Source organism: Atheta coriaria, unplaced genomic scaffold (genome assembly GCF_025399875.1).
Source record: "Atheta coriaria isolate IRGN ID8LTWV9N9 unplaced genomic scaffold, Caltech_Dcor_3.1 hic_scaffold_4_pilon, whole genome shotgun sequence".
NCBI classification, from domain to species: Eukaryota; Metazoa; Arthropoda; class Insecta; order Coleoptera; family Staphylinidae; genus Dalotia; species Dalotia coriaria.
The window spans coordinates 5483453-5729101 of record NW_027045446.1 but is presented as its reverse complement, the minus strand read 5'-3'; the positions used below and the strand labels follow the sequence as shown (position 1 = coordinate 5729101).

The window sequence follows — 245649 nt, the reverse complement described above, 5'->3', positions numbered from 1 at the left end:
TAGTAAAACGGGGCTTACAGTAATTGAAATTGAGCAAAATTTATACTAAAATAATCTAGGAATGTAAATGTTCGAAAAAAATGATCAAATTTTGAAATATTACGAGTAGGTTAAATTGTGTTGCTAGGATGTGAAGTGCAATTAAAATTTGGAATTAAGAATTCTACAGTAATAATATTAATTACCCTTTCGGTTTTTGTTCAACTATGTTGCATCTTCTAACTTTTCAGCATCTTTCCAGCATTAATAAAATTTCTTATCTTTAGTTTCCTTTCTCTACTTGCACCAAACATTCCTTTGACTTTTTCGGGTCCTTCTTAGCCTTCTACTCTCTGAAGAAGACCTGAATATACTCCGGATATTTTACAAATATATCAATAACTTTACAATATTTCATTTAATATACATTTTCAGAAACAAACAATTTCATATCCTAGATATCTACGAATTATAAACATTTGTAACATTTAATTAAACGTTGAAACATTATTAGTCATAAAAAATACATTTTTAAGTTACTTTTTCATAACTAATTAGTTGTTGTTATTCAAAAGACTGTCAGCTGATTCAACTTGTTTTGAATGCTTGCTTGACTGTAGCAACTGTTGACTCGACATTCTACTCAACTGTCTCTGGCCGTTTCTTTGTGCGGTTTCTACCGTTTCTATCGCAGGTATCGCAACTGACAATTCGCAAGATTATTACGCTTGCACTAAACGTTTCGATGATTCATGAATCCCACGTACGAATCGTATAAAACATATGATTATTAATAATCATCGTGGCGCGCGCCGCACACCGCGCTTGTAATATTGAAACAAACAAATAAAACCTTGAGCCAAGTTCTGCGCCATCAATAACCACAGCATCAACAGAACTACTCAAGAAGAATAATTTTATAATTTTAAATTAACATGTTAATAATTATATTAACATTAGATCTACAAGGCAATAAGTCAAGATTTTGCGTTGAATTTTTATGAAAAAAAAAATGGTGGAGGCGCGAGTGGTGCGAATTGATTTATTACTGTATAGTAAAGTAAATATGTCAAAATTTTGATGAGAATCTATGCAGATATTTAGTGAAAATGCTTGAGAATTTAGAATACTAATGTCTTGGCGTTACAAACTTCTTTTAGTTGCAATTCTTCTTCGTTTAACAGTAAAATTGTGAATACTTTCAAACAGGACTAGTTGTAAATTGAATCTAATTAATAATGAAAGTTTACAACTACCATGCATACCCGATACCTACTCTGATAAGCTTAATTTATCTCTTCGCTTGTTCATTACTTCAGTCCCCATTCGTTCGGCCATCGGTCGGCGCTGCTTTGTTTTGTATTGTGATTTTTCCAAAACGTTAATTTCCGGTTGAACGACATCTCATTGTCCTCTCATTCGGTCTTTCGGCTGCTGGCTTTCGGTAACTAGGCTACCGGCGTCCGCCGATTTAAATGCTTTACTGCACCGACATGCACAATGTGTGCGCACTCGCGTTGCTGGTAATGTAGGTATTTAAATGCTTATAGGTTGCGGCGCATTGTTTTAATAAATCGCAATGCGGCGACAAAAGAGCGCCCGAGTGGGTTGTTCGGTTGCGCTTTGCTCGATGCGTTACGAGCCGCATTGTTACATAGTACCAGCGAGGCGAAGAGGAGAAGAAGTGAGAATAGGGAGCGAAGAAAACAATAACAGCCACGGCGCACATGAAACAAGGGCAATGAATTTGCAAATTCATGATTTGCTATTGCAAATGATACTAATTTGCATTTGACAAGTGTACACAAGCCGATATAATCTAAATAACCCTAACCTATCATAATGGGCAAGAATATTGAGCGAAGCAAATCAACGGTGAAAAGTTAGGTTATGCGGTATGAAATGAAATCAAATTGACAGAAATTGAAACTTGGTTTATTGGCAACCCAATTGATTTTGAGTTATAAACTAAAGTTATTGGTTACAATGTTCCGGAAATCAAAATTATAGTCAAAGTCAACGGACAACAAAACAAAATAGAAAAACTGAAGGAAAAGTTGTTGATTCGGGTTTTGCAAAATAGTTTCTGTTGAAAATGACTGGAAAAAATCAAAATAATCATCAAATGATGATAGTATTACTAAAATGGTGACAAGTTTTTATCAGAATACACTTTTTATTCTTGAATATTACTAAAAAAAGAAAAAATAATGGATAATCGCTGAAACAATTACAAATATTTAACAAAATAGTTATTACTGCGGAATATGACAAGAAAAGACAAAACTATTGATCAAATAATGCGAAAATTGCTAAAATAGTGACAAATATTTATCCATATATATATCCATGTATATTATCTACAACTAGGACGTTCATACCTGCTAGGAGGGTTGCGCTTCAAGTTTCCTACACATAACCTAACTTAGGGATTACCAAATGATTTAAAATAATTTGGAACTATGGTGAGCAGAACTAAAACCAGCTTTCCGGGTTGTTAAAGTTTATTTATTTATGATAAGAATATTTGTTTCTGGCGTTTTGAAAATTTTTTATAATTTTTCCATTGCTAATATTTGACGCTCAATATTAGCTACGCTCAATGTTGTACGTCAACAAACGTACCACGTCTTACGCGGTTTTTTCTACTCTTTTTCCGTTTCTCTCAAAGCTTGTTTTTTTCCTGGACCAGTGCTGCTTCCATTGGTCACAGAAAGTCGTAGAAATTTTTGCGCGCGGCCGATCGGTATGCCATTTACATTAATGACTTGTTGGCATTTTTTCCATCGCGAATTCCCTTCTGGTCGCTTCTAGCTGTGTTTACCCTCTGCTACCGCATGTCACTCCACACATCGCAATACAGTCGACGAAACTAATAAATCACTAGCAGAAGGAATACACGTAAACGACAAGCATCTAACGATCTTATCTCGATTCTCCATTCGGATTTTATCAATAGTATATTGATTTTCTATCAAATAAAATTATCCGTCTGTGAGATAAGATTATAAAATCGAATGATCGATGATGTGCAGTAGATGTGGATGTTGTTGTTGATCTCGCCCTGTATAATTTCTCTCGTACATTTTAATTCTTGCCGATGCGCGCACGTCGTCGCGGTTGGCCCGATGCGTGGAAAAAAATGCAACGAACGGGCGTTCGTCGGCAATTAGTATTCTCGTCGCAAAATGTAAACTTTATTATCCTTCAATGCTCAGCCATCGACGCTTCCAAGTTGTCGCATAGCTTTTCATCGCTTTTCTTGTTGTCTTTACGTGCTCCGGTGGCTTTGCGTTTCAGGACTCGGAGGATTCGCAAAAATGCGGCGCTTTTTTTCAATTTTCAATGTAACACACAACAAAAAATAACGACACGAGAAAATCAACTGTTACAATGGCCATTCGCTTTGTGTAATCGATTACTTCTGATTCAAGACTTGCTTCGGTCGGTTGAAGTAAGTAGGTAATTGTTTTTGTATGCAAATTCGGTGGTTTACTGTTTGTTCTTGATTAAATTGAAACTTTAAAGAGGTTTCAAGGATGGGCGTGGGTTTTCAATTACTAGATGATCATAGATCAAGTTCACGCTTGTCAAGGTTTTTTCTTTTGATGTGGTAAACATCAGTTCTGTCTTCTACCCTTTCTAAAGTTTAAAGTATTTGTTCATTTTGATCCCCTTCTTATTTCCGGGTTGAATCGTCACTGTCACCTCCGCGTCGCGCAACATTTGCGTTTCGCAGACGAGGGGAGGGATCAACGCGTGTCCTTTTAAGGACAACTATACCATATATGGTAGCGTTCGTTTCTAAATATGGTTCTGGGTTGGACTAGCGGCTCGCGCCGACATCCCACTTTTCGATAGTGCGCCAGCAGCGGCGCACTATTTTTAGCAGGAATGGCAGCAACTTTTCGGTGTTTCAGCGGCGGCTGCCAAACGTAGTAGTAATTAGTCTGGACCTATTTAGGTCGAAGTCGGCTCTTACGTGGGATATCATCACGGATGCAACAACCAGGCCCAGCTCGCGAGAATACTTTTCAAGTTGGCGCGTGCGATCGTGCTCGCGGATCGTGTACACTCGGAGAAGACAAGGATAAACAGTTGAATGGATAAATGTAGAAGCTTGGAGTTAGAGAGAGCTGGAATAGGTTCTGGTGAGGAACCGCGACGAGTTGTGGGGAGTCGCGAGCTGCGCGTTGGTGCATTGCGCCTGGCAGGTACGAGACGCAATCGTTTGGAGGCGCGGTCGTGTCGTCTGCTCGTCGCCGTCGACCGTGCGCGCCGCTCGAGGTATCAGATTCTATTGTGCGCTCAGCTGTGATTGTGTGTATGTTCCTTGCTGCCAAGGAGCGACGACACGAGTGGCACGAGAGTGATTCCGTAACAGACGTCAACATCATCAACAGTTCAATATTCTAACCAAGAAAAAAGAAGGCGAAACATTTTGTGTGCTATCACGAGTTTATAGTTGGTGATCTTCTCCAAGTCGTTCAAACTGTGGTGCAGCATGGAACCGCCTGGCGGGAGGGACTCCCGATTCAACCTGAGCTACAGCATGAACCTGCTGTCGGGCGAAACCGCGCCTGAGATCTACGGTAATCCAAACGCCCTGGGCCGGCCGTCCACCAGCTTGCAGCAGTTGTCACCGCGGCATACGATGGTGCCGAGTGCGTGCGGTGGCGGCGGGCGAGTGGCAATCAAGTCGGATGTTTGTTATGACGATCGAGGCATGACCTCGCAGGCGATGGGCCTGGATGCTTGCGGCGTGCAGGACATGAACGATGACACCTATGGTGCGCTGCAGGTTAAGAAATCGCCGCCCAGCAACGGCAAGAAAACCAAGGGCCGTGTCAAGATTAAAATGGAGTACATCGAGAACAAGCTGCGGCGGTACACCACTTTTTCCAAGCGAAAGACCGGCATTATGAAGAAGGTAAATAAAGCTATCAGTTGTTGTAGTGTAGTGTGTCTGTCGCCTAACCTCAAACCATAGACATAGGCGCATTGCGCACACAGCGCGCTGCTGTTTACGTTCCTCCTGCTGCCTGCTGCGAAGCCATGCGTGCGACTGCGAGTAGCGCATACACGTGAAGCCGCGCGGTGCGCACAAGTCGTACTGCGCACCAGCGCGAGCTGCGCTCTCCGACCAGTCGGGCATAAAAAATAAGCCGTGATATGCATCTGCGAGCAATTATCGAATTTACCCTCGGATGCGTGTGCGAATCGGTGTCGCGCACCGCCAGGGCGTCACTCTCGGGGTGAACTAGCTGCGGACGGCGGCGGCGGGCGTTCTCCGCCACCCCTTGCCGCCGTAATGCGCGCCGTTCCTAACACGTGACTCCGATAATTGCGGCCCGCCGCGGCGCGCTCACGGGGCATCGGAGGCATCCATTGTGGCGCTGCGGGCCCGTTATGTTGTGTCTCGCGCGATCGTGTTCATCTCGTATACCATTCAAATTACGAACATATGTTCGTTTTGACAGCCGATAGGGATCCCGACCGTTGGCCTGGTGCCGACACACTGCCGACGCCGCCAACCGGTCATATCTCAGGCGTAATTACATTTCGCGAGCGTTGCGGACCCAATACTTCACTTTTTAGTGATGTACGCTTGCGGGTATATTTTCAATCAGGGTCAAAATTTTCGGAGATCATCCACATCTATATTTTTGGGAGTATTTGTCATGTTATAGTTTCTTTTAATAGTTTCAAAAAATTAATCATCCCTAGATCATTTCTTGGGTAGAAATTTTCATATTGTATCTTTTTCTGGTCAATTTTGAAAGAATATTAGTATGCTGTCCATCTGTTTGATAGTTTTGTCGTGTCGCCTTCCCATGATCTTTCTAGGATCACATTGCATCATATTAAAGAGCGGGTTTTGTCGAGATGGCACGGATGATTGCGCTTTTTATTGACGCGCGCATAATGGGGAAACGCCTGAGAACACACGGAAGTGTGAACCCGCGCGTCTTCTCTCATCCCATCGCGTGTCGCCATAGCAAACCATTTGCCAGTATGGAACTTATGGTTTAACGGTCCTGCTTGCGGTCTTATGGAAATTGTTCCTCTGACCCTCTGGTTGTTTGCAGTTGACAAATGCATTGAGTGAATTTCGTACATATCGTTATGTTTCGCCGCTCGCTATGAAGTATGAAGTCGTCGACGTCATTCGATTAAACGCTGCATGGGCGTCTGATTTATTGAAATCGCATTACAAGCGACGCAAACAAGCAGCGAGCAAATTCGCGCTTGCATCGTATGGTTTTTCAACCACACCGGCATAATGCGCTTAATGAGAAGACAGCAAGCAAAGTAAAGGCTCGGTTGCTCAATGAAAATGTTAATGAAATACTCGACGGACACCTCTACGCGCGTCGGTTTGGGTTGGCGATATTTCTTCATTAATTAAAGATTGTTTAATCGAATCTCGACACAGTAAATATTTGTAATAATTATTTATAATTGCGCATACATTTCAATAATTTAAAAACAAAGAAATGCCATTAGACCGAGTGCAACACGTAAAAAATGCAAAAAATCAATGACCCATTTGAAGCAATTCTGCATTAATCAATATATGAAGACATGTCTTGTGAAATTTTCTCGTATACATATATAGAATATTAAAATTGATTAGGCTTTTGACGTACATCAATAAAAACGTGTGAGTTGGTTGTTGTTGGTGGTTAAATCTAGAATAAACTCATCGAAGGCCGATGCCGATGCGATTTTGAAATCCCTGATAAAATCACACATGTTTCCTACCTACTTAAAATGACATCATCATCAGCGTGAAGTCGGCGGTGCGCTGGGCCCAAGAAGTAATTAACGCACTCGTCGGACTCCTCTGGAGGTTTACATTAAATTTCAAGGATTGCTGCGCGTTCGAAATTTTAAATATTTACTGTTCGTGCGATGATTTCGTGCGATTACGACGAATTAACGCAATGACTCTTCGAAGATCCCAGCTTCCAATTGATTGCTCCGCTCGGATTGTTCGATTGCGTCGCTTCAATTTGTTGATAATTTTCAGTTGATAGTTAAATACGCTGAGCGGCCAATAATTCCCAGCGCGAGCAACGTGCTTGGAGAACACGAATCTGATGAGTTTTAAAAACACTGACGTGGGATCAGCCAAGTGTGCGTACACATCATAGAAGATGACTAAGACAAATCAAGCCGATCGCTAATGAGACTAGAAATTAAAAGGCCGAAAATTTCTTGGTAATTCGAGGCGACGGACGGACTGCTTTTGTGGAGCGTGCACGATACAATGACGCTCGGACGTGGTTGAAATAATCATGAAATTATTGTTATTATCCTGACTTGCATGCGTTCGTGCCGCTATGTCAAAAGCAAGGATGAGAAAAAAAGCGACTAATTTAATGTATGCAGAATGATGCTTATTCTCGTGCTCATTACCAACTTATACTGCTTCTGGCGTGAAAAAGTGGTAGTTATAGATGATCAACAGTCGTTTGATTGAAGGACGAGGACGAGGGACGAAGGGTTTTTGCGGGTCCTTGAAGTGTGAGGTAGCGATAGCCTTTAAGAGCTTCATTGTCGTTCGGTCGGCGATGCTCTGATGGAGAATGACGATCGGAAAAAACGTAGACGCGCCTCATCTGCACTTGAAAGATTAATTAAAGACCGCGCACTTTATCAACTAGTATCTTGCTTTCCAATAAAACTATTAGACTAATAGCTACCGAGAATATAAGTATCTATCTTAGGAATTGTTTGAATGTTTATGTGTACTTTTATTTGGGACTTTTGACAATTTTATTGCAGCAGATGGTTTTGGACATTTGACGAGATATCTTGTACACATATTACAGCAATATCTTCGCGCGGTTGGCGGCATGCACGCTAATGTAACGCACTTTGCGCCAACAACGCCTCTCATTAAACGTATGCACGAGCGCATCGGACATGGTAGATTAATATTAATACGCGGCCGACGCGTGGAATCCGCCGCGCGGCGCTATCCGGCGGGTTCCGCCGAGATTCCGCGCAATTTTTCAGCCGCACGCATGACTTACGCCGTGGCCCAGCGCGCGAGCCACGGATTTCCAAAGCTGCACGCCGCGCAAAAAGCCGCGAAAAGATTTATTAACTCAAGCGCGCCCGCGCGCGCGACTGACTTAAGTGCATTTCTAACGAATTTTCGCCCTCGCGATGCGCGGATCGTACACTGCTTTTACATAATTTTGTTTGGGTATGTGTGGCATTTGGCTACATTTGTATGCCATGTGCTGCGCGCGTCGAGCGATTCATTTTGCGAGGCTTTTGTTTTAACTCTTGTTGATTTTTATACGCTTTGCTGGCTTTTCACCGGGTTGCAGTCCGGTTGAGTCATGTAGAATGTTGGTAGTTGGATGCTTCTTGTAACTGTGTTTTCTTTTTCTGTTGATCTGTGGTGCGGCCCGCGTTACTTTTTATTCGGAGCAGTGGAAGAGCTGCACGCCGACGCCGCGCTTCGGAGGTCCGCGAGAAACCCGCTCGGCATTAATATATTACAAAATGCGGAACGCACGTTTTTACCGGCCCGCGACTTGACCACATGGTCGTCAAAAGGGCGAAAATCTATTATTTTGTGTCTATAAATTTAATCCGAGTGCATAAAATAGATAAAATTAACCCTGGAATGATCTCCTTGTAGTCTGCATACATATTGTGTCCTATACATTCAGGATTAATTAAAGTATAAATACCTTCTATCGATTAATTTTGCTTTTCATTATCCACGCGCGCGCACTCGAAAGATGCAGATGAGATGGGCACCTACCTTCCGCGTTTCGATGCAAATTGGAAAGCGCGTATCGCTAATAAACGGCCATTACGCTAAGTAATAATTAACGTAACAAATATCGCGGCCGCGGTTTACTCGTAAATAGCGAGCCCCGTATGCCGCTGGTAGCCGGCGATGCGCACCGAACGAGAACAAACCTCCTAACCTTCCGCCCATGCCGATTATAATTAGCATTCGGCGGTGCCGTACAGCAGGTACACGTAGGCATTTCAAGGTGGAAGACGATCGGTTGATGTACCCGCTATTTCGCATAGTGCTGATGGTGAAAATTTATCATCGATATTGGTTTTGATAATGTGGGCAAAGTCAATTTATGCGCGCTTTATTGGCCAAAGCCGAATAATAATAAATAATCGAAGGCACTGCCTTTACGAGGAATTCCTCGTGTTCAATGAGGGAACACTTCAACTTTTGCTAGCTTTTCTTGTTTTCGTTTGAACCGCGCCGAAATATAAGACGATATTATGGTTGATTGCATGCGGAATTTATAAAAGTTGTAAATTCCTCGTGATTGAGCTAATATCACAGACCTACTAATGTCACAACTGATGATGAACGCATAGAGCTGAAAAGTTTTATTGTGTTAATGTGATCTTCATGTTGCGTCGATGGCGGCGGAACGCTTAAAATTAATGGACGCAAGACCCATATTAATAAAACTTTCTTGCAATAAATCACCTCTTCGCGGGAATGTGCGGCATAAACACATCAAACGAGGTGCAATCTAATAATTATTAACAAATTATTTCCACATATTTACTATCAATATAAATATAATAATGGCACGTTTATAAAATCATGTTAATTGAGTTGTTTTACATTTACTAAATGCAGTTACGTTTATTGTCTTCTCTGTCGTCACGAGTTTGGTAGTGGCGCGTGGCATATCAGCATTTACACCAAATACAAAATATACGTGGAAAAAACAATTCATTCACACTGCATTGAGCACCGACGCCGTTCGGCCGTTTATAGATGCGTCGTTTTTGGTCAGCGCGTAAAACGTAAACCGCAAGCGATTTACATCGTGTACGACGCGCGTTACTCCGTGCTTGGGTGCACCTTAAAAAGAGACGAAAACGCTTTTACGGAGAGGGATGCCCATTTGTGCGAAGCGTCTTCCTCAAACGTAACTTCATTGATACACATACGGAAATTATTGTAGATCCATTTCAATTGCACTTTTAATCGATTTGAAACGCTGCCGAGGAACTTATATCCATTCCAATGTCACTTAATTAGAATTTATTGTTCTTTATTTTCTTACGTGTTCTTCTTATGAGACAATAAAATATTCTTTTAAATTTAAATGTCCTTTTATTGGAGTAAAATTTTATTACACATATAAAAGAGAGATAGCCATTTATTGGGACAAGTGTAGGTTTGTTTACAACTTCTTTGAAGTCTTAAAACTAAAAACCGATTGATGTTAATAGATTGATAACTGTTCAACTGTTTTTAAATGACTTGTTGGAGTGCGTGGTACGAGAGAACCGAAAGTTAATTATCGTTTTTGCCATGCCCGGCTGAATTGGCGAATTAAACATGTTGTTAATTTATAATTTTCACCAGATGACGACTTTATAGATGTAAAGTTTGCAATGTTGCTTAACTTGCTGCGCATGCGCGGCTCTTGCGCGCGCGTTTCTCTTGTGGCGTTCTCACATTCTGTGAGCGATCCTCGCAAATTTCGGCTGATGGCTTGATGCCGCGATGTGTTCTTAATGTTATTTGAAACAGTTTCAACCCACACTATCCTGTTGACTCATCGCCTGGTGTTTACCTCACACGTACACATGTGCACACAGTCAACAATCGCATGAATACAAGAACGTAGCCAAAAAATGTAACACGACATCTTCTTTTTGTTATTTTAAAGTAAACGTTTTGTACTTTATTTTGTGAAAATCAGGGAGTGTGAAGTGTGTGTTCATGGATTTAATTTTTCGCAAACAATGACTAATTGTAATGTATTGTGTCATTTTGATTCGTCACGTAAACTTTCTTTTTTTTATTTTGCATTTTTGGGTAGATCGCCATCTGGTGATTAGTAGTTTAAAAAAAAGTTTATGTATTGTATCTGAGGTGGCATAAAATAAAGAACCAGAAGTTGAACTCATTAGCCATACGCGTCGGTAGTTTTTCACTGCGAGCGTAATTAATACGCGGCAATTAACATTTCAGCTTTTTAATTAATAAGATTCTTGCACAATGCTGCTACTGAATGAAGTGTTCAATGCACGGCTCGAATCGAGTTAAAGTTTAATTAAATTTGTTTCTATTGAGCAATGGGCTCCAATGTGGTGTATTTCATTTAATTAATTACCAATTAGCATGATGTGTGTGCGCCGACTGGGTGATAATTTGTTATTTGTTTTTTTTTTGTTGCTTGCAGGCGTACGAGTTGTCGACGCTAACCGGCACGCAGGTGATGCTGTTGGTGGCATCGGAGACGGGCCATGTGTACACCTTTGCCACACGAAAGCTGCAGCCGATGATCACTTCGGAGGCGGGCAAGGCGCTCATCCAGACGTGCCTCAACAGTCCCGATCCACCAGGGGGCGCTTCCGGCGGCGATCAACGCATGTCCGCCACCGGCTTCGAGGAGACGGAGCTCACCTACAACATCAGCGACGATGATTCGAAAGTAAGGCAAATGGTATACGGTTCGCCACATGCGCATGCGCACGCGCACTCGCTAGGCGCTCAGCATTATTCGCACCTAGAGCAGAGCCACCTGGCGGGGCTGGGCGGGTCTCCGCAGCATGCCGGCTACTCGCAGGCGTGCCCTAGCCCGTTACCGCCTCATCAAGGGTACGGCCATCCGCAGCATCCGCATGCGCATTCGCATATGTCGCATCAGCGATAAGCGTCTTACGCATGCGCTCTAGGGCTGCAGTCGCGTCAATTAATATCGCGCGCGACTTATTTTTAGAATAAAATGCCAATCATATTATCGTGTGAGAGTGTGTGCGCGCGCGCGGAAAAAGTCTGAACGAAGCGCTTGAATAATTCATCGCGCCGACTACGTGGACCTCACGCATCGGGAGCACCGGCACACGCGAGATTTATTTTGTTTCCCACCGCGCGCCGCCGAACAGATGTTTCATCTTCCCGAGCATCTTTCGGGTGTTTTATGCCTCTTGATCTAACTCTAGGGCGATTCACACCAACCCCGACACTTTGCGTCCTGTAACAATTACGCAACTGGCGGAAATTCGGGTTAATTTTGACACTTGCAAGCAGCAGTTTCATCGCGATGTTCTTTGGCTCTTTTGAGGCGAAAGCGTCATGTACGCGCAGCATCACTAAATTACGAAACCGCATCGGGAGTCATCTCGTGCGCATTGTGCTGCGCTGCACGCGCGTCTCGAGAATCCTTCCGCTCGTCAAAAGATATCGAAAGTCAAGACGACCGAGACCCCAAAGACACGAGACCCGATGCGGTAGTTGGCTGGCTGTTGCAGGTTGCGTGTGCATTGATTGAATTCGGAATTTATCCGATGCGTGCGTGCATTTGCGTTGGGTTTGCATTGCGCATTGTGCGTCCAATTGTGCTGAAATATTTCATGCTCAATGTACAGCGCACGAGCAGCGCGATAGTTTCATGTTTTCTTCAGACTTGGGATTTAAAGCGGTTAAATCCAAAGACAACCAAGCACTTTAAGAGACTTTACAAGAGTAAATGTTGCGAGTTTTTGACGACCTACGCTGCAATAAAATTATTTCATAAAAGACACAGAGTACAAACAAAAAGCAATAAAATTTAAAAAAAGAAACAAAAGAAATTAAATATATTTTCAACTTTCGTACAAGTTTAAAACCGTATTTAATTTAAGATTTTATTCTTTTACGCGTCTAGTCGAATTGCGAGCAGTTTAAATTTGCTAAATTATGTCTTTTTGTGAAACACTTTCTATATGAGTCACTTTAAAACCTCTATTCGTCGATTATATCAGTGTTTTGGCTAGTTGAATCTACCGTGACGCGAGTAAAGATAGATCTGACCGAGGCGCCACTCATTTTTTGTTTTGCGTGGGTCCGGCAATCTGCTTGCGTCCACCTGTCGCTATCGCCGACGTTGACAAAGGCAACTCCACCGATAAATTCATTTTGATCGCGGCTAAATTATATGATATGCACCATCTAAATTCTTAATGTATCATTGTTAAAACTGTAAATGCTTGGCCGCGTGTTGGCAGTGTTTATACTTTACATCATCGCCGTATAACTTTTATTTGTCGCTTGATTTATATCGATTGTTATGGCCATCGGATAGGCACCTAATGACACGTCTTTTGACGATTGTCGTGAGCGGTCAGTACTTCCGGACGTCGGTGGATCGTGCACCGTTGGTTTTGGAAGGAAACGGAAAGGCAACGCGTGATTGTTGAATAAAAAATACTATTAAAATGCAGCTGTAGCAACATTGGTCGTGGAAAAATTTAATCTCAAAGAAAAATGTTTATAACAATTTGATTTTTTTAAACCGGTTTGTTGAAAACTGATAAGCAAAGTGAAAGTCTGAAATTTCGGCTGCAGTTACGCACCTTCAAGCCCAACACCAACACGAAGATATAAAACCTTGCAAACCCATTGCAACGCAATGATCATGAATATCATGCTCACATAACATGCGTAGTGTGTGTCACTGCTGATGCTGTAACTGGGCAGCAAGAAAAGAGCCAAAAGTATATTGTATGAAATCGTTAGATCGGCGGGTAATCGTAATGTGCGGCCCACCACACGACGGATTTATACGCGTATTACGAAATCTTTCTCTCGTTTATTGGCCAGGTATAGTCATGTGGGAGGCCGTGCGTTGGTGTCCGCGCCGCGTTTTTTAGGTCAATGTCCCGGGCGCCGCGCGCCGCCACACGAAACTATATCATTTCCAAAAATAACCACAAAAGTGCAACCTGCACCCGCAAGTCCAGGTGCTAATCACACTTCATTTCGTCCATTTGATGATGCGCACTCTAATCCTGGGCGCAAGACTTTTTGTGTACATAATACATAGTATAATGCAATAATTAAGCGCAAAGTGCTAAATATTAATATTTATTGTAAATAATTGCGAATCCACATAATTGCTGCCTTGATCACCACACGAGTACGAATGGGGGGAATTGTGAGTACAAATCAAGAATCTGTTTTGTTTGTTTCGCTGTATTTATAGTCGTGAGTGTATGTACGGATAAGTATTTAATTTTTGATTTCGATTTCGGTGCAATTTCCGCCGTTTCAAGAAATTATCAGCAGCTGAACGAAACGAAACGAAAAATGAATCTGAACGAATTCGTTGTGCCATTTATTGTCCCAGCGTTCGTCGAAACGGTTATCGGCGGCTATTTGATATTATTAAAATTATTAAATTTCAAAAGATATATGTGTATATACGATTTAAAGTTTTATATATTAATCTATTTTGATAACTTATACATAGTATGACTTATTGTGTACAAAGTGCATTCCATTTTGAATTGAATTTATTTCACGCGCATTCAATGCGGAAATATTAAATAGTTCTAATAATTGTGCCATTATTACGCACGACACTGATGGAGAATTTTAACATTAATTAGCAGAGGGTTAGTTGATCGAACAATTGAGAATAGATACAAGTACAATACATAGATGAGAAATGTTTCAAACTAGCATTAAATTGTGCTCTCTAGTCTGATCAGCTAATCAAAAACACATGGAACTCTTTACTTGATTTAATATAATTTAATTAATTTAATCGTCTAATATGTTTGTCCTTTGCGTTTATGAAACGCGTCATGCATTAAGGGCGAATTCTATTTTGTTATTATTGTCTTTTATGTTTGTTTTTTTATTATTATTTTGTGTGTGTATTTTATTGTGTTTCATTTACGAACGAATTTGAATATTATTAATATTAAACTTAAAATATTATTATACGAATCATGACGACTGTCTGTGACGAAATATGCGAAGGGTACGAATTTGGAAGTGTAACTATAAGCCATCAATCGAGTGGAGAATGAGATGAGGCGTTAAATTAATTTTCCGTAAATGTGATAAATGTTTTATATTTTATTGAATTTTGATTTCTAAACGAATAATTAAATTATAGTACTATCTACTAAGAGTTGTACGTTCTTAATACGCATAGGAATTACAAGAATCTTGAATTATAGACAGTTATGAAGTATTTTTGTTCGTTTCGAATCAAACCAAAGTCAATTATAACAATTTCATCATAGATTTGATTAATGCGTGAGTAAAATTGTCCGAGAGTTAATTTTCCCAGGATGTTTTTGTGATGACGACCTTATCAGTCGACTAATTATTGTGAACAACATCCACAAATAGCCAAAACCATATGCAGCTTTTCATTCAGTAATTGTGTGTGATTTTCACGAACCCAGCTCGACAGGGAAAGGAAATCCAAGATTAAATTAATGAATTAATTTATTTTTTAGCCTTTTTTAAATTGCGTTTTTCTCGAAGTTGATTTGTCGAATATCCTTTTAAGAGCTGTGTTACATTATGGTTCTCTTATTTTGTACAAGTGGGTGTTAATTAGTTTTCACATTGTTGTGAAATATATCTGACTTTCTCAATCAAAAAGACTCGAAAAGGAAGTGAAAAGTTTGTTTTAAAAATCTTGATTTAGGAGTGCATGAAAATTGCAGGAAGGTTTTTTACAAAATAAAACACACGATACATACAGTACGACATTGCAAATGAATTTTTATTACAATACAATATATAAATTTAATGAAAAGTTTCCGAGCGGAAAATTATCCAATCATTAAAAAACGTAAAACTTACAAATATTTAAAGCTTATCAGCCATGTCATCTCCGTGTCTGCGACATTTGATGATGACATTCGCGTATTTTTCTGCTACCCTTCGTTTCGTACTCGAACCTAATTAATATCTGTTACATTAACATTAGTTTTGTATTTAGTCTGTAGCCACCGCTTTATAAATGTCGGGGAATGTCTGTGAAATTGTAGACGGCGGCTAATTAAAATTTAAAATTATGACGATAGCGATCCGATTGCTGTCAATCATCATCCGACGGGCATTATTCCGATCGCGATAAGCGAACTAGATGTTTGAGGTTTATAAGAGTTTCAGACTAAAAGCGGCTACTTGAAAACGACTTGTTAACTTTTTCACTCACATGACGAGTAGAACTGATGAGTGGAAGAGTAAGAGTACTCAATACATGTTCCATGTTATAATTGTTGGTTTTACCGTCTTGATTTCAAAGACTTCTCAAGATGTTCGCAGAGTAATGTAAATGTAAATATTTCTGACATTTAATGACATATCTTATGATAAAGATAAGATTTGATGATGAATGCACATCGCCCGAACTTATCAAGTAAATTAAATCTATCATAAAATAACTACGAACTAATATGGCACATGGAGTATAACCACGAACAAAAACTGTAACATTTTGTTACACTCCCGGAGCTGTTTCTTCTTGGGTTCTTGGATGTAGACTTCTTACCTTGCGATGGGTTGAAGCATCACGCCTACGCTTCTTTCTTCGGCTGCAACAGAAACAACTTATACATATGCATACAGATATGTACGTGAGCTTTGACGTAATCTACAGAAGCCGCCAGAGTTTCGAATGAACATATGAATGAACTGGCTTTGGCTTCAGACAAGGACACGAAGCACTCGAGGAGAAGGATAAGACCAAGGATGAGAGTTGAACGTTGGTGACTTAAGTCACTTAAGTCAATATAACAATGCATATTCATGTAAAGTTGAAATACTACATGCGTACTACACACCACTGGGTTCAGTCTACAACCTACAACTACAACAAAAAGAATTTGCTGGAAGAGGACTAAGAGAAGACTGCAAGAGACACGACATGCACAAGGCTTGACTTATGTCCACGCTGGTTGGTTGGATGCCAGCGAGTTGTTATTATTATTGAGTGCCTTGTCGGCCGATAATTGCCGCTCGCCGCGCGAGCTACCGGTCTTTGTGGGTGTGCGCCACCGAATGACAATGTACACGACGTGCACGACTCGAATGTACATAACATGCGTGGAACTGCTCATACCGCAAATTTCGAATTACGAATTTACTTCATTTATATGCGGCGCGAATAAGTGTAACAAATACGAGTGAGAGTCCTTGATATTTGCGAGGTTTATGAGTTTTATTATGTGCAGGTGGCTTTTTGCAAAATGTGCAAAATTGCCATGCGACGGATCACTATTGTCAAGCAAAGCGGATAATAATTCAATCGACGTGTGGTTAATCTAAATGAAGAGACGTCGGATAAATTTTATTTCAAATTTTAGTTTAAAATGAAAAATGTCGTCATGATTCGTTTCATAAATATTTTTATCTTTTAAGTATGTTTTGTTGATTTAATATTTATTTTATGCGCTTGAACTAACTGTGATAACATAAAAATTGACTGACAATATTTAAGTAAAGTTTAAAAATTTAATTTTATTGAAATGTTATTTGTTAAAAAAATTATGAAACATTTCGTATATCAAACGAATAATAATTTATTAATAAATAATTTAATATTGTTAGGTAATGAATAATGAGTAAAAGTTTAAACCGACGTACCTTGTTGCTGTTTGATGTCGACCGCCCGCCCGACGCGATTTTTCAACCCGCAACAAAACTCTCTCGCCGTCAAAGTTGACCAAAACCAAGAGTCGCGAGTTGCGCTCGGCTCGCGTCCGATCCTCAAACACATCTACGCTTACCCACACATACACCAGCCGTCGGTGGGTATATGTAGTGGGGACCATGCGGTGCGCACCTGTTGACTTTTCATCCCCTTGCGAAGGAGTGCGCGCCCCACGCAGCGCAACACCCTGCGGGATGGGTGTTTTGACGCGAGGCGAACACATTCAGGGTGGTTTGCACGCGGGGGCGGCGCTCTACCGCTGCGGGTGGATGGTTTTCGACGCCAGGTGGTCACGGGTCGTCGCGCCGGCTCCGCGAGTCCGATCGTGTCTCGGGCATACGCACCAATAACAACCTCTCGTGTCTGTAATAGAACCGGCGCGCTGCGACGGAACGCAACATGTGTACGATTTTTCTGTTTTATTTATTATCTATTATCAATGTATCACGATTGTATCTGGGTCTAAACACGCAAAATGATGGAAAATTTTGATGCGCGAAGAAAATTTTCGGAAAAGTTGGAAAGGAGCGGAGATATAAATTAAAAAGTTTTAGGACAGTTTAAAGAGACATACTGGGATATAAAAATGGCACAACTGCTTCATAAAATGTACTTTTAAAGCAATTCTGTTTAGTTTTAAGGGTGGATTTTTTGGATATATTTATTTATATTGATTTGTACTCACCACTTGTTGATTTTGACAAAAATCTGATTTTCTGCATTGTCGACATCTCAGACAGTCCAAAATCTACCAAGGAAGTTATACGTTTTTTAAAGTCTAGTTTAATTTTATTTACAATAAATATTTGTGTCAGCTACTAGCACTTAGGGAAAAATTGAAGTATTAACGTACTTACGTTTTGTGGTGAAATTTTGCACTCACTTATTTACGTTGGCAATTTTTGATTGTTCTTTCTGTTTTCGTTCGTAATTCTGGACGTGCGTTGATAAGATTGTGTGATCGTCCTACCTGCGCGCCGAATGAGCACGCGCGACGCGCAGGTAGGACTCGCGTCTGGTGCGATGGTCGATGGTGTACTGGCGATGGTACTCGGCTTATCCGCATGAGTCAGTGGCGGTCGGCGTGTCGATCGAGCGCTGCCGAGGAAATCGCTCTTGTCCCTAGATGGTTGCCGCCGACCATATTTGGGACGGCCCGTACGTGTATTGTTGCTAACCGGCGACAACTTGCGTTCAAATTTGAATTTTCACCGCATATTATGCTGTGGAAAATTCCTCCTACTCGCACTTGATGAGTAACAGAAGGGTGGAAAGGGTGGAAAAATCAGAAGCACAATAAGATGTGATATTTACGAAATTTATAGAAAATATTAAATTTGAATACATTTTGGGACTGAATAGAAATCAAATTTAATTTAAATTGCGTGTTGGAATAGTTAGTGTTGTAGGCTATTGACTCTTTCGAATAATTTATTTTTTTATTTTAAACTTTGAAGTTCAAGTTTTGCTTGAACCTTATTTAGTTTTTTTGCGAAAATAAGTAAAAATTATTCTTTCACCATTGATTAACTGTATTCTCTTATAGTGCCTTATGTTTGCATTGATGAGCACTAATTAAATCGCTCTAAAAATAACTCAATCGCTTTTTTTGCGACGTTTGACGGTGGCAGCAGCAGTGGTATCAGCCGTCGGAGGCTGAAAGTTGCGTAGACTTGTTTGTAAACTTCGACGAACTGTCCGTAATAATTTCCATCGCGACTGATGTCACCGGCCATTGCTTTCTGTTTAATTGCCAGAAAAAACCGCGTCGGCGAACAGACAGGGTTCGCTCGGTCCTGTCGCCGTCGCCGTCATTAATAGAAATAATCAATCGTCCCTCGCAGCCGAAGTGATCGTAACAGAAGCCAGAGTGAGGCTCTGATCGCTTTGATCATTGATGATCATTGCGTTGCCATCGCAAACGAGCTGCCGAACGCGTAACGAGAGTAAAGTTTAACTTTAAACTGAAAGTGACTTAAGTTAAGTCAAGCGGCGGTGCGGACTGAAGCGCGTAGTGTGAGTGTGTGTTGGCGATTCGGTGGCGAAGAAACCATCGCCCCGGTTGCCGTCGACGAAGGATCGCGCAAAAAACACATCGAGCTTTGGTCCAGCTTGGACTTAAGTCAAGCTTCATTCTTGTCTGCTGCGGCTTGCTACTGCTACCTTTCTGCACGTGTCGGTGTCGGTTTTGTTCTGCTTCTGGTTCTACTCTGCCTTGGCGCGCATATTTATTTTCCAATTGTTACCCGACTCGGGAAGCCACCGTCACCATCGTCTCGGCCTCGTCCATCGATGCCTTCTTTTCTCGCTCGAAATAGACGATTCGATTCCCCGTGACTTTGGCTGTAATTCTCTTTGTATTGCACGCAGCCCAATGCGTTGGCCGGCTGTCAGCGTGTGTCGGTGTATATTTTAGGCGCCGGATCACGTTTGATCAATTCGGGTATTGACCTATGGTGGTCGCGGTGGCCGTGTGCCTGGACCATCTGATTGATTCATGCTGCCAATTTTGGGACCGGTGTCGATAACTTGCTGAAATTTGCATTCAATCAGGCAATATCAATAAGAAAATTATGTTTTTACATCAAATTTGCCCCAAAATAACATATAATTAAGATGTACTAATATATTTTCTAACCATAATGCGTATTTGGGTTCCAATCAAGTTGGTTTAGGAAATGGTAAAAATAAGCAAGGCTTATTTGTTGTTATTTTGCGTTGCTTATTTTAATGTGACTTAAGTCACTCACATCCTGATTGTGGAATTCCTTCAACAATTTGTATATAAACCAAGATACGTTGTAAGCAAATGTGGCCGGCGACGATTCGCAATAATAAGTCAATATTTTTGCGCGCCGACTTCGGGTCGATAACAATATAATGGCTATTGTTCGGTGTAATTGTACGACAAACGGCCATTACTTAGCCTCCTGCGGGCAGCATGCGCTTTCTGCGCCTCGGAATCTCGGATGCGTTTTGTTTGTTGGCAAAGCCGCGTGCGCCTGCTCACATGCACCTATTATGCCGGCAGATACAAAATGCGGCGCGTCAGGACGCAATCCGGTAATCCGGGAGCGCGCGCGCACTGCGTCTTGCCGGGCATTGTGCTTACGCCAAAGATTACCATCATGCATGATCATGATCTCGCGATCGTGATCTCCACGTGTACCACGCGCCACGCACGATAACAGATTGTTATCACCTGCTTATTGAACATAATTGAGCATTTCGGACATATAACATGCACGCTTTATGCATTCAAGAGACGAAATACGGAAAGCACCTGACTAAACTGAAGAGATTTGTGAATTAGTTGTATTTTTCGCGCCTGACATAACTGCCACTTTATTTGGCACGGTTTAAGTCTTGAAAATAATTTAAAATATATTGAATATGGTCATTATTTAGCCGAGTCGTAATAATAATGATCTTTGTCATCCAGGATTTTTGTTTGGTGGCTTTATTATTTGATTGATGTACTCGTCCTTACCAGCAAGATGTTAACTGTTGGAATATCTAAGACATAAGTTATAGCGCAAGTTACGGATTTCGGTTTTATTCGAAGTGCACCGCGCGCGCACATGGAATAAGTAAAAGTATTTTTAATTAGTTTTACGGGCGTGAGCGCTTGGTATATCTTGTACTGGTCTCTGCCATCCGCAGGGTTTTTGGACTTTTACGAGCGTTTGTAAACGACATGATTTTCTAGGCGTATTTCTGTCATACATTTATCTGCGTACGAGTTTTTGTTGGGCGAACTGCTCGGGATTTTTTCGCGTTAATATTATATTATGTCACGCCTGGAGTCATCCTCGCTTTCGATATTTATATGTCTGTGTAATCATATTTCACGCTGGATTAATTCACCAACTCTCAACTAGCAACGTGCGGACTTGGTGAAGGTGCTGGTGCTTGCTTGGACTGTGTGCCTTGAATTGCAGAAACGTTTGAGCTCGGTCGTAAACAAATCTTACCGCTTCGTCTGCGGAATTGCTCAAACTATTAGTGGTACGGAGAGGAGAGGTAGGCCGCTGTGCAGTCATGTTGATGTATGATATTGCGTGTATGTGTGTTTGTGTGTGGCGCAAGGGAAAGAAGTCACCACGGTGCGCTCGAAATAAAGGAAACTATTTTGCAAATCAGCACAACACGAGCCCGAACCATTACGAATCAATTTGCGCCCATACACTAATTAATGTTAAGTACAGCGCTCTTGGATGCAAATGCCGAGTGCGGAGTGCAGCCCGCCGTGGAATATTGCACGGAATACCTCGCCGCAACAGTTCAAACTGTTTCTGCAGGTTGGGTTGGGTATGCTTGGATACACACGTGTTTTATGTTGTGCTTACCTCCAACGCCCCAACGCCTAAGGAAATATTTCATACATGTGTAAAATAGGATTAGACAAAGCGCAATTAACGTGTAATATGATTCCCAAATTGGTGTTTACTTAATCAACGAACAACTTACTAGACGTTAATATTTGGCAGAAAAAACTGTTTCATCGTATGCTTTATAACTATTTCCGCGAATATAAGTTATCATAACTTAATTAAAGTATATATCTAAAAATCTAAACACTTTCTAATTTACTATCAACGTCAGGTTTTTGACGACAATAATCATAAATTTTAGATATATTTGCATATTCAGCGTTTCTCTCATGTTTTACCCGATTCGTCTTTAAAAAGCACGAAGGAAATGTGTTTAGTATCTTAGTTTTTTCTTATCTTCTTTGCGTCTCTTATGTGCAAAGCGTTAATGAGTACAAAACCGTAATTAATATGACTTGGATGAGCCGATGCTGATGATGAACGTCTGCTGTTGGTGAATGAGAAACAAAAAAAGGAGCGTATCGCCACCGTTGCGGCGTCGTCGTGGGCTCGCCGTGCGGTATGTGATAAAATGCTAAAATTGAGAAATCGTCCGTCCGCGACGGCCGCGAGATTCCGACGCGCGTCCTGTGCAGAAACCGCCGAGAGAATGCGGCCCGTATGCACATTAACAGCGCGGCCAATGGCGACTGCAGCGAAATACAGGGGAATGTATTTCGTGTAAAACACGCGCTCAAGATAATGTTATCAATGTGAGTATTATCCTGTAATGCGCGCGGCAATAAACATGGCGTAGGTAAGGAAAAAAAACGTGCCGAAAAAGGCGAAAGAGTTGGCGGTTGATGAACGTTTAAAAACAGTAGGAAAAAAGAACAACGTTTTGCTATATGTTAGAACGCTGGTTGATAGCTGCTAGTTGATGGTTTTATAGTCTTTTGTGTGGCTGTGTGTGTTGTCGTAGTGAAATTTTCATTATTTAGTGTTTTTACGCGTGGAACTATGCTTTTATCGTTTTTGTCTACTCTGGGACGCGTGGTGTTTTTCTTGTCCTCGGACGTTAGCCGGTAGCGAGCCATGCGTATGTTTCCACGCGTTTCCATGCGCTATGCGCACTTTTCTCCCCATTTGGCGTTAGACCAGCTGCCGTTTCGCGCGCGCTATAACGCTATAATAGGAGAGCTAAAAGCCAGGCTGTCTGGCGGTTTTCCATCGGAATTGGAATTGCGACGCAAACCTGTCCGCGCGTCGAATTTGGTATCGGATTCGTCGATGTGCGCGCGTAAATCCGACGAGTCTGTCTATCGCCGATCGAGCATCGACTACTAATTACATGAATTAATTGTTATTTACTAAGTTTATTGTCAGACGCTGCGAGTTCAGCGTGTACATCTTGCTTCGAAGGAGTGCTGCAGTTTGCAACTTTGGATAATTTCACTCACGACAGATTTACGCTAAGAAAACGCAGACTGTACCATGAAATTGTTTTTGAAACACATAAATACCTTTTAATCAAATTATCAGACGGAACACGCCTTAAAATAATCAATTATCTTGCTCTTAACTAAATATTGAATTTCTTCTGCGTAAGTCGTTGTAATTAATCATAACGCACATCACGTTACAAGAAGTGTTATCGATTTCAAAGAAGTCTTGTCTTCATCTTCATATCTTCATAGTTCCTTGAAAAACATTGACATTGCACATTAGGCGGCTTTTTATTTCATATTCCATCACTGAATTCTTCGGATACTTTTTTTTCATATTCGGTGCGCATGTGGCAAACCAATAATAGTCACTATTAAAATACTCATCTCTCATCTTAAGTATTAAGTGTGGCGTTACTGATGCCTTGTTTGTTTTGTTCCAGGATGAAAACATGTCGACGGTAGATTCATCCGGCGATAGCAGTGATGGCGAGTGCGGCGATCAGGAGCAAGAACTTCGCATCTCGACCACCACGTCGCCCATCATCGCACAATCGTCGAAACCAACCGCCTCGCAAACAGTTACATCATCCGGACAAAATCGTACCTTGTCATCGAGCACTTCCAGCAGCAGGACTACCTCATCTACTTCAGTGACACCGTCTTCAGAGGGTAGATCCACATCGACAAATACACCAGTACAAGGATCATCGACAGTTTCCAGTTTAGGTTCAGCTGGGGGAGGAGGTGGTGGTGGTTCATCAAACGGTAATAAAACTAATGGTACTTCTACTAGTAGTAGCTCAACAGTGACTACTACACCTATTATTTCGCCCTTGTTGTATCAAACCCCGCAGGGTGTCATGTACGCAACCCCTTCGAGCAACGGAATGATATTTAGTTTAGCGAATAGTGGTGATCCCACACTTGGGCAGTTCATCACGATACCGTTATCTCTGATGGCTGCAGCTAACGGTCAGGGCGAGCTGGATTTGTCAAAGCGGAAGTGACGCGCACCTAGGACGTGTTTCCGATTTCCGCGCGTGCAAGCGTGCTTACCTTTCCGGCATCGATGAAAAAACCGTACGGTGATTAATATGCTATCAGAGACCAACACAAAAATAAATTTAAATATTTCTTTCACCTACAACAAAGAATTTTATCAATTTTAATCAACAATTTTGAAAGATAAGTTTAAGCGTTAGACTTATGACCAAAACGGTGAGAAAATGGCGCTTATTTATAAAAAAGTGTGTTTGTGTGTATTTCGGGAGCGGCGGCTTGGCCCCCGGCCAAGAGTTACATACGCGATAGTAAACCGAAGGCGCCGCCCGGTTTGTGATCAAGAGTGCATGAGGATTGGGTTTTGAATGATACAGAATGTTACAGGAAATGAGTCGCAAGTGTTTCATGTTTCAGTTTTTGGTTGAAATTCCAATTTGAACAGAAATAGATTTAAGCAATATAAAATCAAGATCAGAAATAAAAATAGATGCATGTGTGACTGTGAATGTGATTAAAGTTTGTCGTTTGTGATTCATTGCAAAATTTCTGCCAAATTAGAATACGGCTTTTTCATTCGGGAAGTTGAATAATAATTATTCTATCCGGAACGCTCACAGCATCACCTTTTGCATAAAATCGCGTTAATTTGTTAATTAAATTACTAGCGAAAGCAATTAAACGACGTGGGGCTAATTAGCCATCCATCATGTACATAATTTTTAACGTATTCAGCGCCAAGGATTGAATGAAAATGTAAAATCGGACAGGCGGAACATTTGAAAATATTTTAAGCCGCAGGGAATTATTTTCTCAATGAATTTTATTATACTTATGTCGTATACAGCGTCGGGATGAAATATACACAATTATAGTCTAAAACAAGAACAATTTAAAAATAGAAATTAACTATGGCAAAAGAAACACGTGTTGAAGATCACTATGAACGTATATTAAAATCCTGGAAATTGCGAGTCTGATATTTTGTTTCTGAACCAAATGGAAGTGAATTCGTGTGTACGGTGAGTAAGTTTCTTGTAGATGGAATTTAAAATAGTTTTTGGTGTAAATAACCTATTTTTGAACGTATAGCAATATATTACGCAAAACTTGCTATACATTTAACATCCCGCGCGTACACTGTTGCCTAAACTAAAAATATGCGCCGGTATTTACACGATTTGCGCTATTTATAATTACGCACGCTTAAACTGGGCCTACTACTTGTATTATTGACAAATCCAGTCTTCTATACTCTACAACTGACCGAAAATATTCACGAGTACTTAACTTTTAAAAAAATTACAGAATACAGAGCATGAAAATACCAAATAATACAGTGTAATATGGTTTAAATAACGAAAAGACGACTGAACGTATCTATATTTGTAGAATTATATTGTTTTAAATAATTTTCATCAATTTGCTAGTCACTTAACGTATCGTATGCGTACATAGTTTAAGTTGATGAATGGTTCATTTTTATTTGTTTTTTTTTTCTGACACTGTGACTTATTGAGTATGTTTTATGAACCATTCGGATCAAATTTGAAGGGAGGAAACGAGTGCTGTGTGTTTTAATACGATTTTGTTCGTTGCTGTTAATTGGTTAATAAATTGTATTAATATATAGTTGAGAGAGATGGAGAAATGCCTAGAGCAAGTGCCTTTTTGAGAAAAAGGAAGACTAGAATGTAATTAAAATTTGGGATAATCAAATTTAAGTTTGCACAAATTTTCAGAAAAGAATTGTATTTACGAGTGAAAAATTTATCTCGTAGAGTGGTGGATAAATAATTTTTGTTCGGAAAGTATGGAATGAGGGTATTGCAAAACATATCCACGAATTATTATATTTTCTATTCATTTAAGAAAGCACGATTATTTTAGGAACAAATCCACTGCCAAATATTGAATTCAACATTCTGCACGAACAAATTTTTAGTATGGGAAATGCAAAATGCTCAATACAAAGTACATAATTGGAATTCAAACCTAAGCTGTAAATATTTCATATTAATTTACATTTACAACTTAAACAAAACAAGTGCTACATATAAGGATGTAAGAATGCATAATAAAACCTTACATATAATATTGACATGAAATGTAATAATTTTTGTAAAATTGCTTTATTTATAAATAAAACTATTTAATGGAAATATTTTAACTGAATTTTTAAATATCATTCGCATTGTTATATAAGCGTATATAATTTTATTAACCAATTTAATTTGTCTGATATGCCTTTTCCGTTTTAAGCAGCACAGTGTTAATTTTCCATTCTTGGAGCCTAGTTTGTGCGCCCGACCACATCTATTCCTGTATCCACGATTCCATTTGCTTATACTTACTTATATGAATGTAGATATAAATTTAGATCACTAAATTTTAGAACATTCACTTCGAGAATGGACATTGCAAGACCCGACGGCCAGCACTCTTGATACATCCAGCAAGCAGTAGTTAATGTGCGCAGCTTCCAACATTTGGTGTTGTGTTCTGTGTATTTGTGTGTGAGTACGTAGTTGTGAGCTGAGGTTTTCCTACTGCGTGGCATCCGCAAAGGCATTCATAGGCACCAGCACAAATCTATGCCTATTTTCACACCCCGCGCCATGCCGCCGTCTCACGTACAGCTCTGGTTTGCCTATTTTTGTACGGTACAAAAATAAAACGCATTTAGCAGCGCTTTTATTTGTTCTCGAGTTTTCACCATAGGAGAATTTACTATGGCTAAAAACTAAACGTAGTGTCTAATAATTATTATTCTAAATATTAATAGATTCGTAAAACGTCTGCCAATTTACGCGTTGTTAAAACAGGTAAGAATTATTAAACGCTTTTAGTTTCATCCTCAGAAATTAACTTCTCAGTGCGTCCCATGTGAAAACAATTTAGAAATATCACTCGGCTGTTAATTAACACTCTTGCCACAGCGACTGCAGCCCATGCGAGTGGAAGTGCTACCATGCGGTTATGCGTTGTCTCGCTTATTAATCGTCGCGCGTCCTGGTGATTAGCACAACGCGAACGGCCCGTCGCACGGTTTTAGCGAGTCGCGCCGCGTGCAATGCGCAACGCGTACGCATCGCTCCGAATGCGCAATGAGCCCATGAAACGCCGACTTCCCATCACTTAACCAACACTAGCTAAGAATATCTATAACACCAGAAGCATTTCTGTCTTTCAGTAGTTGCTAGTTACATGTATTTGTGCGTTCGACAACAAATCATCAAGTATTTACCGCCGGGATTGTCAGATTGCCTCTGATTCATTAGGCATTGTCATTAAAATTTATTAAGCGCAAAATATTTAGATATTCGATGCTCGCTCGGCATCGATGACACATTAGTTCATTTATAAGAATTTACCAATTACTTGGTACTTGTTATGTTTTAACCCTGTAAATATACATTTGAGGGATATTCGCACAGAAAATTAAATCGAATGAATAGTTCTTAAGTTATAATGAGTTTTTAAACATTGTGCTCCGCCTTCTTACTTAAGAGCGCGTGCGCAGCTCCGCCCATATTCTACTTAATATAAGATCCTATTATTAAATTCTATTCTATTGACAAAATTCTTCGAATGGCTTTCATTAAATAAATATTTTTAAAATTTAAACCTTTGTGTTAGTATTCCAGGGTTAAACGTAAGAAGTATTCGTTCACGCTCGCCGTTGGCTGCTTTCAGCAATTAACGAAGGTACAAACCATCGAATGGTGGCATCGAACCATCAATAATTAAATGTGAAGTCATCTTCAGCTCGATTATACGCACATCGAGCAAATAACCAGCCGTAGTTAATTACCAATTAAAGTTTTAACGTTGTGTTATTACCACGCAAGCTTACTTAACTTGACACGCTTAACTGTGGCTTACTTTGCATTTCTTTGTCGTTGTCGTTAATTTTTTCGCTAATTTTATGTTGCTGCGAACATAGGAAGAGGAACACGTGAACGAAGATCTACGTTTTGCCTGATCGTATTACTCAACGAGTCGATTTTATTATGCGTGAATGTGTTTTTTGAACGCTGAATCCACTGGAAAGTTAGGGAAATAAATTATCGATACACACGCCAATTTGAAATTGATATCGCCTAGGGGTCACAACAAAGATGTATGCGTTCCCCATTTGAAGGTGTAAGAAGAAACTGTGAAAAGAACAACGTTTTAGATTTTAATAAAATATAGTTAAGTCATTTGAAACGGAAAACATGCGGTGTTAAGGTGGTCTGGTGTAATTTACGATGACCATACTATAGCGTAAAAGTGTTTGAAAAACGTGTAAAAATCAGTTCTGTAACTCATTTTTGTGTTATTTTTTACGATCATGTTCACATTCATGTTCATGATACGTAGAAGCACATAAATTAATTTAATAAATAACCAGTCGACATCTTGACCAGAGCTGGAGCCTGAGTCGGCATGGCGCTCGCGTCGATTGTAATAATAGACGATCAATCAATCCAATCAATCAAACCGCGGCATGAAGAAAATTATAACACTAACCACGCTCCGTGCGGCTTCAAACGTCTCCTTGTGCTTGTGGTAATAATACTAGGTGTTGTTAGCCCAAAGGGTATTTAGTCCACCACCTCGCCATCGTTTTCTTTTTTGCTGGTAGCTTTTTTCGCTGTTGTTCTCTTTAGTTACGCGGGTTTTTGTTCGCTGCTGCTGCCGAAAAACAAAAAGCTTCTTTGCATTAAATTCGCATTAAACATTCATAACGCATATGCATCCGAAGTGCTCCGGACGAAGTGGCAAACGCGCCGCCCGATTTGGGCATCCGACGGGCCATCCGCAATTATTTCCATAAATTAATTACGTACTCACCACCCGACACCGATCAGTCGCGACGCGTCGCATACAATCTGCGCGAGTGCGTTTCTGACGAAGTTGAAAAAGCTGCCGGAAAGTTTCTTGCGAAGTTCACGCCATCGTTTCACGCTGCATTACAAAGTGGTGTTCGGTGGTCGAATTTTAAACATTACAACTACAAATAATGAATTTCTAGACATTAGTGGTAAATTGGACTGAACGTAAACATACCTAGTTATTTAATAATATATTATAATTGGTAATTCCATTCAAATTATAATATGACAATAGATCTTGTTGAGTTATGAATGAATTTGGTAAGATTCAAATGGTCTATCTAGCCGAAAGGCGAATTGTTTTGGCTGGTTGTATGTTAGGCGATGTTGCGTTGCGCTGCAATTGCAAAGCAATGCGTTGCATTAATCGCACGTGTCACAATAAACATCGGGCGCAATTCAAATGATAATAGAAATGCCGCCACGGAACGTGCGCCGTTGCGCCGCAAATTGTCTTCTTTGCTTGAGCGTGTGCGTCGAAGACTGTCATGAATTAATACCACCACGTGGGTAATACAGGAAGAATCCTCGTCATTATTGTCCATATGGCCGACTTCCAATTGTAGAAATATTAAAAAATTTTAATATTAATTCTTAATCATGTGTGAAGTTTATTGCAGGTATGAAAGGATGTGGTTGTCAAGCAAACAGGTAAGTTTGATATTGATTAATTTGATGAATTCAAAAGTTTATATGTGGTATTGTTAAATGTACAACAATGTTGAGTTCGAATTAAATGCATAAAGTTTAATGTTAACTATTTGTTTTATTGTGCATGCGTAGGTTAGTCTGCACGTTAAATTTAAACATTGTACCTATTATTTGCAGGGCATGCGATTTGAGCCATGCTTCTCTTGTAGCAAAGAGATAACATTTATTGGTAACTCCGCGCGTAAATTTTATTTATTTTTGTTTATTCGTAAAACTTCACAACGCACAATTGTGGGAAAGTTTATTCTTTATACCGCAGCTGGTCCGCTATTTCATTGATACTTTGTTGGCTTTGATGATTTTGATGTCTTGCGATGTGTGATCGTTTTATGTGCCTTGGTGAATACTTTATTTTATTTGCGTTTTATGAATGAGTGCCACTTTTATTTTTCTAACTAAAAAAATAGACGATTTACTTTTGCGACGTCCGTGAATGAATTGAGATTAATGGCGCTACTTTGACTTAATATCCGTTAAATCAACACTCAATTATTAATATCGGTGGGTGAAGGTGTTGATAATGCGCTATAGAATCGCATCTATCATTGCAGGTAAAGCCAGCTAGCGAATAAATTGTCGTTTTCTACATTCGCTTTCAATCGAATACATAAAATTAATTCAGTTTCCACCGAAGCGTTCGCCGTCGGAGGCTTGATGGATGGATTGCGGCTCGATTTGACTTTGTGACACGTCCCGTGCGCAATAAATCCCTCAGCCAACAATGCGTCAATGGCGCGCATCGAAATGACGAAACGAAATCTCTCATAACGAGAAGGTGAAACGAATTGTTTTAGGTCATTAATTAATTGCCGCCGTGTGTACGCTGCAGATACAGTCACTGAAACCGATTCAGAACGATCGCGGTATCATAACATCAAAGGTCATTGCAATCCGTCTTTCTAGCGACCGATAAATCCATCTAAGTGCAGCTCACCTACTGAGGTGAGGCTCTGCAGGTGCTAGCTAATCGTTTATGCGCGCCGCATTGACTTCGAAATAATTTAGACCAAATCGAGCCCAATGCTGCGGCGATAAAAGTACGAATAATGCACATTGTAGCGCATTGTGTGCGTCCTTGTCGTCGTTTACGCATCTCGCGCGCCCGCGAACCTGAATTACGAGCGAAGCGTAACGAGTACCAAGTAATTTGCTTGTCGCATGAGAAAAACGCGCGTATTTGGTGTAGCCGCGACCCGCGCGTGCATTCCGAACGCACTCGCTGATATTCCAATTGCTATAAAAGTATGTAGGTACGCATTATTTTAATTGTCGTCCGTGCGCGTTTTGATGTCTTCACCTCGATCTATTTTTATTGAATTTATATTATGCAGGAAAACAACGACAGCAAACTATTTGCAAGTAATTTAAGGCATCTCTCTGGATATCTATTGTGAGAAGTCATTCAAGCACATTTCAAATTTTTCTCAACTATTTTAGAAATCTGCTTAGACATTTACTGAAAGCAATGCGTATAATATTTTCATCATTAAACATCTTAATAACAACACTTTTAAATATAAAGTATTTGGACAAACGATATTAGGTTTTAAATAGATGCTACTATATTAACGCTAAATGCATTAATGATAACTAATTTTAACTTGGAAATACTATACTCATAGTATAGTATAGCTGGTATATATACCAGCCTATAGCAAGGTAATTTTAACAGGTGAAAATTTATTTGAGGTGTAGAGATTCTTTATAGGCAGCCAAACTTACTTCAACTTATATAGTTAGGTATTGCTAATGAGCAGGTTTTCACTATTCACGGACATGTGCTGCATTATCGGTGTATATAAAGCAATATTAAGAAATATTTTTTTCCTTAAAAATTATTTCAGGTTGAAATCGTCGAAATGAGCTTCCACCATAAAAAATTTAAAAATATTAAATGGTTAGTATTTCGATAACTAAAACGGCTAGCAAAGAAAGGACTTCATATTCATGATCTCTGAAGAATTTCCTACAACATATTCTTAAAAATGATCAAATTTGCATAAAAATTAAAGAAATGATATTCGCGTAAAAAAACATGTCTTCATTATTTTAAATTCAAAATTAAAAGTTGAAATTTCAAATGTTTTATTACCACTTCTAAATAAACGATTAAATTTAAGTAAATAATTTTAGTAACATTTGCTCCTAAAATGCCTTGTTTAGGCCCTATTGGGTTGAAAATATTATATTTAACTGAAATTATTTTAAAGAGCTATTGTCGTGTATTGCTGGTTAAATTGTTCGTCAAATTAAAATTATGTATTAAAATAATAATATGAAAAATATTGTCTCATGAATAATTAAATAATTAAAACATTAATATTAATAATATTTATTAAAACTAATAACACCCTTGTGCAAAGAGGTTCTTAATTACCCTATTTATACAACTTTCCATTTAATATAATCAAGGGGTTTCTCTGTAGCTGGCTTTAAGTGAAATGCGTACTCGCGGCGTGACTTTAGAATCAATTATCTTAGCGACTAATTGTTATAAACCGAAAGCAAAATCGCTCTGATTCTCAGTATTAAATCCTAGATTGTTTAACATTTCAAAATTTTAAACATAAGACGTGTATAAAACAATTTCCCACGCGATTTTAAAGTTAGAACAAAACTTGTCTCATTTTTTTATAGCGTGATATTGATCTATAACATGGCAGGTTTAGTTGTTTTTTATTTTTCAAGTTGGACCAAATTCACTCAAAAATAGCCAAGGAGTACGTACGACTTGACTATTGTTTGATTCAAAATTAATTTTTAAGCTGGAAGAAAATAGAAAACGCCACCAATATTGAATTGCAAGAATTGCAAAGGGATGAATGATGTCTAGTCAGTTTTCCGATAATAATTTCACCATAATTTCTCAACGGCATGACAAAAATTGTAACTAACCAAATTAAATCACCACCTGGATTTTTCCGAGATTATCCATCCTGGTGTAGAATGTTGTTACTTGTGTTGTTAGTTTTATTATTAGTTTTCGAGTTATTAACCATTTTCCATTTATTACATAAGTGCAGATAGCTGAAAATATTAAACCTAGTGGGTTCCTATACAAGTACAGTATACTTTATTATTTATGTTTCCATCTTTTCTTAGGTAAACAATCAAAATTGCAAACGTGAATGTTTTATTGAAAAACTGAAAAAACCTAATCGCAACAAGTTCCCAAAAAATGGCAAGGTAGTATTAAATTATTAATTTTATTTCTTTTTTTTTAGATGTATCTAGTATTTGTTAATTAAATCATTGAAAGACAATAACAATAGTAACAAAAACACAATTTATTAATTTACATGTTTGCAATAATTCTCCATAATTACAATAATGAAACGCTATATAACAGATTACCGGGCTCAGAATATCACAGATATATTTACCAGAGCCATCGTTGTAACATATACCCTATACAACTATACATAAATATTGTACGAAGTTTTTTACCGCAGTATTCTTCTTTCTGGCCATTTTGCAGGTAGACTCCGATATTTCGAAGTAATCAATTTTGTCGTTTGTTAATCAATTATTAGCAACTACAAATATTTCAATGATGAGCAAATTTCAACTACTTTAGTCTTTTCAAATAAAAGACCAAATAATTTAAGATCTAGAACGACTAATAAAGTGCTATCATCTACTAGAAACATGGAAAATGGCCAGAAAGTAGTCAAATTAAATAATTCTGTATCAAATAGATGGGTTATAGTAAATGATTCTGCTAATGAAAATGTTAGTAAAAGTCTATACGCATGCTGTCGGAGCATGTATGATTAATGCGATAATTGACGTATACCATGCCTGAGCAATGCCAGTAGTACAACGCTGCCACGATGATAACATGCCACCATTGGTGTGAATGGCCGAGAAAATCGAATTTTCCAGCGGCGAAACGCTCAGGAATTTTAGTTAAATATATAAAGAATGCAGTACCGCTTATTACGTACATCCCAAGTACTCTGGGTAGCAACAACTAAAAATATATCAATTATATTAATTAAGGTAATTTAATCTACTAAATATTAAAACAACTTACAGAAACGACTGGATGTCTCAATCCACCCATTTCGATGGTCCAATGAATGGTCGGAACAACTCCGTAAGCCGCCCACGCGACAAACACTAACATTTTGACGTGAGAATCAACTTTAAATCGCGGTAATTGCATTGCCATTGCAATTACAAATATTAATGACACTGTTGAGATGTAAAAGTGTCTTAAACCCTAAAAATCAATCAAATTAATTATTAATTTGTCAAAATAAATATTTATTTAATTACTCACCGGATGACACCAGAAAGCGAAATAAATACCGGAAATATATATTGCAAATAAACTTAAAGCAATCCCAAATAAATCAAAGCTGAGGAAGCAGTGAAAATCTGATTCCGATCGACAGGAGAATGTGTGATAGCACGCCGACAGCAACATACAGACCTGTAATCATTAATTATTCATCAATAAGGAGCAATATTAAATTAGCTATCGTTTACGTTTGAATAACTGAATAATTTTAATAATTTTCACGCGTGAACTCACCATGAAGCAAATTAGCACTTGAGCAATGATTACTTTATCGGTGTTTGTCGCGTCTACGTCTAATGCAAAAATATCGTAAACTGTGAGTACGCTAAAAAGGAAGAAGCCAAAGATGTGCGACCATATGTTTATCGTTTCGTTTGTCCACCAAAAAACACTGTAATAAAATATTTTATTTAACTTTAATTATTTATAATATATTAATTATTATTGTACCTTTCTAAGCATAATTTTGTTGTTAATAATCCACGGTAACCAGATAATATAAATCGATTATGAGCTAAATATGATGGTGCTTCATTGAAGTTGAGGAGGCGACGAAGTTTGTCTTCTTCCAGCTGCTCATCGCTCTGGTTTTGATTAACATCGGTGATTTGCTCTCCTGATGATTTGTCTAGCTCCTTGTTTAATTCTTCGAAAAGTTCTTTGATGTTTGACAACTAAAACATTAAAAAACGATTAATTTAGTGTAAATAATTTGAAGTCAATGAGTATGACTCAAAACGTAATGCTACGAGGTTTGGTTGCCTTGCGAGTACCTAACACACAGCGTGGAAATGCGCGGGAAACTTCGGTGGAAAACTAGAATCGCGCACGCCTCCCTGCTGATTTCCTGCTCGCCTGGTAGGAAACCGTCCGGCGCGACGCGTTTTGAGTCGTACGTGACTGACAGCCCGTTTTTCTTTGTCAGGTAATCGATAAACAGACTCTTAGCATGTTTTCTCAAAGAAGTAACTTAAAAGATAAATACTTTTTCCGCATAATTTATCTAAATGCAAATAGATTTAACATAGTATATAATTAGGTATATAATTATTTAACATTTATATTTTAAGTGACACTGAGTGAAAGTTTTATGTCTATTCGAAGTTTTTTTTTCAAGGCGCCAAGATACTTATTATTTATTTAAACTCAACAAACACTTCTTCAATCTGGACGTACATAATCATTATTTATTTAAAAGTATTTAGTGCGTGTCAACCACGTAACAATAACACTTTTATTCACCGTCTGACCAAATTTTATTAGACGTACAAGTTACAAGTTGTTTAATTGTGTAACATGTGTTTGTTGCTTAAAATCTTCACGGAATATATTTAACTTTTCACGTCTTCGTTATTGAATTTAGGTTTTGTTCAGTTACGTATTTGTTTGTGTTCAAAGTAATACTATATTGGTCAGTTACATAAATATGTTTGGCTTTGAGAAAGCGAGACCTTGACAATGAAATATATATCAAACGCGGCGTGGTGTGAATAAGAATGATGTTAACACGTAATTGGTAATTGTGGCAATAAGCATAGGAACGCTTGGGAAATATATAGTTGCCAAACTCATTACGATACGAGTATATATGAAGCGTAGACATTGCAATGCAATCAGCGCAATATTTACTGCTTCACGCCCGAAAACATCGAAACTATACCATGGTTAACGATGACGAAAATTCTTGCATAAAATGTGCAAACATAGCATTCAAAGGCCGTGATTTCATTGAACATAATCACATCTGCGAATAAAATGGAAAGTAAAGATAGTTTATGCCATTTTTGTTTGGTTGACGCTAAAATTCTTTGAATCAATTTAAGCACACATATTACAACTGATAATTCTTCTAAATTTGATAAGTTTATGGATAAATTCTTTATAATTTACTGCATGCTAAAATATAATTATGTGTTTGATGTTTTCGTAAATTTTGTAAAGGTTAGATCTTCAATTTTCTCCGGATAAAGTAATTTTATAAACGAAACAAACAAACATTAAACACCAAACATTTTCACTTAGATTTCCCCAACGAAAAGAAAATTTAGGCGTGTTAATAATGAAAGCGTAAACTTTGCATCTTATAATGTGAAAATCGTTAATTAAAAGTTGATAGATTCCACAAATTTTAACCAATACCCATTAACATTTGTTTGTAATGAAAGAAATTTTTAAATTAACTTCTAACTTCTAATACGTTTTCTACTTTTTTTGCAAATACTGCATTGCGTGTCAAAATATAATTATATTGACACCAAAAGCGTTCAGAGCTACTTGAACAATAGTAGGAGTCTTTCTTAGAGATTGAGTGTCAATAGAATGTCTATCGCTGACTTCGACACAGATAAAAATATAAAATAAAAGGATAATTTAGCAATTTTCTAAATAATTATAACTAAAAAATTACAACCTGCAAATCAATTTCTCTTTCTTCGAATTTCTATTATATAGATAGTAAATTATTTGCAACGCGTTCTCAATTTTTCATATACATTCTATACTCATCCCATTCATTAAGCTCAAAGAAAAGTTTAGACTGCGACCTACTTTTATGCTAATATTACATCTTGGAAGTTGGCAGCAAATTACTAAGCATTACTCAGGAACGGAGAAGAAAGTTGCTTTCCATGCTGTTTGCACCGCAAACAGAAAAGCGGCGGAAGTTTCCAACTTCTCACGAATTCGGTGTTGTGTGATTATTTAGTGCCGATAGTGCGTCGCCGGGAACTTAGACAATAAATACAATTAAGTTATACCATAGTGCAATCACAAGACTAACATCGTAATATGTATATCAACACACTTAATGTTTAGAAAGTACAGTAGTTACGTAGATACAGTAGATAGTAAACACATTCGCAGATGAGCAAGGGTCCATCACGTCACACACTGACCCTTGTGCTAACAATTATATATATATCGCTGTATAGTAATTAAGCTATCTTAAGATTACAAATTACGAAGGGTCACTGCCCTTGGGCAAGTATGTACGCAAAGTTTTGCACTTAGACATTTTTGGATGAATAAAGTAGTAGTTATCGAGCAAGCATCGAGTGAAGATCGCCTCACTTCTCCGAGCACCTCTAAGACTCTCCGCTGCCTTACAACCAGCGTAAAATCCACACATCAGTCCTTCTGCTCTCAACTTTGAACCCGGCGCCATCTTCAGAGCGCACGCTGGCTTCACATTGGTCCTTCGAACCGGATCCGACGAAATCAGGAAACTAAGGTTTGATTTTGGTTGTTTCATTTATATAAGCTCCACCAGAAAGCAATATAGGCACCCGGATTTACGACCCGTGGTACCTCGCGAATCCGTCCAGTTAAGACTTGTGGATCGAGTAGCAAGTTCTTGATTGGGAAAAGAATCGCAATTGCATCTGGGCAGCATTACAAAGACAGAAGACTGCAACTTCCAAGCGCACTTCCAAAGAAGCACTGACTATCATGGAAGCCGCAAATTCTTTTGCCAAAAGGCAAGAACAGATTAAATTAATTACATCTGAGGCTACAGCCGCAAAAACGCGAGCAGAAATAATGGCTGTACAAGCCAAATTAAAAGAATTATGGCCAGAAACGAGGAATAACGATGATTCACTAGTTTCATTCAACATTCCGGACCATAACTACTTCAAATCAAACAATGTTGGCCAAATGACCAATAAACATATGGAGGCGAAAACCGCATTGGACAAGTCCACGGTAGACCCCATTCACTCAGCAACAATCGCACAGCATCCACTCGTAAGACAAAGGAACATTCACCTCAAATATACCGAGGAAGAGATTGCTATGTGCGAAGCTGACAAGGCGAAAAAGTCCGAATCATTTAACGTCCAATTCTGGATAGACGGAATATCCCGGGAATGGTCATTAGCACGGGAGCTCCAATACCGAATCTACGGCGAAGTAGATCCAAATCAAGCTGACAATGATCACTTCGAGACAAGTCGAAGAAGAATCACCTTCTTTCTAGCATGGTTGCATACACCAGCAGTAAACAGTGCACCAACAGCATCATCAGCCAGAGCAGAAGTGTTCGGAATTGCCGACGAGGAGCCCAAGATATCCAAATCCACGGTCACCGACACTCTCCCATCGGAGCCAAGTTCAGAACTCTCACTGATTACCGAAAATGCAGTACAGCAAATCGGGATTCGAAATCAATCAGCGAGAGCAGAGGTGTTCGGAATACCCGACGAGGAGCCCAAGATTTCCAAATCTATGGTCACCGACACCCTACTATTGGAGTCACTAGACTTCAACACGTTTAAACTGTGGGAAAATCGCCCACTAGCCGATCCATACTTCTACCGGCCGGGCAATATCGACATTCTATTGGATGGCTTAGAAAAACCTAGTGGATATATGGCACAAAATTCAGAGCTGGGATGGCACAAATCCCCACAAATCTCAGCACAAGTATGCACTGTCAGCGGCCCCCAACCAGACCTAACACGGTTCTGGGAATTGGAAGAAGTTGAATGCAGTATTCAACTCACGGCAGAAGCAGAGAACTGTGAAGTATGGTACAAAGAAAGTACAACTAGAAGCAAGGACGGAAGATATACCGTGTGCTTGCCGTTCAAAGAATTTCCACCAAAACTTGGAGAGTCACGATCACGTGCACTGGCAAGATTCCTCCAATTGGAAAAGAAGATGTGGTGCAATGCAAAATTAAGAGAAGATTACCACACGTTCATGCGAGAGTATCTAGAGCTGCACCATATGAGAAAGGTACATAAGAGAGAATCTCAATTAAACGGTTATTATATACCTCATCACGCAGTGATAAAAGAAGAAAGTAGCACCACCAAATTACGAGTGGTCTTCGATGCATCATGCCAAACATCGTCGAAGCTTAGCTTGAATGAATGCATGTATGTTGGTCCGCAGCTCCAGAATGACATTGCGGATCTATTGCTTCGATGGAGAAAACATACAATTGTCTGTACAGTCATAGATATCATCAAAAAGGACTTCTACGTCGACGACGTGCTCTCAGGAGCAGAAGACTTAAAGACGGCCAAGAAACTCCAATTGGATTTTCTCGAAGTGATGAAAAAGGATGGATTCACTCTTCGAAAATGGTCTAGTAAACTTCCGGGATTAATTGAAAATCTACCCAAAGAACTGATTGACCAATCCACGTACGACGTGGGTTCAAGTGAAACGAAGAAAACGTTAGGGACCACCTGGGACCCACAAGAAGATACAATTATGGTCCGTATAAATAGGAATGTTTCCACCAAGATAACAAAACGGAGCATCCTATCAGACATTTCTAAAATCTTCGATCCTCTCGGATGGCTGTCACCGGTTATCATTATAATCAAACTACAAATTCTAAAACTTTGGAGTGACAAGATTGACTGGGATGAAAACCTAAATGAAGAAAATACAGAGAAATGGCAACTCTTCTGTCGTCAACTCCCGGACATCGAAAGTATTCAACTACAACGTTGGGTGTCTACAACTGCGAACATTGGCATAAATGTAATGAATGAAGAAAGAAAATGCATACAATGTATCTAGTTGCGATGCAGTTTATTGACTGGTCAACGTCCAACGTCAACTTTTTGTTGGCATATCCACATTCGCATCGACTAAGACGTAAATGATTTAAAAAAGAAACAAAACGAAACCTGTTACACTGCATAAATGTAAGTATTAGCATTCGATGGTTAGCATGATCGTGGAAGTTGGCAGCAAATTACTAAGCATTACTCAGGAACGGAGAAGAAAGTTGCTTTCCATGCGTTAATCACAACAGACACACACGTACGAGTATACTTATCAACCGCAAACCGATTTTGCACGATCGTATTTTCAATCATTGAAATTACTATTTGTAATCACTTTACTTGAATTTTACGTTGGTTTCATTTCAATTGCAAACCGAATGAAACTTAATGACATGAAACGATTTCAACTTGATTCATGTGCATTGTAAAATAATTAAAAAAAGTGGATTTCATTAACTGTGTGCACCTTGATTTTATTTTTTCAATGTCTTTATAATTTATTTGCGGATGTGTAAAATTAAAAAAAAAACAAGAGTAATAATTATATATTTACAGGCAATTCAAGAAAATGAATGAAACTGACGTTTATGAAAGTGATAAAGCTATAAAATCATTGGGATGCATTGGATTACATTAATTAAAGTCATAAAATTGCAAATTATGCGTTAAAATAAGCACCATGATTATATGAAAGGAAATAAAATAATTCACATAATTGAAAACTAAACAAAAATGATCAAAGTTAATGATATCCGATACTAAACAAATAATTTTCTAATTTCTTGAATATCCGGTGTGATAAATTAAGCAATATTTGCGTGAAAACCACATTTATTTACGTATTTTATGCTATGTTTTTAAATATTTATTCTTAGGCATGTGGCGCTCGCAACTAATTAATTTTTTTAACAAGTGTTTATTCTAAAAACATCTAAAAATAATAAAAACACCACAAACTAATTTCAGTTTCATTTTCAATCTCAGTGGAAACCCAACTTTCTTTGCTTTGTAATAATTAACCAAACGTTAATACTGTTGTTAAAATAATTACAGAAAAACTTTAATGACTTGACACTTTTTCCTATTAACGGCCTTTTGCGCTCATGTGCGTTGAATTCAAGTCTTATTTGAGTTTCTTTAACCAATTTGAGCTGTGATGACAAGATACACGATGAAATTAAAGTTTCTTTGTATGCATTTTTCTTGTGTAAGTTAGCAAGCTTGATTTGCGCAAGTTTATCATTACGCCGAAGAGAAAGTCAATGCTACAGCTCACCTTAGCGCTGCTTTTAGACAGGTAACAAGTGTCGTTCCGGCTGTAGTTCCGTGCGCCATCCTCCACCTCCACTTCTTCGACTTCAGTCTTCGGCACATCTGGATGCAGTGCCACTGTCATCGTCACCGCTGGAGTATAAAAATTTTGAAATCCAATTAATCAATTGATTCTAGATTAATTACTTTGATCTCAATGAATGAATAATTCTGCCGTGGTAAGTGTTGATGATCCGCACACTCTGCAAGTAAATGATGAGTTTAGTTTAATTAGTTTGAGATAAATCGGTTTAGTTCTGATTAATTGAAGCTTAATTGCCTCGACAGTGAATACAAGATTCAATCAGAGAGATTTGCATCCGAACAAGTGATTTATTCATTTATTCATTGTTTAAAAATTGTGCACTTTCTCCGTTCAAGATGCAAGCTATGCAAAAAGATAATTGAATTGAGAAATAACATTGGGAAATTGTACTAGAAAATTCGGTATTTTAAACACTCAAATGTGACTTTTGAAGTTGTGTAGAAATTGTCTTTTACTACTTCACAACTGCATGATATTTCAGTTCAAATTATTGCACATCGGATTATATAACTTTTCTTTTGCTCATTGGCACTGTTGCGAATGCATTGCTTTAGTTATTGCGTTCGTAAATGTAATTTACCATCGTATATTCTATACATTCACAAAATTTAGTAAACCGGGTGATGAAATATTTTGCTTTAAATGCATTCTCACTAGTGAGGTGACAATTTGCACAAAGAAATGCTCAAATAAATATTTTACGCCGGATATACTACTATTTCAGAGATAATAATTATTAGACATTATTTTATATGCCAATAGATCAGTAAGTTTTGTATTTGAAACTATAAACTTTTCTATCTAAAGTAATTTTGTTTAAAATAACAACTTTTGCGTGGAGCAAACTCTTTGATATTAATTCTAATTATTGTTTTTGTAAGTAATATAAAAATATGAACAAAACTCTCTGTAATCAGTCACGCTAACCTATAAACTCTGTTTTCATGCTTTAAATTTATTATTATTGGCATTATCCAATCATACAACTTGTTGTTTGCACGTGAATTGGATAAATTAAGAAACTAATCAAACAATAAAAACGTCTGTCGTCATTAAACTAATCATGTAATGTGCTTCTATGCATGTTTCATGTTGTGGTAATGATTTAAATGTATTATGCACCCATTAGATTGATCCAATCGTATCCAATGTAACCATCAATTTATTTAAAATATGCTAATCTCATATTAGATATGGTAGTGTCACAGTAGCATTCAACGGAATCATTATAGCAAAGACATGGACGAAGAATATTATGATGTGCCGTAGCTGAACGCAGTTTATATCATATTTTATTGTTGATATTATTTTATAGCTTGAATAATTATAACGCAATTATTGTTAACAATTTATTCATGAAGTAAGCATCAAATTCATCCGGTGAGGGTATTACTCGTATTAATTTTGTAATATGAAAAGTATATAGATAATACTTTTAAATTAGACTTTAAAAAATTCATTGTTCTTTGTTTTCATTGATTCAATACTACGTACAATGTAAGGAAATGTCCTAAAATTTAAATTTTGTGCTAATTTATCACTACATTATAAAATTAAAATACCCAAGTTAATCGTAATGAAATAGTTACACGAATAAACTTGATTTCTGTTTTGTAATATTTGTTTCAATTTCAAATAAACCTAGCTTAAAATAATTATATAATAATTAAGGCACCTATGAGTAGAAATGTAATTCCACAAGTTCTTTATGAAACATCACAACAAATAAAATAATAAACATTAACTTAATTAGGTCTAGCCAGGAATAGTGTAAACAGTTTAATTAAACCCGTGGAAAAGATATTTAAAAATATATAAAGATAAATTCATAAACAATTGCGGATTTTACGATGTTTATAAATATTTTAAAGAATTTAAAAAATCAACAATAATTTTTCAATTTTGCATGGTTTTTCAAACAATATCTTATCACTAGAATATTTTGTGGCTTCGATAAATAAAAGATATACTTATTTGAATTATTCATCACCATACCAATGTCAAATGTTTTTAACTGAACTTAATCAAAGATTTCTAACTATATATTAATATATTTACATTTTTAGTTACTTATTCATTCATAACATATTGTTTATATCAAGCAATAGAAAATTTTCATATTTGTTAACTGCCTAGAAAAATCAGAATAATGCGTTCGTCATTATTTCTCAATTTAGCAAGCATTTACAGTATTTTTGTTGTAATTTTCTTTGCAACGTTGCGAACATGTGTGCGAAGCAAATGCAGTACGGCTGCATGCACGAGTCATCGTCGTCGTTTGCAAGTCGCAATCGCGATGCAATTACGTAAATGCGAATGCACGTAAAAGAGCGAACGCGGAGAGACTCGACACAAGAACAAACTTTGGTAACTTTCTACTGCGCTGCTGCAACAGCGATCAACATCCGATCAGTACAATCACTATATATAATATCAATGCAGAAAAAGTCTCAAAAATTTACCATAAATTTTATGAAAGAAAACTTTATGTCTTCTTATATCTTTGTGTTTATAAAAATGAAGACACTAATACACTACATCATTATGCTATTGTAGAACTTACTTTTCTAGTTTCCTTGACACTATAATAGTCCAATGACACTAGTATTTCGCGTAAATATTGAATGATTCGCGGTTTTACTCTTCTTTGAAATCTTATCGTTTTAAACTTTGTGGTGTTTGCATAGATTTAATAAGAATTAGCACAAACAAAAAGCGCGCATGAACGCGTTTGGACGTCGACCGCTCGGTGCGGGTCAACACCTGAACACTGGTGTGCGAGCGTCGAAAAGTCAAGCTACACGCCGACGATGACGACGTCGGAAACTCGGAAGGTGGAAGGAAGGTGTACGTAGATACACACTGTTCAACTAGTCGTATAGGCATTCATTTGTTTTTAACGTGCGCATACTTTAATATCTTACTAAAAATAAATGCATTTCTCTGGAAATATTTCTGAATACATTTTGAAAACTTTTTTAGCTTAATTTTCCATTTAACTTAAAGAACAATTAATACAAAATTGATAAAAATTATCATTTGCCTATCATTCATATGTATTTCAAAAATTTAACCTTCTAGGCAATATTTTTGCACTTCATAGACAATGGCAAATTTGAATTTATAATTTCCCAAAATTTGTAAGCCGTCACATGATTACCAATCAATCAGCTGTTTCATTATTATTGATGACAGTATTCATCGTCCTCAATACTGATACCAACCTATTCGCCGACGATGTTCGGCCGATTACAATTTAATGAGTAAATCAACCACGAATGGGAACGCCAAACGTCCAACGGTAGACACAGCTTTAATTTTAATTTTATGTTAGTCTCCGAATCAATTTTAGGCTTTGATGTATTTTTGATGAAACAATAGTCGTGATTGTGACTTTTTTGTCTAAGAAACTATTATTTTTTGTGTTTTGTTTATTTATGAATTTCTTATGTGAACAAATTTGATATGGACATTGAGATATCTGTTCCAATTGCTACTTTTTTGGTGTGAAAGTTGTTTACTTGCAATTTTCTACCGATTTGTAGCAAATGCTTATGCTACAAAATAAGCATAAGAATGTTAGTTTTTGTTTGAATGTCTGGTTTTAGCTATACCGCTACAAAAACTTTGACCTTGTCAAGCCGTAAGCAAAAAGTGTAGTGTTAAATTGTAATTATTGATGTGTTGTAAAATGTTTCGAATAAATTTACATCTTGTTATAATCTACTCGTAGGTTAGATATTCTACCGGCCGGAACTGTCTAAGCATACAAAAATCAATATGCAATTTAATTTAAATAAAAAAATACTCGAGATGGGAAGTGATCAAGACGGAAACTGCAAAAAAATGTCAATAAACTCATGTGGGACACTGTTGAACTTAAGCGATGTCGTATTAATGGCAATCAAGGACAAACATTCACATAAAGTAGCATTTTAAATCAATTATTTATATTTGTTTAATTTGACTACTTACTTTATAAATACCTATGTGTGCAATCTAATAATTTAATTACAAAATGGCTCAATTAGATCCATCAATATTATATTATTTTCATTTATCATTAATTCTTCATTAATAATCAAGATATTTGGCGTATTTCGTTTACGTATTTGCTTAAATATTGAGCTCACAATTTCTATAATGAGAAAAACGATTGACAAACAAATGCCAAAGAGAAATCCTTTTATGAGTGGTAAACACGCTTTGAATTCGGCACTTTCGAATGGTCCCTGAGAATGACATTGAGGTTTTTTCGTGATGTACATCAAAAGAACTCGTTCTTTTAGGCCATTTTCTTGAAACAATAGAAAGCTAAACAAATAACAAGTAAATTAAAGAGGGAGTTTGATTAAAAATATTTTTTTAATAATTACGATATTTTCATTAGTTCCAAATATGGTGATTCTTTAAATGCGGGATTGTATAAATCCTCAGATTCAGGAATAAATTTCATTTCATCCAAAGAGCATTTTTCAGCATCAGTAAAACTTCATCTTAAAAAATAAAAGTAGTGTAAACACCCAATACAAATGATGCTAGATATTCGTACCAATAATTGTATATAATTGATATTTATCAGTGATAAACGCCATTTGTGTATCTCTGATGGCCACGACTGCATCATAAAAACTAACAAATGTTTTATTTCTCATTCCTCGCTCGTAGTAAATTGCTTGTTGAAGTTTAGGATATCTTGGAGCAAATGACTAAATAAAAAATTAAGTGAATTAATAATTAACAGTAGTAAATGTTAGAATCTTATTTTTGCTACCTCGTAATATGGTTGCATATAGAAAACTTTTGAAAATTCAAACGAACTCTTATACATATCTTCTAAAGTTTTAATTTTATGCGATGGCGATTGCAATAGACTAACAATATTTGCGCTATAGCAGACAAATAATATGAAATAAGATAAATAAGTCACAAACTTAATTATTGTGCCGATAATGTCCTGCGGGATCACGCTGGATGCCTGTTGGCATATTGCAGCTATTACAACATCAAAGGAATCCAAAATTTCGTGGTTTTGATTGGTCTTAATTGAATTTATCTTTGATTTAATTTTAAACCATTTCCATGAAATGTAAAAAGATAACATTAATAGTATCATCAATGCAATAAGGGCAAACCAAACTTCTGGTGTAAATGGCAAAAGAAAAAGATTGGTAATGTCCGAAAGTTTCGGTTGCTTGAAAACGAATTTTATTACATTGAGATTTAAGCGCGCAATAAATCTGCTGATGTGGATACGTTCTTTGTTCATAAAAACTGCAGTCCCTTTGAAGATAAAGTAAATCAGATTATGTAGACTTAAAGAAATCATTTTGTACCTCCCATGTCAGCATCTCCAGAAACAATACGCCCCACCATACCACCATAAGTTCCATCTGGATTACGGTAGCCCCATTCTTTTTCGTAAAAAATGCGTGCTGAAGCATTTATAAAGTCCTTCATATGATCAAATAGTATGTAAGAGACTTTAGTGTACATATCAATGTGTTTTTCTCTTAAAATTTATAATTATTAATATGCGTCAAATATTAAAACGATTTATAATATATTATACCTACCTTCGATCTCCTAAGTACCCGTAAGTTTTATTACTCGTTACTACAACAGCCATTGATAATAAACTTCCTTTTGTATTTATCCTTTTAATAGAATCTCTTTGCAATAATGAAATTGTATCTTTTTTATTGATATCTTCCATGATTAAAGTTGAGTTTTCTGATATAACTTTGTATATTTTTATAATCTTACTTTCCATCATATACTCCGGATGTAATAAGTTTGAGGAAATTGCAATAACGTTGCTATCTGTCCAAAAATTTACTGTTTGTAAAACATTATATAAATCCTGGTTAAAATTCAAAAGAATCCAATTAAAAGGAGGTAAAAACATTTTCTTTCTGCTTGCGGATTGAAGAATGCGTGGAGTTATTTTACATTCCACATCAAGTATATAAAACTTGTTATGTTCAATATCGTAGTCCGAACCAAATAAATTTGTAAAATTTGTTTCATTTTCATTAATACGATGTATATTAACAAAAAAGTATGTTGAAAGTTTGGTGTATATTGATGCAGCTTCCTGAGTTGATCCACAAGTATAATATTCCATATGAACATGAAGATTATTGTTTAATAAAGTTTTGGAAATTAAATCAAAACTTCCAAAAGCTCTTAATAAAGGGAATAATAGCTGAATTAAACTGAGTACTTGAATGATACGCATTGTTGACGGGAATTGAAGTCAAAGTGAATTACTGAATCAGTGAAACCCATTTTATAACCGATGCCCACATAAATAATAACGTGTAATTTAGGGGTTATTACTAAAATCAAAGCATTCAAAACCTGTTTACTGTGTCATTAAAAGCAATTTTATCTAGAGTATATATAAAAGATAGTCGTGTTAGTTACCATGCTTATAACTAAAGAACGGCTAATCCAATTTAGCTAAAAATTGGTGGAGAGGTAGCTTAGGGCCAGGGGGCCAGGAGAAGGTCACTAAAAAGAGACAAACATATTTGCGTATATGGATTATCTTGAGGGAGAATAAGAGAACGCAAAGACATAGTTTTCTATTATCTCCGTCTCCTCTTTGGGCGATGCGTAGCTTCCCCCTAAGCATAGACGTGTGTATGTGTGTACGTGTGGGTTGAAGTTGACCGGTTGATGTTTTTGTTTGGAGAAGGTTACAAGGATACATTTTGAAGTGAAAACTTCTTTGGAGAACACTAAACGACACTAAAAGGAAACAAACATATTCGCTTATATGGTTTAGCCTACGGGAGAAAAAGAGCACACAAATATAATGTTTTCTATTATCTCCCTCTCCTCTTTGTGCGATTCGTAGCTTCCCCCTAAGCATAGACGTGCGTGGGTTTGTACGTGTTGGTTGAAGTTGCCCGGTTAGTAAGTGGAGGATACTTTTTTTAATACTTTTTGAAGTGAAAACTTCTTTGGAAGATAGGTACTAAACAAGTTTTCTCCGTCTCATCTTTGTGCGATGCTTCGTATCTTATCCGACAAAACCGTAATGCAACTAGGATTCGAAGGATTGCGAATATGACTCGACTTCGTGCTTCTCAATCACAAGAGCAAAGCGAGGCGGAACAAAGTTTGCCGGGTCAGCTAGTAGTTCATATTAACTGCATTTACATCAATATGAAGTTTTTAAAAATGTAGTAAACCGAAAACTCAAAAGTTTTGAACAAAACTGCGCCATCTCGGAACATATAGTATCACTAATATATATCTTACGCTACGAGCGCCATTTTACGCTGTCAAAAGATGTCATTACAGCGGTCTGCAATGCGTGTCTAGTCACGGAAGTGATCAGTCATCGTTTTCTAGGATATCTCCAAATTTGCAACAAAATCGCCGCGCGCGTTCCATCCAGGCCGCCATCCCGACGATCCCAACTTGCCAACGTCTGCTAACCAACGAGTGCAACCTAACTCCGGTGATTCAGCCAGTTCAGCGCCCTGTGAAGCGGTCGTCAAACAAACCAGGCCCCTCAACGTCCCGTTGCGGTCCCGTCGGCTCCGTCGGCTTGCGCAGCCAGAACGTACGTCGGCGCTGTGTGCGTGCGCCGCTGCTCGGCTCTGCTCGTCGTGGTGCGCTGATTTGAGTTACGTCGTGCTGCGAGTTTTGACGGTGGCCATCTTTGCAATCGGCTATCGAAGGTCCTTGGTTTGCGAGCCCGTTGCCTGGTGGAACGAACCAGTATTTATTTAATACCACACCACATCAAATGGCTTTAAAACGAATCAATAAGGTATGTGTACAAGGATCTCATCTGCTGGCGTTGAAGGCGCAAAGCAGCGCGTGTGCCCGCGCCTCGCCGTCGCCGCCTGGGCGCGCGTGTGTCATCGCGGACGCCTGGCCCCCCTGTGCAAATCGACACATTTATGCCGATCATCTCGAAACTTCCATCTGCCCGGGCTACATGAGGCACCAGGGGTCGACGTGAACGGGAATTCTGTGATTTCCCTTTGCCACACAAAGCACACGTGTCTGCCTGCGGCTACATCGTGATTTCACTTCTCATGATATCATTACACTTGAAACAAAACAATTCGTACATTCGTGCACATCGTGGTCGCCAAAGCTAATATGAGACTATTCAATAATATATAGAACCAACTTAATTCATTGTGCATAACCTCTATATTATATTCATTGAACAATGCAAGTCATTGCACTATTCCAGCTAACAAGAATTTGTTTCATTTTTTAGGAATTACAAGACCTTGGTAGAGACCCTCCAGCACAATGTTCAGCAGGACCAGTTGGAGATGATTGTAAGTATCTGTTTACTATTTTAACTCATTTCAAAACATCCAGTTTCCTGTTTCTAATTTGTTTATTCTATTTATGTTGCAGTATTTCATTGGCAAGCAACAATTATGGGACCAGTAAGTGATTTACAACTACACTAGATTGTTTTATACCTACTCAGCTATGTAAAATCCAAGATTTTTGCAATATGGTAACCATTGACCTAAAATTACAACTAAAAGTAATGTATAGATGACTAATCAGCCTGTTCCAATGCTTGGTAATCATTTAATTGTTTAGACCTCAGTTTAATGCCAAGCATTGTAGCAATTCTGATATGCATTGCTTGTAGTTAACAAAAACTTTCACTCTGTTTGAATTTAACTGTATAATTTTATAATTAACTTATTATATGCAAGTTTCGTTTTTCTATGAGGAATAAGTTATATGGATAAGTATTGCAATAATTAACTGGATTTTACTGCTTTTATAGACAATATGTGCAATAATAATGTGTTTTTGCAGCCCGACAGTCCGTACCAAGGTGGCGTTTTCTTCTTAACGATTCATTTTCCTACAGACTATCCATTCAAGCCGCCTAAAGTCGCGTTCACCACTAGGATCTATCATCCAAACATTAACAGTAATGGAAGCATTTGTCTTGATATATTACGTTCACAGTGGTCGCCAGCGCTAACAATCTCAAAAGGTACGTGTCGCTCATTGAAATACAACTATTTGTTCGTCATGAGTAGTTTGAGTAGTCATATGTTTAATACGTGAAACAATAACAATTTGGATAAGTTGTCACATTCTCTCACACTTCGCACGGAAAATCTCAACTCTATGCGTGTAATATAATATTTACAATCATAGTCCAATAAGAAATTGTTGAGTGGAGTTTAGTGCAGTTATGTTAGTGGAGAACAATAGCAAATAACAGTGAATTCTTGCGTCTTCAGTTGGAGCAGCAGCCGCTACTAAGTTGCGGGAGGACAATGAATCGTCTCATTGAGACGTTCACACCGTGACGAGAGCAAATGCTTGGTTGTGTGTGTACATCACAGATAAACTTGCGCCAAAACGTTTGAAATATTTATCAATGTTGATAATAAATTTTGCAATTGCGCAATTTCACGTTGGCGTATATTATTTTTCTATATTTAGCTATTATGAAATATAGTTTTGGTTGTTTTATCAGTAGAAATTATAATTTATCAGAAATATAATCTTGTAAATTGATTGTCCTCTTGAAGGACGTGGAAATAATCATTTCTTTGGGGAAAATGTTTATTCATTCGATCGATATATGGATTAGTGCTCGCGTGTTGAGTTGGTTTTTCTTTGTCGGCCAAATGATTAAATAATTAATCCTAGGTCATGTGATAACTTAAAAATATTGTACTATTTTTGCTACCATTCAAAACTGATGTGTTGTTTTCTTGATTTCAGTACTGTTATCAATCTGCTCACTTTTATGTGACCCAAATCCAGATGACCCGCTGGTACCTGAGATTGCTAGGATATACAAAACGGATCGGGAGAAGTACAATGAGCTGGCGCGCGAGTGGACTCGCAAGTATGCTATGTGATGTCCCGGCCCCCGACCCGCACTTCTCACGTTAGATGAAAAAAAAAACAACAACAACAAACAACCTATAATAATAATATTTAATTGAATGAGAGAAAAATTACACAAAAAGCAAAAACAAAATATACATACATAAACAGAAAATACAAAACGTAAACCTGCAGTTGGTGGCAAAGCGATAATCGATTCGAAACACTATTTGGCCATTCGGTGGGACAAGAAGAACAACACATCCCACAGCAACAGCATGCCATTCAGCAGCCACACTGCGATTTACCGATACCAATTGGAAGCAAAACTGTTCACAGAAATACAAAACATCCACCCACACATACACACAAACACACACACACGTTTCAGTCTTGATTTTTAAACCTGGGGGCCGATGGTGTCGTTCGGGGTGATGTCCGCGAGTACGTACAGTAGCCCGGGCGCCGGTCGGGAGCGCCTGCTGGACCACCGCGACGGCCGACATTTAACATAATTATTTTTCATTTCTTACAATTAGTGTCAACCGATTGTACATTTTGCTTATATATACAAGAAACTTATATGATAACATTAAGTAAAGCGAGTGCCCTGTGCGCGCGGCCGACGTTCGGGATACATACATATTATTATTAAATTACGATTTACGATACGATAATATATATATAAAGAAATGTACTTTAGGATAAAAACAAGCAAAGGTAACAGCGGTATGCGAGTATGCAAACAACAGTGGATAAGAAAGACACACAGGTTTTGTCGCTCTTCTTCTCTTTTTTTGTTTCGATCACACAACACTTTGATTGACTATTATTTATTAATTGTTTAGACACTAGATGACTATCGCTACATTTAATTTGTTTTTTCTTTTTTGATATCTGATTGATTTGAATTGAAAAATGAACAAAAAATGTGAAAAAATGTGCTTGTTACGGTTTCATCTCTGGTCACTGTCGGCTCATCTATCCCACAATCACGAATCACTAGCGAAGTAAGCCGAGCAAACACTTCTTTCTTTGGCGATGATTAAAGAATAAGTAACGCTCTCGGGGTGCATATATAATAAATATTTCGTATTTACAAAACAACTTAAAATAAACTACAGAAACTGTATAATTGAATAACTTGAGTGTTTCAACACGAGATGTAAAATTCATAAAATGTAACACATTACTTTGCACACGTAATTCGAAGCGTGAAGCAGCCAGTCATCCATCTACGTTTCCATGTCTGATATTAAGTTCTTATATGAAAAACTCGCGCGTGCGTGCGTCCCAGGTGTGTGAAACACACTCATATTAATAATTGTTAGATAAATTACTAATGTGTAGGTCTTGTGGTTCAACTAGGTGTATTATAATAAAATTATTACGAAAACGATTTGCTAGCGGGCGACCTGGCGAGGAGACGAATGACGAACGCATCCACCCGAATTTCTACTTCTCTCAACTCAAACTACTGATTATGTGTGTATTTTATCTTAAACAATTTACGAACGTATATAATTACTTATTATTCATCTTAGTATATTTATATTATTCGCAAATTGCAAGCGGTTGAACTTTAAAAAACACATTCGGCGAAGTATGCGTCCGTTTGTGGATAATTTGCAAATGACAAACAATAAACACAGATCTCAAATAGCGGTGTGTGTATGTGTGAGTGTGTGTGCGCAACGGGATTAATTAGTTCGATTAGTTTTTATTGGTGGGTCAGTTGAGCAACGAATTCACTCAAAACGGGGTTTGATGAACACGCCAAAACTAGTTTTCAAATCAAATCAAAACAAGTACGCGCTTTGATTTTAGGTACGACTAGGAAAATTTAAAACTCGTAAAAATACTCTTTGTGGTATAGTGCGCTTTGAGTCAATTCTACTTGCTATCAGATTTTCACACATAGCCTTAAAGGTTTGGACCGATTTTTGCAAATTTTGTCCGCAGGGTTTTCTCCTGCTTATCAAATATGTTGTGTTGTTACTTCACTCGGTTATTTTTTTTGACATTTTAATAATTAATACTACAAAATATGTAAAAAGTTTACAATAAAATTGAAAATGGTAAAATACTTTGTTCTGGATAATGCGGGGATGTGCAGTGGTTTGAATTTTGACAACTTTGAAAATTTAATTATTGGGTAAGTAAGGAAAGTAAATTCAGCATTTAGTTTAACTAATTGTATTCATTGTTCTCTAGTTCTATGCAATTTAGTTTTATTTTTCATTATTTTGTAAAGTTTTAATTCCAGCTACAAAATCAAGAGCGAAGAAACGTTTGGTTTGCATTTCCAAAACAAATCCGTGCTGTTATGGCAAGTAAAATATTGAACCTTGTTTGTTTTGTTTGAATATGTTAAAGGTGCTAATCAATCACCATATCATGATTGCCCTTTTACACTCGCCTGCCTACCCACTCAAATTACTCACGTCCATTTTCTTTTCGCATATTGATTGTCGTTATTAATCTAGTATGCGTGTCGCATGTTGTTTTGTTTGTTTGTTTATTGCCATTGTGCGTTAGTTTCCTAACGACGTTAAGAGTAGAGTCAACGCGCGTTTGACCATTCATTACTGAGCAATTCCTTCGAATCCGTCGCAGTTGTAATCGCAATGCTAATGTAGTGAAAGGCCAGCCTTCTGTTACGCATTGACATTGGATTCTTGAATATGTATCTAAATTGTGTTCTAGAGTAATAATATTAAATAATATTAGCAGATTAAACGCAATCAGATTCAACAGGAACAAAACATTGGTCAATATTATTTGTTTCTTATAAATAGGACATTAACAGTACAAAAATACTACGGAAATATTAATTACAGTAAAAAAAGGTTTAGAAATATTATATGAATTTAGTTTTGGAGACTTTTTTTATTGATGCTATGATCATTCTCATACTTTAAGTTCATGTTATTAAGTTGACATGTATTTATTGTACCTGAAATTTCTATTTTATAGCAATATCGGCAATTTGTGCATTGAACTCGAACATGTCGCAACAATATGATGGTATAGTTCCTCCACATGAACACGGTATCAATTCGCAATATTCATGTAAGAAAGAAAGTCGTCACCAACCTATTCATGCAGGTTGAAACTTACTTGATCACGGATCATTTCTACCTATTACGGATTAAAAATCGTAATAGAAACGCGCTGCGCACGCATGATGAAAATATTTTCACATATTTGATAAAATAAAATCATCTATTGCGCAATTACGTGTCTGTTACATGAATTAAAATAAAAAATAATGCTCCACAAGTCAGAGAAATAGAAAGTTTATCAACAAATCAAACAGACTTGGCTAATTGCTCCTAATTAAAATGTTTAAAAACAATATTTTAAACAGGATGTAATTGAATTCGTAAAATAAAAATAGACCTGCTTTAATTGAGTTCATTGCTAACTACAATACTAAACAATAATCGCAAAACAAAAGAAATAAAAAGTTTTGTTTGCAGTTTAGTGTAGTTTAGTAAAACAATAGAATATTTTTGTGGCATTTTGATTACACTGAAGTAAGTAATAATAAATTTATTAAGTGGATATTGATTTGCACAGCAAAAGCGTGTTACTCATTTGGAGTGGAAGCAATGAACCATTTTATTGTTTAAATCTTTGTTCTAAGATTGGTTTGAGGGCAGAACTAATAAGCAGGAGTACTTCCACGTTTTTGTAAATGTAAATGCGGACGAAAAAAATGTAACCTTGCACGGCCACGATTATTGCTCCTTCTGTATGAAAACAATGTTTTAAAAATAGTTTTAGGTGTTTAATCATTATTATTTGATCTTAGGCTTGGAATTCAAGCATGACTTCTTATTTTTTCGCCTACAAAATTAATCATGTTTGATTTATAAAACGTTTTATTGTGGTAAAAAAAATGTGCTGGAAGGTGTTTAATTGAAAAATGAAAAAAAGTTAAAACTAAATATGTATGGTACTGACATATCCTGGTTAAAACTTCAAGCATACTCTTAAAGAATGTTTGTATTATCAGCAAAATGTAATGTGAATTTTTGGGTAAGTTATAGGTTTGTTTTTTTTATGAATTCACATTCAAATTTAATAGTTCATAAATTATATTAATTCATTTCGAAAATATTGATTTGAATTCAGTATTAAGTATAAGAAAGGAATAAAAGGATTCATAGTAGACTTTCAAAATTTATTTTACATCTCAATTATCAAAATAAAAATGTAATTCTGATTCATCAAATTAATTTATTTCAAATAGATATAATTTGTGGTAACAAAAGAAACATGACTTTCGTATCTTATCGTATTTTCTAACATTTTTCGCAAAATTACTCCACAGCTTGAAATACCATATATGTGGGTGCTGACAATTTACATTTATTCTCTACACTTTTTAATTAAATTATGCATGTTTTGCTCTTATTTCTGTATCCAACCCATTGCTTTGAGCAACCAACATACGAGTAACAGAACAATTTAATGAATTCCAAACCTGCACATGACACATGAATTTCACAACTTGATTCATTTCACCTATCTCTATTTCTAACATTGCTACAATTGACAATTGTACTTCTGTACTACTTCTGAAGTTGATAGTGCTTATCGGGGAATACATTTCATTGCAAAATGAAATTGAAACCGTGTGGTGGCACGTGTGTAAATTCTTCGTCACAAGTCCAAATCGACTATAAAGCCAGACGACGGTAGTGGGAAGAGAGTTCTTTCGTTCCTACACCTCGTGCGGTAAAGACACAGAGCAAGCTGAGAGTGTTAAATTCATGTGAGCTTAACAATTCATCGCATAACAAAAAAGTTACTCACTGGGAACACTACACCTATTAGTTTAATACTAATGTTGGATATAGTGCGTTAAACAATTGATTTTTGGATATTTTTTTATTCACAAAATTGTGAAGAGTGAAAATGTATTTAATTGTAAGTATTTGATAAATTTGCAACTTAACCAAATTTAATTAATAATTTTTATTATTATTTTAAACTTTCAGCAAGTTTTGATTTTAACTCTCATCTCAATTGCATCAACTGAACCTCCAGTTTTCGGTCAACAATTTAACCCTATTGGCAGTTTCCAAACATCTCAAAAATTTGGTCCTCAAAATGGTTTTGATTACAACGACTGGATAATCCGTCCCCCCAATAATTTATATGGTCCACCCGGTTCCGGTCACAATCACAATAACAACGGCAACAATAATCCCAATGGTTATCCTCAATATCCATTCTTCCCCACACAGCGTCCTCACACCCCTCATGATTCCTATGGCGTGCCCGTTATTCACAACCCTAACAATGGCGGATACAACTACAAACCAGCTTCCAGTTTCTTCCGAGTAGGTGGTTTTAAAGGAGAACGTAGTGATTTGCCCACCTTTGAGAAACCTTTGTTCAGCCCATCAAGTGGTCTGGAATTTGCTGCTACCAACGGACAGATTGACAACTTCAACAAGGCACTGCAAGAAGAAGCGCAGCAGCAACTGCAACAGCTGCAAGGTCAGGGACAGGAACAGACTCAAACAGCGTTCGCTAATGGATTCACCGGTTATTCAAATTTGGAAGGATCCCAGCAACCAGCAAAGAGTTATGTTAGTGTAAAGTTTGGACAACCTAGTCGTCACTATAACTATCAGTTCTAAGATAAATAAGTAAATAAAAATCGTGAATTGTGCATTTGAATAATTGGATAAAAGTAAGTAAATATTTAAATTATTTAAAATAGTCGCAGATAAAATATAATAAGATTATAAAATCGAGATGCTTCTTAAAAATCAGTGCAACCGAAACTCATAAACACTGCTTTCACTTTTAAAGTTTCCGACAAAACGTGAATACATACTTAAATGTAGCAACCGAAGCGGTCAGCTCCACATCAAAAATTCATGGCACTCGCAAACACTTTAATACTGCTGCAAAAAGCAAATACTTTGAATAGCAATGCAATAAACTTCACTTAGTTCTCTCCGCTTCACTTTACTTCGTGCTGTTTTACGGCTACTGGAGTTTAGTCAAAAACACTTTGTAATTTTACATTTTCTAAAGTTGAAAACCGCATACTATAATTTTCATTTCAAAATTTAAATTACTTTTGAGTAAAATTACATTTCAATGCACAGTTTAGTAATTATTTCTTTATATAGTACTAAATACATTAATTCTGATACTGTGGCATTATCCTTTTAAACACTTTATATGCTTAACTTTGTAATTAAAAGCCAAATATGTAAGAATTTATTTTTATAAACTAAAAAGTCAATTTATATTACGTTTATGTCTACTGAAAGCTGTTACACTTTTGCCAGCAACCTTAAACGTCAAGTTGCTCAAGTTGCGATATCTTGCACAGTCGGTTCGAACAATATAATACACAATACTCGTAATTATTAATTGGTTTGTGCAATTTGCGTACACTTGTCGCAAGAGTTTTAACAGTTTTAACCTTTGCACCTCAACCAGCTCGAGTTTTACACCTAACAAAACTATAAACGTAACAAAATCAAATCATGCTTTCACATGAGTAAACTTAACTTAACTTTTATTATCTTACTTCTTACTTCACTTGAGTGTTGAGTGTTGACGTGTATAGTTTAAGGTTTAAGGTCTCTCTGCTTCGTTGATTTATTTAATAGATATTTTGCATTTGCAGTTAAAATTTGAAACGTTGCATAAAAATGGAATTTAAATGTTAATTTCCATTCAATATTACGCTAAGATACTTTATGATTTGATGTATTGAGATGGATTGCCCTCTTATTATCGATTGCGCAGCGTCTCGTAAAACTCGAAGTATGAGTTACTTTGGTCGTAAAAGTTGAAAATTAAAACTTTACTCACTTTTCAATGATACGTAACGAAAGCAAAAAATGTCGTAACATCCGAATCATATACCAAATTTGTACTTTGACTCTTTTATTGTTCATAATTATAGACTTTTTGGGTTTTAAGTTTTGAAACTTTTTTATTTGAAGAATTTAGACCTTCAATGTCAAGTTGAGACAATTTGGATTAATATTGTGAAATATTTAATGAAATTATTAAGTATATTCAATTAAATTTCAAACTTTTGTAATGAGAATGAATTAAAGACATACGAGTAGATAGACAGACAGCAGACAAACAGAGATTAGTTCCAAGTTTGAAGTTCGAATTGTTTTTCCTTGATCTACTTTATGAATATGTATTTCTTAAATACGTACTTTGTGTAATAGTCATAACCAGTAAGTAGCTATAAGTTTGATAATTTATTATTTCTATGTACAGCATCAAATATTTATAAAAAAATATTTTTATATCAGCTACTATCTAATAATTTTAAGTATAATTTGCTTTTGCACGTGTAAAAATGTTTATTTTTGTATAAATTGTATGCGATTACTATTTTCAAAATATTTTATGTATATTATTAAAATTTTAAATGACTCTTGACCATTTTAATTGTCTGTATGAACATTTATAAGTAAAATATAAGTAAATTTGCTTGAATATTTTGAAATATTATTGTTTCCACTTAAACAAACAAATTCATAATATTTTATTGTTTTGTTTGTGATCGTGATGCTTTGTGCTTCATTAATTATTGAAATATATGTAAGACAATTACATAAAAATGTTAATCATGAGAACGTTCTCTTTCCTCTTACACATTTCGGTTTATCGCAAGCGATTGTTTCTTCCAGGTGCAATAAATATTCTGTAACAATAAGACGAACAATAAGCCGAATCACGCATGCGGTGGTAATTTACCTTCGTGTTTGAAGGTAGAATCTAACTTGAATCATTCGCGCGCAATATGCATTAAAATAAGGATCTAATAAAATATGCACATAAAAGTTTTGTTTATTGCATAAAATGATCATAAATCTTTACTCTTATCGCAAAACATTACTTTTATGTAAATGTGTTTGATTAGGTATGAATTAAAAATGTAATAAGAATTTTAATTGAGGATTGAAGGTTTTGTATGAAGTAGGATATTATTGTTATTATCAAATTTATCCCAGAGGAAAACAATCACAATTTTACTTAATATATTTTGCTTCTTTAAAGTGAAGTAATTTTCTCAATGCCAATTCAACGTTAGATAATATTAACAGACATAAGCAAAAACCAGCGTAATTGGAAAGGTACCTACAATTCAACTTTTTATTTAACATGGTTTAAATTTAACACGTTAGCACTTACCAACTGGAGTAATAAGAATTATTTTATGTGTGCAACCAGTTTGATCAGTTTCAACGACAATGTGTGTAATTTAATGCCATATCAATAACTGCCAAGTGTTTCTGTTAATTTTAAATCTTTAGGCTTGGCTAACACACTTTTAAAACAAGTTATAAATAATTATTGAATTAATTATTGCGTATATTTTAATATTTGCTAGAAAACGGTAAAATGTGTGATTAATAATGAGTAATTGTGACCTGGTAACAACTCTCAGAAAATAGTTACAATACATTTACTAGTTTTTCTACCATTTTAATGGCCAATGTCGCAATAATGCTAATTCCTCAAACCGAGATGAAAGTAAATTAGAACACGTAACACGTGAATGTGAAATACATGAAGATACAAAATAAACAATTGATGAATTAAAAAAATTAAAATTTTAATTTATCATGCCTTAGGGGAAATTTGTTAGTTTATTCAAGCAGAAGATGTATCGATAAATAATATTATGTGAAAATGGACCACAGACTGACAGACTTAAATCGGTGCTCAGATAAAATAAATATTATTAATAGATTCAACAACTTTCGTTTTCGATCACACGTTTGCTTACTCTTTACGCTTATAAGAATACAAACAGTTTTCGAACGACTTCGTTTGGTTCTGGTTCGTTGAATGTCCGAATTTCGTTTTTGGACTTCTTCATTACCGATGCTTACCTCGATTACGTGTTTATAAGGAGGTTGTATGTGAGTCGGAACTTCGACTACGCTATGATTTAATTTCACTTTTTATTTAATTTGTGTGTCACGTTTTACATTTTAGGACTAATGACTGTGTCGTAGTTTAAAATCAATAAAAAAAACATACATTTATCACGGTTTTTCTTGCTTATTTTATTAAAAGTCTGCGGTTTTATAGGCCTGTTTTAAAAATTGAGAGCATGTAGAAATACTGAATGAATGGATTATTTATTAGGTTTACTATTATGAGAATCGTAGTATTGTGGCGTAATTTCGCATTACTTACGCACTTTCTGTACAAAATTATCTTAACAGCAATTTTCTATTAAAAGTGATTTATTCTCATTGAATGCCAATCAGATTTTAATATTATATCTACAATTTTAATAGCAAAATGGAAATGTGTAGATAATAAGCTCCGATGATACCTGACGCATGAGAATTACTGTTTGATCAGATGCGAGGAAAACAAAGCATGAAACTGTGTACAATAACAATTCAACTGTTTGTCGCTACTGTTGTAAACAGATACGAACAAATATAAAAACGAGTGGCACATTTTATATAAGATCAATTGGAATATATAAAGATATTATATGTTTTAATACCCTATAATAGTATTTAAACATTTTTAAAGCAAATTTTGGTGAGTTTGCTAATAAGGTTTGATTTTGACAAACGATTGTATAGATTTTATGCAATTTTGCAATTATCATAAGTTAATTTCATTGTAGATTTTATTAAAGATGACGGCATTCGGACAATACCATCAAAGAATGTTCTTGATTGTCAACTTTCTGTTATTAATCCTATACTGTAGTGAGTTTATTTTTAAATATCATTTCAGCGCACAGGTTGAAATTTAAATATGTATTAATATTCTAATAGGTGTCTTATGTTACAGTGATTATTTACAGTATTGACGAGGTTTCATTTGGATCTGCCTACGACAGAAAAAAAGAACGAATATTTTCCTTATATTAAATGAAATAATCTTTCAGATTATCGCGTACGTAATATTGTATTTATTGTTTTTCTTTTATCTGTTTTAAATTAATTAAATTAATAATACAATTTGTAATGCAAACATACAATGGAAAGATTACCTATCCAAGAAGTGATAACGTGTGCATTACAATCACAGTTATAATGTAACTTTCCTGTTGGATACTTCTATATAAAAACAATTTCTAAAAGATAATTTTCATTTCATTTTTATTGTTCGTTATTGTTGATCAATGTTTGTCTGGAAGTATTTCATCGTGTTTGGTTTCCTTTTAGCAATTATACCTTTTGGTAAGATATAATTTTAACTAAATCTTCATTCCACAGTTCTTATTAAGTTTTTTTAGCTTTAAGGAGACGTGCAAAGCGAAATGAAAAAGAAAACACATGCCTTGATGTCCTAACGGAGGCGGACATGTTGAATAACATATGCGTGAAGGATATTTGTTATAATAAAATGCATTTACTATAAATTTATGTTTTTCTGACATTTATACGTAAGTACCTAAGAACAAGAAATAGTCTGAAAGCTTTTTAGTAACATTATGATAACTGGTTTGTAAAATTATGAGATCCGTCCGCCATTTTGTTGAAATATGCGCATTTGTTATAATAAATAACATGTAAGCAAGATAATTATTATTTACTTAATTATAGGTGTGCACAACATGATTGCAAACATATATTTCAAAGTTTTCACTTGAATATTGTGCTTTGTCACATTTGAGTCATGCAGTTATTCATCATCACCGTCCTGTGTTCTTCCCAAACTTTTAAAATAAACCACAAACCTCTCCGCCATCTATAACAACATAGCAAAACTTTGTTGTAGAATATCGTCAGTCAGCTGTTTGTTGGTCGCCCAACTGTTTTCCTAACATTGTTTCGTTTATTTCCAAGGTCTTATAATCTAGACTTGTCTGATACCGTTATTTGTGTGGCCGGCTGTTGGAGTTTCGACGCGTCAGGTTTCGGGCCTCAGTCACGTTCAGGGTCTGGTCGTGTGTCTCGCGTGTGCAATGGCATCAGGTTCAGGCTCTTTTAGTGACGAGAACGAGATGCAAAATGGCTCAACAAGTTCACCATCCCTTTCGTCAATGCTGGACTTCCCCTGGCCCACAATGCTGGTATCACGGGAGCGTCACAAGCGTCGAAAAAAGTTCCCCAAAGGTAGGAAATTTATATTAATCTCTCTCAACTTACATACGACCTGTTTTGTTTACGCGCTTATCATAAGCAATAAAATGTGAAATTTGATACCTATGGACATATGCAGTGGCATTTTTGTACGCGTTGCAACGTTTTATAGTACAGTTTTGTGGGTGGTATTTGTCTAGGCGAAGTGGTTGTATGTTTTGCGAATGTTTGCACGTGTTGCCATTGACGATTGCGAAATTGTTTACGCAAATTGCGAGGTGTATCCATTCCGGCCGTTTGAAAGCACATGAATTCAAGATGGTTGTTTTCAACAACCCTGCCACAGGTGGCGGCATTGGCGCATTGATTTTCCTGCTGTATCCTGTGAATTGCACCCTCTGCACATGGATCAATACCATTTCGTTGTCGGCAAAACAAAATATGGTCGACGATCCACACATCGTGGGTTGAGTTTTAAAGCACGGCTGACGAGTTTTGCGTATTTAAAAGAATCAAGATGAGGGTAACGGAGGTGATTGATGGCGTGCCGCCAACGGACGACATGGCCGGGGCGCAGGATACTATTTACCTGTGCAATTTTCGCGTTTCTGTCGACGGGGAATGGCTCTGCCTGAAGGAACTGCAAGATGTCGAATATCCACCACAGATGATCACCTCACCGGAAATCCCACATCACAACTTTGGTAATTTTGGTAACTCTTCCAGAATTGTCCAGGATAATCACAAGAAAATGAAAAAAATTGTTAGGGTTAAAAAATAAAAATTTTGGAACTTACAGGACGTGATCCAGTTGTGATTGAGCGCAGCAATCTTGTGAATATCAGTAAACTGGTGGTCAAGGAGCTGATCGAGCAAAGCCTACGTTTCGGCAGGATGTTAGACTCTGACCACATGCCACTCCAACACTTTTTTATCGTGTTAGAGCATGTGTTACGGCATGGGTTGAGACCTAAAAAGGTAACAACAGAAACCTTTGAATATCTGCAATGAACATTACATACGGTGCCTATTTTAGGGTTTGCTTGGTCCCAAAAAGGAACTCTGGGATATATTACAGTCTGTAGAAAAATATGCACCTGAAGCACATGATATCACTGCTAGTGTTAGGGATTTACCAACAGTACAGTAAATATCAAGATATTGTTTTGTAGGAATTTTTTGCTAAATTTACATTTTCAGTACACATATGGGGCGCGCACGAGCTTGGCTTCGTTTAGCTTTGATGCAGAAAAAGTTGGCTGATTACCTCAAAATTCTTATTGATCATAAAGATGTCGCCTTGGTGGAATATTTCGAGCCGGACGCGCTGATGCTGAGCGACGAGGCCATTATTATAATCGGTCTGCTTGTCGGATTGAACGTAATCGATTGCAATCTCTGCGTAAAGGAAGAAGATCTCGATTGTCCTCAGGGTGTAATTGACTTCTCATTGTATCTGCGTTCCTCTCATCAGAGTCTCACAGAACCAGGCAGTGACGAGGGCGATAACAATATGGTCACTGTATTGGATCAGAAGAATTATATTGAAGAATTGAATCGACATCTTAAGTAATTCTACTGCTAACTTTACCTTTTTATTTGTTTATTTTACTCGACATTTCAGTGCGACTGTTACAAATCTCCAAAACAAAGTGGAATCTCTGACGACAACAAACGCGCTAATGAAGGAAGATCTTGCCATTGCAAAGAATAACCTTTCTTCGCTGTTTGAAGAAAACAAACGTTTGCGGGCTGGCGAACAAGTTCCGGAAAAATGCATGAAAATCAGCGTGCTTTCTGAATCAACTGATTCTTCGACGTCGTTCGTGGATGTTACAAACGGAGACGTTGTTGAGTTGAAGCAGCGTTTAGAGGAAGAACGAAAATTACGACAGGAGGCTGATAAAGAACTTCAATTACAAGTAATTTCAAAGAAGAAAATAACATAGAAAGACGAGGTGTTAACGTTCATAATTTCAGATGGATCTGAAAGCGGAGATGGAGGTGGCCATGAAATTGCTCGAGAAAGACATCCATGAAAAGCAAGACACTATCATTTCCCTACGCCGGCAGCTCGATGACATTAAGCTGATTAATTTGGAAATGTACAAGAAATTACAGGTATTGACGATATTGAAAACTGACTTGACATCATCATGAATCATACGCATTTAAACTTATCATACTAGTGGACATTATTTAAATCATACGTTGTTAGACTTTTTTGGTTTCTCATTCATTCTCTGTCCATGATAATTCATACTTGCAAATATTTAGGAATGTGAGATGGAGCTAACTCAGAAAGGCGAGGTGGTGAGCCGACTGCAGGCGAAAGCCGGCCAGATCGGCAAGATCCTCTCGAACTTGGAAAAGTTTAATCACTTGGCACAGGAAAAGAAACGCACGCCGACGAGCGACAAACCGAAGCCATTCCTGCCGCTCAAGGCGGCAGATAAGTCGCCGGTGACGCCGACACCGGCGCCGCGCAACAACCCCAACCTGCAGCTGCCGCTGAAGGCGCAGGACCTCTCGACCCAGGAATAATTCCAAAGTTGATCACATGCGCCAGTTCACTGCAAAGTTTTGCTACTTTTTTGTCTGTCTGTACTCGTATTCTATGAGTTTGTAATATTTTGTATGTTTGAACGCACAGCGCGCGCTTTGTGTTCGGTTTCTTTGTGGAAACAACTATGAGACTGGTTATGTTGAATTGCAGGATTGCGAGAGCTCGCTGAAACACAAAACCGAATTGGTACAAAAACTCGAATTCAAGACCCAATCCATGACAGACACAATTGTTTCTCTTGAGAATAAGTACGTATTATTCAAGCATATACTTTTGTTTGTAATCGCTTTTACTCGGTGCCATAACCAAGCAAACGAAACTAAAAAAAGGTTTAGCTCATAAAATAAAATGTTTACGACTTCTCTATTAACTAACATAACTAACACATTAACCAACAACACGAGAGTAAAAATTAATTAATGTGGTAGGATGTGATGCTAATACTTGTTATAACATGTTATCAATCAAAAGAGAGAGAGAGAAAAACAATTAACATGAGGGGATGTAATATTTTTGAGCAAAAGGGCAGAAAATAAATAAACAATTTGATTTGTTTGAAAATAATGCATTCCAGAAGAAGGAAATTCATTGAATATTGAAAATTGTTCAGTGTATTATGAGGTGGTGTTTTTTCAAAATGAATAGATCTGTGATAGACATTGGTCGAATAATCAAAGGACCTAGTTAGTAACATAATCTGCTAAGCAATTTTCAGTGTGTTGATGAAGTGGCTACTAACTCTGTAAAATATTACCAACATGTATTGAATTCGTATGTTAAAGCTTAAGGATAAGCAACTTAAAGAAGCTGTAATTGCAGCTGATTGCTTCTATCTATATCTAATAATGAAACAATTTAAAAATAAAATGAACATATATTTACAATCAGTCACTCTCCCCCAATTTATTTTGTACTCCAGAGAGCATTTACGGTTATTATCTGTGGATTTTTATGTTTGGTTTCAAGCATGAAGAACGTTACGTTATGATTTGTTTTCGTTTTATTTTAGATATTTTGAGAGCGAAAGTTGTAAGCAGGAAATCGAAGCACAACGAAGACAGCTCAATCTGCATCTGTCGAAGAACGAGGAGCAGGCGACGTCGGTGGAGGTGGATTTAAAGACTGAACGCGAGTGGCGGCAATCTCTTCAGGAAACCATGCAGCAGGATCGCGATAAGATTTCACAGCTGAATCACGAATTGACACAATACAAACTAATCGGACAGGTAATTTATCTACTTTATTTTTTAAATGTTGTTAAACATTGGAAGATATTAAAATTGTTATGAATTTAAAGAAATATGCGACGTTGCAAGAAGAATACTACTCATTAAAAGAGCACAGTTTAGAACAAGACCAAACTCTAGAGGAGTTAGGCAAGCAATTAAGTGTCTCCAGGTTGGAACTTTCTGAATTGAAGGATTCGAATAAGAATAAAGCTAAACTGCAGGAAGGCATGTGGGCCAAGGACGCCACCGCAACGAACTGCAAGTCGTGTAATAAAGAGTTCAACATCACTCGACGACGGGTAATATTGCGATAATGATTATCTATTAACAAGTGTTATTAAATATTGTTTCGGTTTGGTTTAATTTAGCACCATTGTCGGCACTGCGGTGAAATCTTCTGCAACCCCTGTTCGGATAATTCTATGTCATTGCCATCGTCTGCAAAACCGGTGCGTGTGTGCGATGAGTGCCATGTTGCCCTGATGGCCACCTATTCTGTAATGTGATTAGATTTTATTTTCATACGCATTTTTAAATTTGTACATATATATTTTAATATGGAATTGGATGTCACTTATGTAATCTTGATGAATAAATATTGTAAAGCGTTACTTCGGATATTAAGTTGAATGAAATACGTTGAGAAATCTTAAAGATTAAGAATATCAAGTCTTATCTTTTCTAGCGCTTTTAATTAACGAAATAATTACCATTTAATTTTTAAACATCTCCATGGTGGAGGCGCTGTTTGAATTAAAAATAGAAAGACCTGAAATCAAAAGTATAGAAAATATTAGTCGTTTTGATAGACATTTAGGGCATTTCCTGAGGATTTAAAGAGTTGAATGTGTATTCAATTCAATTTGTTTATTCTGATTCTATTGTAGTACACAACATATACAAATGTTCAACCAATCAATTGTTTTAAGGTGAATTTATAATTATGTATGTATATACATTACAGAAAGGAACTGTGCACTTGAGTTTAAATTTGAAATGTTGAATACAAGCAAGATTGGTCGTACAAACATAACATCAACTACAGCCCTATCTACAATAAACTTATATCCATCTTAAGACAATGAGCGTTTCTTTGATTTTAATTCTGATGCGCCATATTTTCATCTACTAATAAAAACTATAATACAAAGTTAAAGCAATGTTTGAAACAAAAGTAATAATAAAAGAGTTCATTGCACTTGCGGATGCATCTACATTATCTGTTCCAGGAAAAGTTGGTATATTTCGTAGTCATCGCTTATCAATTCGACGTATTATGTCAGAACCAAGGCGACAACCGAACGCAAATAGACTCCAGAAACAAAACAAAAATCCGACTAGGTCACCCATAAATCACGAGCGCTGGTGAAGAATAAAGTAAGTGTTATTCGAATAAAAGTTTCGTTGAAGTAATATAAAATGGCTACGAAATTCTCCAGCGCTCAAAGAGACAAACATAAAAAAAACGTAAACATATTAAACAAATATCAATAATTTCTACTCTAAATATAAGAGCACTTCTTCGCGGACGTGTTCATCCAAATCCAATTATACCTGCGTTGATATTCGTTCTCGTAACCCCCAATGATATAAAATACTACTGTCATTAAAAATTGTCGCCGTTCGTTTTTTTTTACATTTTATCACACAAAGGATGAATTTTGTTTGCCTAAACTGCGGCCAACCGCTGATTCGAATGGACTACGCTAATCAAATGAGAAGAAAGCTGAACAACATATTCGAGCAGTTGCTAACAATAGAAAGCAGTGAAAAATGAGTAAAGTACAAGATCAAAAGAACATTCGAATGCGAGAAGGGAAGCGATGGCGGCATGCGTCTTCACAACGTGTGATAGTTATGCTCGGTCCGGGCCTTGTAAAATTTGAAGGCGACGAAGCCGATGGCAGATAAACCGCAAGCGAGTATAATGCCACCGATGAAGCTGGGTCCATCAAACTTGCGATCGTTGTGGTGCGGCGCCGCAGTTGGTGCGGCGGTGGGTTTGCTGGGTTCAGTAGAAGTCGGCGGTTTAAGGGTGGAAGTCGTTGATGACGTAGGCTGGGTTGGAGCATCAGTGGGCTTGGGTGGAGCTGTAGTTGGTTCTGATGTTGTAGGTTTTGTAGGCAAAGAAGTTGTTATTGGCTTAGTTGTGGTAGGTGCTGTTGTACTTGAGGATGTCGTGATAACTAAAAGTCATTAAAATGTACAATCAGTATCAAAGTTCTTTCATTCTTCAAAATCTTACCAGAATGATTTTCTGGGTGGACTGGTTCAGAAATGTTTGGTGTGGTACTAGCATCAGATACATTAGCAACCACAACAGTTACATTTGTGGGCACCTTGTTTGACGGATTTATTGTTTTTTCTTCAACAGTTGTCAATGATACTAAACACAAATATAAAAATTTATACATTCTATAAAACAGGTTTTAATACAATTTACCATGTGGTGCAATTGTCGTTGTAGTGTTTCCGACCTTTGGTACGCCCGTCTCCTGAGCAGCTGATAAGCAACAACACAAAAGAATTGTTAGTAACAATTATGAAATATATTACAATGTAGTTTACTCACGAAATGCACAGGCGTAGCTCAGCAAGAGGGAAGCTATCACAGCGGAGGTAACGACGGAATGAGTTCTCATTGTTCGGTGCATATCGAACTTGAAGCGCAAGATTGGTAATTGTTTAATTATTCGATGAGGACGATTCGGTGGACTCCACACGGACAAATTGCGACTGCAAATGTCCGTGTTCGACGTTCGGAATCAGACGGATCACACAAGAACGGTGAACCACGTACGAATGTGGCGCATGCGTTTTGTATTTGATTCGGTTCAAAGCAACTTTAATTATTATTAAATTAATAACAATACTGTAATTCAAATACAGATTGTATACCAAGACTGTTTGTTTTGATATTTCAGTGTGTTAATCAGTATTTTGTTTTATATTTTGTTTGTTTTATTATTGCGCAATCACGGACTTGATTTCGTGAACAGTAAGTACAGGCTTTACAATCCAGGTGGCTCGTATTGTTATGAAGAGTTAAATCATATTATTCAATATTTATTAATAAACTTTATTGTATTCACAACCTACATTACAGATATCAATTTATTTATTGCGTTTTTCATTCAAATTTGTGATTTACCCGCTTTAGAAGTTGTGTGACTTTAACATCAGTTTGACAACTTTGACATCTGCATTTCCATTCTATATCCGCGTCAGAATTAGACGCTAACTAAACAAGCATTTAACAACTTATTTTTCGATAAACAAATATTTTTTATTTTGAACCTGCGTTTAATAACAATTCAACACAATGACCGAACACGAGCGCTCTGTGTACGCCAAGTTAGAAGCTATTAAAGACATAAGGTGAGGCCAAAAACATGAAAATGCAAAAGAAAACCAAAAATCAATAAATGAATAATTGAACTACTAGATTTAGGTATATAGCATAATAATTTGTTTGTCGTTACTAGGTCTAAAACAATTCAGCTTGAGAAAATAAAAGCAAAACTTATACTTGAGCTTGAAGGGCAAGACCAGGAAGAGAAATGTCTTTCTGAATACAAGTCGGAGATGGAGATGCTCTTGCAGGAAAAGATGTCACATGTAGAAGAATTAAGACAGATTCATGCTGATATTAATGCAGTAAGATATATTGCATCAATGTTTGTATGAATTTGGTTCACAATGCCCATTTTTCAGATGGAAGGTGTCATTAAACATGCTGAAGAAAGCAGAGTGAGGGCCATTTCAAATGCTTCAAGGTTACATGAGGAATATTTGCCTCTAAAGCAAGAGGTAAACAGATTAAGAAGAGAATGTTTAGGTCTGGAGCGTTTACCAGAGCTGCATGAAGAGGAAGGTGTTCACATTTCAGCAGAGTATGTTAGAATAAGCATTAAAATTGGTGTTTCTAAAGATGAATAATTTCAGGCGATTAACACACTTGTTTGCTAATAATAAACCGCCGCCGCAGTACAACAAAAACAGCGCAGAGTGGACGCGTCCACTCCAAACGCCCGAGAATCAAATCGGGCCGTTGGCACCGCCAATGCCGCCTACGTTTTTGCCTCCGCCGAGTCCGCTACGTCTTGTTGCAAACAAGCCAGAGCAGGGCAGGCCCTCTCCACTTGCACAACAACAGCATCCTGGGCCACCGGCGCCCACCTTCAGGTCCGACATTGTCAACATGAGGTGTCCCTTCTTCCTACATTTTAGTATTACAATATTGGCATATTCACATTATACTAATATTTATATTTATCTTGCCAGGCAACAACCGCCACCGATGAAGTCTTGCCTCAGTTGTCATCAGCAGATCCATCGCAATGCGCCCATCTGCCCACTTTGCAAAGCCAAGTCGCGCTCACGTAATCCCAAAAAACCCAAGAAAAAGGACCACTAAACTTCGAAACAATTTTAACATACAAAAAGCCAATACTATTTGATGTGCCAATTAGTATAAGCAACGTATACCTTTAACTTATTCGTCGGAATAATCAATGAATTAAGAATTAATGTTTAGGTTAATTTCTACTAAGAATATTACATAAATTAATTATGCATGTATGTAAGTGTGATAAGAAATAAGAATTAAATCTAGGGAGAATAAAATCAATTGGTTTGGTTTTTCCAGCATTGTTCCAGTTGAATACATGCGCAACGATAATGTGTAAATGATACAAAGAACGCATTCAAGTTGATCGGTTGAAAAATTAAGTTAAGTACCATGTGAGAAACATACACCTTACATCTTTGTAGCAAAGACACGAATACCAATTATTTTCAATTATTGTAAATCCTGTTTCAACATAGGTACCGCAAAATCGAATTAAATTTACTAATAGCGCGTAATTCCCTAACTGTGAAATATTCAAAGTTGCGTTTTCTCGTCCATCTTCAGTACAGATGTGTGCAGACCGCTGATCACTTAGAGTGACCTTATCACGCGATGAACGCGCCGAATCCGAACGTCCGCTTCATGGACTCCCAGTAGTATCGCTCCCAATTCTCTTTCGTCACGTCTGTTTCGCTTTTTGGTATACCGGCCTGGACTACTTTCACTTCGGTGTGATCGTCCTGCAACCAAACGAAATAAATAATATAATTTTAGATAATAATAATTGAATTTTATACCTTTTCGTTGATATCGATAGTAACAAGCGAATAATGCCCAGCCGGCCATTGTTTGTATCTCCATTGCTGGACTATTTTGCTATTCGGCACGAGTTCCTCGAAAATACCAGTGATATTCCCACCGAACATCTCGAATTTACCGCCTTTGAACAACTCCAACTTGACTGGACCTCGAGTGAACGCCGTGACCATCTCTATGCGAGTCATCGCATCGTAAAACTCACGCGCTTTGCATTGGAACTTTTGGTTGATTTTAATCGTGCTCGTATCGATCTTAAGACCAACATTCGCGTTCGGTGATACGATTGGTTCCATGTTGATCTTTTTGTTAAAGCCACTCGTGAGCGTTTTTACCGAGTCGGGTTTCACTTCGTCTTTCTTGGGTAAAATCATACCCTTGGAAAACTCTACGCGCAGACCATCAATGTATTGTTGAATTTTGTGTCGGATGATTTCTCGACCTTGTCTATACATGATATCCTTGAGAATCATTCCTTCTTCATCTGGATCTCCAATTGAAACTTGAATCTAAACCAATAGGCATAAAATACACATCAATATTTATATAGCAGAATAGAGAATAGTATTTTCACTTACATCCAAATCCTTAACATCATTCTCCTCTGATAAATTAGGAATTGTAACCTTTCCAGTGTGTTCAGCCCCAGAACCATCCTTTAAAGTGCCTTCCCAGTTCAAAACCAGGTTCCACTCATAGAAGAAGATAAGTTTTCCTTTCCTGTTACTGGCTGATGCTTCACCATCCAGTTTCTCAACTTTCTTAATGACAAGGTTGGCAGTCTCATTAGCAACAGGCACATTATTGAAAAGCTCTTTCATTCGTTCCTGAGACCATGGTGATGCATTTCTCTCAGTCCAATGCCAGTTATTAACGTTTGTCGCATCGGGACGTTCCTCTACAATCCACCGCGGATCACCTTCACCCCACTTGGCCATTGTTAAATGCGAATCCTATTGGAATTGCGATTTGAAACAAGATTAATTAAATATCTTGGTTTAGTCAAAATTAATATTTTCGCACTTACTTTGAATTAAAATGATGATATAATAATCACGATGAGTAACGGCAGAGGCGCGCTGCAATTATGAACACTGTAAACACCGGCGACAAGCGTAGCTTGAGAATGTGCGGTGTGTTTGAGAGAAACGTGCCGAATTTTCTAGAAGACCGCAAAGGATCTGGAAGGTACGAGTACGGCGAGGACGGGCTACACGAGTTGACTGATGTGAATGTAGCAGAAAAAAGGCGTGCTAAACTGGTTGCCTACCGTCAATCTGCGTGTGATAATTTTATTCGACAACTTGAAATTGAGAGTGCTCAATATTTTATTCTTAGTTTTGTTCTCCAGTATTCAAAGATTTTGGGTACTTTTTACAGTAATACATTTATTTGTAACGGATTAGAAACATAGATTTAACAACATTTATAGACTTGATAAAGTAAAAACATTTGCGGTTTTGTGTTTCACAGTTAATTTTTTATTAAATTAACGAAGTAAAGTGGCAAACTTTGGCACAAAAATTGTATATCATTGTCTTAACGGTAGCTATGCATCATTCTAGTGGTTACGAGTATTACGACCTTCATTAAGTAGATTGTGGTAAGTAAAATACTGACAAAGTGTAAAATATAAGACAATTTTAAGCTATATTTCTCCTATTACTTGCCATAACTTTGACTAAGTCTTTTAAGTTTTAATCAATATCTGGTTCAATTTTTCTATAAAAAGTCTTTGGCAATAGCGCAAGTAAATCATATTTATTTTCAGTTCAAAGAAAACACCATTTTATTTATAGAGCCCTATTTTTTATTACTGGCCATAAATAAGGAGCAGGATTGTCATGTAAATTTATAGCATGATCAACAGGACCAAAACAATACATAGTGCCAATATGATGCCAATACTGAGTACAGTTTTGGCGAGTTATGGAAGAACAAGATGCTTACAAGACAAGAATAAATGAGGGATGGTAATACGGCACCCTATTAGCTTCCACTTAGCTAAATTAAAAACTATAATTTGAAAGTTACAAAATAACTCATTATGAGTTTTCAGGTAATTACCTAAATGTTTTGAAAATAGGAAATAATTAAACGCGCAGAGTAATGTAATATGTTTTCCAGTAATTTACAATTTACGGAAATACATTAAATACAAATACGAGTATATTGATTGAATGTATGTTGAATTAGTGAATACAGAAATTTTTATTTGCTTTCATAATTTATTGAAATTCTATAGACATTTATTTATTGATGTATTCTAGGAAATAGTTTTATTTATTCAATTTCCAGCAGTTTTTGCTCTCTCAACATTTTTTTATTCTGTGAAATTTTAAGGTACTTAGCGCTAATAGGAACGTGAATGCACCGGTATTTATGCAAACGAACACATTTTTGATTGCATTGTATTCAATTTCTATCACATTCACTCAGCAATGTGCGCAAAATGCATCGCATTCGCTAAGCGCTTACACGTGTCGATGAATGTTATCGAAGGCGACATTGTGCGTTCAGTGATGTTTGACTGGCGTCGCCGTCGTTGGCATTTATTCTATGGGCCTCTCAGCGGCGGCCACATCGAACCGCGGGACGCAAATATCACGGAGACAACGGGTCTCACAATACATTATTATCATTTTCATAAATACATGCTATGCCAGTCTAAATATGTTCGTTTATAAGCGCTCTACATGTCACATGTGGCGACTACATATAACATTACAATATAAAGCTAAATATACCGAGTGTTATCGAAGCTATTGGTGGCTAATACTATGAATACGAGTAATTTGATAAGTAATTATTTATTGAATAATATTTTGATGGAATTTTTTTTAAACATCAAATTAAAATTTGTTGAAAACTGGTCCAATTATTGTTGTAAACTTGTCTAACGCAGAAAGTATGGAAAACTGATTTAAAATTACCATCTGCTCATTACTCCGGTTAAACATGTATGTGCATTATATTAATATCTCATTAAAAGTTTAAACTATGCACAATTTAGTAGTTATATTAAAATATACTCAGTATTTTGCTACGATGTTACGATGAAGTTTTAATTTGTTTTTACTGACATTCTCCTTAAAATAAAGAAATTACGGACTCAGTTTGCTTAACTTTATACCCTTTATTTGCCACTTCATTTTTGCGTTTTCATGGGAATCCTTTGTAGTGAAGCAGAAATCTAGTAAAACGCGACGTCAATAAAGCCTCGCGAGTGGCCGTTGGCCACTTGAAGCTAGATTTTGTTTGCGTCTTAATTGCCCCGGAGCGAACGCGCGGACGCACAAAGTGAGCCGCTTATGAATTTTCAAGTTGAATAGAGCGGTGGCGGCGCGCCGAGTGCGAAACAGGAAGATACACAAGGCAGGACAGCGCGGCGGGGAGCTGCCAGCGCGCACAAAGAGCATCTGTGACACTGTTTATCTTGGCGGCGGGAGGCGGTATGCGGCTGTGAACATGGCGCAAACCGTAGAAGAACACAAGACACATAATACGCGGACATAGACGTATGAGAGATAGCGAGAGAGTGGAAGATTGTGCGTTTGAGGGTTGAAGGGGAGCAGATGTAATGAATGCCGATGTAACTACTAATCTTGTACTACTGTTGTCATTAGGGAAGATAATTGACGTATTCAATTGTAAACGGGATAAAAAATTATTACCATACTGGTAATTTAAGCAGTGTCTAAATAACCTACGTATGTTAAGTTAACCTACTTTTAAATTTAGCGTAAAATTGAGATTAGATTTGTATATAACCAAAAACATCTGCTTTGTGTATCTGTGTATTGATTGTTCTGTGCTTATAATGACTGTGATTGAGTAAGATTTACATTAAGTAGATCCGATGACATTAGATGGACGTTTGGCACATCTGGGCCGTTATCAAGCTGAGCATACGACGCAAAATGGTCATCGGAATCAGCACACTTTCGTAAATCGACGGCGCGCTGTTTGGAAGACAATGTTCTCAGCTAGAGCGACGGCAGCTGTGCCGGGGCGGCCGGCAGGAGGCAGCAGGTAGGCGGCGCGGCGCGTTCACCCTCCGCTGCTGCCGCCGGCGGCGTGCAACGCGGCGCTCGCACAGCATCCCGCGCGCGCCCGTGCGCTGCAAAATCAATGAACGCCATGCGCGTGTCCTGGGCCTCAATCCTTCTCTTGCTCGGGGTGGCGGTGGCAGCGGCGGTGGCGGCGGCAAACGCGCGGCAGTGGTGGGAGAACGACGGCTTCGTAGGCGCCAACCCGGACAGTCCACGCCTATGGTGCCAGCTGCACCTAGCTAAGCTCCAGGAGTTAGAGTGTTATGTGTTCACTGAGGATGAAGCATGGCTGGCCACCAGGATGTAGCCGCTAAGGTGAGTCGACTAATTATTCCCTATAATATTTTTATATCATAGCATGTAATTATATTTTAAATTAACACAGGACACATTTTTTTCGACAAAAGTAAAAAGAGTGAAAAATTTGACTAAAAATAAACTGAAATTCCATTGAAAAATTAAACATACCTGCAATAATTTAGTAATAAAGCACGAATACCTATTCTAACAATTACATGCAAAACGTGGTCGTGGACCGTGGTCGTTTTGCAAGTGTCCGGTAACGGAATGCAATTGAGATCGCCCGGCGCCTCCACTATATCAATTACTAAGGTGCTTAAAACACTTCACATTCAACCAACAAAAATAAGATATTTATATACAATATAATACATTATTTAGATATAATGAAATTTTAATATTTGTTTGTATTAACGCATGTTTATAATATTAAAACTAGTTTGAAGCCGGCATGAAAAACAGGTTTAATTCTGATTTAACTGGGAAATGTTGATACTTGTGTTGTCGACCGTTGGCGGCCGTTGTGTTTAAGCTTATGTGTAATGCAAGGAACCCTTTTGTGGATTATTACAATTCCACCTGTGCGTGTTGCGCCAAACATGCCAATTTCACCGAATTGAAGAAAATGCACATTCACAGATTAACTTCACATTAATAATAATAAATTGCATTTGTTTTATCTTTATATTTGTTTATTTTATGTTAAGCATTTTTGCTGGAAAGTTATTGTGAGGATATTTAGATTTATTGTTTTAGTTAGTTTAACTTTTTAAATAATTTATGTTCATACAAAATTGTTTATAGTCAAGTTACAAAAATATTTCTATTCTTACTAGCATTCAACATATTTTAACATTTTACATGACATTTAAAATAGCAAAACTGAAAACGAAACGTTTGATATCTTTTAATTAATCATAATGTCCTGTATTAAGTAAAATTTCTGCTGGTATATTAAAAGTTGAGTTTGATTTATATACTAGTGTAAATATCGGTAGTTTGTAGTTTGAAGCATAGTTAAACCTCGCCATTGTTGAGGTAAAGAGCGTAAATAAGCGTAAATGTCAGGTTTACACCTGTTATTCATTGGCATGCTGCAAAATTTGCCACCGGCTTTTGCAAGCTCACTGAACGGCGGAGTCGCGAAATTTCGCGCTAGTTGCAATACGTTTTCATATCGGCGCGCATTGTTAACGCTCGATTGGGCAATATTTTACTTTCGCGCTTCCAGTTCAGCGCAAATGTTTATCTTTCCATTAAAATCACAATAGGAGTGAGTGTGCGGAATCCCCTCCAGTCGTGGAAATTCAAAATACTGAAATGAATCGTCGCATGGAAACTATCACAACAAATGTGTTTACATTCATTATCGACAGTCATACAATAATATCAGCATTATCATTTAGCGATGCTATTATTGGTAATGATAATGTTTTGTTACTGCAGTTTACAAAATTGCAACAAAAACTCTTTATATGTAATTTTATCCGTTATTAAATATTGTTGGAACATTTTCTATCATTCAAAATATTTAATTTTTCATTTTCGTGCTTACCTCTTTTAATTTAAATTTTTCTTCATAAATTTCAGCAATTATGAAGTAACAAGTTCATCACACGTGAAACTTTTAACTTTAGAACTTAAATAGAAGCAAAAGGCTTCATTTAATATTCTAATATTCTAAAATTTTATCCTTTGCCAGGCACTGTTTCACATATCCCGCTTGTTGGAATCTACACTTTCTGCTTCGTGTGCGTATAAAGATATTAATAAATAATTCATAAGGCGTAATAGATTTAACATAGTTTCGAGCGTTTTGAGAGTCTGTATCTGCCTACACCCGCGTTTCGAGTCGATATACTGAGGTCTAACATCTGTCCGCGTCCGCAGTAAAAAGGATGTAAACTTTACATCCCTTACTCTGTCGTGCAGGACTGTTATATTTTACATTTTATCATGGGCACTTGTACAACATGTTGCTGCTTGACTGGCAATGACGGTAAAATAACATTTAGCAAATAACGAATGAGAAACGCGTTATACTCAAACGTCAAACAAGCATTGCAGTTGGAAGATAAGAAGATGCGAGGAAAAGTATGGGCGAAAGTAATGTTGAAACACTTAAAACCACCATTCGCTTAATTTTATTGCGTTTTGTAATGAACGAAAGTTGCGAACGCTTCACAGGCTTAAACTTGAAATGGATGCTGTTACTCAGCCGGAAGTTAATCATCCAGTTACAAGTTGCTGGAAAAGTGTCATTGTCGACTTTGTGTGTTCTTACACGCAGCGCAAACAAGTATTAGGAGTACGTGAATTAAAATTGGAGGTTATGTTTGTAGGGTTGGAGTAAAACGAGGTAATGCAGAGAGGAAAACATTTTACAACGTATCACACAGCAGGAAGTCGGGAAATGCATTTTGCACAACGTTTTATTACTTCGAAGGATTATTTTTTTATTACGTTTTTTGTAATATTAAAATAAAAATTATTTTTAAGAATTTATAGAATGCAGATATTCGAATAATATTGCAAATTAATGAAAATTATTGAGGTTGGCATATTATAACGGGCATGAAACGTATGCAATCCAAAGGAATTCACCAACAAAGCATATTGACGAATTTATTCAATTATCGAATTTCTGGTATGCCCCCAAACTATAATACTGCAAAACTATGCAACATTATACCCACTTTAACCCTTTAACTTGGTTGATTCAATCTGGATATATATTTGATGTTTTCTCTGTCTAATAAACACTTTATCTGACCAGGGTTAAGCTGGGCACATATTCAGTTGCATTGCGTTCGTAATCAACATTGTACTTGTGTCTCTGGTCACGATTTAATGCCACAGTACAGCTAATGCAATGCAATCAGTGTGAAAATTGTGTTAATGGATGGAGCGTCAAACTGATAGCATCTGAGCACAATACTATATATTGCTTCATAGTATAGTCAATTAGTAAATATTTTTGTACTGATTTTAGAAGAAAGGGTTTGATTATAGGTTTAAATAATTGAATTAAACTCGGAAAACTAGTAATTAGCTAGAAGTAGGAAGCAGAGGTACAGTTTAAATACAGTATGCTTCAAGTGTTATTGAATAAAATGCATTGCAAAGTGAAAACAAAGTCGTAATTATATTTTGTTTGCCCAATTAGTGACCCATCGACCAATCATATTTAATGCGTTTATCCATCGATTTTCGCCGCCGCACTAGAAAACAACCGCAATGGAATGCGTGGAAAATGTGTCGATAATTGCTTGGTTTGAAGCTGCACATTTTGTTGCTCGCGGCGTGCAATTTGAAACGGTGCCATTGTTAATCAGTAACACAGTTATAAAACGCGCGTGTGATTGTTGATTCCAGTAATATGGATAAATAGTTGATAGACTCTCGCATAATTGTCATTAGTTTTGCAAAGTGAACATTTATTACTGATGACCAAATTATTTTCGTGTTGGACGTTATTGGAACTTAAATTTCAAAATCAATTTGCCTGTTTACAGCTGAAATAATTATTGAATTATTATTTCAATCAACAAATTATAATTCTAGATAATTAAATCTAAGCTTATTGAATGAAATATTGAAATATGTTCGTAATGTGATATTATTTTGGAACATTTAAAAGTACAAAGTGCATTGCATAGAAATTTCAATTCGCCTAGCGACATTGTTTTGATCTTTTGCCTTTGATGTTGGATTCGTGAAAGACATTTTGCCAAATTTATCAAAGCATCGTTGACATGTTTGGCATTTATATGTATGAGTTGTCAATAACTTGCAATAAATGCAAAATTGAGGACAAAGAAATGTTTTTAGGTCAAATTATAATAGCCAATACACAGGGTCATTCAGAAATGGGACATAATAAAACATATAAAGTACATTTTCCATGTGAGTAAACGCAGAAACATATTACCGACCATTATATTAGACAGGCATGTTGTTTGTAAAATGTCATTTAGAATTGTGATTAGTTAGTCGTTCAGTCATATCTTGGCACATTTTGTGGATATATGACATTCTTAACTGCATTTCTGCATTGTTTTGTTTATAAAATTGAAAATATAGCAAAATCTAACAAAATTTTAAACAATAACTTTATGTTCTAACAATATACATTCCCGGGTATACTCAACCTGTAGATCTCAGTTTTAAAAAATTCATTGGGCCCTAGTAAAATGCAACTAAAGATATAGAGTTGATTTTAATAGTATTTTAAAGGTGTAATTTATTAAACAGTTGCTTTTGAATGCCACACCCTGTTGTAATGACCTTTGTTTCTTTTCCTCCCAAACATGTTTGTTATTTCCAACTTTTTTCTCCAAATAATATTTGCGTGTGCGCGTGGAAAAACTTCATATTCGCTCTATGCGAAAGTTTCATATGTTATGCGACAAACTCTCGTCGCTCCCGTCGCAAATATGTACGGACGGATATTTGCTCAGAGCTGGAAGCTTTCGGCGCGCACGCACGGAACATTCGCGCAAGTCGCGACATTCACGACACGAAAAGATGGCGATTTCATGAAAACGGCGGCAGCAAAAATACGAAGTCGACTAAAAGCGGCGGAGTTGAACGAACACCAACGCACAGGAATACGGAGCCATTTCAAGGGGGAAAAATCTAGGGATGTAGGACGCCACGCACGGCGGTGGCAAGACAGCTCCCCCTTCATGTGGGTCAAGCGTTTTACTCAACCACTCGAGGCTCGTATCGTGTGTTAACCGTCGGCGTTCGCGTCCAAACACGTTCAGACAACGCACTCAAACGTTCAAAAAGGCGTACAGCGTGGACATGTCAGCCATGGCCAAAATCACCCTCTGACTTTCCTGAAAGTGCAAATGTTGATGTGGATATACCGCGGAGCAGTGGTGTAGGGCCGAAGATTGATCACACAATAGTTCAATGTCAATGCGTAATTCGAGCTGTGTGCATCAACTGTTTTGTTGGTTATTCGGGCCGATGATTTTTCTTTTGGGAAGTTGAAGTAGAGCATATTTGGGGAGTCAATACGTAGAACCCTGGATTATATATGACCCCATTCATCAATTGCGTATTATTCTGACCCTTGGAACATTTCAAAACTAAAATTTATCCAGATGGCTATAATTTCCCTTTTTATTTCGCTTATTTTAGTCAAATGAGTATATTTATGTATTTGCGCTGTTTAGTTTTTCATTGTAAGCCCAATTGTGATCCGTATAATTTTCAAAAAAAACTTTGAGCAGTTAACTACAGTTGACATCATGAAATGCCTCAGTTTCCATGCTTTTATAGTCGGTCCTTTGCACCGAGTGCAAACAAACCGTTTTTACGACATCGTGTTTTTCATATCTCGCACACACGGCCTTTTAAAAACCGCCGCTTTTTGTTCACTGTTTCGACGTTGTTGCTTGGCGGCCGAGAACACAATGCGCGCCGATTTGTAGTTGTGCACAGTGCAGGGCAAGTAATAATTTCCTTATTCGAGTCGCATGCATTTTGTCGCTGGCGGGCCGCACGGCGTTGAAGCAATAAGGAAATTAGTGTTTGGAACGTTGCCATCAAGCGGCGGCAGCGGCGGCGCGTCTAGCGTGTAACTCCCGAAAAGATATTAACCGGAGCTGACAAGGCGTGCCGCCCGCCGTGGGACAAACAACTCGGATGCTCGGCGGCGGAAACAGAGTGCATTCTTTGCGTGCGCATGCACGATGCTTTCGGAAAGTTTTTGCAACTACGACGGTAGAGAACGATGACGCGGACGTTATTTTGCGTTATGCTTGTATAAAATCCGCAGCAGGCATGGATAAGACCCTCGTGAGTTGTTTAGGAGCCGTTTTGTTTTTGTGCGGAGTGCCGAAAGCTGACAAGTGAGGTTACGTAATTGACAGATCATTTGATTTGGATTTATTTGTATAATATTAAAAATAAACCAAAGTTAATATTGTATTTTGACATCTATTTTGTTAAAAAAAAGTTTTACCCTTAAACATAATCTAAACTAATAATGCACTGCCAAAAACTTATTCTCGGAAGAAATTACTCTTCAAAAAGTTCATCAATAGGAATAAAATGTAAATATCCATTAACAAAATAATTAACAATCGAATACGCTGCGGTTTGTTCGATGGCCACTTGAACTTCGCTAAAAACATCCTTCCAGTTCTCGTTCAGAAACCGGTTCATTTCTGGTCCAAGCCGTTCATCTCCATTGAACAGATTATTGAACTGCCAGTGGACTTTTTTAATGTTATTGATCTTTAGCGTAGTATTATCATCAGCAGCAACTTGATAGTACTTTTTTCCTTTGCGCTCTTCAACAACTAGTTTTGCAATATAATCCACATCGAAATCAACTGAGGCCGAAAAAAATATATTAAATACATAAAATAAAATTTAAGTATTTTTATATTACCTAGTGTGATATTACAATTGCCTTGACCTTGAATGGGTAGAATTAGAATTTTTCCGTTGATGTCGTACTTGCCGATAATTTCAACATGTGGTAGAAATGATTTTATGTGCAATGTGTCAGCGTCGATGTTGCCGCCAGTAGGCTTAAGATGCTCGAAACCAAAAAAGTCAACTTCAGACAATCCTACTTTTAATTGTGGCGTGGCTTGGAGATCAATTCTACTAACGTGAATCGGTGTCAAGCCTTGTAGTTTAAATTTTGGTTCACCAGCTAATATAAACAAACATTATTATCAGAATAATAAACATAATAATAAGTAAATTTTACAATTTTTAAGAAGTGCATCAACAACAGCTTGTTCATTTACAGCAACGCAATCACCATTATCAGTACCCTTTTTGCATTTCTTTAAATATTCCGCTAAAAACGAATATAAATTAAAAAATTAAATGAGGTAAAAATATTTTATTGAAATAAATTAAAACTCACGTAGTTTTGCCGAATAAACTCCAATTGCAAGAAGTACACTTATAAATGAAATAAACTTCATGTCGCTGTGATTTCTTTACAATGCGTAGACAAACTGACGAATTAAATAAACTAATTTATGTATTTATACACCGCATTATGTCCTTGAAAGCCGTTTTTTATAATTCGGAACAAATTTAAGATCACGAACATAAATTCGCATGACGGAACAATAACATAATGTCAATCAAGGCATAATTTATTATAACATAATTGAATTCCTCAGATTTAAATTTCGTAATTTTGTGTTCGGAAGATTAAAAACACGAATATGTGTGCAGTCAGTGTGCGTTTTAAAAAAGTTTTAATAGATTTTATCTTTAATTATAATTTGTAAAATATATAAAAATACAGGATTTATATATAATAATGATATCTCCGAAACTATATTTAATAATTGGATTCCTTGTTTCAAAAAGATAAAATTTGCAATTCAAGAATATTCCATAAATAAAATTTAAAACTAAAACTAGACCGAATGCAAGAGATGTTTATTAAAGTAAAAGCTGGAACATGTTTACGTATGTGCACAGGTATCCTCCCATTGCAATGATGATAACCTTGCCGAAAGTCATCCCATCCTACACGAAATCGGCGAAAACAAACGACATTACATATTCGAAACATGCCTCTCTTCTTGTAGACCTTATATACTGTTCTTGCTGTGCGAAAAATATTCTCCAAGCATTTCAGCAAAAAAGTTTGAATTTCACGGAAACATTTGCAGTTTTCCCAATTGGCAAGTTATGTAAATACATTTTCTAAGAATTATACTTTTTAGAAGAATTTCTGCAAATATTATCGGAATTAAAAAATATTACTATTGAAATTTTGCAGTTTTCTGGGATTTGTTTTAATGATGTAACTAAACCCGGAATCATTAAAGCAGTAGTTGTTAACATTTAACGAGCTGTTTCAAACAATTATATTTCATGCGTGGATACCTGAATCTTCATGATGCAGCTCATCAAATTATCTGGTTTTAAACAAAGCAGAATATAATAGTGTAATGTGGTAGTAATATTTTTTGACAATTTGTACATAGTTTTTTATTGATTTCCTCACACTACTGTTCCTTTGGAGTTTCTATTGGCTTTTGCTGCTCATCAACGTGAGATTCTCTTCATAATCATCGAACGAGAAGTCCGGTCGGGGCCGGCAGCGCCATTTCGGAACTTTTCTCTCTTCCCGCGCGGTGCATGAAACTTTGAGTAGTTCCAAGTTGGCCCTTAAGTTCGGATTTTTCACGCGGCGCAAACCCAAGGCAGCATTCTCGGGCGTTACATGGCTAAATAATGCACACGGACGCTCCAACTTGCTGATACAACTTTTGGTACAAAGGTTTCCGAATTTCGCCTCAGCAACTTTTACCAACATAGCATAAAGTAGCTTTTGGAGAGTCTGAGAGAGATGACAGTAACTTGTACACTACATAATATCATCATCATCGGTATCATGAGACGTTTTTTTCTGCTTGATTCAGCGCAATTTTTTTATTATGTTTAATGGATGATGAACACACGGCAAAATTCCCATGTCCTGTTCGTCCTCATCCTCGTCCTGTGCAGCTTGTTCAGAGCTTTTTGTATGAGCGTGTATTACTCCATAAAACCACTTAAAATGCAAATTAATTTTACTTCTTGAAAAGCTCGCTTGCGTACGCCGGGAGCTTTTATCTGCTGGCGGTGTAGGAAAATTCTCTATCGCTTGTTTAACGGTGTTGCGTTTATTTAACAATAACTATTATTTTTGCAGCCCCTAAAGCATCAACTGCAACTATATTCCGAGATAATCCGATAATGAATGTAAATTGAAATGTAAATGAAAGTTTATTGTTTTAATAATATAAAATAAAATTTTTCATAAAATTTATAAAACATGCTTGTTTATTGAAAGTTTCGTGGAAATTTTCTCCAGTAAGCCGAGTATTTGCATCGTACGCTTCGGGAAAGTTTCATTAATCAAAGACGTGCAGTGTACTCTTTGCTTTGTTAGAGTTTGTCTTGCAATTTAAGAGTACCGAAAGATTTCATCCATACCATATCGAACGTTCGTTTTCGGTGCTCATCTGAACCACTCTTATCAAGACAAAGAATGCGCATGATACCAGCAAAAGAAAACTTTTGCATTTTCAGACTTTTCCTTCTGATCAAAACACAAATCGCAATACTTTTACGCATCGACCTGGCCCCTGCTTTGCGATTCAAAATGTATAATACGAATAAATTACGTGGTCGTTTGCCGTATTACACAAACACAGTGAAACCCTGGAGCATCATCGATGCGGATGCCGAGAGGAAAAGTTTTTCATGTTGTAAGGGATGTGCAAGTTTTACAAAGGTGCTTTAAGGGGAAAGTCAGGATTAGTTGCACATTAAAGCAGCGGAAACGACGTACAAAGCAGCGCCATTTATTGTGTTAGCTTGTAGTCACACTACACATAACCTCACTTTAATCAAAGGATTCAAATAAAGACAAAACATTACTGAATTCAAAAAAACACGCATGTGTACAGTAATTTCTCTTGTAAATAAATTGAAAACGTAAATATGAAGACAAGTAGTCCTAATATAAAGAAATGCGTAAGACAATATCCAAATGCAAACAGGTGAAACTGAAACCAGAAGTTTCTGTAGAGAATAAAAGAATTGCACGGCACGGGAAAGTGGAAATAATTGCCCGGCCATTGTACGAATGTTCCAAGGGTCTGAATAAATGACAATAAAGTTTAGACGACTTTCGTCTGCTGCAGACTATACTCCTACTTCAGTTATTCGTTTCTCAAGTAATGCTTGAGTTACTACCGATTGCTGAAGCCAAGTCAAGTCAAAAATTTTACTTTCTTTGTTTAATCTTGCATATTATATAATTGTGGTCCTGTTCAATTTTAACTTATAAGCTAAACGCCGGCCTCGTTTTACATGATTATGATTATAAGTATTTTAGTATTAAAGTATGATTGATGAGTATGGGATTTCGTAGGTTGGAAACTTTTGTTTCTGTTGGGATTTGTTGGATTTCCAGCTTAGCGCATAATATTGTTTGTGTTAAAACTCGTCTAAAATTAATTTCAGTGTTAATATCACGTGGACGCCGGCGGCAGTGGGAGCCACCGTGCTTTCATTTTATGTTAGACTTGCGTCGGCGGCGTCGGCGAGATTGGCCGCTATCTTGTTCATTACGTGTCACTCATTATTATGCGATTTTCATTATCTGCGTATACCAGTATCGACGGCTGTCACTTCCAACGCGGACACAAAATGACTTTTACGATATCGAATAAATACGCATAAAAATCAAATTAATAACCTTCAAAGTTAATATGGTGACAATTATAGAGCAAACAAGCTCCAAGATATCGTAATTTCAAGCAGCCCTAAACGTTTAAATTTACTTGCTGCTTGAAGGGTAAATTTGAGTCCAGGACTTGGTCGAGTAGTAAATTTAGGACGAGCACTCAACACGCCGAAGAGATTCATGACGTTTGTGCGGCGAGCAGCAGCTGGAAATGTACCGAGGAGAGAGGACACTTCAAAGCGCACTCGAAACTATAGCCGAGTTTATAACAATGCTCTGGTAAACAATGCGTTCGGATAACGCCGTTCAGAAGGGATGATTAAAGCGAAAAGACTCGCAGTTAATGTGTGCGCGTCTTGGCGCGAGCGGCACGAGTGTTTGTTCGTGCCGAGGAGGGCAAAAAACGGGCAAATGAATGGAATAGACTAACAACCGGTACGACGGCTGTAACCTGGATGGAGAGATAGGTAAAGGATGTTTGTTTGCTTCGGTGCATTGCACAAACATAACTCATTTGTCAGTGTTTAGGGTTGCACTAGTTTTTCGCATTTTAAGGTTACTTACGTCAACATGGAATGAGAAAAACCTAAAAAATAGGTTATGTTTGACAGTTTTAGTTACGGTATCCTGCATTTTAATTAGCAGCTTGTTCGTAAACAAGCAAAAAACAGTTTTTAGAGCAATGAGGAAAAAATGTTTAAATGTTTTTGATAGAAGATTATTTTATGTTTGTTTTCTACCCTCTTTATTAGCTTTGAAGAGGATCTTGTTCCAACTATCGACTGGCAGTTTATTTTTACACACCAATTTAATTCAGTTTCGCACTTTATTTCGCGCACGCGTTCCGATATTGCCGCCAACACGTCGGCGCTTGTTTGCTGGTCGTTGGTCGAATGCTTCAAACGGAAATTGAAATTTTTGCTTTACGATACGCGCATTTTGTTGCCTGCTTTTTCGTTCGCGGTTTGGCGATGAGCAGCCGGCGCGCGACCGACGAATGAATGAATGTAAATCGCGTTGGTTTATTCAACGTTTATTCAACGCTCATCGATCGGCGTTCTGTTGCGTTGCGAGTCCAATATTCGCACCGAGTTGAATGTCGCTGAAAATCAACCGAAAACCATTTAAATGTTCGTAAACTCGCAATTTCTGCGCGGGTTTACGTGATAATTAAACAAAATTATAATTCGGTTAAAGTTAATTTTGTAATTGTGAGAGTCCGCAAATTCTAGAAAAACGACGCGCAGACAAAACATTATTTAACATTTGGAGGAACGAAGAAAATCGTGAAATCTTTCGTGAAATCCTCGTCGGACGAATTCGTTGAAGTTATAACAAGATTTCACAATTTCTTATTCTCGAAGGGATCGCTGCGAATCAGCAGCGCAAAGTTGTCGGTGGCGGTGGTGGCGGGCGTTCTTTTTAAGCGCACCGCGCATTGGAAAAAGTGTGAATGAACCTGAAAAAAAGCGATAAAATCCGGGCAATTTTCCTCGGCTTTCTCTCATTTTGCGGTGACTTTTTTACATCCTAAAATGAAAGTAAAAGTAAACGCACGCCAAATGGTATGGAAATCTGTGTGTTCACCTGATTTACGTAGACAAACATACCTATTAGCACCTCAACTACATAAAACACTAAAAAATTTTAATAAAAACTAAAATTAAAAGTTTTTATTATAAAACCTAAAAAAAAACCTTTTGCGTTTAGTTAATCCGGAGGTGAGTTTACGTTGTGTGTGTAGGTGTTGGGGGTGGCTGGTCTTGCCAACGCTCATCCGCTCGCGGCAATGCTCGCTTGCAGGAAACTCGTGCTAGATGGCGGTCGTTAAGGACAAATATGATTACGCCGGTTAAACTATCCCGTTTCATTTATCCTAATTAGCGTTGAGTAATTAAGCATTTATTGTTGATGCCGAGAGGATATCGTCGCCGCCGCCGTCGACAACGACATTGCTTTGAATCACTCTTGATTTTACTCCCAAAATCTTAAAATTATTTTCTTTATCATACAACATGTTCAAAGTATTTTATTTCTATCATATAACTTATTCCTTTAAACGTCACAAAAGTTACTAAGTGCTTATATTGCTCAATCCTTCATTCCTCTAGTGAATTAGTATTCTTTCCAAACGGTGTCTGGCTGTAGGAGTTCGAGTGGGTGTGCATTGTAAATACGTGTAGTATTATATAGGTATGCGGCTCGGGAACACTTCATGCTTCTCCTTTTCCCTCCTGAGTTTCGCCGGGAGAGCCAGGAGTGTGTATCGTGCTCTCATTATTTGATTTCAATTCCATTTCGCACGGCTCGATAAAATACATCCGTGTGCGTTCCAGCACACTCACAAACATATAAAATGCTTTTGTGTGTGTGTGTGTGTGTAGATGTGTGTATACAAGTCCCTATAAAGATTCGAGTACATTAAACACTGTTCTAGTACACAGTGGCGCTTGTAGATTGTGTTCATGCGCGTATGCTTGTTTGTTTGGTTTGTATGAGTTGGCGAATGCCGGAAGGCGATTGGAAAAAAAGGGCACGGCTAAGTGAATTACACGACCAACTAAAGTGCAATATTATCAATCTTTTACAGAGCGAGAGTAGCTGAAGTTATCCTCGCTTTTTTGCTTATTTGTATGTTTGTGTGGTTTTGCGTCAGCGTTTTACAATGGTAATAAGAAGAGATCACAGGACAACACTATCTGTGATTGTTATTTACAAAATAGTTGTTTGTGCTGAGGTATGCATTTTTTGGTGTTTGACCGTGTAAAATAGTCAAATCATCAAATTTTAATAAAAATATTTTTAGTTATTGTTCTGTTTACAATGAATAAACAATAAATAAAAATAAATAAACCTTTAATATTCAACCAAGCTAAAAATTAATTTGCCCGGGATAAAAATTGATTGATTAAATTTAATTAAACATTATCAATTTCAAATTTATTGATTGATACGTATTTAATTAGAAAAAGTTAAATGTATAATAAGCCTTGGTATTAAAAATTCCTAACTTTATTAATTACATCAAAATTTGAAGAATTTCAGTTTCAGGATAGGTTTTAACGGTTAAAAAAGTTAAAAATTTTATTCGTTAGTGATGTATAAATAAAAATCTAATAAAGTGTCGGTGTTTAAAGTTAAACTCCTCATTATTTATGATCAATATCATCCGCTATAGGTACAACATTTTTCAGTTCATAAAAGCAGACGCAGTGTGGAAACAGACGTCGCGTGAAAGCTTTAAAAACGCATTACTGAAAGTGTCCCAAATGACGTGGACGTGATTCAGGCCACCCTCGCCATTGAAAATGTTGTTATGACGACCGTTCACACAGTAGTCCACTAATACACTTTAACTTAAAACCTTCGAGTTTCTCATGTCGAATATAAACCTGTTACAAAGATGAAGAACTAGTAGGTACATTAAGTTATAGGTATCAATAATAAAACGTTGTTGTTGATCCAATTTATAACTTTCAGTCGATATTTAAGCGGCCTTTAAAAATCTAATAGCATCATAAACATTTCTTAAGTGCTTAAAATTTTAGCAATAAAAGACAACAAAGGTTGCCATATGTTCTTAAACTTCTTTGTTTTTGAATGAACACATTGTATTCAATTGGGACAAGATTTGTATTGCAAACATAAATTATATCATACCCATAGCCACAAACTAGACATATATAGATACTTTGAATTCCCTAGTAGAAAAAAGTGTGTTAAAAAAGATAAAATTGATGACGTCTTAATCTCGGGGTAAGCTTAATGTCCCCAAAGGATGAAAACACTGAACGGCCGCACATTAACGCCGCCCATGCCCAGACCATCAGCCAAACTCATTCTATGTTTCTGTAAAGAAGAAGCGGACACAGAAGTAAAGAAGATTTTACGATGGAAAAAGAAAGAATGAGCGAAAGTGAATAGATGGGGAATGTGGAAGCTTCCGTTTACGTTGGCTTTTATTCGAAATTAATCGTAAAAGATATGATTTTATGATTTAATTGCTTTTCCTCTTTGGCGTGTTCCCTTGGAATCCCAAAGAAAGTTCGACGCACATTGCGGATTTTATTATGTTAAAGTTACCAAAGCAACGCTATCAAGGCGCTGGAAGGGAAGAGTTGAAAGCAGATTTAAATCTGAAAATCAAAATTGTTGAGATGTTTACATATTTGTTGCTTTGCAAAAATGTTGATTTCTAAAGCGGATAAAAGGATCTAAGAAGCAAAAACCATTCAGTTCAAAAAGCTTTGCTTTTAGATTGTAGGCTATTTATGTTTAGGTTTATTGTATTGCAGATGCAATATAATATAAGTAAACAAATTTATGCTTTTTCTAGTCACGCTTTCCAATATTGTCAATATCAAAAGGGTAAAAGACGGATAAAAAGGAAACCATGAGTAAGATTGATCCGTCAATACCACACACTTGCCCTCTATCAACATTGAATCAATGGTCAAACTATAAAATCTAGCATTACAAACATGCATTGATGAAAAGGCCTAAAATCTTTCTGATCGACTCTATTTGTAGTCGCTTGCCTTTGTAAATTTCTACAACTTGAAGCAAATCAAACTGTTTGTCGAAAGCGAAAAATATTTCTCATCAAATACGTAGCACAAAAGATTGCTATATAAAAACCGCTTTTATGCTGTATTCTTGATGAAATGTATACATTTGTGTAAAGTACGTGAACGATGGAATTGTATTCGATTTCATGGCACACCTTGTGTAGCATCAATTCGAATGCAGTTTATTTCTCCATATTTCCAGCGCACGACGCTCATCGCGCTTGTTTAGGATGCAATTTCGTATTTTAATGGTTTCCATTGTGATTTTTACGAGCGTGCAACAAACGTTTATTTGCATATAAATTTAAAAAGTTGAGCTAGTAGTTCTGAAACTGGAACAAGCTTTTCAAAGCGTTAGCTACGCTTATTAAATCACCCAGTGAGCAATTTTATTATTACATGAAATATTAAAAAATCACGTTTTAAAAATACGATAACTTTAAAATGTAAGATGTATCGCCAGTCAATTTTATCCACTTTAGGAGTAAAGGAAGCACTCAAGTAGCCGCGATAAACGCTCGATCGCCGCTTTTCGGACACTCCAACACGTAGCGGGTGCCTCGGCGATAATACGTGATTGAATCAAAGAGGACAATAAGGATGAGTGGATGACGCTTGCAAAGCTTACCGAGACGATGCCGTAATTTAGTATCAGCAAGACTGCGCCTAACCGCTTCGCTTCAAGGACTATTATTCATCATCGCATAGCGAAAAGATATATTTCTGATCCGGGCGTGCTTCCCCAGGAAGCAACAACGATGCCACTTTTAACGCCCGAAACGATTCAATCTCGTTTCCAATTTTGTATATCTCGCACTTTGAAAGGACGAAGAATAAGAGATAAAGCGTTCGTGTTTATTTGGTCGAAACGTTTCTTATTTTTCGTTAACTCAAGCTGAGAATATAAAAATACTTCTGTAAGTTTAAGAAAAAAGAGCAAAATAATTTAAACAGTTTTTAATTCTGCAGCAATATTTTTGTTTTGTGTTTAAAGTTGTGCCTGAAATTTGCCAACTAAATTCAGTTAGAAACACTAAATAGTACTGAAATATCAACAATGAGGTCATCGTGTCTAGATGCAGTTGTTTGGATTGGATAAGTTTCCGAAGCCGTGAGAGTCTGTAGGTACCCGTAACCATGTTCTTTATAATTGAATTACGTTGCATTGTAGGCCAGTTGCAATGCGGCGCACGATGATGCAGTTATTAACGTTGTATGCGCGATGGCGAATCTCCGAAACTAAACGGCGTACCAAATGCCCCAACAAGCACCAAACTAAACAGCGGTATAGTGCTACTTACAGCTCAAAGCTATAAACTTATGAAATGTTATGAATAATTGCTTTGTTGGTAATGTATAGTCCTAGAACGTATATAGTTTCAAACATTTTAGCTCGTGAAATATTTTTACTTTAATAATGCAAATATAAAAATATTGCTTTTAGTCTGCTTCCGGTTGTGTGGAGGAAAGCTCCTTGAAAGCTGAGGAGATGAAAATATGAGAAAGTGAGATCCTGTGTTACTTGCATATTGTAAATTCTATTGGGAATTCATTTTTACGTTTTGTGAATATAACAAATAATTTAAATGGTTTTCTCCACGTTGTATTGAAATGAAAATGTTTTTCTTTTCTTTCTTTACTTAACTTAATGGATGTTTTTGGTTAATTTCAGAGGGGGTGGTTCGAGATGCGGCGACCAGCCAGCGTAATCTCGTGACAACATGAATAACTCGTTGGCGTTGAACCGAACCGAGGATCACACCTACACCGTCACTCAGATCGTGCTGATCGGCACGGTCGCCGGACTACTGTCGCTGATCACCGTGGTCGGCAACATAATGGTGATGGTCTCGTTCAAGATCGACAAGCAGTTGCAGACCATCAGCAACTACTTCCTCTTTTCGCTCGCCGTCGCTGATTTTGCCATCGGTCTCATCTCGATGCCCCTTTTCACAGTCTACACACTGCTGGGCTATTGGCCGCTAGGGCCTCACGTGTGTGACACGTGGCTAGCGCTCGACTACCTCGCCAGCAATGCCTCGGTGCTTAACCTGCTCATCATCAGTTTTGATCGCTACTTCAGCGTCACCCGCCCGCTCACCTATCGTGCAAAGCGCACGACCAACAAAGCGGCGGTCATGATAGGGTATGGAAAATTTAATATAACTCAAGTCCAAGTCAAACTCCACGTCCAATTTCAATTCCATTCCTGAGAATACCACTAAAAGCCCTCTTGACTGGTTGAAATTATCGCCTGCTCTTATTTGCATGCTTCAGGTCGGCTTGGGGGATAAGTTTGCTGCTTTGGCCGCCGTGGATCTACAGCTGGCCCTATATTGAGGGTGAGCGCACGGTGCCGAACAACGAGTGCTACATTCAGTTCATCGAGACAAATCATTACATCACGTTCGGCACGGCGATTGCCGCCTTCTACGTGCCCGTCACAGTCATGTGCTTCCTCTACTGGCGGATATGGAGGGAGACGGAAAAGCGACAGAAAGATCTGCCTAACTTGCAAGCGGGCAAGAAGGACAGCAGTAAACGCAGCAATTCCAGGTACAATGGGCAACTTTTAATAAACTTTTTCATTAGTTTTCCCGACGCGCATCGCAACCACCACAAACTTATAACTCACGCCCTCAATCGGATTATTTTGTATTACTCACATAGTTAAGGGTTGGCGGCGGGAGAAAAATTATTGGATCGTTTGCACACCGCACACGCTCGATTCCGAGTAAATAGTGTTTCATCGTCGCGAACGTCTAGCTCGTAAAAGTGCGCTAAGAAGTTTAATTAATAAAGATGAGTAATTGAAGGGTGGGGCCCAACTAGGAGCCTCGACTCTATTTTCATTTTACTCGTGTCTTTAGCTTTTGAGGCACGAAGGCTACACCGCCAGAACCATAATTAGTTCTGGAGTTTTGATTAACCTATAGATACATCCCAGCAGTCACTCTACTCCCAGGTGCCTTCAGGGAGATAAATGTTACAGGTTGAGTATGTCGGGTAGTAAGGACGTGTAGAAGAGGCAAAAAGCAGGATGCTCGCCGGTAAACGAATCGATTTGGAGCTATTTGCTTCTATTACAGCCCCCATCCATATTCGACGCAGGAGCGGAAGGCGGTAGATCGGAAGCATTCAAATTTTTAACGCTAACGCAATTTATGAATATTTGATGATGTCTGCGTGTATTTACATATATCTACAAGCGCATTTAGGAATCATAATATAGATGTAGATGTAAATGCATCTGGTAGATGACGATGAGAAATGATGAATATGCAAACCGGGTCAAGGCACACAGTTTGATGTTGTGGTGTGTGATGCGCGGCGATAAATTGCAAATTGATCGAAAATTCTGCATATCAGAAGATCGTCCATCTTTGATGATCATATTTGGACAGTGTCTATCGTGTTTTCGGTAAATTACTTGTTGTAGCAAGAAACAATCGGGTTTAACGATTTTAACATATTGCAATTTGCATCTGCATCCTGGACACGGACCAGATTGGGCAGTTTATAGCATGTGTGGTCGTTTTGTACTCGTGGTCGTTTGATGTACCCTGACGATTTACGATTAATGCGTTTCCCTGGCATTCTCAGTGTGTATGTCTGCAGTGACGAGGCGAATAATGCTTGCTCGGTGGTGGAACCAGAGGATTGGCGACGCCCCCGGTCCGAGTCTTCAACGGGAGCTGACAACGACTCGGTCTACATGCATAGCTCCGTCTGCGTGGACACTCAACGACGGCGCACGGTAAGAAATACCTATTTATCAAAATAAAATTTAAATCGGATGAGTAGTTCATGAGATATGATAGATTTATCATTTTTTTGCTCCGCCCATCCATTGTAAAGTTATTTACGCATGCGCAGCTACATAAGTGGGCGGTGCAAATAAAATTTAAATCGAAATATCTTAAACTGTTTGTCTGATTTTAATAATTTTTAAATAAACGTTTTTATCTAAAAAAACACTTCTATTTTTATGTATAATTCATGTGCTAGTGTTATGTACGTCAACCACTATGCGTAGTTACAATAAGTAGGAGGAAAGAACCGATAAGATCTCGATACGATGTCGCACGCTTGCTCGTCGGGTAGGAAAAATCTAATCGGAAATTGAATAAAAACCACAACGTTCAGCTAGCAGCGTCAAAACATCAGAAGATTCTCGCCCAGTTCTTTCCACCTCAGTCGCTTCACATTACCAGCGCGTTTGACTTGACTTCTTATACTCCGACACCTTTTATTTTTATCAATCGCATGACGCGTTTCTACGCGTAACTTTTTGCAGGCACGCACGATAATGGAGGGTGTGTTTGACAACAAATAATCTATACTTTCACACAAACACGCTCCTTGCGAACGAAAATAACTCGAGATTTATTTTCACTTTCTGCGGGCAGGAATTGGGGTAAACGAGCTGGGAGTGTTTGGATTTTTAGTAGATTAAAAACGTGTTTAATAACACAAGTTTGGGTAGCTGTATTAATAAATGAATATAACCTGCCAAACTAACATAAACTTCTACGTCTCTTTTTATATTTGCTTTGCTTGCAAGATTTATCACACGCATAAACACAGCGATTTAGACTTGGAATGAAATTAGGTGCGGTTGCCTTATGACACGCCTAAATTGCTAAAGACATAAAAACGTCATAAACCACCAGGCATTTCCGGCATGATTATGAATACGAAATATCCAATAACTGATATGTTATTGCGCTTTACTTATTAGATTAAGGAATTTTATCGCTTTGATGTGCCAGAGTAGACGAGTCTGTTTTATTAAATCTCTTCAGATGGCAAAAGGTTAGGATGACATACTTGCTTTGATGTCAAAGCAGTGGTTTTACATTTTATTTATTTTGGTATTTGTTTAGGTCGTTTGTATGTAATACACCCTGATTTTTTAACTTTTTGCAACGCAACTCTTTTGAAAGCCTAAGTTTCCAGGCTGAAATTTATAGCCGGCGGGCGATTTGATCAACTCAACAAGTGCTCAATGTTTAAACACACAAGGAAACACAAATTAAATGATACTTGTTGCTCAAATAAACCAGCCACACACATTTTTAAATTTTAACACTTCAAAATGATTGAGTTTAATTACGCAAATGTAGTTAACTCGTAAATTCCACATAATGTACGGTTATAATATTTAAATCGATTGTGAATGTAAAGTGAGCCCAAGTGGCCATTATGAATAACTTTGCGTAATTTCCGTTCGCGGACTATTGATCATTTGTAGGCCATTCATTTGCGAAATTGAAATCGAGGAACCATCGATTGCCATCATCATCCCCCAATACTCTTCACCCGCCCTAACCACATTTTCATACACCTGCATAGAAGCGATCAATTCACTCACTCAAACTCTGTTTTCAATGAACAAGTATTAACCCACAGGAATGATAACACAGAATCGTAATTGTAATCGTTGGACACTTATAATTGCGTTAATTAACTTGTCGCGTAAGCGAATTTTACATATCGCCGATATCCGGCTCGGAATTCATAAATTGCATTACATCAGCGATGATGCAGGCGATGACAGCGTCCTGCGTTAGTCATTCAAACGGAAAAGTAGAAAAGTGGAAAGGAAATTTTATTAGAGCGCCGGGAAGCCGCACGAACGCGTTGCCATCATATTAATCAACCCCGGCGTGCAGCTATCACAGGACGGAATAAACGATAATTAAATATCCCAGCAAGAAATAACTGAGGTTTGCCGAGATGAACTCCAGCAATCAATTGCCAGATGCATTTTTTTTGCTTTATTCTTTCAAAGCGAGTAAAATTTCCAGGTTGCAAGTTCACGTTAAAAAAGGCACTAAATGTAATGAATTTGTCGTACGATCTGTACGCTTCTATTCCATTTTCTGTCAGGCTGTACCGAGAACTGAGGAAAGACTGTCAGGATGTGAGCATGCGAACGGAAGCTATTGTCAAGCGTCTATCTGCGGAAACTGTCAACGAGAATAGCATCGCGTATAATGAAAATTCCTACATATGCGCACAATCGCACACCTAGCAAGGCATGTCCGACAAGAAGCGCCGCGGAGACATCTTGACATGTCCGATGATATGTACTATCAACTTTTCATTATTCACATTCACATGCTGTGCATGCGGATGAAAACTTCAGCGGCGTGTGCTATTTATATAGGGTTTTGTTGGAGCAGAGAACAACAAGTTGCCACCCGACGAGTATGACATTAAATAATCGTTTTCACCACGGCTGGCCAACATCAACACTGACGACGGTGATATTACTGCGTGACGTACTCGATTGCTTAGCAGGTTGTATGGTGGAACTGTAGGAAGTCCAGTTAATACGGGTAATGTGTTTGCCAACTACAAGACGAGGTGTTTACACTGCGAGGCCGAGTGTTTGGTTCCCAGGCACGCGTGAAGTAAGCAGTCTCTCTTGTCGGTGGAGTGTTTGTGAATTAGTCTTGCAACGCAATTAGAAGGTGAACTTCGCAGTCCGGAAATACATCTGTCTGAAAGGTGAACAAGAAGAAGAAGTACTGCTGCAATTCGGTAGAATTTACTCTAGAGACCCATGAAATGCAATATTTGTTCTAGTAACGTTCTAACGAAATTAAATCATCGTTTAATATAAATTTTAATCTTCTCGTAAATCTGCAGCAGTTCAGCTTGGCGACTTCAATATCTTAGCACAATATGGCAGATTCAATTCCGTCGTTAAACTCTCATCCCACACACGCGCATTTTTATCCCCCGCAAAGATGGATAAATATAAAAGCAATCGTTCCAGCCCCATGGAAGAAGCGCGCCGCAATTTTTAAATATATTAAATTGCTGTGAAGAGCGATAAGTTTTATGCGACAATAAAATCGAATTATATGAAAATCGCGTAGTTGCCTCCAAAGCGATTGTGGTTTTAGTAGCGGGCGTGTGCGTTCCTAGTTTCTGGAAAGCTCTAGCGAGGAATATATATAGGAGAGACTAGTCTCTGTATAGTGGGTACTTGTAGGAGCGTATGTGGAAGAATTATCGGCGCGCGTGGATTCATCCATGATGTCTCGGGCGCACACCCCGCACGAAATTACACCCTCGGCGCGGAACACAAAGCATACCCGCCTACCGGCGCCCGTATCCCTGCAATTTGATTCTACTCTGTGAACCCGCACGCACGCGGCACGTATTTATAGCGTAATGCGCTTAATACCGAAATTGAATTTAAGTAATGCGAGAACGTGAACGTTTGTGTTGGCGCGCATATTATGAGTTGTTGTCAGTGCACAAAAGGCTGCCGCGGAAGCGCGTTAATTGATACGCGGATATCGCGAGACGCTAATTACGATGCTGAGTACAAAGCGGTTGAGATCTTCACGTCATCGCTCAGCGGTTTGTAAGACAATAAACAGGCAGACAACAAATACACAGCGGGTTAATTATTATACACTCGTACATGACCACAAATTATACATAATTTATCCAAATAAAAGCAAATAAATCTCAAATTTTGGTTTTTGGTTAGTTTTTCAAAAATATTGTTATTACTTTTACAGTTAGCAGCACAATATCAACGACGCGTAGGTTGGTTCGCATGGTTCTATAGAATTCGCGCTTGGTGTGTGGCGTGGTGGCATTCGGGCAGAGAGGATAGCGATACCGAAGAAGAAAGCCCCAGCGAACAGGGCCAAGGGTGCATCACTCCCGTGTCCCTCGACACACCATTACAGAGCTCTGTTTCACGTTGCACTTCGCTGAACGTAATAAGGTACATGTTTGTTTTATTGCTCTTGGAATTATAGTAAAATCTTTATTGATTGATTACCCTGTATAATATGACCTTGTGACCCGTACATTAATAAATTAATAACGAAAGTATTAGACTTAAATCGTAAAATTGGCTAGTTATAAATCAATAATTAACTTGTAATCGTATTCTGATTTGATACCATCCAGGGACCCATATGCGACGGCACAGTCCCGGGAGCTGGCTGTCGTGCAGGCGAACATGACGCCAACTCGCATGGCCGCCCGTGACTCCCGTAGCCTCCCCGCCGCCAACCGCCTTGCGGGCAAGTCGATGTCCTCTGACAGCGTCTACACTATCCTGATCCGGCTACCCGGCGACCAGCCGAGCGCAGGTGGCACCAGCTGTGACGAAGGCCCTTCGATCAAAATGATCCCTGAAGACGGCGCGCCGCCGCCGCGACCCACCACAGAGTACACCAGCCAAGCTAACCATCATCTCAACCGGCGGCCGTCGGCTATGCCTGACATCCGGATCCCTCTCAACGCCAAGATCATCCCCAAGCAGCTGGCCGGCAAGACGCTGCTTGCGAATGCGACTAAGAACCAGGGCAAGAAAAAGAAGAAAACACAGGAGAAGAAAGCTGACCGCAAGGCGGCCAAGACACTCTCCGCCATCCTGCTCACGTTCATCGTCACATGGACGCCGTACAACATTCTGGTGCTACTCAAACCAGTCACCTCTACGCAGCGTATCCCGCCCATCGTTTGGGACTTTGTGTACGCGCTGTGCTACATCAATTCGACCATTAATCCGATGTGCTATGCGCTCTGCAATGCGAGTTTCCGCCGAACGTACATGCGCATCCTGCGATGCAAGTGGCACAATCGGAATCGCGCTGCAATGAACCGCGGTTTCTACAACTGACGTTATCACGCGATACCTAACAAACAACCTCAAATACACCTCCTATATCTAAACATGACATCTTTTGCGTTCAGTGGCTAAACCGTTCTTATTTAAACCATCGCATCACAACCCACGAAACCATCAAAATAAAACCAAGTATAAAATATTAAATATTCACCTATATCGATGTTTCTAACGTATTTCCCACCAAATCCGGCATGCTGAAGAATTAGAAGAAGCCAAGATCAGGATGCACCGGAACATATACTGGAGACGTAACCAAATATGTAAGAACAAAAGTTTTTATATTTGTACACCGCTCAAATCGTGTTTTAAAACGTGCGCGAGAGGACTGACTAATCGTAGTAAATCATATTTAAAAAGAAATCACAAAATACCAAAAAGAGCAAACAACACGAGGGAGAAACGTATTTATACATAATATAAAGATTTTTGAAATTTAGAGGCTGTGTGTTAGTTTTAGTCCAACAAGTTTTAATGTCGTGGCAAGACCAATCTATGGACTCTTGATACATTACTATACATTCTACATACATACATACAGATACATAATGCGTAAACAAGAACAACATACAATTTATAGATATATAAAACAGGATGATTAAATACTCAAGCCCGTCTTCCACAAAATAACAGATGAATCGATCAAATCAGACGAAACTGAATTGAAACTTGAATTCAACTCAAAGTAACAAAGTTTCGAGCCTAAATATGTGTCAACGTACTCGTACAAACTTCGATGCTATAGATTCACCATTTTAATGTTACCGTTCAGTCCGGTTGCAAATACAAACTACGTACTGAACCACCAATCGCTTCGTAGCGCCTCAATGTCTAGCGAAAATTGTGTTAGGAAGCAATAATTAATTAAAAATAACAAACGTTGACGTTTCTTTTTCTGTGCGTTGTCTCCACGTGAAGAATGAACAGAAATATGTAATATGCACACAGGACCGGGCCACAAAACAAGTAATTTTTCAAAATTGCATTGTTTTAGAAATTTAAATACAAAATAATTTTCTTTAGTTTGATGATTTTATTTGTTTTACGCAACCTTTTTTGCACTGCTGCATTTACGGTTGCGGATAAACTCAACACAGTGTTGCCAAACCGTTTACTTTGCGTGTAATAAATAACTTGTTCTCTGCCCAATCCTGTATATATATATATATGAACAGAGGAGCATAATGAAGGATACACACAAATAAATGTTTTAATATCAACGCCTCTTTATATAAAGCATAGAAGAAGAGCAGAAAATCGAACGCATGGTGCCAAATATTAACGTAATAAAAATGTCATATTTTGTTGGGTATTTATGATTTTCTCCCGAGCAAGAGCAACAAGTCGCATGAACCGGCGACCAAAACCACACACGATCATGAGTAAACAAATATACATATTGCGTACTAATAGTGGATATTGATGAATAAATATATGAATATATGAAATTATATTATATACGAAAACAAAAACTATATGAATATAAAAAATGTGCAAATACTATATTTATTGGAAACAAATGAATAACTAAACTACCACGTGTACAATTTGACAATCTTTAATCATCTGGATGTTTGCTCTGTAAAATAATAACATTTTATATATACACATTCATTGAAATATTCACTCAATTCAAGAACAAACGTTTTTCAGTTTTTGTTGACTTAGTTGGTAACCAACGCACTTTCACCCCTTCGTTTTATGAATTGTTGAAGGTATTTGAGCTTTAAGCAGCAATTTTATCTCCATGTTCATGCTGTGAACGCTGAGCACGTAATTGAAAGCAGAAGGACTCGGCTCAAAGCTCGCGAGGTGTGACTGAATTACTTCCACTCGTTCTGCCTATCCTCATTTTCATCCGAATCCTTGCAGACACCTGCACCCGGCGCATCCAGGTTTATTTCACTTCTACTCTGAAATTTACCCTAAAACTATTAAGTTGATGATCCATGTGACACACAAACAGTCTGTAAATTCACTTTCATCCAAGTGCGTTATTTTTGATTCAATTAACACATATTAATTATGATAACTCATTGGTCATTCATTACAAAGTGTATTTTAAGTGCTCGAGGAGGAAATGTTTATATGACAAAAATTCAAAAGCAAGTTTTATGACATTTTAACAATTTACATAACAACAATGACATTATTACATTAATTAGTTACTTAGCGATACTCGTCGACGGCGGAGCTACCATTGAACACTGTGTGTTTTTGGCATATTTTTAAGCATAAATACGTCACATAAATCTTATGTTTCTATGTGATTTTTGAGTAATTTGTACTTGTAATTCATTCTAATTACATATAGGATGTGTATTTGGTGTACAAGAAACTATAGGTGCTAAATTTTGTAACCTTTAAATGACATAAGACAAGGAGAAAAACTAATTGTAATGATTAAACGTGAAACATAGATTATAATTACCAACAAATACCAGAAATGAATGAAGTTGTCAAAAAATATTGTAAATGATGCGAATAACCGTCTAAACCAATAAATTTTAACTTTGTCTTGATTGATATTGATGTATAAAATTATTGTAAATTACTTTCTTATATTTGGTCAGAAATATTTGAACGTTTGAATAAAATTTACCAGAAAACAGTTTAATATTATTTTAATTAATTGCCTTAAACTTAACTGGCAATAAATTATAAAAAATGTATGAATTTTAGTAAAACTGTTATTGTTAAGCAATACTGACATTTGACTCATTGTTATTTTCAAATATATATATTGATTTATTTATTTATTTATATAAAAATTGAATTGGTTTTCTGGTAAATTTAATAATCATATAATTACATTGTAAATTGTAAATGAAAAATTGTTCATAAATATATAATTTAAAGGAAAATCATTTTGAAGTAAAATTGCAAACGTAAAACTGAAATATGAACACTAAAAACTGATATGATAAGAATATACATTATGATAACGATGGTAATGATGGTTAATGAGGTATTAAGATGAAACAAACCCATGGGGACTTTCAATGTAACTATTTACGCACATTAGGTACAATTTAAGGATAAATATGATATTAATGTGTAATATAAGTACTTATACAAAAAATACATACACGTTGGGAGGGCATCCGAGAATGATTGACCTTTGACATTCAACCTGACGACGATGACATTAACCGACGAAGATATTTTCAATCATTTGCAGTGAAGAATTTGATATGAACGATTAAAGGTTAGAGGGAAATTGGTTGTGAATGTAGAAAACTTGGGAAGTTCTGACAAACATTAAAAGCTTTAATTATGTATTAATAATTATATTTTGTTGGCAAATTCGGACGATTAAACATGACTCTGACCTTCGACAGACAACAAACATACGACAGTTTTAATAACTTAGTTTTATTTAATTTCGTCGACAATTTAAAAGTTATCGTTTGTAATATTAAATTAACCGTAACATGAATTTATAATTAACACCTAATGAAAACAAAAACACTAATTAACAAAGTTATTATAAATACTATAATAATACAAGCTAATAAAGACAACAATATATTTAAATAAATGATAGTGGTTTGTAAATGATGTTAATAAATAAAATGTTGTTTTATATATTTAATATTTACTAATAATATACATAATTTAAAAATTAACCAGCGGTGAAAATTATAACTGATAAGTTTTCCAGATGCCATAGAATTTTTATGAAACCGAATCAAATGCTTTTGTTGATCATGTTTTTGATGGACTGATGACAAAACGATGCAAATATTCAACTACCCATTATTGCTAAATAAATTATTTTGCCAAAAATACATCATAACCAACTATAAGCAATTCAAAACGCATACGGGTATTCTTTTTATAATTACATTTATGTTCATTGACATCAATATGTGTAATTACCAAATTATAAATAAAACACAATATATTATTATCATGATTATAATTGATCTGTATTATTATTTAAGCTAATCGTTTATTTATACCTTCACTACGTCTATTTCTAGTCAAACAAACAATTTTATTATTTTACATCACACCAAACTTTCTGTCCGTTACAAATGATTATAATTATTTTTTTTTTTATAAAATATCAGTGCGTGTTTCAATTCCTTGTTTATTTTTATATAGGTTGAACTTTTAAATAAGTAAGTTTGATTCCTACTCACCGCTTGACCTGTGTTATAGATTTATAGATTTTTTGCTAACTCGTGGTTTTCTTCAACCACTTTCTTGAAATGTACTAGGTACTTTTCAAAATCTTTTTATGTGACAATGCGTGTTTGCTTTTACTCATCGATTCAGCCATCAATTACCACACATACACAAAGCCACAAAAAATATATGGTATGAAAAACCAGATTAAAGGCTAGACCAAAAACTAGACTAGTAAACAAGCGGCATTTATCGATTTAATTATTTACAGTTGCTTGTTTTTACGCCCAAACAATTAAATTATGGTAATTTATCGATTTTTTTCACATCATATTGTATTAAAAAACTCAACAATAACAAATAATAAGTTTTGGTACTTTCCGCCGTTGTTTTTAATTTATTTTATGCATGTTCCTCGGGCGGGATATCCGGTGGAGATTCTGTGGGATTTTCCTCACCTTCATCCTCTTCCTCGTCGTCCCCATCTTCATCGCCTTCGCCATCGATATTATTTTGCTTTTTAATACCTTTGCGTACTTTCGCTGATGTCACACGTTGTTGCAGTATCTAAAATTATATTTTAAATCATAATTCGAAGTTTTTCCTGAGTGTGATTTAAGTATTGCAGAAATTGTATCAAATTGTATTCGATAATGAAAAAGAAATTTAATTACGCAGCTATGTTTAGGTTGTCGCCATAAATCACAATTAAGCGGTCGTTAATTGCGCGGCGGCGGCTTTGTGCGCGCGGTGCAACAAATGATCTTACAAACTTCGCGGGCGGTGCGATAAAAACGTGCGCGCCATTGTTTATGATTTATGTGTTATGCCTGCTGTTGTCATTTAGTACTTCAATGTGCCCCTTCGTATATTCTCCCCTTTATACTTAAATCTTTTTTATATTAAGTATTATTTCCTTGTTGTCTTTTATGCAGCTTTTTGTTATCACTTTTAAACTTTTTTAGTGATAACATCATGACAACAAACAATCCTTTGTAAATTTAGTAATGAAGTCAATGTCTCGTATAAAATGTGTGAATATATTAAGGATAGGAATTTTGCAATTCGTACCTGTTGCCTTCGTTTTTCAGCTTCATCCAATTTCTCCTGCAAGCGCTGGAGTGATAAATTTGGGCTGGTCTGCTCCTGCTCTTCCAATTTCTGGAAGCGCTTGGGCGGATGTTTCTGTATGATGCTTTCCGCATCTTCTTCGAACGCTATATCAAATGATAAACCATTTGCTAAAAATTTATTTAAATTTACAAGTTTAGGAAATTTTGATATGAAAATGTGTGACAAAATCAACATTGGCTTTGCATGATGTGTTGGCGGTGTCATGACATCGAAAAGGGCAACGAACAGTAAAATAAACGAACAATGAAGAAAAGGTTACATGACGCGCAATGGTCGGGTGCGGTGTACGGGTGAGGTAGTGATAATGGCCGCCCACATGCCGTCACACGTTGAACCCATCAAACCGCAACGTGCGTGCCATTAATAACACTTTCATTAATTCGATAATTATTCCGAGCGCGCCAATCAAAGACAGGTTTACATATCATTACCAGCACGATTAATATTCATAGAATTTCATATGACTTAATTAGGTATTATACTATTAATATTAAATAAATATTGCGTGTTCTGCAACTTACAATGTTCTTGTAAATTATTTAACGTCCCACTGTCGAGAACTTCCTCCGGAGGTTCGTCACTTTGAAGGGGTGGTACTTCCGAGGCGCGTCTTGTGATGGATACTTTGCGCGTCTCGGTGCCATTCTCGTTTCCTGTGTCGCCGTTTAATTGCTCTACGGTTAGATTCTTCGCTGCGCTACAGCCCATTTTAATTTATAATCCACTAGTGAATTAGTTTATCTAAAACAACATTAATTTCTTTCATTGCTGAGTATTATACATAAAAAAATCACATTTTTGTCGGTTGAAGAAGCATATTGAATAATAGGGCTTTGAAAAAGGGACATAGGACAAAAGTTTACAAAAATATATCATTTGTATTGATCTATTACATCATAATTTCAGCGAGACATTCCAAATTTCTAATTTTAATTTGCAAAAACTATTTGAAAAAAAAATTTGTCATAAAAAATTTAATTTCAGTTTTTTTCATCAAGATATCCAAATTAGTATTTCTTATTTCTGATTTCATATTCTGGTAATTTGTTTCTATTTGTATATATTTTTGTATTCTGTATTTGAATGTGTTTGTAGCATGTAATCCAATGTACTTGTAGATCGGTGCAAATGATTTTTTCTCGTGTCCACAAGTTGGGTTTATACTAGAATATTCGATAAACTCACCAACTGGCTTCGAATGCGTGAAGGGACATTAAAATCGGGCGGTGTGCGTGTGCACTTGTGACGTGCTTTTATTTGAAAACAAAAAATCGATGATTTTTATTGTCACATTAGTACGTGCATGAACACGTACCGCATGTAACGAGCAACGTACTGTCACCGAAAGAAAGGGTAAAAAGCATAAAAATAATGCACGCGTACACACTTCACATTGCTACTAACTTATAGAATAGTTTATGTAGCTGTTAACTATACAACATAAATATAAGTTATGAAAATTTACATGATTAATTCAAACAGTAAAAAATAATAATTTATTTGTGATAAAAACTATCTTTGGTCAAATAAAATAAATGTGTTTTTTAAGTTTTGATTTGGCCTGTAGATTGTATTGTTGTGTACCGCCACATGAAACTCTTGCATACGTGAATGGAAAGAGTTGGGGCGGATCGCATGGCCATCGCACGTTTGATGACCGATGCGGGGCAGACAATTTCCGAATCAATAATTTATGTATGGTAAAGTTCTATGACCACAACTGCGGCGAGCACCATGAAAATTATTGTTTATATCGATTTGAGTACTCGAACTTGCTTCGACAAATCCTATGCAATTTCAACTATTTAAAAAATCTTTTAAAAGAAACATTTAAGGAAAATGAAAATTTGTATTGTAATAAAATTTAAAACACAATAAAACCTGAGATTAAACCTAATTTAATTTGTGTTTTGCAATAAATGTTATTTACAGAACATAAATCACAAAACCCGGTTCACGGTTTTATTACTTTTTTATGCAAGGTGCTAATTTAATGCAAATGAATGTTAACTGCTATAATAACCGAGAATAATGTTGGATAAAGAAATACATTCAGACAAACAATTTGACAACCCCTAGAAGATATACTTGTGAGATTTATTTTTAAGCCTCTGAAGAGTGCAGCGAAAAATAATAACGAATATATTTTAATCGTAAGTTAATATTCAACATAATTATTCCATTGATAAAATGTTGTCAAATAACTATTGCAATTCTTCCCTAATCACATAAGTTTAAAAATCCATTAAAAACTACTATTTATAAGACATGTTTATCAAATATTTAAGATGGAAGGCATGTTTATACCGCCTGCTTTTAAATCATTTAAGAAACTCAATCATCCCCAATCATTACATAAACTTTTAACCGATACCAAAGTCATTGAATATTACCTTTGTCAAAACACGTTGCAACACAACTTTCCATAAAAATACACAGCACTTTTACAGTTTAAAAGGTGTCTTCCTATTCAAACTTTTAATCACAAAACGACATAAAACTTTTTTTTAAATTAACACTGTAGTTCTGTTAGAAATACTTATTAAATGAAATTTTTTATCACGAATCGCTGCTCATCGCCGATGATGGATGTCACATCGCGTCCAACGCATGTTTCTTCAATTTTAACGGCGCACCGATGCCGCCAAAGCGCATAAAAGTCACTTATCGTCTACACGTTAGTTGCGGCGAGGGTAATATGACCGCCAGTTTTTGTTTAAACGGACGCAAGCGCCGACGGTTTGTGTTTATCGAAACCACCATGCCGCCACCATGGGTATGGGTATGAACGCGTACACTACAAACAAATATAGTACAAGAGCGAAACCTTGTTAAAGCAGAATTTTATTCTGATTTCTAAAAAATTGATGACTGATAGTGTTATGAATTTTGGGAAATATGAGACATAATTTCGTAGTAACAATTAAAACAGTCAAGAATAAAACATGTATAAATTGTTTTCTTATTGCATTCCAATTTTTTCAATTTATTCAACAATGACAGAATATATGATTAAAAGCATTGTAAAGTTTAATTTATGGTTTTTATAATATAAGCAAATCTTCAACTTATATATAAAAATCTGTCAATAAATGTCTATTTTGACATTGACAAGTTAAAATAAAATTTCTCGGCATCGGTAATTTTTTTCTTGTTCTAGATTTGGTCTGTTTAAGATAAATGTAAAAAATGGATGAATCAAATCTTAGTGATTCTATTACATTGGTAGTAGCAGATGATAACAACGTATTATGTTTTGTAAATTTGAAAGAACTGAACGTAGTCACACTTCCCACGATCAAAGTTAGGAAACACCGTGACTGGAAAGATGTTGTGGAGAAAGAATTACTTGAAGTAAAATTAAAAAGGAATCTGCAACTTAAATTAACATTTATATAAATTTTCAGTTGATGGGAACGCAAACATACTTAACATTAGTCACGCATAAAGTTACGAGAGTTTGGATTCCAATTGGAAACAGTGATACATATATTACTAACATCGTAATGTGGATTAAAGTTTCTGCAGGTTTCATGAATTTTTTTTTGGTTCCAACCCAAGGAACGGTAATTTTAATGTTTTTAAATATAATTGAAAATTGCATATTTTAAATTTATAGTATGCTAAATTGAAATGGTTAAACATTCGTGATCTAAGTCGGTTTTATAATCTGTACATGGTGGGATCGCCGATTTTCTTTGAGATTTTCCCAAAACTTAAAGCAGAATTATTCGGACGATACACTTTAACCTATCCTAGTGCAATCCAAGAATTAGGTAGCTATGCTGAGCTTAATAACTACGCTTTTAAGAAAAACACGGGTGTCGCATGTATTGATGAAATGATTGAGGAATCTTCGATTGCAACATCAAGAAGAGTAGTTTACATTCATTTTCTGCAACTGGTATTTCCGGATATTGTGATGTCAGGCGGGAACTTTATGAACGTGGTTACTCAAATGGGTTTTAACCGTTTAGAAGGAGCACATTTATTCAGGTACAAAAATTATACTTTTTTTTAAATTTTGAGCAAGTATAAATTTATTGATTTAAAGAGCGGCTGATGTAACTAGTCGAGGATTTCTCACTTTCAACGAATACTTTGGCATTTGTTGTGCTTTGGAACCCGATGCGAAACATTCCGGCAACTGTGGAAAAGCAAGAGCAACGTATATCTTTCGCTACATGAATGTGACCGGAACCGGCAAGCTTACGATAACTGAGTTAAGAGAACTTGCAATTCTAGTACGCAAAAGTCGGTTGTTACCTGTAGACGCTGCGAATCTAGAAAAAGAGTTACGAGAAATTGCAACGTAAGAAAACTTTCTTTACATAATAAACACAAAGAACAACCTCATTTCAAATTTTTATAGAATACTGAATGTTGGTCCGGACAAGGCAATTGATGGAGCAGAATTTGTCAAATATGCAGAAGACCTTCGTATTCGTGGTATAAGCAATATCTTAAGAAGTTCTAAAAGCATTCTTATTGTGATTGCCAATGCAAATGCTTCAAGATTAAGGTCTGTACCATGCAACAAAAATATAACAAAGTTATACGTTTGTATTTCAATTTTTAGTAAACCAGAAACCAAAGTTATTTCAAATTTGACTTCTAAAACTATTTCTATTGAACGTTCTGTGAAAAACACTACGAAATGGGAGGTGGCTACGCATTCTCTAAGAATCAGTAACAGTGGTACTGAAATAACAGTCAAGTCCATTTTTAATACAGGTGCCTTTATATTAATTTAATAAAACAGCCACAAGATAAATGATTTATCTTTACAGATAATTTTAAGAAAGAAGACTTGGATCGTGCAAATATCACATTGGAAAATAGACGCCCTTCACTTGACAGCTTTTCCAAGAAAAACATTTGCAACGAGGTTGTGGATATGACTAAAGAATTAGCTAATATCAATTCTATAAAAAGCGGCAATCAGGGACTTAAGTTACGGGAATATGTTTGGAGTCCAATGAGTTCCGTAGTTTTTGCACAAAAATTAATGCAGGTCTGTCAATTGGCCATAGAAGTTTTGATCAAGGAGCCTCGATTGTTAAAGATATCTACTCCATCAATTGTTTTAGGTTTGATTACTAAAAAATATTTATAATTTTTTTAATTGGAAGATTTATAGGTGATTTTCATGGTAATTTTGGAGATTTGTTATGTTTTGAAGAAATGTTATGGCCCCTCTCACCCCGATACAATCCTTCATCTATTCTGTTTCTTGGCGACTATGTTGATCGAGGATTTTATGGTATTGAAATTGTTGCATATTTATTTGCAAATAAAATTTTGCATCCAACTAAGTTTTTTCTGTTGAGAGGAAATCATGAAGTGCGCGAAGTGCAGCAGATGTTTACCTTTTTAAGGTATACGCATATATCCTATGCACTCAAATTTAATACTAATCATTTTAGTGAATGCATTATTAAGTTTGGTGAACAACAAGGTCGAATAGTGTGGGAAACCGTAAACACTGTTTTTGATCATATGCCAATAGCTGCTGTAATCGATGGAAAATTGTTTTGTTGTCATGGAGGGATTCCTCCGCCATGGCTGTGTCCCTCTGTAGAAGCAATAAATAGAATTCCAAAACCATTAGCTCATCCTGATCTAAAAAGTCCTCTGGCGTGGGAAATTCTGTGGAACGATCCTATCAAGTACTATTTACTATTTTGTTTTTCAATTTAATAATTTTATTACATTGGTTTATAGATCATCAGATATTACCAGAGAAATCCAAATTGAGCTTGCGGCCAATTTTGGATTTGCACAAAATCCGAAACGTGGTACTGCTCACGTTTTTAATTGTGCAGCAACGTCTAGTTTTTTGAAAAATAATAATTTCTCGCATATTATTAGAGCACATGAATTGGCTATGACAGGATTTAGTGTAGGTTGAAGTATATCAATAACTGTTATTTTATTTTAAAATACTGTTGTTTGCAGATTTTTCATAGAGGCAAACTTATTAGTTTATTCTCAACGTCGAAATACAACGAGAATAACAACGAATCTGCTTGTTTGTTTATTGATAATTACGTCATCCAAATAATCAGATTATCACCAGGTCATTAGATGAATAGTAATTCATTATAAATACCATGTTTATTTTGCAAATTATAAATAACATGCATATTTTGCAGATTTTTCATAAAGACACAGTTCTTATAATAACAACAACTCCTTCTGAATGATAGTCACGTGAATCAATTGATCCCAGGTCATTCAGTGATATGTAAAATTTAAACAATATTGTATTTGAGATATTTAAAGTAAAGGAAAATTTGTATAACTAATTGATTATGACTTGCTTTCGGTGTTTCCTTGCAGTTAATTTAATATAGTTAAAGTAATTTGTAATTTTTAATAAATCATCTATATTAGGCCTCTTATTGTGGCAGCTGTAAATTTTGCATAAGTTGTATTGTCATCGTTATCATTCTGACCGATCGCATATCATATTCATTCAATTCAAAATGTCAAATTAACACTTTCGCTCATCACCGTTTCAAATTCATTTCACGGCCATTTTCATAAATTTTGTGTTATACATAGTATGAATTTCATTCAACATGGTTCAGGTATTACTACAAAGATATACTTTCGCGATAAATGACCAACAGTTTAATGATGTAATAATATTCCAGAAGGAAATTGTTCAAATTCATGTAGGACAAGCGGGTGTCCAAATTGGCTCCGCATGTTGGGAGCTATTTAATCTCGAACACGCCGTTCAACCCAACGGAATGCTAGCTCATGAATACATCAAACCAATGTCGATAAATGCCGAAAGTGTGAATAACATAGAAACGTTTTACTATATGACGGATTCAAGTCGAGAGGCTAGATGCCAGCCAAGATGCGTAATGGTGGATCTTGAACCGTCTGTAATTGGTACAAATCAATTAATGAATTGGTCAATTTTCTGTTCTAAACCGAATTATTTCAGACGAAATTAGAACAGGTACATACAGACAACTTTTTCGCCCTGAGTCACTTCTGACTGGAAAAGAAGACGCTGCGAGCAATTTTGCGCGAGGGATGTACACAGTTGGAAAAGAAATGTTAGATGCAGCATTAGATTCTATACGAAGAACGACTGACGAATGTGAAAATCTTCAGGGATTTATTATTTATAGGAGTTATGGCGGTGGGACAGGATCAGGTTTTACCACAATTTTATCTGAACGGTTGCATAATGAGTTCGACAAGTGCACAATAATGGAATACGGAATTTATCCATCGCCATGTGTAACAAAAGACTTATTCTCATTTTTTAACAATAATTACATAAGTCATCTTGTAGTTGTCACCTGTTATAGTCGAGCCCTACAACACTGTCTTTAGTGCTCATGGAGCACTCGAATATCAAGACATCAGTTTTTTGCTAGACAATCAAGCTGCTTATAATATTCTGGAACGCAAGTTAGAAGTAAAAGAACCGACTTATTCAAATGTTAACACGCTTCTCGCACAGGTATTGGCATTATATATATATATTCTCCGGTAGGAAACAGATAAAATATATTAAATTTCCAGGTTGTATCCAATAAAACAGCATCCTTGAGGTACGAAGGTGGATTGAATGTCAGTCTTCGAGAAATGAATACCAACTTGGTGCCTTATCCGCGCCTTCATTTTCCTCTGATCACATACGCACCATTCATACCAGTTTCACAATCATTCTATGAAGAAGGATCCATACTTTCTCTGACAAACTCATGCTTTGAACCGGCGAATCAATTAATAGTGTGCAATCCGTGGCAAGGAAAGTTTCTCAGTTGCTGCATGCTTTACAGGGGAAATGTTCAGCCCACCGATGTCAACACAGCAATATACAATGTAAAGAACCAGAAGAAAAACTGGTTCGTTGGGTGGTGCCCAACGGGATTTAAAGTATGCTACGTAAATTATATACTAAAGTTTAGATTTCTAAAATTATTCTTTGTAGGTGAGTATAAATTACTTGCCACCAACTTGCTTGCCCGGTGGAGATTTAGCTAACGTGCAACGCTCGGTGGTGATGCTTTCAAATACAACAGCAATCAAAACAAGTTGGCAAGACGTTGCAGAAAAATTCCGCATAATGTACCAAACGCGTGCATTTGTGCATCATTATGTTGCAGAAGGAATGGAAGAGGCAGAGTTTGTTGATGCTTTGGAGGATATTGAAGCACTTGTAGAAGATTACAAAGAAGTTGAATCATAATTCAAAATTAAATCTAATTTATTTAAAAATCTGTGTTTAACCTGCTATTGGATTAGCATGAATTGTAATACTGTTTATCTTTATGTCATTCAGAGGTTTAAAATTCTTTGGATTTACTGGTACCTTCTCCAATTCATCTAGCACATCTAGACCATCTATTACTTTTCCAAACAATGTGTATTTCAAATCTAGATGAGAATGTGGGCCATATGTGAAGAAAAATTGACTGCCATTTGTATTTGGTCCATTGTTAGCCATTGATAGTAACCCTCTGCTTTTATGCTAGATAGTGAAAACAAGAATTATTACTTTTACAGAATTTCTAGTATTCAATAGTTACCTTAAGTTCATCTTTGAACTCATCTTCAAACTTCTTGCCCCAGATTGATGTACCGCCTTTACCAGTGCCTAATGGATCACCAGTTTGAACAATAAAACCCTTTATGTTTCTGTGAAACAAGCAACCAGTGTAGTAATCACTTGCACAGAGAGCAAGGAAGTTTTCACAAGTTTTTGGACATTCCTCACAGTACAACTCCACTTTTATGTTACCCAGGTCGGTGTGAATCGTAACAGACTACAATTTAAAATATTTGCATTATTATCACAAGAAGAAATAAATTAGGAGATGCTTACCATATTAAAAAAAATGATAGGTACTTCAAGTTAAACAGTTGTTTTCGTTGTAGATGATGTAAACAAAATAGTGCGGTTAGGTGGTGTAGAAACAAAAGTGATCGGTAGATGGCAGCCCTGACAACTTTTCAACTTTTCTTTGTTTGAATTTATTGAATTGCATTAATGTTGTGCGCATATTTACGTATAATCGCGTACGGCATTTTACCTGGACGTCACAAGTCCTTTCGGAGCACGCATTCATAGATTAAGTTTGCTCTCGGCGTGGTGCAGCTTCACTCGAGTCTAGTCGCTGGTTTGTCCGCACGCGTTTCTCGATAGCCGCGCCATGTTTCCTATGTGTTTGTTTCGATGAAATTAACATTTATTTTTCAAGTTTCGTATTAAAAATATTTTCATATCTTCGCACTTATCGATACCTCAGTGGTAAACTCACGACTCGCCATATTACTGTATTGGTCACGCGGGATATTAAAGGTTCGCCACCGTCTGCGGATAAGTTCATATTTGAATTATCAAATAAAATCTTTATAATTCCTTCGTTATCCTGAAGGACCATTGTAGTGCTTAATTTTTTTTGCACAGAGATAATTAACAATATTCCATGCCTTATTTCGACTTTTCGAATTTTCGTCGGTACTTGCACATGCTCGTACACTGGAATTGCTGCCGTTGGATTCTTATGGCGCTTAGCAGCATGTAAACAACTTTTTTACGGCGTTCAACCAACCAGTGGCTTGCAAAATTTTTGTATTATAGATATGACTGAAGAATTGCATGATAAGAGATGAATTAGATCATGAGAAAATAGAGTTAAAATATTGAGTTTTTTTGGGACCACTTTGCCCCACTTTTCTCAATTTTTATTATTTTTAATGAACAGAGTAAATGAAGGCCAAATTGTCAAGTATAACTAAAACTAAAAAATAAATAAAACAAGAGAAAAAAACCTAGTATTAAGGCTTTTTTTCTTAAGGGGCCTATTTTGCGCCACGTTCCCCTATATAGAGGCCGCATACTTAGAAAATGGAAAAGTCGTGAATGGTAATGTTGGAGATGTTTAGGAAAGTGGTACATAGCTTGTATTGTAGTATAATCGTGCAAGCGTTCTCGTATTTCAATTATTTGCATTGATTGTGCTCAACAGGAGATAGAGAATGTTTTCCTTTATAAGAGTCACCTTATATAAACACCTGGTGTATTATTATTAACTTTTATTTTATTTTTAGCATCTTTGGTTTCCAATGAAAATATCAATGAAATATATCCTTAGATTATCATATAAATTTCTTCCAGCAATCAATCAACTGATAATAAATACACAACACACAACCACGACGTAATTTTCCTCACGCTGATCTTAATGCAAATATATCTTACAAAAATAAAAGTTAATGTACGCATAAACTAAATAACAATATCTGCCGCAGTCCGTTCAAATGTTCAAATTGACACATAAACTGCAAGAGAAACTTTATGAAGTTTTCATTATACACAAATTGCCTCGTTCACTTATTCTGCTATTACAAACGTCACAATCAAAGTCGTCATAAATTCATAAGTTTCTTCCTCTGTGGTTATCATTTAGTTACCTACTAATCTTCAGGCAAATACTTTAGAATTTACTTGTTTATAATTCATGTTCATTTTATTAATCATAGTTAAACTTTCTTAATTCAAATGAGTTATTCAATCATTATGTATCTTTATGTTTCATCAATTAGGTTATTATCATATAATTACATATGCATGTATAATTTTTATGCCCTTAATTAATTGAATACTGTATTATTTGCTAAGTTTGCTTTTCATGTTTACTCCTCATCGACGTAACACTTTATAACATTGATAATATTTAATCTAAAATTTACAGGATTCATTCAAATCGTATGAAGATGATAACTAATACATTGTGTCACATTTGGAGGACTAGTTGATGTACATACTTAATTTGGAGTAAAATGGAACATTTTTAATAAAAGCAATGAGAATTAAACATAAATCAGAAGTGAAAGTATTTAGAGCATAATATAATTGTCATTTCATTGCAACCGTTATATTTGTTTATAAACTAATATCTATCACAAGAGTTGCACTAATCTATAGATTAATGTAATATCATATATATGTCTAGACACTCATGTATAGAATATATCTTCTTTGATTTTATCTTTGATTTACATTTTTAAACAACACAAACGTCAGTTAAAATCGAGACATTGATCAATTATTCATTTAATCTTTGGTTGTCTTTAACATACTCAAACTTTGTATAACAGTTTCCATTAGTTTACGATGTGAGAATTTTCAATATTTGCGTTAGGTGCTGACGTGTTAACATTTCATCAATGTCTGGTGTGATTATTGATTAACTAGAATTTATGGAATTGTGAATAATAATTGTATTACATATTGTATTGTTCTCAATCATTTCTCGTTCGAATATTTGATAGATCGCTCCAATATATAGGTATACTGTAAATTTAATGTGATTCAATGCAAACCGTTTAAATGTTAGTTTTTGTTTTGCTTCAATTCAGCGATTTTATTTAGTTACATGCTAATAGAATATGTCTTGTACTAAGTTTACATCAATTCACCGCATTGCTCGCTTTTGAAGTGCAGTCTTTATATACATTTTGGGCGTTCATCAGACGCCTGGCATTGGCGGGGTCGCGCAGCATCACAATCGACACAGGCCCGCGCAGAATCCTCAACAGGTCTATTATTGAGCTGGTCGTCATGTGTTCCACACCTTCGTCGTTTACCTGTATACACCAATAGAACAAACGTTTTAATAATCAATTTACATGTTGTATGGAGAGCTATCGGAAACAAATTAATTTTCAAGTTGAATTAACAGTCAATTTAAAAATAGTTGTAGAGTCTGAATCATTAAAATAGCAATAATCTACAAACCCTAATTATCACGTCGCCTTCCTTGACTCTCCCATCTTTAGAGGCGACACTATTCGGATAAACAGCACTAACATACGTCTGACCCACGGGTCCTTGCAAACTGAAACCCATACGGCTGTTCCACCCTCTATTTAATTCAATGGCAACGATCTGAAATCAGGACCAGGTTATAAGTGTTTTCTAAGAAAATTCCACAAACTTTTGTTTTAACTGAATGAACCTACCTCTGGTTGGTCGGGCACAGGTGGCTTGGGTTCTTTAATAATACTCTTCTTCCGTCTGGGTTTCTTCTCAGGCTCCCTGAGCAAAGTATTGCTACTTTGGGCGGGAGTGGTACTGTTGCTCTTTCTGTGCTCCAATGTAGATACCCCGTTTTCTCTTCCTCCACTACCACAAGGTGGATGGGCGCTTTGATACGTCGGGTTCTTGTAACTAAACCCAGGGTTCTCTGACAGGGGAATGTGTGGCATACTAGCAGGTTCCTTGGGATAGTTATCTTCACACTCTACTTCCGTGCTGTTTACATCCTCGTTCATGTTGTAGGTAAGATTAGGAGCGTCGAGGATTTCGGCGTCCAAGTTGTTTAGCTCGTAAGCGTTATGTGCCAGAGAGAAGTTGAACTTGGGTTTCCGGCACGCCACTGGCGTTTGTTTGGGGTTATATAGTTCCAAGGACAGAGGACGTGGTGGCTTGTCACCGTCCTCTTCGTCTTGGATAAACAACGAATTGAATGATTCTTCGTCAAATGGTAAGTAACCGCCTCGTTGCAGTAGTCCCTCGTGGAATTGCTCCTCAGGAACATAGTAGTGCATGGTGACATTGGGGTTGTTAGCTGCAGAGTCACCAGACGCATCCGAAGGGCAAGTCATTATCCGACTGCGTATGCGGCGTGGAGAGGCCAAAGGGGATTGAGACTTGTAAGAGTCTGAGTTTGGCAACAGCTTGCGTACCGCTATGTCATTGAGCATGTCCATGGCCTCTTGACTGAAATAATTTACCATTAAATTACTACCGTTACCAAAAAATTATATTTTATTAATTATGTTTTATAACCTACCGTAATTGAGCTTTTTTAGTAAATGAAGTTCTTGGGGTTGTTTCCGTTGGAGAGAGAGTGGCGATTGGTGTTTGTGCAGCATCTCTGTAAAGACGCAGCTTGACCAATTGCCCACATTTTCGTAGGAAATTGACGGCCTCGTCGTGGGTCATCGACGAGATCTCGACATTGTTCACGGCAATAATCTTATCGCCAGGTCGTATACGCCCGTCATTGAGCGCGGGATCGCGTACCAGCGCCCTGATGTAGTGACCCAGGGCACTGTCGTCCTCCTTACGGAGCGTGAAACCTAATGACCCTCCAATCTTACGCATGGTGATTTCAAACTCCTAATGCATACAAAAAACCATAATTACTGTTGTTAGTTATGAATCTAAACTTATTACCCCATTGAGTTCATCATCGCTAATGTTTAATTGATCAGGCGTAAGTGGCAGGGGTGCAAGTTCGCGTCTTGGTGGAGGTGGGGGTACTTCCGAGATTGGGCTGACGCAATTCAGCACGTCCGGGGGTGGTCGGCACACGCGTAGCTCGACCTGACTGGCCGAAGTTCGTAACACTTCCAGAGCTTCCTGCGCTCATTTCAAAAACAAACAAAAAATGACAAAATGAGCCTAGAACTTTTCGTTTAGGCCGCGCCTTAAAATATGATTAATAGAACCTCATCCCGCATTTTCGGCTGGAAGCTGTGACTTTGGGCTGGGAGAAGAAAAACGACTTCTTAAATGCGAAACAACTTTGCCCAAACTTTTGATTCACGAGTTACCCGAGAAGGGTCTTCCCGGAAATTAATGTGCGCCGATTAAAAGCGATTTGCTTTATTTTCTTCTCCCAACTTCTCCAACGTCTTAGCATCCCTCAGCATTTCTGGCAGACCCACAGCTTGGTGGTTTATTTTCGCTTACGTAATTCGTGAGACCAGTGAGCGCTACTCCGTTGGCCTCCAAGATGAGATCACCGACGTTGAGCACGCCGGAGACGGCTGCCGGCTGGTGGGGAAAGAGGCGTTTGACACGGATGAGACCCGGCCAAGAGCCCCCGCTGTCGATGCCGCCGGTGACGCTCAGGCCTAGCCCCCTTGATCCCTTCGCCAAGGAGACGGCAAACGTCGTTTCTGTTACAGACAGAAAGTGATCAAACTTCTCCTTCAGATGACCACAAAAATGCCCCACAAAAAGAGGCCGCAAGCAAAAAACAATAATGAAAAGGGCAAATGGTCGAAAATCAATCATCCACAAGTGATGCGGTAAGCCTACAAGATCATTAAGACCTTTTTTAGTCTAACAAAATTCGCTTAAAGTAAATTGCAATGGTTTAACCACGTCTACCACGGACCCAAAAAAGTAATGTTTCGGTCGAACAATACCCGCATTAATAAATAACTCTATTTTCTATTTCAAGTCTTCCTTCGCATTTTCTATAAGCGAACCCCGGGCAGCAATTTTTCTTTTCCTCCTCATGGAGCATGTATAACTGGTGTTCCGCGTCCCGGGCGTGTATCTCCCGCGAGGGTAGTTAGCAAGCGCCTTTCGTCCGCGCATTAGCATCATCCGCTTTCCTTCTTTTCTTTTGTTTCTACCCCTTGCTTTATGCTGCGGCGACCGACAAAGAGAGAAAACTTGAAGGTTTTGCCAGCTAAAGTTCGCTCTTTCTGCAGTCCACGTACAGATTCGGGAACTACAAGGTTCTGTGAGATGAGCAGCAGTAATGTACATACACGGATTGAGAAGTGTAGCAAAGTGGTAGCGAGAAGTTCGTCGGACGAGCTTAACAACGACGTCGACGGCTGGCGTCGTAAATTTGCAGTTTTAAAAGCTTTTTTCTACCAGCGCCATGGAAGCAGCAGCTTGCACGGATTTCTTAGAAACTCACTCGACCAGAAGCAATTTAGTAAGTTTTGCGCATAGTTAATTTTCAGATAATTATTTCTTCATTATGCTTTTACAATAAAGAGAACATAATCTCATAAACCAACGAATTAAAAGTTTCCACTACAAATATACTTTCAGCAAACCACTTTTCTCTAACTCTTCAGAATCGAATAATTTCTACCAATTTGAAGTATTCAATTAATTCCCAGGTGCATTAACGAGTATTAAACACAAAACTAGTTATAAATTAGCATAGGAATATTGGAAGTTATTGCATTGGTAACTGCAAAATGAAGAACTTTGTACGATTCGCACGTTGGATAGGTGTTGAAGTTGTTGTATGTAGTTGGTGGTTTGCTGGTGTTGGAAGTTAGGAGTTATGAGCGCAGAAAGTTTGTAGTTCCGTAAATTTAACAAAGCGAGACAAGCGGCGTGCGCACGGAATTGGATCCGGCCAAACGGTTGGCTCATAATATTTTGCAGCTACCTACTGACAGAATTTGCTGCTGGACGGCAGTTTCTGGAATACGAGAATGCATCGGGTCACAGTGGTACTTGCAATACGATATCGTGCGGGCGACGACAATTTGCTGCGCATTCCGAAAATTGCCGCGGTCGGATAGAAATGTTACAGATGTGCGATTACACCACCAACGAGGTAATGCTGCGACAGCGCAAGAGAAACTCCGCATTAAACTTTTACCTTGTGTAAGCGCTTAATTGAAATAGCAGCCATACGAATAATATTAACGTAAAGTTGAATTAAAAAAGTTGCAAAATTACCTTAGCATATAATTTGTAGATAATTCTAATATTTCTACTTAGTGGATTGATTTACTAATAATTTGCAATTCGGGTGATCAGTTTCAATGCCCTTAGCATTTCTATGATAGTTTGTGATAGTCGCTCGGCTCGCTAGGCTTTCGTAAATGCCTCGCGGTTGAAGATGATCGATGAGTGCGAAACGGTTCGATGCCCTTTTGTGCTCCCGCATAGCATCTTAAAGCGCGAGTAAACACATTTATCAAGCAGCATCAGAGCATCAGCGGGCAGATAGACCGCGATATAGCATCGCGACGCTTTGCTCCACCGAATCAGATCCGAGCAAAAACAAGAAGAACACGAAAAACTTTAAGAAGGAGAAAAAATGAATACAAAAGAATGGTTTCCATTTCGGCTCCGCCGACGCGAATCCGGCGTTTCGGCAAATTTATTCCGGTTGTCGATAAAGGAACGCAAAAGGACCTTGCTGATGTGTCCAAAATCCAGCAATGCAATTTCGTTTTATGGTGGTAGGACGGGTCGCTATATTCAAAATAGGAGAAAATACCCCCAAAATAACAAAAACAAAAAAACTCGAAACTCCACAAAAAAATTGTATAATTCAGTAAGCCGCATCATAATTTATGTCCTTCAGCATTCCTGCGTTGTAAGCTACACTAATTTAAATATTTAATTCTGCAATTGCATGCAAAATAGAAAAACCTCGTAAAACTTCAACCACAAAAAAGTTTAAAAGTCCAACAAGTCAAAATGTCAACGGCTGCTACTCGTAAACTATCCACGTTGCTGTGTCCTAGAATTTGTTGATTTATTCAACGGCACGCGCATTCAATATTTAAAGATGGACACAGCGCCTTTGCTTTAGTACGAATAGACTAAACGCAAATAAATTTTTTCACACTTAACAAAAACTCGACTTCTGGTAAATGCACACAATAGCAATTTACAGTTTTCAGAAAACGAGTTTCAACGGGTTATTATAGCATATAAAATCTTAAAATTGCTATTTCATTTTTTGTGGAAATACTGAAGATGGTACACGTTTGCGTTGTCCAAAATTGTGATATTTTAGAAAATTGCAAAAGTGGTTCGTATATTAACCGAAGCTTTCTTTCGTTTACATATCCCATTTTTTTGTTTAACCCCGGTTTAAGCAGTTGTTTTCTTTACCCGAAACTTGGATTTTATATATTCATGCGCTACGCACACGAGAAAAGTTTTCTTGTTTGCGAGCGAGATAATGGAATCGAATGAGAAAAAGTTCAAAAGTAGAATAAGTGGAAAGCACCCATTGTTTAGATGCAATGCAAGTTATCACCACTTTCCAATGAAAGCAAGAACCACATTTGCACAATCAATTACAACTTTGTTCATCAACTTGCTACGGCCAGGAAAATAAATTTTATGTACCTAGCAACTTTTGAAACATTGCGAAGTCCGCTAAAGTCAGTCCATGATTTTCAGTGATCGCGGCATCGGAGAGAAACAAGAGAAAATGATTCAGATGAGTGTTCGTTCACGAAAGGTGGTGATAGTGCAATACCTGGTGTGATGAAGGGATAGCAGGAATGTATGTCCAGATGATGGTTGCACTGGTTGTCGTGCTCGGGCAGCGGCGGCGGGAACTCGTCCTCGGGCGAACGCTCCGAGCCGTAGCCCTGATCGCAGAGTACTGTCTGATTATCCGAGAACTTCCAATGTAGCGGCGCACCGTCCCCAAGGGGCGGGATGCGGTCGACCTGCAACAGAAAATCACAGGTAAAGACCCCTTGCAACGATGATTCCAATTTCCATCCGCGTCTTTCAGAGCAGCACAAAGCTTCAGAGCATTATCATGAGAATACCACCAACATTACACGCATCGTGTGATATGCGTAATGCTGGTTGACAAAGAATAGCTTTGACCAATGCCTGTACCGTCGTATGAAACGGATCCTGATTGTTGTTGAACGCAGCTTTCTGCTTGCTTTTGCGATTGAACCACATCGTTCAACAACGTCTGGCGCGTTCTCGTGCTCGTGCTCGTACTCGATCTCGCAATCGTTGCAATGGGCATTAACCTGTTCCAAAGGGTCCTCTCTAATTCTCTGCCGAGTGTGCAACGTGTCTTTTGTCTAGCACAACGACAAAAACGGAACAACGAGTAAATCATTCCAAAGAATACATTCAAAAGTTATAACCAAAACATATTACAACTAAATAAACGATTAAAATTTGTGTAACCGAAAGTATAATCGATTTAATTTTACTACCAATTTATTAAAAAATTTTGAAAGGACGAAATCATATAGAGGACCATCCAGAAATATACAAAAAAGCATTTTGAAAATAGGCACTCACATCATTTATTGGCTGCTTTTCATAGTCGTGGTTGTTGTTGGAAGCCTCCAAGTAGCTGGGCAAGCTGCCACACACCGGCTGCGGTTGAGTGCCGTTTCCGGCCGAACCACCCTTTTTAGTCTTGCAGATGCTGCCGCTGGACTCTGAACGGCGTCCGGATAAACCTTTCGACGAGTGGCGGCTCACATTTGCTCCCATCTTCCTCACATCTTCGCACGGCAATTCGCGACCACACGGTCGCTCTGGCACTTTCTTGGTTAGATCTTTGAATGCTTTAGCTGCAAACAAACAATAATAATTAATATCTGGTAACAAGATTTGCAACTCAACAATCTTCCGAAGACTTTCCATAATTTTCTTTAGTGCAACCACTAATTTTGAAACTTAAATTCGATTAGGAACGAATTGAAACCCATATGTTGAGAACCGTTGCGATCGTTACAATACGAGAATGTGACAACTCGAAGGCTGAAGGCTGCCGCAATTAGTCCGTCAGACAATCGTCTAATCGAATTAATTAGCGTGACGGGCTGAAGCTGCAATTGCCACATCTACGCGAACTCATCGGTTTAATTTACATGTTCACGTAGGAGCCGGAATTCAATTTGACAAAACTTACTCAAACTTCAATAATTAATTCCAGGAGAATGGTGAAATAATTTTGATATTTTGACCAGTTCTATAGATCTTATAATATTATAATAGTTAACTTATAGAATATGCGTATTGCACTGTAATTTACATTACAATTATTATGCTAATATTAAAAAGTGAATGGTATAATTAGATCCCAATATTAAAAGTCGAAAGTTGTTATTGTTATCATATCTGGTGAGATTAAAATTCGTGCCCACAGATGAAAATTACAATACAGTGGAAGCGTTCAAACGTGCGGTTTTAATGATTGTTCGATAATTTATTCATGTCGACGCGCCCTACCCCGCATCCTGCCGCCTCCGGCGCGTAACCGTCGCGCTTCATAAATTCCATTTCAAATATTATCGTCCAGTGTAAATAATTTATCATTCATCAGCGCAATTATATTACGCGCTGCGTTCAGTTGGTCAACCGACGGAACGATAAAGAATACAACGAAAACGTACTACATGACAACATGACTAGATGACAATGCAGGACGCATTGAAATTGAAAACCTGAACAACTGATTACATTATATTGAGCACAGCACAAAGAGCACACTCGTGAACCAAGAACCTGTATGTATATTGGTGAACTGCCGATGTCAGTGCTCAGTTGGTAATCGGAGATACTAATTCAATGCGCATAATTAATGGAGAGTGCTGCGACTATTGATAACTGGGAGGCAGCCAGTTTCGAACTACACCAAAATCGAATTTTTGATTGGATTATTAAAATTCTGCGGTTCGGAAAATGGAATTTTAGTTAATTTAGAACCAATGTATATTTTATATCTATAAATGGAAATAATAACTTACTATTATTATTGTTGTTCTTATTAAATGATTGTGAATGATAAAAACTGCTGTTTTGTCGTTGGATGCAAATTAACGCACACATTGTATCTCTCATTTTTTAGATAGCTGAAGCACAGAAAATTAAATTAAATCCACATAGCACTTGATTATTTTCGTTTAAGCGCACAAAACTTATTTGTTCGAAGTCGTTTGCTCGCGAAGAAAGTCAAGAAGCCACTGAGTATTGAGCTGCGCACTTTGCTCTCTGCCAGATAGAAAATCGAAAAATCCCAGGCACAAACAATCGACGAACACTTCAGGCTTAAACATTTCACATTTCACACACACGCGAGTCGTCGCCAGTCTGTCCTCTCGCGCTCATTGCAATGCGTACAATTTGCTCGCTCATCATTCTCGATCACACGCACTTGAATCAAACACAACACCACACGATGCGAACCCGATTCACACGGCTCTTTAGTGTTGAGGTTGAAAACTTCAACTTGAGCTCGAAGCACTTGAATTCACTCGAATTTCACAAACGCTACGAAGTATTAACAATCACCAACAATCACTAACAATTACAAGCAATCAGAAACAATTTCTAACGCACCAACTTTAATGCTTGTACGTCGAGATTAAAAAAATTATTCCGAGTTGGAAACTGCACATAATTTTTTCCATTCGAGATTTAATTATTTCAAGCTTTCGAAACCAACTGAACTACGCACGATTTGCGTTTCTTTTAATGAAAAAATCTAGAGGTTTATTTCTAGAGCGAACGCGTCAATGACTCATTGGAATTAACGATGATAAGAATAAACAAGTAGCGGTTGTGGTGATTGTTGCAATCCGTGTCGATCAATCAACACCGCCACGTCAATGAAACACGATGACAACAAATTGAAGCGGAACATGTCTCGTAATGTGTACATACTACATACATGTGTAACTATAGAAAGTAAACGTGTGTATGTGCCTTATAAATAAGTAAAGCACTGAAGCATGCTGGCGTTGTATTAATAGTCAAGGAGAGCTAAAAATAAATATATCGGTCGAATGTGTGAGGCATCCAAATATTTATAGATTAAGTGAAATAAATAAGTGTGATTAAGCCGAGATTATTTTTTGTGATAAAAATACACCAAGTATTTAATATAATTCTTGGTATAGTATTATCGGGAAACTGATTTCTATTTGTTTTTCGAATCAAGTTATCCAAAAAAATGTGTGTTATAAAAACTTATCGCTTGAGCTGCAGCATCACCGAATTCCCCGAGTGTCGCAAAGTAATTGAATAATTAATTAACTAAGTGGATGTGCGAGCTCTGCAACCTGGATTCAAGAGTCTTGAGTTATTCATCCTCGTCACATAGATACAGTGTGCACAAAGACGATTTAATACTTTCAACCAACAGCCGTATTAGTTATCTCTAAACTTGATATTTGATGTCTTACTATAGTTTCCATGCATATGTACTCATTCCATTTATGTTATAGCCGACAAATTATCTTTACTTGTGAGATGATAATTTGTCGCCACCGCAATTTGCACTTCCAAGTTGTTAGGTCCTAATGGATTCAGTTTATCGTAGCGCAAATAATCACATCGAACGCCTTGATACTAGTTTTCTTCAAACGATGTCATCAGCATAACAACTCAAGTACCACGAATCTATTATTATCTACAATAATACTTGCAGGACTTTATTTGTGTAGATTACATCAATCGATTGCCGACAAGAAGTGCCCTGTTGTGAATATTGAATATTTTAGGTGCACGAGTACTTCAATGGAATCTCGTGACAGTTTATGAATACGATGACAAATGCTACAATTGCGAGAAATGTCAATATGGAACATGAAAGTTCAATACACAATCGGGTTCTGCTTACGAATGCTGCTTGCGCTTACTGCAAACGAATAATAAATTCACTCTTTAATAAATCAATACTGGTGTTCATGCTTAATACGATTGAAGTTAATAATGTACACGAAACAAAATTTAGTTTTACATTTTTATGCTTTATTAATTTTTAAAAAATCACTTTGCTTTCTATTAAAATCGCATTCAGTTCATTACATTTTTGATTAACGAATCATGAATTATATTTGCAAAAGAGTGAGTAGATACCTACAAACAATTTAAATGAAATTTTAATCAAATATTGCCAACACAACATTCAATTTGATTAGTCTTTTCCGTATTTGTAAAACTGTTACAAAAAACAGATACAAAATGTTAGTGCAATTACATCCCGGCCCAGCTTTTGAATCGCAGTGCATCAATACACTAATTAAAAACAAAGCCATGAGCCCATGACACGAATTGCAATACACGTTGTACATTTTGTCGTCCTGCATTTTATCAAAATGTTTCGAATTTAATAAAGTCATGCTTGGAATGCATCCACCCACAACTATATTAATACAAAAAAACAATATCTGACAGTTTTGTAATATGTAAGTAATTAGTAAATGTAACATTTACTTTACATTTTACAACATTTTATTAATTATTCGCTCTTTGTTTGGAATGTTTTTGTCAGTTTTTTATTATTATTTTATTTTTCCCAGTTTGCATGACGTGCGTTTTCCACACAATTTTTTAATTAAAGGCCCGTCGTGGCCGAACAATAGCTCCAACTGGAGTGCATCGTCGCGTCGTCGTCTGGCGCTGACGAGGAAAAGTTTCCTAATTAAATCAAGATTCATTCATTAAGCATTTTCAGACGCCCGAACGGCTTTATATCAAACGCGCACGACTACCCAACTTGGAATACGTCCAGACTTTTATTTCATTCAAATCGACTAGTAAACTTTAAAAATCCATATCCAATGTAAAGTTAAACCATTATTTAATTTTTAATATTATATATTTTTACAAACTATTTTCCAAACTGAATAAAATATAGGTAGGTTAAATTAAAGTTCTGGATTGATATAAATTCGTTTCTTGATTTCATGATTTTATCACTAAATTGCACACGAAAAGACGGAAAATCGGAGGCGATCGCTCGATTAGAAACCGAATCTAATTGGATTACGTGCACAACTTGCTAAATAATTCGATATGGAAGACGTAGAAAACCGAAGATAAAACAAACAACCCACAACAAAATATTCTCCAAATCGTAGAAGTCGTGGCTAATGGATAAAGCAATCAATACATGGCAGATAATTAACTTGATTTGATTGAAAAACAGTCCATAAAACAATGCTTAACGTCAAAACCGATTAAATTCAAGCACGAAACTACAAGTTTACTGTACTATTTACTCTAGTTTTAAATTTAGGACACCAAAATGTATAAAATTGTGTAAATCTCATCACGAAACACCGATTGCCAAACAATTATCGACAGTTTTATTTAGTTTAGAACACAACAGACCCACTTGGAGCAAAACACATTGTATCATAACGTATCCGATAATTTTTTAATATCGTGCGAACGTAACATTGACCTCATTCTTAGTGGTTGCTGTTGTTTGTTATTTGTTGAATCATGGGTCGTTTACATGCTTATCGGCCGCACGAGCAATAGAAAACAAAAAATGTTGTGCTTGAGAGGAGGAATATGCGGGTTAATTACACGCTGCAATTTCTGTGCGGATATTCTAACGCGTGCGTTTTTTATTTCCTGCTTTCTTCAGCGTGGAGAAAATTACCATAATTCACGAGCACAAACGAATTTTTGTACATGTAACCTGGTCAATGGTAGGCACGCATGCTGGCACCAACAAATACGAAATATGAGAATAAAAATGTAATATATTAGAAAATAATATCGTTATGGAACAATAGGGGCATTAGAGAATAATATGGAAATCTAATAAAGAAATATGTAATATGGAAATTAAATAAAATAAAAACCTGTTTTAGTTTAAAAGTTTCTCGCAATTTTATTAAATTCACTACAATGGAAAAATTAAACTGGCAAAATGCATTCGATCAAAAATTAGTTCGCAAAATTTAATACTTCAGATATTACCAGATACCTATAATGCATAAATAAATATTACGTATCTGCATAGTTAATCCATCGGAAACTCATTACAATGCAGTAACGTATGTTTGATTATTCGACTATGAACGCTCATCAATTTCTGGCGTGTGTACCGTATGTGTACCGTTTATACCGTTTAACGAAGTGATTCACCGCCATCCCGAGATTCATTGCACTCTTGGTGTTTCTCTATTTCTATTGCATTGCAATCGCAAATGTTTAGAATGTTTCAATGCGATGCACGCACCTCGCCGACGCATTGTTAATTGCCCGGTGCTGGTCTGCATCATGATGCATGTGGCTACGTGTGATGGCGTTCTAAACGAATTCGGAATCACAAGAACACCTCGCCGAATTAATTGCGAATTCCACGCATCGCCCGCATACCTCCTCGAGTATTATTCTGAGCGATGCTGCGCAAATTGTGAAGATGAAAGCATCCAGCAAATAAATATGGTGTTGTGAAAATGAACATGGAGTATTATTATATTATGCTGGAAAATTCGATTTAAAATTCTTTAGAATTAAGGTATTTGAAAAATAAAAATGAAACATAAAACATGAAACATGAAAATGCCATGTGAATTCATATTTTCCTAATTTTTTTTTCATATCAATGTAAATCAGACTTTTATTATAGTCACGTTTCGTTCAATGCGCAATTCTAATTGAACACGGTAGCGTAGATCTTATATAACGAATGAATATGTCTTCTTTATTACTTTCCTCCTAACTGGAGTGTAAGAACAATCAAATAAACTAAAAGTCACTAAAACAGTACATTTTATACTATTCACGCTCTGCCAGTAAATTGCTTGCTTGTAAATATGTTTTTATTGCCTCGTTTGTTATGTTTGTCTTGACGGAGTCCTCCGCCAAGTCGCATCTCTGTACGATGAGTAATCGTAACAGCAAATGCAACGGCAATTCTGATCCGCCATTTCGTGGCGCTTCGGAGCGCTTGAGGCGTTATTTCGCGCATAGTGACGCTTTATTTTGTTTTTATTTTTTGCGTGCATAGTATTTTTAATCAAAGGCCGGCGAGGCGCAGTTTTTCCGCGTTGACATGTTTGCTGTTGGCGTAACGAGCAGCGCATAACGAGTTTGCATAGCGAATGTGTCGTCTCGCCAGAAATAACGAGTAAAGTTTACCGAATTTTCTATTCCGCATAAACACAACCATGTTGCAATTAAATTCAATGGAAAACAAGGCTGTATAACCATTTAATCAATGTTTCCAAGAATCATTTTTAATTGAATATATGAGCCGCTTATTTTGAAAGTGACCTAACTCCGTTTTTCAATTTTTTGCCGGTTACCATGGTTACATGTACAACTTCATGTTATTTATCAGTGACGCACTTCAGATTGCTTATATTCAGAGAAAATACGGTACATTTTTTACACATAGGTTTTCCGAATTAATTGAATAACTGACCCGTGTGGTTTGAAAGTGGCCTAACTCCATTTATAGTTACATCAAGGTATTTACTATTGATAATGTCGGAAAGCAGCGATGAAGGTAATTTCAATTAATTAGTATTTACAAGTCCACCTCATTTTTGGGACAATTGCGTTAGTTAATTAACCTGTACGTTTAATTAATATAAAACTTAAAATTTAATATTAAATTATAGAAATTATTGCAAGCATGAGGAAGAACCGAAGAAGACCACTTAGTTCAGATAGTGAAAAAGAAATAGTAATTAATAATTTAAAAAAAGCGAATAAGAAAAAGAGTTATAAAATAATTTTCCTCGTCAGAGGATGAAGATTCAAATAACAATGGAGAAAAGATAGATGCACCATATATCCAAAAAGTGCGAAAGATAAAACGGAATTCAGGAAAAAGATATTGCAGTTAAACCAGAAGTATTGTTCATGAAAAAAATTTCGAACCAAAGATTGTGGTTGTCGGAATGCGTGCACAAAAAATTATAATGAAGAAGAAAGAAAGAATATTTTTGAGAAGTTTTGGGGTTTGGCAGATTTTAACAAACAAAATGTATTACTTTACGAAGCTGCCTGTGAAACGAAGACGTTTTTTTTCTTCAATTTGAAACATCTTAAATTATGTTGAATGGACTTGGGCATCTTCAAATTTTATAATGAATCTGGCTGTTAATTTTGAAAGTGGCCCAACTCCATTCTTGATAAGGAAACGCACGTTATTTACTAACTAATTGCCACTACTTTAACAGGAACAGTAAATTTAACATCCTAAGATACGCTTAAGCAGTATGACTCCTTTGTATCTTATACGTATATTTTTAAATTCATTGAAACGCAAAACTTTCAATATCTCGATTTGAAGATAAATGGAGTTAGGCCACTTTCAAAATAAGCGGCTCATATATTTGGTTAGTTTATTTACAACTTTGCTTTAATTAGAAATATACCTTTACCTTTAACTGTAAGCACTTTTTATTCAAGTACTTACAAATAGTACTCATTTCACATAGTTGAATTTATGTTCAATGTTTCTATTCCATTATGAAATATTAATTAAAAAGTTTTGCTCCGTGAAGCACTCCGCTCGACAATTTACGCTGTTAAACTTGCTTTGCTTCACATTATTCCTTTCATACTTTCGTTCTTATTGTTAGTTGCCTGCTTTGAGCACCACGCAAATACGTACCGAAACGCATTCAGACGCGTTCGCGACCATTCATAACCCATTCAAAAGCGACTTAAATATTCTTGCGCAATGATTGTTTAAACTTGGATTATATTGTTCCATATCGTGCGCTATTGCGCGCGTAATGACTCCTAGCGCGTTAGAACATTCATCATCCAGCTGGATTTCAAGATTTTAACTGGAATAGCACCTCCTATAATACATCAACTTTTGTGTTGAATTTGCAGTTATGGAAGCAATATTTGTGCATAAAATTAAGCAAAATCCGGTGTTTACGGTTAGAATTGCTGAGTATTTATTAAGTTTGCTCATACATTTCAAGAGGAAAGTTAAACAACCAAAACTGGCATTGTTTGTTCTTCTATTCTATTGTTTTGTTCCGGATTACTTATAACATAATAACCAAAAACACCTAAAACCGTTAAAGTATGAAAATGCTTAGTATTTTACTCACTAAGACTTATTTATGGTTATAACGTATGACATAAAGTGTAATTTTATATAATTAAAAAAAAACTAAAATATTCTACGAGATAATCCCTTTCCAAATGCGTAAAATCAATTTTAAAAATACCAATCAACCTGGTTTAAAAATACAATAGCAAATTATTGGAATTATGTAATAATTTATTATGATCTGTTTTAATTAACACCAAAAGCGTGCTCTGCAGTCACAGCGTATCATAATTGTGACATCGAATTTCCAATTAATTATAAATCAATCGTGCGCGCTTGAGCTCTGCCTCTAAAGCGGTAGCGCTGCAACGCAACGCAATTAACTTTTACATGCAATAAGTTCGATAATGCACACTTTTAATGAAGCGCTTCACCAAGGACCACATTAATTAAAATTGATTAATATTTAATTAATAACCTTCCGGTTTATAATATTCAGCAACCCTTCAAGTTCACGCTCCTCACACAACGCTTTGTTGATATATTTACCTGAAACAAACAAGAATATATTAGTGAGCTAATATAAACAACTATGCTAAAGTAAAGACCGAATTAATAACAGCTTGAAAATTGAATTCAATTTCCGTTTTACGTTAGGCACTAGTAGAAATATGACTCTGTAGTAGTACTTCTGCTAACGTGTTAGTATGTTGCAAGTTAAAATAAATAGTTTTGGGCCTCAAGTTTCCTCCCTTCACTTTGCGATGCGTCTATTAACCGCTATTACATCTGCAATTACCGCTATCGTTGGCGAGTGCGTATAATTTTCGTTAAGGTGAACTCTGAAATATCTCAGTATGCAAATGTAGATGTGGATGTAACTCAGTTGCTTTGAGTAGTGAGTGTGTGTAGATTACTGGGTACTGGCAACAGCCAACGAAGCATGCGGCAAAATTATCGCCAACGCCAAACTCGATTTGGATCCTTTCCTTTTCCTTTAATTTCCGCCATTTTCACTATTTCCAGCCATCAACGAATTTAGTCCCCGACTGTAGACTGCTATGTAGTTAGAAAGCTAAACATGTTGGGATACGTGAACGGAGAGATAGCTATTTATATTGAAGTTGAACATGTAAATGTTCTTGCAGTTAACCCTAAAACCTAGTATTACAAGGATCTCTACGTTACAGCAGAAACGTACAATTCTCCTGATCTAGTTAAATTTCTATCTCATATCCTTTGTTCTGTATTTTGCTGAAGAGGGGCAGGTTGCATCATAGAGCACATATGAGCCATTTACAAGATTGCATAATGTAGTTAAGAAATTGAGTCAGTATTTTAAATACAACCTGCAAGGACACGCTGAAAAGCGAAGTAAATGCCATGTGGCATACGAGTAAAAGCCTAGGGATAAAGAAAAGCAAATTGGAAGGTTGAATATATACATTCTAGGTAAATGCAGTAATACAACCGATCGGATGTTCTGGGTAAGTTGCTTAAATGCTTAAATGGACAGATGATTATCTATAGATTTGAAAGGCCTTTTCGGGGTTTATACCTTTTCCTTGTAGAAAACATTTAGACTTATAAGAAAAATGAAAAAAAATTGTTCCTCAAGGAGTTCTTTAATATCCCAATAAAATATTGGCTACTTGCCATAAAACCTTTAAAGTTCTTGTTCTTTCTTACAACTAGTTCCTCGCGTTATTACAATATTACAAAAATAGATTCATATTTTGAATTTCATAGTTAGGTAGGTAGTACTTGATCCATGTTCTTCACTTATGGGTCAGAATTAATGTCAAACACTTGAAGAATATGTAATATCGTGGGATGCTCTATAATAAATGTTGTACGGTTACGACACGCGCCTCTTGCATTCCTCACATTTTGCATTCTTCGTGACAACTTTCAACATTTGCATTCTCATTCAGTCATCTTTAACTTTGCATTTGCTCTTTTTGATGAGTATTGCTTCATAATAAGTTATTTTCTTAATCCGTTTGAAATTATCAATAATGACTAAATACTACCAGTTACTAGGCTTAAATTGAGCAATCTCTGGATACATCGGATCCAAGCTATTTCAATCAATATTTAACACATCGAATCCAAAGCAATTGATAATCACAACTAACATATAACCCTTTGCAATATGGAACCATGGAATCTAGTAATTCCACACTCCGGAAGATCAAGAGTAAATATAGTAAATCCTATCGATACCGGTCAATAATCAACCAGTTGTTGGTTAGATTGATTCTACGGACAATCACTGTCAAATGCTTAATTATACAAAGACCTAATTCCATGATTATATGCTTTCAACTGAGGTAGAGAAATCTGAAGGTGCACACAAAGACGACTCAATTACCGTGTCCAAAACGCTTAGCTTATGTACACCCTGCGTTGGCTTAGTGGCAACCAGTAGACTACGATTTAGGTATATAGTCTATTATATTCCAGGAACAGCATGCTGGTGGTTGCTTGGAAGTTGATGAACGTGGGGTGATTGCGGTTTGCCATTCACAGGTATGAGGGAGTTTGACGAGCGTAAATTATGTGTCTAGACATGCGTTTATTTTCAGTGTGTATACGTACTAGACTATACATACTTTGTATTTAACCCTATTAGCACCCCAACATTATAAAAATACATTTAGTTAATGATGAAACATGACTCTACTTTGCTCTCACTATCAATGTAAATATATTAGTTATTTGACCAGTAACTGGTTTATTTCATACCGTAGTAAATCAAAATTATTATTAAAGGTTATTAATCTCATGGGTTCTATAAATATAAATACTCTGAAGTCACACACCCACACATATGATACGTATTGGCGCGGTATAACAAAGTTACACTGTTATAGTTAGCTATATCAATTTGGAGCAAAAGCAGACCCAAGAGCAGAAACATATAGGCACAATTAACGCTCACGAGTCCCTAATGGTATAATGGTGGCATGCGTGTGAGTACCAATGCTGTTTCATCAGTTCCGTGTTTACTCTCCGCGCTTCCGGCAGCCTCGGCGGCCATTCTGATGCGTTCGACTATATCCGGACCTCGGTGGCTACACTGGAGCCGTATGGGAACCAACCAATAATATTTGTATTTGCACTTGGCGCAACCACCTACAATTCGGCTGATATTACTGGTGATTCAAGTATTTGTTGGTGTGGATTATTATATTGGTGTAAATTACGTCAAGTGGTGTTTCCGGTGCAAAGTGCGGTTTCACATGTTTTCGGCATTTCCTGGCCATGACATGTGTGAAGCATGCAAATTCTTGAATTGTTTGCAGAATTATATGTGCATAGTCATCACAAATATAGAGCGACGAAGAGAATGTTGATAGAGTGGATGTTCTACATCTAAACATTCTTCTCTTTCTAAATTGCACTATGTAAATTAGTGTTTTGTTAAAAGTTAAAGAGTTAATTACCCGTCATTAGTCTGCCATTCATCCAGCGCTAATTTACTTGCTATACTTGTGGTTGGTTGGGTTTTGTACGAAATTTAGGAGACTTCAAGCTTGAATAGTAAATGCTAAATTGGACGCAGTATCGTAACACACACATCGTTTATTATCCCTCCAACCACAACCATTCTAGGGCAAGTTAAGACAAATGTGCTTGTTACGTCCGCGCACAATTTACGCCCTCTAACCCTTAAGCATTAAATAATTTAAAATATGTGACCTCACGCATAAGAAAACTTTTTCCAACAAAAACAATTCATTCATATTTATTGAACATTCTTTACGAGTTTTGTAATTTTCTGTTGGGTTGTGTTGTTGCGTGTTGTGTTGGGTGTACTCGTTTAATAAGAGCGCAGAACGAAACATAATTATCCCTTTATTATCGCTTATTTATGCGCGCTGACCTCGTGACCCTAAACGGGAGAGCGTGCAAAACCGCTACCCTGCCGCCCCGCGTTCGTTCAACCGCAACAGCACCCGGTGGTATTCGTAGATCGCTATCAGCATTGCACCTACCCCCAGAAAATAATAAAAATTCTTGAATATCAAGCATATACACGGTGGTCATATAAAAAATGTACCAAAATTGTGATTATGCCACACATGTCATTGAATAAAAATTCCTGCATAGCGATGTGACGCATGTCGGACGCATACATTTGTGACGAATTTCCGCCCACTCCCGTCCAACAACCCACACACATATCAATGAATTTGTCCAGATTTCGGTATTGGCTTTACGCCGCCTGACGTAAACACATCGTGTTAATTTGCATGTACATCAATCAAGCGTTAAATTCTGCTCGCAACAGCATGACGGACGCCACAGCGCCGCCACCAACCGGCCAAAACAAACATCTATTCCCCGAACAGGATGGATGCATTGCAACGAATCTGCACGTGCCATCGGCTTGATTAAATAAATGGCCCCGATTGGAGAAAAACAAATAATAGTATAATACATCCAATGATATGTATCTGACCGCAGGGTGCTGGGAACGTAAATTAAACGTTTACGAATGCATGAGATAAATTTGCGATGATAGAGTTTGCTTTGTTTAGATCTATTTGTTTTATTTTCAATGAATTTAAAGGGCTGACGTGTTCGTCCGGGCAATTGTTTGCAATACGAATTGATTCAAGCCATTTAATTTTATTGGATAAATAAAATATATGTGTAATATGCAATAAAATATATGTGAAAAGGTTATGTAAATCTAACCAAATTTAAAGACTATTTATCTTGATGAATATTTTAGTTGACTTTTCGACACTACTCATTACACTCTAATCGCTGTGTTTTGTTTTGCGACGTTTTGTTTCGGAGATTTCTGTAGAAATGTTTTTGGTGTTCTCCGGTTTTCCACTCTAGTCGTGTTTGGTTTTGATGTAGAATTGTTTTGAAGCACCCCGTCGCGCATTTGTGTGCTGCCCTCTCTTTTGCTTCACTTTTGACTTTATTGTACTCGTAGATTTCAGCATTAGCAAGGCGTTCTTCGCAAACAAGCTTATTGCCCGCGCCGCGCACGGCGGTAATCTATTTCTTAATAGATTCGGGCGCAGGGTACAAGAAGATGAACTAAACAAGGAAAGCATTCAAGGGTAAAACAACAGCAAAACAAAACGTTTTCAACACTTCTCAACACTGACGTGTCAGATTCAGGATCCGAACCTGCCAAATTCGTAAAGTCACTTTTAATGAATATGCTACATTCATCATATATTTATTGCAGTTATTTTAAAAGTTATCTTCCGTTGAAAGATGTAAATATTGTCACCTCTGTGAATTTTATTCCATGTGCTGTTAAACTTAATAAAATGTGTGGAGATTTGATTTCTTGAAGTACTTTGGTATTTTTGTGATCACTGTAGCATAAATCTCTCTATGCATGAGTGAAATTCTTGCGGTGGCAATAAATAAAACGGAAAAGTGGAATATTTATAGCCCAAACATGCGCGGCGCGAGTTACACTCCACTTAAGTGCCATTAGCAATGCCGTGCGAATGCGCCACGTGCAGCAACGTGCAGCACGAGGCATGCACACTCGGTCAACACGCGCCCGAAACAAAATTATCCTTGCCCTGCCATTACGAGCCAAGCATCCAGCCATTCAACCAATAGCAAAGCAAATATGCATAATCTCATATTCTCATGTTTGCAAATTCACATTTCTCATTTTAATTTTTAATTCATCCGAGTTTTTAAACTTCAGGCACCAGAAAAACAATAAATACTATGAAAACAATAAAAACAAAGTTAAAAACTATAATATAGGTATAATAAACATGAGTTTGTATTCAAGCCGGTTTTAAGAATATTTTGGAGTAGTTTTTCATTTTATTGATTGTTGAGGCTGAATTTTGAATTCCATGCACGATTTCAACATGATCTGCAGGTCATGGTAAAACTTGCTGAATTTTCTGCGGAGCCCAAAGAAACGAATATGAAATGTGCTTCAACCGGAACGAAGCACGAAGTACGCGTAACACTCTCTCAAAGGATTTTTCATTACGCAAAAAAAACTTTATACTCCATCGAAAAGAAATTTTCACCGCAACTTCTCACTATGCTCCTGAACTTTTATACAAAAAAGTTTTATAAAATCATATCATCATATCGTCATGTGTTGAAATGCACACAAGAAAACTTATGAGGCTCTGATGATAGGCGTGCAAACATTGTTTCTGCAAATAAGTTATTTATTAATATTCCAATTAAAGTTCACTAACGATATACTTGAACATTTTTTGTACAATTTATAAAAAATATATGAAACACTTATTAATTATGTAAATTTAATAAAATGTAGTTTTACACTTTACACAGTTAATTGTTAACTGGAACAAGCACAGCAAGCAATTCACGCACTCATGAATATGAATCCATTTCGACTGAACGCATCCTGTGCCTACATACATACATATACACTCTAAGTAAAGTCAAACGCTGTTTAATTCGATGGGTGCACTCCCACTGGCGCATCGACACAGAATTCAATTGATGTCAGACTGAAAACTAGAAAGTGTGCGGACAACGATAACATTCCACCGTTTGGTAATCCGCGTTGATGTGTTCCAATTAATACCTTAGTGTGCTCATCGTTAGCATAATCATATTCATAGACATAATCGTTGGTTAATATGCTTACACTCAATGGGGCAATATGAAAGTTCTAATTTCGTCTTGTATGGTTTAGACATACAAAATTAAACACTCGAAAATGTAAAATGTTGAAGTATTTGTTCTGATTTGTAAATAAGTTGTACTTAATAAAGTATTATGTGTTAAACCTATTTGTAGCGCAACAAAGAATTCAATAAATTTTGTATTGTGTAAAATGAGAACATTGGTAACAAGAAAGGCTTTGCGTTTTCGATCAATAGTATAGTTCGAGTGCTGATGGCAGCAACGCCGTCAAAATACGTAATTAAACATTTAACGCTAATTATGGCGGTGAGGCGTCGTCAGAACGCCGGTGTTGAGCTTGTTCGTCCATTTTACGCTCGAAAATTAATATTAATGCTCATTTGGCGGTGCTGTGCGTGCATCCAACTTTACGCATGCGGCACCAACGCCATATTACTCGATCATTATCTACCTGAACGGATCACTAGGTTTAAATTGAACTCCTGTTTCAATTGGTTGCTCACATGCGATCAAATATTAGTAACTTTTAATATTAATACCCATATTTGGGCTACGTAAATGTGTGTGCGTACACAAGTAGTGGCTTTATCCACTTGTTGTGTTGTTTATTTGCAAACGTCGCCAAAACGCGAAATAAATTCGCAGCCGTAAAGTTTTTAATTGAGGCAGTAAATTAGCCCCGCCGGAGTGGAGCGCGAGCGTGGTCTTAATGAGCAATCGATTTTTCATGCGCCTTTCTGTCGGCCCCGGAATTTATAACACTGCCGCCTCCATGCTTTAAGCGTGCCGGCGGCAGCAGGTTAAGGCAGTTACATTGTGATAAACATCGTCTACGACAACAAGAAGAAATTAAACCCGACGAAAAACACGATAATAAGAAAGCGAATAAAAAACAAAAACGTACAGAAACAATAAATATTTAACATTATTATTTAAAATATATTAAATCGCAGTAAATTAATGAGTTTGCTGAAATATTTTAATTATTCAAATCAGTCTGCTACCCAATATTAAATGCGAACATAAAAATTTGGAAACTCATCAAAATCTTTGTTACCAAATCCCAGCACATAAAATCGCCATTAAAACGCAACCCATATTTATCTCAAATTGCTACTAAAATTGTAACCGATATATATTTACGGCCTCATCTGTTGAATTCTCCCAAATAATAGCGAGCAAAATGTACAACTTTAAAAAAACCTAAAATCCATGTCAAATTGATGTTTTTTGCCTACAGAATTTAGTGAAAATTAAATTCAATCCGCCAAATTGATGCTTTTACGTATAGGGCTTAGGGATTTGTTTGGTTTCCAACGGCAAGTGATAAAATGTATGTTTAATCAAAATACACTGGGTGCAGAATGTGTAATAAATAATTCGGAAACAAGCGCGTTTGTGATTGGAAAAACATGTTTTACATTTTAGGCACGTTTGAAATCAGTTATGTAAAATCAGACAATTCCAAAAATCCAATTGGTTAAATCCCATTCCATAGAGATTAATAATAATAATGAATAATTTAGAAATAACACGTTGTTTGAAGTGCAAGATTTCTGGCATATTCCACAGCTGATTAAAATTTTAATGAAATTCCCAGCTCTAAATTGTCACATAATTTACAACAATTTGACGTAATCTAAAAGTTAAAAACGTATGAATCCATTTTAGCAATTTGTATATTTTAAAAATTAATAACTCATTAAATAAACATTTACGAAATAAAAAGTGAACTAAATCAATTTGTTCCGATCTGGTTATTATTAATTCGTTTTCGCAAATATTTATTAACATCCTTACTCATATATCTCCGGAAGCATCACAGATTTTCTGTACTTTTATGCCGCTTTGAAAATTCATCCCGCTGCGCGCATTTATTTGCGCCAACGACGCGAATGCAACATTTACGAGTGCAAATTTGCATGGTGGAGGCGCCGGGCGCTCATATTCGTCCTCTGTGACGTTAAATTTTTAATATTTCTTGGTAACGTACTCGTATGGCAACATGTTTCACAACAAAATTTTAACAAACAACCTAGTATGACAAAAAATGACTATTACAAGAAAACACAGGATACAGGATAATGAAATGCGTTCTATTAAAATTTTAAATATCCTTCCAGAAGGTATTAAATTTTCATCCTATTATATTCCTCATTTTATCGCTACCATTATAGAAATCACAGCGTTTGATTCGACAAGCTCAATGTCCGACGTCCTTAACACAGAACAGAAACGCTCCAGGGTCATTTCTCAAGGGACGTCGATAAATGGTGAAAATTGATACGACGCGCTCAAGTTAGTGCTCGTTTATTCCAGAATAGAAACAAAAAATAACTCGAAACGTCTAACAATGTCGCAAAGTAGCAAACTCGCTAAACTGTAAAAAATAAAATTGTTTGCAGGGAATATCCTTCGTGTCCGTTTGACTACCGGGATCGAAATAAAGCCACATCTTTTTAATGCCTTTTGGCGTGGCTTTTTATGATTTACGGGGTGTTCTATTCGCGGCGACATTTACGAGTCAAGTTGATTATATGTATCTCTATATCTATATGGGTCAATCCGAGAAGATCTGCGGAGATAGCCAGGGAGATGGAAAGATATCCAACCCGCATAGTGAGTTACCGTCATTTATAACTTTCTTTAGTTAGCACTTCAATCTTTGGCTAAAATAAAGTTTCGGCTACCTCAGCTTTAAAGGATGCGCAAACACATAACAGGAACTTTTTATGTTTCTTAGATGTTTATAGTTACAAAGTTTGTTGAAGAAAATATAAAGGTTTAAAGCAAAAACGTAAAATTTTATTTAATAAATTTGTTGCTTTTGAATTTTAAAACTTGAAAACTTTAAATTAAATTAGAAATTAATCTTTCACCAATTTTCTATAACAAGGTATGTCAGAATGTTGCTGCTGCGAACATGAACATTGAATACAGTAACTTGTACAACCTTTCTTCCTGTATTCCTGTTTTTAAGCTTTTCGAATTTACGTCCCACGTACGTGATGGATAAAGTGAACGTAGCACGTTTTATCGCCCCCGACTACTTGGGTCTGTAACTCTGGAGGCGGCGAGCAAGGACCCACGCGTTATCTGTGCTTACTACCCGCCTAGCGTTTTCGGCACGACGGAAGTTTCGACCGTTTAGTTTCAGACGCGTCCTCGCCCACATCCTCATCCTCGACGCGAGAACAAAGCGCGACAAGAGTTTTAATCAAAAATGAAAACATGCTCTGACAAAGCAGCGCGCCTGCGTTTAGCTTTCCAAATGCCCTCATTCTTTTCCGTCCAGAAAAGCGTCAAAAATGAAACGATAAAAATGACATAATGACAAAAAACACATTGCAAAACATAAATCTACATAAAACCTATGCACAGTACAAACACTTCGTGCAAGATTAAAAGGGCTGCCACTCCAACGAGAATGTTAGTCAGGTGACAGCGTTTGAACAAATCTCAGGTATACATTATTCAGAACTAATTTCCATATGCTGTCGGTGTGTTGACAGCACTCATTTACAATGTCAGAAATTCTAAGCATTTTACGGATATTCACGTTGATGGACAAAGTGAGAATTGTACGCGTTGTGTTCGAGGTGTTGTATTCGACACTAGTGTACTGGGTCAGCTAGAGAGCTGTTATTTAAAGGCACGGAACTTTTGAGGTCAGAATGACCCATAGGAGAGCCCAAAAACGACACGCGGGAGCAACACATCGCGCATGTTTTATCCAAGCGGCCATTTGTTCTTCATAGTCTTTGTTTACACAGGACACATCGCTTGTTTCGAGGTTAAATGTGTCTTTTTCGAATTCTGTTCTATGTTAGTTTAGTGAATGAATAAATCGAATTTATTTAGTAATCTGTAAAAATATTTCAATCTCCATATATCAAAACCATATTTGTAGAAAATTCATCTCTACCCATGCGGTAAATTTATTCCTCACCCAATTTAGAAGGTTTTTGAAAACGGGTTTCATATTATAGAGAGGTGGCTCTATGGAGACATAAAGTAGCTCCCCAAACGCCGTTTCGGTTGCATCAATCAATTTCAGGAGTCCGTCGGGTGTATTCGTGTGTGCGACCAAAATAGTGCAACTGTATACTGCCGTCGCCGCCGCCACAAGCACCACAGCGCCGCCAAGCAATTGATGGGCCCCGGTTCGGAGCGAGACGGCCGTGGCCGTCAAGGGGCTGTGGATAAATGGCACTCTAATCAGACGAAAAGCAGATATCGCCAGCCCGGAACGAGACAAATACAAACTCTTTCGCATGAAATCAATGAGGAGAAACGAGGCGAGTGCTGTAATCTGAGAACTGACTGCATAAAATTTACAGGAGCGCTGCAAATTTTACACTAAATTCAATAAAGTTATAGAGCATTTCGTGTAAAACAATTTTCCTGCTTAATTTATACTCTCAAACATTAAATTCTCTAACTCCAACACAGCTGGTCAGTAGAGCACATACTATCCTTGATTCCTGGCAACTACCCTAAAGCGTGAGCTTAGAACGTAATAGCGTTAGGATGGTTCGAACTGGTGCATTTGCGCGTTTTTATAACCTCCGCTTAATTTATTGCGCTTTCATTAAAATCCAACCCGACCAAATTTATTTCGAACCCTCATCTCCCACTGCGCTACCACCAAAGATGTATATCTAAACGACTGCGAAGAAGCGTTGGCAGCGTGCGCAATGAGAGGAAATATGAAATATAATTTGAAATAATGAGCCGTTCGCTCGGGTAAATTACAAAAGTTTATTCAGCCGCTGATAATGCCCAGTTTCCAAGACGAGTGAGAAAGTAAGATTCAGAATACTAGCGGAATTGAGGAAACTAAATAGCGAACACGCACAACAAACAGACAGAAAATTAATATCTGCGGCGATGAAGTAATAAAGACGTGAAGAGTAAGCAATTAAAAAGTAAAACCAAGTCGAGCTGCAAAGATAAACCAGTTATCAACAATGTCAGAAACAAGCAGAGTATAATTTTAAAAATTGCTTTCGTGTATACCTCTCACGTTTTGAAAAGTAATTAGTGTTTTTTTAATTTCTAGAATGCTTTCAGTACAAAAAGTTAAATAATGTTAAGTACGTCAACATTTTCTGATTGCTTTTGCTGACTAAAGCATTCCTTTTGACTACTTAACGTGACGTCCATTTAGCTTTTGTTTAACAGCGTTGGCAGTCGCATTTCGACATTCGTTCCGCAGCCTTCTAAAGCCTTCTCAGCTTGCATAATGCGCCCAAGAAAAAATAGGGTATATTTTACTGGAAACAAAAGTTTTCTTTCTTTTGCTGTATTCATTATATTCTCAATTTCTTTTCCTTCTTGAAGCGCATTTTAATGTATATTTATTTGGTACTCAAGGAAAATATAAATAGTGAAATTAAATTTGAATTTTTGCATGAAATTTTTTTATTGTTATAAAATCAAATATTGATGACGGTGAAATCTTTAAAAACTGCGTATAATCCCGTGTTTTTCCGCTTTGCACAGTGACAAAGCCTCATTATCCTTCGTATAATCCGGTAATAAAACAACATGCAGCTATGCAGCTTGTCCTTCGTTTTTGGTGCGGTGCCATCTTATGCTAAAATCTTCCATTTTCCCAGGAGCCTTCAACATGACGCAGGGCGGAAAATGCGCAATCTAAAATCCTTTAAAATTCCATTATGTGCTAATACTTCATCGCAATTTCTAATTTTTCATTCTGGCTAATCTTCTTATCTCCTGCGCCCAAAGCAATCTTCGCAAAATGATTAATAGAAAGCTTCAAAGTTACATATTCTCATTTTAAAAATTTGGGATCATATGATTTACCTACATAAATATTAATCCCCAAGTCGTGTTGATTAGAAGTTAATCAGAAACTAATTTTAAGTCAAGAATATATTTTTTAAACTATTCTGTTTACTATAAAGTTAAAATTAATTCCTTGATTGAAGCAACATTCTCATTGCACAATGAATGTGCATTTATGAATTCAAAATGTTAACAAGTATTCGCATTTCCCGACTGAAATGGAATCGGAGAGTAGAATATATACGAGTAAGTTGTTGTTGACTGCTTGCACAAAGATTACTGGTATTGGCTGGCACGGCGGCGGCTGAAGCTTAAAGCGCGAATTTTCATTCATCTCGCCCGCAAAATATAATTTAATTTTGCTTCGGTTCGGCGTTGGATTAACGTTCAAAACCTACTTGCGAATGCAGAACACCCGTAGCAAACCGCTTCAAAGCACACAAAAGGGGACTCACATGTTCGTATGCAAATCCTTGGCGGTGTTTACCTTTACAGCGTAATGCAAATCTTTAATGGCAACCGATACAAAATTAAACCAAACCGATGTATTTGAATACATTTGATTTAATACGTCGATCATACTTTCAAAGTTTTAATAATATTTTAACATAAACCTGCACTGTTTCATATTTTCATAGGTGAGATTATGTTTGCTATCCTAACATGTTCCTTGCAGGATAATTTAATATATTCTTGAAGTTGCGTGTAGCTTTCCACTTAAAGCTTGATTCAAGTTCCTTCGAGCGCTGGTTTAGTTTGCCAGCGAATGTCGAAAACAAACGTGTACGCTAAACTAATACAACATCTTTGCATCCAGGAAAGTTTAGCTCACATGTAACTGAAACTATACTCTTATTCACATACTCGTATATAGCATCGAGAATAATTTAACCACTTGATATTATTTAAACATAGCGTCTGTGCTCTAGCTTAATACTCTTCTCTTTTCTCCTTGCAATACGTTGTAGGAAAGTGTAGGTAAATTTACTCGGAATTAAGAGGTAGGACTAAATCATCAGAGTAAACAAATATACATAAGCATTGTAACCAGGTTATAAGAATTACTTTACTAAACATTATGCTTTGAATATTTATGACACCGTCAATATTTAACCTAGTCTATTTATTTATTTATATCAAGGAAAACAAAAGTATTCTGAATTCAAAATTGGAATAAAAACAATTAATTCACTTGGCTACTTTTCGCAGAAAAGCCATAGACATCCTTCATACCATATTAACAAACTTACCCCCACTCGTTTTTGCAACTATAAGAAGGCAATCTGGAGCTATTAAAGTAGTCACTCAAGTCTGTGACGTTCAAATGAGCTATCTGGTTATTTGAAAAAAATATTTATTTTTCAATATGAATGAAATTTTATCATCCTTTCTTCATACGCGAATAGAAATATTAGCATTCCTTCTGTTCTATATAAATAACTGTTATAAAAGCAAATGTTTATTATTACTGTTTACAATTTGCCATTAACTGCAGTAAATATGGCAGCGCAGGTCGAAATTAGATCCAATTGCAAGACCTCGCTGCAACATGCAATGGAAATAAAGGTACCACCTCAACTATCTCGCTGCGAACAGGCGCGCACGTGTATTCATTGCTCAGTCACGAAATTCGTGCGCGTTTGGGTTCGTCGGCAAACAATCCTATCTAAAATGCGCAGGAAACCAAGCCAGCCAGCCAGACTGTTCACAAGGAGTCGGCAGGAAATTCGAATGAATACAAACGTTATAATACATACGATATGAACGCTGAACGTCGAACGCGCAGAAGTACCCTTTTGGAACGAGCGAACTCACAAATTGCAAAATGTTGCAACTAAACGAGCATAAATATTATCAAAACCGAGCAATATAATTAGCTTTGAATAGAAAAACATTCCTAGAATGTCTATCTACGCAAATACATTGTAGGTAATATATTATTTTATGCAAACCAATAAATCACTACAAGTCTAGTACATTACTCAAATTCTATACATTTATAATGTAATATTATAGGTACCTGAGGTATTGAATAATTTGTAAATATAAATAAATAACAAATATCCTAAAACATCAATGTTGATTTACAATTTACATCGTCGTTCGCGTCTCCCTGGTCGATGTTGATATATTCATCCAAGGTGTACAATTCTGTCGGATTTGTGCTTTGCTGTGCTCTACAATGCAATTGTGTTTATTATTACAACGCGCAATGGGCAGCACGCGATTGTCAGCGCGAAACAATGGGACAATAGTCACTGCTGACATTTGTGTGCGATTTTTATATCGGTGTGTCTGTCGTATGATAAGCACATGCAGTGTAGCACCTTCAACCTGACTCCCACGCACACTATCTAATTTCTACCTATCTACATCAAATGCATATACCTATATGAATGTTGAGGTTAAGTTTTGGTTAGGTTTGCATCTGCTACACTACGTTAGCTTGGCCTGTAGTATTGACTTTTGGTAGTGGAAATGCGAAATTCGTCCAGGAGTTATATCTGGGTGTCAGCACGCGCTCGTCGGCATTGATCGAGTTTATCAGGTGCAATAAACTTTAATAACTACCTTATATCCCCGTCCGGCAGGTGCTGGGGGAGCTATTGAAGCCATTCGAATGATTCGCAGGGAGCGCACGTGTAATAAAAGAAAAATCGATTAAGAAAAATATTAACTTCGTTACAATTACAGCAAAATCTTTTTTTTTAAATTCTTGTTAAAAATTGTTCCTTCAATAAAATTGAACGAAAACAATTGAAGTTGACGCAAAATGAAATACAATATAGATATAAAATATTTCAATATTGCCCTGAACATGTCACAATATCTCCTTCTATTGTATCCTTTGCAAGAAAATTTCGTCCTTCTCGCAACTTTCGCACATTGATGGCTGCAACATCGAGCTCTTTCGCCCTATTATCCACTCGCTTTGACGCGAATATAATACGCCTATTTCAAAGATCACTTATCCTTTGAGCTTTCCACGTCCTTCTCGTTCGTGTCCTGCACTTATTTCTATTTTAAAATATTACTTTATTCTTGTGTACGCCAAGCCTGTCGATAATATCAAAACCGTGTTTTTCGTACTTCTTGGAAAAGTAATACATGTGTGGGGATCTTTACCCAAAGCTTATTTCTGTATTTCAAAACTTTATAACTTTCTTCATCTTTATTGTATACCGTAATTCTTCATCCAAAATTCCCAAATTTCCTAATATCTTTTATTACCTTGAAAAACCTAATCCCCGAGTCGGACGGTTTGGCACGACTCGGATTCCCAGAATCCAATGGTCAGCTTTCCCTCTCTTCAATGTCATACACTTTCTTCTACCAATCCAATCTATTACTTTCTTCCTACTTCCAAATTTCTTGTCACCACCCATCAACCTGAAGGGTTGCTGGTGGGTGACAAGGGTTTAGGAAGGACAGTTCTTGACATTACTTCAAACACTACAGTTCTTAACTATTCTTCTCTACAATACTTCTTAACTATACTTCTTCAAGACTTCTTAATAAACATTGTTCGTGATAATAAACATCGTGTCTTTTAACACACATCAATTAGAACATTTGAACTCACACTCACCGATCCCACAAATTGGTGACCCCGACGTGATATTTGCGAACATTAAACACACGTTAGTTTTTATTTTGTGGGTATCTGGTGAGTCAATATCTGAGTGCAACACAACAATGTCTACGACGAACGCAACATCAACCGCTACCAAGGACTCAATCTTCGATGCCTCTTCAGCTACAACTTCCACCGCAGAAGGCATCATTCCATACTTCTGCACCTACGATGCATCAACCGCACGTTCCGAGTTATCACCCAGGACGTCCAACATCGCCGCACCAGGTGCCGCCTCATCCTGGTATGCCTAGTATGCAGTTGTTTTCCACTGCCAGGCATGTGTCCACATGGTGGTCCACCACCGCACATGCCGCCGCATCTTAAACTCCCGTCACATACTTTTCCTCCGCATTCTATACCACTTCATTCTCACCCACAAGGGTAGGTCTAACTCTAATAACCCACCGCCTTCTCAACCACACTCTGGAGTACCATCATCACAGCCAGGTATTGCATCGCATCACATCACCAGGTCCTTCGACCGTACAACATCCTTCCTGCCGTTAAAGTGTAACAACATGCCACAAGTGGTATGTCTACACAGGCACAACAGAAGAAAACCGCCAGGGTTAAGAAGAAAACAAACACCATAGCCGTGGCACGTTTGCCACGAATGTACCTACCCTAGAGACGTTTTCCAGAACTGTACTCTAAAAAGCATGGTGCTCACAACTTCGACCAACCCGACAGAGATCCCAGTTCAACCAGAGATCCAGCAGCAGCAACTACAACCAATCCCGGAGAATCCGCAAGTCTCTAAGCAACTCTCTCTCAAACGACAAGACTTAGGAGGCAGGTACGACTCACCGACTGTTTCCACGCTGGGTTCGCAGGATTTCATCTCAGTGCAACGCGCACATCAGCTCTGCTGCATGCTCTACCAACAACTCTCGAACGACGAGAGCTGGGAGACAGGTACGACTCACCGACTGTTTCCGGACTGGGTTCCCAAGATTTCATCTCAGTGCGACGCGCACATCACTGTTGCAACCCCTCGCCAACAAGTCTCGAACGACGAGATCTGGGAGACAGGTACGACTTACCGACTGTTTCCAGGCTGGGTTCTCATCCCAGTGCGACGCGCACACCACTGCTGCAACCTCTCGCCAACAACTCTCGAACGACGAGAGCTGGGAAGCAGGCACGACTCACCGACTGTTTCCAGGCGTGGTTCTCAAGATTTCATCTCAATGCGACGCGCATCACCTCTGCTGCGTGCAATACCAACTCCGAAGAGCTTCTTCCGGCCTTTCCGGTAACTTTATCACTGGTAGGGGGGTACTGTGGGGATCTTTACCCAAAGCTTATTTCTGTATTTCAAAACTTTATAACTTTCTTCATCTTTATTGTATACCGTAATTCTTCATCCAAAATTCCCAAATTTCCTAATATCTTTTATTACCTTGAAAATCCTAATCCCCGAGTCGGACGGTTTGGCACGACTCGGATTCCCAGAATCCAATGGTCAGCTTTCCCTCTCTTCAATGTCATACACTTTCTTCTACCAATCCAATCTATTACTTTCTTCCTACTTCCAAATTTCTTGTCACCACCCATCAACCTGAAGGGTTGCTGGTGGGTGACAAGGGTTTAGGAAGGACAGTTCTTGACATTACTTCAAACACTACAGTTCTTAACTATTCTTCTCTACAATACTTCTTAACTATACTTCTTCAAGACTTCTTAATAAACATTGTTCGTGATAATAAACATCGTGTCTTTTAACACACATCAATTAGAACATTTGAACTCACACTCACCGATCCCACACATGAATCATATTAAATGCAAAACTTTTGCTCACCGAAGAAAGCATATGATTAGAAAATAAATGGATTTCACTATTTCACTTGTTGGTAGCATGTTTTTGATTACATGTGAGAAGTTGGATTGATGAAAAATAAGCACGTGACACACAAATCCCTAAGGAAAAGCTCTCTGCGACTAGACGTTCGCATTGCTCTTATTGCTTTTCGCATCCTTCACCATTCTCATCCGTTGGTGGGCTATTTTTCGCCTTCGGTACGTCTATCGTCCTGTCAGACACGTAATCAAGGCGATAATTGAAAACGCGAATGGAATCATCAATTACTTCTATTCGTTATACCACAATCTTTCCGACAAATATCTTTCCGCTGATGTTTGATTATAACAAATAAATTCAATAGCAATTAACTGATTTTCTGCCGCACAATCTAAAATATTAAAAAATGGAAACTGTGCTAAATGTAAAAAACCCACAACACAAATAAATATTGTTTATGTAATATTGTTTAGGTACTTGTAGTATGGAATAAACACTGTGTTTTTGTTTGTTGTCTTGATTGCTTTAGTCGCATTAGTAGCATGTTTGCTAGAAGGCATAAATGTAGGAAGTACGTAGTGGTTGCTTAATGGAAAGCGATAAATATTCATAAATACTGAGACGGCAGATAGTCGATTATCGATTTTAATAAATGTAAGGCAAAGCAAGCATGTAAACAGCCCGAATATTGAAGACATCTACCCTCTCTGCTGTTTAAAAGAAACTAACAGTAAACATTTATTATCTTTTCAACCATAACCAAACTATTTAATGTTTAATAATGTTTTATTCAAGAAGTTTAAATCTAGAACTTTTAAATATAAAGTTTTCGAAACATCTCTTTCAATAATGGAGAATAATTTTAAGTTTACTCGTAGTACTATTATTACAAACTTTATGGCAAAACAGTAAAGTTATGAATTTAATACCGTAACTATTATGATGATGATTTTACGATGATAGTGCATCAATATGACCTTCGTTGGCAATATAACTTTTTGCTATCATTTAATAGAATAAAAAAAAACTGTAATACAAATTTAATTTAATATTGCGCTACAGATGTTTCTTTTTTCGCCCAAGTAGGAAGTGTTTGAAATGTATGCGCCACAAAGCGGGAAAAGATCAAACCAACCCTTAGAAAGTCGCCGAAAAACGAAAGTGCCGCGCGTCGGCAGCATCCTTTTTCCCTATTGCCACCTCTAAACTCACATACTCAACCTCATTTCAGTCTCGCACTGAATGTTCCACGCTCAATTTGCAAAAGTAAAAAGAAACCACAAATGTATCTTAACACGGAACTAACCCATATAAAAATATATACAAATACAGGTTGTTTTAAAAATATCAACAAAAGCTTAACATTTTCTTGAATACGTTGACAAGTGGCTGTATAAATACCCCGGAAATGTTTTGGGTGTGTGCAGATGATTACAGCAACTTTCTTTGATGCTGCTCTTTAGTTTCAGCTTTTACTTTTTGGTTCTAAGATGTTTGCGGATTTTCTCGGCGGCGGCGGTTGCACGAAATGCTTGGGGGTTTCTTTCTCGCGAGAGCAAGCCGACACGCTCCCGAAACCAAAATCCAATAAAGTTTTTCTTTTACGGCAGCGGCGGCGATCCACACATTAGAATCGCACCCGCTGCATGTAAGTCGACGAAAGGGAACGAATTGATCAAATGGAAACTCTTTTCGTTTCAAAGCCTACAAAGCGAGACAAATCTAACACAACCTGGCAAACCAGAAGAACACCTACAACATTGCGAAAAATCAACGAAAATCAACAGAAAAGGATAACAAAAAAAAATCCGGAGAATTGTAAATCAAACGAATTGCAAACGTTTGCACATTGTAAAACAAAACACTTTTATAAATAATTCAACAGTATTGATTTTCGTAAATGTTTACGCTTCAACGTAGCGAAAGAAGTGCTATCTGTAAAATTTTCCGAATAAACCAATTTGACAGTTGAGACAAACTTGAAATGGTATTATTTTCTCTGGCGACAGGAAAACCACGTAAAAATATATACCGAGCATGGGAAAACAAACATTTCCATTTATACGGGACATTTCCATTGACACTTTTGTACTTTATCTGAAAAACTTTTTTATATCCCACATTCCAACTTCTAAACACATTCAACACATCTCAACAACTTGTGCAGATATACCATTCATGATCGTAACAACAAAAACAGAAAATGACAAGAAACATTTTAAGAAATCATGAATAACAAATTTATCGATTCAACTTTTTAAGCATGTCGTAAAACTTGCTTGATATGCTTGACTAAATTTATTTACTAAGTACCTATAATTTATAAGATATATTTGAGTTTGAATTGCGGGCGCGGAAATGCGTGACCCTATTCTGGGCTCTGTTCGCGTTCGACACAATACGAGACGTGACGCCCGCGACGCCCAAGCCAAGCCTGGGCGAGGGTGGCGCCGTGACGTCAACGTTTTATCGATAAGGCTGGAGCGCGGCGAGGCGCGCCGCGTTGGGCCGCGATATGTGCACTTACATGCCGCCACCGAAAACCGCTCCAGCCCGGCCGATGCCGCGGGCGGAATAAAAATTTTCGGGCGTGTCAAACTTTCAAACAACAAGTAAATTATTAAATAATTAACACAAAATAAATTTTTAAATACACAGTTTCTGGACGTTGAGGCTACTAAAACCGTCATTTCGGTGTAAATTGTTTGCACAAATGTGTCAATTTTCTCTCGCCTCTCGTCCGATTGTTCATCTGACAATTCCAATTACCGAATTTGTGTGCTTCGCCAGGCTGATTGCGGCGAACTACTCTATCATTGGACAGGCGAGTCCGGTCCATCGCCACAATCAAAATTCAATCATTGCTTTTCGCGTGCAAATCTAAACTCTGACAACAGTTGCTCAATCTACATTTGCATGAGAATAAAGTACCGACAATCACTTTAACCATTCCATCTTTTTTCCATCTATATTCGTACAATAACTACCCACTATTGCCAGTAAATGCGCGCGCGTCACTCGAACGGCGATTGCGAATATTGCAATTGCGATGCAGTCGCCAGCAGGCAGTCGCGTACTTAATTAAATAACAATCACTCATTGCGGCAGATGCGATGAGTGCGTTCAACTGTAGCGCCGGCGAAACGAAACAAACAGTGCCGGGCACGTTCCTGGCGTTTTCATCGACTCAATTCTCAGAACATTCTCCGCAAATCCATTCACTTTGTTATAGTAGTAGGATAGGACATTAACCACAGTGAAAATTCAGCATAAACACAATTTCTTCCCGGTGTGTTGAAGTTTAAATAACAGTTCAACGCTTGTGGGCAATCAGTTTAATTCTCTTTAATTTGCTATTGTGCGTAAATTCAACGAGACGAGCACGAACTTGATAAATGTGCAAATTCAATTAGCTTTGTGTATATGGAAGCAGACGCAAATTCGTGGAATGGATCTTGAAATGAAGAGTAAATGCTGACTCGAAGACTAAAAATACATTTGATCAAAGACGAAAATTTGATGTCGGCTAGAATTGTGCCAAAAGTTTATTTTTAGATTTCGCGAATTTCAGCTAAATTAAAGCGAATAAATTATTTTTAAATCATTTTTGGCCATGATTCAACTGCATTAGTTTCAATTACAATTCATACGTTTTTGTTTTATTTATTTCTTGATGCCACTCTATTGCCAGTGTTTAAAATTAAACTCACATATTATTTTTGATGATATGGACAAGAATAACCACACTGTTCATCCAAACTCACCTGAAACAAATAAATAATATAGATATATTAATATCTAATATGTAAACAAATGTTTATCACTATTAGTTTAAAAAAATCCTAAATGTAGATAAGTATCCTGAATATTTATAAAATATTGTATTGATTAGTTAATTAACCATGCAATAACTCCGCAAAGTGGTTTTATTTTGTTTATGGTTGTTTGTTTAAATGTCAATTGTGTGAATTTGTAATTTAATGCTATTTTCGTTGTAAATTTATAATTCAGTGGCGACCAGAGCGCATCGTTTGGTAGCACGCGCACGTCACATTAATAACATTGATAATAATAATGCCGCAAACAGCGATGCTCGCTAACAGAGGTAATACCTGTCATGAATCGCATGAATATTAGAATGAATTAAGTGCGTCGTTAAAAGTGACAATAAAACGTCGACGTGACGCTTGGCCGAGCACCATGCTACAAGAATTACGTGGATTACAATAATTAAGTACAATACCACAACACGTAGTAACCCAAACGAAGAAGTCTAATATGGTTATAAATTAAGTAATAAATGCCAACACTTCCCAAATTCTATTAGTTCAGACCAAAAAAAATCGATCCTACAAAAACTTAAACTTTGTTAAATAGTAGAGCACTGCTGTTCTGTGGAGTTTGTTGTAAATAGTAGACAACAAAGAATGTAAAAACGTTTTGCGCGAGCGCAGAATGTCGAAGACCTGACGGACGAAAATGCGAAGAACGAAGAGTTGAAGAAGTTTCGTAGACGGTGGAACCACAAGAACGTAGAATAAACCAGCGGCGCGCCGCGACCCTGCCGAGTGCATCGGCATTGACAATCTCGTCCGATTACCACGGGCGCGACCTTCAAACATAGACGCGAACGATTCCATGCGTTTTTAACTTCAAAGTTTAGGTTTCGACTCAACTTTGTTTGCGTTTTATATTACATTTTGCGTCACATTACTTTTTCCTGATAATTATGACGATTTGCTTCCACTTCTACTACTTGCTCCATGCTTAGGACCAGATTTAGAAGAGCTTCATGAACATGATTTGTACCTACTATTTGAATCCACATACATTACTTCTAGCAGTATTGTCACTTGAGGTCTTTGATCAGTTAAAACTGTTCTTTGGTATACAGGAAATATATGTAGATGATGAAAACAAAGATTGTGTTAGACTTTTCTGTGATTCCAATTTCCTATCGATTAACACAAATCTATGCATTGTGCACCTTCTCTTGGAGTAACAGAAAGCAGATGGAATTCTTGATGATAAATTGACAGTCCCAGCATACATGTAAATGATTACAAATTCCAACATTCATACCTTGGCTAATTTTACAAGTTCAATTCTATTTAATTATCAAAAGTGAAAATAGCTTGGCACCTCCCTAGCAATACTTAGCTTCTAAAAATGTACCATCAAATTATACCAACGTGTTGTGATCATAAAACTTTAGAAGATATTTAAAATCCACAGGACTATTCATATTTAGCTACACCACAACAGATAAAAAGAGTATGGTGTTGAAGTAATAAGTTTGAAATGCAAAACACCACCAAACGACCTTCACCCTGCCGACTGATTGGCTAACAAGTCGACCATCATGATTTTTGATAACGTCCGGGTTACAAACCGCACAGATTCAGGAACTTTTCCATAGCAACCAATCACAATCAAACCTTTCAAATGCGGAAAATTTGAAAATATGAAAACTAATTTCTGCGCTTACTTGTATATTATATTAACTACTTTCTTTACGTTTTGCATTTTTTTTAATGCACTCCAAAGCCAATATCCAATTTCCTGTTTCAAAGATTGTAAAAACGATGATTCCAAGTTGAGATTGAAACTGGACCAAAAAAAAGATTTTATCGCCCACTTTACTTTTATTATCTATTTATTTTTTGCGGTAGGGGAGAGTAGGGTAATGGGAGTCAGCGGGTAATGGGAGTCACCCATATATCCACGAAACAATAGTTACGAGTAACGCGTAAACGGTGTTCCTACCTCCGTTCTGGCCCCCCAGTGCCACCCCCGACAAATCATGCAAATCGGTGCGTGTATCATTGAGTTACGCCAATATTTTATTTTTGAGCTCCGCTGATCTAATTTTACGTCCACGCAAATTAGAAGATAAGTGTCGAATATCTTGCAATATTCGAATCAAACTTTTATATAGTCTTAGTTAAACATTCAAAATCGTGATTTGCAGTTCAGATTACATTAATGTTTTGAAGAAATATTTTTTTTGGTTTTTTTTTCACAATATTGCAATTGTGGGCAATGGGAGTCATGCGACTCCCAATGGTCGTTTTTGTCTTTAGTCCGCTCTAAAAGGCCTATAAAAAGCAATGTGACTTATTTTTCAATAGCCTTCTTGCAGAAACGATACTGCAGGAAAGTAACAAAACTTATGATTCCAATATTGGCACTGATGACTTATGCCAGGGCGATGAGGATGAAGATTTGGAAAACTGATGTCTAATGTGCAACGATTTAAAAAAAAAACAATTAAATGTGGTTCAGATGCACTTCATGTGGGCTATGAGCTCATGTGAAATGCACTGGGTGGGACTTTGCGGAATATTATGTCCGCGATACCTGCTAGATTTCGTTTGATTCCGATTGTCCCCAGGGTGACCACCATTACCCGCATGTCGGTGTAATGGGAGTCAAATCTGTTTTTTTTTTAAACTTTAATAATATCCAAAATTGATTGTCAAAGTGACTGAAAATTATTTCAAATAATAGGTATTTAAGTAAACAATGCTTATAAGCGATTGCAACAAGTATTTTGTTTATAATTTAAATTATATTTGAGTTCTCCCTTAAGTGACCCCCATTACCCTCTTTTACCCTATCTAAAGTTATACATTTTGGCCAATGAAATTGATTTATGTCCACCCAAATTGACACACATTTCCATTTATGTTCCCATTTTCGTTTCCAAGTTTTACGCTATTGAATACGACAGTGCCGTCATTGTGCGGTTGCCCGATAAAAAATCATTTTGTCCAGGCAATCCGGTATGTCCTGTGGCAAAAACCTGGTTCAACAATGGATTATACCAACTCGAGCCTTGCCTACGGTGCAAATGCAAAATGTGAACTTAGTTTTTTGTCAAAACAATGGAATGAACGACAAAATAAATTGGATAACGTGAAAAACATCCAGTAATGTTGAAAAAAATAAATAAAGTATAAATGCCCAATATAACCTATAATCATTAATTTACCAGTAATTTTTTACAACTTCGTTCATGTAGATTTTGATAAAAGTAGCCTAGCTAATTACTTCCTTGTTTCTTGGACCAATTAAGTTCCGACACCGTCAATAAGATCCTCAATTTTGTTATACTTATATATAACAAAGTATGAACTGTCTTCAGTTCTCATTGAGTCAGTTAGCTAGTGTTTTCAAGTTATAAATGTAAAGAATTAAAATACAATGTATTACTTTCTTTGGCGAATACGTAATCCATTTTTATATTTGAAATATTTATTTATTTATAATTTTTCGTGAATATTGGATTTATAGACTAAGAGCCCGTGACGGCCAGACTTTCGTCATTTTAGGAAAGATGAAATTTTGTCCATGTGTTTCTCCAACACAAGTAAGAACGATCCCCAATTATGAAACCTGGATCGTGGTTCCTTTGGCAGTTAACAGCCAACAAAGATGTACACATGATGACCTATGTTTCGTTATTTTAGCAAACTCCCTTTTTGCATATTTTGTTCGTCACATTATTAGGGGAGAGGGGGGCAAAGTGGGCCCCATAAGCGAAAAAAGGGGATTTGTTTACCTTGTTTCACTCGTTACCCTATTTTTTACATCCTTGTTCAGTATTCAATATTAATAAGCCGTGTCTATCAAAATAAAAAAAAATTCAGAATATGGGGCAAGTGGGCCCCCGCCCATAAAAATTTTGCTATTACCTTTGTATCCATTTTTTGCTTATATATATTTTTTTTTTCATTTCTTACTTCGAATTTGTTGATATGAGTTATTTTCCCCTCTTATTTATCAAAAATTTTAGGGGGCCCACTTTGCCCCTCAATTTTTTAAGCCATCTGAATTTCAGGGGCCCACTTTGCCCCCAGGGGCCCACTTTGCCCCCCCTTCCCCTATAACATGCGCTGCTCATTGCCAGTCACCGGGTATGGTTCCAACCCTAGCCAAAAAAAAAAAAAAAAAATGGACTTTGCTAAAATAACGAAACATAGGTCATCATGTGTACATCTCTGTTGGCTGTTAACTGCCAAAGGAACCACGATCCAGGTTTCATAATTGGGGATCGTTCTTACCTGTGTTGGAGAAACACATGGACAAAATTTCATCTTTCCTAAAATGACGAAAGTCTGGCCGTCACTGGCTCTTGCTCTATTATATTTGGAGTTATAAATATAAATTGTAAATTCAATATTCACGAAAAATTATAAATAAATAAATATTTCAAAAATAAAATACAATGGTAGTACGAGAGGGTGAGTATAAGCTAAGTAAAGTTAAGTAAACACTTACTGTACGCTATACCCTCACAATATCGCCGAAACAATTGGTGGACATAATGCAGTGGTTTAGTAAAATATCGTTTCGGCGATATTTTGAAGGTATAGCGTACAGTAAGTGTTTACTTAACTTTACTTAGCTAAAATGTAAAGAAGGTAGTCTATATATACCAGCAATCATAAAAATTAGTTTTCAAATATTCAAATTTCGCGCGTACGATTGTCATTGGTTGCTAGGGAAAATTTCGTAAACCTAGGCAGTTAACAACCACCAATAAAAATGTTGCAAACAACGGCCATCATGGATTTTATACTCCGACGTCATCAAAAATCATGCTGGCTGACTTTTTGGCCAATTAGACGGCAGCGTGAAGGTCATTTGATGGTCTTTTGAAATTCAAACTTATAACCTCTACAGTCTCTACACCATACACTTATTGTTGGTTGTGATGAACAAAATTGCAGATTATTTCTATAATCAACAATCCAGTCACAAGAAAATAGTTTCAAATTGGGCGAAGCTAAATAAGAACATCCCCGTGGATTTTTAATATCTTCTATAGTTTAAGGGTCGCAAGACGTAAGCATAATTCAAATGCCTTTACTTTACTTCGATGGTGCAAACTTTGATGAAATAATCAGGAGTTGAGCATCTAAATACTGCTGTGGGTACAGCTAAGGTAACCTTCACCTTTGATAATGAAATAGAATTGGATTTGTTACTTAAAGAAGAGTTGGTTAGCTTAAAAGACTTGCAAGGTATGGATGTTGGCGCTTGTCATCACTTACTTGAATATTGGGACTGCCATGCAATTTACCATCAAGAATGCCATCAGCCTTCTGTTACTCCAACAGGAAGCAGATAATGTACAGCTTTGTGCTAGTTGTAAGGAAATTAGAAAAGCAAAACAAAGTCGTGCACAATCGTTGTTTTCATCATCTACATTTATTTCCGGTAAACCACAGAGCAGTTAGAAGTCACCAAGGTACTCGAGTAACAAGAGTGATAGCAGAAATATAGGTGAAATAGTGGATACAAATCATGTTCATCAAGTCCTTTTAAATCTGGTTTTATATAGTAGCAGTAGTAGTAATCATCTTAATCATCAAGTAAAACTTCAAAGTACTTCAAAGCATATACAAATTACTACAAACATCTCAATTGTAAGTGCTTATAAACGACCTCAGAATATGACGAAAAAGGTTGCAAAGTCGCAGGTGAAGAAAAAAATCACCGCAATGAACAAATTCATACTATCATATGTGTGATCATTTACCGTGCATTTCCGTCATAAGGCGCGTTACTATTACTACTTAATTATGACGCATCATAAATTCTACCGAATTACGAGTATAATATAAAAATACTGCAAACATATATGCTTGAGGTATCAACCTTACTGTTCACTAGTTGGTGAGTTTTTGTCCAGACAGGTAAAATATAGGTATTTGTTGCCCTGGGCAGGCATGCAAACACCTTTTATACCAGGTATGTTTAGCCCTACATATTCGAAATAATTCGTGCATGCCAGTTGTTGGCAAGTTGGCGCACAAAAGCCGACCGGCGTCATCAACACCGGAAACACGGAATACCTCTTCTCGTCGCCGGCGTCTACTTTCACCGTTCTTTATCTATGCCCCATTCTGTTTATTTGCTCATCCTGAAACGCGCGTTACACGTCACATTCCGCCCGCGTGCACACGCATCATGGCCACCAGCAACCAGTACAAACCAAAAGCAGAACGACCGAATGAAGAAGAAGAATATGAACTACAAGCGTAAACTCGACAGAAAGAAAATTGCTTTTACTTGCTTTAAACCGATAAATTAAAATTAACACACATTCTAAACAATTGAATAATAAATTATAAGAAATTCAAATAAATAACTGTCATTATTAATGAATAAATTTTTATAGAAAGCGTGTATTGAGGATGCTGGTACGCGAAAAATATAAAACCAGGAGAAAAAAAGAGTCTTTATTAATCACCCGTGGCGCATTTGCAAGTTCGTATTCACGAATTTTCGCCCGGGTCGGGTTTATCATCTGCAGTGTTTGTATTGTTCCTGGCCGACGCCCGAAATTTTCCACACGCGTTTGCAAACCTCCTGCTCGGCACGAGGCGGGTTGCTAATGTACGTTTTCCGGGCCTTCATTTATCAAAAACGCTCGAATGAATTCATCAACTCTTTTAATTACACGTATTTTACATATTGCATATTTTATATCTAAAGTGTTCATAAATAACGTAAATATAAAATCCTAAATATTTTAAACTTTTGATCCGCTTTTAAAATCATCACAACTTGTCGAAAAATATAATGGAAAAGTTGATGTTTTTCATCAGCATCAAGTTTTCCTTTCAGTTGCACATTTGCGTCGTGTTGTCAATAGAAATTTTTCCGCGCCGAGCGCTCACGCTTTGCAAAGTTTGAAGTGCCTTTTTTGCATGACAATTGAAGTACGCGCGCTCGCGACGGAAAGCACAACAAATTACGTGTAATGACTGAGACGACGCCTTCGTCACCGCCGCCGCCAACCACCGAGACCATTGCTGTTCACTTGAAATGCTTAATTGATTCTCAAATTCGAGGCGTTTTGAATAATACGCAAGAGTTGAATAAGACTACCAGTTAAAGCGGCAAATTCAAGTTTGAAATGCTCAACAAATTTTGTACAATCAATATAGTCCTGCTTTGCCATACTCCAGGACAACAATAGGTCATCAAGAGTCATTAGATTTAATTCAGGAGCGTCCCATCTTGATTTTAATTTTAATAAATACGTTGAGCTTTTAAATCCACGGAAAGGCTTAACATTTTATAACGTTTTAAGCAGCAAATTACAGAATACTTAGGTTGTCAACATTTAAAGTAAAAAAAGTATGTTTGAAATTAAAATTAATTTATGATATCCTGTTATTTGCGTCTAACAAGTTGAAGAATTAAATTATAAAGCAGTAAAAAAGTTATGAAATTATTGAGTACACATTTTACTGTTATATGACGAAGGTCGTAGTTTTTAAATTGTTCGACAACGTTTTAGTTGATGACATTGATAGTTTTCGATAATGTTCGTTTCGGTAAACATGTAAAAAACAATTCGTGGCAGTAAAATTAAAGTACCTTTTGTATTGCTTGAAATTCCAATGTTATTGGTTTATCATTTCATAATGCCTCCAAATTACAAATTCCAAGTTTTGCAAAACTACACTTTGTTTTCTGTTGCAACAAATCGATTACACCATGTGCACTCACTAATCATCAACAATTCAAACAGTAATTAAACTTTTTTCTGTCTGACAACTTGATAGAACAAATGAATATTAGTTTTCGTATAATTTTGTAAGTTTTGTGAAGATTTTAATTAGTTGTCAAACTGTTTGTGTGAGAATTGATTGTTTATAGTTTATGCCGACGTGATACGCCTTTCCGTGCAGCAGGAAAGCAGCAGAAATCGACCCGGTGCGACACGCGCGCGCGCTGAGACAGGCGCTGTGCGACTGGAGGCTCGCAACCAGGCATGCCGTGGCTGCCTGCTGCCGGCGGAACAGCAGCAGCAGCAGGAAAAGGTGAAGAGGCGAGGTCGAGCGCGCGGGCGCATAGCCGACCGACGCTGCAGGAGGAAAGCCAGAGCGGTCTGCGACGTCTGCGTGCGGCCGGCGTAGTAAGCAGTTTAGGGTGGAGCAGCGACCAAGCGATCATACCAGAACGCGGCAGGCAGCAGGCAAGCGTACAAGCACAGCAGGTCATGCCGGAATGGTAACGGAAAGGTAGGTAGGTAGGTAGGTAGCATGGTTGTGATGGGCGATAGCGAAACGACCGGAGAGCACGCACATTACTCACGACGCCGCGAAGTATCCAAAACATGGCAAGTTTGAAATATTATATTTCATGTTTTGACGTGGAAAAGCTTTAAAAATTGCCATTCATAGAAGTACCAGCCATAAAAATCAAGAGAATATTGTGAACACCTGCAAATTTTATTTAATTTTGCAGAGTTATGGTGCGTAATTAGGAAGTAAATCAGATAAACTGATGTTGGTACTTGCATGGTCATAAAAATTGACCCACATTTCATCTACATCAACGTTTTTGCGATGTTTTCTTTGAATGCGTTCTGTTTCAGTTTCCTGTACACTTTTCGCATTTTCGTTTCCACACAAACAGAAAAAAATTGCTAAAATTCCGCATGTTTTTCCAACGCAAACATAATTCATTCGGGAGCGTTCACGACGCGTCCAAGATATGTCAATATTTTGCGATTTATTTAATATGATAGCATTGCTAAGGTTCAGGTGTGAACTTGATACTGCGTAAATATTGCGACAGTAAATTTTATATAAAAATATCATATTTTTATTGATTTGTTTTAAAGTTTTATATTTTTGATTAAAAGAATCAAGGTATTTACCTCCCTAACTTTTCAATGATCTATAATTCTATAGACTTGATTCAATAGCATCATATTAATAGATTCTATAGGCCTTGCTATATACCTAGATTGTTTTGTGAACTAGATGGAGAATAATAGTTGGAATAAAATTCCATAGCGTGCTAGTATGGCGTATTCTCGCTTATTTCTACCACCCCCACGCTTGAACACGCCGAACGAATGAAAGATGAAATGAGATATATAGCAGCACACACGGCGTTGGATTGGAAAATCCCCACACGTAGGAGATTCCACCTCAAACCCTTCTTCTCACTTGCTACTAGCCCCAGCACTGGCTGAACTGTCTATATTGGTATACCAGTATCCAAAAGCGATGGTTAAATGTTTTCATGTGCACGTGTACGTTCTCAGGTAGATAGCTACAAGGGGCTCAATTTAATACCGGCATTATCCAGGATATGCTGGGCGTTGCCTTTTTGCTCAGCACATCGTGCAGCCTTCGCAACTTGCACATTCTAACAACAACCGGGAGGCGACCGAGCTTGTAACGACATTACTCCGCACCGAGTCGCTATTTTCCACCTACCACAATGCAAGCGCGAAGGGCGAGGACATTTTCATGTACCAAGTTAGTATCATTAGCAATTCTGATGGAGACATAAAAGAAAAGCCTTTTGATCAATAGCGTTATGCTACGGAATTGAAAATATTCTGTTTGTGAATTTAAATTGTTGAGATTATTAAATATTAGTTTTGTTTTTGCTCGTCAGTACATTACTGAATATACTGCAATGTTCCGGAACACTGCAAAACAATTATTACTCAAACATGCACGCATGTTATATAAACATACCTCTGCGATGTTAAACTAGTCGAGTCAATATGCAGTTGTACTTGTACGCGAATCGCGTGTATGCAGAAGCACAGCAAACAAAAACTTAAAATCAACTTCCTGAGAATAACAATAACGCAAAGTCGACATTAGCCGAGTTATTCCCAAAACAATAACGTTCGTTTTGCTAACGTAACACGTAAACCCAAATAAAAGTCATATGCAAGTTGACTTATTAAACATAAATAAATAATTTAATGAGATTTGAATTGATTTAGCAGCAAAATCATATATCAACAAAATAAACAAATACAACCGGAAAACTGTGGAAAATAGTATTTCTACGGAATTTTGCGATGATTATAAAAGTAGTTAGATGCAATCAAAAGTCTTACAAAGTTGTGTAACAAAGTTATAAACTTTGTCGATAAATCATCGATTAAATCATTAAAATGAGTTTGTTCAAGTAACTAAACTTTTAATCACAATGCTAAAAATTATCGAAAGCAAAATCATTGTGGGGAAAACCCTCCTTAATTTCCGGACAACTAAAATTATTAACTTTATAGTTGAAACTTAATCTCCGCCGCAAATATATTGTTCATTGTTAACTTTTTTAATTAAAATTTTTATTTAAAAAATTCCACTGATAAAATATGAATAGCTTTATTGAATTCTAATTGATTAAAACAAAAATATACCATGCCACTCCTTTTTATTAGTTTTAGTTTTAGTTTTAGTTTTAATAGCATTTAATTGAAAATTTTAATTTAAATTTTAAACACATTTGTTCTTTGTGCTCGAGGGTGTTTTCCATCATAATCACAATAAAGTTGCGAAATTATGAACTATGTAGGTATTCATTATTCTCAGTTGTCTGTTTTTTTCCGCATACGTTCACCTCATATAAATTTAATTGCGAAAATAAAAAGTCTACTCTTTCGGAATAATTCCCTCTTTGATATTCTATGCTATTTTAATATCGTAAATACCTAAGTTTTGAATATTTGATTTCCGCATTAAAAAGCAAATAAGTAACTTTCCTTTCATACCGTATTTCGTTACAAATTTATAGGTATTTTGAGGAAATTGATATTTAGACGTGTTTCCGGCGCGCCGCTCGCACGCTGTATCATATTTTTCAAAGTGCGGGAAAATGTCGGCGCGCGCAAATAACACTCGATGTGATTGCAGACGCACGAAACTTTTCATGCGAGTGCAGTACACTCTACCACTTAAGTGAATTACATCATTCCCCAGTCGACAAACAAAGTATGATATTCTCCAGAGAATTATCATCTCAACTCACAAAATTCCAGCTAAAAAGTTGCAAAAACCTATTCAAATTAATCTCACTAGAATAATTGGACGCAAAGATAAAAAGTCATAAAGTTAAAATATGAGTACCGTTTTCTTCTTCTCATTCACGGCGTATAATGCGATAAAATGATCAAGACGTAAAGGTGGCGGATGCCTTCGACACTGACTGAAACTTCTACAATTTCAGCAATATACTTCGCCGTCTGCGAAAGGCAAAGGCGGCAATGGAAGTTCGATAGTCTGATAGTTTTGTTGGCATGGACATGTGTGTGAAACGCGAGTACGTGCCGCGAGCCGGGAACGCAAGGAGCGTCGTGGCGAAATGTTCCGGAATCGTATATCAAGTTGGGAGCGGAAGCAAACGTCCTGACTCTTTTCTACGAACTGCTTGATGTCAGAACATTTGCGAGAAAGTAGTTGCCTGTTTGATATTTCCGACTACGGTAGCGAACTTGATACAAAACCATAACTGGATAAAGAAGTGCGAAGATAACTAATATGAGTCATTTTTCAAAATTCAGCTAAAATCAGCAAAAATAACAGGTAATACGAATAAGATCTTTAAATTGCTAAAAATGCTGAATACAATTTAAAACAATATTGCATATTTCGGCTGATATTAACCCAATAATTGTAAATGCAATATTTCCGGATTGAAATCGATTTATTTATTATAACTCGTGAATTCAATAAATATGCAAATTTTCAATGCGGAGCGTTCGAATGCGTGCGCGCACGAATCCCCTCGCATGGCTGAATTCAATAAAATTCTGAATCTGCCGACCCCACATCAAAAACAAATCCGATGATTAACATTCGTATACAATTTTAAATCGAATTATAATGAAACCGAAAAGGAAGACGCTGAATTTAAATATATCTTTAAATACATGTATTATATTAATTAATTTAATTAAATATTTGTTTCAGGAGTATTATTCACTTATAAATTTACGTGAAGTAGAAAAAAACATCTTTTGCAATGTAACTCCTATGTTTATTATACTTTGGTGCCGAGTACGCGCCTGAGGCTTCAGAAAACTTTCATAATATCAAAGTTTAAAATTATAACTTAGAGGTAATGTAACAAACGCGTTCGTTACGCGATGATGCGCCACGTTGGGCAAAGGGTACGCTTGAATGTGTGCGCGATGTGCGAGGATACATCACAATAGAAGAAGGATTGTGTATGAGAACAAGGCACGCTTTCATTAAAATTTACGCTGTCGCCACAGCAACATTTCTCCGCGCATTAGGATTACGTGCATCACGGGGCATTACCTTGATGAGTCCTTCTATCTTTTTGTTCGTCCGAGAATGTGAAATTCCTCACAGCACAGCTAAAGTCTATAAAAATATTGATAAAACCATTGTTTTGCACACTAAATGTTTCAACGCGTTTTTAATTAAATTTTAAACGAATGAATACACGATAAAATTAGTAGTCTTTTAAAATATTTACGCTTGAATAGCCACGAGGTGCACACAAGAAACGCGTTCACAAAACTGATTTCGACGGTGACTTACTGATAAGATTTTGTTTTCTAGAGGCTGGAACTGGTTTGCTTAACAATAGTAGTGGCGAAAGGTCAGTTTGCCACATGCACTGATAAACAACAAATACGCAATGCCTTTGTAGCTTGTAAATAAATGGAAAGACTATATTGATGTCTCCACCTATTGTTCAAAAGAAATACTTTGTTACCACATTTTTCAATTTAACATTTTTTCAAAATAAGCCCACAAAATATACTAAAAGGCTTTAAAATTAAATGATGATTATTTTCATACTTTCTCTGTTAAAATTATTATTAATGTTATGAAATATTCCTGCTTAATAAATGATAATTTAAAAGCTTTTAGTTATAAATAATAATAATAAATTAAAGTTTTTAGCAGTCGGTAAAGTTATATTTAAATTTAATTGCGTTAACTACATTATGATGTAATATGATAACGACATACACAATAGTTAGAAATAATTATTTTCATATAATAATTTACCCTCATTATTCGCTTGTAATTCGTGAAATTTAAAACTCACTTCAAATTATTAATATTATTATAAAAACATGTTTTCGAGAACACGAATATTAATTGATATGAATTGCCACTGAAGAAAGATAATACAACACAAAACTATTTTGCAAGAAAAAATAAATTAAATAAAAAACATGTTTTTACTTAAAGTAACTTGTAAATGTAACCAAATTTAGTTTGCGATTCAATTTTATGTGTTCCACTGCCACTGATAAGTCTAATTATATATTACTAGATATTTGCAAGTTGAACATTTGCACTTTACATATGTTTACGTTCAATAACTAATACATATGAATGAGGAAGATCAAAATGTGTACACGTACAAATGTGCCAATGTATGTAAACAGGAATGAATAGTCAAGTGTGACATCTATGCGAACTACTCCGATAGAAATTTATGCCAACGTTGCTAATTACGTAAGGCAAATGAAACGAAGTATGTGCCACGTGTTGTAATTAAAGTGCAACTCTGGTAGCTGCTAGTTAGCAACCACAATGAGAAAATATCTTGTTGACGCATAAATTGTGCACAATTTCTTTTTTATATCGTATAATTTAAATTGTTTCTCAAATCTATCATATTCAAGGTTCAAAAATAACATAGAACAGAATGAAAGGAAAATAAAATACAACGCTCACGTTGTTATGCGCTGCTTCCGTTATGATAAATGAAGTTTTCAGAATTTCAGGAAAACGAGCAACGCCCGCAGCAAGTAAATTGTAGCCAGCGCAACATTTTCCTATTATTAATATTTTGTTAGATGTATCTTGTATTATCTCACAACATCTATACAAACTTCACTGGAACTAACAACACAAAGCAAAATGTAGTTTTAGCAAAAAGGTAAATCATTTTCTTTCTGTTGAGGTTTAAACAATTGTATCAGGTAGATGGCTGGCATCTAAGAAATTTCGCTCCTAAGAAACAGTAAGAAATAAAAGTAGTTAAAGAGAAAATAAAAACCACCGGCGGCGGAGTTCACCGCGAGCAGCTGCCTGACTGCCTCCGGTAAAAGAAACATTGACGTGTACGTGACGCATCAAAGGTTTGCCTGGGGTTGTCCGGGCGCAAATCGTCCCTGGGCCAGGATAACACAAAAAGGATTCGCGTGCGGTGAGTCGCGCGAAGTGAGTGAAACTCGTGGTGTGGAACGAAGACGAAGAAGACTGGGTCGAAATCAAACGTGCCGCGGAGAGATGTTCCAACGGAAAGAATGGCAAGCTTACACGCTGCACGTATTTGGATTTTATAAGGAGCTTGTGAAATGAGTGGAAAGAGTTTGCAAGGCAAGACAAGACGAAAGACAATAAAACTGGTACGATGTCATGGTGCTAGTAGCTAGCAGGTAGCCAAGTTGTCAAAATACAAAAAGATATAAAATCCTCAAAGATGATATAACGTTTTCGGGCCAAAATCAAATTGAATAAAGAAGTAAATTAATTGGGCGAGGAAACGCATGAAAATTGATGTGCAGTAAAAATTTTATAGAAAATCAATGCGGTTATTATCTTATTTTGACGTTGACCTTCAACTTTAGAAAATAAAACGGTTGCTAAAAGTAGGCGTAGTTTGAGGTTAACTTACGTGCGCTCCATGAAGATGTAATTCAATGCAAGATTTCAAAATTACGCGTCAATGCTAAGGTCACAGGAAACTGGGATAGATACGAATTGTAAGTTGGTGAATAAATTGCAAACAACCACAAACTTGCTATTGTTTATTAGGCAAAATGTTAATCAAAAGTCAAATCCGCATGCAAACATTCTCGAAGGGGGGCGTGCGTACCTTTGCTCTGTCTCTTCCGGTAGTCGCGGAAACTATGGTCGAACTCGCGCTGCATCCTGCGCCCCACGTGCCCCTCGTCTTCGGAGCTCGAGCTTGAACTCGTGGGCGACCTGAGGGCGGCGGTGTCGTCGGCTAATTGATCGATGCGGCGGCGATACTGCCGAATGCGCTGCAACACTTCGTCGTCGGCCGTGTCGCGATCGCGATTGCGGCGCACAGAATCCGAACCTAAAGCAGGAGTGGCGGCGGTGGTGGTTGCTGAGGTAGTAGAGACAGTGGAGCCAGCATCGGGATATCGATCCCGATCCCGCTCGATGCTGCGGGCGCGAGACCGGCTACGCTCGCGTCGTTTACGTCCGCGCTCATCCTTGAACTCTCGTGCGATGCTTCCACCACCATCACCAAGGACAACACCTCTAGTATCACTACCGACAGTTTTATAAACTCCACCGCTTGATACCGATTTAAATATGGATTTAATGGTTTGATCACTGGTAGTACTGCGTAAACTTGTTATACTCGGTATACTGGATGCTGAAGAAGTCCTGCCAAGTGAATTTTCTCTTAGGGATCTTCTTCGCGTTGAGGGAGTAAAAGAATAACGTTTTACAAGCAGTGTGCCGGCATTTGATGTCCGCATCTCATATTTCGGCGGTTGATATTCATACTCATCTTCGTCAACCAACCCTATTATAGGATTAATCTCAGAAGTGACTTCATCAAGTTGTCTTCTTTTATTAAACTGTCCATCACTCCTTGATCTGCTGTATTTCTTTTTAACTGTTTTCTCCTTGTTAATTTGATTCACAAAATTAATTTCGTTGTCATATTCATTAATATTATCCAATGTACGAGTTGATGATCTTTTTCTTACGAGTTTTTGTTTTTGGATTTTTGGCAAAGTGTTGCTTTGGTTGTGATTATTGGCAAAGTCAATGGACTCTTTTAAAATATCACTACGAGATCTCTGGATTCTATGCTGATTTACTTGCGGAACGATGGAGGAACTGTGCCAAGATCGGCGCTCGGTAGTAACCCCAGCGTCTTTCGCTTCGACCAAAAGCTTGCCTTTGGAGTCAAATAGTTGTATTATCGGAAGAGCTAAATGTGGGGATGATTTCGATGTAGAAAGTTCCCAATTCCAATTTTTGGGCTTTTTTAGTTGAAGTTTAATTACTTCTTTGAGATAATCTTCAGCACACAGATATCCTTCGGTTTCCATTTTGAAGAAACTTTAAAAAAAGAAAAAGAACAAAAATCTTAAATATTTATTTTAACCATTCTTAGAAGTTGTAAACAATGTGAATATTTACAGAAAAAATGTTGTTGAAATGATCAGATATCGTTTTTGGAATTAGTTTTGTTTATCCTTGCCAAAAACTTCTTTTTAATCCCTGCAAAAGTTCACAATTCGCGAAACCTCGAAAGTCGACCGGCTGTGAAGCATAATTCATAGATAAAACGCAAAGCTGAGCGCCGCAAAGCGCGAAACGAAAACGAAAAACGCTACCAGCGAACGTTTGCTCTCAACCAGCCGAAAAAGATTTTTCAGTTATAATTCTTTTGTCGCCGTCCTTTTCGCTGTTCGCTCGGGCGTGTGCGCTGCAGTTTTTTTGTCGACGGGCGCGCATTGCGATCATTTTTCTCGTGCGACGTAAGGAGATTGGCGGCGCGCCAACTTTTTCCGGCTTCCAGTTTTCATCTCCGTCGCCGAGATTTTCCACGGAAAACCGCGCAGCGCGTCTGTTTCGTAACGGTTAGACATCCAAGGTCTACAACCGCGCCCGTGAACGACTAATTAACTCGGTCAATTTGCAAAATTTGCCATTTTCACTGGGTTTCTGTCAGTTTTACTCCGGTAGATCAAATTCACACCATGCCAGACTTTAAAAATAGTACAAATTAATTGTCAATTTGTGCCTGATTTAAAACTAATTAATTTTGTTTTTAAATTCTCTTTCATTATTCAAACTTTCATCGTTTGACGGCGAAAAAATGTTTTACTTAGGTAGAAGATCTTTTATTTAAGAAGTTTTAAAACATTTAAGTTGATTTTAACAGTAACCTCGTGATGGATAAGTTTTGAACTTTGGTGAAGTTTTGAGCGCAACGGAAAGCAAATTAAAGCCCATTTGAAAGTCGTCGATGCTTCAATATGGTTTAAAGACAGCTCCTGTCCTCTCCGGAAAGTAATATAAGAGTGAATTTAAATAAACTAAATTGCATTTAAAAAGAATTCAGATGAAAACCTACACACATGACTACTTAAGACTTGCAAAATATACTTAACAATACTATATCTTCACTATAACTTCAAGTACTAATTTTGATTGATCACATTGTTTACTCCTTCAGGTTGTGCTTTTCCTTCAATTGACTCCAATTTCTTTTTATTACGTTTATATTTCCAGTAAAAACTCTGCGACGACACTTAAAGAAAGTTTTCAACTTATACTTGATTGTTACGTATTGGTTTTAATTGTCCAATCGTTGTTTTGAACTGTCTTGTTTTTCGATACTCCGAGACAGCCTCGCGCGCACGAGTCGCGACGCCGCGAATATTTTTAATCGTCGACTGAGCGACGCCTTTGCTCCGAGCTTTGCTATCGTCAAATCTCAAAATCTCCCACCTTGCGACACACATCAACGAGCGAGGAAAGCATAACATGCGTGTGAGAACGCGCGTAAGCCGCGTGTATTTTTGTTTCTTCGGAAAATGTAATAGGCTTCGCATAATTTGTTATTTTAGACACGAAATTGAGCAATTTTGACACAAACGCGTGAAAACACATCAAATTTGACCTTTATTTACGAAAGCTAACAATAGATACTATAAAATTTCATAAATAGTTGTGATAAATTGGCGTATAAAAGTATGAGAGCGTAGAAAGTTAGCTGTTATGTTATACATTTTTTTAACCGAAAAAAGAAAGAATTTTTTGCCAAAATGATTTCAAAGTTGATATACCCAATATCCACGTCAATATTGACTGTTATATCCCGTGACCTGCTTTGTTTCTACCTCTCGACATTTGTATTTTTAGAATTCACATTTCTAGTTTTGTTATTCGTTATTTGTTCCTGTTTGGAGTTGTCCCAATAAGCATGCGGATGATATTCATTCGATAACTTTTTCTCTGCGCCTGCCATCGCGTTCGTTGTTCGCAGTTGGAAAACATCATCCCAGTTCGGCGCTCTCTCGGTTCTCCGGGTGCTCTCGACTTGTTCCAATGGTCTGAACTGCTGTTTTGGCAATTGTGTAAGCTTCCCACAGCCTGCACTGCGAGCACAACCGGCATAATACGAAAACGCGGTTGTAAATTTAGATTTTCCAACGTCGCCGACTCTGAGCCGCGAGGCACGCGTTCAATGATATACATGCCCAGAGTACAGAAAATGTTTATGTCATTTGGCGTTTTGGCGTTTGTTTCGTTGTTTCTACGCCAGCGAGGAGCGAAAAATTGGAAATAGAACAACAAGCAACCCATGAAACTGTGTACGATAAAATAGAAAATTTAAAAAATCTCAAAACTAAAATTATCTCTTAGGTACCAAAATGTTATTTGAAACGCTGAATGATTTTTATATTTTTGACTTTTTTCGAAGTCACTACGTGCCAAAAGAAACGCATGGAGCATCTGTGATAAATGACGATGACTCAGTGTTAAACTATGTAATGAAATCGTGTCTGTCGCCTGCGATATCCTTCGCTTGTTTTTGTTTTGCCAAAATTTCCACTCTTAATTGAGAGCGCCGACAAAATCTCGCCTGGCAATTTGGACATACGCGGTGGGTGGCGGTAGACCCAACCGTTTAGTGTTACAACATAATGTCGGATAATATGTATTGGGGCATTAAGTTTGACGCTTGATTAATTGATCACACGAGACACAACAAAACAAACAAGTAGCTCTGTAGCTCAGGTTTAGGAAAGGAAAGTCATAACAAATGCATTTTCTTTCATTTAATTTTAACTAATATTATAGTTACAAATGTGAATGTATTTGTTTGTTTGTTCTTTTTTCCCGCAAAAATTATTGAGCCAATTTTGATAAAACTTTTCAAGGATATAGGTAATACATCATAATATGATATAGCCTACTTTTTGTTGCAAAAAATAAAACTTAAAAATTGTAAAATTAGTGACGAAAATTGATATGGAAATTCAATCGCAGTTGTAGCTATATTATTTCAACCGAAATTGAATGTTTAAATTTAGCACTATAAGTGCATTAGTACCATTTCTGATTTCTATAAAGCATTTTATTGTAAAGTGGAAAATTGTTGCGTTCACCATTCTATTCTGTCATCTCCAATAAATAAGATTATGGGTGGAATTACAACAGTGTAAACATAAAATTTCAAGTGTCCTTTCAGTTTGATGCTCACCGCATTCGCATCAAGATCTGCACCATCCTCGTCCGCAGTAATCGGATGAAACGGCGTAATTACGTTGAGATTAATTAGCCCTGCGTTTTCGCCCGCGAACTCTCGCCATACGTGTTTTGCTACAAGCGACCGACATTCGCAAAGAGCGGAACAGGCATATGATATGCTTAATGCTCAAGGCCATAGGACAACTAGGGTTAGGTAATTTATTCTACAGGTAGCAGGATGGGGCTCGAATCTAATTTTGAACGACCTAAACAAATTTAAAATATTCACGTGGATGTGACATAAATTTATTTCAAATGTTTGAGACAGAAATAAATCTGCAGACATCGTAAATCGTTCAACGTTTAATTTCTAGTTCTATGGTACGTGATGGGTGGAAAAGAAGAAAAGTTCAGTTTCCAGCAACGCAGGAACTTTGGACAAGTTGTGAGGGATGCGAGCGTGACTTAACCGCAACTAAACTTAGATCCTGACGATCTTCTCGGGTCGAGTCCAGAACACGTACAATGTTTGTTGCTTCTAAATGCACCGGAAATTATTTGCTGGTGCTGGAAACTCAGTTACTTCTACACAATTCAAATCTTGAAAGAAAAAAATATTTATTTTGTGTGCCAATTCATTTAAAAAACATATTAAATCCAATTATTACATTAATTTTTATCATTAATTTACTGCATAGAATTTTTTAGTGAAAAAAGAGAATTTATGTGATTTTCCGACCTTAAAAGCATTTTTCCAGCTCATTAACTCTCGGTCACTCTTCTCTAAATGTTTCTCTCTGGGTCGAACTACGAGTATCGTTAGTAAGTCGAAAATGTCGAAACATCGGAATATTGTGCTGAATATGTCATTCAAGGACTCGATACTTTGCTTGCAAATGTTCAAATGAGAAACGCTCGAATGACTTCGGAGTTCTGAGAGAGTTTTGTTATCTCAACAAAAAATCCTATACACGAAATCCCTAAATAAATAAACTGGTAGATATAATGGATATTACTTAATGATAATTAGTTTATGAATAATTGACATGTTCTCAGAGGATGTCCAGTATCTCCTATAAGTCCTGGTGATAACTTGTTAGAATAGAAATGTTTGCTTAGTTAGTTTCAGCAAGGATTTAAGTTTTAATTGTCGAATTAATTCGCGCATCAAACTTTGGAAGACAAATCAAATTTGCTCTAGGCTAATTGTCTTCTAATTGTCTTATTCCGCAAAACCTCCGACTCGAAGAACATCCAATCATCTCTTACTAAACATTTTAAGAAAAGCAAATAAGCAATTCCGAATGTTTGTAGCAACGTCAAAAAAGAAACGTATCAATCTAAGGCAAGGACAAGCCCGGGCCAAATGATTTATTGCTCCTGCATAGATGGATTTGTCTGGCGGTATCGTCAAACCTCTCAAACCACAAGCGAGACCATCTATCTAACGCTATCTAACGCTGAAACGATTCCTTCTTCTTGAAATGCATCAGAGTTAGTGTCTGACTGCGACCACCGCGAGTTTCATTGAATATATAGATATAGGAATATGTTTGAGTGTGTTGGCTTGCCGGCAAGGCGTCGAGTTTGGGAAAGCAGTATTTCTAGAGATCTCTGGAAGTTGGAAGCTTTGGAAGTTGAGTCTTGGTCTGGGTGTTGGTGGGAGCAGACCGGCGATAAGTCCCCGGCGTCTCCGTCGACGACGAAGGATGCCGGTCGATAGAGAGCGTCCCGGCGCCACCCCCGAAACGAATTCCGTTTCTCCCAAATTCGGGTATAGAGACTACTCTTGGGACTGCTCGCCGAGTTTCGGGGCGTCGCAAATAAGCTTCGGGCTTTTTTGCACGCCTCGTGCGAGCTTCGAGAAATTTTCCATTAATTATGTTACGTTTGTTTACGTTTGCCGCGTTTGTTTGCTTTTCCTTACAAGTGATTCTAACGCATGCTAACCGAAAATTATTCCTTACATGATCAAACTGGTGTAATTATTATCGAGAAATGCAAATCATGCAATTATTTTAGATATATTGGAGCAAAGATGGTAAATACATCATACTTCGATTGTGATCCGAATAAACACGAAGGAATTAATGATAATATGTTCTTCCAAGCATGGAATTCAGTTCAAGCAGCGGGCAAAATAGATTATTGTTTATTCAAAGTGAAATTGAGTAATGTGTTTAATGCGCTGGAACGACACTTATTGATATAAGCATCAACACCGAATTCATGAATATAGGATGAGATAATACTCCAGATAGAGGTTTACAAATGAACATCAATGATATTATGGAATGAATCTAAGCATTCAATTAATATCATTCTGTTTCATCATTGGATAAAGCAAATGTGTTCATATAATAATATAAAATACACTGTTGTGCTAATGCAACCGAATGAAAACTTTGTTAATTAAATAATGTGTTCAACTATATGTGGGGTAATTTGGTTTGATTAAAACTGCTAAAATGCCAAAACAAAGTTGGCATTATTTTAATAATTATTTGAAATGTAATACAACAAAGTAGAGGACTTTGTTAAAATAATTTTATAAATTGTTGTTTTTGAAGTTCAAAATCCTTTAAGTATGGTTGTTCAACAGGGGGCGTAGCTCAGATGGTAGAGCGCTCGCTTAGCATGCGAGAGGTACCGGGATCGATACCCGGCGCCTCCAAATTTTTGGAAATGAATTGATCTGATTGATTTATGTATTAAATCCCGATTCAATAATTTAAACCTTTGTCAAAGGTTAATTGCTTTTTTTTTAATATTTTCGTGTAAACATATCGTGTTAGAGACACAATATGTATCATAACATACATATGAAAAAGGAAGAGATAATTTTGAATAACCATAGTTTCAGGAAACGGAAACTTTCATCGAATGATATGAAGATCTGAGTAATTTTTTATAAATATAAAAATATTTATTGATTAAAATTACGTGATTTTTTTGGATTTACAGGTTTTTTTGTTGAGTTTAACATGTTTCGCCCAGAGGGCATCTTCATAAACTGACTTTAGTAGGTTTGTTAGGGGTGTTTTGTGTGTCAAGTGTTTGTGTTATTGTGTGTTATCGTGCTTGTGGGAATGTGTAGTTTGTTAAGTGGTTTAAAAATTGTGTCGTGTATTGAGTGTGTCTGTTCGTTTAGTAATTGGTGTTTGATTTTGTGTTTGTATATCTGTATGTGTTCTTTAATGTTTAAAAATTTATCTGTGGATGATTTTAATATTGTGAGTGTATTGTCTATTGTGTTGTGTTGGTGATTGTGTTGTAAGATGTGTTTTGCATAGTGTGAGTGGTATGTTTGTGGATTTTTTATTGCGTTTGTGTGTTCTTGGTATCTGATTTTCATGTTTCTGTTAGTTTTCCCTATATATATTCTATTGCATGTGTTACAAGTGATTTTATAGATGCCGCTGTTATTGTATTTGTTTGTGTTTAGTGTTGTGTGCGTTTGTAGTTTGTTGAATAGTTTTTGAATTGTTTTATAGGCAATTCTATGGTTTTTGAATAATTTTGTGATGTTATATGTATCTTTGTCTATGTAGTGGAATGTATGGAATTTGGTGGTTGTGTTTGTGTTGTCTATGGTTGTGTTTGTGTTGTGTTTTGTTGTGGATTTGTTGTGATTTTGTTTTATGATTTTATTGTATATTTTGTTTACGTGCGTTTGTGTGTATCCGTTTTCTATTGCTATTTTAATTATTTTATTGTATTCAATGTTGTATTTAATTTCGTCTAGTGGTGTGTTTATTAATCTGTTGAAACTGAATCTAAAGAAGGCATTTAAGGCAATAATATATAGGGAAAACTAACAGAAACATGAAAATCAGATACCAAGAACACACAAACGCAATAAAAAATCCACAAACATACCACTCACACTATGCAAAACACATCTTACAACACAATCACCAACACAACACAATAGACAATACACTCACAATATTAAAATCATCCACAGATAAATTTTTAAACATTAAAGAACACATACAGATATACAAACACAAAATCAAACACCAATTACTAAACGAACAGACACACTCAATACACGACACAATTTTTAAACCACTTAACAAACTACACATTCCCACAAGCACGATAACACACAATAACACAAACACTTGACACACAAAACACCCCTAACAAACCTACTAAAGTCAGTTTATGAAGATGCCCTCTGGGCGAAACATGTTAAACTCAACAAAAAAACCTGTAAATCCAAAAAATCACGTTGTAATTTTAATCAATAAATATTTTTATATTTATAAAAAATAACATGGATTACGTATTCACCAAAGAAAGTAATAGATCTGAGTAATGTTATGTTGAATAATTTTTTTGTATTAAATATTGAAAACGTGGTACGACTGTATGCAACTGAACTTACAGATTAACCTCGTAGGCAGTAATTTTATATACATATTCGAATAAACATGGCTTTAAAATTAGTTACAAGAAGATTTTCGCAGCTACACCAAACAATCTCATCTAGAAATTTCAATACTACAGCATGTAAGACAAAGTTTATTTTATTATCATGACTTATTATCAAGCACATCCACTTGTTTTCTAGGTTTGAAACATGGTGATTACGAATGGCAAGACCCAAAATCAGAAAATGAAATGTGAGTGAAACAATAATGTTAAGGCAACCAAATCGTAATGACAATAGCTTATAATTTTAGTGTAAATATAACATTTCTTCTCAAAACCGGAGAGAGAATTCCTGTCAAAGGCAAAATAGGAGATAATGTTTTATATCTTGCACACAGGTACCAAATACCAATGGAAGGTGCCTGTGAAGCTTCTTTAGCTTGCACCACATGCCATGTTTATGTTCACAATGATTTCACAGATAAACTATCTCCTCCAGAAGAAAAAGAAGATGATCTCTTAGACATGGCTCCATATTTGAAAGAAAACTCAAGATTAGGTTGTCAAATTATATTGAGGAAAGAATTGGAAGGCTTGGAAGTGCAATTGCCCATGGCAACAAGGAACTTTTATGTTGATGGACATACTCCAAAGCCACATTAGGATCTAAACAATGTTTTAATTGTTATTCAGATGCAATTATTGTTGATATCATAGAGATTTTAGTGAGAGAAACCATTATGTGTTAAATAAAACTTATTTTTTGCAAGTTCTAGTTAACAGACCAAAAAATCATTTTATTAAAATACATTTATTATATAATTAAACTTCAACATCTCATTAAACTCTCATTCTGCAAAATCATGACTTTTCTGGATCAATCTTTTTCACTTCTTTTATAATTTCATCTAATTTGTACAAGTCCTTTAGAGACACTTCACCAGTACCTCTCTCAAGTGGTTGAGGTTGCTTTGGATGAGGCTTCCAACCCAGCATATTTATTATCTAAATTGAATTGTATAAATATTATCATTCAGAAATAAGTTTAGATTATTATTATTACCTGGAAAGTAGCTGGGATACTTAACTTCCCACTTTCTGGATCAACTTTACCATAAAGTTGTTCATAAATTGCTGCTGCTGCAAATTGTGTATCTCTGTTCAAATGCAATGATCTATTTAATGCAGCATTACTTTCTGCCATCCCCTTTAGGTCCCACATAAGTTCAAACATTGATGGATAGTTAACAACTAATTCATCTGTGTCAATTGTTAACATTGTGAAGCCTGCTCTTTGTAGAAGACTCCCAATATCTCTGACTTCTGTAAAAGGTGAAATATGAGGTGACAAACCTCCTTTTCTTTCAAGTTCAGCCAATTGCAAGGATGATCTTAGCTCATACAAAGTATCTCCACCAAAAACTGATGCCATCAGAACACCATCTTGTTTTAGTCCATCAAGAATACTCTTAAATACCCTTGGTAGATCATTTACCCAATGTAAATTCAGACTGGAGACTACCAGGTCTAATGAACTACGTTCAAACTATTTTAAAATAGCAGAAAGTTAGATAACACAAATGTATACAAAAAGCCTAGTAAAATACCTCAATATTTTCTTCATCTAATATTCTCTTGTTCACTTTAATACCTTCTTGCATCTTAAAGCTATCTAAATTGGCATGGCTAGTATCACAAAGTATGATTTCCTCAACAGATTCTGGTGATATGTGTTTGGCCACATATCCTCGGCTACAGCCAATGTTGGCAGCCAACTTAAACTTCCTTTTAATGTCATAGATTCGGTCAGCAAGTCGATATCCCATCTCTTCTTTGAGATAATCATATAAATTCACATCCTTCGCCAAGGCTGCTCTTTCACGCTGTAACGTTTTGGTTTTCCTATCAAAGATTAGTGACACTGCTTCATCATTTCTAATCTGTTGATTGTGATTTGTTGTACTCAGATGTCTTGTTACTTGATTGATCAATGCATTACACACCGGTTTAATACTATTGTTCTTAATAAATTTGATTGGTAAATACATGTTTTATTAAACTATACAATTTGCAACTAAAAGTTAATTGTTTATTAACAATTTGTTCGTTTGACCGAACTGACTGAAGGGTCGAGGTAGGGAGATCAACTACGATCTACGATTATGTGATGAAGTAGGAATATTTGAAATTCCCCAACATATTATTGGTGCATAGAACAATTCAATCTAAGGTAAAGCATTTATTTATTTAAATAATTCATCTAAAATTTATTTTTTATCGATGCTATAGTCCGTTTTAATTTGATATTTTATTTTATCTTTTGCTAACCTCCTCTTTAATTTGTGCATTGGCAACCAGATATCTCCGTTTTAGTTCGCATGTGTGATGCAGTGAAGACGTTAGAAGAAATTGTGTGAATATTTACTAGACAGTAATCATGGATTATAACATATGCATAAGACAAAATCAACTACAAAATTTCCAGCAGTTTATTGATTCTGCCAAACACAACTTGAATTCTATTCTTGATGCAATTGGATGGACTGAGAATGAAGTTCGAAAGGTATAAATTAACACCTATTTTTATATACTATCATTTGAATAATGTCCTAAATGTGTTCCTATAGGATGATAATTTGGTGATTTGTTCTTTTGATAAAACACATCGTGTAAGCCCAAAAAATATCCAAGAACACCTTAAAAATTGTTTGATGAGGAAGCTTGGTTATAACATTGATGATGTTCAGCTCTCTGAACCAGTTAACAAACCAAGCTCATCTTCAATTACTATTGGTAATGCAACACTTAGAATTTAATACATAGACTTTAATTGATAAATTAAATGTTAATTATCATTATTTATAGATAATGCCACAAAGGAGCATCTTTTTGAAAAGGGAAGACAAAAATTCAAGGATTTTAAAAGTGGTAGGTTCTATTTCTCAAATTTGCTATAGCTCAATCATATTAAATGTAGAAATATGATTTATTTCAGAATCATTTAGTTGCAAAAACGTTTTTGAAATGCAAATATGTCTGCATCTAGTATGTAGCTATATAAATCAGAAAGCTATATCCTTTTTTGATATCCTTTTTGTCAGCATAAGAGCTTATGGAATGATTAATTTTTGTTAAATTTGCGTAAACAGGTTGGAACGGTAAAGACCCAGACCCCAAGACTGCCGATAGACTTTTGAGCACTTTCTCCACTGATGAAAGGCTTGCTCTTTATAGGTATGCCATATCTAAGACTGAGGGACCTGAAATTCCACCTGAATTTAATCTGTGAGTTATAATTGGTTACATTTAGGAATGTTTAAGCTAAGTGATATGTTTTTATCTGAATAGAAGTCAGCAGAGTATGGATGACAAAGAACTTTCATACGAAGAGCGACTGGAGCATGAACGAAACATGAAACGTCGCCGAATAAAGTACAAATCAGTTCACACTAATCACAAAAATTACAATGAAGAAATCCGTGAAGTTATCTCTAATCAAATGGAACTTTTAAAGGCCGTAAATTCCGTAAAGCAATTGCATGATCCAGAAAGTCGTTCTCCTTCTAGGCAGCGAAGTAAAAGCCGCAGTCGAAGTCCTAAAATTTCAAAGCAAGATTCAGAAGAGAAGTTAAACAACAGAAATGGCTCGCATGATGAATTACGATCAGTCGGTAGTAGATATTCGTCCCACTCTAGATCAAGCTCACATCACAAATTGAGATGTAGATCCAGAAGAAGATCTTCCGACTATAGAGACAGAGAAAGAGATAGAAGCCATGAACACCGAAGAGATACGTACCGCGAAAAACGCAGATATGAAGAGGGAAGAGAATCACCCGTCTATTTTTCCAGAAATTCAAGAGAGCCCAGTCGTGGGGACTATAGGAATGATCGAAAAAGTAGGAGTCGGAATAGTTACGATCGGGAGCCTGACAGACGCGACAAAGATAAATATCATAAAGATTATTACAATAAAGATAAATACGAAAGGAAACATTACCATGACGATCGACGTAAACATTATAGAAATGATCATCAAGAATCGCGAGATAGAGAAATGAAAAAGAGAAGGGTATCGTGTGATAACTATAATAGGAGGTCGTATGATAGGCGTTGATATAGCATGATAAAGTGAGAAGTTTATCATTTTGTTTTATTGCAATTGTTGTACTGATTATCGCCTGATTTAATAACATTGTTTTGTATTTTCTTTAAAGGCTGATCTTTTATTGCGCCAATGGTTCTATAATTATAATGTAAGCGGAGGTTCTTTGTCCTATGCAGCAAATAATAGAGAAAAATCACAATCGTAAAGGCAGGAAATCCCTACCAAACGCCGCGGTGCGCCGTGTCGCGCTTCAGCAACCTGTGCGCCTGCGATGCCGAAACACCGATGGATATTGTGGGTCAAAGTGAATCGGTGAATCAGTTCTTTGCGCCGCAACAACAACAAAACACTTGCACGTTCACTACCCGGTAGTGCTCACACTCGTTCTGTTTGCCTCTGATAAGAAATTCAAATCACTCGCATTTTGATGAGTTATTACCGCGTGTGGGTAATAAACGAGTCAATAAGCCAACGTACTTACTAGAACGGCTGTAAAGTTGCTACAAAGTTGTTTTTAAGTAAGTTTTCATGCGGTTAACAATCGAAATATTTGAAAGAATTGAATGCAAACCCGGTTGAAACAATTGACAATCGATTCGATCGTGATAGATGATTAATCCGCGGAAAAGACGAATAACATGCGAAACATGTTCATTGACGTAGTGCTTCGTAGTCTGCAAATAATGCGTGTTAAAGACGCGAGAAACGCTAACGATGCGGACGATAAAAGTTACGAAAAGTGCAATTTTAAGCGGTCAAACGCGATGGTGAAACCTAAACGGCCCTCTTTGAAAATTGAGCGGTCCAAATCACGACGACAAAAGAAATGTTTTCCGAGGATTACTGTGAAGAAAAGAAGTTTGAGAAAGTCAAAAAAGCAGCAGAATAATGAGGATTACGATCGTGCACGCTTAATACACAGGTTTGTTTAGCTTTGGAAACTTTTATAGAAACAATTTACGTTTTTTGTACGTAAATCTTATTTACGTAAGACGGATTCAGTATTTGGTACACAATATTTGTACTAAGTAAATAATTGTTAAGGATTATGCTTTTTTTGCTTTGATATTTACTTGTTGAGTTATTTTCGTGAATTGAGCGCAAAATGTTGAAAACTGCTTCGTATTTTAAGCCGTTTATTTTCTTCCAGGCGTGGTGCGATTCAATGTGAAATGAAAAATCCCTTCATCAAGCCGTGCAACGATTCGCCAGTGCCTTGGATTTTAAGATGGAAATATAGAAAAATTCATCCATTGGAAGAATCACGGTGAGTTTATTATTGCGAGTAGTCTAAAATTGGGATGCGGATTGAAAAGGAAAAATCTACTTTCATTGTTTTGATGGGCACGTTCCATCATAACAGTATCATAACGGAATCACGCTTGTTGCTTGTTGCTATTGTTCGAAAGTTTTTAAATCTTGCGGATTTAAATGTACCACGTGTGATACTACATTACCCGGGTCACCTTCGTGTACACGTATGAATGGCAGGTAGTGCGTATGTCGTTGATTTGTTTGCACCTGTCGCGCTCAAATTGTCGCATTGTTCATGAACTCTACTTTCGAACTCAATCAGAAGCTGGCTGGTAATCCAAAGTGGCAAATAGCGGCGCGCCCATGATTCTTTGTTTAGATTTACCAGGGCTTGTATTGTCACATTGTCCAGTCTTCCTGTACATTATTGTGTAACCAGTGATTTGGTCACGGCCGAAACAAATCAATTCTTGTGACATGCAATAAATTCAATCTTTAATTTAACATCTATGTTTGGTAATTATTTACGTCGTTGTGTAAATTCATTATTGAGAAATATCAGTTGTTGAGAAGTGCAATATAATTTGCATAAATTAACAACAGAAATCGGTAAAGAACAATTATTTAATTATGAAAAAAGTTTCGATGGAGTGTTAATAAAATATTGCATAATCTTTTTGCCTTCATATAAGGAAATAAATTATGTATTGTCAAAAATCTGTAATACCATTCATTAATGCTACAGCCAGTATTTTTCTCATGTAAGAAATCCTTGAACCTTGATTCAAGGAAAATATTAGTTGCGATAATAATAAATAATAAGCAACTTAAAAATCAATGTGTTCGTCGACAAATTTAACTGATTTTTTTTTCGAATCTTTTTTATTTTAACTGATTTGCTTACTCATGTATAGAACACTTACTTCAGTACTTAGTAGACTTACATTTTACGCTAGGTGATCAAAAGTTATGCGTTAAGTAATGCCTGTTCGGTGTTTTATCACGCCTACAAAACTTTATTGCAAAAGAGGCCCCAGTGTTACTCATCGCCCTGCGTTCCGATGGTAATTTCAGTATTCCTGAAAGTCAACGACACGACTTTGTAATTCCATTTGTGCAAGAACTGTGACGATCACTCATGATACACTTTCCGTTCTGTTCAGCCATCCATAGCCATTATCCAGATTCCACCCGTGACGGCATCACGTCCACCACCATTGCCATTCACTTATTTACTCTTTCATTTATTACGACAGCAAAAAACACGCTTTTAATACCGGTAATTCCCCATCTGGGTCTCAATTTCGGGTTTTTGATTACTTAAAGTGAATGGTGACGTCAAACTACCAGGTTTTTTTGATTTCTTTGCCTGAAGCTCGAAGCTTCATGTTTGCCACCAATCGCAAATACATTCAGTTCTCTGTTTTTCTTTGCCCAATATTACCAACACGTGCTATTAATAAATTCGCTGCGATAAAGTTGTTGTCAGTTTATAAAGTTTCGTTATGGTGTAGTGAAGCTACGCAGTGGCGGTGAATAATACAATGCTACCTTTTGTTTTTCTTATAAATATAAAAAAAGTTGCGTTGGAACATGGGAAACTAGAGGACTTTGCGACTGCTTATTAACGCTAACTCGCAAATTACTTGTTTGTGTATATCATGTACGGAGCGAATTAGAAATCCACAACAAATTGCGGTTGGTTGTATAACAGGCAGATCCGCTTTATCGCTCACATTACTGCTTCATCTACTGCTTCGAATAGTTCTGTAATTATAATTGAAGCATCAAATGGAAATAACGTTTATGATTTGAAATTAATTTAAAGTGTTTATGAAGTGTTCTTATTAATCAACTTGTTTAAAAGTGTATTTTAAAAGTGACTTACATACAAGATGACTTTACGTGCTTTTAACTATTTGAAAAACTTTAGTGTCAGAAGTGTACCGCATGAGGAAGGACCACAAAGTCCAAAGTAAGTTTCAAATTACATTCAATAACAATAAATATTGAGTAAAATAAGAGTTGAATGGATGTATTATGATGAGAAATATATAATTTATTCAATATTATTCGTTAATATATAATAAATGATGCAACATAGATATTGAAACTGCTGACAAACAGGAAGAAAAATTGTTTGGAGTAGTACCATTCTTTCGCAGATTAGGAATTGATTTTGACACAAGCACTACTACTTTTACTATTGCAACCACAATAACTCAAAGACAACGTTTCCCAAAAACACAAAAAAATGTTTGCTTCATATAATTACATTGGTTAATCACTAGGTCTTTTATCAGGTGGGTCGCGAAAAATTTAAAATCTCGTACTGGGCCGCGGTGAACAAAGTTTAGAAAACGCAGGTTTAAATTATAAGACCACAAAAATTAATATTTCCAAAAATATTCGGTTCGCCCTGAATTACTTTATTCTTTAGTATTTATTATAATTACCCAAGTAAGAATCATAACAATGTTAAAGAAATTATTTGCTATAAATATACTTGACATTGCTTAGATTCGTCTAGCCTATAACCAGTTTTTATTCGTATTAATTGTTTTTATAGTGAGTAAGGTCAGTAATTATAAAAAAAATACAAAATATTCGTATTGATGTTGCACATAGTTTTGAAACTTGAATGATGAAACGCTGTGAAATGCATATAATTTCCTCCGGTCACGTGGATGATAATTTAGCAACGCTGACAAATTATGAGGCATGTTGATCTGCGGAAATACAATAAAATTCCCCGCTGATTAAAGAAACCGCGCTGTTTGTATCAATGTTCTAGAAAGTTATATTTGATCCCACTGTTCACTTGGGAGACATATTTGACTGCTAATTATACCAATAATAATTTGTAATTAATATTTATAAGTGCCTTATCAGGCAGACCCACACTCGACTGACTGCTGGCCCATATAAGAACCTTTGCAATTTATACATCATTAACAGTGGGTGTTTGGCAGTCAATAAGCATTCCAATTTAAATAAAACAACTGGACAAACGGGCGAAGTTTGTGTGCGTAATTTGTGTTTAGTTACCTGTTTGATTCACTACCTGCTGTTGAGTTGTTGAGGTTGAATGCGTGAATACAATATACGTACATTCACAAACGTATACTTCATCAATGCATAGTAAATGTGCTCTGTGAACTCAGCACTGTCCGCAAAGTCAGTATTCTGAGTCATTTCTCCTAGAAAAGTTGATGTGTTGGGTTTTATTTTTGTGCCCAGAATTGTTTAAGTTTAGTCTGTGATCGCGCGTAAACCTGGGATAAAGACCAAAACAGTGCTATAAACAAGCGAACAAAATGTCGGACGAATCAAGTGAGGATTTCATGATACGCATGTTTGAGAAATACAAACGACAGGAGAGCAATCAGGCTGAGCCGGAATCGGCGCACGATAAAAGGTAATTTTAAAATGATTCAATCAACATATTGACCTAATCATTAGTTTATTAAACAACGGGTCAATTGTCGAACTAACTCAATCAAAAGATTTATAGAAATCAACAATGCATCTTTGTTGATTCACAACGTTCAGTTTCAATTTGTTTGAATCTATATTTAGAAATGATTTACACTCACATACAAATTGTAGCAGAGCAATGATGCAAATAAAAACATGTAAGCAAACTCATGACCAGATGATCTAGATATTTTAAATTCAAATCAGGTTGCAGCCTCCAAAGCTGCATAATGATGCTTCACGATTTATCATGAAATCTTGGAAAAATTAAGATAATATTCTGTGTACTTTTTGATGACACAATAATTTTCCTATGCAGGAGTCTCGAATCTTTAGTAAATATTTGTTGTCGTGATGAGTTTTCAAGCGTGTCGCTTTTGATTTATAAGAACAATACATACTTTCTCAGTGCTTGGTTTTATGCCAAGGACGCAGAATTGCGCAATTCAGTTTCCTGTTGAGCATTGCTACTTCTAAATAACATTTATATTAAATTAAAACCGCATGTTATTAGTGGTCCCGTGTACGTAATCGTTGGCTCTTATATTTACACGATATATAATTTTGCCACAGTTCTTGTTAGTTTCAATTCGGTTCTGTTTTGTTGCCTTGAGTTGTGTCATTATCATTTATTTCAAGTTGAAATGTTCATCGCTAAAGTACCCACATAACGTGTGTTGATATTATTATAATGCAAATTTTTGTATGCAAACCTGTTAGAATCAGTTTACAAAATTCTATACGTAAAGTGCGTGTTTGCGACGGTCATGGCATTGAACCTTCCGCGCGTCGGCAGTATAGAAGTTTGCCGGTCGATTGTCAGCAGGAATGCTTGTCAGTAGCTTGAAATTTAGTAGCAGGAGGAGCAGCTGAAGGTAGTGGGATTCCGCGTCGACGCAGACCGCACCAAATTAATATTTGTTACGTCTGCGCGATGCGCAATCGAGATGACATTCCTGCTACTGATTCTTATGTTCTGTTAGCAGTGCGACCGATAAAACGATTTTAATTAAAAATTATGGTCTTGTTTAGTAATGTTCGTCTCGCATCATAAGCCGATAACATAAGCCAAACAGTTTGTGTTCCAAACTGTGTGTGTACCGTTATCTCCTGCGGACTATATCAGATTACTACTAAACGAGTGGTATTCGTGTGGTGACGGACCGTAATAAAACACCGGCGTGTAGCATGAGTGTTTACAAGTTAAACGTATTCACGTGTCGCGCAGTGTGGAAGTGCAAGGCGTTCTCCTCTCGAAATATGCATCTCCTGCAAGACAAGGCGTTTGTAAATGGCCGCTGGATTGCCGCGGCCAGTAATAATACATTCCAAGTAACAAATCCGGCTGACGGTTGTGTGATTGGCGTTGTCCCGGATATGAATACCGCTGATGTTCAGCAAGCTATCGGTGCAGCTAAGTCCGCCTTCGACAGCTGGCAGAACACAACTGCCAAGGAACGTGGAAAAATCCTGCGGAAGTGGTTTGATCTCATGGAACAAAATGGTGATGAACTTGCAAAGATTATGACCGCGGAGAGTGGGAAGCCTATAACTGAATCGAAAGGAGAAGTGGTATATGGAAATAGTTTTATTGACTTGTATGCCGAGGAAGCGAGACGGATTAATGGGGAGATTATACAATCTCCGATGCCCAGTAAGAAGATTTTGATTGAGAGGCAACCAATTGGAGTGGCTGCTTTGATCACTCCCTGGAATTTTCCGCATGCTATGATTACAAGAAAGGCTGGGGCTGCCCTAGCGGCTGGTTGTACTGTTGTGGTGAAACCTGCAGAGGATACACCGCTAACAGCTTTAGCATTAGCAAAGTTAGCTGAGGAAGCAGGTGTTCCCCAAGGGGTTTTCAATGTGATCACTTGCGATCGTCAAAATGCTTCAGATGTAGGAAATCTTCTCTGCACAAGTGATGATGTTGCAGGTGTCTCTTTTACTGGGTCTACCGCCGTGGGTAAAATTCTTTACAAGCAATGTGCGCAAGGTATCAAACGCCTTGGTTTAGAGCTCGGTGGAAATGCTCCATTGGTGGTTTTCGACTCAGCTAATCTTGCTGTGGCTGTAAACGGCACTATGGCTTCCAAATTCCGTAACTGTGGTCAGACTTGTGTATCAGCAAACCGTCTACTTATCCAATCGAAAATCTACGACACCTATGTAGATGAATTATCCAAAGCAATTAAAGGACTCAAACAAGGACGTGGTGACGAGGCTGGAGTCACCGCTGGGCCCCTCATCAACAAAGCTCAGTTTGATAAAGTCAGTGCCCTCGTCAAGGACGCGTTGGACAAAGGCGCCAAAGCAGTAGTAGGTGGCAAACCCGCACCGCAATTGGGAGATTTGTTCTACGAACCCACAATGTTAGTGAACGTGACTTCTGACATGCGGGTATATAACGAAGAAGTGTTTGGACCTATTGCTACCGTCCTAAAATTCGAAACTGAAGAAGAAGGTATCAAAATTGCTAATTCAACCAACAGTGGATTAGCTGGATACTTTTTCTCTGAAGATGTCAATCAGATTTTCCGAGTTGCAAGGAAGATGGAAGTTGGTATGGTTGGCGTTAATGAAGGGCTAATTTCTTGTGCTGAAGCAGCATTTGGTGGAATCAAGGAATCTGGGCTGGGACGCGAAGGATCCCATCACGGGATTGAAGAATATACATACTATAAATATGTTTGCGTTGGTAATTTGAACTGAAGAGGGAAAAAATAAATACAGTAATATAATTTTTATATATTACAAATAAGACATTATTAAATGAAGCATAGAAGAGGTTAAGATGTCTTCCATATACATGATAGATTTAATGGAAACAAATATTATAAAATTATAAGATTCTCAAGTCTTCCAAAACAGGTGATAATTATAAAAAAAAATACATCAATGTACAACTAATAAATAAGTACTACCAAAATATTGTGTCTTTTATTTACGGTGATTATATTCTTATCCTTTTTATCGATATTTTTGTTTGTAATTGATTCAATTATCATACAAAAAGATATGATTAACCAGATTTAATTTTTTCCTCAATATCAATATATTTCACAGTGAAGTATCTACATATGTTAATTTAATCTGTTTCTATTTGCACGCGGTGACAGATATATCATGAGAATATTCAATATTGTTTTCTTATCATGAATGCACTCCGTGGAATCTCATAATAATTTTTTATGTTTTGCTCGTTTTCACAAACGAGTAATTGCACGTAAAACATCATGCAGACCTCACACAATTTGAAGAAAATGTACTAGTATTTCCATTCAATAATCTTCACAAGTAAAATCTCAAATTAATTGTGTTTATTGCTTTAGTTTACAAGCCCTTGATGGAGGCTTCTTTGAAACATTCAGCTTCCGGCTTCAGGACCTGTCGCGCAGCGTCAGTGTCAATGAACAATTGGAGAAAACGAAACTTGCGGAGGCGGCCAGTAATGTTATGGCCGACCTTCCGCACCAAGCATTACCCGAGCCAGAAATTAATATTGCAAAAGAAGAAGATGGTACTGAAGAGAAAGAAGGAAGTGAAGAAAATGTTAGCGTAACAACCGACAGTGAAGTAGTTGCATCGTCCGACTCGGAAACCGAAGATAAAGATAAGGCCAACGATTATTTGGCCATTGCCTGGAACGTAAGTACATTCCAATCACATAATGTTTACATAAGTTTTTGCGTTAAATCGCTAATTGAATCCAAACATAAAATCTGTGTGCTGTATTAGTTCTGAGTGGTTTATTTGCGAAACACTTGCGTCAAAACACATTGCGTTCCATTTCACTTCATTGGTAATTATGCGTGGCGATTGATTTTGTACGTCATCGTATTCCAAAATTAAGTTTAAAATGAGCACTAAGTGAAATAACTAAGTAGCGCACGGTGTGACTGGCGAGAACTAGCGTTCTCTGGATATTCTTGACAATGGTTGATCTTTTCCCATGTCGGTACAGTGGACGTCGAATGTGAATGTCGCGTCAAGCACGAAGTTTGGATCGATTCCAATTTCACAACTACGGTTGCTAACGCGAGCAGCACGTTTTAGGCATTTATTAATAAGTTATGTTTGAAAACATCACCTTCACCCAATTAGGATACGTGAAGACTGAGTCACTAAGTCACTCATAACGTGCACGATTTTAATAAAAACGCGTTTTTTACATAATTTTTGTAAATAATCCGAGTTTTGTTAATTTTAGCCAACAGGAAGGAATCGATAAGATACAAAACATATTTTAGAAGCACGGGGATTTCTGTGGTTTTTGCAGGTCGTTGTCATTCGTTGTAAACCGCAGGAAGCTTTTTTATTTGCGCTTTTTTTGCGCGGGCGCCGCTTAGCGTGGTCAGCACGAGTGGTTTACACGCAACCTGGCCCAGAATAGATTTGGCAGATTCGCTAAGACCACTGCGGTCAGTGTCTAGCGAGCGCATTAATGGAGCGGGTTTGAAAAAAGCTCACCGAACGATCCACACGGATACGTGGTCGAGCGTGGCGCGTAGAGCTTGAATCGATTGGTATTTCGTGTGCAACCTTTCGCGGGGCTCAATACTCGGGCATACAACGCGCAACCATGTTTACGATCGCGGCAAGCGCGTCTTGCTACTCCCTTAACCGGCCGGGATGTAATAACCGCCGAAAATCATTACCCTTTAACTCCTTCCGCGGTATTAAGAAGGAAGTGTTGAAGGAGCAGACCAACATTATCCTCAACAGCATGACTGTAGTATTAAACTTTACTATTAAATGATATTGTGTATTAACTACCCTTGGTGATATTCTAGATTGATGAACTGTATTTGGAACTACTTTATGAAATTCTGCACAATGTGGGCTGCGACGAAACATGTGAGATCAACCAGAGTGATCTTTTCAGTTATCTACAAGATGCATTTAAAATGAATAATGGGCGCCATGGAGAACTTCTTGATGAAGCTATCAAAAAGGAAGCACCCGAAATAGTCCTAAATGTAGAAATCGTAGAAGCCAAAGATTTAACAGCAAAAGACTCGAATGGTTTAAGTGATCCGTTTGTTACGGTATTTCTGAATTCAAACGCAATGCATCGATACAACACATCCGTGAAGGAAAAAACACTGACGCCCGTTTGGGAAGAGCACTTTGCATTGTGAGTATAAACAGACTAGGGACCAAAACCAGCTTTCAATTAACGCTTCAAAAATAATACGTTTAAATTGAATTTCAAGGCCAGTTTCAAACATCAATATGAGTGATTGTCTCTGCCTGGAGGTCTGGGATTTCGATCCAGCTGAAACAGTTCGTGATAAACTTGGTAAATTCGTCAGTGTTAAAGGAGCTAAGGGAGTGAGGAAGCTTCTCAAAGAAATTGCCATAACTGCGACGACAGGCCAACATCAGAACGAGCTAATTGGAAAAGCATCGATTCCACTCAATGTAAACATCCTGATACTGACATAATAAACAAACCATGAATCATCGTTTAATTATGTTTTTTTCAGAGCATTCCATCGTGTGGTTTGCTGATGTGGTACGATCTAAAGAAGAAAAACAGAACACAGAAACGCGGTTGCGTCAAAGTACGTCTCACATTTAGTTCTGAAAAGAATTGCCGTGTTGCTTCTCAGGAACATCGACATCTTCTAAAAATCCTGTTGTTGTATGAACTTGAGAACTCAAAAACAAATCCTTATTGGTGGTGTGGTAATTTTAGTCCTTATGCTAAAGCGCTTCTGACGAGACACATAGTTCAAAGTGGATTACAGTCTGTCGATGTTGCACATACCCAGTGGGCTGTTTACAGTATGGTCCATCAAACACACCCGCTTAGTTTTAATCTCTTCTCGTGCCTTTTGGATAAATTGATCAAACCACTACAGAACAATGCAATATGCGATGAGGAAGCAAAAATATTTTGGGACTCTACTAAGAAATTGCTTCCATCCATTTTCTCAATCATACGTAAAATTAGACGAAAAAGCAACAACGAAAATGTTGAAATGAAGAAACTTATTGACGTACTTAATATATTGATGAAGTTGCGCATGTTGGAAGCTCCCGGGGACTTGCAATTATTCCCAGAAAAGAGTTTCCCCTGGATTAAAACACAGTTGAATTCCAATTGGGACACAGAAACAGTAATGCATGAAGCCGTCCGACACGGTGCTGAAGACTGGTATAATCATTTGTTGGAAAATAATGTAAGGGAAAATGAAACAGACGTCGGAAAATTGCAATATTTGATAAAAATTATTACCTTGATAAGGAGTGATATTCAGAAAGCGGTGGAGTTCTATGACAAACATTTTCAGAGGTAAACAAAATTACGATTTCTGAACAACATAATTTACTCCAATATTTTACAGCATTGTCAATTTGCCATATGCCAACATTTTGTATACATTCTATCAAGAGAAGATATCAGTGTTAGCCAAAGACGATGTTGAACAAACGAGCAAGTCCATCAAGAAGTTGTCATACAACGGCTTTCAACCTTCTGAGCGTGATTCGACTGAACCTTTGGCGGTGGGGACTACTCTGTTTGAACTGTATCTAATTTTGGAACGCTTTGTGATGTAAGTAAAGTTTTACGTATAAAACCGCCAATTTATATTCCATTCATGCCAACACGTGCTAATATTTATAAAACAGCTTGGGACAAGGTCTGTGTCCCCAAGACATGGAGGACATGCCGATTAAAAACTTCTACATCTGGTTCAACGAGGGTGTCGGTCAATGGTTAGAAATTGCTGCATTTAAAGCTCTTACTCGCATTGAAAAGGCTATTGATTTAGATCAATTCGTCCCCGTGGACAGTTCGGTAAAATACAGTTCTTCTGCAATAGACACGCTGCAAATTTTCTATCAGATTAAAATATTCTGGCAGCAGTTAAACTGGCCCGACGTTGAAGGGAGTTATATATTTATGGCTAAAATTATCGACGTGAGTCTAAATATATTCAAAGACCAGCATTGCGAATGTATTAAAATAAACCAATTTGCAGGATATTTGTAGGTGCAGTTCGTTCTACGCTGATAAAATGTCTGCGCGCGTGGAGGGCATGGGCGACTATAAAGATGTTTACGAGAGCAAGTTTGAAGTCACCAAGGAGTGGTGTCAAGCCATAAACAATATCGATTATGTTCGCACAAAACTGAAACCTTTCAGTAACGATCTCGGGAAAGAGGAGCTTTTGAAAAAGCTTGCGGACTTTAATTCCACGGCTGCGCAAAGATGTGGAGAGGCTTTGGATTTAGTCATGTACAACGCATTAGACACTATTAAGAATAAAATTATCGAATTGCTGGAGGTGATGGTGGATAAAATGACGCCTTCGATGAAAAGGCTTCTTATTGAAGGTGCAGAACTTTATCAACAAGATAGTAATAGTATTGATAGAGTTATGAAATACATCGATCGTAATTTAGAGACGTTATATCAAGAACTGAACGAAGAAAACTTTAATAAAACATTGCTTATTATTTGGGACAAGTTGGGTACCATATTGGCTGAGCTTGTTCAAACAAGTTTAGAAGTAATTAACGAATTTAATATCAATCGAAATATAATGTCTAATATTATGATACTTTTAGAAACGGCGCCCACCTTCTTTCTTTGCAAATCTACAAGAAACATTAAAAATTATGGTCAAATCATTTAAAAGTGCTGATGATACACATTCATGTCCTGCCTTGCAAAAAACCGAGAGGCTGTTAAAATTACATGCGCTTGAAACCGGTGCCTTAATTCATCAAATCAATTTAGACTTATATAAAGAACAACAAGCTTTAGAGGAGTCACCACATGGTCAGCTCTGTGTTCGAATGAAAGTGGTAAATACAGACTTGCACATAGAAATTTTGAATGGCCGCAATCTTTTCGAAATGAACTCTACCGGAGCCTCTGATTCTTTCGTAAGAGTTCACATGCTACCCGAAGAAAAGTTTGTCGGTGTGAATCGACCGAAAACTCAAATTCATTACAAAGAGGTATTCCCTTTGTTTGATGAGAAATTTGATATCGTACTTTCTTCAGAGCATCACAATGTCGAAGACGCTTTGGTGCTATTCAGCGTTAAAGATTATGACATGATGGGACTGAATAATCAATATATTGGCGAGGCGTTTGTGAGTCTGAAAGACATTCCCAAGACGTCGCAATCATTTGAAAATTTACCACAAGTTCTGTTGCAATTAGTACGACCGACATCACTAAGTGAGTACTCAATTTCATTGCATATATTTCGAATACTTTGCATAATTTATTTTTTAATATTTAGATACAGAGGCTGTGAAAGCGTTAGAATATAGACAGGGAGATAAATTGGCAAAAGAGTTTCTGAAGAAGTATAAGCAGAAGATGGGATCCGCCTCACCATAAGACTGGAACATTTTATAACCGAATATGCATGGAATTTAGTGTGTAGGACATTTATTTATTACAGTGACAAACCTGCAGTGTATTTATTATCCGAAAACTATGAAGCCACGTATTATTAAACGTAATTTGTACTTCAATTATAAGCCAAGTGAACCCGAATATATCTAACGTTGTTTATGTTGGGGTATTCAGTTTGTTAGAAGAATAACGGAACTCTTAGATTTCAATAATTATTTGTTTATTACTTTGCCCAATATAATATCAGTTTGTTTCTTTCAATTCTAATAATTGAATGCCACAGTTTATTTACGTATTTAGATGTGCGCATATCTTTTATACGTTTATAAAAGTAATCTCGTAGCATTAAAGGCATACAAGTTAAAACATAATCCGCGGAAATATTAAACTCACCCACATAACGCATTCTTGGCCAGACATCAAATTCCAGTTTAGAAAAGATGAGAAATGTGTTTATAAACCAAACACCAAACATGTCTATTACGGCTAAAAGTCGCGAATTTTTTAAAAAAAATTGTAATATAACGTCATTTATTTATTCAATTAATATCAATAGCATACAACCTTAAATAATAATAACGTTCTTCGGTAATCAAAAAATTAAATTTTAGATTAAACAATGAAGAAGATATTGTTTGATTGTAGGATTTACACTTGCCGTCCTAAAAAGGGAAATACTGGATGACCTTGATTAATAATATTATCTTCATTTCTGGGCTTTCTCGATTCTTCTTCAATTCTCATATTTCTGCCCTCTTTATGACCTAACGCATCGGCGGGCTTAGTCAAACGAGACAATAGCCAATTCAACAAATCATCTGCCGATTTGCTATTACCCTTAATATCGAGATGAACACCAGTTGTTGGATGATTACAAGGTCCAGCACTATTCATATGACTTTGGAATCCTTCATTAACAGATACTGAGAAGTCTTCATTGTGTAAACTGTTCTCTTGAGCAACTGATGATGATATAGTAGAGTCGGTGGTCTGACTGGCAGATTGCTCGTGTGTCTCAGAAGTTGCTGCTGCAGAATCAGTGTGATGGCTGGCCGAATGAGTCTCAGATTCAGAATTGATTACCGATGAGCCGCTATGATGACTGGCAGATTGCTCATGTGTCTCAGATGTTGCTGCTGCAGAATCAATGTGGTGGCTGGCCGAATGAGTTTCAGATTCAGAATTGATTAGAGATGAGCCGCTATGATGACTGGCAGATTGCTCATGTGTCTCAGATGTTGCTGCTGCAGAATCAATGTGGTGGCTGGCCGAATGAGTCTCAGATTCAGAATTGATTACCGATGAGCCGCTATGATGACTGGCAGATTGCTCATGTGTCTCAGATGTTGCTGCTGCAGAATCAATGTGGTGGCTGGCCGAATGAGTCTCAGATTCAGAATTGATTACCGATGAGCCGCTATGATGACTGGCAGATTGCTCATGTGTCTCAGATGTTGCTGCTGCAGAATCAGTGTGGTGGCTGGCCGAATGAGTCTCAGATTCAGAATTGATTACCGATGAGCCGCTATGATGACTGGCAGATTGCTCATGTGTCTCAGATGTTGCTGCTGCAGAATCAATGTGGTGGCTGGCCGAATGGCTCTCAGACTCAGAATTGATTACCGATGAGCCGCTATGATGACTGGCAGATTGCTCATGTGTCTCAGATGTTGCTGCTGCAGAATCAGTGTGGTGGCTGGCCGAATGGCTCTCAGACTCAGAATTGATTACCGATGAGCCGCTATGATGACTGGCAGATTGCTCGTGTGTCTCAGATGTTGCTGCTGCAGAATCAGTGTGGTGGCTGGCCGAATGGCTCTCAGACTCAGAATTGATTACCGATGAGCCGCTATGATGACTGGCAGATTGCTCATGTGTCTCAGATGTTGCTGCTGCAGAATCAGTGTGGTGGCTGGCCGAATGGCTCTCAGACTCAGAATTGATTACCGATGAGCCGCTATGATGACTGGCAGATTGCTCATGTGTCTCAGATGTTGCTGCTGCAGAATCAATGTGGTGGCTGGCCGAATGAGTCTCAGATTCAGAATTGATTACCGATGAGCCGCTATGATGACTGGCAGATTGCTCATGTGTCTCAGATGTTGCTGCTGCAGAATCAGTGTGGTGGCTGGCCGAATGAGTCTCAGATTCAGAATTGATTACCGATGAGCCGCTATGATGACTGGCAGATTGCTCATGTGTCTCAGATGTTGCTGCTGCAGAATCAATGTGGTGGCTGGCCGAATGGCTCTCAGACTCAGAATTGATTACCGATGAGCCGCTATGATGACTGGCAGATTGCTCATGTGTCTCAGATGTTGCTGCTGCAGAATCAGTGTGGTGGCTGGCCGAATGGCTCTCAGACTCAGAATTGATTACCGATGAGCCGCTATGATGACTGGCAGATTGCTCATGTGTATCAGATGTTGCTGCTGCAGAATCAATGTGGTGGCTGGCCGAATGAGTCTCAGATTCAGAATTGATTAGAGATGAGCCGCTATGATGACTGGCTGATTGCTCATGTGTCTCAGATGTTGCTGCTGCAGAATCAGTGTGGTGGCTGGCCGAATGAGTCTCAGATTCAGAATTGATTACCGATGATCCGCTATGATGATTGGCAGATTGCTCATGTGTCTCAGATGTTGCTGCTGCAGAATCAATGTGGTGGCTGGCCGAATGAGTCTCAGATTCAGAATTGATTACCGATGAGCCGCTATGATGACTGGCAGATTGCTCATGTGTCTCAGATGTTGCTGCTGCAGAATCAGTGTGGTGGCTGGCCGAATGGCTCTCAGACTCAGAATTGATTACCGATGAGCCGCTATGATGACTGGCAGATTGCTCATGTGTCTCAGATGTTGCTGCTGCAGAATCAGTGTGGTGGCTGGCCGAATGGCTCTCAGACTCAGAATTGATTACCGATGAGCCGCTATGATGACTGGCAGATTGCTCATGTGTCTCAGATGTTGCTGCTGCAGAATCAATGTGGTGGCTGGCCGAATGGCTCTCAGACTCAGAATTGATTACCGATGAGCCGCTATGATGACTGGCAGATTGCTCATGTGTCTCAGATGTTGCTGCTGCAGAATCAGTGTGGTGGCTGGCCGAATGGCTCTCAGACTCAGAATTGATTACCGATGAGCCGCTATGATGACTGGCAGATTGCTCATGTGTCTCAGATGTTGCTGCTGCAGAATCAATGTGGTGGCTGGCCGAATGAGTCTCAGATTCAGAATTGATTACCGATGAGCCGCTATGATGACTGGCAGATTGCTCATGTGTCTCAGATGTTGCTGCTGCCGAATCAGTGTTGTGGTTGGCCGAATGGCTCTCAGACTCAGAATTGATTACCGATGAGCCGCTATGATGACTGGCAGATTGCTCATGTGTCTCAGATGTTGCTGCTGCAGAATCAGTGTGGTGGCTGGCCGAATGGCTCTCAGACTCAGAATTGATTACCGATGAGCCGCTATGATGACTGGCAGATTGCTCATGTGTCTCAGATGTTGCTGCTGCAGAATCAGTGTGGTGGCTGGCCGAATGAGTCTCAGACTCAGAATTGATTACCGATGAGCCGCTATGATGACTGGCAGATTGCTCATGTGTCTCAGATGTTGCTGCTGCAGAATCAATGTGGTGGCTGGCCGAATGAGTCTCAGATTCAGAATTGATTACCGATGAGCCGCTATGATGACTGGCAGATTGCTCATGTGTCTCAGATGTTGCTGCTGCAGAATCAATGTGGTGGCTGGCCGAATGGCTCTCAGACTCAGAATTGATTACCGATGAGCCGCTATGATGACTGGCAGATTGCTCATGTGTCTCAGATGTTGCTGCTGCAGAATCAGTGTGGTGGCTGGCCGAATGGCTCTCAGACTCAGAATTGATTACCGATGAGCCGCTATGATGACTGGCAGATTGCTCATGTGTCTCAGATGTTGCTGCTGCAGAATCAGTGTGGTGGCTGGCCGAATGGCTCTCAGACTCAGAATTGATTACCGATGAGCCGCTATGATGACTGGCAGATTGCTCATGTGTCTCAGATGTTGCTGCTGCAGAATCAATGTGGTGGCTGGCCGAATGAGTCTCAGATTCAGAATTGATTACCGATGAGCCGCTATGATGACTGGCAGATTGCTCATGTGTCTCAGATGTTGCTGCTGCAGAATCAATGTGGTGGCTGGCCGAATGGCTCTCAGACTCAGAATTGATTACCGATGAGCCGCTATGATGACTGGCAGATTGCTCATGTGTCTCAGATGTTGCTGCTGCAGAATCAGTGTGGTGGCTGGCCGAATGGCTCTCAGACTCAGAATTGATTACCGATGAGCCGCTATGATGACTGGCAGATTGCTCATGTGTCTCAGATGTTGCTGCTGCAGAATCAGTGTGGTGGCTGGCCGAATGGCTCTCAGACTCAGAATTGATTACCGATGAGCCGCTATGATGACTGGCAGATTGCTCATGTGTCTCAGATGTTGCTGCTGCAGAATCAGTGTGGTGGCTGGCCGAATGAGTCTCAGATTCAGAATTGATTACCGATGAGCCGCTATGATGACTGGCAGATTGCTCATGTGTCTCAGATGTTGCTGCTGCAGAATCAATGTGGTGGCTGGCCGAATGAGTCTCAGATTCAGAATTGATTACCGATGAGCCGCTATGATGACTGGCAGATTGCTCATGTGTCTCAGATGTTGCTGCTGCAGAATCAGTGTGGTGGCTGGCCGAATGAGTCTCAGATTCAGAATTGATTACCGATGAGCCGCTATGATGACTGGCAGATTGCTCATGTGTCTCAGATGTTGCTGCTGCAGAATCAATGTGGTGGCTGGCCGAATGGCTCTCAGACTCAGAATTGATTACCGATGAGCCGCTATGATGACTGGCAGATTGCTCATGTGTCTCAGATGTTGCTGCTGCAGAATCAGTGTGGTGGCTGGCCGAATGGCTCTCAGACTCAGAATTGATTACCGATGAGCCGCTATGATGACTGGCAGATTGCTCATGTGTCTCAGATGTTGCTGCTGCAGAATCAGTGTGGTGGCTGGCCGAATGAGTCTCAGATTCAGAATTGATTACCGATGAGCCGCTATGATGACTGGCAGATTGCTCATGTGTCTCAGATGTTGCTGCTGCAGAATCAGTGTGGTGGCTGGCCGAATGAGTCTCAGATTCAGAATTGATTACCGATGAGCCGCTATGATGACTGGCAGATTGCTCATGTGTCTCAGATGTTGCTGCTGCAGAATCAATGTGGTGGCTGGCCGAATGAGTCTCAGATTCAGAATTGATTACCGATGAGCCGCTATGATGACTGGCAGATTGCTCATGTGTCTCAGATGTTGCTGCTGCAGAATCAATGTGGTGGCTGGCCGAATGAGTCTCAGATTCAGAATTGATTACCGATGAGCCGCTATGATGACTGGCAGATTGCTCATGTGTCTCAGATGTTGCTGCTGCAGAATCAGTGTGGTGGCTGGCCGAATGAGTCTCAGATTCAGAATTGATTACCGATGAGCCGCTATGATGACTGGCAGATTGCTCATGTGTCTCAGATGTTGCTGCTGCAGAATCAATGTGGTGGCTGGCCGAATGAGTCTCAGATTCAGAATTGATTACCGATGAGCCGCTATGATGACTGGCAGATTGCTCATGTGTCTCAGATGTTGCTGCTGCAGAATCAATGTGGTGGCTGGCCGAATGAGTCTCAGATTCAGAATTGATTACCGATGAGCCGCTATGATGACTGGCAGATTGCTCATGTGTCTCAGATGTTGCTGCTGCAGAATCAGTGTGGTGGCTGGCCGAATGAGTCTCAGATTCAGAATTGATTACCGATGAGCCGCTATGATGACTGGCAGATTGCTCATGTGTCTCAGATGTTGCTGCTGCAGAATCAGTGTGGTGGCTGGCCGAATGGCTCTCAGACTCAGAATTGATTACCGATGAGCCGCTATGATGACTGGCAGATTGCTCATGTGTCTCAGATGTTGCTGCTGCAGAATCAGTGTGGTGGCTGGCCGAATGGCTCTCAGACTCAGAATTGATTACCGATGAGCCGCTATGATGACTGGCAGATTGCTCATGTGTCTCAGATGTTGCTGCTGCAGAATCAGTGTGGTGGCTGGCCGAATGGCTCTCAGACTCAGAATTGATTACCGATGAGCCGCTATGATGACTGGCAGATTGCTCATGTGTCTCAGATGTTGCTGCTGCAGAATCAGTGTGGTGGCTGGCCGAATGGCTCTCAGACTCAGAATTGATTACCGATGAGCCGCTATGATGACTGGCAGATTGCTCATGTGTCTCAGATGTTGCTGCTGCAGAATCAGTGTGGTGGCTGGCCGAATGGCTCTCAGACTCAGAATTGATTACCGATGAGCCGCTATGATGACTGGCAGATTGCTCATGTGTCTCAGATGTTGCTGCTGCAGAATCAGTGTGGTGGCTGGCCGAATGGCTCTCAGACTCAGAATTGATTACCGATGAGCCGCTATGATGACTGGCAGATTGCTCATGTGTCTCAGATGTTGCTGCTGCAGAATCAGTGTGGTGGCTGGCCGAATGGCTCTCAGACTCAGAATTGATTACCGATGAGCCGCTATGATGACTGGCAGATTGCTCATGTGTCTCAGATGTTGCTGCTGCAGAATCAGTGTGGTGGCTGGCCGAATGGCTCTCAGACTCAGAATTGATTACCGATGAGCCGCTATGATGACTGGCAGATTGCTCATGTGTCTCAGATGTTGCTGCTGCAGAATCAGTGTGGTGGCTGGCCGAATGGCTCTCAGACTCAGAATTGATTACCGATGAGCCGCTATGATGACTGGCAGATTGCTCATGTGTCTCAGATGTTGCTGCTGCAGAATCAGTGTGGTGGCTGGCCGAATGGCTCTCAGATTCAGAATTGATTACCGATGAGCCGCTATGATGACTGGCAGATTGCTCATGTGTCTCAGATGTTGCTGCTGCAGAATCAGTGTGGTGGCTGGCCGAATGAGTCTCAGATTCAGAATTGATTACCGATGAGCCGCTATGATGACTGGCAGATTGCTCATGTGTCTCAGATGTTGCTGCTGCAGAATCAGTGTGGTGGCTGGCCGAATGGCTCTCAGACTCAGAATTGATTACCGATGAGCCGCTATGATGACTGGCAGATTGCTCATGTGTCTCAGATGTTGCTGCTGCAGAATCAGTGTGGTGGCTGGCCGAATGGCTCTCAGATTCAGAATTGATTACCGATGAGCCGCTATGATGACTGGCAGATTGCTCATGTGTCTCAGATGTTGCTGCTGCAGAATCAGTGTGGTGGCTGGCCGAATGGCTCTCAGACTCAGAATTGATTACCGATGAGCCGCTATGATGACTGGCAGATTGCTCATGTGTCTCAGATGTTGCTGCTGCAGAATCAGTGTGGTGGCTGGCCGAATGGCTCTCAGACTCAGAATTGATTACCGATGAGCCGCTATGATGACTGGCAGATTGCTCATGTGTCTCAGATGTTGCTGCTGCAGAATCAGTGTGGTGGCTGGCCGAATGGCTCTCAGACTCAGAATTGATTACCGATGAGCCGCTATGATGACTGGCAGATTGCTCATGTGTCTCAGATGTTGCTGCTGCAGAATCAGTGTGGTGGCTGGCCGAATGGCTCTCAGATTCAGAATTGATTACCGATGAGCCGCTATGATGACTGGCAGATTGCTCATGTGTCTCAGATGTTGCTGCTGCAGAATCAGTGTGGTGGCTGGCCGAATGGCTCTCAGACTCAGAATTGATTACCGATGAGCCGCTATGATGACTGGCAGATTGCTCATGTGTCTCAGATGTTGCTGCTGCAGAATCAGTGTGGTGGCTGGCCGAATGGCTCTCAGACTCAGAATTGATTACCGATGAGCCGCTATGATGACTGGCAGATTGCTCATGTGTCTCAGATGTTGCTGCTGCAGAATCAGTGTGGTGGCTGGCCGAATGAGTCTCAGATTCAGAATTGATTACCGATGAGCCGCTATGATGACTGGCAGATTGCTCATGTGTCTCAGATGTTGCTGCTGCAGAATCAATGTGGTGGCTGGCCGAATGAGTCTCAGATTCAGAATTGATTACCGATGAGCCGCTATGATGACTGGCAGATTGCTCATGTGTCTCAGATGTTGCTGCTGCAGAATCAGTGTGGTGGCTGGCCGAATGAGTCTCAGATTCAGAATTGATTACCGATGAGCCGCTATGATGACTGGCAGATTGCTCATGGGTCTCAGATGTTGCTGCTGCAGAATCAATGTGGTGGCTGGCCGAATGAGTCTCAGATTCAGAATTGATTACCGATGAGCCGCTATGATGACTGGCAGATTGCTCATGTGTCTCAGATGTTGCTGCTGCAGAATCAGTGTGGTGGCTGGCCGAATGATTCTCAGACTCAGAATTGATTACCGATGAGCCGCTATGATGGCTGGCAGATTGCTCATGTGTCTCAGATGTTGCTGCTGCAGAATCAGTGTGGTGGCTGGCCGAATGAGTCTCAGATTCAGAATTGAATACCGATGAGCCGCTATGATGACTGGCAGATTGCTCATGTGTCTCAGATGTTGCTGCTGCAGAATCAGCGTGGTGGCTGGCCGAATGGCTCTCAGACTCAGAATTGATTACCGATGAGCCGCTATGATGACTGGCAGATTGCTCATGTGTCTCAGATGTTGCTGCTGCAGAATCAGTGTGGTGGCTGGCCGAATGGTCTCAGATTCAGAATTGATTACCGATGAGCCGCTATGATGACTGGCAGATTGCTCATGTGTCTCAGATGTTGCTGCTGCAGAATCAGTGTGGTGGCTGGCCGAATGGCTCTCAGACTCAGAATTGATTACCGATGAGCCGCTATGATGACTGGCAGATTGCTCATGTGTCTCAGATGTTGCTGCTGCAGAATCAGTGTGGTGGCTGGCCGAATGAGTCTCAGATTCAGAATTGATTACCGATGAGCCGCTATGATGACTGGCAGATTGCTCATGTGTCTCAGATGTTGCTGCTGCAGAATCAGTGTGGTGGCTGGCCGAATGGCTCTCAGATTCAGAATTGATTACCGATGAGCCGCTATGATGACTGGCAGATTGCTCATGTGTCTCAGATGTTGCTGCTGCAGAATCAGTGTGGTGGCTGGCCGAATGGCTCTCAGACTCAGAATTGATTACCGATGAGCCGCTATGATGACTGGCAGATTGCTCATGTGTCTCAGATGTTGCTGCTGCAGAATCAGTGTGGTGGCTGGCCGAATGAGTCTCAGATTCAGAATTGATTACCGATGAGCCGCTATGATGACTGGCAGATTGCTCATGTGTCTCAGATGTTGCTGCTGCAGAATCAGTGTGGTGGCTGGCCGAATGAGTCTCAGATTCAGAATTGATTACCGATGAGCCGCTATGATGACTGGCAGATTGCTCATGTGTCTCAGATGTTGCTGCTGCAGAATCAGTGTGGTGGCTGGCCGAATGGTCTCAGATTCAGAATTGATTACCGATGAGCCGCTATGATGACTGGCAGATTGCTCATGTGTCTCAGATGTTGCTGCTGCAGAATCAGTGTGGTGGCTGGCCGAATGAGTCTCAGATTCAGAATTGATTACAGATGAGCCGCTATGATGACTGGCAGATTGCTCATGTGTCTCAGATGTTGCTGCTGCAGAATCAGTGTGGTGGCTGGCCGAATGAGTCTCAGATTCAGAATTGATTACCGATGAGCCGCTATGATGACTGGCAGATTGCTCATGTGTTTCAGATGTTGCTGCTGCAGAATCAGTGTGGTGGCTGGCCGAATGAGTCTCAGATTCAGAATTGATTACAGATGATCCGCTATGATGATTGGCAGATTGCTCATGTGTTTCAGATGTTGCTGCTGCAGAATCAGTGTGGTGGCTGGCCGAATGGCTCTCAGACTCAGAATTGATTACCGATGAGTCGCTATGATGACTGGCTGATTGCTCATGTGTCTCAGATGTTGCTGCTGCAGAATCAGTGTGGTGGCTGGCCGAATGAGTCTCAGATTCAGAATTGATTACCGATGAGCCGCTATGATGACTGGCAGATTGCTCATGTGTTTCAGATGTTGCTGCTGCAGAATCAGTGTGGTGGCTGGCCGAATGAGTCTCAGATTCAGAATTGATTACCGATGAGCCGCTATGATGACTGGCAGATTGCTCATGTGTCTCAGATGTTGCTGCTGCAGAATCAGTGTGGTGGCTGGCCGAATGAGTCTCAGATTCAGAATTGATTACCGATGAGCCGCTATGATGACTGGCTGATTGCTCATGTGTCTCAGATGTTGCTGCTGCAGAATCAGTGTGGTGGCTGGCCGAATGAGTCTCAGATTCAGAATTGATTACCGATGAGCCGCTATGATGACTGGCAGATTGCTCATGTGTCTCAGATGTTGCTGCTGCAGAATCAGTGTGGATGCTGGCCGAATGAGTCTCAGATTCAGAATTGATTACCGATGAGCCGCTATGATTACTGGCTGATTGCTCATAAGTCTCAGATGTTGCTGCTGCAGAATCAGTGTGGTGGCTGGCCGAATGAGTCTCCGATTCAGAATTAATTACCGATGAGCCGCTATGTTGAGTTGCAGAAGGCTTATGTGTTTCAGATATGGTTGCAGTAGAATCGGTGTGATGACTGACAGTGTGCATTTGTAATTCAGATGTTGTTGCCATTGCTGCAGTGCCTTGACTTATAGATTGTTCTTTTGAATGGGAATTGCTTTCCGCAACGTTATTTGAAATACCTTCGTTGCAGTTGCAAGTACATTTGTGATAATTTTCTAGAAGAAAATTGTGATTGCATTACTATATTATGTGAAAATGATAAATATATATTTTACCTTCTTGTACAGGGCACTCATCTGGTTCAATGCAGGCTCCTTGATATCTAAGTTTGCCTTCTTTACAGTAGCATCCTGGCGTGCACTCTTTGCCATTTCCTACTTGTTCTAATCCTAAACAAGTATTTTCTACCGTAGCACACCTTAACTCCTCGTGTTTTTCGCATTTTAGTATTGGTGATGCAGTTGTAACTTAAAAAAGAAAAGTAAAAGTTATTTAATGAGTTCATCTGAGTTTGTAACACATTATTTTTAAATGGTATTTTTTCCTGGTGTAGACAACATTGTACAGAATTTAACACCATTATATTAAAACTCACCGGAACATATTATTAACACTAAGCATATTATGTTGTCCGAATTCATTACGATTTGTTTCTGACTCCCGTTTTTTTAAGTCGCGTCTTTTAAATGGACGATAAAGAAATACACATTTGGTCAGTATGAAATTAAGATTTTACGCTAAGACGGCGTCATTCCAATATCAATAATTGTTTATTAATGACCGCTGGTATCACCCAACTTGTTAACATTTTACTGCTTGTAATTACGTAAGTTTCAAATCCAAAAATGTGAAAAAAGTGAACACATTTATAAACTTAAATGCAAATACTTACCTTTTAATACAATGCACCAGAACGCACACAAAATTATGAAATTCATAATTTCGCAAGTGTGATATTGTTTAAATGGAAACGTTTTAAACAAATTTCTTTGATTTTATAGAAGTCATTACAAAAAGAGTACACAACACTTCAAGAACACAATAATTAATAAGATTTGCATGCATATTTGGTGTATTTTATAAGTGAACCGCGCGACTTGATTAAACAATAAGAGGTGATAGAATGCAAGTACTCGCGTTATCATACATTTCAATATTTGTGCCGAAATGGTATGACCAACGAACTAATCAGTAGTAATCAAACATGTACAAAAATATTATTAGTGCCAAATAATAATAATGTCAAAGTTGTATTCATCTTTGAAGTTCGATCGGCATCTTTATTTGTGCAAAGGCGCCGCAATATTGTCGCCAAAACTGATATTGAATTGTCTGCCTAAAGTTCATAAAATCTTCTATCGTATTTATTTATATTGCTGATAATGGAACATCAACCTCCGGTTTTGTTTGAGAAATATTAATGACACAAGAATAACCTGTTAATTAATGGTGCATGTTTACTAATTTTATCAGTGCATTGTCTAAACACTGTCCACATGTGTTGTAATAATTTCTTTTCGAAGTTCCTGAATTGATAGACTTCAAAACCAGTTTAAAATAAGATTGCATTTATTTGATAACGTGAACATTGAGTGCACATTGTGCATTTGACGAATTATATCGACAGCTAAACATTTTTATAAAGTTTGCGATACGGAATTGAGATTTTTATTGGTAATTTAAAATATAATTTTTGCAATTCATTGTTCCCTACAAATTATCTAATTTAGAGTTTGCCTTCAATTTTCGCGCAATTATCTACTTATGTAAGAGAGTCCATGTAGGTTAGGATACTGATTCCCACACAATACATAGCTAGTGTCGTCTCTAGTACATAACAAAGTCTGTGTTATATGATATAAACCAAAGAATCGAAATTATTTTCGCAGGAAAAGAATTATGTTCCGCTTAACTCAGTTATTGCGACAATCCGTTGGTCGGGCTGCCTCCGTACGACAAATCTCTGGAGGTAATCAACTCTGCAGTAGTGCACAAAATGTGGGAGCCAACTTACACAAAGTTAACAATCTTGAGAAGCGATTTTTGGTCTGGACCGGCAAGTACAAGGCTTTAGGAGATGTTCCTGATATGGTCGCGTATGTAATCTATAAACATATTGTTACATATTTCATATTGAGTGTAAAATCTCTTGCTATAAAAGTCTATACATTGTTTTTACTTTTTTAGTGGTGAAGTTGTGGAAAAGGCTAGGAACAAAATGCGAATTCGCGTGGCAAATGGAATGATGGGTATTACATTGATTGCTTGCCTTGTAATGTCAATAATGGGGAAGAGGGCCCATGATAAAGGAGAATCAGTGCAGAAAGAAAATCTAGAGTGGCACAAATCACACAAGGAAGGTGCCAAATAAGAGCCACTTAGTAATATCTATTATTATAATTAAATTATAACAAATTACTCATCATAGTTGTATCTATATATTGCTATTTTATTTTCAACCAATAGAAACAATTATCAAACATGTACAAATATAAAGTCCCCATTTCTAATTGTAAATTGTGTGGGGGAAATGGTTGCAATTTGTTACTACCTTTGAGCAGAAGTAAATCCTTCATTCCCTTAAGAATTTCCTGCATCTTTCAGTGAACACCTTGGCAGTTCTTTGTCTGACTAGTTCCTCAACACTAAGTTCAACTTGCAACATTCTTAACTAAAACAATTGAAAGATAATCTTAATTGTTTGATGTTATAAAAAAGCCTGAAATCACTTACTTTTGTTTGTTCAGCCCTAAGATTTTTAGAAAGTTGAATATCATTGCTATCAGTCTCTTTTTGCTCCCTGTACTTTTTCACTCGCTCAGCTGATAATGTGATACAGTTCTTGATTGCTTTTTCCCTGGATGCATTACCTTCTTGAATTTGATTCTGTAGTTCTTTGCAGGCTTTAGTTGAGTCAGCATGGAAAGAATCAGTTGGAATTGTGGTGTTTAGAGTGTTTACAATGAGATCATCTACTCTTCTCATATTCTTTAAAGCATCCTAGAACAAGAAGAAGTGAGGTTCATATAATACAATACAACATATTCAGAAGCAGACAATAAATAAATAAATACTCATTTTAGCAGGTTATTACTTGAAATTCACTAAAATCGCTGCACTCCATTATCGCCGAGGGCATTATCAACTTGGACAAGTAAACGAGGTCCAAAAAGTCAAAACGGCGAGAGGTTACCGCACCAAAGACGCCGAGTTATTTTTATTTTGGAACAGAATGCTAGATTGACTTAATGTTCATGGAGCACATGTGGCTTTGTACTCAGTAAATAGCCAATGTATGTTTGGTTGCTAGTTTTATTTGATAAGACATAATTGATAACTAATTTGCCAATAATATTTTAGTGGGCGTTTTTTTTTTTTGTTACTGTAAAATGAAATTTGACTTTGTATTGATTTTAATAACACAAATTGACTTCATTTGTTTACTAGTTTGTAATCTCGCGCCTAGAGTTGACATTTTATCAATATTAAATTTGCTTTCTACGTAAATAGCGGGCGCTAGTTATCACCCACATGCCTGATATGACTTGGAGTTCCAAATATTCAATGTTATCAGACTTTAGTGTTTAGGATTTAGTATCAGCATTTGTTCACAGATGTCAGAGCATGTACCAATTCAAAGAAAATTTTCTCAATATGGTTGGTATTAGCGATATAATATCACAGAATCAACCTTCAAGTTATCAAAATGTTTTTTCAGCCTTTGTTGCATCTTCATTTTTGTTTTGGTTTTTATTAAATTAACATAATCATTCATTTTGCTTTTAAAAATTATTACCACGATGCACCATAAATAAATTATCCCCGAATGTTTAAATACTTCAAATATTCGGTAAATATTGCATGAAGAAAATGAATGACTCAAAAATTTACTTTCGTTGATAACCAAAGGTTAAATAAATAAATGTTCTCAACCCTATTCAATTTAAGTTTACTAAACTGACAGGTTTTTATTTAAAACCCGTTGCAGAAGTTGCATTGATAAGTTCAATCACCGTTAATTTATTTCTGGAAATAAGCTAGTACATAAATAAACAATGTGACTAAATAAACTTTGAGGAAAAACATGACTTTCCTGCTGCATCTTTCTGGTCGCTAGTCCTGATGAAGAAAATTAATCCGCTTATGTTTATTTATGTTTTTCGTCAAATGAGCTAATTCCTTCCTTTCAGGGGAGATCATTGAGAATCATTAGCTGAAAGTGAAGCGGGCAGAAAGCAGAGGAGGATGAGGGGAAAAAACGAACTAAGCAAGTAAATAGCTAAATGCTGGATGCTGCAGCGGCTTGCAGAAATATCGCCGCTGCAGGCAGGGATAACGTTGAGTAGGACTTAGATCAGTCTCGTGATTAGTGCGGGCAATGATTGATCGAACATAAACCGGGGCGGGTTTTTAGCCCAGACGTCGCTGCGCGGTCCGATCCTTCGGACGTGCATCCTAACGCGGGACCTCTAAGAAGATTGACAGGGCGCCCGTAAAACCGCTTAGTCAGCTGCCATCGTCAAACATAATTTATCGACGATGCGAGACGGATTCCAAGCTGCGCACTTGCGACACATCGTGCAACAGTCTACGTCGTAAATTGCAAATAATTTGCGACACTATTTTGTATAAAAATTATCATAAACTAGGTACAAACTATAGAAAGTAGTTTTTTCTTCTGGCAGATTTTACAACCGTTGGAAATGTTCCAAAATTGTCAATACGAAATACAAATTAATAGTAGAAATTTTACTATTACGATCCTAGTATGTGTGATTGTTAGGTTTACTTGATAAGACACGATTTATGATTAAAATTTAACTAACATTGAAATGAATGTAACAATACAAATAAACTGTATTTGTTGTTTTCTATTTTTGATCTTTTGGTCTTTTCGCGCATAATGTACATTCATACTATCGCTGTTTATCACCGACTTCGCCGATATGGTTTAGAGTTCATTGCATTCAATTGATTCAATGTTATCAGACATTTACGCCTTGGATTTTGAATGCAAATTTGTCTACAAATGTCATAGATGGTACCATTAAAAAAAAAGTTGTCGAAATGAATATTTAACTACTTGAAATTTTTGGTTGGTTTTTATGTTAAAACAAGTATTGGCATAAGCTATAATCCTAATTATGGTATAACTTCTTAATAATAAATTTATTACGTCGATTATTCAATAATTCATATGAAAATGAATAAAATAATCTCTGAATTAGTAAATATTATGATATTTTCTGCATTTTTACATTTTTGTTAGGCAACATGCAATTTTTATTTATACACTAGTAAATTCCAACTAACATATTATTTACAACAATGTAAATCTCGCTAGTTATTCATTATTAATATTAACATGTGTACAATCATAAAATTTGTAAATTCCTTTATATGAATAATTGATAAAATCATCATTTTTTAGTTTTGCAGTTGGAAAACGTAAAACGTTGTCTGTTATTTGTTGCTGTTTGCATCTTCAGACAGCAGATTGGAGCACACTTTGCACAACGACAAGAACTCGGATGCGAGCGCGCACTGCACATAAATAAGTAAATTTTCCTTCAGTCGGATACATCAAGTGATTTATATTTGATGGGCGCAGCGCCGCTGCTGGAATCCGAACGCTCGCTGGCATTCCGCTTTCGGAAAGCGGAAAACTGAAAAATATTCCGGGTGCTTATATTATGACATTGGCATCATACTGCTGCAAGTGGGATGTGTGTTCTCTTTACAAAATAAAAAGTAGGCACTTTGCTGACATCTACATAATATATTTAGTTGTTTTTTGTTTGAGATGTATGCAGAATCAAGATTGATATAATATTTCGAAGAATATGTTGTACTAGGGAGTGAAACTTTTGTTTAAAATATTAACAAGCAATCAAAATTAATATTTGGATGCCAGGATAAAAGAACCAACTTCATTTTTTTGCAAGTTGGCGAAAAAAGTTTTCATAAACTCCAAATTAATATTTATCATCTGTTTATTACTAAGTTTTTATGTCCGTCTGTTTTAGCTCCGGCAGAAATTTCATAAAGTTCTAAAGTTATTCCATGAAATCGGTGCGGGTCTAAGCAGAAAATACACGAGGGTAATTTAATTATAATTAATTAAAGTTTCGCGATAAGCGCGCGTATTGTGTTTGAGGTTTTTGTGCGCGTCGCCGACCCGCCACCGATAAGATCGCGTCTTTCGCAGCGGCGCTGTTTTCCCGTTTTTCTCTTTTATGCCGCTTGCGCTTGATTCGCTTTTCTGATTCGGGTGCAAATTTTAATCTGCACTCCACTTTTTGCACATTGCGGCAAGCCCGGCAGAGAATTCTCTTCATCATCTTGATTAACGACGTCCCATACCGAGTCATTGCGTTTTCATAAATTAACTACGAACTAATTTGCAGTTCATAACGCTCGCGCCTCTGCTTATCGCGGTATCGAGGCGCGCCGCGACACAAAGCGCGCTGAATGTTGCAGAAAACTTTCGCTCTATTTAGGCACGCCGGGTGGGAGACTTTAAAAGATGAAAATCCACCTTCAACTTTTTACCCGTACGCCAACTCAACGGATCAGCAGGAAGAAGACGGAAAGTGAGAGGAGGAGGCGAAAATCAAAAGTAGCAAACGCGCGATGTGCGATAATAGAATTTCTTAGTAAGCGCCTTTTCGGGCAAAGTTTTTGGGGACACGGGAACATGTCTCTCCGACGTCGGCGGGTCGAAGGCGAACCCCCGAAGAAAGTAGCGGAAGCCTAGACGCTTTTCTGCACCAGTTAGGCGTCTTCCAACGTTAATATTAAGTATGCCTCTTTGACTCCTTCAAATTTCTCATTCCCTCTGAGATCTCATCCCACGCGATGCTTATTTAGACGATATAAATTACTTTTAACAACGTTACAGCGTTGAACGTTTTATTAACTCGACTCGGAATAATAATAACAACGTCGTTGCCGACGACGTCGCAAACAATTTTATTTGCGTTTACTTTATTAATTTCAATTTGCACAGGCTTACTTCAGTTAGGCAAGATATGCAACATGACGAAAGATACGGTCAATTAAATCTGAGCCCTTACATTTTTAAATGTAGAATTGATGAAAATGTGAAAAGCAGTAAAATAATATAATTAAAAAGACAGTTTTATTGTTTTTTGAGCGTAGGTTAACATCGATTTTTTGTCGGATGCAGAGTTGGAGAAATTTGTGGCATGAAGCAATAAACTTGCAGTTGAAATTGTAATGAAACCCAGAGGCAAAACAAGCGATTTGTATGTTGTGGCGTTGAACGAAGCGATACGACCGAGTTTGTTTGATTAAAACTATATGCAAAACGTTTACTTTTATTGCGTTTCACCAACGCACACATGCATTGCATCAGAGTTGGCTTAAAGACACTTTAATCTTTATTTTTGTTTACAACAAATATACTGCGAACTAAATCTGGGTCTGTATATTCGATTAAAACACGTCCAAGTATAAATGACCATTCTCATTTGTTTCAATCTTTTTTTATTACAACTACTAATGTGGAATAAAGACTTTTGTTGTGGTTTGTGGTTGTGCTGGTTTTCCGTCCACTGTCCACTGTCTGTTGTCTAGATTACACTAGTATAATTTCGTTATTCCGGTTGAGTTTTCATTTTCATTTTTCTCCTGCCAGAGCAAGTTGATGATGATAAGACGCCGACTGTCAGGACTTTGTGTCACTACGAGTGTTTTTCTGCGCTTTCAGTAGAAAAACGAGGTTAATAATAAAATATTTTCCAAGCGAAAGGGTAATAATAAAAGGACGCCGGTCATCGGAATTTATCAGGCGGAAAGCTCGACGTTTGGGCGGATTTCCCGAACGAGCCTTGTTTCCGCCCGAAATTCTTTTATAGTCTTTGCCAGAGCATTCGAGCATCAAAGCATCGCAACATCACAGCATCATCATTGTCGCACAAAGCGAGCTAGAGATTGACCAATATGTTTATCATGAAGCACGTAAACATTGAGTTCGGAAAACACCCGGTGGAAACCAATTTCCGACTAGTTTCGGTTGACTTTATCTACTGAAGTAAATAACCTAATTATTATCAATCGATAACAATGTTTTTCAATTTTCACTACATTGATTAGACTGGTTTATTTGTAAAATTTTGACAATCAATCAATCGAAACCAAATGAAGATCGAATATACCTTTAATGTGCAATTCATAAAGCGCCATTAAAACTTCAGTACCAAAAAGTACCGAAAGTATTAAAATTGAATTTGGCGTAATGGCATCGGCGTGCGATTTGCGTCAATCGTCCTGCATCCTGGTCGCTTTGCGCACGCTGAGCTAAAAGTTTGTCCAAACTTTTCCATTCTCGGTCCGCCTGTCTGCCTTTCAATTCCATCAAGTCTTTCATTCCGTTCGGGCACATCACAATTCATATCTTCAGTCAGCGGAGATGACGACAAAAAGACAGCATGTCTTGGGATTTCCTAGAAAATTGTCCTCTTCTGCCCATTGCACACAGAAAGGAAAAACTTTCACTCAACGAAGAAAAAAGTAAGTTTTTTTGCGAACATTTGGTAGGAAACGAAGATGAAGACTCAAACATTTAGAAATTCGTGAAGTTATGAAATACGTTGTCGATGACGACTTTAAGTCGTTCAAAGAAATACGACGTCTATGTTGATAGTCTCGCCGTACGTCTGGAAGAGAAGAAAATGCGGAATGAATTTGCGTTTCCGTTTGCTGACGTTGTAATCGTCGTCGTGGGCGTTTCACCAAAAACCTCCTAAGTGTTAGTGCCTTTAGATTCAGTGGTGCTGGTCCCGTTAGTCGGCACTAATGTCTGCCTGCTCACCCCGAGACAGACCCCAACTTCTTTCGTTTCCGGACGCGTTCGCCCCGTTTCCCAACTGCAACTTTCCAAAAACTGTCACAGCCATGCGACTCGCTCTTCGGTTGCATTCTCCTCGACCGCAACCACCTCGAAGTGAGCATCTTCCAAGACGCAATAACCCCGCGTCTGTCTGAGAGTCTGGGCTTCCCTCGGTATCACAGCGTCTCTTCGTGTCACCCATTTTGTCGTGCGCTCGTTTCGCAGCTGTAATTAAAACCAACCACGCAAAAAAGGGTTGTTTTTTTCTTTTAGTGCGAGCAGTTCATGATGAGGAGAGGACGGGGACACATTTACGAGCGTCGGCGGTGGTCTGCCATCCGGGTGCGCCGTCATTCGAAGCGTGTAATTGAGTAATGTCCTATTTAAATAATTGCTTTTGGTTTTTTATTCGTTCGGTCTGCCTCGACGCACCGTCGAGTCTTTTCAAGCCTTTCACGGTAGCTGTTGCAAAATCTCTGGATTGTGGAGTCTTGGCAAACGTTTAAATACCTGCCAGGCACAGTTTTTATTAAATAAAAACTTGTTAAATAATAATGATAAAGACTCCGACGTTTTGTGAATTTGTCCAACACGTGTCTCATTAAAAAAAATGTCACTTGATACCTGATTAAACATTTATACAGTATACGTGACAAATATCAAAAACAAATTATTTTCTTTGTCACACAGAAGGAAGACAAATTGTATTAACATTTAATTCGTTCGTCTGAGACGTGTCTTGCTGTCTGTGATTCTTTTTGCTAGAATTCAAGATAATTGTAGTAGTGCATCGCTTGGAATTGAGTAAAATTGATTAGCGTCTGTTGCTTTTCCGAACGCGGAGCAATTTCACCGCTCGGTTTGGGATTTCGTCGGATGGATGGCGCGCCAGCGGTGCCCATGGAGCCATCACTGCCGCCAGAGCCGCCTCCGAGGCAGCGGGTAGTCGCGTCGACTCATTTCGCGGCTCACTAACGGCACTGTTTACATGCTTTCCAGCTTCACATTGTCGTGGAGACTCGCACCCGCTCATGTAAATCATTTGCATACATTAATGCAATTAAGGCACGATTGACTCGACGACCATCAATCCAACTGTTGTTTATTTTCACACCAACAAATTCCCAAAAAGAGAAAATCTTGTTTACTATGCATACATATTTCATCAAAAATTATGCAAACATAAAAGATGTTAATTTGATGTAAATCTTAAGTTGTATAATCCAGGACACGTTTTTCCTCTGATGAATATAGATTGGAAAATCGGAAAAACCGTGTCCTGAGACGAAGCAAGTATAAAAATACCATGTCACATGTGCACGTGTACGTCGATAGTGCGTTGACTTTATAAAACCTCAGATAACTAATCGTTATGTAAGTCACGTGTCTTGTCAACTTCGCGCACGCAACCTCAATCTCTCCAATCATTAAATAATATTCTACCCGCATAATCATACACATACACATTCGCAATTTACATTTTAATGCGATTTAATGATTCTAGTTTTGATCTTAATGCAAACTTTGAGGTTTATTTCCTAAATTGGCTAAATCTCTGCGTAATAAAATTGCATTCGAAATTGTAATGAACTTTCGTAGCCTCTGGGCGTCGAGCGTGTTCTGTGCACCCACGTGGAATAAATTCGTTTGACGTACAGTGCTCATTCGGATCTTGTAACAATGTCCAAATTACTCCCTTTTGTTTCAAATGCCATTCAACATTAAAACAGCCTCAGCACCGCAAAGTTTGCGCTACAAATGGGAAATGGTAGAATTGTATCTTCCTCTGAGGATGTGCTGAATGTGAATGAAGGGCATGAATGAAAGACGTACGTTTATTACACGTGTTTAATAATTAGAATATCAGATTATAATAAATATCAAATTACTTGTAAGTAGATTTTCAACAATAATTAATAATATTTCTTAGGATTTTGTAGGCAACAATGTAAAAATAGCATTTTTACTTACCAATGCGTAAAATTATACTTTTACGCAGGGGAATGTTGCAATTTATGTTTAATTACTAGGTAGCAGTTACTAACATTCGATTTCTTTAATATTTTATAACATTTAATACAAAATATTTAGCAAAACTGTTTAATAATGCATTCCTTCAACTCATTTTGATGAAATTAAGTTTTGTATTCCTCTCCGGCGTCTAATATCGCAATATTCTGTTGGTTTTACATGTTTGTTAGTGCCCACCATGCACACCTACTCGTAAGCTTGCGGACAAAATGAAATTTTCAACAACACACGGGAGTTTATTGCGACGCATTCGTGCCGTGCGCGTTTTATTAAACAATACCCGACGAGTTGTATAAACATAATTTGCTCGCCGGCACCGGGTGCTTAAAATTTTAAATGAAATGTGCAGAGTGCTGAAAAAAGAAGCAAACATAAAGCACGCACGAGTCCCGCGTGATATTATGTTGAAAAATCTTGGCGGACTCGCGGATATTACGCGCTGCGAAAAAATAACGCACCCAGCGTAGAATAGCGCACGCTGGAGGCGTTAAACGGAAAATCTTTTTTCGCCGTTTTCCACTGTGTTTTTCCATACCACGTTACCTAGGTATATGAATACAATCAAGCGCATACGAACGAAAGTAGAACGTAAGTGTTATACATTTTACATGTTATTAGTTTTCACGTGCTTCAACCGTTTGCTCGTGAACGTTTATACTGGTTATTTTGTTAAAATGTTTACATTTTCAAGAGTGTGCTTTTTCAGACGCTCAAATTTGTTTGGGTTTCATTACGGATATTTCTGATTTGTTTTCATGTGCATTGTATTCGTTCTTACGTGCATTACTTTTTTGATTATACTGTTAATATTATATTACCAGTTTATTTTACAATCTGTATGAGTTTCATAAGTTCTTGTTAGAGAATCTCTTGCAAAATTAAATTAAAATGAACTTTTGGATTATATCACTTCTTGCAGTTTGCTTTGCGCCGACGTAAGTTGTCCGAAGACGTTTACTTTACCGTTTGCACCTGCAGATTCGTCGCGTGCGCATATATTAGACGGGTTTAATTTTAATAAATAATCATTCGACGTTCTCACTTAATTATTCACTAATTAAATACGCTCAAGAGGCGGTAGACGGCGAGGGACGCAGTGTTCCGCGCGCCTTTTGCGCCTGCTTCAATTATTCACCGCTCTGCTCTGTTTGAATTTCCATTAAATAACATATTTTATTAACGGCCAAACGCATAGCAGAGTTGTGTTTGCTTGCTGATATTACGTCTAGGTTTAGGACTGCGCGTGTAAAAGGCAAAAATTAATTAAACGACTGATTGCCATCAAGTCTCTGGAGAATCAGCAACAATGTTGCAAAATGTGGATGCTAATGATATTTGCTTCCAATGGATTAGGGGGCAAAAGTGACGGAGAAAGTCGAAAAGAGAAGAAAATACTTACACGGTTTAGGGTTAGCTACGCTTTCGTTGGCGATCGTCTTATTTCAACCCCTTGTCAGATTGGGGGCAGCGGAGGTGGATGTGGTACGTATCGGACGATAATTGAAACAAGGGGACCATCGGTCCTTGCAACACGTTTCGCTTTCTATCAGTTTCAATGCTGCTGGTGATAGATCTACAAGATATACCAGAAGCTGATGTGTATAAATAGGTTTGACAGGTTTGACCTGCTCGACTGATTTAATCAATTATCTCAATTTGTCAAAGATAATATAAACTAATATTTACATGCCTTTATTTAAACACCTAGGAAAACATAGAAAACCTTTAATTCTTTATAATTTGCTAATTATAAAATATATTTATGTTTTATATGTAATTTGTTAATTAAAGATTTTAATTCAAATATTACATAAAGGAAAAGTCAGCGTTGGTCCTTCTACCAATATTTTATATAAATAATGAACAAACATAACGAATTTAGTTATTTAAAATACTCTTTTACAGCCGTTCGGCACACATATTTATAATGCTCTCCATCGTTTCCCGGATGAAAATGCGCACATTTACGATTCTTGTTTGCCATTCGGCATCAACTCAAACAGCGAATTATAAAATCGTGGTGATACTGGAAGCAAACTCTCCACGCTCATAATGTAATGTACTCGTAACTGAAGAGCAACCAAGAGAAACGGAAACACTCGCATGCTAGGCACCATATTTGAGTATCGAAATTTTTAATTTTACAAAGTGTTTCTAACAAATAAATAAACAATAAGTGAATTAAACAAAAAATTGCAGTATTGTTTACATACAAACAATTTTTTCCCAACAAAACTTTGTGATAAATTCACTCGTATGCTAAAATATAACAGCAGTGATTCCGGAAATGCGGACTTTGTAAAATAATTCGCCGACCTTTTCACCCAAATTTACTTTCAACTGCTGAGAGATATTTCTGTGAATTTTCATTTGTTTAACGCATTTACACTTTATTTACAACGCTGTAAATAGAAAAGCTTCCACGGCAAACAAAAGAAGTGAAATAATACCGATACAGCATCTTTGTATCTTACCACATTGCTCTCACACTACAAATATCATCCCAGCCTCCAGCATATTGTACAAATTTTAAATACTCCAGCATGTTTTTTCAATTAAAAGAATCGCCCAGTCTCGCTTGAAAAAAATGTTTTAATAAAAGCAGCGAAGCGAGTAACCAACCCTCAATGGCTGGAATCGAATTAATTGGTATTTTACGGACAATTTTACAGTTTGAATTGTCTGCCTCTCGCTTATTATTTTCTTCGGCGGGCGTCGCGTTAATTAAAACTGATAACGATACAACTGGAGGACGCGCCGTTTTTCTGAAGCGCGTCGTGGCTTTCAAAGCGTCTGTAAAGTTAATTAAATGTTTTCTTTGTTTAAGTTTAATATTGAACGTGCCATCGGATGGTATAAAGACAACAAAACTGTTTTCAATCTAGCAGTCCTCTAACCAACAAAGAAATGATGTTCAGTTTATATTATTTTTAAACAAATAATAAATACATTTTCGACCATATCAATATTTTATTTAATAATAACTTTTTGTCGTTTTCAAATAATATTAATGATAAAATTAATAATTAACATAAAATATGTAACTGTGACCAATTAAACAAATTCAATCACATTGAATTGATTCTGATATCCCTGACAATAACCCCCGCCATTGCACTGACGATTGATTTAAATTTATATAACAAACAATACATAACTAAAACAATGTCCGATGTCCAGTTGGATAGGCCGGATTCGATTGTAATAACGCCCTTAATGGACGCACGAACAATAATTTCGCGCGTCCATCGACGGCGGCATTTTGATGCAAATTGCGATTGAATACACGGACGTGGCGAACGTTGTTTAATTTGAATATGGCACTCATATACACACCTTCACCATCTCCACAAACGCGCGTGGATAATGTGTGAGAGGGTACGCCATGAGAAACCCTGTGGCATAATTATACAATAAATTGAATATTTATAGTTCATTGAATTTACTGCGTGTTTATCGACGTTTATGCATAAATCTGTTGAATTCACTTTTCCTCCCGTCGTGCCTGTATACGTATCCTGAATGTGCATTGGCTTTGATCAGTTTCCGGGCGTGAATTTTATCTGCATGCAAATTTTTGCATTGTTCCAAACTCGATTGTGTTCGGCGCGTCATGTTTTTGCACACTGCATGACTCATCTTGCAGTCCAAGTTAATAGCTTTTGTAGCGTTCGTGTCCGGTATAAACGCGCGGGGTGTTTAAACAATTCCTCACAGGCTGACAGAATGATTGCACCACAACGAACATGCGCACCGTGCAATGCTGTCCGATTTCTGCTGCAATCCATATTAATGACTACTATCCATAAATACACGTTTATTGGGAAAGCTCCGCGCAAGGAAAACCCTTTCTTTCGTCAGATCAGCAATGGCAATTGTTTCCGGTTAGGGGAGTATTATCTTATTGCGCTGCGTGGTCTTATCTTTCGTGTTGTTTGATTGGCATCGTTTTGATGGGTCACAAATTGGTTTCGGTTAAGGGTTAGACCCGGAAGAGAGCGTGCCGCATTCAACGTCTTCCTGAATTCGTCGTGCGTTATTTCCCTCGATGGGAAGGCAAGACTCTATTAATCCAGCAAACCAGAAAACGATACATGTGAGTTTTTATACTGGCAGTGTACAAAAACAACAAAACCATTAAAATATATAACTTAAGCTATGATTGGCAGATTTATTGACAGTTACAAATGGTGTCAAGTAACTGATTGTATTGATTTGTAACAGAGAGTAAAAATAAACGTTAATTTGAAGAGTAAATGTATATTTGGGATGGAACGTAATTTATTGGATTAATACCATAGACAAAATGAAAATGCAATCGTGGCGAGCAACGACTACCGGTTGTGTGGTTCACGTCTCGCGATTTCCAGTCTGGCACGCCGCCGCCGCCGCCGCCACTACCGAGGCAGGCATCAGCGGTGTATTTCACCGTACGTAAACTGCAGTTTGAGTGACGGTTTGCTCGCGTGTTGTCAGCCCCGCCGCAGTCTGACATCTGGACTACCCGACCGCGTGGCGGCGGCGGCGGGTGATGCTCTCCCGCTTTTCACCTTCGCCGTCGACTAGCATGGCAACACTCCACGACGCATCCGCGCCATCCACGTCAAACCGATTGCAACGCCCAAGTTGAACAAATACTGCATTGCACCCCATCGGTATGACGGCAGTCATACGCTTTTCATACTCGATATAATCCACAATCTGAAACATCAACCAGTCCACCCCACTTCCAAATCCTCAGCGTAACAGAGGTGGGTTCAATGCAAAAAAACCGATTTGAATTTTATTTGATTTTAATGTTTTAAAAACGTAAAAGTCGTCTACTGCAAAAAATTGCTGCATTGCTGTATTGCATGGCTGCAGGTGAGTGCAACCCCAACGGTATGGTGAGTGGATAATCGAGGTTATTCATAAAAAAACGCATTGCTTCACCGCCGACGCGCCACGCTGGTATTCGATGCAGAAAAGCGTCATGAATAATTACGGTTTAGTGTTATTACGAGCGCATACGCTCGCGCATCTATTATTTACGACCCTGAAGAAAGGCATTTATGCGTTAAATTCTTGATGCGTCGAGGCGCGCCGACAATTATAAAACATAGGCGGCCCTCAGTCGGCGAAAGATAACGATAACAATAACCGTAACTATACGCAACATTCCCGGCTTCACCACCCACCATTATTCGCTTTCTACACCACTACTTGCTAACTTTTTTTCTGTGTTTTTATTTGCTGAAAATCGAAAAAAAAAATTTCTTTTTTATAAAGTAGCTTGTATAGCCAGCAATATTAATATAATATTAATTTGTTAGTACTTATATTAACTTCTGCATTAAATTTTGATTGAGTATCGACCATGTTTTCCGCGTTCATTATTGTTGCGTTCTTTACTAAGCAAAAAATAAATTGCAAACTGTGTGCAAAAGTGTTTCGTTGCTGTTTACTTAGTTGATGAGCACGCGGCATAGATTAAAATCGTTTGAATGCCTTTCCCGTTTGCATTCGCAAGCGGAACTGAATACGAACACACTCGACACGAAAGCTCGAAGCAGGAAAAGCGTCGAGAACGCAATCGAGCAGAATTTTCCTGGATACAAGCAAAATTTACAAAACGATGCAAAATCAAACCGCGCGTCTGCTTAAAACTCTCTTCAAAACTAATCAACGTTTCACTCTGCGATTATTCTCTACGCTCCTGTATAAATCTGCAATATTCGCGACTGTCAGATGGAGTTCAAGCACTCTTCAAACAAAAGCAAAGATTTATTGTTGGCACAACGAACTCCACGGATAATTATTTAGACTATTAATTAAATTGCCATGTTGGTATCCAATATGAAACTCAGGAATCTTAATTTTCTATCTGTTAGATCGTTAAATTCTTTGTACAGGTTGCACGGTTATTCGATTAAATGAACAATTTAATTAAACGACAATTGCGTACATAATTATATTGACATAACAGGCCACGCTAACGTCTGATCCTCGAATGCATCCTAGTCTTCTCATCTTCACGTGTACGTTCAGCACTAATAAGATTTAATTCCAAATTCCAATTTTACTACAATGCGAAGGGTGAGAGACGCACAAACTGCGTTTCCGTGTAAATTCACCGCATAATGAAACTGTTGAGGAGGTAGAGGAGATGTCGAGGTGAGTATCTTAGGAAGACAAAACCGAAAACCAAAAGGGAAATAATCTACGATCCACATGACAATGGGGCACGCGAAAACCTACAGCATCTCGCGGTTGACTCACGATTCGCCAAGGACTTGTGTATATTTAATTCGGGGACGATAGAAGCATCGGGCGTATTCAAATGGAGCCCTGACGCTTAAATTATGCGCTCCGATGGTCTTAATGCGAAAGCATTGTTTGTTGCGTATTCTTAGGACCAAATCATGTCATTGTTGAAATCTACCAGATGCGGAATGTATCAAATGTGATTCTGTATCCAGTCTAGTCGAAATTCAACTTAGGGTTCAAAAATTTTCAACGGAGTAAGATTATTTCCTCATAATACAAACATTTACATGTTTTCCCATAAATGTGTCTTTCTTAATGTTGTACCCAAACACTGTTATCATTCTGTAAATTGATAACGTTTTGCATATTTTTATGCTCCATTTTCGTTCAGACTTCATCAGTATTATCAGCAATGCAGTGCGTTAACTATTTATTTTTAGTTTTAATACTTACTCCAATCTTGTCGACGTTTAGTGCAAAAATACTCGGATTGTTTCTGTATCCAAGCAGACAACATGCTCTTTTGGGTACAGCCCTCTTTGCGGAGCTCTCTGCGAAAGGTCATGAGGTGACAATGATCAGCACGTTTGAGCAGCCGATGGTTCAGAAAAAGTTTCGGCACGTGCTTGTAGATGGCACGCAAATACGCCAAAAATACTCACCATCCTTAATGTCCCTGAACGTGAGTATGTGGGAGCACATCGTGTTCAGCAATTCGGAAATGAAATATATGATCGCCGAGTTGCTGGAGGATAGCAGCCTGCGGGAGTTCCTCGATGCTGGAGAGAAATACGACGTTGTCGTGTCCGAGTTGTTCGCCGAAGCGCTGCTTGGAATAAGTCATCGTGTGAACGCGACGACCGTCTCTTTCAACCCCACCGGTGGTTCCTACGAGCTCGATTATTTATCGGGAAACTCGCATCCGTACTCTTATGTGCCCAATGCGTTTACTGCCTACTCGGATGAGATGACCTTCTGGCAGCGTTTTGCCAATACCTACGTTAACCTATTCTGTGCGTTTTCTAAGCATTTCTTTAACCTACCGATGCAGAGAAGTCTATTGAAATACTACTTCCCGGATGCACCGCCATTGGAGGATCTTATGAACAGCGTGGAATTGCATCTGGTTAATTCCTATTATTTGTTTGAAACGCCACGACCATATCTTCCGAATGTGGTGCAAATCGGTGGATTCCACTTGCAAAAGCCCGAATTACTCACGGTGGAGCTGCTCAAGCAGTTGGACGAGCTCAAGAACGGCATAATCCTCTTTACCGTCGGCTCCCATCGGAAGTTGAGCGACTTCCCGGTGCAGATCGTCGAAACGTTGTTCGCCAGCTTCTCAAAATCCTCGCACAATGTGCTCGTTCAGTACGAGGGCCCACCACCGAGCAATCTGCCTGCCAACGTACGTTTGATGCCATGGCTGCCGCAGCGCGCTGTCTTATCGCATCCGAACACGAAGCTCTTCATAACGCCCGGCGGGCGGTCCAGCGTCGTCGAGGCGATCTACTTTGCCGTGCCGATGGTCGGGCTGCATGCGCCTGGCGATGACGATTCTCAGCTCAGCATGATGGCTAATCGCGGCTTCGGAGTTTGCTTCCGGCTGGACGAGGAGTTGCGCGAAGAACAACTCAGCGGGGCAATACGCAATGTGGTTGCGGATCCGGTGTACAAGCGAGCGATTATGCTCGAATCGGAGCTGTTCAAGAGGCAGGAGATGAGTCCGCTGGATAAGGCTGTCTACTGGGTCGAGCACGTCGCCAAGCACAAGGGCGCTAAGCGCGTCAAGTCTCAACCTGCCGCCGCCATGCCGCTCTACAAGTACGTCCTGCTCGATGTCGTCGTCGCATCGGCGGCGTTGCTTGTTATGTTTGCTTTTATCTCGCTCTGGTTGTGCAAACAGACGTATCGAGTACTGATAAGGAGGCGACAAACTGAACCTGTGAAACACAAAATTGTTTAATAAAATAGTAAAAATAATTTTATGCAAGAAGATAAAAATAATCAAAAAATGCTTATCCTATTTCGATTATCGTTCAACAGCTTCTAATCTCTAACAAAAATGCAATCAATTTCATTGATAAATGAATCTAGCTACTAGAATAGAACCTAGCTGCAGCAATTAAATTATTACCCAACATGCGTTTACTACGTGTTTTCAAAGTCTTATTGAGTTTGCTGCTTTTTGTGTCCCAAAATGCAGCATCAAAAATATTGGGCATTTTTCCAATGCCTTCCAAAAGTCACACTATTCTTGGAACCGCCCTTCTGAAGGAACTTGCATTGAGAGGTCATCAAGTCACCATGTTAAGCCCATTTCTAATGGATAACTTACCTGCAAAATACACACAAGTGCATTGGGATTACCTACAAAAAGATAACGAAGCAATGAAAACGTTTTCCAATCCAAATCTATCCGGATTTGCAAAACTAAAGATCGCTGTTGATGGTATTCCAAAATTTGTTGATAACATCCACAACAATACAAATATAAAAACATTTTTGGATTCAAATGAAAAATTTGACTTGTGCATATATCTCCTTGGAGTAACCGATTCATTTCTTGGAATCTGTCATCATGTTAACGCAACGATTATTGGTTTCAACACGGTTGGAATGAATATTTTTATAGGCCAAATGACTATGAATCCAACACCATATTCATACGTGCCGAATATTTATTTACCTTTTACTGATAATATGAATTTCTTGCAACGAGTTGGGAATACTATTGCTTGGACGGTATCAGCCGGAATTTTGAATATAATGAATGCGCCTTTGCAGCAATATTTGTTGAGTAAGTATTATCCCAATGCTCCACCATTAGACGAACTGTTGGAAAGCGTTGATTTAATTCTTGCAAATTCAAACTATGCTACTGATACTCTGGTGCCACTACTTCCAAATATTATACCCATTGGTGGATTCCACTTGGAAGAAAAAGTTGAGATATCAGCAGGGTTACAATCATATTTGGATAATTCTAAAAATGGAATTATTTACTTTAATTTGGGGACAAATGCTAAAGGTAAATTTATTCAGCCTGAAACACTACAACATCTTATAAACACTTTTGCAAAATTACCATATGATATTCTCTGGAAGTACGAGGACGAAATGAGCAATATTCCTAAAAATATCAAGCTAGAAAAATGGTTACCTCAACGTCAAATACTAATGCATTCAAATGTTAAACTTTTTATAACTCACGGGGGTAATGGTGGTACAATTGAGGCTATTTATGGTGGTGTTCCTATGATTTGCATGCCACACTATGGAGATCAACCCAAAAATTGTGCAGGAAGTGTAGGAAATGGGTATGCTATACATGTTGATATTTCTACGATGACTGAAGAAATATTAACCAAAGCAATTAATGAATTGCTCAGTAATCACAAGTATAAGGAATCAATCATGTTACATTCCGATGTGTACCGCAATCAAGCAATAAATCCAATGGATCGGGCTGTATTTTGGATTGAACATGTAATTCGACACAAAGGTGCGAAACACTTAAAATCACAAGCGGCTCAACTTTCGTGGTATCAAAGAAATTTAATTGATGTTTTTGCCTTTTTTGGTTGTGTATTAATTATTAGTTTAGCTAGTATTTATTTCAGCATTAAATATTGTTTAAAATTAATGTACAACAAAATATTTTCTTCCCAAATTAAGAAACAAAAGATGGCATGAGCAATTCAATTTGCTGTTGATATAATTTTAAGTTTAAATTGAAACCATTTTGAGTTAATTTATAGCAATTTAATAAGTATTATCATGGTGATCAGGCAACATTTTATTCTAAAATCATTTAAATCAATATTTTTGTCATGACCTTTTATTTAAATATCCTGTTATAAATTTACAATATGTATTTATTTATTAACAAAATATACAATAGTAAACAATTGTAATTATTTCTGTATATGAAGTTGAAAAATAAAGGCGGAACATTTAGCAATACCTATATTAAAGCTTATGGAAATTTGTGAAAGTCATTGACTTATAATCAAAATTTTTATTATTTTATTTTGAAACCAATAACATTTATAAATATTCAAGCTATCAAACGTTATCTGCATATTAAGGCAAAATGTGTAGTACCATAACAATCATTTTATATATTCAAAAAACAATCAGTCACATTACATTATTATTCGATCCAAAATGCTGTCGACCGTTTTGTCAACGTATTTTTTACTTTGTGCTTTTCAAACACTTTCAGAATGTGCCAATATTTTAGGAATTTTTCCAATACCAAGCAGAAGTCATGCTATCTTGGGTCATAAACTTTTGAGAGGATTTGCCGAACACGGACATAATGTTACAATGTTGACTTTCTTTCCAGAGAGTAAACCTCATGAAAATTTTAAAACAATTCTCATGGACATAGAAAAACCTCGCCACGTCTACGAATCCAATATTATTAAGAAACCTTGGTTTACAATGAAAGTAATTCAAATGTTTGGTACATTGGGCAAAATTAGCGAAGTTGTGTATGAAGACAAACAAGTACAGAAACTGATCAATTCAAATAACTCATTTGATGCTGTTATCTACTTTCAATGTACAGCGGATTCTTTGCTGGGATTTTCACACAAATTTAACGCAAGTTCCATCATGTTCAGTGTATTGGGTTCTTCACAGATGTCATCGTATTCATTTGGGCATTCGCTCCCAAGTGCTTACGTGCCGAATGTGTGGTTGGGTTACAACGATGAAATGACACTCTGGCAACGTTTCCATAATTGGATCAGTAATATAGTTGGTGACTTGTATCTTAATACATATCATACACATCAACAACGTAGATTACTCAGAGAAAACTTTCCGCAATCACCATCTTTGGATGAACTACGTGAGAATGTTGAATTGGAACTTGTGAATTCACATATTGCTATTGATACGATAAGACCTACGCATCAGAATATGATTGACATCGGCGGTTATTACATGGGAAATCGTGAATATATTTCAGAAGATATTAAAGAACTTTTGGATCAATCTAAAAATGGTGTAATTCTATTAAGTTTTGGAACAAATTTAAATAGGTCCAATATGAGTCCCCAACTGATCAACGCTTTTTTGGATTATTTTAAAAGATCCAAATATGATGTTCTCTGGAAATTTGACGTAAACTTTGTTAATAACACTAAAAATATGAAAATTGTTAATTGGTTACCACAAAGAGAAGTATTATCACATTCTAGCGTAAAACTATTTATAACACATGGAGGCAAAGGTAGTATCAATGAAGCAGTCTATCATGGGGTACCAATGATTGTGTTGCCGTTTTATGCTGACCAACATGCAAACGCTGAATATTGTGTGAAAAATAGAATAGGAATTAAACTGGATGTTGCATACGTAAATAGTGATATTCTTGAAAATGCTATTCAGAGAATTGAACAAGAACCACATTTTAAAAATAATATACAAGTACGTTCAAATTTATTTAAGAATCAAGAAATTAATCCAATGAAAAAGGCTATTTTCTGGACAGAAGCTGTAATTAATAGTAAAGGATATGAATTGTTTAGGTCATCTTCACAAAAACTTACTTGGTACCAAAAGATATGTTTGGATTTATTTATTTTGGCATTTTGTATTCTTGCAATATTTGTTGTATTAATTTGGATTGTATTGAAGTATTTCTTTTATTTGTTTAAAAAAATGTTATCCCTGAATACCAAATCAAAAATAATGTAAATATATTTTTTGCCAGATTTAAACTAAATATATACCTACTAAATATAATGATTAATGATTTTAAATTTCAAACAAATCAAATTTTGGGAATTTTGAATGAATAATATATTCTAGACTAGTGTCAAGCTTTTTACGTATTTAGTAAAATAACTTTTATAATTACGTGTTTATATTAGATTTATTGCTCAAGCTAACACGTACTTCAACGTCTACGACGTATTTCGTTTACTTCCGTCCTTGCATTGAATGGTTTATCTTTAAAAACAGTAAAAACGTTAAAAAGGTATTTTATATATTATTACAATTATTAATATACAGCTAGGATTTATTGAAATATTCTATTCTTTCTGATAATTAACGTTTGAAATTTAAATTTTCATGTAATCAAATTTAATATTTGTTTTCACCTGAAAACTAATTCAATATTTAAAAACTCTGTGTTTTTAAGCGGAACTAAAATAATTTAGTACTTATGGTATATTTTTAATATTAGATAAACACTTGATAATACAAATTTTTTATTGAACAATAAGGACACATTTTGACAAGTTTCCAGTAAAGGAATTATTTTATGTCCTAGGTAATTATTTCAGTTATAAAATAAATAATTATTTGGGTTTGACACTAATTATTTGCCTTGAAATATTAGTGGCGTTTTCCACTACTAAAAATGTATTGAATCATCAAATACGCTAAATAAATTATTGTACCCGGTAAAAGTTTGCACTCTTTTAAAATCATTGGCACACCATCGTTCAACACACTTGTTCAATATAGAATTCAAAATATAAACATGCGACAATTTCAACTATTTCAACTCGTTCTTCTTTGCATCACAATAAACACAGTGCAATGTGCGAACATTTTAGGAGTATATCCATTTCCGAGCAAATCTCACTGCATTCTAGGACATGCACTTCTAAAAGGATTGGTACAACGTGGACACAATGTGACGATGTTAACAACATATCCTATGGAAAAATCCAGTGAGAATTATACAGAGTTGCTAATGGATGTAAATCTGACCAAGAAAGCTTATGAGCGGGTAATTTCCAACCGTGCCTGGTACAAACCAATTATTGTAAATACCTATAGTGCATTTACAATGATATCGAAAGCGTTGTTTCAAGATCCAGTTGTTCAGCAATTAATCAACTCCACGGACAGTTACGATGTTGTTATTTATTCACATTTAACTCAATTTGCTTTGTTGGGATTATCACACACATTCAATGCATCATCGGTTTTATTCAGTGTGATATCAGCTAATCACATGTTGGCGCACACCATGAACCTACCACAACCAGCGTCTTACGTTCCTAATCTATTTTGCCCTTATGGTGAGACAATGACGTTCTTTCAAAGAATGCATAACTTGGTAATCAATATAGTTGGTTATTTACACCTGAGATTTGTGAATGAGCCAGTAGAAAGGAAACTTTTGGAAGATAACTTTCCTGGAGCACCATCATTGGATGAACTGGTAGGAAACATTCAACTTGTCTTAATAAACTCACATATTACGCTGGATCCTATAAGACCCATCTTTCAAAATACCATCAGTATAGGAGGTTATTACATGGATGACAGGAAGCCTTTGAGTGAAGATGTACAAACATTTTTGGATTCATCAGAACGAGGTGTTATTTATTTCAGTTTTGGTTCAAATGTTAAATATAAACATTTGCCTAAGGATATGGTGAGAAAGTTTATAGCTGCTTTTGAACAAATGCCTTATGATGTTCTTTGGAAAATTGATGTATTTCCTCCTAACATACCATCAAATGTAAAAATTGTTACTTGGGTGTCACAGTTATCCGTTTTGGTACATCCAAATGTGAAAATGTTTATTGCTCATGGTGGGAAAGGTGGCATGAATGAAGCTATCTACTTTGGAGTACCAACTTTATTCTTTCCATTCTACGCGGATCAACAAATGAATGCCAAAGATGCCGTTGCGGCTGGAATTGCTTTAGAACTTGATTTGAATGATTTTACGGAAAATGATCTTATTGCTTCTGCTAATGAATTGATTAGGAACCCGTTCTATAAGAAAAATATAATGCAAAGATCTGATTTGATCAGGAATCAAGGTATGCATCCGTTGGATAAAGCAGAATATTGGATTAATTATGTAGCCAAGAATCCCAATTCAAAATTTATGCAATCTCGGGCAACTAAAATGCCGTGGTATCAAGTTATAATGCTCGATTTATTTGCGGTCTTATTTATCTGTTTCATTTTCATAGGAATTTGTTTATATTTTATATGTTGTAGTGTTATTAGATTTATTATGCAAGGAAATAAGTTTAAGAGAGACTAAAATATAATTCGTATGTAATCATTAGTTTGTACTCAATATTTTACATTGTTGTACATGATCATTAATAAATTATGTTCCATTGAAAACTTAAATAAATTGTACTATTATGCAGACAAGGATTTCTCCATATTTGTATTGGTTCAACATTATTTTTATTTTTAGTTGCTTCCTCACCAAAAAAACGATAAAAATCAATTTGTTTATAATGTATATACTGTAAGCAAGGAATTAATTTAGTACTGTTGATAGCCAGATATTCTAATGTGAGCAAATTGTGCAAGTCCAAGATTTAGTTGCAATAATTTAATTAAGTTCTATTTTATGAATGGAATCACATGGCACATATTAATTTCTGCTACTACATTTTATTGATATACAGTTATAAATACATCTTTGTAGTAAACGCTCACTAATTTGCAAATATTAGATGAAGGTCAATTCATACAAAAACATGCTGACTTTGAAAATTGTTGAATTACGCAGTATGTCAAGTTTGAATCAATTATCTTGCAACTCGTGTACGAGATTAAAAATGTGCTCACACTCCAAACGTAATTATTACCACTATTACCAAACAAACGTATCTTATCTCGTGTAAGTATTGGCGTCCAGAGAGCAAACGCATTGAATACGTGCGGTTTAATATTTATACATGGGCTGTGATGTAAGATTTCATTGCCACACATTTCATCACATGCTGTGATGACTGTCAGTAGCGGTTTAATTCGTTACGATTAGTTTACATTTAAATTCCACTGGTGTTCAAAATGAGGTTGTTAAGTGTTTTATTTCTAAGTGTTGCCATTTTTGGCATTTGTGATGGATCCAAAATTTTGGGAATATTCCCAATGCCCAGCAAAAGTCATTATATACTTGGCGAGGCGTTATTACGAGGTTTGGCGGCAAAAGGACATCAGGTGACTATGATCAGTCCATATACATTGGACAAGCCTATGAAGAACTACAAAGATGTTGTTATCGATGGAATGGTGGAATTGAAGGACGCGAATGCTCACAGGTTTACAAGTTTAAACACAACGATCTTGGAGAAAGCAAACTTGATGTTTGAGTTGTTCCCAGCTATTTACCACACTGCTCACAACAGCACCAATGTTCGTGAGTTTGTCAAAAAAGGTGAAAAATACGACCTGTGTGTTGTGTCGTTCATGATGATGGAATCTATGTTTGGACTTTGCAACGCCGTCCAAGCTACTCCAGTAGGATTCAGTATTGTAGGAATGACATCGTTCCTCAGCTATCATACCAACAACCCCGTGCCATTTTCATACGTGCCTACCCGTTTTTGAGTATAACGGATCAAATGACTTTCATGGAGAGAGTCAAAAATGTCCTCACGTCTTACTTTTTTGAAGGCCTGACGCATTTTGTGTTAATGCCGTACCATCAAAGGTTACTTAGTACATATTACCCCGAGGCACCTAAAATTGAAGAACTAATGGACAATGTGGATCTGTACCTGATGAATTCTCACACCTCGACTGATTCGCCAAAACCTGTATTACCAAATATTATACCAATTGGAGGTTACCATTTGCAAATAATGGATGAAATTCCTAAAAATATAAAGAAAGTATTAGACGAGTCCAAAAGAGGTGTAATTTACTTCAACATGGGTAGTAATGCCAAAAGTGCTGATTTGGACCCTGAAATTAGAAACGCAATACTAAACACATTCTCTAAAGTTGACTATGATGTGGTTTGGAAATTTGAGGCTGATCTACCAAACAAACCCAAAAACGTTCACATTGCCAAATGGTTACCCCAGCGCCCCATTTTGATGCACCCTAATGTCAAAATGTTTATGACTCATGGTGGGCTTGGTGGTACAGTGGAAGCAATTTATGGTGGTGTACCAATGATCTGTATGCCTATGTTTGGAGACCAGGGTAAAAACTGCGCGGAAAGCGCGAAGAACCAATATGCAATTGTTGTAGAACTGTTAGGATTAACAGAAGACAAACTTAAAAATGCCATCAAGGAAATTGCCAACAATCCAGTGTACAAAGAGCAAATTAAGTTAAAATCTGATCTTTATCGGAACCAAGAAATCAATCCTATGGACAAAGCTGTGTATTGGGTAGAACATGTTATCCGACATAAAGGTGCCAAGCATTTGAAATCTAATGCAACTAATATTCCCTGGTATCAGTACTATTTGTTAGATGTTTCTAGTTTTCTTGCTGGTATTGCACTTCTTATTCTTGCTATTGTGTATTTTATCATTAAACTTAATTTGAGAGTATTATGTTGGATTATAAGGAAGATTACAGGAAAAGGAAAATGTGCTAAAATTGATAAAAAACAAAAAATTAAAAAACAATAAACAATGTAAATGATTCTATAAATGTAAAATGGGGATTTATAAATAAATAAATGTAAATTATGAATATATTATCTTTTAATACATCCGGTTACCTAGATCTGTGTGTTGTCAACGACTCAGGGGAAAGAAAATCTTTAAAACCGCTTCATTTAGTGTACTTATGAGAATCATTTGGTCAATACTTACTAAAGTACTTACAATACAATACTTCAACTGGTTGATATGCATTTCCAAGTCAATTATCTACACAATTACCAAACATAATGTATCTTATCTCATCAGCAATAGAGTCCAGAGAGTAAACATGTATAATGCTAACAGTTAAATATTTATATATACGCAATGATGTAGCATTTTTTTATTGCCGCACATTTCATCATATGCAATGATGACTTGCATTAGTTGTTCAACTTATTTCAGTTAGTTTAGATGTTAATTCCATTGGTATTCACAATGAAGTTGTTAAGTGTTTTATTGTTAAGCGTAACAATTTTAGACATATGTCATGGATCCAAAATATTGGCTATATTCGCAACGCCTTGCAAAAGCCATTATATACTTGGGGAAGCGTTACTTCGAGGTTTGGTGACAAAAGGGCATGAGGTGACTATGATCAGTCCATATACATTAGAAAAACCGATGAAGAACTACAATCATGTCGTAATCAATGGAATGGTGGATTTGAAAGAAAAGTATTCTCCAATGTTTACTAATTTAAACATATCGATCTTGGAAAAAGCAAAGTTAATGTATGAAATATTCCCAGCTATTAACCACATAGCTCACAGCAGCTCTAATGTTCGCGAGTTTGTCAGGAAAGGGGAAAAATACGATCTGTGTATTGTATCCTTCATATTGATGGAATCTATATTTGGAATTTGTAATATGGTACAAGCTCCAGCAATAGGATTCAGCGTTATAGGAATGTCTTCATATCTCAGCTATCATACCAACAACCCTGTGCCATTTTCATACGTGCCTACTCCATTTTTGAGTATAACGGATCAAATGACTGTCATGGAGAGAGTCAAAAATGTCCTCACCTCTTACTTCTTTGAAGGACTGACGCATTTCGTGTTGATGCCGTACCATCAAAAATTGCTGAATACATATTACCCACAGTTACCTAAAATAGAAAAATTAATGGACAATGTGGATCTTTATCTGATGAATTCTCACACGTCGACTGATTCACCTAAACCTTTACTACCAAATATTATTCCAATAGGAGGCTTCCACTTGCAAATTATGGACGAAATTCCGAAAGACATTAAAAAAGTACTAGACGAGTCGAAACAGGGTGTTATCTACTTCAATATGGGTAGTAATGCCAAAAGCACTGACTTGGATCCTGAAATTAAAAAGGTACTACTAAACACATTCTCCAAACTTGACTATGATGTGGTTTGGAAATTTGAAGCAGATCTACCAAACAAACCCAACAACGTTCACATTGCAAAATGGTTACCTCAACGACCTATTTTGATGCACCCCAGTGTCAAAATCTTTATGACTCATGGAGGACTTGGCGGAACAGTAGAAGCAATTCACGGTGGAGTACCAATGATCTGTATGCCAGTGTTTGGAGATCAGGGTAAGAACTGCGCAGATAGTGCCCAAAATCAGTATGCAGTAGTTGTGGAACTAATGGGACTCACAGAAGAAAAACTATTAAATGCCATCAAAGAAGTAGCCACTAATCCAGTGTACAAAGAGAAGATTATGTTAAAATCTGATTTATATAGAAAACAAGAGGTCAATCCAATGGACAAAGCTGTATTTTGGGTGGAGCATGTTATTCGGCATAAAGGTGCCAAGCATTTAAAATCTAATGCAACTAATATTCCTTGGTATCAATATTATTTGTTAGATGTAATCAGTTTCCTCGCCGGCGTGTTACTGCTTGTACTGAGCATTGTGTATTTTATTATTAAGCTTAACTTCAAAATATTAAGTTGGTTGATAAAGAAAGTTACAGACCAAAGAAACTGTTCTAGAAATGAATTAAAACAAAAATATAAAAAGCTATAATTGTATTGTTCAAATTAATCAATAAGAAAATAACATATTAATATATAATTTTTTTTTGTAAATTCTACATCAATTCTAGATACAATAAAATTTTTCTTTATCTTGATTCAAAATTCATCTAATGACATGACGGAATTAAATCAATTAACTTCTATAGTTTGGTACGTGGATCATTCACATGGAAAAATCTCGATTATGAAACAAACATATCTTATCTTTTTTGTGCACTATGGTCGCCAATAGAGTAAACTGATGATAAGTAAGTATTCAGTTATATATTTAAACGCACAAACTCATATTTCACATTATATCACATCAAGTGATAGTATTAGTCAGTCTGTGTTATTAAATTTAGACCGCATAAATTACGAGTATAGTGAATAACAGTGTAGATTCAAAATGAAGTTGTTAAGTTTTTTGTGTCTAAGTATTGCACTTCTGGGCATCAGCAATGGATCAAAAATTCTGGGTATATTTCCATTTCCCAGCAAAAGCCACTATATCATTGGAGAAGCATTATTGAGGGGCCTAGCTGAAAGAGGACATGATGTGACAATGATCAGCCCATTTACTCTGGACAAACCCATAAAGAACTACCAAGATGTAGTTATAGATGGAATGTTGGAATTGAAAGAAGCAAGTAGTCCAATGTTTTCAAATATAAACTTATCTTTTATGGAGAGAATGAACATGATGATGAACATGTTTCCGGAAATCTACAGAATCGGTCACAACAGTACAAATGTTCGAAAATTTGTTGAAAAGGGTGAGAAATATGACCTGTGCATTGTGTCTTTTATGATGATGGAATCAATGTATGGAATTTGCCATGCTGTACAAGCTCCTAGCATTGCATTGAGTCTTGTGGGAATGACGCCATTTCTTGGCTATCACACCAATAATCCCACGCCATATTCATATGTGTCAAGTGCATTTTTGGATTCTGGTGACCAAATGAATTTCTTTGATCGAGTCAAGAACGTACTCTCTTCATACTTTTTTGATGGCCTGATGCATTTCTTTTTAATGCCGTATCAACAAAAATTGTTAGATCGATATTATCCAAATGCTCCCAAGATTGAAGAACTCATGGAAAATGTAGATCTTTATTTGATGAATGCCCATACATCCACTGATTCTCCTAAACCTTTGCTGCCCAATATTATACCTATTGGAGGATTCCATCTGGAAATTATGGACAAAATTCCAGAGGATATTCAAAAGTTTTTGGACAAGTCCAAAAGAGGTGTTGTTTACTTCAGTTTGGGCAGCAATGTCAAGAGCTCAGAATTAGATCCGGAAGTACAAAAAACTTTACTAAACACTTTCGCTAAGTTGGATTATGACGTTCTCTATAAATTTGAGAAAGATCTTCCAAACAAACCTAAAAACGTGCATACTGCTAAATGGCTACCACAACGACCAATTTTGCGACATCCCAATATTAAAATGTTTATTACTCATGGAGGACTTGGCGGAACAGTAGAAGCAATTTATGGTGGAATTCCAATGATCTGCATGCCTATATTTGGAGACCAGGCTAAAAACTGTGCTGAGAGCACCCAGAAAGGTTATGCACTAACTCTGGCACTAGCGGAAGTAACTGAGGAAAAGCTTACAAATGCTATAAATGAGATTGCTAACAATCCGACATACAAGCAACAAATAATGTTAAAATCGGACCTGTACCGAAATCAAGAAGTCAATCCAATGGACAAAGCAGCGTTTTGGGTGGAACACGTTATTAGACATAAAGGTGCAAAACATTTGAAATCGAGAGCTAGCAGTATTCCTTGGTATCAGTATTATTTGTTGGATGTAATTAGTTTTCTCTCTGCCATCCTTCTTCTTGTTCTTGGAATTGCGTACTTTATTATAAAACTTAACTTGAAAGCTCTTTGCTGGGTGATAAGGAAAGTGTGTGGCAAAGGCAAATGTAAGAAACCTGAAAAGAAGCAAACTGCTAAGAAACAAAAAGATAAGAAACAATAAAATACTTTTATTATTGTACATACTTATACATGCATTATTAAAAATACATTGTTATCAATATTACTTATGTATAGTTTATTATTTTGCAACCTAATCATGATAAAGCATTATGTAAGTGTTTAATTGTCACCTAGACGTATTTTCCATTCCTATCTTAAAAATACAATATGGTTACGCATACTTTTATCTCAAAACTAGTAAACAAGATTTTAATCGAAGATGACAAACATTTATTCAATCACTCGAATCAATTAAATATGTATTATAAAATTAATTTTGTTTCTTACCAGTCATAAACACTTTACCACTTATATTTTTTAAAAGCCACATAATAATTTAACAAAACATATCTGTAGTACCTTGTGACTAAACACATTAAGTTAAGCACTTGATCACAATTATCAAACACGTACATCTTAACTTTTTATGCTCTATCGTCATCAATATGTCAGACAGATTAGAAATCAACCTTGATATAATTCCACTCTACTTTTTAAACCACATATTATGTCAGTATGTGCGCGACACTATAAGTTAATAAACTTAAATATCATTGTTTCAGCATAAGCCTAAAATGAAGTTATTAATTGTTTTGTGGCTAAGTGTTACCATTTTGGGTATCTGCGATGGATCAAAAATTCTAGGCATATTTCCAGTACCTAGTAAAAGTCACTACATCATTGGAGAAGCATTACTCAGAGGTTTGGCCGAAAAAGGACACGATGTGACTATGATTAGCCCATACACTCTGGATAAGCCAATGAAAAACTACACAGATATAGTAGTCAATGAAGTATTGGAATTGAAAGAAGCTTATGGTCCACAGATGGCGGAATTTAACGCCACGTTTTTCCAAAAAGCAAACTTATCTTATCACCTTTTTCCTGCGATGAATCACGCAATTCACAACAGTTCAAACGTTCGTCAGTTTCTTAAAAAAGGAGAAAAATATGACCTTTGCATTGCGTCCTTCATAATTTCGGAAGCATCATTTGGAATATGCGACTCAGTACAAGCTCCTGCAATTGGAATGAGTCTGGTAGGAATGACACCATTTCTTAGTTATCATACTAATAATCCTACACCATATTCATATGTGCCTAATGGGTTTTTGGGATTAACTGATGAGATGAGTTTTTGGGACAGAGTAAAAAATGTGGCTTCTTCATATTTTATCGAAGCATTGATGCATTTCTTTTTATTACCGTATCAACAAAAGTTGTTAAATACATATTATCCTAATGCACCGACAATTGAAAAATTAATGGATAATGTTGACCTTTATTTAATGAATTCTCATACGTCTACTGATTTTCCTAAACCTTTACTACCAAATATAATTCCAATCGGAGGATTTCACGTACAAATCATGGATAAAATTCCTGAAGACATACAAAACTTTCTCGACAAGTCACAAAAGGGTGTGATTTACTTCAGTATGGGCAGTAATATTAAAGGCGCAGACCTTGATCAAGGAATTAGGAATACCGTACTAAATACTTTTGCTAAATTGGAATATGACGTCCTCTGGAAATTTGAAGAAGATCTTCCAAACAAACCTAAAAACGTTCATATTGCAAAATGGGTCCCACAACGCCCCATCCTAATGCATCCAAATGTTAAAATGTTTATAACTCATGGTGGACTTGGTGGAACAGTGGAAGCTATTCATGGTGGAGTTCCAATGATTTGTATGCCCATGTTTGGAGACCAACCAAAGAACTGTGCGGAGAGTGCTCAGAAGGGTTATGCTATAGTCGTGGATCTGTTGGGAATCACTGAAGAGAAGCTTACAAACGCTATCAAGGAGATTGGAACCAATCCAAGGTACAAGGAGAAAATAATGTTGAAATCTGATCTATATCGGAACCAAGAAATTAATCCAATGGATAAAGCTATATATTGGGTAGAGCATGTTATTAGGCATAAGGGTGCAAAACATTTGAAGTCAAGAGCTAGCAGTATTCCATGGTGTCAATATTATCTATTAGATGTAGCAGGTTTTCTACTGGCCATCTGTCTGATTGGATTATGCATTACTTACTTTATCATTAAACTAAATTTAAAAGTATTATGTTGGATGATGCAAAAAATTAGAGGCACGAAGAAATGTAAGAACTCTGGAAAACACAAAATTAAATCACAGTAATAAACATGTCAATATAAAACACTGTACACATGCAATACACACAATACATTTTAGGTTTAATGTGTTAATAATTCTCTGGTATTTTCCTTCACGTCATTTTAATGAATACTTGAACGTTGATGAAAAACTATGGTTTGAAATTAATGAACTGCATATTTCACTAAAAACCATATTAAATTAACGGCAAAAAGGCAGTAACTTGTCATTCCAAAAGTTAAAACAAGTCATACGTGTTCAGATATTTGTCCATAATGCGCAAATTGTATTTGCTGCTTGTAAGTTTGTGTTTATCACTATCAAAAATTGATTCTGCCAAAATTGTAGCCCTGGTTCCATTTCCATGCAAGAGTCATGCAATCTTGGGCAGCGCATTGCTGCGAGAATTGGCACGTCGCGGACACGAAGTGACCATGATAAGTTCGTTTCCTACAAAGGACAATATGAAAAACTACCGAGACATCTATGTCGATCCAACCGCTGCCCTGGACGCTCACACGGAGACGATCATCAAGGCACCCCGATTCCCGCTGCTCAAAGCAGTTGCTGCGCTTGAGTGCACCACCCGAGTAAGCGACGCTTTCCTATCCGATCCAAGCGTTAAACAGTTTCTCGCTGACGGCGAACGATTTGATTTGGTCGTGAGCCTCGGCAAAGAATCCCTTCTCGGCGTCGGGCATGCGTTGAACGCGTCGACGATTAGATTCAATATGCTTGGAATGCATTCGATTTACGCTGCGTTTACCATGAATCCATTGCCCTCAGCGTACGTGCCACACTTCCTGTTGCCGTACAGCGACGACATGAGCTTCTTCCAGCGCACGCTGAACACAATCATGAATTTGTTCTTTGACGTTTACATAAAATACGTGTGGATTCACACCGAAAATGCCGTCGTGCAGAAACATTTTCCAGGCGCACCGCACTTGACCGAACTGCAACGTGACGTCGATGTGACGTTCGTCAATTCTCACATGGCGATGGAGAATGTCCGCCCTCACATGCCGAATGTAATTCAAATAGGCGGGTTTCATCTGAAGGAAAAAGAAATTTTACCGAAAGACATAAAAACTTTCTTAGACAACGCCACTCAAGGTGTTATTCTGTTCAGCATGGGCTCTAGCATTCGAGCGGAAGTGTTGCAAGACAAATTAAACGAGGCGTTAAAGTGCTTTGCCACGTTGCCGTACCAAATCCTATGGAAGCACGACGAAGACGTGCCAGGACAACCGGACAATGTAAAAACGATAAAATGGCTGCCGCAGAAAGCCGTCCTGAGCCATCCAAATCTCAAGCTTTTTATTACGCACGCCGGCCTGGGCAGCGTGCTGGAGTCGCTTTATTATGCCGTACCGATGATCGCGCTGCCCATCTATCTAGATCAACACAAGAACGCGGCCCAGAGCGTCCGCAACGGGGTCGCAATTCAATTGGATGTGCAGACGCTGACCGCGGATAGATTGCTATGGGCAATTAGGGAGATGACCGCAAATCCGGCGTACGCCAACGAGATCGCTGTTAGATCAGCAGCATTCCGTCATCAGGAAGTCGATCCAATGCAGCGCGCCGTCTATTGGGTCGAACAAGTTATCAAGCATAAAAACGCCAATTACCTCAAGTGCATCGCCAAGGACATGCCCATGTTCCAGTACTATTTGCTCGACGTATTCGGCTTCATATTTTTATTTATTGCTGTTTTTATAGCTGCATTTAGTGTCATCGCTAAAAAGTTATGGCGCTGTTCGAGGGGAATCATAAAAAGAAAAGTTAAACAAACATAAAAATATTAAATTTATAACTTATAAAAAATTATCTTTATTGATTTAAAAAGTTATTACGCATATGCTCTTTGAGTAAATATTTTATTTTTAAAGTTAATAAAAGCCATACGAAAATCATTACTTGCATATTTCTTTAATGAAAAAAATTGAAACAATGGACGTTTATTCACAATAAAAAGAATGAACCAACAAACTTCCAGAGTGAAAATCACTTCGTCATTCAGCATTAAACTTCAAATAACTTTGCGTTTCATTATTAGTGAAATATGTTTTCGTCCCGGCGGGTCACGCGCAGTAGCTGAAGAACTTGACTTGGAAGATTTCGGCGTTTGATGATGGGGCACGAGATGCGACTCGTAGCCTTGTGAAAGTCTCATTAGTGTAGATGATTGATAGACAAAACCGAGATAAAGGAAACTGGAGTTTATGGTTCAACTCAACGCGGATTATATCTGCTGGGAGTTCATTAGAACAAATAAATTGTTTGTGAAAAATTAATCACAAAACATCAGCAAGTTGAAAAGTAGACATTCATTATGTTTGCGTCTGTGGGGGCCAGTGTTGATTAAATTCAAAAAATTAAAAAAAAATTGCGTTTTGCAAAGATTTGTTTCTTTAAATCTGTAAGAAATGAATATTGTACTTTGTTTAAAATTCTAGTATTTTTAGTTTTATCTAGCATTGCAAGTGAAGAACTACATTTACACTTTGCAGCAGAATAAATAATACCCTATCATGCATCAGACAGCCCCACCTCACCACAAACAAGAGCAAAAAGTACATTTGGCTGAAGTTCACAACGAAGAACTTTGACATCACGACACACCACCCAAATTCTCGAAAACAAAACAAGGTGATATATGTATCGAAGGCTTGAAAGCACCGAAAGTTGGAAGCTCTCTTCGACACGTCGGCGAGATACGATGCGAGTGGGTGTCGCTACTGTCTCCTAACACATTTCCCACCCCCAGTCTGCAATCCGATACTAGTCTGATACTAGTGGGTTTAGTGTTGCTGGAAAGTGGTTGTGTCGATAGGTTGAAATAAAGATTCGAATAAACGATGCAGTGAAATGCGTGCGGCAGCAGCCGATGGGGAAAACAACGTATTCATGGCTGCGGTGGGCCCCCACCTCCAGACATGCATCGCGGACACTTTGGCTCTCAGCTCGGCGGCGCGGTGCACCGCAGACAGGATGCGGAGTGAGATGTTTTCCATCGGACTTCCGGACATTGGGGGTGTTACTTCTCCTCCCCAGGCGCCAGCCAGACTCTAGGGAGAAACTTAAGGTAGCTGTTTTTATACTTCCACCCTCCACAACTCACATCCTAGTAGACACTTATATTTATCAATCACAAATACAAAGTGTTTTAAAATGTGCTAAACATTTAATTTTTTATATTAAAGTGATTTGGTAATCAGAGTTTGTTACAGTCCATTGAATATCATGCCAAATTAGCGTGATCCGGTTCATTTGTTCATCGACACATGCTGGAATTTTATTAATGACCGTTTTCCATAAAACACATTAATTACAAAAACTGCCAGCGCGGAAAGACCCGCTTGATTGCTGGATACAATATTGGTCTGAAAATAGAATAATCATTTAAAGGATTACAGTGTCATGAGTGCTGCGAATGTCTAGACGCAAAAAAGTTATGTGGGAAGTTAATAATTGCGTTCATTAGCAAAAGTAGACATTTTTCCTCTCCACATTATACGGGAGCGTTCAACCACTCTCCGGTACACAATAATAAATATTTCCTCTTAGCTTATAATGCCCAGAGCAGTCTCTCACACATTGTACCACAAGTCGTTTTCTTTTATATAATTTTTGCTCCCTTCGCTATATTACATCGCCTCCAAAGAAGGAAGTAACGCCCGGTTGTATTTGTAACGCATTTCAAAAATAACGAGGTAATATTTCGCCAGTGATTTCAGTATCTCGCGCACACACTCATGCCGCGACGTATTGTTTTTTCTTGCGGTCGTCGCGCATCTCGGCTGTAAATAATGTCCGCCGGCGCGCGTCCCAAACACCTCTAAGTCTTTGACGGATGGCGCTGTCCGGCGTAATCACGGGGGATCCACGGCGGGTTTTTGTAATTTTCCAAGTGGTTGTGCATCAAAAACCCTCTCCGCCCCGGCGCCGTGGCTGCTGACCGTTGTCCGTCTGACCGCCGCCATCAGACCATGCAGACTTTACGATGGAGTTGGAAAATGCTCTATTTGTTTTCGACATTGTTGGATTTCCTTGCGGGTGCCCACACTTATCCTTCTATCCATCCACGACTCTCTACCAAAGTGGCCTTCTTATTGAATCCGATATTACGGCGAGAACTTGGGCACAAACTGCTCAACCAAACCCTTGTGTCCAAGGAGAGTTTGAGTTCAAGTTCCAACTAGCTCATAAAATCTCGGACGGGTCTTATCTGCCTCTTTTTATTTGAGTGTTTGTTGCGTTTTATGTTTTGTGTTTTACTGTATGGTCTAGATAATCTGCGTCTAAGTGGCTCTTATAGTTGAGAATTTAGTTTGAAATCTACACAATTGCAGTCCACACTGAAAAATACTGCTATTCAGATGGACTCAAGGATATGAAAAAAAAAATTGAAATAGGCCTCACACAATGTTCAAAAAACTTTTTAAAATAATGAGAAAAGTTTACCGATAGCAAGCGAAGATGGCAATATTACGCGATTTGTATCATACTGATACCCGGACCACATTTCGCTTCTGTGACGAGTTTCAATTGAAAGTTTCATATAGGAAGATGCAGAGGACTGCCTCGAAAAAGGCAAATTGAATTTCCTCCGGCGGATACACGCCCGTATATACAATGAAACAAATAAAAGCGTGTAATAGAAATATCTATTATTCAGAAATATATTCTACAATATGTAGAATTTTCGAAACCAAGACAAGTTGCAAAAACTCTCTCTTTGTATTTTATATTGCATTTCTTTCCCCTTCACTTTTATCGGAAGAACAAACAAAAAAATATGTTGAAAGATTCATCAATTAAACAAGCTGCACTAGGACTCTGGAGATCAAAGATTCTGTCATTTCTGACAATTCTGATGCAGCTTTGCTCAGAAACAGATGAAGCTCAACTTAGAATAAAACACGGAAACGCGGAAACAAGCAACAGACTATGTGGGGAGGATGTAAGCCCAGTGCAACCACGCACACTAGAGACTATACACAGACATAAAAGCACGGAAGGCAAGGAAAAGAGCCGGCGCCTCGGGCATCGGAAAGTTTAATTGAAAAGCCTCGCGGCGCAGCGTCTTTGACTTAATATCTTTGGGCACCCTCCGATCGCAATTCCAGCTTCCGGCGCACGCAGTCTTCATATCTGCATCTGCATATCTGGGGATTGTTTATCACATGTTTAATATCCTTTGGAATATTTAGGGATAATTTGGAGATTGCCATGGTAGTTGTAATCTAGTCTGGCTTTTGTCATTTGATTAGATGGTCGTTAGCACTAGAATATGCCAAGCAAAGAAGGAGGATAACATTCAATTTGTAACATTTAGAATTTAGATAATAGACTATTATATATTCAGACTTGGTTATTAATTTTTTGTTATAAAATTTATGAATAATGTTGACATGGACAGGACATTTTCTTAATGTGCGACTGACTTAATGAGATTAAAATATTCCCTTATGAAGTTACAGTCAAAGTTCGTAATGGAGTGCAGTGAAGCAGAAAAAAAGTTGGTTAGAAAATTGTGCAACAGACTGTGAACATTCAAATTACATATAATTCAAGTTATTCCAACAAAAAAAAACGTACTAAAGTTAATCTAATCTAAAAAATGTTATAATATACATTATTAAAATATAAAAGCACAAGAAATAAATAGCGATGGTCTTAAAACTTATACAATTGCTCATTCATTCATTTTAAAGTGCTTGAAGCTTGCTGAATATGAGGCAAAAATGAAAATTATGAAAATGATGAAGGTATCTACAGTAAGTGGCAATATGTGTATGCCGGGTGCGTGATGCATGCAGTACATATTTTAATAGAACCTGTTAGATGATGAGAGGATGAAAGCCTCCGGGGGGATGCTCTGCATTGTGTCCGCGCGCAAGAAAGAGGACAAAACGAACGAGAATTTCCCGCACGAGCATAACGTATTAGGCACACGTGGAACGAAATGAAATGCGTGTGATAAATGGCCAGGACCTGGTTCACATGGAAACACCCGCATATACGCACTCTCGCTATTTGGGCCCGCATCGCCCTGCGTTTCAGGCTTGAACCCGGATACCCGGATGCCCGGATGCGTCTGGTGAAAAAGCGCACGCAAGGGATGACCGATCGTGTCGCTAAGTGCATTTTTCACATACTGAACGTTACTATTTTATATTTCAACATGGGTAAAATCTACGAGTGGGTGTAGTGATGTGGAGGCATAAGAATTGAGCTGGTTGTGAATTATGTGGATGCAAATACTGGAGGAACAGGACGATAAAGTAAATTTTAAAATAAAATTATAAAACGCACAATTTTTTTCGCAGTATTTGAATAGTGTCCAACTTTAAAGTTTTTTTTTAATCTTGTAATATATTGTCATTCTTAGTATTAGAGCTATTAAGTAAATAATAGATTCAATAAAAGAAAATGGTCTTGGCGAAAAGTATAAAAAAGATCTGAATACTCTTATCGCGGAATTTTCAATTATAACAAATCCGTCCGAAGCCGACTAGCGACCAATGCAAAAAGCTCGGCGTCGTCGAAGGTCGTGGACGCGTTAAGGGGCGCAGCAAAATTGCCATTTAATTGGATCCTTGTTCAATTTCAACAACGTGGGACCGCGTGTATTCAGATAAAGAAAATAATACTCGTCCAGCGCAGCGCTTTTTTAATAGAACCGGACCCTGAAATCCGCCCCATTAGCATCGGGCGTGTGATGCAAAGCGAAGACGAAGCAAAGCGGCAATTCGGCAATCCTTTTTGCTCCTTCGCTAAGAAAGGTCTCAAAGCGGCCGCGGCACGTAGCAAAACTTTCCGTATCTCGCCTCAACCATGCCTTTATGCTTTCTTATATAAAATATTCCGCTCGGATATTACAATTATTTTACTACCAACGCGACTCGCAACTCGATAAGAACGAGAAACGAGAGCCAGAGTTGAGGCAAGAGACCGCGTCTGAAGCTAAAGGATAAAGGAACAAGGGACCGTTTGCCAGCGTACAATACTTTGCAAATGGCAACGTTCTCGTTGGTGAAAATGGAAAATTCACTTTAAAAACTTCCTTAATACACTTTTCGCTTATTCGACTATCGTCAAAACAACCAAATCAACTTTGGCGCAGCAAATTAAACTGATAACAAACAAAGAACACAATAAAAAAACTTAAAATGTAATTTTATTAAACCCAACCAAATTTTCTAAAATTTAGATAGTTGAAAAAATAAATATGCTACAATTTCGCTGACTTAAATCGTTGACCCCTCTGACAAGATTTAAAGTACAACGACATTTTTCCATTTTGTCATCGCGTGCCCCTTCGATACGATAAAATATTGGGAGTCGCGCCACGACTCGGGTCGGAATGGGAAAAAAATTAAAATTTATGTTCCTGCCCCGCGTGCGATGGAATGTGTACTGTGTGCGTGCCGGCCGGAAGTGGAAAACGCATGCTTTTTCTCTCCCCCGCGCTTCGGCTGGCTGCAGCAAGTCGGGCGACGAGACGCGCCCCGGAAAAGAATTATTATGTCTGTCCAGTTATTCAGTTACAAGATACGACGACACACATAAAAATTCACCCCTATCTGCGCGGCGCACGCCCCCGCCGCCGAAGCTGGTCAAAACGCGCAGACAAACGGCGGCGGTGAGATTCTTTATATTTTATTGCGACACAATATACACACCCGCGCACAGTGCGACGTATGATAAAGTGCACAACACGTTTCAGATTTCGGTGAAATAAAGTGAAAACAAACAAGAAAAACGATGACAAACTAGCCTTTATTATGTTGCTGCCACCAAAAAAGAAGTCGAATTTATTATGTCGGGACAAACAAACCTAATGAAATTTTTGTTATTTCTACGGAGCGTCAACAAACAAGTTTGATACGAAAGGACAGTAGTCTATAAATAAAAACGTAAATCATAATCAGACATTCTGAATCCACTAATTGTGCCGTCAATTTATCATTTTTGGACGGGCTGGGTTTGTTTTTACGTTTTTTTATTTTTGTTTCAATTCGTTCATCGGATAAGACGAACGTCAATGTGATAAACAAATGCGTGAGCACAAAAAAATCATGTGAATAATTTATAATGCGCCAAAATCGTCTCAACTTGTAATATATTTCGCCATCAGCGTCACCGGCAACGTCAACAGCGACGTCGCAACGCCGGAGGCGGTTTGGCGGAGGCGGGTGACAGTGTATGAACACTTCCGACCGCCGGGCTCGATCATTTTTATGAAAAAATATGATAACGACAGATATTATCATCGCCGACCTCGACGTCGTTTCGCGTAGTCGGCGTTCCGCGGCGGTGGCTTCGGGCGCCGGTATCGGACTATTTTTTATCACGTCGAAAATTCAATTTTTCCAAATGCGGCATCACGGCCGCGCGCAAATGTTTGCCGATGCATGCAAAGTAGGTCAAACACGAATTCGATTAAAATGCCGTGGCGCGCACACTTGACGCTGATTTCAGTAAATATATCCGACAAGAGTTAATGTTGCCAGCGATTATCATGTTGTGCGGAAAATTGTATTATTTTGCATTCGCACAGCGTTGTTAATTCGGTCTAAATTAAAATTGCGCGTTAATTATCAACTGTAATTTAA

General features: G+C 37.4%; 33 protein-coding genes, 4 long non-coding RNA genes and 1 other non-coding gene across 56 annotated transcripts; 25 read left to right on the top strand and 13 right to left on the bottom strand.

Moving 5' to 3' along the window:
* The first annotated feature begins 4206 nt into the window (after positions 1-4206).
* bs (serum response factor blistered) lies at positions 4207-26369 on the top strand. The gene is made up of 3 exons (XM_065300232.1): positions 4207-4909; positions 11187-11438; positions 23649-26369. Exons 1-3 carry the CDS (start codon positions 4484-4486, stop codon positions 24213-24215), a joined length of 1245 nt encoding a protein of 414 aa, XP_065156304.1. The 5' UTR covers positions 4207-4483; the 3' UTR covers positions 24216-26369.
* LOC135790167 (uncharacterized) lies at positions 15487-18502 on the bottom strand. The gene is made up of 3 exons (XR_010547708.1): positions 18305-18502; positions 18133-18195; positions 15487-16329 (listed from the first exon to the last, which is right to left on the bottom strand). It is a non-coding gene; the product is annotated as an uncharacterized lncRNA (long non-coding RNA).
* A 6696-nt stretch (positions 26370-33065) lies between the features above and the next one.
* Positions 33066-43754, bottom strand: LOC135791007 (progestin and adipoQ receptor family member 3). Its single transcript, XM_065301319.1, has 8 exons — positions 43550-43754; positions 41088-41143; positions 40906-41033; positions 34555-34778; positions 34339-34495; positions 34084-34236; positions 33835-34023; positions 33066-33771 (listed from the first exon to the last, which is right to left on the bottom strand). Exons 3-8 carry the CDS (start codon positions 41023-41025, stop codon positions 33532-33534), a joined length of 1083 nt encoding a protein of 360 aa, XP_065157391.1. The 5' UTR covers positions 41026-41033; positions 41088-41143; positions 43550-43754; the 3' UTR covers positions 33066-33531.
* A 1239-nt stretch (positions 43755-44993) lies between these two features.
* Positions 44994-46736, bottom strand: LOC135790838 (ionotropic receptor 75a-like). The gene is made up of 6 exons (XM_065301120.1): positions 46563-46736; positions 46323-46498; positions 45761-46269; positions 45526-45695; positions 45363-45476; positions 44994-45300 (listed from the first exon to the last, which is right to left on the bottom strand). Exons 1-6 carry the CDS (start codon positions 46700-46702, stop codon positions 44994-44996), a joined length of 1416 nt encoding a protein of 471 aa, XP_065157192.1. The 5' UTR covers positions 46703-46736.
* A 1577-nt stretch (positions 46737-48313) lies between these two features.
* eff (ubiquitin-conjugating enzyme E2 eff) lies at positions 48314-52237 on the top strand. The gene is made up of 5 exons (XM_065300439.1): positions 48314-48775; positions 49238-49301; positions 49384-49415; positions 49804-49987; positions 50731-52237. Exons 1-5 carry the CDS (start codon positions 48752-48754, stop codon positions 50868-50870), a joined length of 444 nt encoding a protein of 147 aa, XP_065156511.1. The 5' UTR covers positions 48314-48751; the 3' UTR covers positions 50871-52237.
* Positions 52238-55067: 2830 nt separating this feature from the next.
* Positions 55068-58338, top strand: LOC135791213 (probable ubiquitin thioesterase DG1039). Its single transcript, XM_065301537.1, has 2 exons — positions 55068-55776; positions 55848-58338. Exons 1-2 carry the CDS (start codon positions 55765-55767, stop codon positions 56493-56495), a joined length of 660 nt encoding a protein of 219 aa, XP_065157609.1. The 5' UTR covers positions 55068-55764; the 3' UTR covers positions 56496-58338.
* Positions 58339-60164: 1826 nt separating this feature from the next.
* On the top strand, positions 60165-61406 carry LOC135791216 (uncharacterized). 2 transcript variants are annotated; one of them, XR_010547974.1, is made up of 4 exons: positions 60165-60411; positions 60485-60584; positions 60670-61061; positions 61118-61406. It is a non-coding gene; the product is annotated as an uncharacterized lncRNA (long non-coding RNA). The 2 variants fall into 2 exon arrangements; XR_010547973.1 differs by having other exon boundaries at positions 60168-60411; positions 60500-60584.
* A 234-nt stretch (positions 61407-61640) lies between these two features.
* LOC135791210 (RUN and FYVE domain-containing protein 2) lies at positions 61641-66313 on the top strand. 2 transcript variants are annotated; one of them, XM_065301533.1, is made up of 10 exons: positions 61641-61940; positions 62707-62885; positions 62944-63053; positions 63108-63476; positions 63532-63829; positions 63888-64028; positions 64624-64721; positions 65483-65699; positions 65771-66001; positions 66071-66313. In XM_065301533.1, the coding sequence occupies exons 1-10, from the start codon at positions 61790-61792 to the stop codon at positions 66206-66208; spliced, it is 1932 nt and encodes a 643-aa protein (XP_065157605.1). In that variant the 5' UTR covers positions 61641-61789; the 3' UTR covers positions 66209-66313. The 2 variants fall into 2 exon arrangements, with proteins under 2 accessions (XP_065157605.1, XP_065157604.1); XM_065301532.1 differs by lacking the exon at positions 61641-61940 and adding an exon at positions 61947-62611.
* Positions 66314-66554: 241 nt separating this feature from the next.
* LOC135791214 (sialomucin core protein 24-like) lies at positions 66555-68586 on the bottom strand. Its single transcript, XM_065301538.1, has 4 exons — positions 68275-68586; positions 68146-68205; positions 67948-68088; positions 66555-67888 (listed from the first exon to the last, which is right to left on the bottom strand). The coding sequence occupies exons 1-4, from the start codon at positions 68354-68356 to the stop codon at positions 67542-67544; spliced, it is 630 nt and encodes a 209-aa protein (XP_065157610.1). The 5' UTR covers positions 68357-68586; the 3' UTR covers positions 66555-67541.
* A 308-nt stretch (positions 68587-68894) lies between these two features.
* Positions 68895-70328, top strand: LOC135791212 (zinc finger C4H2 domain-containing protein). 2 transcript variants are annotated; one of them, XM_065301536.1, is made up of 5 exons: positions 68895-69080; positions 69188-69359; positions 69417-69595; positions 69648-69887; positions 69987-70328. In XM_065301536.1, the coding sequence occupies exons 1-5, from the start codon at positions 69025-69027 to the stop codon at positions 70117-70119; spliced, it is 780 nt and encodes a 259-aa protein (XP_065157608.1). In that variant the 5' UTR covers positions 68895-69024; the 3' UTR covers positions 70120-70328. The 2 variants fall into 2 exon arrangements, with proteins under 2 accessions (XP_065157608.1, XP_065157607.1); XM_065301535.1 differs by having other exon boundaries at positions 68896-69080; positions 69648-69908.
* Positions 70329-70336: 8 nt separating this feature from the next.
* LOC135791211 (activator of 90 kDa heat shock protein ATPase homolog 1) lies at positions 70337-72096 on the bottom strand. The gene is made up of 4 exons (XM_065301534.1): positions 71897-72096; positions 71448-71822; positions 70851-71378; positions 70337-70793 (listed from the first exon to the last, which is right to left on the bottom strand). Exons 2-4 carry the CDS (start codon positions 71805-71807, stop codon positions 70659-70661), a joined length of 1023 nt encoding a protein of 340 aa, XP_065157606.1. The 5' UTR covers positions 71808-71822; positions 71897-72096; the 3' UTR covers positions 70337-70658.
* A 2992-nt stretch (positions 72097-75088) lies between these two features.
* mAChR-A (muscarinic Acetylcholine Receptor, A-type) lies at positions 75089-102616 on the top strand. Of its 2 annotated transcripts, none has more exons than XM_065301732.1 (6): positions 75089-75236; positions 91696-92169; positions 92301-92579; positions 93642-93780; positions 97568-97779; positions 97968-102616. In XM_065301732.1, exons 2-6 carry the CDS (start codon positions 91745-91747, stop codon positions 98683-98685), a joined length of 1773 nt encoding a protein of 590 aa, XP_065157804.1. In that variant the 5' UTR covers positions 75089-75236; positions 91696-91744; the 3' UTR covers positions 98686-102616. The 2 variants fall into 2 exon arrangements, with proteins under 2 accessions (XP_065157804.1, XP_065157803.1); XM_065301731.1 differs by having other exon boundaries at positions 93627-93780.
* LOC135790629 (protein takeout-like) lies at positions 81154-82208 on the bottom strand. The gene is made up of 4 exons (XM_065300903.1): positions 82120-82208; positions 81958-82050; positions 81631-81900; positions 81154-81571 (listed from the first exon to the last, which is right to left on the bottom strand). Exons 1-4 carry the CDS (start codon positions 82178-82180, stop codon positions 81255-81257), a joined length of 741 nt encoding a protein of 246 aa, XP_065156975.1. The 5' UTR covers positions 82181-82208; the 3' UTR covers positions 81154-81254.
* Positions 102051-106703, bottom strand: LOC135791352 (factor associated with metabolism and energy). 2 transcript variants are annotated; one of them, XM_065301735.1, is made up of 4 exons: positions 106353-106703; positions 104481-104700; positions 103897-104042; positions 102051-103392 (listed from the first exon to the last, which is right to left on the bottom strand). In XM_065301735.1, the coding sequence occupies exons 2-4, from the start codon at positions 104665-104667 to the stop codon at positions 103228-103230; spliced, it is 498 nt and encodes a 165-aa protein (XP_065157807.1). In that variant the 5' UTR covers positions 104668-104700; positions 106353-106703; the 3' UTR covers positions 102051-103227. The 2 variants fall into 2 exon arrangements, with proteins under 2 accessions (XP_065157807.1, XP_065157806.1); XM_065301734.1 differs by having other exon boundaries at positions 103897-104066; positions 106353-106698.
* A 330-nt stretch (positions 106704-107033) lies between these two features.
* LOC135791160 (uncharacterized) lies at positions 107034-110267 on the top strand. 2 transcript variants are annotated; one of them, XM_065301468.1, is made up of 12 exons: positions 107034-107313; positions 107367-107525; positions 107579-107955; positions 108014-108271; positions 108332-108481; positions 108539-108693; positions 108750-109049; positions 109100-109337; positions 109386-109628; positions 109684-109861; positions 109918-110038; positions 110115-110267. In XM_065301468.1, the coding sequence occupies exons 1-12, from the start codon at positions 107149-107151 to the stop codon at positions 110123-110125; spliced, it is 2355 nt and encodes a 784-aa protein (XP_065157540.1). In that variant the 5' UTR covers positions 107034-107148; the 3' UTR covers positions 110126-110267. The 2 variants fall into 2 exon arrangements, with proteins under 2 accessions (XP_065157540.1, XP_065157541.1); XM_065301469.1 differs by having other exon boundaries at positions 109918-110053.
* A 142-nt stretch (positions 110268-110409) lies between these two features.
* LOC135791351 (tubulin alpha-1 chain-like) lies at positions 110410-112209 on the top strand. Its single transcript, XM_065301733.1, has 6 exons — positions 110410-110552; positions 110619-110865; positions 110921-111222; positions 111278-111448; positions 111511-111867; positions 111923-112209. The coding sequence occupies exons 1-6, from the start codon at positions 110544-110546 to the stop codon at positions 112178-112180; spliced, it is 1344 nt and encodes a 447-aa protein (XP_065157805.1). The 5' UTR covers positions 110410-110543; the 3' UTR covers positions 112181-112209.
* LOC135791353 (peptidyl-prolyl cis-trans isomerase-like 3) lies at positions 112181-112930 on the bottom strand. Its single transcript, XM_065301737.1, has 3 exons — positions 112817-112930; positions 112521-112757; positions 112181-112462 (listed from the first exon to the last, which is right to left on the bottom strand). The coding sequence occupies exons 1-3, from the start codon at positions 112817-112819 to the stop codon at positions 112217-112219; spliced, it is 486 nt and encodes a 161-aa protein (XP_065157809.1). The 5' UTR covers positions 112820-112930; the 3' UTR covers positions 112181-112216.
* A 1085-nt stretch (positions 112931-114015) lies between these two features.
* LOC135791348 (multiple PDZ domain protein-like) lies at positions 114016-169366 on the bottom strand. Of its 6 annotated transcripts, XM_065301725.1 has the most exons (11): positions 169193-169366; positions 166796-168027; positions 121787-122064; positions 120990-121185; positions 120857-120886; positions 117698-117906; positions 117179-117364; positions 116793-117121; positions 115960-116719; positions 115736-115885; positions 114016-115584 (listed from the first exon to the last, which is right to left on the bottom strand). In XM_065301725.1, the coding sequence occupies exons 2-11, from the start codon at positions 168015-168017 to the stop codon at positions 115408-115410; spliced, it is 3537 nt and encodes a 1178-aa protein (XP_065157797.1). In that variant the 5' UTR covers positions 168018-168027; positions 169193-169366; the 3' UTR covers positions 114016-115407. The 6 variants fall into 6 exon arrangements, with proteins under 6 accessions (XP_065157797.1, XP_065157798.1, XP_065157801.1 ...); XM_065301726.1 differs by lacking the exon at positions 120857-120886; XM_065301729.1 differs by lacking the exons at positions 166796-168027; positions 169193-169366 and adding an exon at positions 164248-164462.
* On the bottom strand, positions 144860-152031 carry LOC135791355 (uncharacterized). Its single transcript, XR_010548015.1, has 3 exons — positions 151858-152031; positions 145278-145309; positions 144860-144883 (listed from the first exon to the last, which is right to left on the bottom strand). It is a non-coding gene; the product is annotated as an uncharacterized lncRNA (long non-coding RNA).
* LOC135791354 (uncharacterized) lies at positions 145840-147431 on the bottom strand. Its single transcript, XR_010548014.1, has 2 exons — positions 146967-147431; positions 145840-146879 (listed from the first exon to the last, which is right to left on the bottom strand). It is a non-coding gene; the product is annotated as an uncharacterized lncRNA (long non-coding RNA).
* On the top strand, positions 152222-158213 carry LOC135790681 (uncharacterized). Its single transcript, XM_065300954.1, is given in 4 exon segments — positions 152222-152252; positions 157060-157265; positions 157267-157284; positions 157396-158213. Coding segments are annotated over 4 exon segments (546 nt in total). The 3' UTR covers positions 157687-158213.
* Positions 169367-173772: 4406 nt separating the features above from the next.
* On the top strand, positions 173773-173845 carry TRNAA-AGC (transfer RNA alanine (anticodon AGC)). The gene has a single exon. It is a non-coding gene; the product is annotated as a tRNA-Ala (tRNA).
* A 1686-nt stretch (positions 173846-175531) lies between these two features.
* Fdx1 (Ferredoxin 1) lies at positions 175532-176320 on the top strand. Its single transcript, XM_065301613.1, has 3 exons — positions 175532-175689; positions 175751-175802; positions 175863-176320. The coding sequence occupies exons 1-3, from the start codon at positions 175611-175613 to the stop codon at positions 176212-176214; spliced, it is 483 nt and encodes a 160-aa protein (XP_065157685.1). The 5' UTR covers positions 175532-175610; the 3' UTR covers positions 176215-176320.
* Position 176321: 1 nt separating this feature from the next.
* On the bottom strand, positions 176322-177599 carry LOC135791261 (arginine-hydroxylase NDUFAF5, mitochondrial). The gene is made up of 3 exons (XM_065301612.1): positions 177159-177599; positions 176615-177097; positions 176322-176556 (listed from the first exon to the last, which is right to left on the bottom strand). The coding sequence occupies exons 1-3, from the start codon at positions 177597-177599 to the stop codon at positions 176413-176415; spliced, it is 1068 nt and encodes a 355-aa protein (XP_065157684.1). The 3' UTR covers positions 176322-176412.
* Positions 177600-177655: 56 nt separating this feature from the next.
* Positions 177656-179767, top strand: LOC135791260 (U11/U12 small nuclear ribonucleoprotein 48 kDa protein-like). Of its 3 annotated transcripts, XR_010547986.1 has the most exons (7): positions 177668-177781; positions 177910-178114; positions 178179-178344; positions 178417-178479; positions 178547-178596; positions 178701-178836; positions 178900-179013. XR_010547986.1 is itself a non-coding variant. In XM_065301611.1 (6 exons), the coding sequence occupies exons 2-6, from the start codon at positions 177989-177991 to the stop codon at positions 179666-179668; spliced, it is 1260 nt and encodes a 419-aa protein (XP_065157683.1). In that variant the 5' UTR covers positions 177656-177781; positions 177925-177988; the 3' UTR covers positions 179669-179767. The 3 variants fall into 3 exon arrangements, 2 of the variants coding, with proteins under 2 accessions (XP_065157683.1, XP_065157682.1); XM_065301611.1 differs by lacking the exon at positions 178547-178596 and having other exon boundaries at positions 177656-177781; positions 177925-178114; positions 178900-179767; XM_065301610.1 differs by lacking the exon at positions 178547-178596 and having other exon boundaries at positions 178900-179767.
* A 125-nt stretch (positions 179768-179892) lies between these two features.
* stac (C2 and C2B_Munc13-like domain-containing protein staccato) lies at positions 179893-193037 on the top strand. Of its 5 annotated transcripts, XM_065301603.1 has the most exons (11): positions 179893-180581; positions 180810-180926; positions 187723-188038; positions 189184-189527; positions 189607-189814; positions 189880-190691; positions 190744-190953; positions 191030-191321; positions 191383-191913; positions 191972-192593; positions 192658-193037. In XM_065301603.1, the coding sequence occupies exons 1-11, from the start codon at positions 180298-180300 to the stop codon at positions 192756-192758; spliced, it is 3837 nt and encodes a 1278-aa protein (XP_065157675.1). In that variant the 5' UTR covers positions 179893-180297; the 3' UTR covers positions 192759-193037. The 5 variants fall into 5 exon arrangements, with proteins under 5 accessions (XP_065157675.1, XP_065157678.1, XP_065157677.1 ...); XM_065301606.1 differs by lacking the exons at positions 179893-180581; positions 180810-180926 and adding an exon at positions 182360-182888; XM_065301605.1 differs by lacking the exons at positions 179893-180581; positions 180810-180926 and adding an exon at positions 184191-184331.
* On the top strand, positions 185268-187319 carry Ssadh (succinic semialdehyde dehydrogenase). Its single transcript, XM_065301609.1, has one exon. It carries the CDS (start codon positions 185579-185581, stop codon positions 187100-187102), a length of 1524 nt encoding a protein of 507 aa, XP_065157681.1. The 5' UTR covers positions 185268-185578; the 3' UTR covers positions 187103-187319.
* Positions 193038-204885: 11848 nt separating the features above from the next.
* Positions 204886-205846, top strand: LOC135790835 (UPF0389 protein CG9231). The gene is made up of 3 exons (XM_065301117.1): positions 204886-205038; positions 205254-205460; positions 205552-205846. The coding sequence occupies exons 2-3, from the start codon at positions 205264-205266 to the stop codon at positions 205733-205735; spliced, it is 381 nt and encodes a 126-aa protein (XP_065157189.1). The 5' UTR covers positions 204886-205038; positions 205254-205263; the 3' UTR covers positions 205736-205846.
* Ccdc58 (Coiled-coil domain-containing 58) lies at positions 205793-206755 on the bottom strand. Of its 2 annotated transcripts, none has more exons than XM_065301115.1 (3): positions 206439-206755; positions 206098-206364; positions 205793-206035 (listed from the first exon to the last, which is right to left on the bottom strand). In XM_065301115.1, the coding sequence occupies exons 2-3, from the start codon at positions 206347-206349 to the stop codon at positions 205937-205939; spliced, it is 351 nt and encodes a 116-aa protein (XP_065157187.1). In that variant the 5' UTR covers positions 206350-206364; positions 206439-206755; the 3' UTR covers positions 205793-205936. The 2 variants fall into 2 exon arrangements, with proteins under 2 accessions (XP_065157187.1, XP_065157186.1); XM_065301114.1 differs by having other exon boundaries at positions 206459-206741.
* A 14124-nt stretch (positions 206756-220879) lies between these two features.
* On the top strand, positions 220880-222478 carry LOC135790882 (UDP-glucosyltransferase 2-like). Its single transcript, XM_065301168.1, has one exon. It carries the CDS (start codon positions 220908-220910, stop codon positions 222459-222461), a length of 1554 nt encoding a protein of 517 aa, XP_065157240.1. The 5' UTR covers positions 220880-220907; the 3' UTR covers positions 222462-222478.
* A 107-nt stretch (positions 222479-222585) lies between these two features.
* On the top strand, positions 222586-224412 carry LOC135790881 (UDP-glycosyltransferase UGT5-like). Its single transcript, XM_065301167.1, has one exon. The coding sequence runs from the start codon at positions 222638-222640 to the stop codon at positions 224189-224191; it is 1554 nt and encodes a 517-aa protein (XP_065157239.1). The 5' UTR covers positions 222586-222637; the 3' UTR covers positions 224192-224412.
* Positions 224413-224659: 247 nt separating this feature from the next.
* Positions 224660-226229, top strand: LOC135790836 (UDP-glycosyltransferase UGT4-like). The gene is made up of 2 exons (XM_065301118.1): positions 224660-226006; positions 226224-226229. The coding sequence occupies exons 1-2, from the start codon at positions 224666-224668 to the stop codon at positions 226227-226229; spliced, it is 1347 nt and encodes a 448-aa protein (XP_065157190.1). The 5' UTR covers positions 224660-224665.
* A 642-nt stretch (positions 226230-226871) lies between these two features.
* On the top strand, positions 226872-228646 carry LOC135790295 (UDP-glucosyltransferase 2-like). The gene has a single exon (XM_065300485.1). It carries the CDS (start codon positions 227001-227003, stop codon positions 228528-228530), a length of 1530 nt encoding a protein of 509 aa, XP_065156557.1. The 5' UTR covers positions 226872-227000; the 3' UTR covers positions 228531-228646.
* A 473-nt stretch (positions 228647-229119) lies between these two features.
* LOC135790934 (UDP-glycosyltransferase UGT5-like) lies at positions 229120-230938 on the top strand. The gene is given in 2 exon segments (XM_065301217.1): positions 229120-229825; positions 229828-230938. Coding segments are annotated over 2 exon segments (1575 nt in total). The 5' UTR covers positions 229120-229297; the 3' UTR covers positions 230875-230938.
* Positions 230939-231292: 354 nt separating this feature from the next.
* LOC135791155 (UDP-glycosyltransferase UGT5-like) lies at positions 231293-233018 on the top strand. Its single transcript, XM_065301465.1, has one exon. It carries the CDS (start codon positions 231304-231306, stop codon positions 232903-232905), a length of 1602 nt encoding a protein of 533 aa, XP_065157537.1. The 5' UTR covers positions 231293-231303; the 3' UTR covers positions 232906-233018.
* Positions 233019-233197: 179 nt separating this feature from the next.
* Positions 233198-234960, top strand: LOC135790920 (UDP-glycosyltransferase UGT5-like). Its single transcript, XM_065301204.1, has one exon. It carries the CDS (start codon positions 233305-233307, stop codon positions 234895-234897), a length of 1593 nt encoding a protein of 530 aa, XP_065157276.1. The 5' UTR covers positions 233198-233304; the 3' UTR covers positions 234898-234960.
* Positions 234961-235383: 423 nt separating this feature from the next.
* On the top strand, positions 235384-237227 carry LOC135791042 (UDP-glycosyltransferase UGT5-like). Its single transcript, XM_065301356.1, has 2 exons — positions 235384-237042; positions 237101-237227. The coding sequence occupies exons 1-2, from the start codon at positions 235472-235474 to the stop codon at positions 237225-237227; spliced, it is 1698 nt and encodes a 565-aa protein (XP_065157428.1). The 5' UTR covers positions 235384-235471.
* Positions 237228-237297: 70 nt separating this feature from the next.
* Positions 237298-238941, top strand: LOC135791043 (UDP-glucosyltransferase 2-like). The gene has a single exon (XM_065301357.1). It carries the CDS (start codon positions 237298-237300, stop codon positions 238822-238824), a length of 1527 nt encoding a protein of 508 aa, XP_065157429.1. The 3' UTR covers positions 238825-238941.
* Positions 238942-245649: the final 6708 nt, after the last annotated feature.

What these genes read in the sequence shown, in the direction of transcription:
- bs (XM_065300232.1), top strand. Translation starts at nt 4,484, where the DNA reads ATGGAACCGCCTGGCGGGAGGGACTCCCGATTCAACCTGAGCTACAGC. An exon ending in AGACCGGCATTATGAAGAAG is followed by an intron (nt 4,910 to 11,186) that starts GTAAATAAAGCT and finishes TGTTGCTTGCAG; the next exon opens with GCGTACGAGTTGTCGACGCT. An exon ending in TCAGCGACGATGATTCGAAA is followed by an intron (nt 11,439 to 23,648) that starts GTAAGGCAAATG and finishes GTTTTGTTCCAG; the next exon opens with GATGAAAACATGTCGACGGT.
- LOC135791007 (XM_065301319.1), bottom strand. Translation starts at nt 41,025, where the DNA reads ATGACAGTGGCACTGCATCCAGATGTGCCGAAGACTGAAGTCGAAGAA. An exon ending in TGTCTAAAAGCAGCGCTAAG is followed by an intron (nt 34,779 to 40,905) that starts GTGAGCTGTAGC and finishes TTAATGTTTTAG; the next exon opens with TTGTCAAACATCAAAGAACT. An exon ending in TGAGACATCCAGTCGTTTCT is followed by an intron (nt 33,772 to 33,834) that starts GTAAGTTGTTTT and finishes ATATATTTTTAG; the next exon opens with TTGTTGCTACCCAGAGTACT.
- LOC135790838 (XM_065301120.1), bottom strand. Translation starts at nt 46,702, where the DNA reads ATGGAAGATATCAATAAAAAAGATACAATTTCATTATTGCAAAGAGAT. An exon ending in GGGTACTTAGGAGATCGAAG is followed by an intron (nt 46,499 to 46,562) that starts GTAGGTATAATA and finishes ATAAATTTTAAG; the next exon opens with AGAAAAACACATTGATATGT. An exon ending in ATTATTGGTACGAATATCTA is followed by an intron (nt 45,477 to 45,525) that starts GCATCATTTGTA and finishes TTTAAGATGAAG; the next exon opens with TTTTACTGATGCTGAAAAAT.
- eff (XM_065300439.1), top strand. Translation starts at nt 48,752, where the DNA reads ATGGCTTTAAAACGAATCAATAAG. An exon ending in CTTTAAAACGAATCAATAAG is followed by an intron (nt 48,776 to 49,237) that starts GTATGTGTACAA and finishes TTCATTTTTTAG; the next exon opens with GAATTACAAGACCTTGGTAG. An exon ending in AAGCAACAATTATGGGACCA is followed by an intron (nt 49,416 to 49,803) that starts GTAAGTGATTTA and finishes GTGTTTTTGCAG; the next exon opens with CCCGACAGTCCGTACCAAGG.
- LOC135791210 (XM_065301532.1), top strand. Translation starts at nt 62,425, where the DNA reads ATGAGGGTAACGGAGGTGATTGATGGCGTGCCGCCAACGGACGACATG. An exon ending in GAATTGAATCGACATCTTAA is followed by an intron (nt 63,477 to 63,531) that starts GTAATTCTACTG and finishes TCGACATTTCAG; the next exon opens with TGCGACTGTTACAAATCTCC. An exon ending in TCAACATCACTCGACGACGG is followed by an intron (nt 66,002 to 66,070) that starts GTAATATTGCGA and finishes GGTTTAATTTAG; the next exon opens with CACCATTGTCGGCACTGCGG.
- LOC135791214 (XM_065301538.1), bottom strand. Translation starts at nt 68,356, where the DNA reads ATGCACCGAACAATGAGAACTCATTCCGTCGTTACCTCCGCTGTGATA. An exon ending in GAGCTACGCCTGTGCATTTC is followed by an intron (nt 68,206 to 68,274) that starts GTGAGTAAACTA and finishes GTTGCTTATCAG; the next exon opens with CTGCTCAGGAGACGGGCGTA. An exon ending in AACGACAATTGCACCACATG is followed by an intron (nt 68,089 to 68,145) that starts GTAAATTGTATT and finishes ATTTGTGTTTAG; the next exon opens with TATCATTGACAACTGTTGAA.
- LOC135791212 (XM_065301535.1), top strand. Translation starts at nt 69,025, where the DNA reads ATGACCGAACACGAGCGCTCTGTGTACGCCAAGTTAGAAGCTATTAAA. An exon ending in TTCATGCTGATATTAATGCA is followed by an intron (nt 69,360 to 69,416) that starts GTAAGATATATT and finishes CCCATTTTTCAG; the next exon opens with ATGGAAGGTGTCATTAAACA. An exon ending in TCCGACATTGTCAACATGAG is followed by an intron (nt 69,909 to 69,986) that starts GTGTCCCTTCTT and finishes TTATCTTGCCAG; the next exon opens with GCAACAACCGCCACCGATGA.
- LOC135791211 (XM_065301534.1), bottom strand. Translation starts at nt 71,807, where the DNA reads ATGGCCAAGTGGGGTGAAGGTGATCCGCGGTGGATTGTAGAGGAACGT. An exon ending in ATGATGTTAAGGATTTGGAT is followed by an intron (nt 71,379 to 71,447) that starts GTAAGTGAAAAT and finishes CTATTGGTTTAG; the next exon opens with ATTCAAGTTTCAATTGGAGA. An exon ending in CTATCGATATCAACGAAAAG is followed by an intron (nt 70,794 to 70,850) that starts GTATAAAATTCA and finishes GTTTGGTTGCAG; the next exon opens with GACGATCACACCGAAGTGAA.
- LOC135790629 (XM_065300903.1), bottom strand. Translation starts at nt 82,180, where the DNA reads ATGAAGTTTATTTCATTTATAAGTGTACTTCTTGCAATTGGAGTTTAT. An exon ending in AGTTTATTCGGCAAAACTAC is followed by an intron (nt 82,051 to 82,119) that starts GTGAGTTTTAAT and finishes ATTCGTTTTTAG; the next exon opens with CGGAATATTTAAAGAAATGC. An exon ending in CAATTGTAATATCACACTAG is followed by an intron (nt 81,572 to 81,630) that starts GTAATATAAAAA and finishes TTTCGGCCTCAG; the next exon opens with TTGATTTCGATGTGGATTAT.
- mAChR-A (XM_065301731.1), top strand. Translation starts at nt 91,745, where the DNA reads ATGAATAACTCGTTGGCGTTGAACCGAACCGAGGATCACACCTACACC. An exon ending in AAAGCGGCGGTCATGATAGG is followed by an intron (nt 92,170 to 92,300) that starts GTATGGAAAATT and finishes TGCATGCTTCAG; the next exon opens with GTCGGCTTGGGGGATAAGTT. An exon ending in AGTAAACGCAGCAATTCCAG is followed by an intron (nt 92,580 to 93,626) that starts GTACAATGGGCA and finishes TGGCATTCTCAG; the next exon opens with TGTGTATGTCTGCAGTGACG.
- LOC135791352 (XM_065301734.1), bottom strand. Translation starts at nt 104,667, where the DNA reads ATGGGCTGTAGCGCAGCGAAGAATCTAACCGTAGAGCAATTAAACGGC. An exon ending in AAATAATTTACAAGAACATT is followed by an intron (nt 104,067 to 104,480) that starts GTAAGTTGCAGA and finishes ATAAATTTTTAG; the next exon opens with CAAATGGTTTATCATTTGAT. An exon ending in CTGAAAAACGAAGGCAACAG is followed by an intron (nt 103,393 to 103,896) that starts GTACGAATTGCA and finishes ATATAATTTTAG; the next exon opens with ATACTGCAACAACGTGTGAC.
- LOC135791160 (XM_065301468.1), top strand. Translation starts at nt 107,149, where the DNA reads ATGGATGAATCAAATCTTAGTGATTCTATTACATTGGTAGTAGCAGAT. An exon ending in CAGATGTTTACCTTTTTAAG is followed by an intron (nt 109,338 to 109,385) that starts GTATACGCATAT and finishes TAATCATTTTAG; the next exon opens with TGAATGCATTATTAAGTTTG. An exon ending in TGGCTATGACAGGATTTAGT is followed by an intron (nt 109,862 to 109,917) that starts GTAGGTTGAAGT and finishes TGTTGTTTGCAG; the next exon opens with ATTTTTCATAGAGGCAAACT.
- LOC135791351 (XM_065301733.1), top strand. An exon ending in TTAACACGCTTCTCGCACAG is followed by an intron (nt 111,449 to 111,510) that starts GTATTGGCATTA and finishes TTAAATTTCCAG; the next exon opens with GTTGTATCCAATAAAACAGC. An exon ending in GGTGCCCAACGGGATTTAAA is followed by an intron (nt 111,868 to 111,922) that starts GTATGCTACGTA and finishes TATTCTTTGTAG; the next exon opens with GTGAGTATAAATTACTTGCC.
- LOC135791353 (XM_065301737.1), bottom strand. An exon ending in AGTTCAAAGATGAACTTAAG is followed by an intron (nt 112,463 to 112,520) that starts GTAACTATTGAA and finishes TTCACTATCTAG; the next exon opens with CATAAAAGCAGAGGGTTACT.
- LOC135791348 (XM_065301725.1), bottom strand. Translation starts at nt 168,017, where the DNA reads ATGGAAACCGAAGGATATCTGTGTGCTGAAGATTATCTCAAAGAAGTA. An exon ending in CTATCCCTTCATCACACCAG is followed by an intron (nt 120,887 to 120,989) that starts GTATTGCACTAT and finishes GACTGACTTTAG; the next exon opens with CGGACTTCGCAATGTTTCAA. An exon ending in AATGTTTCAAAAGTTGCTAG is followed by an intron (nt 117,907 to 120,856) that starts GTACATAAAATT and finishes TGTCTGTAACAG; the next exon opens with AAACGACGTTTGCCGTCTCC.
- Fdx1 (XM_065301613.1), top strand. Translation starts at nt 175,611, where the DNA reads ATGGCTTTAAAATTAGTTACAAGAAGATTTTCGCAGCTACACCAAACA. An exon ending in AAATTTCAATACTACAGCAT is followed by an intron (nt 175,690 to 175,750) that starts GTAAGACAAAGT and finishes CTTGTTTTCTAG; the next exon opens with GTTTGAAACATGGTGATTAC. An exon ending in CCAAAATCAGAAAATGAAAT is followed by an intron (nt 175,803 to 175,862) that starts GTGAGTGAAACA and finishes TTATAATTTTAG; the next exon opens with TGTAAATATAACATTTCTTC.
- LOC135791261 (XM_065301612.1), bottom strand. Translation starts at nt 177,599, where the DNA reads ATGTATTTACCAATCAAATTTATTAAGAACAATAGTATTAAACCGGTG. An exon ending in TAGATGAAGAAAATATTGAG is followed by an intron (nt 177,098 to 177,158) that starts GTATTTTACTAG and finishes ATTTTAAAATAG; the next exon opens with TTTGAACGTAGTTCATTAGA. An exon ending in GTATCCCAGCTACTTTCCAG is followed by an intron (nt 176,557 to 176,614) that starts GTAATAATAATA and finishes AATTCAATTTAG; the next exon opens with ATAATAAATATGCTGGGTTG.
- LOC135791260 (XM_065301611.1), top strand. Translation starts at nt 177,989, where the DNA reads ATGGATTATAACATATGCATAAGACAAAATCAACTACAAAATTTCCAG. An exon ending in CTCATCTTCAATTACTATTG is followed by an intron (nt 178,345 to 178,416) that starts GTAATGCAACAC and finishes CATTATTTATAG; the next exon opens with ATAATGCCACAAAGGAGCAT. An exon ending in ATTCAAGGATTTTAAAAGTG is followed by an intron (nt 178,480 to 178,700) that starts GTAGGTTCTATT and finishes TTGCGTAAACAG; the next exon opens with GTTGGAACGGTAAAGACCCA.
- stac (XM_065301603.1), top strand. Translation starts at nt 180,298, where the DNA reads ATGCGAAACATGTTCATTGACGTAGTGCTTCGTAGTCTGCAAATAATG. An exon ending in CGTGCACGCTTAATACACAG is followed by an intron (nt 180,582 to 180,809) that starts GTTTGTTTAGCT and finishes ATTTTCTTCCAG; the next exon opens with GCGTGGTGCGATTCAATGTG. An exon ending in TATGACAAACATTTTCAGAG is followed by an intron (nt 190,692 to 190,743) that starts GTAAACAAAATT and finishes AATATTTTACAG; the next exon opens with CATTGTCAATTTGCCATATG.
- Ssadh (XM_065301609.1), top strand. Translation starts at nt 185,579, where the DNA reads ATGAGTGTTTACAAGTTAAACGTATTCACGTGTCGCGCAGTGTGGAAG.
- LOC135790835 (XM_065301117.1), top strand. Translation starts at nt 205,264, where the DNA reads ATGTTCCGCTTAACTCAGTTATTGCGACAATCCGTTGGTCGGGCTGCC. An exon ending in GATGTTCCTGATATGGTCGC is followed by an intron (nt 205,461 to 205,551) that starts GTATGTAATCTA and finishes TTACTTTTTTAG; the next exon opens with TGGTGAAGTTGTGGAAAAGG.
- Ccdc58 (XM_065301114.1), bottom strand. Translation starts at nt 206,503, where the DNA reads ATGCCCTCGGCGATAATGGAGTGCAGCGATTTTAGTGAATTTCAA. An exon ending in GCGATTTTAGTGAATTTCAA is followed by an intron (nt 206,365 to 206,458) that starts GTAATAACCTGC and finishes TTCTTGTTCTAG; the next exon opens with GATGCTTTAAAGAATATGAG. An exon ending in TTAGGGCTGAACAAACAAAA is followed by an intron (nt 206,036 to 206,097) that starts GTAAGTGATTTC and finishes CAATTGTTTTAG; the next exon opens with TTAAGAATGTTGCAAGTTGA.
- LOC135790882 (XM_065301168.1), top strand. Translation starts at nt 220,908, where the DNA reads ATGCAGTGCGTTAACTATTTATTTTTAGTTTTAATACTTACTCCAATC.
- LOC135790881 (XM_065301167.1), top strand. Translation starts at nt 222,638, where the DNA reads ATGCGTTTACTACGTGTTTTCAAAGTCTTATTGAGTTTGCTGCTTTTT.
- LOC135790836 (XM_065301118.1), top strand. Translation starts at nt 224,666, where the DNA reads ATGCTGTCGACCGTTTTGTCAACGTATTTTTTACTTTGTGCTTTTCAA.
- LOC135790295 (XM_065300485.1), top strand. Translation starts at nt 227,001, where the DNA reads ATGCGACAATTTCAACTATTTCAACTCGTTCTTCTTTGCATCACAATA.
- LOC135791155 (XM_065301465.1), top strand. Translation starts at nt 231,304, where the DNA reads ATGTTAATTCCATTGGTATTCACAATGAAGTTGTTAAGTGTTTTATTG.
- LOC135790920 (XM_065301204.1), top strand. Translation starts at nt 233,305, where the DNA reads ATGAAGTTGTTAAGTTTTTTGTGTCTAAGTATTGCACTTCTGGGCATC.
- LOC135791042 (XM_065301356.1), top strand. Translation starts at nt 235,472, where the DNA reads ATGAAGTTATTAATTGTTTTGTGGCTAAGTGTTACCATTTTGGGTATC. An exon ending in AAACACAAAATTAAATCACA is followed by an intron (nt 237,043 to 237,100) that starts GTAATAAACATG and finishes AATACATTTTAG; the next exon opens with GTTTAATGTGTTAATAATTC.
- LOC135791043 (XM_065301357.1), top strand. Translation starts at nt 237,298, where the DNA reads ATGCGCAAATTGTATTTGCTGCTTGTAAGTTTGTGTTTATCACTATCA.